Below are 242,076 nucleotides of genomic sequence, written 5' to 3'. Positions count from 1 at the left end.
CTCTCGCAAAAGCAGGGGCTGATACCAAGTACCTGAGCCTCCCATAGGGACCCAGCGATGGCGATCGTGGAGGGCATCATCTGGGTAGGCTTGTGAGCAGTGGAAAGGGATTGCGCGGAACAATGGCTTCCTATTGGTCAGCGCAGTAACACCCCTGATAGGCTGTCAGCTTTTGCCTGTGCAGCACCGACATTTCTAGACCTACATGGGCGGCACTGTTGCAAAGTGGTTAGCATTGCTGCCTTATGGTTCAATCCAACCAGGGCCCTATACGTGTGGAGTTTGTATGTTCTCCCCGTGTTTGTGTGGTCTCCTCTGTGTGATCTGATTTCCTCCCAAACACCAGAAGTATTCATTGTGCCCCTCGCGACACAATGAATACTTCTGGCGCCACACCCCTCCTCCTCCTGCACTTACCGCTTTACTTGAGAGTTACAAGGTTGGCACGTAGGTAACAAACATTATGGGCCTGATTCATTAAGGATCTTAAATTAAGAAGTTTATTATTTCAATCTCATGGACAAAACCATGTTACAATGCAAGGGGTGCAAATGAGTTTTCTGTTTTGCACATAAGTTAAATACTGCCTGTTTGTACCGCCTCGTTAAACGTATTACTGCCTCATTTGCACCTTGCATTGTAACATGGTTTTGTCCAGGAGACTGAAATAAGAAACTTCTTAATTTAAGATCCTTAATGAATCAGGCTCCTATATATGTATATCCTGCACAGAAAGAAGTCTATCAATTAATGCCCCAGGTCAGTTAGTCAGTGTATATTTTGTGGTTGTTTTTATTTTAACGGTGCCATCACCTTTCAAAGAAAGTGTTTTAACGATTTAAAGTGTTAAGGCTGAGTACACTCTACAGTGTTTTCAGCTGATTATCGGGCCAATCACACGATAAACAACAGTTCGACCCCATATCACATTAGTGTGTACGCTCCAACGATAACCGATTATTGTTCCAAAGCTTATCGTATTGTTTCATTTGATTGTTAAACTGGACTAAAAATGTAGTTCAACGATGGAACGATGTTGTTCCAATCTTGCAGTGTGTCTGCACTCAGGACCGGCAGTGTCCATAGATCTCTATGGAGTGTGCAGAGTCACCATCTTTTCAACCAATGGTTATGACAGATTAAGGGGGGAATTCAATTCCTCCCGAAGTACCGCCTCGTTAAACGTATTACAGTTATTACGGTAATATTAACCCGGCTTTCTGCTCGCAGCACAGGGAGCTTCGAGCAAAAAGCCGGCGTTAAAACTACCATAATAACGGTATTTACACGCACTATTACCGTAATAACGGTAATAGTGCGTAGGCCGCGTTACTTCTTTAAGTAACGCGGCCAATTGAATTCCCCCCAATGTGTTTAGTGTGTACACATGAATCGGCCGACTGATCGGGACTTCCTTTTTTTTTTTTTTTTTTTTAATCATTGGTAAAATCGTTAACAATATTCTATTCGGAGATATTTTGTATAGTGTGTACTCAGCTTAAGGTAGTAAATAACTGATTGAAGATAAATATTTTATTTATATATATATATATATATATATATATATATATATAAAATGCACTTCTATATTTTAGTAACTGGCGCCAATAATACATAGCTTTGTGAACTGATAGGACACCCCAGTGATATACAAGATACATACCCACCTCTCAGATCTATTTTATACCTTTCAACTTAACATCAAATAATCAACACGGCTACACAGCCCCGAGCACCTTGTAATTGGATGACAAACACATTGGAGAAACATAGAGAGCGTTAAACTCATTTGGGAGCCGGACCTGGCAGCGTATTGTAGCTTCATCTGCTCTGCGCCTTTACCGGTGGAAAGCCCATTATGGCGGTCGACATGATCAAGTAGATATCGGGTGTAAATTGAATGATGAGGGTGCTGATGTTTAAGGGTCATTTGTAGAGGATAACAGGATGACAAGATAGTATTGTGAATGTGCATTATCATCTATCTACTGTACATCCTACCCAGCTGGCTCCAGGCCACTGGTGTGGAAGGGAAACTGTAATATAGAATTTAGAAGCCTGTCGGACATAACAAATACAAGCAAATGTTTATTCATTGATCAGGCAGAATTGGTTTTTCACCCATAATTGGCACACTACTTGACCAAGGCAGCGAGACTATGGTGGCCATAATGTTGTGTTTATTTTAGATGGCAGCTTGGACCAACTCATATGATTGAGTTTGTTATTCCAAGCCAAATGAAATACAGGTAATGATAATTAGTATGAATATTGGGCCTAATCGAGACTTCTGGGAATCTGCGGGATTGAGAGAAGGGTAGCAGAGAAGATAAGGAGATTATCATCATCATTTATTTATATAGCGCCACTAATTCCGCAGCGCTGTACAGAGAACTCACTCACATCAGTCCCTGCCACATTGGAGCTTACAGTATAAATTCCCTAACACAGACACAGACACAGACACACACACACACAGACTAGGGTCAATTTGTTAGCAGCCAATCAACCTACTAGTACGTTTTTGGGGAGTAGGAGGAAACCGGAGCCCCCGGAGGAAACCCACAAAAACACGGGGAGAACATACAAACTCCACACAGATAAGGCCAGGGTTGGGAATTGAAACTCATGACCCCAGTGCTGTAAAGGCAGAAGTGCTAACCACTGAGCCACCGTAGATAAGGAGCAGGGCAGAGAGGATAGTGAAGGGTATTCAGTGCAGGTTGGGGTCACTGTTTGAGGACAGTGGAAGTTAGTGAGGAGAAGAGAGGGTTGGGAGATAGCAGATCGTACTGTATGGAGGTGCATGTTGTGCTCTGTGGGGATTGTGACCACAGCCAGGTCTGTGTCCACAGACAAACTAAGTATCTTTACTACAATCCATTGCCTAACATATGCCATATTGCATTCAAGATATATGATGTCCTTATTTAAACTATATGATATAAATGTTAGGCCAGGTGGCTCCTGATATAATAAGTAGAGCTCTCTGGGCCCATATTTAAGGCTTACGTCAGACCCATCAACTTCTTTGTGGTAGCCCGGCACAAGTGTATATATGCAGAAGATAACAAAACTGTTTTCTTTATGACATCATAGACGGCACATTGTCTTCTCTCCATAATTTATCATAAGAAGAGACACATGCTTTTTAATGGCATATTCTCATGCTGGACCTTATTTCTAACCATGTCATACAATGGGGTCTAAGAAGGGTTCCATGAAGGCCAAAGGCTGCAAAAAGTACTTGAGGTTGATATCGGGCCTATGCGCAGCCCAACAGGAGACTCTTAGATTTAGGGTATTTGAGTCATAGTTATGGCTCTCCTTCATTTTTCTTAGCCATATCGCCATCTGTGCCGCAGTGTACGCGTGCTGGCGAAAACAGAAGGGGATGTCCACTTTTGGCCACCACTTGTGTAGTAGTTAGGTGAAGATCCTTCCGCTGGATCCCTAGTTGTTACGGTAACCCCACCAGTGGTGGGCTGGAGCGCAGTAGACTCCAACCGTGGGGAACCATTCCAAGTACCTTCTGTGGAAGATGTGGAGTGAAGGCGATAATCAGGTGCCACTTTCTCTATATATCTCCGTTCTTATGAACTGAATGTCCCCCACAGCTGGAATGGAATCCTGCGACTTCCACTCTTGAGTTCTTCTTGATTTGGTCTGTAGCAGATATGGCCAACAGTAAAAACATAACCGTGGGTGTTCTGAGGCCAGGCAGGATGTCTCTTTTTATGTAAGGGTAGGGACACTCCATAATGTGGAAGGACTTTATTGTGCACATGGGAAGTCTGTGTAGTTGTGGATAGCTCCCGCAGGCAGTATACTACCAGAGAAGCTCACAGCAGTCATCAATTCTCTCCGAGCACTGGCCTGGTCCATATATCTCTCCACAAGGTCTCTGACTAATAGTCTCACGGCGCTGCATCTTCAAAGCTTTTCATTGTCCTGATCCTCCTCTACCCCAACTGAGCCATCTGACTGTAATGTTGCAGAATGAATGTGATTTACAGGTTTAATCTCTTCTTGCAATCTCTGGGGTTGCATAGCCGCCACTTTGTGCATTACTGGGTTTTATTTCTGTGTTTGCTCTCTGCAAGGAGGCGGTTTTGATTGTGTCACCCTTCGGGGTGTGGGAGCCATGAAACAGCTTCGCAAACACATCAAACAATCTGTTATGAGATTAGATGCAGCTTCCTTGTATCGCCCATATCTATAACCATTACACCCCCCAATCCAGCCTCCATCTAGCTGCCTGAATACAGTAAGTCTCCTAATTGCACAGTATCGTAATGCGAATATATTTTTCATCTCAGGATAAACATCGTAGGATGAGGTTAAATGGTGCTTAATGCTGGGTACCGCAGGCTGCGTCCGCTTGCAACACCTATCTTTTATGCTAATAGCTCTGTGTTTATTCTGTAGAGCATTAAGAACTTGATTGCTGCAATATACATAGAGATAAACAAGCCCAGATAGAGAGTCTTATCATCTAAATAATAACACATGAATTGAATGTAAAAAGCAGTAGGCAGCTGCGTGCAGTATTAAATGTTACCAGCAGGTGGCGAGGTTGTGCCGCACGCTGGCTTCTTTAGCTACAGCTTTGCCTTATGGCTCTTGGGAGCAGTAGAATAAAGACCTTTGTCACTGATTTGGAATAAGTCTTTCCTGTTTTCAACCAGCAGCGGTCTTGTTAACTTATTTAGATTCACACACCATTAGTAGTCCTGGGATCTGACTTCATCTCACTGTGAAGAATTCGATTTATTTCAGTCATATAAATGTATCATCAAAACAAAAAGAAAGTATCTCTTTTTTTAAAAAATAAAAATACATATATACTAGAGATGCTCACTGACCCCCGTGTTTTGGTTTTGTTTTTGGCTTTGGAAAACCGCCACTGCGTGTTTTGGTTTTGTTTGGTTTTGTTTTGCCATTTTTGAAAAAAATAAAAAAAAATTGGTCTAAAATAACCTAATTTAGTGCTCCACTAGTTTCTTGGATAAGTGAGGTAATTCCAAAGCTAATAAATTATGAAAAAAACAGTTTAATCCCTGGTAGGCCGTCCTTAATGCGAATACTTGCCTGCAAATTATACAGACAAACCTGGTTGTCTATCTCCTCCATCTTTGATTATTGGCAATGTAGCCATCGTCTTTGGGTGTATATTACACCCTCCACTTGTAGTTGAATAGAAAAAAAGCAGCCTGCATAGACTGTGGAATTAGAAAGTAAAAATAAATGGACCACGGTAGTTTGGTGGCTATCTATGACCCCCCCCGCCCCCCCCCCCCCCGCCCTCCGCTTGAAGTTGAATAGAAAAAAAGCAGCCTGCATAGACTGTGGAATTAGAAAGTAAAAATAAATGGACCAAGGGAGTTTGGTATCTGTCTGCATCAGACCCCCTCTCCACTAGGAGTAAAATAGAAAACTATTTAGCCGTTATAGACTGTAGAATATAAATAGAAATTGAGAAAGACAGTTTGGTATCTGTCTGCATCATAATTATCAACATCATCATTAGTGCCCTCGTCGCCTACCCAAATCTCCCTCATCCTCTTCTAATTCAAAAGTTCCATCCTCAATTGGTGTATCACCGGCTACACTCGGGCTGTTCAGGCACACATCAGCAGAACTGCTGAAAGGAACCTTCTTTATGGGTACACTGTCACTAACAGAATGCTCATGATTAGACATACCACTGGTGGATGGACTCTCCCCAGGGATTGGTGTCATTTCTGATTCAGAGCATACATTATCCTCTAATGCCTTACTGTTTTCTTGCAGCTCGGCTTTCACGTTTAACAGTACTTGTGCACCACTTTTAGACTCCAAATGACTTGGTTTTGCTTTCTCACGAGTGTCCGTACAAGAAGAAGGCTCAGTAACATTTTTTGATCTGCCACTAATAGAGAAAGGCGAAGGCCTCATTCTTTCTTTGCCACTGCGTGTGTAGAATGGCATGTTGGCAATTTTTTCTTTAGCGCCAGTTCACTTTTTCTCAGTTACACTTCTTTTTCCCGTCTACAAGGTAAATTTTTTCTTGGTGTGTGTTTTTTGGACTGATTTCAAAAGACTGTGTAGTTTGACATCGCCTTTCCCAGATGACGTACTGGGAACACTACCATCAGGACTGGTGACAGAACCTGGTTGCTCATTCTGCTCATATGTGGACTGCTTTGAATCCATTATGAGCCCAAAGCACTTGTAGTGCTAAAAATTATTTGGAATATTGCTGACAAACAGGACTTTTGACAGCTAGAAATATTAATGCTAAAGAATGGGGGACACCCCAAAAGCACTTTGGTGTGCTAAATATTATATTTGAAGTCTGCTGACAGATAGTATTTTTGACAGCCAGAAATATTAATGCAAATAATGAAAAAAAAAAGATTCCTCTATCCTCCTCTCTTCTCTATCAATTGTTATCAGAATTGGAATCAGAATGGTAGTGTCTGTCCCTGCTCTAATCAGCCTGTGACTACACCCTGCTCTCTCCCTCTGTCAAATGGCGATGGATTGCTGTGGAGGCGGGTATTTATAATTTCCAAGTATCGCGAGAACCGAGCCCCGAGATCCGACGACGTCACGATGACGTTCGGCCTCGTTTTGGTATCCGAGCGGGCGGGAGAGTACTGAGCTCTCCTCTTTGTGTTTTACCTATATAACACAGTGCAATGTGGCTGCAGATTTAAAAATCCAAGCCTGCCAGACCTATTATTTGTATTCCAGCAATGACAATTAGCAAAGGAGCAATGGAGCTCTCCTGAATGTCACTGTAGACTTTGAAGAACACTGCTACCCCTCATCTTTCTATTCTACCTATGACGCTGCCCAACTGCACTAGAGACTGCCAAGAACTGTGCTATCCCTTTTGTGTCTCTTTTTGAAATGGAGCTGGATCGCCGTGGAGGGCGGTACTTATAGAATCCTTAGCTCCCGAGATCCGACGACATAACAATGACGTTTTGCCTCGTTTTCAATTCCGAGGGCGAGCGAAAGTACCGAGCGCCGGCTCGGTACTCGGATCTGCTAAGTTTGGGTTCTCGGGGAACCGAGCCTGAGCATCTCTAAATTAAATTACAACAAACAGTGTAAAATGAGATATATTACCCACAAGAGTAGGTTAAATGCCATTGCTAGTGATATATAAAGTTTCAAAATGTGTTTATTTGGAAGTTCAACAAAAGCAGCAACTACTTTGAGTAAACGACTTTGGTATCGCTATCTTGCAGGTGGACTATGAAATGGCATCATATAAGAGAGTGCCATGCAACTAAGAAGCTAAAATCGCAGTATAGATCAAGGGTCTGGTTGATCGCGGCACATATCTGCCGATTTTGAGCGTTTTGTACGCAAAATCACTCCGCACATCCCAGAACCGGACCATACACCAGTAAACACAGCCTTGTCTGCTCCATATTTGTACATGTAACACCCCCCTAGTGGTGTTCTAGTAAAACCCTGCACTTCAGTGAATACAGGAGGGGTCACCTAGAGGGTAAGCTAGAAGTTTATAAAAAGTTACATAATCTGGTTACCATGGTGATAACCCAGCCCAGCCTGTGAGACTGAGTGAAAGGAAGGAGGGGCTGTCATTAAGGGGGGATAGAGAGAGAAGAGACACAGGAGAGGAGAGATGTAGCTGGGGACTGGGAGTGGGAGCTTCCTCCCAGGCTCCCCCGGCATTGCCTGGCTGTCTGAGCGTGGTAACTGAGCCAGGGCAAGGAATGTGTGCCCTGGATGAGGGGGAGAACTCCATGCCACTATAGATAACCCAAGAGAGAGGGGGACACTTCGCATGGAAGAGGCCCTGGAGTGAGGGCTGCTACAAGAGGCACGGTAGCTGTAGTGTCAGATCCTGAGGCTGAGAGTACACAGAGTGACGTGTCAGAGCACAGGAGACATCATCCCCGCAGAGGAGGGGTGAGCTGCAGTTGAGAGGTACACAGAGTGTGTCAAAGCTGCATGGAGGAGAAGCTGCCTGCCTATTAGCATCCATGTGAGTGCCCTTGCAATGGAGGGTGATCTGCAGTGAGTATGGAGTGCAAGAGACATGTAAATTATGTTATTTAACATCTGGATAACATTAAGAACTGTGCTGGAGTGAGTGAGGAGCTGTATATATTTTTCTTTATTGCTGCAACCATTATGATTATGGTGCTGGAGGAAGAGGAGTGTAAATAAAGAGTTGAGTTTGTTATAGAGATGGTCTGGCGCCCAAATGATTGTGACTTATTACACTGCATCACAAAGTGATATTACCTGTGTCCTACTAACTACAAAGAAACACCTGCATGTGCAGGGACCCCCTGATCATTTACACCCATGCCCATCAGCTAGCCAGGGCTTGAGAAGGAGGTGCACTGTGTACCCTTTGCACCACACAATACACACAGTGACAGGGGGTTACATAAACAAAGGACACATACGCAGCCACGTCCAATTCAAGCTCTGAGCAACGCAAAGTTACTTGTTTTCTACCGTATCTCCAGCTAAAGGGCTAGTCTAAGTCCCGAGTACTAGTGATGACGGCTGTGTATCCATGCTATAACATGTGTTTGCAACGTCGGGCAACTGTTAAAATGTATTTTATCCTCTGTAGACATTAACAACATCCTAACAACTGTATTTTATGCTCAATAGACATTGAGAATATCATAATAAATGTTTTTAATGGGGACAAAAACAACAACAAAAATCAGTGAATCAGTGTTTAAAAGAAGTTTAGACCACGTAGAAAAGAAATGTAAAATGGTAACATTCACTTTGATAAATCAGCCCCTAAATTTTCTATAGTCAGTAAAAACTGGAGCTTTTTTCCCGTTGCCCTATACATGAACGGGTTACTGCAGGCGATAACACTGCTATTAACTATTAACTGCTATTAACTACAAAGCTAACAAGTATAGCAGCGGAACTTGGACCACCACAATACCTGTTTTGTTATCACCCTCTCAGTATAACGCTAACAGATTAAAACTAAAATTGAGAATATAGAACCAATGCCGATAGAACGATGAGTTTCAAATGCCAAAAGAAAGTCTCTAGTTGGGCTAATAAAATAAAGCCGGCAAATCAGGGTAAAGTAAAGTTGCAAGAGCAGTTGATGTCTTGCCATATAGGTACCCTAACCCTTTGCATTAGTATTAATGTGTTATAGTATAGTAGTAATATAGTGGGTCTGTATTAGTGCAATCTAGCTTGTTGTGAGGCTGGGACTGCATAGGGTCCATGTATGACACTCATGTTGGTGGATAGTTGACATCTAGCTTGACAGATTTCAAGCCATCATCATCATCATTTATTTATATAGCGCCACTAATTCCGCAGCGCTGTACAAAGAACTCATTCACATCAGTCCCTGCCCCATTGGAGCTTACAGTCTAAATCAGGCCTGTCCAACCTGCGGCCCTTCAGGTGTTGTGAAACTACAAGCCCCAGCATGCTTTGCCAGTAGACAACCTGTTGATAGCTGGAAGGGCATGCTGGTACTTGTAGTTTCACAACATCTGGAGGGCCGCAGGTTGGACAGGCCTGGTCTAAATTAATATAGACACACACTCACACACAGACAGACAGAGACTAGGGTCAATTTTTGATAGCAGCCAATTAACCTACCAGTATGTTTTTAGAGTGTGGGAGGAAACCGGAGCACCTGGAGGAAACCCACACAAACACAGGGAGAACATACAAACTCCACACAGATAAGGCTATGGTCGGGAATCAAACTCATGACCCTGGTGCTGTGAGGCAGAAGTGCTAACCACTAAGCCACTGTGCTGCCCGTGCAAATTGTGGGTGATGTCCCCTCTATTATTGGCTGCCTACTGTGAAAGTTATACGATATACCAGTCCCTGCCTCTGACTTTACTTTTTTAGCCCTGTGATGGCTTCAAGCAAAACATTTGCATATCCCTACTTGTTACATTTGAAAAATAATCAAATATATGCTTAAAAATCAGTCTTGCTGTTTCTGCAGAACTGCAGATGCCTTTTTTAGACAATATCAATTGTCAGACAACTGTGATGGCTGCTTGCCAAGGATAGCTGCAGTGAAAAAGTCAGAAAGTGCAGATGTGTGAGGTCAGCCGGATCGGTAGATGTGTTAACAGCGCTAGCACATCTTTTATTTACACCATAAGGCAGTTACAAAATAATAATTATTTGAAAATGATCTCGGTATCAATTGGGTGTATGAATTTTTAAAGAAAAAACATTGCAGAAAGGACAGAATTTATACTTCAGACACAGAGAGTTTCATATATTTGTCTCTGCTTCACAACTTTTTGGCACTTTATATTACAAAAAGAAAAATCCATTGACACTATATCAATGTTCTTTATGCCTGTCCCTAGTGTTTCCATACAGAGTGTTTAAGCTCTATCTCACATTCTAAGGAGCTTCCAAATCTACTTGTTACAGCAGCAAGCTGGGACACATTCTATTCAAAGCGGAGCACTTCAAATGAAGGTTTCAGATGAGATTTTCCATTAAATTAGATACTTTAGACTACTACGGGCTGATGGCAAAGTACATTTGCTCTTCTAACTGAAGGGCCGAGGCTTTTCATCTATGCCTTATACATCTATAGAGAACCTTACATGTGTTACAGAAACATATAGACATTTCTTTTATTTCCTTTTATCTCTTTTTGGCTACTTGATCTATGCAAGACTATGCCCATTGTGTTTCTTTTGTGTTTTATTTTGTGCCTCCTGTTTGTTAAATTACTGCGTAGACTGGGAAATTACTTCATTTTTTGGGTGAAGTTAATGTCTGTTTAGTATTTTTGTCGCCTGCTAGTTTAACGAATGCTCAAACAACTACCCTATAACGCGTTGCCCTACATAGCATTTACCAGATATTGAACATTAAATTGACTAGTGTCCAAAGATCCCTATAGAGAAAGGTATTGTCAACACACATGGTACCTTTAATACAGCGCATTACTAATCAAATGCAAGCAGCATTTTGGAACATGTATGATTTTCTGTAACTTACCCAAATGTGCCATCTATTTTATTACTCTCCATGTAACCATGCATTAGGGCAGGGCGTACAGATCACTGGACACTTAGGGGGAAATTCAATTGTCTGCGAAGTTGCACGCGGCCATATTGACGGCACTAACGGTAGGAATCTCTGCTCACTTTTCCCCGCACCTTTACGGGGTGCAAAGAAAAATGAGCAGAGATTCCATCCATAACATGGGCGTGAGGTGTCTCCGCAGACGTTCCGGAGACACCTCGCGACAAAATGAATCCCCCCCTTAGAGTGCTGTATTGTATCAGACATGGGTTATAATTAACTTCTGCAAAAGCACTGAAGCACCTAGGATTAAAATATACCACTTATAGAAGAAGGCTAATGTGCGGTTCATTATTTTAGTAAATATTCGTATTTGCCCACTCTCACGGAATGTCCGAATTTCAGGTACCTCTCCAGGAGAGCAGGTCACCTTCCCGCATTCTGCCCACTCCCTAGTGAAGTGGGCTGGGCGGGGGAACTCAGTGATTCAATTTCCCACAAGCCACATGACACCGCCACTGCTGCGTGATGACACAACTGCCACAGGAGACAGGGCCAAAATTACCTCATTCTTGGCACTCCATGCCACATTACCATCTCTCCAGGAACTCAAGGCAGAGGAGATAAAGGCTCTCAGCCAGGGCTGTTTTTCCCATTGGGCAAGCTGGGCAACTTCCCAGGGGCCCCACATGCATAGGGGCCCCATAGCCAGGGCTCTGAAGTACTTACGAAAAACAAAAAAAACGTACCTTTTTGTGATCAAGCAGTGCCGATCCGGCTCCCTCCCTCTTCCCCTCCTTCCTGCTGCGCTCGCACTGAATGTCGGGTGTAATGTCATCAAGCAGGACATCTTCAGTGAAGAGCGCACCGAGAAGAGCCACAACGCGACGGACAAGCAAGCGAGGAAGGAAGAAAACAGAAAAGAAGAAAAAAGAAGAGAAGAAGGTGATAGAAAGGTAAGTGAAGGGGGGCAAATAGGAGAATAATGGAGGGCACAGGCATAGTATTTGATACAGGGGTGGGGGGAGACTAGAAGCATGATGAAAGAGGGCAAACAAGAGCATAATGGAGGGCACAGTGTGTGAAATAGGGGCAGACCAGAAGCATGATGAAGGGGGGCAAATAGCTGTCAAAAAACGTTTATGTGGATTAATCTCTGTAGTACAGCATGTTTTTTTTAATGTTTAAACACTAAGGGCTAGATTTACTAAGCTGCGGGTTTGAAAAAGTGGGGATGTTGCCTATAGCAACCAATCAGATTCTAGCTATCATTTTGTAGAAGATACTAAATAAATGACAGCTAGAATCTGATTGGTTGCTATAGGCAACATCCCTACTTTTTCAAACCCGCAGCTTAGTAAATCTAGCCCTAAGTTTTTTTGCAAGTAACAATAAATATAAACTTAATTTTATCGATAATTTACATTTTTATTCCTGTGAGTGGTTGCGTAGGTAGGGGCCCCAGTGCACTGCTTTGCCCGGAGGCCCATAATGTTGTTAAGATGGCCCTGTTCTCAGCTCTACTCCAGACCCTGCAGACTTACCACCCTACTTGTTAACTCTCCTGAAAATTCCTCCTTAATGACACAATTCACGTAATCAGGCCCTGCCCCCGCTATGTGGTGCAGTGAAGTTGCCCCTCAGGGTGTATTTACTGAATGAGGGGGAAGGGCGGGCAGGGTACTAGTATTTGCTCATGCTGTACTGTTGTTCAATTTAAATAAATAGTAAGCTTTAATTTCGAGAAGGAAGCTCATTCTGCAGGTAAATCCTAACCGCTGGCGTACCAGGGTCCTTTGGGTGCTGGAGAATGGTCCGTTAAGTTGTGAATCTCCTATTTGTATCAATAAACGGTGACATTGCCAGGTTTTATTTATAAGAGAAAAAACTTATCGGGCGAGATTCAATTAGGAGCATCGCTGAACATCGCCTGATGTTTGGATGCGCACATTTACGCCCATTAGGGTAAGTAATCTCTGCTCATTTTTCTGCGCACCACTATGGGACCCGAGGAAAAATGAGCAGAGATTCCATCTTCAACCTCGCATCCATGTGTCTCCGCAGATTGTTCCTGAGACGCATCGTGCTGAGTTGAATCTCCCCCGTAGAGTGATTCGTGTAGCGAAGCGCGGTAATGATATCTATGGCACATTATTCCAGGAAGGACAAGGGGTTAAGTGAGCCAAGGATATGTGTGATAAGGACTCCCGGGCAGTGGCGATGCTGTGGACAGCTGGCATGAGATAAATGAATTTCACAGTGGATGATGGGGGAATCAGAGCCGCACCTGAACTGTGAGGTTCACACTCTGCGCTGAATTATTCAACACTCTGAATAGAACACACAACGCTGGCCTCACACTGCTGCGGTGAGACCCAAGAGCTGACAATCCTGGGCAGGAAAGGGTTATCGGCCTCTGATGTAAAAACAGCACACGCAAAAAAAATACTGCAGTGAGCACCTAAAAAATGAAACATCTCTGTATTGAACTTTGCTGAGGAAAGGATGATTCAGGAGCTGTTGCCTTAATCAGGATGAATCTGCTGCGTCCAATCCCGCTGCTTCTTCTCCTCGGTGTTCACTCAGCAGAGCGGCAGAAGGCACACGTCCGGTTATGTAAGACAGTCACACATATGGCACGTGTCTCACATCTGGTGGCTGCACCACAGCGTTAGGTAACAAATGTTAAAGAACATCTGGTTCCCCTGACTTACATGCCACACTACGTACCGCCTGATGTATTTATCACACAGAGCTGCCACGTTGTCACTAAGGGACAGGCAGACAACAGAAGACATGTACACACAGCTGCACAGATAGATATATATTCACAGCCGGACACAACTGCATAGCGCCAAACTGTCCCACTTTGGACCTAACGTCATAGGGGCACATTTATCAAAACTCGCAGAATATGAAAAATAGTTTTCAATCCTTATCGCATTGATAAGGATTGAACTATTTCTCATATTTATTAAAAAAGCAACACAGGAACAGCAGTTCTGAAAAACTGCTGTTCCTGTGAAGTGTAAATCATACTTACCACTGGCTCTTCGGTTCTGAAGCAGCATGCGATGAACGGGGCTCCTCTTCTGACTCCAGTGCGCATACGCCGAGTGAAACCCTCGGGCATGCGCACAGACATCTCTGCTCTCTCTTGGCAATTATAGTTGCAGAGAGCGAGCGGTGAGTGACAGGGAGGGATCATGTGATCGGAGCAGAGCTGACAGCACTGAAACTTTTCATTAATGATAATGTACACCAGCTTCAGCTGATGTACATTATCATGTTTGAAAAGTTAATTACATTCATTGTTAAATAGCGTTACTGAGCACTCCCCATACACTGTTATGGGGAGTGCTCAGTAAAACGATAGGAGATGCAAAGCAGCAGATATCTATGATATCTGCTGCGATGCTGCTATCATAAATAGCAATTTAGTGTTTAATCCCCGAAAACTGTTGTTTTCGGGGTTTTTTCAGGGGGGAAACCTTTCATAAATAGGCCCCCTGGTCTCCTAGGCTAATGTCCTGCTGCTAGACTTCTTATATCCAGTGTTGGCTTTCTAACCCCTCCACCTCTGCCCGCTATGTATATTCACAATAGGAGTCACTGACTGTTTAGCAAGCCTGCTGTTGTATTACTGCAAACTGTAGCTGGCATGTTCGGCTAAAGAGCAGTAATAATATATTGTTGATTGTTGAGTTGAAAATTCTAGACGGTCTGCTCACAGGTACTGGGCACATGACATGGATAGAATTAACGTTGCTTGTAAGACGGGAGTACACGAAGTTCTTTTGGTCCGAGGGCCGCTTTGGGTGATTGTACTCGTTTGAACTTAACTTGCTTAAAATGGCAATATACATATAATTTACTACAGGAAAAGTGGAACCTCTTTGCAGTTATATTGTAACTCTCAACATTGAATAAAAGTTACTGTGGGGAATAGGAGCGTGTGCTCTGCCACAAAGTGTCGGTGCACTAACAGAGGGGACATCGATCTGTAACAAATTCCCTTGTAGATCACTTACCTGCCCTCCCACACAGCGAAATTTAAGCCTCATTTATGAGACCAAGCTTGCATTAGAATAGTAACAGTCTGGCAGTGCATCAGAGTTCCTCTCATTTATTCTGATTCACTGCCAGATTGCCCTCACTGGTGAATGGCTGCTTCTAACTACCGTGGCGTTCGTGGACCCTCACAGCCCGGGAGACCTGGTACAAAGTGGGAAAGGGCAGATGTAGGGGAACCTGGTTCCACCTGTACTTATCATTAGGGTTACAAAAAATGGCCTTGCGGGCCTGAGGCCCGGACTGTACACCAGTGCGCTAAGGTGTGCACCATTTCTCAGGCCTCCACACACAGATCCAAGAGATTCTCATACTGGCCACTGGCCGGTGATAGCCATGCTCTGTGTCACTATACTGTGCTGCTATCATCCATTACTATAGCACCTTCATGTTGCAGCTGGGATTATTCAGAACCACTGAGTGCTCATTTATAGCCATGAAAGACCCCTGAACAACTAGAGAGCAACGGGGAGGTGCTTGGAGAATCAGAAGACCCACTAAGTTAGTCTGTACAACAGATGGCTGCAAAACACACACACACACACACACACACACACACAGCACATTCCAAAAACCCACCCCCACTATTTTGTATAACCATGTAAAAATGCAGTGAATTGCATGCAAGAAGGCCATTCGCTTACCAATAACCACTGTCAAAATATTTGCTTAGCAAAAAAAAAAGGATTTCAAAAATTTGATGGGACTTTCTATACAACCCTAACTCTGTTCTTGTAAGTTTACAATGCAAACCCCTAAATCTCTAATAGAAACATAATGCAGACCCTAAAATCTCTGATGGTAAGACTCCAATGGTGTGCTCCTGTTTCTCTGCACAAAGATGTATGGTGAGCTGGAGACGAAATCCCGGTGGTCCAAGATCTGTCTACTACAGTTTTAGCCAGAGAAGGTGTTATGTGGTTGAATCCACGTTGGCTTCTACTCTTGAAACTAAATCGAACCTTCCAGACAGTTGCAAAGTATATTTTAAATTGAGGCCATGATCTTGGAGATCAGAAAAGTAACAAGTGAGAATAATTATTTAACTTCTTCAAGGAGATCCTTGGGTTTGGGCTTTTAATTTGAGTCTCTGGCAGGTTTGAAAATTAGAGCTGTTGCCCATAGCAACCAATCAGATTCTAACTGTCACTTTGTAGAATGTTCTAAATAAATGATAACTCAAAAGTGGAAATGTTGCTTATAGCAACCAATCAGATTCTAGCTGCCAGATTGTAGAATGTACTAAATAAATGATAACTAGAATCTGATTGGTTTCTATAAGCAACATCTCTGCTTTTGAAACGCGTAGCTTGATAAATTTACCCCTAGGTTGTATAGCATTGGTGCTGGTTGAGGATTTTGGAGGGGGGAACCACACTGTCTAATTTTATTTATTTATTTTTGCAACAAAACTTACATTAAAACCAAATGTTCTCAGTCTAGTGTGTACTGGATGGGAAAAAACTAAAACTAAAGCTCTGTATGAAAAATAAATCCATTCCTATCATACACAGCTTTGTGATCAGCCTCATGCCCACCCTAGTCTCATGTCCAGTATACGCAACACTATACCCAGCATAACTGAGCATCCACTTTAATACCATGCCCAGAATATGGAGCCACGTGCCCAATGTCACAGCCTCATGGTTCTCATGCTGTTCTGGTGGGCTGTGTTGCCCACCAGAACAACCTTATGCCCACTATACTTTGCCCCTTGCCCGGTGTGTGTGTGTATGTATATATGTGTGTATATATATATATATATATATATATATATATATATATATGTGTGTGTGTGTGTACAAATGAGATAAAAAAATAACATGTTATTTCGATAGGTTAAGTGAAGGTCCGCTTGATGATTTAGGCGAGTCTCCGTCTCCACCCTTCAAATCCGACAGAAACTCGCAGCTTGATACATTTACCCCCCTTTTCTGTTTACACTAAAACAGGGAGAACATGATTGTATGGACCTTCCCCTGTCGTAGTGGAAACCAGGGTTTATCAGTGCAGAACTGTTACCGAGTGGCCGCAAATCAAAAGCATACCTCCGCTTCCAGAGAATACCAGCCCATCAGGTTACACAAGTTACAGAAATCAAGTTACACAATTGTAAAATAAAGTTCAATTGCATAAAACGCTTCCCCAAACCAATCATGATCTTCATTGTTTTTGTTCTTAATCCAGTGTATCCCAGAGGGTATTAAAACCTCTGTCTTCTGTCTCCATCCGCCAAAATATTTTTCTTTTTTAATCAGGCCATTTCTACAATATTTGGCTTTTTTTGAAACTGCTGCTTGATATATTTTACGTTTTGTATTTGTCTCAGGTCTCCAACCTGACATTGTGGTTTGACTTTAAGCGGTTTAAATTCATGCTGTTTGATGTGCGGCTTTGCCTTTAGTACATTGCACAGTTTGCAAAGATAAAACTGCATGAATAATGGTGGTTTGACAAAAACGGACTTTGATAAATCCCAATATTTATTCCTGTGCTCTGTCATGTAGTTCTGGACATTTCTGGTGTTCTCTGCATTATATTTACTTTGTCACAATACTACGTCCCATGCGATCTAGCCCTCCTTCATGTAGGCTCCAAAAATTGTGGCCTCCATACATAAGATGCTGGACAGCACTGATCTATAATAAAATAAAATGATCAGAATTGTTAGAAAATAATTAATTCTCCCAAAGAGTTAAAGATCTTGGGCCTGATTCATTAAGGAACTTAAAATAAGAAGTTTCTTATTTCAGTCTCCTAGACAAAACCATGTTACAATGCAAGGGGTGCAAATTAGTATTCTATTTTGCACATACGTTAAATACTGACTGTTTTTTCATGTAGCACACAAATATCAACTCTAAATGTCAGTGTACAAATAAACTATCAAGTATTTGTGTGCTACATGAAAAAACAGTCAGTATTTAACTTATGTGCAAAACAGAAAACTAATTTTCACCCCTTGCATTGTAACATGGTTTTGTCCAGGAGACTGAAATAAGAAACTTCTTAATTTAAGTTCCTTAATGAATCAGGCTCCTTGTGACCCAATTTCATTGGTCAGAGTGTCACAAGGGACTATGTAACTGTGGGAAATTTTTCTCCACCAGGTCATTCATCTGTTATTTTGCCCGAGCCTGTTGGCTGGGCCTTAAAACTTTTATAATTACCCAGCCATGAGGCTCGGGGCCATAACTACTCTACACTTTTTATTTTTACTTCGTGTTCGGTTTTCACACATTTTAGGGTTGTGGGTACGCTCTTATGGGCTCCGACTCTGAAGGTCTAGGGGGGGTTGCTGTGTGACCCTTAGGTTCTGGCCCTCCTGAATCTACCGATGCCCTTCCTTCCGGGGGATAGGAAAGTTTGTCGTGGCCTGGGTGATGCTTTGGCAAATCTCAGGGGCAAAATGGTCCCCCCTAGCCTTACAGCGAAGGGGGTCTGAAGACCCTTGCCCTCTAAGAGACCTTTTGAATCTGGGGGTCAGGCACTAGGGCCCTTCCTCTTTAGAGGTGGGCCATGTTCCGCACCCTTTTTGCACCTTTTTTGGCACATAATGGCACGAAAGCACTGTTCCCGGGCTTTAAAAAGAAAAAATGGAGACCAGTGGATTGTGACTCTTCTACTTTGTTACACATGACCCCCAGTGTTCTGTTTAATAACTGGAATGAATGGGTGCAAAATCTTATTGATGGACAGAAATCTCTGGGTAGGCAAATAGTGGATGACTAAAAGGCCCAGCTCTGCGTAGCTATTAGTAGTAATGGATGTGTGTTTATTTGGTGCATGTTTTCTGTATTTACTTGTACAAATATCCAATTAAAGGATGCAGGAGTGTAGTGCACAGCAAAATATACCATATTATACTTTAGTTACCATATTTTCCCTCAATCACATACATATATAGTAATAGTACAGTATATAATACCTCTCTGCACATCTAGGCTCATTTCTACATTACGGAGAACGTTCCTAAAAGCAGAAAGCAGGTGTGTACCTTTAACTGAGGCGGGCAAAGCATCAAGACTCACCAGTGGAGCACAACACGTGCGCTTCATAACTTCCCTTCTTCAGAGGGGGTCATTAAACAAACTACGGGGTCATTAACTTATGGCTATATAACTGGCGGGAGCAAATATTCTACTATTTGAACTCCCAGTAACACTTTCTTTAGGTTCCAGGGACCTATTTGCACGATTTTGCAGACTTCTGGTACTTAGACTCAGTGGAGACCTCTGCTGGAGATCCCTGAGCATTGGAGAAAAGATGTGCAAAACACACTGGCTTCAATTAACAAGTGGTTTCTGATTGGATGTGTGCAGATTGATCCAGTCATGATACAGCTGTCATTTGTAGATCCAGTTCATCAGGGCCCTACACCTTCTGGCGCTCAGACCAAAGCTGAGTAGCTGAGGTCCTAGTCAGTCGTAAGCACCAGGCCCCTTATAATTGCTAGGCATGCCAGTAGGGGAACCTGCACAGAAGTATTAGTGTGGAGATCTCACATGACCCCCGGGCAGCTCGGTGGCTTAGTGGTTAGCACTTCTGCCTCACAGCACTGGGGTCATGAGTTCAATTCCCGACCATGGCCTTATCTGTGTGGAGTTTGTATGTTCTCCCCGTGTTTGCGTGTCTCCTCCCACACTCCAAAAACATACTGTTAGGTTAATTGGCTGCTATGAAAATTGACCCTAGTCTGTCTGTGTGTGTGTGTGTTAGGGAATTTAGACTGTAAGCTCCAATGGGGCAGGGACTGATGTGAGTGAGTTCTCTGTACAGTGCTGCGGCATTAGTGGCGTTATATAAATTGATGATGATGATGATGTCCCCCCCAAAAAAGCAGATAAACCATGGAGATCCAGTGTATGGCACCCTCACAATTTATATGGCCATGTTGGACATAGTCTGGCTATCTGACCTCTTAAGCCAAGTAGTTTTATAATTTCAGAGAGTACTAGGCCTGTTAATGCAGCTGGAGATCACATATGCAGGACGATAGTGGTTATTATTCCACAAATTTTGCCAAGTTCCAAATAACGATTTAATAGCAATATTTCCGCGCATCTCTATAGCTGTAATATTGCAATGCATGTTCCCAGCACTACTGATATTGCAAGTCAAATAAGGATACAACTCCTGTTGCCTTGTGTTATGTAATATTTACAAATATACATGCAGACATTTCAGAACTAAAGATATCTGTGATAAGGCTGTGACTGTGGGGGATACAGTATTTACTATGCGCATATCAGAAATCCTAACTAATGTCTGACAACAAGGCAATGATGTTGACTAGGCTATACAGAAAATGTAAATTCACTGGAAAATATATAGTTTTCATGGGACCAGGGCATTTTACATATGTATTTTTGAGTGATACAAGATGCTGAATAAACCAGGGCCATCTTAACAACATTATGGGCCCCCGGGCAAAGCAGTGCACCGGGGCCCCTACATATATAGATATATATATATATATAGATATAGTTGTATAGAGATACAATAGATATAGATATAGATATCTAGAGATAGAGATAGATAGATGTACTTGCTCAGTGACCCTTAAAGGTTTTTTTTTGCAGGTTTCTTCTTTTGCAGGATTATTTATTCTAATTAAGAGCCCTGCCTATGGGGCCCCCTTGCCCGTTGGGCCCCCGGGCACCTGCCCATCGTGCCCAATGGAAAAGATGGCCCTGGAATAAACGTGTATTTTAGCTTTAGTGTGATTTGAAGTATGTACATTCACAAGTTGTTTTCTTTTGCTGTGTATGGTTAATATAAAGTATGTGGATTATTTAGGAAAGGATTATATTTTTATTGGTCAGAATGAAAATCGCTGCCCATTCACACAGAGATGAGACTGCGGAATGCTAGATTGTCCATCTTGCTACTTCTGTGTTCTGTCTAGTGTTCTCTAATCCATGTTGTAATATGTCGCATTCTAGATTTGAACTGTAGACAACACTATTTGCTATACTGGAATGGAAGTTGCTCAATCAATTTATAGGCGCTTGAAAGGGTGGGGTTACCCAGAAAGAAAAATCCCCCAGAACCCTACTGTGAACTAGTAAATGAACTGCTATTTTACTTGTACCTAAAATGCCGAATTCTCAGTTACATACATTTACAAATGTATGATAAGCAACCCCCCCCCCCCACCGTCAAGGCGCTTCTGCTAATAGGGTGGTCCTAACTCTCAATGACACAAATGACTCAATGAGAGTCCCTATATATTGGGTCATATATTCAAGTGTTTTTAAATTGAGGGTTAACTTACTAAGAGGTACCCCAGGAGTCCCCAAATGGTGATAGAGCACCAACATTCCCCATCAGCTACTGATACCAAACATGCCTCTCAAACAACAATACAGAAATGGACGTTGCTCAGTTTAGGTTCACAGTGGGTGCTTGTAAAAGGCTAGGTTATCCAGAAAGGTACAAATACAGAGAACAATCCCCCAGCCAGTGGCGCACGCAGGGGGGGTTTCTGAGTCTCCAGAAACCCCCCCCCCCCCGCGCTAACTTAGTGCCCACCATAGCAGCACTGTCCTATACAGCAGCCGCGGACACTTCTTTGACAGCGCCGCGGCTGCTGTATAGGACAGCGCTGCCGAAACGGAGCTGCAGCAGCTCTCTCTCGTGGGGGTTTTCTGGGTTTTTTTTTGCCCCCCCCTGACAATCCTGCGTGCACCCCTGCCAACATAGCGCTGTGAGCCAGTAAATTAGCCGCTCTTCTACTTGTACATAACACGCAAACACTATTTCCTACCTAACTGCAACTGTTTTGCAGCACAGTGAAATGTGATAAGAAGTTGAGAATGTGGTAGAAAAGAAGCATAGACAACTACAACTCTGAATGGGTAAAATGCAAGGTGGTAACTCTCACAGTAGCAATGGGTGCCAACAGGAGCGACAGCTGGAGGGCCCACCTGCCCTGTGTTTTTTTTCTCCCTTAGGTGGTACAAGGAGGCCCCTACAAAAATTTGCTATGGGACCACAAATGTCTAGTTACGCTGCTGGATGCATGTGTGTAAAGTGATATTAATAAACAAGATAAAGATCTATAGGGGCCTATTTATAAAGCCTTAACTCCTGCGAAAAAGGCACTCTTCATGGTAGAAAGGCTAATTTTGGCATCAGGGCTATTTATGAAAGCCCTTGGCCGGTGAAAACTATCACTGACTATAGCCTCCCCATATTAAGCCTAATTATCATTGATAGCGTTAGCTCTAAGTACCGCCTTTGTTCTGCTATTGCCATCAGCATCTCAGGATGATGAGCTCAGGGGGTCGCTGCAGGAATAATACATTTTTTAATAGAGGTCTTTTTTAAGCCATTTTTTTTTCTTTTAAACTTTATTATTATTTTTTTTTTACGTAAACCCCAGTCCGGTTTTCCAGTTCCAGCATGCATGCACGAGTTGTCCTACCAGCTCACGCATACGTAGAGGGACCCTGTACCGACTTGGCGAGTAGTAAAACTCCTCTTACCGCTGCCGGCCAGTATCGCCAGGGAGCTGAGCATCGCTTGTGTGTCTCAGTGACCATTTTTGTTTTAAATTGGGGTGAAACCCAATGTTAGGTTGTTACTTGGGCTTCTTGAATAGGTTCCACAGGCTATCGGTTAAACAATAAACAATTTTGAAGATTGTGCCCCATTAATGATCTTAACAGCTCTCCAAGCTGAAGTATATGAATGTTCTTTGTTAGACGCCAAATTGTTACCGGTGTATGATAGACGGTAATTACTGAGCAGTATCTGGGTACAATTAGCCGTGGGCTGTGGCACTTTCTCTCCCACATACCGAATACGCGTGTCGGAAGACCCAGGTGTCACTAGGTGGTTCCTTTACACACTCAGACAAATTAAGCATCAGAAGAGACAACAGGTGTTGTGAGTTTAAGAAGAAAGGAGGCAGGAGTGCGCCCCCCCACCCCGACACTGTTGCTGATCTGCCAACAAGGGAGACATAAGCAATTCATCTCAGAGCCCGGAATGCCAGCAGCTCAGACTGTCAGAAGCCAGCTCAATAAATGCTAATGGGGCTTTGAAAGTATGGAGCCGTGGGATCAAGCTTAGGAGCTGCCTAATACCTTCATAATGCATGGACAGCCCCTCTCCCCAGGCATTGTGTGCAGGAGAGAGGCATCCAGCAAAAAAAGTTGGAAGAAGAGAAAGTGAAAGAAAAAAAAAGAAAAAAGAGATAAGATGGACAAGGAGGAGGGATGGAGTAAGGAAATGAACAGCATAGATAAAGCAGAGGAGATAGGGAGGAAAGCAGATAGCGCAAGCAGAATTAGAATGTAAAAACGGAACATAATAGGGAACAGAGTGAACTTTCTAAGGTCTGAATAATTCAACAGTCTGAACGGAACGCCTAGTTCTAGTCTCACCGTGTACAGCCGGCCATAGAGCTAACAATCCAATAGGGCTGATGTTATAAAGGGATAGATATATGTATTGGCTGGTAGAGAGGCGTTGTGGTAACGTCCAGGGGCCTGTGATTCAGCGGTCTGTGTGTGCCAAGTGGTTAAATGCTGAGGAAGAAAAAGATGTAGAAGGAAAAAAGAAGTCAGGGACTGCGTGTGAGTCAGGAGAGATGTAGAGATAATGATGTAAGAGACTGGAAGGAGAGAAACGGAGAGAGGGAAAGGTGACTAAGAATAGGGAAACTAAGAGACTGTAAGAGATAAAGAGTGAAGGCTAAGAATGAAAAATGGTGAAAAAAAGAGAAAACCAGAGTGAAATAATAAGCATAGGAGAGAGAGAGAATACTAAAAATTGGTGAGAGAAAGTGGAAGGAGAGAACGAGAGAGAGAGAAGACTAAGAATGAGAGAGACTGTGGAAAGAGAGAACCAGAAAGAGGGGGAAAGAATAGGCCACCAGTGCGGCATAAACTTGTAGAACTAGCAGAAGAGGTCTTCACCTATAGCAGCCGCCTTTCCCATAGAGACTGGTTATGCTCACAGGTCCTCGGATGCCCCCAGGACTTGCACTCAATGTAGTACAAGTTTTTGTTCACACGGCAGCGCACAGGTACAGGAGGTAATACACGGAGCAGGGACAGGTCAGAGATCTGCGGAGCGGACAGAGCACGGGTGGAGACGTCAGGTACAAGCTGGGTCTGGGTCACAGGCAATGGTTCAGAGTCCAGGGACAGGCAGAGGTCATACACAGATAAATCAATCCAAGGTTCAACACCAAAATACTCCTCCTGACTGAGTGTTGAAAGCTGTTTTCCACTCATCCCTCTTTTTAATACGTATGAGATTGTAGGCACCTCTGAGGTCAATCTTCGAGAAGATGGTGGCTGCTTTAAGCTGGTTGAACAAGACAGAAATTAACGGCAAAGGATACGTGTTCTTAACAGTGATTTTATTCAGACCACGAAAATCTATGAAAGGCCTAAGGCTGCCATCTTTTTTTGGACACGAAGAAGCAACCAGCTCCTATGGGAGACTTGGAAGGGAGGATAAATTTTGCAGGTTTTCCTCCACATACTGTTCCATGGCCTGGGTCTCAGGGATAGATAGAGAATAGAGACGCCCCTTGGGCAACTTAGAGCCAGGTACAAGATCAATCACAGTCAAAATCCCGATGAGGCGGAAAGGAGTCGGCTTTCTTCTTACAAAATACATCACTGAAATCCTGATAGGGTGCAGGTAGCAATTCTGGACTAGGCTGGAGAGCTATAAGAGGTAGGATACCCCAGAACCAACGGAGCAGAGGGACAGGTGATCAGAAAGAATGAGAGCTCCTCCGCATGGAGGACGCCTACAGAAAAGCGGACCAATGGACTCTTAGCGAGTATTCTACCCCCAGGCAGGGGGTTACTATCCAAGCTGCAGGTGGTAATGCTCGATCCTAACTTGATATCAGGAATACCAAGTGTCTGAGCCAAGTGGATATCCAAAAAGTTACCTGCTGCATCACTATCGAGGAAGGCAGACACATCTGTAGAATGATCTCCGAAGACTAAGCGTGCAGGGACTAACAAGGAATTTTCTGAAGAGATTATTTGAAAACCTAAACGCACCTCTTCGTCAGCGCTTAGGTTTAGTCGTTTCCCGACTTGGTAGTACAGGTACGAACAAGGTGGCCTGATTGACCACAATACATGCAGATACCCAGGAAGCGCCATCTGGAGCGTTCTTTGGGAGGCAGACGGTAAGTGCCCAATTACATGGGCTCAGGGGTGTCCAGAAAGGTAGAGCAAGACTTAGGTGGTGAGCAAGAAGGTATAGATGACTCTGTCTCCATCTTCCTTGATTTGGCGATCAATTTTAATAACTAGTTGCATCAAACGTTCAAGTGAGGGTGGAGTAGGATACTATACTAAGGAGTCCTTGATTTGCTCTGTAAGGCCTAAACGAAGCTGACATCGAAGCGCCGGATCATTCCACTCACTATCGGATGACCACCGTCTGAATGCTGCACAAAATTCCTCAGCAGACCGACGTTCTTGGCCTTAATGCCCGGAGATGGGACTCAGCTGAGGCCACTCTGTCTGGGTCGTCATAGCGCAGACCCAAGGCCTGGAAGAAGGCATCCACGGTTTGTAAGGAGGGGCTTGTTACTGGAATAGAGAAGGCCCAGGACTGGGTGGGGTATGAAAGGACGTTGGTGGTGTCAACGACATGCAGGACGACGACCTCAAAAAAATGAAAGTGACTTGGGCGACTGATAATAAAAGATGACTGACCTTAAGAATGACGGAAGAAGTGCCCGACAGTCTTCTAACAAATCCCGATCACCAGTAAGAACGGCATCTTGATTTGACATCAAAATCAATTGCGACCTGCTGATCACTATTTTTAAAGTGCCAATGGCGCTTGTCATTCGACCTAACTCTTACAGTTACGCCAAAGTGTAAGAGTTAGGTCGGATGACAAGTGCCATTGGCACTTTAAAAATAGTGATCAACAGGTCGCAATTGATTTCTTGCACTGACAAGCGATGAGATAGATTGTGTACAACTTGTGACAAGGTCTGGATCTGATTAGCCAGGACCTGGGCTGGAGAAAGATTTGGCTCGCTGTTATCCATGACGGAATTACCTCCAATCTTCACTGGCCGGTTATAATGTTATGGCCACCAGTGCGGCATAAACTTGTAGAACTAGCAGAAGAGCTCTTCACCTATAGCAGCCGCCTTTCCCGTAGAAACTGGTTATGCTCACAGGTACTCGGATGGCCCCAAAGAATGATGAGAGAGAGCACACATTGCTGGTAAAGGTGAGGAGAAAACTGTGACAACCAATATGGTGGAATGTATAAGGAAGGTAAGATAGAAGCATGAAGCAGAGGAGAAATTGAGAGAAAGGAAGATGATAACAGAGTAAAACAGTGAGATAATAAGGTAATAAGGAAAGTAAGAGGACCATCATATAATGATCAAGAAGACAAACATAATGAGAAGGGAGGAAAACTGAATTAGAAAGATGGATGAGAATTATAAAGAAAGAACAAAGATTGAAAAGAAACTGGGTGTTAGAAATCTTAAGGAAGAAAACAGGTGGAGGGAGAGAGAGAGAGAGAGAGAAAGAAGCTGAAATAGATAGCAAAACAAGTAGAAAACGAGAGAGGAGGCAGTAGCCATAGGGGGGTGGAAAGAAGGCATGATTACATTATAGATTAAGGTTATCTGTGTTCTCCTATCCCCTGGCAGCAGTACAGAAAGGCAGAGCAAGCTTTGTGCATTCTTGAAAGAACACGGCAAGAAGCCCCGGGGGTAACAAACGAGCAATCACACACACACGCACATACAAACACACGCAGGTTATTTTCTCAGCAGCTGAAGGGTACAGTAATCATACATACCTGTTCTACACTACACCCACTCAGACGCTGGCTGCATTTCATTATTTGCTATTATGTACTGCCCTCTAATCCCCATAATCCCCCCATACTGTCCGGGGACTAGCAAGTTCAGGTACTCCGAGAGTGATTTACTATTGCAACAGACACATTAACCCCTGGCATAGTCTCCAGCAGTATAGGGGTTAATCAATTACACATGTATTTCATCCACAGAGCATGGAAGGTAATTTGCACAAGGGCTTGTCTTGGAAGTGGATACAATTGCTACACATGGGGGCATATTCCATTCCGATCCGATCCGCGGTAACGCGCGTTACCGCGGAAAATGCGCAGTACTGCCGGTAATACGGTACCGCAATAACGCAAATGAAAATCCACGTTATTGCGGTACCGCGGATTAGGTTCGTGGCCGTTCCGGCGCGATCCCGCGGATCGGGATCGGAATTGAATATGCCCCATGGAGTCTTTTATTCTCTGCAAACAACAACCAACTAGGCCACAGAAACATTACCATCAATTTATGTTGAAGGAGATCTCCAGTTCAATTATTTTTCACAGAACACACCCAATTAGAACTGCATAGGTCTTTCCCTTACTATTTCGAGGTCCTGTCCCTTTTGATCACCATAAATCAGAACCGTCCCTGGGAAATTAGGGCTGTTGGCAGGTATGCCCTGCAGCTCAAAGTATTCTCCAGGCTTAGCAGCCTGTATACGTTTTATGGGAAATGGGGCATGGCCAGAGTGTCACCTGCTGATAACTGTGACTACTCTGCAGAGCTAGGGCTGAGATGTTCTTGATTGGCCCTACATGTGACCCACCCATGTCATATATCACCACTGCCTTTGTATAATAGCTTTACTGCTTGTATGTTGGCTTTGTAGCTGACATTAATGGTGATGAAGGGCCTAGGCCCACCTGCCAGTACCCTTCTGTCCTGCATAGACCAGCATTGAGATGAAATGGACAATGCTTTATTTACACAACTAATATATGCAGGAAAAAGTAGCGAGCAGGTATTAACAAAACCCAACATCTGGGGCGCCTACACCCTTGGCACCAGCATTTGGTGCTAACCTGATTTGCTCCTCCGCTGAAGCTGGAGTCTGGTACGCAGCCAACTACCGAGAGAGGTTGTGTGTGTGTGTCGCTACAGGCATCCGCTGATATGCCTCATACCTCTTTCCCTACCTGGGGATAAATGTATCAAGCTGAGAGTTTTCCGGCAGGTTTGAACATCCAATCAGATTCTAGCTATCATTTATTTAGTACGTTCTACAAAATGACAGCTAGAATCTGATTGGTTGCAATAGGCAACATCTCCACTTTTCAAACCCGCCGGAAATCTCTCAGCTTGATACATTTACCCCCTGGTATCTATGTCCATCAGATATTGGCAAACGAGATCATTTTTCAATCAACATAAGTGGACATTACATGGAAAGAACAGACCAACAAGTAGAACCAAAATCCAACATTACCATCTACAGTGATGCCTGTTGGTCCCAGGGTTGGGCAGACGGGAATGTCTGTCTGGAATACTGCACGCTTCCTTAGCCTGGCCTCTATAGCTGATCCAGGTGTGGCTTGGTCTTGACCTCCTGGTGACCATGCCCCTTACCTGGCACCTCCCTGGCATGCTGCCCTTGGTGGCCCAAATGTTGAAGCCGGAGTCAGGCGCATGATCATCTTCCAAAGGTGATTATATGAGTCACTGCCGGCTTCCCCTTTGCTATACCTTGTATGTGGCTTTCCCCCATGAGGACCGACACTCGTTCTGTTGATGTCCAACCCTTTGTAGGGTCTGCCAGCTGCACGCTTGGCCTCCCAATAGTGGTAGAGAGGTAGATTAGTCTTCCCGCTCACAAGTTCACAACTCAAGTGTTTGGCCAAGACAATGAGATTAACTATGCGTCCCTGGGAAAAACAGCTGCACGGAGCAGCCCTGGGAAAGGACCAGATCATCGATATGCTGTAATGCAGCTTTAAATGCTGTTTTCAAGCATAACATAGCAGAAAAATTAATAATATATGACGCTATATGTTCCTTTTATGGTATGAGATAAACTAGCTGGCTCTGATTTATATGTGTCAGCTGCCTTTGATATACACACTCTATACCTGTGAATCTTTGCTATGTGAAAAGTGGCATGACTGCCAAATAAGACCCAGTAGACTGTTTCTTTTGTAGGCTGTCTGTATGTATTCTTAAGACGTACATCACCATAAATGATTGATTTTATTTCAGCAGTAAAGACTTGCCTCTTGATGTCAGAGCACAAAGGTTCAATATCATAATTTCCTGCCATTCACCATATTGTCTGATATATAGAAAGCACGAGAGAAGAGCTATAGGGAGCTGTGGAAATGCAAAGCTTGCAAGAAAAAAAAAAACAACCTAATCAGCTATAGGCTAAGTAATCTGTTCAGGGAACAGAGAAAGAAGCGATGATAGTGACCTTTAGAGACATCAATAAAACAATACCAGTAAAAGAAGGATCTTCCGGTACAGATTGAGGACTTGATTTAGAGTTAGATATAACATTGCGACCTTTGCATACAGGCAAAAATGCCTCTGCACACTAAGGTTTATGGGGGTGTGTTTTGGCATGCGCATATCTTAAGATACGCATAGATACGTCTAGCACACAAATGCGGCCATTATCACGATTCATCATCATCATCATCATCATTTATTTATTTATATAGCGCCACTGATTCCGCAGAGCTGTACAGAGAACTCACTCACATCAGTCCCTGCCCCATTGGAGCTTACAGTCTAAATTCCCTAACATACACAGACACATACACACAGAGAGAGAGAGAGATTAGGGTCAATTTTGAGAGCAGCCAATTAACCATCTAGTATGTTTTTGGAGTGTGAGAGGAAACCGGAGCACCCAGAGGAAACCCACGCAAACACTGGGAGAACATACAAACTCCTCACTCCTCCATGCTGCCCGATTCGGAATCTTGCACCAGGCCTATAGGATGTGCTAAGAGGTGGATCTTAAAGATACACGTAAGTCTGTTATTGGCGGATATTGCTTAGCTCAAGTGAAAACTGCTATTTTAGCCGGAGAAAAGCAAATTTTTCGCTCCACAAAATTAGTCGCATAATGATTTATTTCTCTGACGCTATCCCCGTTTGTGATAAGTATCAATATTCCCATAGATCTATATGGGGATGGCGGAAAATTTGTCCATTTAACAAGCGTTGAAAAGGTTAACTTTTGTCCACCGCTTGGATTTTCATCTCTTCAAAAGTTAGCGTCAATGGCGTTAACAGTCTACACGCAGCTCACCCGTGACACATGCCCATTGAGAGCCCTTGTACCGTTCATTGATGTTCATCTATTGGTGAATGTCTCTCTGTGAGTCACTTCATATGCTGCCCTTCGAGATGTATCTGACCCATTGACCGCAAAGATGCTTTTTCACCCAGTAACGTTGGCGTTACTCAGGGCCTGATTATCCGATAGTCTAACTAGGCTGTAGCCTAGGGCGTAAGTCTTTTGGTTGGGGCGCAAAATTTTTAGTGCTGCAAAATTGTGATGGAGAGAGGTATAAACTGAAATTCATTTTAAAATATAAGAGAAGAGTTGTTCTCCAAAGTAAAAAGAAAAAATAAATAGTGTCTCGTTAGAGGATACCCTGAATAAATACAAATATATCTTTATTCTCCTGACACTAGCAAAAGTCATAATAGACCGTACATGGCTTGCTGCTGATTCCCCTGACTTCCTAAAATGTTGAAGTCTCGACAATGATCTTACGAGCCATGAATGCTACATGTACATTATTAAAAATGCCAGTCATAAGTGCTATCAGATATGGTGTCGCTGGTACTATCCAAGTATAGAATACATTCTAGAGATGAAGAAGTTTATGTACCTCCTGACTAGTATATCCACAGGCTTCTCTTCCTGGGTCCCTGCTTAGCATTGTCCTGTGCATCCATCTATTTATGTGTTATCCTGAGCTATGTTATTTTATATACATGAATTCTGTTTCATCTGCTTTGTTAGTTTGTCCATGATACAGCTATACTGTATACGTTTCACATCTCTGTACTGAAACAACTGCTACTATGTCAGTCCTTTCATCAATGACTGTTTATATCTTATAGTTAACCATAAACCTAACTTGTTACTCTAATTTTCCTTGTGAACCTGGATACCTAATATGTCAACTCATTGGTTAGATTAGCAACAGCTTATTAGCATAACGTATGTCAGTTGTCTTTTCATTTTTGTTTGTCTAATAAAAAATTTTAAATAAAAGACACGATTCTAAAAAAAAAAAAAGAAAACATGAAAAAAATATAGTAAGGTTTTAATCTTAATGAATTCCCATGGTAAAGTCAACGGGTGCTTGAGGATAAGAGAGTAAGAGAGAGAAGAACAGCAACAGGCGCCGGTGAAATAGACCCCCCCATCAGTAGCGCTCTTTCACGCCCCTTTACAAATCTGATTTTAATGAAAATGAAATGGGTGACAAGGTTTGCTGTGACCTGTTTAAAAAGCCAAGTGGAGCTGAATTTTGAGAGCACGCAAACGTAAACATTGGTGGGAGGGTGAAGGAAGGCGGATTTCAAATTAAGGATGAGTTCATTTTTACTTTTACCCTGGCATGGAAAGCGAGGGGGAGCTACGAGCGTATTAGCCTAGAGTTGGCCTGAACCCTTAATCAGGTCCTGGCGTTAATGTACCGTGGTGTCTACACTGTGCCCAATACTCTTTTAGAGTATTGGGCACAGTGTAGTCAGTGTCCCTACTCAGGGTCCCGAAGACAAGATCGAGGATATGTCGATGTACTGGGTAATATATGGTTAGGGTCCCAGAATGTTGTTTGTAGGTAAAGAGAAATCCACAGCATCTATGTTGATGATTTATTATACAAACCAGTATCTTAACTACATCCACGGAAACTTTTCTTGCCACTGTCCAAGGTGCTGAAATACGATCAGCTCTTTAAAGGCAAGCAAGAAATTTATCTCTGGGGAGAAATGTCTCACTTGGGACAGCCACTTTGTGCTGCCACCATCCTGGTGCCATAACGATCATAAATTGTGGTGAAACTATATTTTTTATCACTGCGATAATCAGCAATGAAAAATATTAGTGATCAGCATAAGCTAGGGGGAACTTTAATATATAGCCCCGAATATCTGACACATTTCTAAGGGGCTGAGTTGACTTACATTTCCACACCCTACTGTACACTTGAACGTACCTGACCCGCCACTCCAAGAGCAAGTGGTACAAATTAATTTATGTCCAACTTAAAATCTGTCCCTAAATTCCACACCAAAAGAGTAATGGATGCATAGAATGCGGAGAATCAAAATAGAATTGTGTAATCGAACAGAGGTTCTAGAACAGGTTTTAGTGTATCAAACAGGGTTATTTTTATTCTGGTCCATTTGAGCGTCTAAAACAATACACTGCTTGATTATTCTGCCTGACAGTAATATAATACATAAATAATGATTTCTAGCCAGGCAAAATAAACTCAAAAACCACCTCCCCCATATATTCCACCTAAACCATGTATTCCATTTTCTTTGGAAAGAGAGATATTATTGTACTGAAGGCTTCTAAATCAAACAGAATTGGTTCGACAGGGGAAGATGTGTTTTATTGATTTGTAAATTAAAAATGCAGTGGTACCGTGCAAATGAAGCCAGCAGGCAGATACTTGCACTCACCGGTGAACTAAGTGGCTTTAGAAAGCTTGAGTACTGTGAAAGAAAAGGAGTTTTTACCCCTCAATATATCTCATGTGTAATTATGGGTGTGTCAATAAATATTGAGCTACACATCTGCTTTATAGGAGTGTAATGTGGGTAAGATCGCAGATCGGGCACCATCTCTGTGTTGCCAACATTGATATTGTTCCCCCCAGAGGGATCCCGGGAAGAGTTAACAGGGACAAGTTAGCATTTATTATGACATATTTAATGAACATTAATTAAGCCGGAAGATGGCAGAGTCCCCCAGGCTGACAAAGGAGCTCCCTTAATTATATCTGGGGAAAATGAGGGAGGGGGGGAATGAGATGTGTATAAATAGGGCACAATGATGGGAGAGATGCTGAAGTGAAGAGACAGAGGGAGAGTGCGAGTGAAAAAGTGGGGAGAGATATGACTAAGACAACAGAGAGGGAAGTGACAGAGCGCGAGGGAGAGAAAGTGAAGGACATTGTAGGAGAAAGATAGGGACATATGGAGATAGTGGGAGAAAGAGAGGGGGAGAGAGCAGGAAAGAGGGAGAGTGAGTGAAAAGTGAGGAGAGACACGACGAAGACAACAGAGTAGTAAGTGACAGAGAAAAGGTGAGAGGAGAGGGCAAGTGAAAAAGTGAGGAGAGAGATGTGACTAAGACAACCGAGAGGGAAGTGACAGAGAGTGAGGGAGAGAAAGAGAGGGAGAGAAAGCAGGAAAAAGGGAGAGTGTGAGTGAAAAGTAAAGAGAGAAACGACTAAGACAACAGAGTACTAGGTGACAGAGAGAGAGTGAGGGAAGGAGAGTGCAGGTGAAAAGTGAGGAGAGACACGTCTATGGGGGTCTATGCATCAATAAGATGCGGTGCAACTAAATATGCATCGCTGCAAACCGCAGACACGCACCGCTAAGATGCACCATGCTGGGGCTACTCTGGGAGCCCCGGTGAAGTGACTGCTGTGTGCAAAGTATTTTTCCTGATTACCGGCGGACTAGCGCTGCCGGTGACAGGAGGTAGTGTGTGCGCATGTGCACAGGACTTCTTCTGTAACGGATTCTACGAAGCCGGAGAGGCTTCAGCAGAATCCCATAGGAAAAGTAAGGTAACGTAATCCGGAGATGGTGCCCTCTTTCTGCGCAATGCAAAGCTTATCAAAGTTTAATGCATTGCAGAATTTCGCAGTCCCCCTATTAATCTAAGGGGACTGGGGGGGTAAAAGAGGTAATTGTCTCATTTAGCCCTTCCGTATAAGAGTGCAAGCTCTCAGGAACAGGGTCCTCCCTCCTCCTGCCGTATTGTCCGATCCGACCTCTTCCACCTGTGTGTCCTCTTATCATGCTTCTTACATGTCCCGTAGGACACGTTTGCCCATTACGTCTTGTGTACAGTATTGTGCTTACATTCTTTTTGTGCTGATTTAGTGTCCTGTAGTTTTCTGCAGCTTGTTTCTGTATTTTGCTTATTGGACCTCTACGTCCATGTACTATCCTACATCCCCACTGTCCAGAATCTTCTGGTGCCATATAAGGAAAATAAAAATACTAAAGAGAGGGAGGCAGGTGTTTGAGAAATTAAGCAAAGGGATGACTAGAACTCAAGAGAGTGGTTATTGATAAGTAAAGAGAGGGAGTGGAAGCGGTAATTCGGAAGTGAAGAGAGGAAGGGGGGATTGATTGACAAGTGGAGAAATATATGATTGAGAAGTGAAGAGAGAGAAAGAGGTGATTAAGAAGTGAACTGAGAGAGAGACAGACCAGAAGAGAGTGAGAAAGAGGTGATTTAGAAATATAAAAAATAATTTTGCATTTATTTTTGGCATTCACTTTCAAACATTAATATATAAGACAAATTCCCTCGGAAACTGATACATTGACAGACAGGAGGACATAGCAGAGTCATAGCAAGACTTACAATATCCGAGATGGCTCTGCCATTTCTTACCTTATGAACACCCAGGACAAGGCACAGTTGGCTTGGGGTTTAATACTTCTGCATTTAAATCCAGGAGGACACCCTTGTAGAATCATCATCATCATCTATTTATTTATATATATAGCGCCGCTAATTCCACGGCGCTGTATAGAGAACTCACTCACATCACTCCCTGCCCCATTGGAGCTTACAATCGAAATCCTCTAATATACACACACACACAGACCAAGAGAGACTAAGGGCAATTTAATAGCAGCCAATTAACCTACCAGTGTGTTTTTGGAGTGTGGGAGGAAACCGGAGCACCCGGAAGAAACCCACGCAAACACGGGGAGAACATACAAACTCCACACAGATAAGGCCATGGTCGGGAATCAAACTCATGACCCCAGCGCTGTGAAGCAGAAGTGCTAACCACTAAGCCACCATGCTCAGAGGTTCGTCCAGTACTTACTGGTGCCAAATGCAATAATACCGTTATAGCACAACTTCCAGGGCGGTCTTGCACTGTTGACCTTTCAAAACATTTACAGCAAAGAAACATACCAAGTAACTGTGGGAACTTAGATTATTGTACATTTCCAAGAATTTCTCAACCAACACTACTCATTTTCCTTAAGAACCGCTAAACCTAACAAGTTGCTTCCTGTTAAAAAAAAAAACTACTAATAAAAGTCAAAAAGATGTATGTAAAAGTTCAGTAAGATATCACAAAATTACGATATTTATGAATTAAAGGGTCAGGGGCCGAGAACTTTTTTTTTTCCTATGTAAATCAAACTCCTGGCCAACCAAAGGAAATTGCCAAGAGCCTTTTGGGTAACTAGGAAAGTCGATTACAGGAGACAATAGCTTAAAGTTGGGTAGATAACACCGATAGATACAAAGTCATAAATAGTTGTTAGCATTTTAATATTGAGTCTACCTATATTTAGGTATGGCTGCCTGTAATTAAAAGAAAAGTTTTCTAATGTACAGACACCCCTCCATCTCTGGACAGACACTCACTCTATAATGGTTGTTTGTGTCCATGTGTTGCAACAGGATCACATCAGTCGCAAAACAAAAACTGCATTACAGGACCACTACGCTGTTATATCATAGGGTTAAGTAATCTGTATTAACAACATCAACACAGGAAAAGATGGCATGATTAGGAATTATTACTCAGGGGTGAGAAATTAGGATGAGCTTTACGAAATGATGCAATTTAAAGTGGCGGCAAGGTCCGGCCACGTTAGAAGATTAGATAAATGTCCTTTTTCTTCTCTACGAGTAATACGTGCCGTTTTCCATTTGCTTAATGGAAGTTTGTGTAACAACTATTCTCAGCAGATATAATTTCACCATCTTTATATGCCAGGATGTTCTTTGTACTTGGCTAGCATTGTATTAAAATGAGATACTATTCTGCTACTTTACATACTGCAGAAGGAAATAATATTTTTCTTTGGCTCTGTATAAAATGACCTTTTGCTAGATGGTTATTACTTCACTAGTTATTTGTATGTGGCTGCGGGAAGCTATTACCTACTCTAAAGCCGTAGACCAAGGACTGTGCTGACAAGGGGGCAGGTCGGGTGAATGGATTGTTGTGTGTAGGGCAAATAGCAAGATGTTAAACACACATACACAAATACATGTGCAAGTTCACCACTAACGCTTTGAGGGGGCAATTACAGTGGCAGGTTATGATAGGGGGAATGGAGCTCGACCAACACCAGCTGAGCCTTTCTAAAGTCTGAGGAAAGGAACTGCGCAAACCACTAGTTTCCTAATGGTCAGTACCGTTGCACACCTAATAGGCTGCATGCATAGCAATGTGATGGAGGCTCTGGGTGGTCACACCGCTCAAAGCTGAGCACGCATTGAGAGGCCACAAGTAGAAGCAACTTTAAGGCATGAGATTTTGGATTCCCTGCTCGCCAGTGACATAGACAGATTTGGCAACAGTTTTTCTCCCATTCGGGAGATCTCGGAGGGGAGGTGATGTACAAAAACAGAGGGGGTGAGGCTATGTGAGTAATGTTGTTTAGGCATCGCCTCCGTGCCGCGATCACATCTTTTCACCACGAGGACAGGGCCAAAATGCCACCATTCATGACGAATTGCGTTACAGAGGCTCCCCATCATGCCCACTTCACTAGGAAGAATGCGGGAGAATGGCCTGGTCTCCTGGAAGTCTGGGAGATCTATCCAGAATTCGGGAGTCTCCCGAAAATTCCAGAAGAGTGTGCAAGCATGCACGCACATTCTTTGCTTAGCAGTGGCACAGCATCCAAGCTCCTGGGCCCCAAGCTAAATCTGAACTAGGGCTCCCCAAGGGTGCGGAAACATCAGTTTTGGAGATTTTCTAATTTGGAATTCCTATAACGGTAACAAAAAAGATGGGAAAACCAAGGTACCCTGTGCTCGAAGAGCATATTGGGGTCACAGTGGCTTCCCACGGATGCCGCTACCTCTGCTGCTGCATCACTGTTGTGAAGCGTAATGGCGCGGACAAAGCTTTGTAGAGTATGTTTGTTATAAAACAATGATGTAAAAAAAAAAAAAAAGTTGCGAGTCCTGGTCCAAAGGCTTTTAAGACGTGATTTGGCATTTAAAAAAAACCACAATTTAAAACATCCGATTTTAAAAAAAGCTTTGTGTTTCTTGATTAATCAGATCTGTAATGACATAGATATAGGTAAAATGTTTCTGCCTAATCTGAGTGCATTAAATATCTTCTCCCAGTAGTTTTAGGGACCGTGTTGGCCCTTTTACACTGAATGACGGGAGGTCTTTTGAAATGATGGTAGCGATATGATGTTGAAAGGCAGAGAGAGGGAGATTGGAGGAGACAGATGAGATTCCCAGGGGGTGGTAGGATAACTTCTGTAGGGGAATCCACAGGCCTGTGCGCCTCTGTACTCTGATCAGATGTCAGTGCGCATAGATGCAGGGACAGTCGTTTCATTCTGGGTGACAGCAGATTGCACTGCTAGGCAAACCCATGGCTACCACAGTCCTGTGTCGGACAATCTTCCCCAGTAAAGGTTGTTCTGTGTAGGTCATGTACAAATACACTCTGCAGCCTGCATTCTAAGTGATATCAAATTGTAACCTTATGCACCAAATATTCTCATTTTTCACAAATGTAAATCTGTATAAAGGATGTTTTATGTTTTTTTCTTAATAAAAGAAAAAATTTGGCACTGTGTTTCTATTTGATCATAACCCATAAAGTTGAATTTTTAAAGGTGCCCAGGAAACGGCCAACATCTATTCTGATATTTCTTGTACGTTTGCATGTTTCTGAATTTCCCTATGATGAGGTTTATCCTCAGACTCCTAAACCAGAGGATAAAGTAATCACAGGAACGGTGAGAGGTTCACAGACTGACTTTAACGTCCCGATTCATTAAGGAACGTAAATGGCAATATGTGCCGTATTTTGCGTAAAATCGCTCTGCGCATGAACTGGACTATACACCAGTGACCGCAGCAACATTCAATCAATCTTCAAGGGCAAAGGACTCTTACGACAGCCTACGATTTTATGGGCGGAACTGGGAGGGGCGAATGCACGTAGTCAATGTACAGTACGGGCGCGCCAGGCTCCAGCACATGAAGCAGCGTCCGACTCAAGCTTTGGACATCTCTCAGGTACGTGTTTTTCTGTTGTATGACTTGCACCAGCTACAGTGCAGGTGTAAGTGCCGAGTGATAGAGATGACGGCCGTGTATGCTGCTAGAACATGTGTTTGCAATCAGGAGCAACTGTAATAATGCATTTTATGTACAGTAGACATTAATAACATCCTAATAAATATATATTATTGAAAAAAAAAAAGGAAACTTTTTTAAACACGTTTTCTCATTAATGACTATGGGCCTGATTCATTTAGGAAAGTTAAGCAAACAATTGAGTACATTTTCTTACTCAAGTTTTCTGGACAAAACCAATGTCACAATGCAAGGGGTGTATATTAGTTTATTATTTTGCACATAAGGAAAATACTGTCTGTTTTTCATGTAGCACACAAATACTTGATAGCTTATTTGTACACTGAAATTTAAAGTTGATCTAGGACATGCCCTACCCCAACTATAAATCTGCCATCATATTTTAAATTTACCTCCCCCTCCAATGCAACATGGTTTTGCCTTACTTTTGCTTAACTTTCCTTAATGAATCAGGCCCAATATTATTAACAGGTGATGTTAGTTGCATTTTTCTTTATGTGCGTTCTGCTGGGACTTTATATTGTACATATGCATTGTATCGTGCAGTGTATTGTTTGTTAGAGCAGGATGTCTCACAGTATGACATGGAGTTCTGTGCATTGTTGGCTGCTGTATTTGTGGCCTAACGGCTGATTACAGCAGATATGAAGAGATAGAGGCAGTGGTCTTCGGGTTAAAGTGAAACGGAGGTTTAAGATAATACAGGTCATACACATATAGAAACAGGGCCAGACTGGGGGTCTAAGCTCTAGTCCAAAGGTCTGGTGTGCCTGAGAGTGTTATTGGCCTGATCTGGGCTCCTAAAACTCTCCTGGGTAGTCCTCCAGGACGAGTAGTCGACCCTCCCGCATCCTGCCCACTTCCTAGTGGGCGGGACAATGACCATGTTGACCTAATTCACCATAAATTGCGTCATTTTGCCCCCCCCCCACCATGACACAATGCGCTAACGGGTCCCTGTAATATGGTTTTAGGAAGAAATATGTTATTTACAAACATGCCCATTTAATGTATTTGTATATGTAGCTATATATTTTAAATTCCTGACTTAGGCAGGACAGTCCTACCATCCTGATTGTAAGGACTTTTACCCCAACTCCAGGACAGTTGTGCGATATGTACCATTATCGTGTGTTGCACTCACCCACTGCTGGTGCTTGCCATTGTGAAGGTGATTTTATGGGAGGGGGTTGGAGGTGGCCCAACACTTCGGAGGGGCTGTGTATGCCACTGAGAGAAGTGGTACACCCCAACATGATGTGGCTAAGCCCTGTTGTAAAGTGGCCATGACCCCTTCTCATTGGATGCCTTCCAAAATTTAGAGTAATGAAATCAGGACATATAAGCCCCGCCCATATACGTTCACATGTATGCAAAACTCCACCCACTGTTGATTAAGCCCCACCCCTTTCAAATCTCTATGGTTGGGATGTATGAAAATCTTCCACACCCCACATGTTATCAGTTGGTAATATATAATATACTTTAAACTATGTTTCATTGTTCGAATGTATTTGAATTATATGTCTCTGTGTAATTAATCACTACTGTAATATTTATCATCACTGAGATAAACTTGTGCGAAATTATCACAAAGATATGATGGCAAAACATCACAATACTCTGTATATGACAATATTAAGGAAAGTATTGAAAGTATATGAAAAATATCATTTTACAATTTTTATACTTGTACAAAATAAAGTTCAGGATATTTTTGTCCACGTTTATGGCCATTTCTGCTGCGACAAAGAACAGGAAAACCAGAATGATCCTTCCTGCTGTGAAAAGCTATTTTTCACTAAAGCTGTAGCGACAGTAGGAGATTGGTCTTAAAGTAGTTCTCAACCTAAAATTAAGTGAACTTTATTTTATATAGAGGCATTTTTGACGACCACAATCTTCCTTTATTATTTTGATAGGAGCCTCGTATTGCAAGAATTATGATGTAAAACAGGGTAAAAATATTTTTTTTTGTTAAAACTTGTTAAAAAAAAAATGAATACTTGATTCCAAAGTTTCAGTTGCTGTGCAGAATGTTTATTTGGGGAACAGTGCAGCCCACAAGCATCTATGCCTTTATATTATCACAGTGCTGTTGGAGGACTCTGCACATTCCTCTATCTAACTCAACCTAACATTTAAGTCATACCCAATACAACCAGACCATGCTCAATACAGCTAAATGACAGCCATTTAATCAATTTCTGGAAGAAAGAACCACCAGAAATTGTGGCAATTGTATGCCTTGTCTGTAGCTTCCTGCTTGCCTCCATTCCTCTCCTCCTATTTGACACTGCTCCTCTCTCTTGCGATCCTGCCCTATTTTAATAAATTATGAATGAGAAGGTCACAGCCTCAAAAAAGATCAGCACAGACTCCTGAAATACCCTGGACTGCTTTGAACATACTGATGATCTCTTTGACTAGAGGATCATCCTCATCATCACCATTTATTTATATAGTGTCACTAATTCCTCAGCGCTGTACAGAGAACTCACATCAGTTCCTGCCCCATAGGAGCTTACAATCTAAATTCCCTAATACCCACACACACAGACAGAGAGAGACTAGTGTCAATTTGATAGCAGCCAATTAACCTACCAGTATGTTTTTGGAGTGTAGGAGGAAACCGGAGCACCCGGAGGAAACCCACACAAACACGGGGAGAACATGCAAACTCCACACAGATAAGGCCATGGTCGGGAATTAAACTCATGACCCCAGTGCTGTGAGGCAGAAGTGCTAACCACTGTGCCACCGTGCTGCCCCCCTATCCCCCTATGTTTCAGTAATCAAAACAAATTCCCAACATTGGTGCTTGAAGAAACAGGACAATCAGTGCACACAAAAAGAGGGTGCAGTCATGATGTGTTAGGTGGGGGAGTAGAGGGGGGCACTCCACACGGGGGCAAGCCCCACACTCCCGAAAACATCATTTAAATCTGTAAACTATAATCTTGTTTCTGCACTGCTCTACAACAGTGCAGTGACGCAAACTGAGGCATTTGACGAGTCCAAAGCTGTATTTGCTCTGTCAAACCGTAATTTTGCACTTTATACATATCCTCCATTGCCTCTTATCCAACAGGGAACCCGGACAGACTTCCAAAAGAGAAACAAGCATTTGACATTGATCATTTCAGTGGGTTTAAAAAAAATATAAATGTTTCTAACAACAATGCCCCTGATATATTTCAATCAAAGTTCTAGGACTGTTGCTCTTTAAGCTGGAGAAGCCGGGAGAAAGTGACCTCTTCCTACTTCCCTCCACATAAAGTGCCCCAGGGCAGCTGAAGTCTTTCCCGCGTGCTGTCGTCTGACCTTCACAGCGGTGTGGGCTGCCCTCTCGCTGGCTGAACTTGTATTTGAGAGCAGTTGGGTATTGCTTTGAGCGCGATCTCTGTCAGAGCATTGCCGGCGGCAGCCTTAGTGTTCCTGGGAAGATGCAATGAAGCAGGTAGCAGGCTGCTAGGGACCGTCGGAAGCTGTAATGAGAATTGGATGCCTGCCCTTGTCCAGCACGGTTGGTGGAGGGGAGAGAAAGTGCCTCTGCTATCCCAGGGCTTCTGTCAGGCAGAATCCAAAGCGTGCAACTTCCTCCACTCATCAAGCTGAGGCTTGGTTGCCAGACAGACATAACCAGTCAGCAAATCTTATTACTTTATTCCTACAACCTGCCAGCAATGTACAGTATGCAACATTTTACAATATGCAGGCAATTTATGGAAGGGAAATGTTACTAGGACAAGGAGAAGAGTACAGAATCATTCACTGCCAGGAAGGGTCCACACTGTGTCACAGGCCTTGCTGACATTATTATTACTGTGATTAACAGCTTACACTCTAATCAGCACTATGAAACCCTGCTTCTCGGATGTTTTACATACAAACAAGAAAACCTGGGTAACTGTAACTTCCTGGATGTGAATACACATTTTACCATTCCATGGCCACCCCCTAAACGGCAGCACTATGAGGCTTATTCATCAAAGGGCATGGGCAGCACGGTGGCTCGGTGGTTAGCACTTCTGCCTCACATCACTGGGGTCATAAGTTCAATTCCCGACCATGGCCTTATCTGTTTGGAGTTTGTATGTTCTCCCCGGGTTTGCGTGGGTTTCCTCCGGGTGCTCCGGTTTCCTCCCACACTCCCAAAAACATACTGGTAGGTTAATTGGCTGCTATCAAAATTGACCCTAGTCTCTCTCTCTCTCTCTCTCTCTCTGTATGTGTGTGTTAGGGAATTTAGACTGTAAGCTCCAATGGGGCAGGGACTGATGTGAGTGAGTTCTCTGTACAGCGCTGCGGAATCAGTTGCGCTATATAAATAAATGGTGATGATGAAAGGGCGAAAAGACCCACTGCGCTATTTATAATACTGACGGTAGTCCCTGCCGGAAGTAAGTTTTGCTAGCTTTGGCTTCCCCATGCCTTTCTGTTATAGACATTTTGGGATGGTGATAGCAGATTCAAATCATTAAAAAAATATATATATTACCATTATTATTAATATTTGAATAAAGCATTATTATAAATATTTTCTTTTAGAAATTTAATCTATTTTTTTTCACTACTTTAGTGGAAATGACATCCCAAATCTGGCCGGTCGGCCCAGGCCGTGGAAAGTGATAGGTTAAGTCCTACTGCTTCTGGCCAGTATCATCGTAGTAATGCTCAGATGCCCCAGTGATAATTTTTGTTAAATTGTGGTGATAAGCGCGTAATAAGCGCATAGTTGCCTAATCTGCCGAAATATCCGGGAGACTCACGAATTTGTAGGAGTCCTCCCGGACTCCAGGGGGAGCAGTGTTATCTACCGAATCGAGCCCACGTCTCTTGTGAAGTGGGTGGGAGCGGGGCCTAATGGCACGATTCACAGCGAAATGCGTCATCCTATCCCTGCTCCCGGCTGTATTATCACGCGAATCGCTGCATTTGAACAGCGAGGGCAGAGCCTAACAACGCGTTCCATGTGGCCACACCTGCTACACTCGCCATCAGAACCTCCCCTCTGGGATCTGCAAGAGGGGAGATACGAAAAGTTGGCAAGTATGAATAAGTGTCAATTAGGCCAGCACTACACACAAAATTGTAAATTCATAAAGGAGAGGATTGCTATACCTTGCAGGATACTGGATAATAATATTATATCACATTACACTAAGTATTGGTACAGGATAATATCGTATATTATCGCAATAGCAGCAATGGCTTTTTACACACACGTTCAGTGACCAGGTACCAGAGCATGATGATTAATAATGACTACAGTATATATGCACCGAGGAGTCACTTTACTAAGATGTAGCTGCGACCGGAACCCAAATGCTTCTCGTCCCAGATGTATGGCGACAGGAGGTCTCCCAGAAATGCGGGAGTTTCCTGGACATTCCGGGAGAGTAGGCAACTATGCGTTAAAGAAAAGCAGCTAATGAATCTCTAGAGACTGAAATGTCTTTTACATTTCTGTCTCCATTACTGAAGTCATGTTGTCTTACCTGTCAGTCTTCGATTAAATCTTGGTCTCCATGAAAATGGCCACCTCCATAGGCATCAATTCATGGACATAGGACACAATTTCTGAACTGTGTCATCATGCCATAGATGGCGAAGCCAACCACGTCTTGTACTGGCTCAGCATCAGGGAGAATGCCAGACTCTTCAGGGAGTGAGGGAGATCACCCCCATTTCGGGGAGTCTCCCTGACATTCAGGGAGAGTTGGCAAGTCTGATTTAGCCCGATATCGTCAAGTGTGTGGCCTCAAAACAGCCACAACAGGATTGTTATGCTGATAAAGGGCTCATGTATTAACATTCTATTATGTTACGAAGGAATAAACATGAATGAACATTTTGTTGAAATTGTGGATCCTCATCTAGCGTGACAAAGTGACCTCATTCTGATGGCTACCAATTCATTTCTGTACCAGGGTACTTACCTCTCTCTGTGGCATTTGCCTACAGTTTATAAATAATGATGGTTTACTTTCTGTGAACAAAGCCACGCTTCAGCCCAAAGTACCAGATGGGAAAGTGACAAGCTAAATTTCATGTACGATAATCTAAATTTGAACACTCTAAAGGTTAGAGAGAAAAAAACGGTTCCTGCAGACTTTGACATCAAAGTGTTTCTGTCACTTAGAGCTGTTTGAATTATGCTGAACTAGTTCAAAATTCTAATTTGGCTGGTTCAAAGGCCTCAAACTTGAAGCTGGAGTTCGCAGTCAGAACCAATGAGGTTGATTTAAAATCTATAAAATATTGTCATTTTAAAGCTTTAGCTTTAGCAATTTTTTTTGTAAGTATCGGTATTCGAAACGGTGAATGAGTGAGTTCTGGTTGGAAGTTCAAATTTGAGGTTGCTGTTCGCATGGAAACCATTATAAAACTACGGCGACCAAAAACAAACGTATTTCAACCAGTTAAAAAATGCTCATTTTTTGGGGGTATGTGAGAATATATTACAAAAGTTTAAACTTTCACTGCTAATATAATAGATTAGTCATACTTGCCAATTTATGGCAAGTATGATCCGGGAGCCTGCCGGGGAAGGTGGGCGTGCAGGGGGCGGGGCCCCGAAAATGTCATCATTTTGGCCCCGTGACGTAATGATGCAAATTGCGTCATTTTACAGCGGTGGGGCCAAACGCCGCAATTACTTGGACTTAATTCTGCCCACTTCACTAGGAAGTGGCCAGATCCGGGAGATTTCCACACTCTCCCGGAAGTCCGTGAGACTCACGCGAAATGCGGGAGTCTCCCGGACATTCCGGGAGAATTGGCAAGTATGGGATTAGTGCGAAAAACACTCGTACCCACATTTCAGCCTCTCTGCTGTCACATATGGGCTGAACCAATATTCACCAAAATGCCCCCATCCATTTGCTTAAACTAGTGAAATTACTTTTGTACCTCAGTGACTAGTTTTTTAGGCTCGCGATCGGCTCTTCCTCTAAAATGGCTGCTTCCTGTGTAAACTTATTGGGTTTTCAGAATTATTGTGCTTTGTTAGTTTACCGTTGGCCTTGTCAGGCTAATATCTGAGCTGTGTAATGAGCAGAAGCATTGCCCAGACAGGAGACTTTAGCAGGAGGATAGTTAATCCCACAGACATATAATCTCAGCCTGGAGGATGAAGATATTATCTAATGGCTACACAGACAATAACCAGATAACTGGAGACAATTTTCGACATTCGGAAGCGTCGAATACGATCATAACATAAATATCAATCTGCGATCTGCGTAAGAATAATCAAATGAGGGCACAATGTTAACTAAAAAAAAAAAATATATGTTAAGAGGAAAAATATGAGGGGGGAGGGGTAAAGAGCACAGAGGAAGGTACATCATTGTCTTGCTGTCATAAGCAAAGAAATTGAATGACTCTTAAAATGTAGGGCTCCAAAAGAGGACGCAGAATTTTTTTTACAGCGCTAGGCAGTCCTCTGGGGGAGTGGCCACGCCCCATCGCGACGTGTCCCCGTGTCCGTTGTGAAGTGGTCAGAACCCCATTGTGATGTGTCCGTGTCCCCTATCATAATTTTGTATATTAAAATGTCGGGAGGTATGTGGGTGATTATATACGCCTATGAGTTGGAAAAAAAAACACTTTTTGAAGCCATTTAATTAATTTTTTATTCATTTTGTTTACCGGACCCAAAATAGGAACATCCCATAAATTTCCAAACTGGTTGCCACTAAGTGGTATATTTATTCAACTGCGGGTTTGAAAAAGTGGAGATGTTGCCTATAGCAACCAATCAGATTCTAGTTATCATTTATTTAGTACATTCTACAAAATGACAGCTAGAATCTGATTGGTTGGTATAGGCAACATCTCCACTTTTTAAAGCCTGCTGTTTAGTAAATATACCCCTAAGTGTCTCAGTGATTTCACTGTGTTTTCAGGGAATTGATAAGTTACAGGCTCGGTTCAGCAAGCAAAATGGCTGCCGCAAAGGGCCTAAGAAATGCCTCAGGTTTCCGGTGAGTGGTTAGGCCACATTTATATGAACATTGGTTCAGCCCACAAAATGTCTGCCTCTACTATTTCTAGGCAACAGATCTAGGTAAAGTCCATCAGCCCTGGCGCTCAGATCTGTGTTGCATGAATTAATGCTGTCTATACACAGGGGAGGGCTGGCAAATTTTAGCTGGGGGGTGCAACACTCGTCTCAGCAGCCTAGTAGGAACATTTTAAATAAAAAAAATGCAGGTGGCCCAGTGACCCCGCCCACGTTAGTTCTAGGTATGTCTTTCTTCATTTATTTTTATTTTTAAGCATACTTCCCAACCTTATGTTGGCCGGGTCCGGGAGATCCTGCAGGGCAGGAGGGGTGTATGGGCAGAGGGGGCAGGGGCTTCACGATTTGTGTCATTTTGGCCCCGCCCCCGGTGATGTAATGCCTGTTTTGGGTCTTTAAAAAGACCCCAAACAGGCATTACATCACTGGGGGCGGGGCCAAATCGTAAAGCCCCGCTCCCTCCGCCCGTACATTCAGGCTCTAATTTTATTGAAGTTGGCTGATGGGCCAGATGTGGGAGAATCGCCAGCTCTCCCGGAGTCCGTGAGACTGACCCGAATTTCGGGAGTCTCCCGGACATTCCGGGAGAGTTGGCAAGTATGTTTTTATGTGTATTGTGCTCTGACCTCTCTTTAGCGGTGATAGTTCTTTTGTGTTTCCCTGAGCACGTCATGTGTTGTATATGAATTGTGTGTGCAATTATTTACACGTGTTATACCTCATCCCTTACTCTGTGTGTTCTCCTTCAGAACCTGAGTGCCTCAGCAAACGACAGATATGGGATTTCAAAATGGCTGCCGCCCATGGTTAATGGGCACCTATGCTGGTCACATGTAAAGGCCGTTATTATTGTAATATTTGGTCTTTCAGGTGGTTTTTGTTCACCCTCCCTATTAGCTGTATATGTGCTTTGAGCACCCCTGCAGTTCTGTGTTTTGCTGAGCGTGTTTGGTCAGCTGTCTGTGTAATGGCGATTGCATTCTCTAGCGCGTTACATGCGATGTGTAGTTTGTGTTCTGTGCGAGATATCTGATCCATTATGCAGCTTTTTACAGAAAAACACATAACAACATTGACAGGCTTAAAAGTGTAATTTTCTTTTAACCGGAAGACTTTAATTAAATTGATGCCTTTCTGAAACTTCTTGAAGATACATTGCTTTGTCGTTCTAGTCCACTTACATGCTTTTCAGCCATGCCTTTATATCAGTAGGCTAAATATTTGTGTGTGGTTTTTTTTTTGTTCTCTTGGGATAAGACACAAAGCTGCCTTCTGGACTGGACTGTAGAGGGAACAGAAGATCTGGGTAGTAATCCTCAACCTGATGTCTAGTTGTAGGAGGGCAGATTCAAGTCAAGTCATCTGAAAGGTGGAAGGCTCCTTTAAGAGTAAATTAATCATAAATGTGCATAGATAATATGTCCTAAAAGAAAAAATTCAATGGGATCAGATACAAACAATAGTTTATTTAAAAATAAATAAGAGCTGTCTTGGTTGTTAACTGTAACCATGTTTTATTTTTCCTTTGAATATAAAAGAAGATTGTTACGTCACAAAGCAATGAGTGGCATGGTAGATGTGCCGGCAGGGGTGGCACTAACAGGGTACGATTAAGGGTTCAGTCAGCCCCAGGCTTATACACTCATAGCAGCCCCTCGCCGCCCACGCCATGAGAATACGCGGTAGATAAAAACGAACCCATCCTTAATTTAAAATCCGGCTACCTTCACCCTCCCCCCCCCCCCACCACCATTGTTTTTGTTGCTGCGCTTTCGAAATTTAACTCTACTAGACTTTTTAAAAGGGTCACGGCAATCTTTGTCGAGCGGTACTGAGGGTGAAGCCATGAAGGCGGAGGGGGCTGTCACGCCAGCGCCTGTTGCCATCCTCGTCTCTCGTACTCGCTTATCCTCAAGCGCCCGTCTAAGGATGACTCATTGCCTTCATCCTTTACCATGGGAAAACATCAAGATTATAACCTTACTATACTTTTCTTTCATGTTTTTTCTTTTTACTTTTTTGAACAAATAGATTTTAAAATGAATCTTAGTTTATTCCTCTCCATCACAAGTTTGCACCCCATAAAATTGCACTAACCCCCCAAATACCTGTTTCCCTAGGCTGCAGCCTAGTCAGCCTAATGGATGCCCTGGCCACTAAACCAAAAATGTTGTGAATCACAGTGCTGGGGCGAAGGGGCTCTATTCCGACCAGGGCCCTATCTATGTGGAGCTTGTATGTTCTCCCCGTGTTCGCGTGGGTTTCCTCCAAGTGCTCCGTGTTTCCCTCCCACACTCCATACACATACTGGTAGATTAATGTTTGTCCGGAAGATCATTTAGACTATAAGCTCCACTGTGGCAGGGACTGATGTGAATGATAAAGCGTTCTCTGTAATGCAATGCATAATATGCTGGCACTATATCAGAGGTCAGTATTAATAATAATAATATTGGTGAGTCTTGCGGTCCATTGTGACTTCTGCAAGTGATGAGTCTCGTTCTCGTGTTATTTTGTTTGTGTGTATTGTCTGGTACATTTTTATGTTGTGTAATTTGTGTTGTCTTGCAGCTCCAAGCACCATGTACGGTGTATACTTTCTGTCGCTTTGTATATTCTCCCCGGGGCAGTATTATATTCCGTTGTTGATGGTGTGTGTGCTTGTATGTGATGTGTGGTCTGTGTGTGCCCGTCTTCAGAGAGGAGATGAAATGTGTTCTGAGATTTCCATAAAATGAACAAGGCAGTATAGGCAGGATTACCTCCATCTCATCAGCAAACATTAGGTGAGGAGGGCATTTAATAAAACTGAGACAAGCAGGGACAGCACCTTTAATATCGAGTAGACGAGGAGAGGAAAACCGGATCATCTCCCTGCATCCTTCCCTGCAGACTCTCTTTTCCCATATTCCCGACTACAAGCTTGCAAAGACAGCTTAACCCTTCCAGAACCCCAACGATTGCTGTTGATAAATGTTTTTCTACGGTAAAAGCTGTGGTATATCCAACCCAGAATCCCTTTCACCAGCAGTCCCTGGCACGGCAAGGATTAATGATCTGTGCTCTGTAATGGGGAGAGATCAATCTTTTTTCCTGTGTTAAAAAACTCTTGCCAGGTCTAAGGTGGCATTAAATTCTCCGTGGCTAATGGGCTGTGGAAAACATGAAAATAAATAAATAAATAGATGTATAGGCTCCTTTCATTTCAAGCAGCCGCTAGCCAAACACAACAAGGTACATGTTTCACAGGCCCTACGTGAGCGACTCATGTAGCAAATAAAGACAAGTTTAACATTGCAGTTTATCATCTTACAGGTAGATATGGCTCTTATACGGCCAGCAATCCTGTAGTATTTTAATTCCAGGTAGGGTTGCAACATAGCTCGTTGGGCAGAGTGAGTAATCTTCTCATCTATTCCCAGATCCAGGATGTATCGGAGGAATTACAGCCAATTTACTTGATCACCCATCCAATCTGCCATTTTTCTGCATGCAGAGGGCCTGTCAAGGTGAATTAACATTCAAATTCCATAATACATCCAAGCCACTTACTCCAGAAATTTGCATTTTTTTTAATTATTTGCCTATGCAGCTGTCTCTATTTCTCCACACCAGTGGCATATTATGAAAATGAGAGGTCAATGTATTGTGTGCATGGTGAATGCAGGAAAATGTGTCTAATAATGAGTGTATTACTTGCACGGTCAATAAATTGCAGGAGCAAATAGACGTCTAATACTTTCAATCCTCATTTTGAGACTGTCCGTGTCTTCTCATTGTAGAGCGACCCTTCCTAAATGACACAATAATACACTCCAACTTAAGACTTTTGCATGAACATCTAACTTGAATTGGGTCTTATGATTTCATTATGTATGAAATCGCAGCTTACATGGAGCATGGGTTAAGCTGGGTACACACTACACTGTTTTCGTCCAATAATCGTCTCACGACAACATGGCTGTAAAAAGTCGCTAAAGGGACGTCCGCTCTTTCCTTTATCGTCCTAAACAAGGCTAGTGTGTATGCAGTCCATGGACCGAGCGATCGGACCATCGATCGCATGTAAAATCACTCAGCATAAAAAGTTGGTCGAAATTTCTGTAGTGTGTACCCAGCTTTAGACTACAATTACAAATTACTTTGCACCCCACCCACAGAAAGACGTCCAAGGGCAGATCATAGTTCCCAAACAGACCCCTTTTTCTGAAATTTAATGCCCTATCCCGATAGGCCACATTCCCTTTGGCCTACCTCCCAAACTGTCCAGATTTCGTCAGGACAGTCCCGATTTGAGGGGATCGTCCCACTGTCTGAACATTTGTCCCGACTAACAAGAAGCTGGGAGGTATGAGCCCATTCACTATGGTGAGTGGGACCCACAGTCACCTGTCTCCGCTGCATATAGCAGTTCAAGGGAAGGGGGCGGCCCAGCACTTGAGAATCATGGGGCGCACCCCCATGGGTATGATGGGAACACACCCCTAATGTGATGGGGTCATGCCCGGGTTTTTGAGGAGGCATGGACGTGTCCCGACTTGGCCACATCAAATGTTATTAGGTATGCCTTTGGGCTAGGAAAGTCAGGATTGACCCAACAAAATAGGGACTATTGGGAGGTATGGTAAAAGCCACACTTTTGTCCACCCTTATCGCTGCACAAACAGATCTGTGGGAGAAAAGAGCAGACACATTTTCAAGATCTGTGTATTTGGCAATTGCACTGAATGACCACATTGCAAGATGCCCAAAATATATACTGTTCTGCTGATCACACCAGCACCTTAATGCACTACTGTATCAATAATATATTAAAACAACCACTAAACCACACAGCTGGATATTTCACATTGGTCAGTGGTATTATTATTATTATTATTATTATTATTAATATTTATTTATAAGGCGCCACAAGGCATCCGCAGCGCCGTACAGAGACAAACAAAATCACAGTACAATGGGAGACAGCACAGTACAGTAAACACAGCAACTCAGTACGCTCAATGCACAGCTAGAGAGGGCGGGGAAGGGGGAGGGAGGATCTGCAAACGACGGGGCCCAAGAAGGAGGGCGCGGAAGACAGGGAGACTGTACTGTGACATTATATTGTACTCCCCAGTCCTTAACCTATAGCTCCTCTCACATCCTCAGGACAGTATCCTAATGGGGTCTTATAAAAGTCAAAATGCTAAGATTGGAGTTGACTCTTATAGAAATCACCAGTCCTGGCCCTGTTTATGAATTAACCAATCCACACCCTGCATTTTTGCACGTCAAGCTGTCAGCCTCTACGTGACTGCTTAGTTAGAGAAGCTCCTCCCACCTAACATGGCAGCCTACAGCACAGGAGGGAAAGAGAGCATGGTGGAAATATTTAAGTATAAATACTGTGGTCTGGAGATGCTCAGGCTCGGTTTTCTGAAAACTGAGCCCACCCAAACTTAGGGGATCCGAGTAGGCTCGCGAGTTTGCTCGGTATCTCTGCGCGTCCTCGGATCTGAATCGAGGCAAAACGTCATTCTTGCATTGTCAGATCTCGCAGGTTTTGGATTCCATAAGTACCTCCCTCCCCAGGAGATCCAGTACCATTGCTCACACAGAAACAGGGGTAGCCGTGTTCTTGTCACTCACCAGTCTCCAGCGCCATTGCTCAGTGCCATTACTCACACAGAAACAGGGGTGGCAGTGTTCTTGTCACTCACCAGTCTCCAGCGCCATTGCTCAGTGCCATTACTCACACAGAAACAGGGGTAGCAGTGTTCTTGTCACTCACCAGTCTCCAGCGCCATTGCTCATACAGAAACAGGAGGGGTAGCAGTGTTCTTGTCACTTGACAAACATTGACTGGAAATTATTGGAAATTAATGTTATTTAGGTTAATAATAATGTAGGGAAAAAATTATGTGATTTTAGCAAAAAAAAAAATCGGGATGTTAGAAAAAATCAAAACCAAAACACGCGAGGGTGGTTTTCCCAAAACCAAAATACGAAGTTAGCCCAGGTCCAAAACCAAAACAAGGGGGTCAGTGAACATCTCTAGTTATGTCATGCAGGGGCAGACTGGAATGGGGGGTATGTGCCCCCCGCACCGGTCCCATGGTTGGCTACCTTGGGCTGGGTCATTGTTCTACCTGCACTTTTTCCTTTAGTCTAGTCTTGCCCCCCCACCACCCCCGCTACAATTTGACAGCCCTCCCCTAATGTCATGCATACATTTCAGCTCAGTAATTGACAGCCTTTGCTATAACTTAACCACACATAGTGGCTTTACTTGTCCAGAATAAACCACACAGGTCAAGACCCACCGAGAGTTAGGACGTGATCTCAGGACTTGATCCAGAGAGGGTTATGTATTTGGCCAAGACTACAGACACAGAGGCAGGAAGATACCAGGTACAACAAGCTATTGATGGAGCACCCACTCCGTTAAGACTTCATCTGCACAGAAATTAAATTTGCACTAGTCAGTAATTAGCTTGCAGGGTCTTTATGCTGCATGCTAATTAGATTACCTCCCGTGGGACAATTACATGTCTTAGTAGCAGGGAGTTACAGATAGCCCGTGGTTAGCTTTAAAAAAATAAATTGTAAATTGCTATTTTTGGCTCCCAACAACATGTACACAGGACACTTAATTGCCACTGAGAAAACAAAAACACCAAACAGTAACATAGACCTTATAGCTTCAGACCAGTACGTGTGAGAGCCACCTGTTAAGTATCACAAAGACAAGAGCAGGATTCAGACTTCTTTCTTGTTTCTTTCTTTTCTTTGTAAAAATGTAACAAAGTGCAGAATATAAAAGAAAAATAGAAGATTATGTACACAAGTTTTCTATGAAAATGATTAACCTACTTAAAGCAACAATGTTACATCCTGCACAGGTCCAAAAACATACTCAAAATAGCCCCATACCACCACAACGCAAGCAATATACCTCACTTTCACCATTAACCCCACACTCCCATGAGAGTTTCGGCTAATCGAGTCTTCTTACAGACCCTCTGCATCCTTACCTCTTCAGCTTGCTGACTGTTCCAAATTCCGTTGGGTAATTAGATTGCGGGCTCCGTCTCCCCCACCTTTATATTTAGTTATAATGCCAGCACCAGTCCAGAGTAATATCTTCAGGACTATAAAGACCCCAGGGATGATAGAATTATACACAGATTACTCTGCACAATTGGCTTTCGGCAGCCATTTATTTCACAGAAACTATATTTATTTATTTCAGGGGGGGTGTAGGAGGAGGGAAAAGTTAATGCGTCTCGGGGGAGACACAAATGATCTTTTTATCTCTAGTTGGGGAATGTTAACTCATGCGATGCCAGAGCAGGCCGGTCTGGGCTATAGATTGTGTTGTACTCTCCCTATGTAATGACATGGGGCCTGATTCATTAAGGATCTTAAATGAAGAGGTATCTTATTTCAGTCTCCTGGACAAAACCATGTTACAATGCAAGAGGTGCAAACTAGTTTTCTGTTTTGCACATAAGTTAAATACTGGCTGTTTTCTCATGTAGCACACAAATACTTGATAGCTTATTTGGACACTGAAATTTAAAGTTGATATTTGTGTGCTACATGAAAAAACAGTCAGTATTTAACTTATGTGCAAAACAGAAAACTAGTTTGCACCCCTTGCATTGTAACATGGTTTTGTCCAGGAGACTGAAATAAGAAATAAGATACCTCTTCATTTAAGATCCTTAATGACTCAGGCCCATGGTTACTGTCTTAAGCTGGTGACATTGCCATGTGGTTGTGCCAACCCTGTGAATCCTGATGCCCCGAGGACAGATCAGTTGCAAATGCCTCATATTGACCCCAGGCCAATGAGGTAAATGACCAATTCATTTTTTTCATCTCTTCCGATCATCTCATCGGATTTATAATAATTTTGGTGGCCACACAGGTCAATTTGAGGCCAACTAGGTAAAAAAACAAAAAAAAAACATGTTTATACAGCTCTACCAATCATCAAAGAACACTGCCCAGTACAGCGATAGGCAACCTGATACACCTAAGGGGCCACATGGTGTAGCCCCTGATCTTTCAAAGGGCTGCACATTACACTTAACCTAATAATAATTGATAACAAATTGATTCAATCAAAAAAAGGAGACACCTATCTGTAATAACATATCAACAGGCATTTTGTTACAACGAACAAACCAGAAATTGGCGCTCCAAACTAATACCACTTGCAGTTGTGGCACATCAATACCCAGTTTCAAAAGCGATCCATCCCCATTTTTATTGATTTTCTGGTCTTCGTTCATTCCTTCTCCACTAATGAGAACTCTCAATTATATGGCAATCTGATATCTATCAAATTTAGGCAAACACTCTGCAAACTATGAAAAAAAAGTAACTCCCTAGGCGCAATGAGTAAAATATATAAGAAGGTGTCACAGAAAAATATATAAAATAAACCAACGTTTATTCACAATACAAATATACATGCTAAGAAGTTCTGGCCAGAACAAAAATGATCCACATGGATGTCAATAATAATTAAGAACATACAGTCCTGCCCTTGTGTTACAGCAATGGAGTGACAGAGTGCAGGGGAGGCAGAAAAGATTCTCCTATTACATGCTACTACGATGTCCACGCCCCCTGTGCATCCACCAATTATAGCTGTCTTATATCAGCACCAAGTTTAAATAGACTGAGAGTTCTGAGAACCATTCTCTATTGCCCTGAGGAAGCCCGGTTATACACCAGGTGAAACGCGTTGGTCCCTACTGTTTTCACACACTTATGCATTCGAGTAAATACTCATAGTACCCATTGCGCCTAGGGACTTACTCTTTTTCATATCTGCCTCTCAAGGGAGTGTGGAATCCCTCCCCCAACTCTCTCCCTATATGGCTGCATTATTTGAGGGAGACCCAATATATTTTTGAACACTCTGCAAACTAGCATCCGCTGGGAGCTGGACATCAGGTCAATGGATGATAACTAGGAAATCCTGAAATACATGTTCACATGCAGTCCTGAACCAGTGTCTCAGTTATATATTTTACATAGACCTTTCTTCTCCATGCAGAGACGTAGTGTGAAATCCATGGCAAGGACATGCTACGGTGCCCCTCCCCAGTACTGAAGTGCACTAGGCCAGCAAGTGGGGGACAAGTTGAAGTGAGAAGTAATGTCAGACTGGGGCTTTAAGGGCCCACTGGAGGAATGCAAAGGTAGGAGCCCATTAAAAAGTGTGTGCGCCTCTGTTAAGCGGTGATGGACATAAAGTGTCATTGATTGAGGGCACACCTACCTTGCAGCTTGTATTCTACTCTGCCTGTTTCTCTGCTGTAGCTTCTCCAGTCAGTGCAGGAGAGCGGAGTCCATCCACGTGGAAAGCTTGCATTGCTATACAAAATACATATGCTATGTAATTGCAAGTCTGATATTTTAAGGTCTCTCAGTACACAAATGTCATGGGAGCTTCATTTAATACAAAAATGGGAAAAATGTTTTAAACATGTAAAAATATATGAAATTTATTTAAGAAAATTAAAAAACATTCAAAAATGTTTATTAATAGGCGCGCACTCCGGATGCCCGGAATCCCCCCCTCCATTGAGGACTCATTGACCGGCTGGTGTCCCTTGGGACCAGCTACTTTACTTGGGACTTATGCACAGATCTGTTCCGCCCCCCCCGCGTCTACATGATACGTCACAACCTCCTCATACCAGGGCTGGGCAGCATATAACGTACTGGAAATAAGAGAGACAGACAGAAGGCTCTGAAATCTACACAGTCATATAGTAGAAGTTGTGTGTGTGTGTGGGGGGGGGGGGGGTATTAATTTAATGGTGAGTTTGGGTGTTAATCATTTAGTAGTGGTGGAAAATATTAATTTCTGTGGGGGCAGTTTATTTGACGTTGGGGACTATTTCATTTAATAGTGGGTCACAGTAATGAATATTAAATTAAGGTGGTGTGATGGCATTATTTAATTAATGCTAAGGTGGCTTGGGGATGTGATATGTAGATGTGATAAGAGGGTTGAAGGGACACAGACACACAAAAGGGGTAAAATAAGGCACAGACACACACAGAGAAGACAAATACACAAAGGGGGAGGTCCGAATTACAAACATTATAAAAATCACCCCTTCCGATGCCCAGAGAACCTGCTTCGCATACGTTGCACCTCTGTCTTCATGGTAAGGCTGAATTTAATTTGGCCCATTTGGGCAATTGCCCAGAGTGTGTCCATGTGCCTGGACTTTTATTAAATTTGTTAGGGTGTACCTCCCAACATTTAGACATTCAGGAATCGGGACACCATATGCCCCATCCAACTATCTGCACAAACCCCACCCCAATCTGGAGGGCAAGCAAAGTTTAGCACTGGGGGAAGGGGGGGGGGGGGGGCTGGGTTGGGAAATTCTCATCTCAGCAGCCTATTAGGTACCTTTTAAAGGGAAAAAATGGAGATGGCCCAGTGACCCAACCCAATGCCCATTATGAGACCGGTCTCCCAGCCCAGCCTGCTTCTCAGGAACACCCATGGTTGGGCTAAACTCAACCACTCTGTATGGGCCATACCTCTATCAAGATCCACGCATCGGGAATTAATTCATGTCCTGTCCTGTGATTCAGGGGTTTGGGATGCAAATACTTTATTTCCCTTTTGAAAACATGGGTTAACTGGTTGTTTTATACCTCAAAGTTGGCACTCTCGGTGTAATATCTAATTTAAGTGTGAATAAACACTTTAAGACCTATATGAGGGACAACCTTTTCAAGCTAGAAAAGTTATTGCTAAGTAATGGGTGCCCCCCCCCCCCCTCTGCTTTTACAATAAGATAATAAATATCCCACAAAGCACCCCTAACTTGGGGTATAAAAAAACAAAATGGTGAACAATTGGTATAATAGTTTAAAAGCTCAGAGGGGTTTTACAAAGCCTAACCGCTCACTACATTATGTGCTCTATGACTGTGGTTGCCATGGTTGTCCAGAATTATAAATCATTCATTGCAGCCTGAAGAGAAAACAAACCAAGGGAAAATGGTAAATACCAACATTCTTATAGCCAGCTACAGGTATGTTAAAAAAAAAACACCTAATTTTTTCATGGGATCGCAGCTTTAAGACTCAAATCCTCTATATAACCACAATAATGAAACATAGATATCACTGTGCTATTACAGAAATATATCAAAGTATTTAATTAATCACTTTTATAAATCATTTAATATGAATGTCATGACATTAACCAATAATTACATAATAATATTTGAAAATCATTTAAATATACATCTAAACACCTGCTGTTCTAAATTCTTATCCTAATAGCTCACATAAATAGTGGCATATGCTCAAACTGTTGTCTACTGATTTATAAAAATATATAAATCTCACATAAATTATGCATATGTATGCATTTGTAATAGGATACAAGCCTTGCTGAAGTCAATAAAATAAATTGGTGTTACAGTATATGCCACAGACACACTTTATATCCAAATATTTATAACTTGCACAATAAATGTCAGGATACCAGGATTATTGCTCAAAGACCACTTGTTACGCCCAGCAAGGCAGTGACCATGTCCAATGTCACCCTGCTTTTGGCGGACACACAGATACAGAGTCAGCGTAGTACCTTTGCTACCGATCCTGACCAGCCCAACAGGAGCTGTAAACCCTAGTCAGTGCTAGACAACTTCTGTTTTCGGGGAGAGGTCCTCTTTTATGACTGGTCCGGTTCCCATGGTGGTGTGGCTCCAGCAAGGAGAGCGCTATATAGAGCACACCCACCTGATTGACACTAGCTTATGGGAGGGGCTGTCACCGTTCCTCCCATTTTCCTCAAGTAGGCAGCAGTGTTCGACTCTGGAAGTCAGGATGGTAATAATGTTGAGCAACAGGGTCCCACTTTTTCATACAAATAAGCATGATCACCCTAGTATCGGAGCATCTAGACCACCCTCCTGAATTAACCCGTTACAGACTTTTTCGACAAAATCATACTCCATATCGAGCGATATTTTGGGTAGATATGGCCGACTACTAGAAAAGGTAGCCCTGTATAGTGCAGTGGGTCATTGCTAATAGTCTTTGTGGCACCAGCCGACTTGGATACCCCATGGAAGCCAAGTGTCAATAGTTCTTTCAAGAGACTTGGTTCTGGTCGCATGGGTGTCTAGTAAACCTACTTGGCTACATTTAGGCACTGTGTACAGTACATTGGACATGTGTAACACCAAATCCAGCAATTAAAGGACCGTGATAAGTGCTTCTATCACTTATTCAGATTATCCAGGTTCCCCAGATAAAACTGATCAACGGTGATTGACGATAGCTATATGTGAAGCAACGATTCCTTAGCTGTGAACGTTGCACACCTCAGGGTCGGTTTGTCCCCCTCCGACGTCACGTCTCACCGGGAACTCCGTTCTCAATTACAGGTGCAAGATAACAGTTGAAAGCAGTAATAGCCTACAAGATATAGCTGTGAATGATATTTCCCTGTGACATTCTGTTACAGCACATGCCCCCAATGACAACTGAAGTCGGGTTTCTCAGAATCCTGTGTTTTTCTATTGTTCATTTCTGTTGGAGCAGTTTGTAGAATAAATGCTTACCGTTCTCCATACAAGAAATGGATCTGTGCACACTGAGGATACCCCAATCATTATTTTTTAAGAAATGGCAAGAGCGGACAGAACCACCCTTAATTATGACTCCCTCCTGGACTTAATAAACATTAGACAAGCCTGACAAAAAGAAAAACCGTGTGCCTCCCTTAGGGACCATTAACCATTATACTGGGACCACTGAGGTGGGAACGTTGCCAATCCAGGGGGTAGATGTATCAAACCTTTTAAAAAGTAAAACTGGAGGTGCCCATAGCAACCAATCAGATTATATCTCTCTTTCTATCTAGAAAATGATAGTTAGAATCCGATTGGTTGCTATGGGCAACAACACCAGTTTTCCCTTTCAGAAGGTTAGATAAATCTACATCCAGGTGTCCGTATCTTTTTCATTACCTTGGCCCTGGTGGGTGTTAGACTCTGATAGGGATGTCATGTACAGCACTGACCAGGCTGAGGCTGGTTTCCATTATGACAGTGGGTCTTGCACTGTTGGTTTCCCTGTCATAGTGGGAACCCACCCACCCTGTCTAAACTGAAATAGGTTTCCCCTATAACATCCCATGCACGTGGGTCTTGTTTTAGTGTTAGCCTTCCCCATGCTGTATACTACAGGTGCTGATTAGGGACCAATTTTTTATTTATTAACAGGCAGTTTTATCATGCGGTTCTGCTTTTTTCACTTTCACACCTCATATGCAATAACATGCAAATTCCATCCACAATTTGATGCATTCTGTTGTCTGTAGGTTTATGAGATGAATGGTGGTGCAGCAGGGGCAAACGCAGGATTTATAGAGGGGGGTTTCCACACTATGCCGCCAGTGGGCGTGGTCAGCATGCATGGGGGCGTGGCTATAATATTAGACAGTGCTTGGCTGCTCTCCAACTCTTCCTATCCCCATAATATACATGGGCAATGCTGCATGCACTACTGTTAGGTGCACGCAGCTCTCCCTTTTCAAGCAGAGCCGTGTGAAGCAGGGACAGGGTCCAGCCACCTCAATTATACAGTGCCCCAGGCTTGGAGGGGGGTTTCCAGGCACTAGGAACCCCCCCCCCCCCCTTGGTTTGCCTATGTGCAGCCCATAAAATTGTCGTCTCCCCGTGGTGTAGTCAACAGGTAACACTTTAAAATGCCATCACCTACTGATAATAGAATTCATCTGTGTCTATCCTTAAAGTAGTTTCACAATGATATAAATGCTGTAAATATTTCCTTTTCTCTTTAGTCATGTATTTTGAGCAGTCCATTAGGTAAGATTACCCAAAGAAATAACCCAAGGGGAAAGAGGCTGTAGTTCAGGCCTGGCCGACCTGTGGTTCTCCATTTGTTGTGAAACTACAAGTCCCAGGATGCCCTGTCAGCTATTAGATGGCTGTCTACTGGCAAAGCATGCTGGGGTTTGTAGTTTCACAACACCTGGAGAGCCATAGGTTGGCCAGGTCTGCTGTAGTATGTTTACATAAATGTGGGAGATAACTGTTTCTTCATTACATCACACAATGTCACTGTATTGCACCAGAATGCTCCTGATCAGACTCTCCGAGTGCAAGATACGTGGAACTCTTAATACAGATGCAATCATCAATGTTTCTATGTTCCATATAACTTTTGAATTTCAAGTAATATCAGAGCAATCTTCATTCCAAAAGAGAAATATTTGACTTTCCTTTTTTCATCTTTTTAAAAATTGTTTTACTTTTGCATATTTATAAGCATTGTGCGACTAGACAGAGCTATAGACAGTTGAATTGGCAGAAAAACAATGCATTTAGGGCTCCCATGTTTTTCAGTTTTCCTACTCCAATTCTCTATTTTTCCACCCAGAATGTTTAATTCACAAACACTTATTTTGCTAGAACTTAAACTCCTGATAAACCCGATGAACACGATGTGAGAATAGGTTCCTATAATTCTTTCATCCTATTTGGGGCCTAAAAGGAAATCTGGGAGGCTTTTTTAGTCTTGAGCAGACTTCAGATCACACTGGTGTCCCATTGTTTTCCAATATCAAAAATGATGGGATTCCTATGCAAGATTCAGGTCCAATCGTACAGCTGAATAGCTTTGCTCCGCACAAAATCAGTAACGACATCAAGTACGGGCAATCAGCAACCCTTACAGATCATTTAAACAGGTCAGTCTCACAAGAGAATGGGTAAAGATGATCAAACCATCCGGGTGTCATTTCTCAAACCAGTTTGTCAAATCCTTACTACAATTTTTTTTGCTGGAGTTTCTAAAATCTTTCATCGGTTACAAAAAAAAAAAATGGAGCTGAATTCTAGAATGTTGAACAAGTTTGACAATGCTGAAGGCAGATCCAACTATGTGAACCAGCTGGACCGCGTTCAAGCTTAAACCTGCTCGCAAGTGTTCAAGCTTAAATTTATATACTTTAATTATTTGTTTTTGTATTTCTTTTTATTATTTTTAAACAGAATAGGCAAAAACACAGGCGGATACATAAAAGAAAAGGGGGGAGGGAGAGTTCACATCCCATATTTTAATTCCAAAGATTATATAAACCAAGGGGGGAGGGGGGGGGATAGGAAGGATATGTATCTCTGGTTGCGGAAAGTTAGAGAGTCAAGAGAGGAAGTAAGAAGGGGAAGGGAAGTGAATATCCGTGATGTTACCAGATAATAAGGAATAAGATGAAGAATCAGGGGGCTGGATTCCAGTAATGTTTTCTATGAACCGGTGAACCTCCATTGTGGGACTAATTTCGGGAACTGCCACCATATATGGGATAAAGTGCCTTTGTGTCCCATTCTGATTGTCCTTTAACCGCGAACTTCAATCGTGAATTGCAAAATTAGCTTTTTTTTAGCTGTGTAAGAATCTTAATGTTTAAAACTAAAATATTTAAAAAACACTAATTTTATTAGCCGGAAATTTAGACCCACAGATTAGAACCTGGGATCAACCTACAAATTCACGGTGAACAAGTTCGTGGCCATGAAACCGGTTACAATTGTTCCAGCATCTCTAAAAACGAGTCACTTGACAAGCGAGTGGCATTTGTAGATTGAGTAAACATGAAATACACAGATGAGCATCTGAATAACACTGCTACAGCCATTTACTGTGAACACACACAGTACGTTCCTTTAAATGAAGACACAATGCAATTTGTATTGATCAGAGCATATGTCTGATTGATGTGCTAAGTCATATTCAATACAGCTACACAGGAATGTTGTGGTCAATTAACATTAATCGAGTCACTCTATCTTCCTCTCCTCCTGGTGCTTTAAATTTAGATGTCAAAACCCCAGACAAAAAAAATCGGCAGAAGTAGAAGCCCATCCTTACATAATTTTACTCCTCTTGAAAGAGGGTCTATCCCAGAGCGAGGATGGAGTTACTCTGAGGAACGTGTCTGCTGGCCACAAAGTAATGTCATTATACCCAATATGAGGAGTCGTTACTCTTTCTGTTCTGTTTCTCCGAGTTCACGGCCCTGTTTGTGAGATTCCCCTACTGGCTGTAAAATCTGTAGGACTAGGCAGATTCCTGCTTTTACTTCCATAGCAACAATGATATACAAGTCAGCACGATCGATATTCAGCTGTTACTGGGCTAGAGATTAAGAGAGGGGGATACAGGTAAAAATAAAGGGACATTATAGAAAAGTGCAGTAGCAGAAGGGGAAACCACTCATTAGGAGCTGGGCCATTTCTTTCATGGAGCAAGGTGAGACCCTCCACCCAGGTGGCACAATGTTAGGGCGAGGGTCAGAAGTGCAATATAGTGTGTGTGTGTGTGTGTGTGTGTGTATATGCACATATAGCAATATATATATATATATATATATATATATATATATATATATATGATCCATAGTTGTTCAACAAACGAACAATCCAGCAATAAGAAAAGTTCAAACTTTAATAAATAAAACTTAGAGAGACACATGACAATAGTATGCCCTGCCCACCGATCGTTTCATCTATGTTACTTTCATCAAGGGCAACTATAGATCATGTTTTTTAATTATGGGCTATGCACACTGGGATTTGGGATACGCCAACCGAGAACCTAGTGACATCACTGAGGCACGAAGTCACAGATCGCCTTCATGTCTCCGTGATGTCACTAGATCCTAGTGATTGGCTGCCTCCACTATGTGTAGTTGACAGGTAGAGCCCCCCCCCCCCCCCCTCACTCTGCTTAACCCTGAGGGTCTGCGCGTTTTTCCCAAGGCTCTGCGGCTAGTCTTACAGCCCCGTCTAATAACCGGGGCTAAGTGACGTTTTGGAGGGGGTGTGAGTGTGAGGACCAAAGAGAAGCCACCATCATGGACTCCGTGGCTTCTCATTGGTCCTCCCAACACTCTTCTGCAGCCATGTTAAACTGATGAATAAAAATCTGGCATTAGTGCAGCTTTAAAATCGGTGCGCACAGTTTAAAATAATTGTCAAAAAAAAATCATAAGCACCTCGGCATCCCGTTATAAGAATAAATTAATCATTCTCTCGGCAGCTACTTGCCAAATGGCAGCAGACTGGCGTTTGCAATCCCCTCCCTCCATGCAGTCCATAATTAATAGAGTCTGGCAGACTCAACGGATGGAATATATGACCAGTATTATTCGGAACTCATCGAGAGCCTTCACCTAGGTCTGGGAGCCGTGGTTATCCTTTTTTCAGGCGTGTCCACCCTTTACAAAAGTTAGCTCTAATACTCCATCTCTTTCTAGGACTTCTCTCTCCTTTTACAGTGTATCTAGTCACTTCTTATCTTCCTTCCCCTTCTTCTTCTCTCGCTCTTTTTTTTTTCCCTGTACTCTTCTTCTCTCCTTTAGAAGAAGACTCCGGGTCACTCATCTTCCCAATATCTAAATGTTTGGTTGACTTGATGATTCACATGTTTTGCTCTGGTTGTAAACTTTATGTTATGTGACTCTTGATTGCTCTTGTTAAGTGTATTCACTCTGTCAATCGTTGTCTTTTGTTAATGTGACTTTGCAATAATAAAACGTTTAAAAAACAAAAAAACAAAATTATAAGCGAAAGATATGTTTGAGCCATTAGATACATGTACAAGGAGTCAAAAAAATAAAGTAGAGGAAACAAAAAGAAAGTAATTGAATTCAGAACGGAAAAAAAAGAGCACTACTAAAAACTGCGCCAAAGAGACTATACGGAGAAGGGTGGGGGCTTGTTTAGCAAGGAGAAGATTTGCATTATGTTGCATTGCTGTGTTGGGGTTGGGACATTTATTTCTAAACAACAAAGAGAAATAGACAACGAGACAAAGACAGAGCGTGAAAGAGATGCAGACAGCCTGGGACGTACGTTACACTCTGCTGACAGGGAACAAATCGCTATAAATATACATTCAGAGTTCATAAAAAGATATAATGTCATTACTAGGGTGGGAGGTCAGGACTTCAAAGCAAGGCAAGTAAGACAGCTTAAAGAATTATTCAGGAGACGCCAAGCAATGGAACCCCAGGGACACTGTGCAAGGGCTGAGGTAGGAGATACGGGAAGAGCTACTAGTGAACTATACCCCAATAATACAGGCTTCTGTCCCCTTACCCACACTCCCAATATGTGCACTGGGCGAGGCACTAGCAAGAAAATAGATTTGTATGGACAAAAACACTGCTATTCTAGTTGTGCGTAAAATACAGAAGTCTCGGATACACACATTTGCAAATAGTGATATATATATATATATATATATATATATATATATATATATCTCTGACAGGGCATGCAGGTCCTTCTATTGCCACTTTGGAAGCTCCTAGGATACCTCTGCTTAATTTACTCTCAATTTAAGAAACACATCATCATCATCATCATCGTTTATTTATATAGCGCCAACATATTCCGTAGTGCTTTACACAGTAAACTAATAAACAAACTGGGTAAAACAGACAAAGAGGTGAGAAGACCCTGCCCGCAAGCTTGCAATCTATGGGACAATGGGAGTTTGATACATGAGGTTAAGTCTACATTTTGCATTTCGGTCCAGCCAGACTACAAAGGTAAAAGTGACTCATAAACTAAATGATAACGTCACACAACAATGTTGGTCAGGGGGTAGTTGTCTTGTGTGAAATTGTGTAACGGATGGTAATAGGGTAATGTAGTGAGGTTAAGAGGGTGGTTGAGGAATATTATAAGCTTGTCTGAAGAGGTGGGTTTTCAGAGAATGCTTGAAAGTTTGTAGACCAGAGGAGAATCTTACTGTGCGAGGGGGAGAATGCCATAGAGTGGGTGCAGCCCGAAAAAAGTCCTGTAACCGGGAATGGGAGGATGTAATGAGTGTGGTTGAGAGACGCAGATCTTGTGTAGAATGAAGTTGCCGAGTTGGGAGATATTTTGAGACAAGAGAGGAGATGTATGTTGGTGCAGTTTTGTAGCCTTGTAGGTTAGTAAAAGTATTTTATATTGGATTCGGTAGAGACATACAGAGTGATTCAGCAGAGGAATAATGATTTGCAAGGAAAATCTATCTAGCCACTGCGTGCAAAATAGATTGTAGGGGTTTGAGTCTTTTTTGGGGAAGACCAGTAAGGAGGGAATTGCAATAGTCAATGCGGGAGATGATAAGTGCATGAATTAAGGTTTTTGCAGTGTCTTTTGTAAGATAAGTGAGTATTCTGCAAATGTTTTTTAGATGTATGTAACATGATATCATACTTCCTCACTTTGAAAAATAATTTCAGGGAGATTGTGCAAGTACCATCTATGTGCTGGGCGTAGGGCAGCGCACCAATGGGCTTGTCCAGCGCCACCCAATGGGCGTGTCTGGCTCAGCCTGTGATAATCCAGACTCTGCGTGTGCCCAACGCTTGTATCATCACGTGAGTGACATCATATCACATCATCACATGCGCCAGACGGCAGTTTGGGTGGTACAGCAGGGTTAGCCTACCTTCCGGGCACTCCAGGAGGTCTCCTAATATTCCGGGAGTCTCCCTGTACATTCCGGGCGAGTAGTAAACTATGCCACCTGTGTTTATCAGGCACCATGAAGATGGTAGTATGTTGTGCCACAATTTTTACAAACTTGCCGAAAAAATGTAAAATTTGTGAGCCTCACTTGAATATTTTAAGCCAGCAGGATCTTTTCAGAAGCCAGCGAGACTGTGCATCCATTGACATCAGCAGAAATGACTGTTGAAGGTTTAGTGTCAGCAGTAATTTTTCAGGAGCATTCTCCACCTGGCTCCTGCAAACAGTCCGGATAAAGTGTCATAATTATTCCAACAACATGGACAGCGTCCTAGACAGATTTCTAATTTCCTCTGTATCCCTGGTCCTAAACTTGATTATCCATATAGTTGCACAGTACAATTACAGTATATAGACAAGCCAGGTTTATTTTGCATACTACTGTCATGAATACTGATGCACGCTATGCATATTTAAATGCTACATATTTTTTATACCAAAACATGCAGAATTACAGCAGAGATATGCTGACACAAGGGATACAAACAACGCAGTTATAATAGCTAGAGAGTATATATAAAACGCCTTCTACGTATATGGATATATATATTATAATATTTTTCGCTCCATAAGACGCACCTGACCATAAGACGCACCTAGTTTTTAGAGAAGGAAAACAGAAAAAAAAATATTCTGAACCAAATAGTGTAATAAAATATTTAATAAACTATAACAGAATAACATTTGAACCATGTAAAGTGAACAGCAGTCAACTGTGGCATTAAGAACCATATTTAATGCTCAAAGTGGGACATCATATGTATGGGGTAAATCAAGATTTAATGAGTGATAAAGTTTATTTTTTTTAATGAATTGTGCCCCCTGCAGCCAGCATTCATAGTACCTCAGACAGGCCCAGCCGTTGAATGGGGAGTAATGTGCAGGCGCACAGAGCCCTCTTAACAACATTATGGGCCCCCGGGCAAAGCAGTGCACCGGGGCCCCTATATATATATATATATATATATATATATATATGTAAAAAAAGGGATTATATATATGGGCCCTGCAGCCCAGGGAGCCCGTCAAAGGCAGCGCAGAAAAAAAAATCCTGAAAAAAAAAAGAAGAAAATACTTACCTTGCGGTCAGCTGGCGATCCGGCTCCCTCCCTGGTCTCCTTCTCCGTGCTGCCATGCAATGGATGTCGGGTGGGGGTGATGACGTCACGCCCGACGTGCACTGCGAGCGCCGCACGGAGGAGGAGACCAGGGAGGGAGTTGGATCGCCAGCTGACCGTAAGGTAAGTATTTTCTTCTTTTTTTTTTCAGGATTTTTTTTTGTGCGCTGCCTCTGACTGGCCCCCTGGGCTGCAGGGCTCCCGGGCACCTGCCCATTGTGCCCAATGGGAGAGACGGCCCTGCATGCGCACTGCTGTTCCCGTTGTCTAGTAGGAAATGTAGTAGGTAGTAGGAACTCTTCTCCAATCAGCGCGGCGATAACACAGCCAGCAACAGCACTCACTCCTCGCTTGCAGCCTTCCCTCCTGGACCCGCTCTGCAGTCCTTGCTTTCTGATCTGGCTGCAGGCTTCCCCACGGCATCATTAAGGTCCCCAACGTGCACTCTTTTTTGCAGCATTCGCTCCATAAGACGCACACACTTTTCCCCCCACTTTTTGGGGGGGAAAAAGTGCGTTTTATGGAGCGAAAAATACGGTATATATATATATATATATATATATAAAATATAATATATATATATATATTATATGAACACACACAAACCGATCTGGCTGGTGCTTGCAACAAATTGCAATGCAGCTATGTAAGACAGCACCTTATGTTCTCAGCTGCCAGTTACGTCTTCTCCAGCTCCTCACGCCTATGATCCAATCTGGCAGTAGTTGACAGGCATTCAGTGTAACGAATCAGCTCCGCCATCTTCCCAGCCAATGAGGTGCTGAATTTTTCACCCACCCAGTCAGCACTAAAGATGCCTTTACTGCTAACCAATCACCAGCGACTGAGTTTTTTTCCTACCCAATTAGAAACAGCTGCGTGGAGGCGGGTCAGTAATTGTATTGGACAAACACAATAATGCTCCTTTGTGTTACAACAGTTATTGGGAGGCTCAGGCGAAGATTTGGGAGATTATCCTAATTTCCCAGGAAGTCTTCTAATATTCCGGGAGAGTGGGCGACTATGCTGAATATGTGACCCAATATAAGGACTCCCATTGTTTAGAGTTAGGTCCACTCTATTAACAGGAGTGCCTTGATGTGACAATCACCAGTCGTAACCCAGTGGAATATTTGGCGAAATTAAAGAAAACCCCATTGCACACTTCCCAACATTTGGGCAGGCATCAGCACAAGGGGCTTGTCCATGTCACAATGTGGGTGTGGCCACATCCGTGGGGGTGCACCTAGCACTTTTGATACCTTAGGTTGCTCCATTCTCTCCTTTCCTCCCAACACCTTCATTGCTGCGCAGCGCGCACGGCACCAGTTCACCGCTGCTCGGCCATGCAAAGCAGCAGTGAAAGACAATACTTCCCAACTTTCTCGCTGATCGGGGAAAAAGCTACCACATATTGAGAGCCCTAAATCGGGACTGTCTAGCCTAAATCGGGATGGTTGTAAGGTATTCTATCGAAGGGCAAATCCAATAAATATGCCTCTAGCTCCACACAGATAATGAAATAAAACAAGTTAATAAAGTACATACTCACCAACATCTCCACAGTATATGGTGTGTAATACACTATCTGAACCTTGGAACAGTGACCACTGTAGCACGATGAGAACTAAACTATCAGTACAGTCCTGACGTCAAATGCCAGACGCTGATGGTCAACGCTTTGTGCATTTTTAGCATTTGAGGTCAGTACTATTGATTGATGACTACACTGAGGTCTGTAGATGTTGTGTTCACGTTGGGCTCTACAACCACCCATAAGTACTCTAATACCATCTATTATGCCTTCATCTATTATAACCTTGATCTAATTGCATTTGACTTTTAGCTGATTGACTAATTATCTGAGTGCAGTGTTTATGGTGTGCCACCTGTGTGGATACAAAGACCTTCATCAAGATTGACACCATCATTTGTGTGGTATATAAATAGTACTACTACAGTCATGGCCAAAAGTTTTGAGAATGACACGAATATTATTTTTCACAAAGTCTGCTGCCTCAGTTTTTTATGATGGCAATTTGCATATACTTCAGAATGTCATGAAGAGTGATCAGATGAATTGCAATTAATTTCAAAGTCTCTCTTTGCCATGACAATGAACTTTATCCCAAAAACAACATTTATACTGCATTTCAGCCCTGCCACAAAAAGACCAGCTGACATCAGGTCAGTGATTCTCTCTTTAACACAGGTGAGATTGTTGATGAGGACAAGGCTGGAAACCACTCCGTCATGCTGATTCAGTTAGAATAACAGGCTGGAAGCTTCAAAAGGAGGGTGGTGCTTGAAATCATTATTCTTCCTCTGTTAACCATGGTTACCTGCAAGGAAACACGTGCAGTCATTATTGCTTTGCAGAAAAATGGCTTCACAGGCAAGGATATTGTTGCTAGTAAGATTGCACCTAAATCAATCATTTATCAAATCATCAAGAACTTCAAGGAGAGAGGTTCAATAGTTGTGAAGAAGGCTTCAGGGCACCCAAGAACATCCAGCAAGTGCCAGGACAGTCTTCTAAAGTTAATTCAACTGTGGAATCGGGGCACCACCAGTGCAGAGCCTGCAAAAGGTACAGGGATTGGACTGCTGAGGACTGGGGTAGTCATTTTCTCTGATGAAACCCCTTTCAGATTGTTTGGGGCATCTGGCAAAACGCTTGTCCTTAGAAGGAAAGGTGAGTGCTACCATCAGTCCTGTGTCATGCCAACAGTAAAGCATCCTGAAACCATTGATGTGTGAGGTTGTTTCTCATCCAAGGGAGTGGGCTCACTCACAATTTTGCCTTCAGAACACAGCCATGAATAAAGAATGGTACCAAAACATCCTCCAACAGCAACTTCTCCCAACCATTCAAGAACAGTTTGGTGATGAACAATGCCTTTTCCAGCATGATGCATCACCTTGCCATAAGGCAAAAGTGATAACTAGGTGGCTCGGGGATTAAAACATCAAAATTTTGGGTCCATGGCCAGGAAACTCCCCAGACCTTAATCCCAGTGCCGTAACTAGACATTTCAGTGCCCTGGGCGAGACAGGGCACCGGCGCCCCCCATCAAAGTGGGAGTGACATTTGCCAAGTGGGTGTGGCCAACCTAATGTGGGGGTGTGGCTAGCACTTTAAAGAATTCTGCTACACATATTTGCAAATGCATGATATATATATCTATCAGAGCCGGATTTACACCTCATGGGGCCCTAGGCAAGATATTGGTTTGCCCCCCCCCCCTTCACACACACAGTGGCCCCTCACACACACACACAGTGGCCCCTCACACACACATAATACACACACACACACACACAGTGGCCCCTCACACACACATAATACCAGGGGCGGATTGGGAACTTAAAGTGGCCCTGGAAAAATTCTGAAAGTGGCCTCATGTAGGCGGGACCAATAAATGGTAGGCGGGGCAAATTGTAGGCGGAGTTAGCACTCCATTAGCTCGAGCCACATTGGTTTTTATACAAGGCAAATGCAATACGCTATGGTAAGCAGAGTCCGTCTATCACAGTTGACGAAGCTAACACACAAGTAGGCAAAGCATTGCACATGTAGGTGGAGCAGTCACAAGTAGACAGTCAACACACCAGTGGATGGTGTATACACATTAGTTATGTAAGTGGAGCAGCTTAATCCAGCAGCAGGGAGTTCACAGGGTTAGCATTAATGTAATAATAGTTGGGTCACCCACCGGATCAAAAAGTCTCAGTAACAATATCAAATTAAAAAAATAAAAAGTAAATCACACTGCTTCTGCATACCTGTATGCAAAACTGTAGCATGTCGAAACCATGCTGGTGTGTGCCTTAACCCCGAAGAAGAGGTTCCAACCTCCCAATGTCCTCTATTCCTCCCAATCCCCTCTTCTTGGAGTTAGGGATTTCAAAGATAAAAACCACATACTTTTAAATAAAACTGTGATTACTTATACACACAAGCATGAACAATTAAAACATTTTTCTTTTTCAGATTAAATTAAAATACTCCCATGGATGCATCATACATATTGAATTGCAAGGTTTATACTGTTCTGCATGATAATTTAGCCAGTATTAGTGATACAAATACAATATAAACAGCCTCCTAGTGACCGCCATACAAAATAAACATCATCCTAGGGATCGCCATACAATACAAAGAGCATCCTAGTGACCGCCATACAATACATAAGTGAATTCTAGTGACCATCATACAATGCAAAGAGTATACTAGCAAACGTCATGCAATAGAGAGAGCATTCTTGTGTCAGCCATACAATGCAGAGGGCATTCTTGTGTCTGCAATACAGAGAGCATCTTAATGACACTATATAAAGTGCCCTGTGTGTCTGCCCCTGTATGAGTGCCGCCCTGTGTGTCTGCCCCTGGTATGAGTGCCGCCCTGTGTGTCTGCCCCTGGTATGAGTGCCGCCCTGTGTGTCTGCCCCTGTATGAGTGCCGCCCTGTGTGTCTGCCCCTGGTATGAGTGCCGCCCTGTGTGTCTGCCCCTGTATGAGTGCGCCCTGTGTGTCTGCCCCTGTATGAGTGCGCCCTGTGTGTCTGCCCCTGTATGAGTGCGCCCTGTGTGTCTGCCCCTGTATGAGTGCGCCCTGTGTGTCTGCCCCTGTATGAGTGCGCCCTGTGTGTCTGCCCCTGTATGAGTGCGCCCTGTGTGTCTGCCCCTGTATGAGTGCGCCCTGTGTGTCTGCCCCTGTATGAGTGCGCCCTGTGTGTCTGCCCCTGTATGAGTGCGCCCTGTGTGTCTGCCCCTGTATGAGTGCCGCCCTGTGTGTCTGCCCCTGTATGAGTGCGCCCTGTGTGTCTGCCCCTGTATGAGTGCCGCCCTGTGTGTCTGCCCCTGTATGAGTGCGCCCTGTGTGTCTGCCCCTGTATGAGTGCCGCCCTGTGTGTCTGCCCCTGTATGAGTGCCGCCCTGTGTGTCTGCCCCTGTATGAGTGCGCCCTGTGTGTCTGTCCCTGTATGAGTGCCGCCCTGTGTGTCTGCCCCTGTATGAGTGCCGCCCTGTGTGTCTGCCCCTGTATGAGTGCGCCCTGTGTGTCTGCCCCTGTATGAGTGCCGCCCTGTGTGTCTGCCCCTGTATGAGTGCCGCCCTGTGTGTCTGCCCCTGTATGAGTGCGCCCTGTGTGTCTGCCCCTGTATGAGTGCCGCCCTGTGTGTCTGCCCCTGTATGAGTGCCGCCCTGTGTGTCTGCCCCTGTATGAGTGCGCCCTGTGTGTCTGCCCCTGTATGAGTGCCGCCCTGTGTGTCTGCCCCTGTATGAGTGCCGCCCTGTGTGTCTGCCCCTGTATGAGTGCGCCCTGTGTGTCTGCCCCTGTATGAGTGCCGCCCTGTGTGTCTGCCCCTGTATGAGTGCCGCCCTGTGTGTCTGCCCCTGTATGAGTGCGCCCTGTGTGTCTGTCCCTGTATGAGTGCCGCCCTGTGTGTCTGCCCCTGTATGAGTGCCGCCCTGTGTGTCTGCCCCTGTATGAGTGCGCCCTGTGTGTCTGCCCCTGTATGAGTGCCGCCCTGTGTGTCTGCCCCTGTATGAGTGCCGCCCTGTGTGTCTGCCCCTGTATGAGTGCGCCCTGTGTGTCTGCCCCTGTATGAGTGCCGCCCTGTGTGTCTGCCCCTGTATGAGTGCCGCCCTGTGTGTCTGCCCCTGTATGAGTGCGCCCTGTGTGTCTGCCCCTGTATGAGTGCCGCCCTGTGTGTCTGCCCCTGTATGAGTGCCGCCCTGTGTGTCTGCCCCTGTATGAGTGCGCCCTGTGTGTCTGCCCCTGTATGAGTGCCGCCCTGTGTGTCTGCCCCTGTATGAGTGCCGCCCTGTGTGTCTGCCCCTGTATGAGTGCCGCCCTGTGTGTCTGCCCCTGTATGAGTGCGCCCTGTGTGTCTGCCCCTGTATGAGTGCCGCCCTGTGTGTCTGCCCCTGTATGAGTGCGCCCTGTGTGTTTACTCATCAACTATATGTTGAAGTACAGGACTAACAATTATTTTATTGAGGTAGAGAGAGCATAAAAGTCTGTATCTGCAACAGTTTGTGTAGTGACAATATTGGGGGGGTTTTTTTCTTCACTTATCAAGTGATTACTTAAGCTGACACTGAATATTCAGAGAGGAAGTAGAGGTTTGTATATAATCTGCATTTATAGTGTACATATGGTGCTAGTGAATATGTGATTCTGTGAGTGTTAAAATACCTGCTATTTACTGCACAACTTCTTCATGTGAGTCAGTCAGGAAGTCAGAGGAGCTGTCCTCCACTCATCCCACCCCCCTGCGCTGTCACATTGGATCTGCAGCTGCGGTGATGTCATCACAGATGGACGCATAGCTCTCTCCCAGTCAGCAATAGGATTTGATCCTTCCATCACCACCTACCCCCCCCCCCCCCCCCCCCCGCTCAAGTGCCAACCTCCCTCCCTTCTTACTCTACACCCCTCCCCCCCCCCGCACGAGTCGCGGGGGGGTGCCGCGAGTCGGGGGAGGGGCCAAAAAAAATATTATTTTTTTTTCCCTTTTAATGTGCCACAAAGGGGAGAGTAGCGGGCGGCTGCTGCGCCCTCTCGGGCTTGCGCCCTGGGCGACGGCACCGCCCGCACCACCCTAGTTACGGCTCTGCTTAATCCCATTGAGAACTTGTGGTCAATCCTCTGGAGGTGGGTGGACAAACAAAAACCCATAAATTCTGACAAACTCCAAGCATTGATTTAGGCAAGAATGGGCGGCCATCAGTCAGTATGTGGCCCAGAACTTTATTGACAGCATGCCGGGGCAAATTACAGAGGTCTTCAAAAAGAAGAGTTAACACTGCAGATATTGACTCTTTGCATAAACTTAATGTAATTGTCAAAGCCTTCGACACTTATGAAATGCTTGTAATTTTACTTCAGTATACCATAGCAACATCTGACTAAAAGGTCTAAAAACACTGAAGCAGCAAACCTTGTGAAAACCAATATTTGTGTCATTCTCAAACGTTTTGGCCATGACTGTACACACTGCGGGATCCTTTCAAAGGAGTACTGCAATGTAGAGGTCATAATATAAACCTCACCCTATAAGTAGCCCATGCACTCCTACACTCAGCCAAAACAGAGCCCCCTTTCTGACTATAGGAATGCACACTGGAGGGCAGGGGGCAGGTGTGTAATTATGATGATGGAGCAAGGGAGGGGGGGAAAGGGGAATAAAAAAATATTTTTGGTGGGATTACTGGTACTTTATACATATATATCACACATTAAAGTATTTCCTTTCATGATAGGCTGTCAATACTTTTTCCTGTTGCTCTGATGTTGAAAGATGGACCCCACAAAAGAAGAGGCGTTCATGTAAAAAGACAAAGCTCTGAAGGATAAATGACGGGGAATAATATAATATCAGATAAAAATAAACCAAAGTCAACGTATACTGCATTCCTTCAGCCCTATGCGGCTCCCCCACTATATGGATGTAAGCAGAGCAGACTTTTTTTCATTCTGGGCTTTTACCGCCAGCAAAGCTTAAAGGTCTCAGATCTTTCCACGAGAGCTCCTCTCATTATTCATACAATTAGCATGTTCCGTGCGTGCAGAGACTCTTTTGTCGGCAGCAAGAGACCATAGAGAAACAATGAGCGTAGAGAAGTTTAACCCCTGGACTCCTGTCAGATGCTAATGAGTGTGAGACGTGCGGCTCGGAGCTTGGGCAGCACAATCTTTGTTGAAATTGCAAACATGGATCACAGGTGTCCTGGTTTTAAGAGCAGATTCACATCCAAGGTTTCTCATCTGGAGCCTGTGGTCATTTTGCAATATATGATACAATCAGGACAACTATAGGAGTTATAGATGAAGTGTTTGGGAAAAATGCCAGTTGCAGGGGTCCTGCACAAAATCTAATTTCTCTCCAATACTAAGCATGTACTGAGTATGTAAGGTAGTGCAGTGCAGTACTGAGAGGCACAGGACGAAAAATTATATCCCAGTTAAGTCATATTTGCCTACTCACCAATTTTGGGGAGTTCTCACAGACTGCTGGGAGAATTGCCCATCCTCCCTGATCCAACCTGTCCTTCTTCTAAAGAAGGCCGGATGGGACTATTATAACACGATATGTGTCAACAGCCTCGCCGTTCGGGTCCTGACGACGTGATTCGCATCACCAAGGCCCCGCTGCGCTATTCCTCTATCGCATCATTGTGCAGTGGGGCAGGAGAGTGGTGATGCAAATTGCGTCATCGAGCCCCTCCCACTTGCCCATTGGACTTCCCCTCTGGGATCTCCGGGAGGGGTGGTCCCAAAAGTAGGATAACAGGGGCAAATGCAGGATTTGTAGAGGGGGGGGGTTTCCATACCACGCCACCAGTGGGCGTGACACGCATGCATGGGGGCGTGGCTATAACGTTAGACAGTGCTTGGCTGCTCTCCAACTCTTCCTATCCCCATAATATACATGGGCAATGCTGTGTGCACTACTGTTAGGTGCACGCAGCTCTCAATTTTCAAGCAGAGCCATGTGAAGCGGGGGCAGGGTCCAGCCACATCAATAATACAGTGCCCCAGACTTGGAGGGGGTTTCCAGGCACTAGGAAACCCTCCCCCCTCGGTTTGCCTATGGATAATATGAGTTCAGTATACAATGACACGAACACCACAGGACCTCAAATCATACTTGCCAACTCTCCTGGAATGTCCGGGAGACTCCCGAATTCCGGGTAGGACTACCAGGAGAGCTGGCAATTCTTTAGCAACTTCCTAGTGAAGTTGGTAGATTTTGAGCCTCCATGATGCGATTCTTTGCTAATTTTGCCCCCCCCATGGTAAAATGACGCGTTTTCATCATTACGTCACGGGGGTGGGGTGAAAATGATGCGATTCACAGAGCCCAGCCCCCTCGCACCCACCCACCCCCTCTCTGAGACTCCCGGAGGCCAACCTGGAAAGGTTGGCGACTATGCATCAAATAATATCATTATTGTTTATATATCGCCACCATATTACACAGCTCTGTACAAAGAATATGTAATCATTCACTGTCTCCCACAGGCCCTGTGAAATAAATTGGAACTTACAGTCTAAAATCTCTACTAAACAGTCACACAAACTAGGGTCCATTTTGTCAGCAGCCAATTAATCTACCAGTATGTTTATGGAATGTGGGAGGAAACTCACAGAAACAGAGAAAGAATGTCAAATAGCATCACAGTGAGGGGCATAGGGCAACAAATATTATCACAGTGCAGTTTAGAAGTGTCACAGACCACACATTCCCGTGTTAATTTCAGTGGGCCCCTTTCAGGAGCTGTTTTCTAGTTGTGTATTACTGCAAAATGTTAAGTATAGAACTTCATGTTTCAATAATGTGACAGGGGAAGTGAGGTCGCATTTTTAGCAGTGTTCCTTGCCTCACAGAAGGACCCACAGCCATTTTAACTTGGCAAAAACACCTGATTTTTGCAACAGCGCTGAGCTGGGTAATCAGGTCCTATACTTGCATTGTGTCACCATGGCCCCGCCCCCTGCTATGAAATGCAAAAATGAATGTAATTGCATAGCAGGGGGTGGGGCTTAACGGCGTAATAGCGTCATTAAGCCCTGCCTCCTCAAGGGTCCGGGAGGACTCCCCAAAATTCGGGAGACTCACAGAAATTCCAGGAGAGTAATTTAGCATGACTCTGCCTAATGTACCAAACGAACTTCAAACACACAAAAAGTGCAAAATGTTATAAAGGGAGTCCTGAGCTAAACTGTGCAGTATTTTAGAATGAAAAGAAGTGGTTCTAAAGTGGTTGCGAATTGATGTGACAGCTACACTTTTGCACTCTTCAGATTTTCCCCAACATCCCACAAATTTTACTTTTCATAGGTGTGTGCTAAAATTCTGCGCCACTTTACCTGAATCCCGTCATATGCGCCACAGCCAGTACCTGCAGTCCATTGATGCACATCCTGGTCCTCTGCTTCCATGTTGCCCACCACTTCATTAGGTCAATAGAGTTTCCAATAAAAAAAAGGTACTGTAACTGCAGCCATGAGTACATCAGCTCATTATATATATATATATATATATATATATATATATATATATATATATATATATATATATATAATTATCAGCATCCTTGTGTCCCATTATACTGTAAACACCACCCAGACAGCCATGCCCTTTAATGATAGAAGTTATAAACAGCTTACCAGCATCAATTCTATTGTTAAATAAAATATTGTTATAAACATTGTTTGCAAAAGAGTACTGAACATGCCTGCACTCCTTTAATTTTGTTGAATAAGATGGACATTGTATTAGGTCAGTGTTGGCTAACCTGTGACACTCCAGGTGTTGTGAAACTACAAGTCCCAGCATATCCTTCCAGCAATAAGCTGTTGTATATTGGCAAAGCATGCTGGGACTTGTAGTTTCACAACACCTGAAGTGTCACAGGTTAGCCAACACTGTATTAGGTCAATGACATTGCATCATTTAATGCTTGCCAACATGTGAAAACTTTCCTCAGAGGCACTTTGCTGTTGGGAAGTTGTATCTGTACATTTAATATAATACTACACTGACTTTTAAATGCATTTTAATTCATAAGCATAGAGGACACAAACAGTTGCTGAGAACTGCACCCATGAATCAAGAGAAGTAGTACTGTGCAACTTATACATACTAACTGAGCATACTATGAACACGTGACAAACCTAAGCTAAACCAATTGCAGCTCTGAACTAGCCACGCCCACAAGATAGTGTCATCGCGTTGTGCTCCGCCTACTTTGATCACCTGTCTGTCTCATCATTGGGAGGCTTAGATGTCAGTCAAATTCATGGCTGGGTCTGACTTGATGCCCCAGACAAAAATGGCCACCAGGTATTTGAATTTATTGCACACTAAATATATTTAGTATTTATTGCACACTATATATATATTGCCACAAATAATGGCTGTTGCACTAGGGAAGTTAGTTCTCCTGTGTACAATGTGTTTGATATTTGTTATTAGTAATAAGGTTAATATATATTACTCACTGATTTGGGCTTTCCTATTGCAGTCAACCTAGTAGACTGTAACAAACCACATAATCTCTGCATGTATAACAATATGTAGTATGATTTTTTTTAAGCTGCTATATGCTTAAATAATGTGCCTTTTTCTGCATATCTGTGTGATGCCAGGTAATTTAATATAATTACGTTTTGAATAATACACTATTAAATGAAATTATTATTTTAACCCAGTGTGGGGTCAGATTTGCGTTACCTAACCTAATGAGTATTTGGTGCTTGTTAATTATACGGTCAGTGCTGGGCCACTTTCTATTTGAACAGCTGTTGATTTGAAAAGCTGGCGTTACAGTTGCGCCCTGTATAATTAGCAAGTACTGAATATTTTTAGTTTGTAAGTGGAAAGGGGAGAGAAACTCCATTGCATCAGTGTGTCACAAGGCAGGTGTTGGTCTCTAATATGGTTAAATTATTTTGGGCCACAGTGTGCTTACATGGATAGTGATGCCCTGTAGAGAATACGGCCTGGCCAGAAGTTGTTCTGGCCATGTAAACTGGCACTGAAGTTAGCACACTGGTCACTTTTACTTATTTGAATAGATAACTACTATTTTTAAAGGATTGAATGAGTTGTAGCCACTGATCTTAATTTAAATTAAATAAAAAGATTCACAGCGAATATAGAATTTGTTTCTCCCTTATTTATCCTTGAAATGTATGGGAAGTTGCCACATAGCTATAACTGGTCATATAAAAATGCAAACCAAAATGCATGAGCACACTTTAAGAATATACTGAGCACAAACCAAAATTGTTCCCACTAGTCTAGAGCTACTACTGCAGGTGGATCTGTATGTGTTTGGCTGGCCTGGCTGGAGTTCAAGTGTTTTGACAACTCTCCTCATGTAGATGCTACATGATGAAGCTTCTTAGGATCTGAGGTTGTATTGGACTTGGGGGGGGGTCTATAGGACGAAGTCTGTTTTACACCAACCCTGCACAGGTGGAGAAATCAGGTTATTTTACTGGGAGAAAAGGGCTGTGCTCTTGCACATATAACTAGTGAGGCCTCCCTTAATGCCCCACCCCACCTTTAAATAATCCCATTTTGCTAAAAGTAATCAAATTTTTTATATTCTATGTGGGTGCAAGACTAGACACTTGTCCCCTTAATTCATACTTTTTGCAAGGTGGTCTTGACAAAATTTGGCCTGTCCTTGGGGAACATAATTGCTTGCCAGCTATATTCTAAATGACACTTGGGAGGCATATACAGTATATAGTTTTGTTTTGGAGAGTTAGCGTCTGTGCAGTGTATTAGTATGTAGAAAATATGTTATTATGACCCTTGGGTCTGCTTGTGTAAGGTGCACTGTGGTGATGTCACAAAACCAAGAGAAAATATTGGATTCTAAAATGTTCTAGGCCAGGAATTCATCCTTCAGTTCTCCACAGTTAGGGATTTAGTAGTACTGTGCAAACAATACTAAAGATACATCCACAAAGGGAAGCTATGAATTTTGCATGACATGGTTTTGTCAGTCTGTATGTATGCTCAAATAGCTGTAAAAAAAAATAATGTACCGGCTCACTTGTTTTCAAACTAATATCTTCAGGCTCACCGACTGAGCTTATTCTGTTGCTCTCCTCACAGGGGACACAAATACAGGCATAGGGAGGATGCATAGTGCACACGATGGGCATCCCAGAGTAAAAACACCCAATGATGTATTGTACATGGTGAAGGAGTTTGGTACTGTCACTTTCACTCCCCTGTATCAAAGATGGAAACAAATTTATAACCAAGGAATAATTCAGTAATCTCTCATTGTCATATGGTCATTGGGGGGCTGTACCATTAGCATTAGTGGGATTTAATTTACACAGAGGAAAGAGCATGTCAGCTGTCTCTAAGCATTATTGTTTTTCTCAATAATACAGCAAAACTGCATATCCCAATGTAGAGACTATGTGCATATAATGCGGGTTATTCCTGTGCAGGAGGTTGTGTGCATGTAATGTGGGTTATCCCCGTGCAGGAGGTTGTGTGCATGTAATGCGGGTTATCCCCGTGCAGGAGGTTGTGTGCATGTAATGTGGGTTATTCCTGTGCAGGAGGTTGTGTGCATGTAATGTGGGTTATCCCCGTGCAGGAGGTTGTGTGCATGTGATGCGGGTTATCCCCGTGCAGGAGGTTGTGTGCATGTGATGCGGGTTATCACCGTGCAGGAGTGATGTGCATATAATGCAGGTTATCACCGTGCAGGAGGTTGTGTGCATGTAATGTGGGTTATCCCCGTGCAGGAGGTTGTGTGCATGTGATGCGGGTTATTCCTGTGCAGGAGGTTGTGTGCATGTAATGTGGGTTATCCCCGTGCAGGAGGTTGTGTGCATGTGATGCGGGTTATCCCCGTGCAGGAGGTTGTGTGCATGTGATGCGGGTTATTCCTGTGCAGGAGGTTGTGTGCATGTAATGTGGGTTATCCCCGTGCAGGAGGTTGTGTGCATGTGATGTGGGTTATCCCCGTGCAGGAGGTTGTGTGCATGTGATGCGGGTTATCCCCGTGCAGGAGGTTGTGTGCATGTGATGCGGGTTATCACCGTGCAGGAGTGATGTGCATGTAATGCGGGTTATCACCGTGCAGGAGTGATGTGCATGTGATGCGGGTTATCCCCGTGCAGGAGTGATGTGCATGTGATGCGGGTTATCCCCGTGCAGGAGGTTGTGTGCATGTGATGCGGGTTATCCCCGTGCAGGAGGTTGTGTGCATGTGATGCGGGTTATCCCCGTGCAGGAGGTTGTGTGCATGTAATGTGGGTTATCCCCGTGCAGGAGGTTGTGTGCATGTGATGCGGGTTATCCCCGTGCAGGAGTGATGTGCATGTGATGCGGGTTATCCCCGTGCAGGAGTGATGTGCATGTGATGTGGGTTATCCCCGTGCAGGAGGTTGTGTGCATGTGATGCGGGTTATCCCCGTGCAGGAGTGATGTGCATGTGATGTGGGTTATCCCCGTGCAGGAGGTTGTGTGCATGTGATGCGGGTTATCCCCGTGCAGGAGGTTGTGTGCATGTAATGCCGGTTATCACCGTGCAGGAGGTTGTGTGCATGTAATGCGGGTTATCCCCGTGCAGGAGGTTGTGTGCATGTGATGCGGGTTATCACCGTGCAGGAGGTTGTGTGCATGTGATGCGGGTTATCTCTCTGCAGGAGGTTGTGTGCATGTGATGCGGGTTATCTCTCTGCAGGAGGTTGTGTGCATGTAATGTGGGTTATTCCTGTGCAGGAGGTTGTGTGCATGTGATGTGGGTTATCCCCGTGCAGGAGGTTGTGTGCATGTGATGCGGGTTATCCCCGTGCAGGAGGTTGTGTGCATGTAATGCCGGTTATCACCGTGCAGGAGGTTGTGTGCATGTAATGCGGGTTATCCCCGTGCAGGAGGTTGTGTGCATGTGATGCGGGTTATCACCGTGCAGGAGGTTGTGTGCATGTAATGTGGGTTATCTCTCTGCAGGAGGTTGTGTGCATGTGATGCGGGTTATCCCCGTGCAGGAGGTTGTGTGCATGTGATGCGGGTTATCCCCGTGCAGGAGGTTGTGTGCATGTGATGCGGGTTATCCCCGTGCAGGAGGTTGTGTGCATGTAATGTGGGTTATTCCTGTGCAGGAGGTTGTGTGCATGTGATGCGGGTTATCACCGTGCAGGAGGTTGTGTGCATGTGATGTGGGTTATCCCCGTGCAGGAGGTTGTGTGCATGTGATGCGGGTTATCCCCGTGCAGGAGTGATGTGCATGTGATGCGGGTTATCCCCGTGCAGGAGTGATGTGCATGTGATGCGGGTTATCCCCGTGCAGGAGTGATGTGCATGTGATGCGGGTTATCCCCGTGCAGGAGGTTGTGTGCATGTAATGTGGGTTATCCCCGTGCAGGAGGTTGTGTGCATGTGATGCGGGTTATCCCCGTGCAGGAGTGATGTGCATGTGATGCGGGTTATCCCCGTGCAGGAGGTTGTGTGCATGTGATGCGGGTTATCCCCGTGCAGGAGGTTGTGTGCATGTGATGCCGGTTATCACCGTGCAGGAGGTTGTGTGCATGTAATGCGGGTTATCCCCGTGCAGGAGGTTGTGTGCATGTGATGCGGGTTATCACCGTGCAGGAGGTTGTGTGCATGTGATGCGGGTTATCACCGTGCAGGAGGTTGTGTGCATGTGATGCCGGTTATCACCGTGCAGGAGGTTGTGTGCATGTGATGCGGGTTATCACCGTGCAGGAGGTTGTGTGCATGTGATGCGGGTTATCACCGTGCAGGAGGTTGTGTGCATGTGATGCGGGTTATCCCCGTGCAGGAGGTTGTGTGCATGTGATGCGGGTTATCACCGTGCAGGAGGTTGTGTGCATGTGATGCGGGTTATCCCCGTGCAGGAGGTTGTGTGCATGTGATGCGGGTTATCACCGTGCAGGAGGTTGTGTGCATGTGATGCGGGTTATCCCCGTGCAGGAGGTTGTGTGCATGTGATGCGGGTTATCACCGTGCAGGAGGTTGTGTGCATGTGATGCGGGTTATCACCGTGCAGGAGGTTGTGTGCATGTGATGTGGGTTATCCCCGTGCAGGAGTGATGTGCATGTGATGCCGGTTATCACCGTGCAGGAGGTTGTGTGCATGTGATGCGGGTTATCCCCGTGCAGGAGGTTGTGTGCATGTGATGCGGGTTATCCCCGTGCAGGAGGTTGTGTGCATGTGATGCGGGTTATCACCGTGCAGGAGGTTGTGTGCATGTGATGTGGGTTATCCCCGTGCAGGAGGTTGTGTGCATGTGATGCGGGTTATCACCGTGCAGGAGTGATGTGCATGTGATGCCGGTTATCACCGTGCAGGAGGTTGTGTGCATGTGATGCGGGTTATCCCCGTGCAGGAGGTTGTGTGCATGTGATGCGGGTTATCCCCGTGCAGGAGGTTGTGTGCATGTGATGCGGGTTATCCCCGTGCAGGAGGTTGTGTGCATGTGATGCGGGTTATCCCCGTGCAGGAGGTTGTGTGCATGTGATGCGGGTTATCCCCGTGCAGGAGGTTGTGTGCATGTGATGCCGGTTATCCCCGTGCAGGAGTGATGTGCATGTGATGCGGGTTATCACCGTGCAGGAGGTTGTGTGCATGTGATGCGGGTTATCCCCGTGCAGGAGGTTGTGTGCATGTGATGCGGGTTATCCCCGTGCAGGAGGTTGTGTACATGTAATGTGGGTTATCCCCGTGCAGGAGGTTGTGTACATGTGATGCGGGTTATCCCCGTGCAGGAGGTTGTGTGCATGTGATGCGGGTTATCCCCGTGCAGGAGGTTGTGTGCATGTGATGTGGGTTATCCCCGTGCAGGAGGTTGTGTGCATGTGATGCGGGTTATCACCGTGCAGGAGGTTGTGTGCATGTGATGCGGGTTATCACCGTGCAGGAGGTTGTGTGCATGTGATGCCGGTTATCACCGTGCAGGAGGTTGTGTGCATGTAATGCGGGTTATCCCCGTGCAGGAGGTTGTGTGCATGTGATGCGGGTTATCACCGTGCAGGAGGTTGTGTGCATGTGATGCGGGTTATCCCCGTGCAGGAGGTTGTGTGCATGTGATGCGGGTTATCCCCGTGCAGGAGGTTGTGTGCATGTGATGCGGGTTATCCCCGTGCAGGAGGTTGTGTGCATGTGATGCGGGTTATCCCCGTGCAGGAGGTTGTGTGCATGTGATGCGGGTTATCCCCGTGCAGGAGGTTGTGTGCATGTGATGTGGGTTATCCCCGTGCAGGAGGTTGTGTGCATGTGATGCGGGTTATCACCGTGCAGGAGGTTGTGTGCATGTGATGCGGGTTATCACCGTGCAGGAGGTTGTGTGCATGTGATGCCGGTTATCACCGTGCAGGAGGTTGTGTGCATGTGATGCGGGTTATCACCGTGCAGGAGGTTGTGTGCATGTGATGCCGGTTATCCCCGTGCAGGAGTGATGTGCATGTAATGCGGGTTATCCCTGTGCAGGAGTGATGTGCATGTAATGCTGGTTATTCCCGTGCACCAGGTTGTGCGCATGTGATGCGGGTTATCTCTATGCAGGAGTTTTATGTGCGTGTGATGCAGGATATATCAGTGCAGGGGTTTATGTGCGTGTGATGCAGGATATATCAGTGCAGGGGTTTATGTGCGTGTGATGCAGGATATATCAGTGCAGGGGTCAATGTGCGTGTGATGCAGGATATCTCGGTGTGGGGGTCAATGTGCATGTGATGCAGGATATAAGGTTGTTGGTAAGCTAGTTATGTCTGAGGTCTATAATGACATTCCCTTGGTTCTTGGAGGTGATTCCAGCGCTACGGGCAGCCATGCAGATTATATGAATCCTGCAGTCTAATTAGTGCTGTCTGTTTGACTTTCCTCTCGGATATATAAGCTAATTGGCTGGAAGCTCATGGATGTGGCAGTTCTCATGAGTCAGTACAGTTGACGATGCTGCTGTGTGCAGAGTCAGCAGCCACTTAGGATTGCCTTTACATCTTTGTAGAGACATGTCCGCTTTTTAACACTGTAGATTGCCCATTCATTAACTTAACCAGCTAGCTTTCAGCAGCTTCCTGGTCTTGAGACCAACCTGGTAATTTAATTAGATTGAATAATAGTGTAGCTAACTTGTGTCCTTCTGTCAGACTCGGTGATTGGCCTTCCTTCTATTTTGAATGGGGGCCGTTAGTTGGTCATGGAGGAACTTTGCGTTTGTTCCAAAACGGTTTGTTATTCACCATACAAGATTCAATTATTTTATTTTGTGCAAAGTGAGTTTTGTGAATTAGTCATTTTGTCTATATAATTACGCATAAAACTACACTTGATTAGTTCTTGTGCAGCAAAATAAATAATATAAAACCCATCCGTAAAATCAAGCTTTTGCTGTGATTTCTTTGCAGGAAAATAAATGTATTTTGTTGTAAATTAATTTTGTAACCCATTACAAAACGTGACACGTTATTTGTGTTTCGTACAAAACAATTTTGCATGCAACAAAATGTATTCTGTGCTACAAATTAGATCTTGTTTGGTAGAAAATGAGTGTCACAGCACGGTGGCTCAGTGGTTAGCACCTCTGCCTCACAGCACTGGGGTCATGAGTTCAATTCCCGACCATGCCATGACCTTATCTGTGTTTGTGTGGGTTTCCTCTTGGTGCTCCGGTTTCCTCCAATACTCCAAAAACATACTGGTAGGTTAATTGGCTGCTAACAAATTGACCCTAGTCTGTCTGTGTATGTGTGTGTGTGTATGTTAGGGAATTTAGACTATAAGCCCCAATGGGGCAGGGACTGATGTGAGTGAGTTCTCTGTACAGCGCTGCGGAATTAGTGGCGCTATATAAATAAATGATGATGATTATGATTAACAAAGTAAAGAAAAAAACACAATTTTGCTAGTTACAAAATGCTGTATTTACCGTAAAAACTATTTTCTGCATATTACATGTGATCTTGTGCTGAGTGCAAGTTTGAAAAGTAAAATGCTTTTACTACCCTGATGTGTTTTTATAGTATCATAAATTCATACAAACTGGCAGCTCTGCATTGGATAAACCATTCATTATTACTAGATACGTTCAGCAAAGGCAGAGTTGCAGTAGGCATCATCTTGCCACATTTTCTTCATGCATGTTCGCCATCGTACAAGAAAACAAACCTGACACATCTAAAATACTCATGCTGCATTGCATTGTTTGATATGCATGCCTACCACCCTTACTATTAAGACATACAGCAAACAACCTGCATGTAACCTACGCCCCCCCCCCCCCCACACACACACACACACACACATCTCCAACCTCATAGACACTCCCACTCCACTCTGCCAATGACCGTCTCCTAAGCTCCTCCCCACCTTCAGGATTTCTCCAGCGCTGCTCCCAAACTCTGGAACGCAATCCCACGGTAGACTATCCACCAGTCTTCAACCATGCCCTTAAAACCCATCTTTCCATTGACGCCTATTAGCCTTCCTCCTTACTCTCCTGCCTCCACCTTCCCTACTCAGTTTCACCCTCTCTGTGTCCACTCATCCCCCCTGGAACGTAAGCTCTTTAAGAGCAGGAGCCCCTCTTTTAGTGTTTTCCTCAATTGTGTAATTTTGAGGGCTGTATTTATATAATTTTCTACTTGTTGTTTTGTCATTTTGTTGTATGTGCTAGACCCCTATATACGGTGTTGTGGTGACTTATAAATAAAAGATAATAATTGGAATGATTGTAGACATGCAATATATGTGCACACAATAAGACTTTCCTCTGGTCTACAAACCTTCAAGTGTTCTCTGAAAACCCACCTCTTCAGGCAAGCTTATAATATTCCTCAACCACCATCTTAACCTCACACAAGACAACAAGCTTCTGACCCCCTGACCGACAATGCTGTGTGACTGATCATATAGCATACATCTCACTTCTTACCTTTGCAATCTGGCTGGACCGAAATGCAATATGTAGCACTTAACCTCATTTATGCAAACTCCCATTGTCCCATAGATTGTAAGCTTGCGGGCAGGGCCTTCTTACCTCTTTGTCTGTATTAAACCAGTATTGTTTATTACTGTGTTTGGCCCCAATTGTAAAGCGCCATGAAATTTGCTGGCGCTTTATAAATAAATGATGATGTATATCACATATGTCATGATCTCCAATTAAATCAATTCTTCATTATTGATTAGAAGTAAAACAATTGTCAATTCATTAAATTTTCAAAACAGCTACATTGTTACCTTGCAGTTAGTTAACATGCACGGCAAATGTTTGCATAGTAAAAACTGCAGACGGGCAGAGTACATGTGAATTTGCTGCAATACAGTAATTTGTGTTTCGAGAATCATGGCTGCATAGTAACAGCACAACCATACAGCTGGTATACTTTGTTTTTAATGGCTGACCTAATTGTAAACTGAATCTGCAGCTCCCATTTATGGAAATGAAATAAAGAAAATTGGCATAGAGAAAGTGTAATTATGGGATAATTATGTGATTGTGATTATGGAATACACTAATACCACCACTGCAGGAAGTAAACATGCAATAGGGAACAAGCGGATTATTTCATGTCATTCTCTAGAGACAGAATTCGCATATTGTCAGCAGCCTGTAGAAAACTGGACAAGGGACATCAGGCTTCTCTGCATAATCACCAGTTGAACTGCAATTTTGATTGGCGTCTTGGAGTGATTGCCATATCCTTCGCACACAACTCGTTTTCTAACTATTCTGTAAACTAAATCCCTAATAATTTAATAGATACAAGTGAGTATGAATAATAAACCAAGGAACAATATTGTTTTTGTAGGTCTCTAATTAGTGTTTCAATAGTGTTCTCTAGTTAGCAAGCAGGATTTATTTTTTTTAGGGGGAAAGGGGGGTTGGTTAAACTTTCAGATGCAACTGACTGTGCAGAGACAAAATATTCTGCTACAAAATACATATAGGTCGCAAAATAATGATTTCTATTTTGTGCATACTACTTTCTCATAGCTCTCTCTGGAAGAGGGGCGTGACTGGAGGGCAAGAGGGGGCGTGACGTGGCTAAACGCTTAATTTTGGCCACGCCCCCGCGACGTGAATGCAATTTTGACACGGGGGGGGGGTAACCCGCATCACAGTATGTTTTTGGAGTGTGGGAGGAAACCGGAGCACCTGAAGGAAACCCACGCAAACACGGGGAGAACATACAAGCTCCTCACAGATAAGGCCATGGTCGGGAATTGTACACATGACCCCAGTGCTGTAAGGCAGAAGTGCTAACCACTACGCAATGCGAAAAAGAAACTGACCTCCTAGATTCACATCATCATCATCATCAAGATTTATTTATATAGCGCCAGCAGATTCCGTAGCGCTTTACAATTGGGAACAAACAGTAATAATACAATACTGGGTAATACAGACAGACAGAGAGGTAAGAGGGCCCTGCTCGCAGGCTTACAATCTATGGGACAATGGTTTGATACACAAGGGTAAGTGCCACAACATATTGAATATTTGTCCAGCTAGAATGCAAAGGTTTCGAAGTATTTAGTGGGCTGTATGCTCATTCACACTACTATGTTGGTCAGAGGGCTGTTGTCTTGTGTTAGCTGTGTAGAGGGTGGTAATAGGGTAATCTAGGGAGATTAAGAGGGTGGTAGAGGAATATTATAAGCTTGTCTGAAGAGGTGGGTTTTCAGAGAACGCTTGAAGGTTTGAAGACTAGAGGAAAGTCTTATTGTGCGAGGGAGGGAATTTTATAAATTGGGTGCAGCCCGAAAAAGTCCTGTAACCGAGAATGGAAGGATGTGATGAGAGTGTAAGAGAGACGCAGATCTTGTGCAGAAGAGAGGCATTGAGTTGGGAGATATTTTGAGACAAATGAGGAGATGTATGTTCGTGCAATTTGTGTATCATCCGCACAGAAATGATACTGAAATCCAAAGTTGCTTATTAGTTTTTCAAGAGAAGTGGTGTAGATAGAGAATAGCAGAGGGCCTAGGACTGAGCCTTGTGGTACTCCAACTGATAAAGGAAGCAGAGTGGAGGTTGTTCCAGAGAAATTAACTTTGAAAGCTAGGTAGGATGAGAACCAGGATAGAACAGTGTCTTGAAGACCTAGGGATTGTAGCGTCTGTATGAGGAGAGAGTGGTCAACAGTGTCAAATGCAGCAGAGAGATCCAGGAGAACTAGAAGAGAGTAATCACCTTTAGTTTTAGCTGTGATCAAATCATTGACAACCTTGGTCAGCGCAGTCTCTGTTGAGTGCCGAGAGCAAAAGCCTGACTGAAGAGGATCCAATAGGTTGTTTGCAGAAAGGAAACGTGTGAGGCAAGTGTAGGCAATTCTAACATATTCTTTTTCCAACCCCTTATAACAAGTCTTATGAAGAAATGTTTCGTAATGTAAACCCAACTCAACAGCTTAAACAACAACGCTGCACTACTACACTACTACAATGGAAGCCCCATCATTCTACAAGATTGACCCTCAAATGGCTGAAGCCCACAAGAGGCTTACCAGAAGCCCACATTAGGCTAGCAAGCTCTTGACAATGTTCTCCGATAATGAGGATGGGCTCTGCAGTCCCTCTGGATCCAATTCTGGCATCAGCTCTTGGATCGAGAAAGAGCATCCCTGGCAAGGACCCAAATGTTATATTCAAGATTGCACAACGTGCCATAAAAAAACAGTGATTTAAGATATGAAAGACCGATAATACATGTTGCCAAGGTAAGATCATCAGTCCAAAAATAAATTCTGTAATTCCTTATGCATTCACCCAATATCAGTGTAACAAAATTGGTGGGCTTCTCCAATCCCTTCATGGCAAGAGATAAACTGCTGCAAAATTCCCTACACATAAGCACTAAGCTGCATGCAAACACCAGAAGACTCAACAGAGAACGTATCTTCTGCAAAGTAACCTTAACCACACGAAACCCTTCAATCAACCTGAGCAGCTTAGACAACTTGTCCTGGAGCAGTGTAAATTCATTGGGAACAGCATCTATCTTGATGCTTAAACTTGATAAAACCTTCACTGGATCCTTTTGTCTTTTCAGTGAAAATCCCACTCCAAACCTCTGCATGGAAAAAACGAATGGAATCAAGTGAAAACTGGCATTGACCACTGTCCCCAGGCTCAGCAAATAAGAAGTCATCCAAATGAAAATCAATTGAACGCAAACCTGTCTCATACCTCGCAAAGCATTTAAGGGAAGAAATAAAAACCGTGTTTAGACCAGCTTTTACACATTTTGGTTTGACTGCCCAATAATATGTAGATTCTGGGACAATATATATTTAATCTGATTTCATAAATTCTTAGTATTCATTTACCAAGGACCCTATGATTAATTTACTGTGAAAATCAACCAATTAGGACTCCAAATAGCTAGCGGCTGGAATAAAGCGTCACAACCATGCTAGTCTGCCGTTATTAATAGAAGTTGGCATGCGGCCTTCATTGAGTGCATAACAAGTCTCCTTCATGATATTTGACAAATTTCTCAAAGTCTACGACCCGTGGTACCTCAATTACAACAGTAACCTCCCAGGAATGTTATAACCTCCCCCTTATCAGATTCATAAATCTCCAGTTTTGCTTCCTTCCACTGTTACGCTTTAGTTTCCCGAGACCCACTTTTTATCACTAGTTGCAGAGATATCAGGACTACCGATTCCCCCTCCTCTTCTTATCCTCTCCACAAATCATTGTCTTTATCCAATGTTAGTGGTGCACTATCCCCCTTTTGGCTTTTCACCTAACTTACACGACCTAAAACAAAACAAACAAAACAGTAATTTTATTTTGCATAGTGTACTGTCGCGATCTACCTCTGGCTGCAGTACAGCATTTCTCCTGTGGTGCTCCTGTGCCTATACCAGATCCTGCCTGCAAGGGGTTAACATCTCTTCATTGGAATTGGATCCTAATCACCTGTGTTTGGCCTTTATAAGCCTCCAGGAAACTGGGCCAGTTCATCCTTTGTCTTTGCTGCTCATCTCTTTGAGAAACTCCTGTGATCTGGTCCTGTTTGTTCCCTGGTATCTGACTTCTGCTTGTTCCATCGTCCTGCACCGTTTCATGTGACCCAGACTCCGGCTCTGCTTGACCTTGCTCTTGTCTGCTCCCTGACATTGTTGTAGACATTCTGGCTTCTGACCCTGGCTTGCCTAAACATCCTCCTGTCTGATTCTCCTGTGGATCATTCTGTGTCCTCAGCTCCACTGCTAATCCTGGTAATTCTGGCATCCTGTGCCTGCAATCATCCTATTGTGCCTGGTCTCTAGCTCTTCTGCTGAACCTGGTAATCCTGGTGTCCTGTGCCTGCAGTCATCTTATTGTGCTTGGTGTTCTGCGTCTCCAACTTCAAGGCTAAACCTGGTATTACTGCTGTCCTGTGCATTCACTTCAACCGTTGTACTTGGGAACCTGCATCTCGAGCTTCTGAGCTAAACCTGGTATATCCTGATAACAGCATCTGTAGTTTACCCTTAGTATCTGGTATCCAGCGTCTCCAGCTTTCAAGCTAAACCTGGTAATACTGCTGCCCTGTGTCTGCACTCCACCCATTTTACCTGCTACTCCTATGGACTATTGTTTGTTGTTTTACCATTGACTGCATTTAGTTATACTTGTGTGATCTGTGTTTAAATAAAGACTTGTTTCATTTCACAACTACTCTCTGTGGTATTCCTACTGGGAATCCTGACATGTTCTAATTGATCATATCACCAAAGGTTTATGTTTGTTCATACAGTATACTGACGATAACCCCAATAGACTGGCCATGGGATCGTATGCCTGTTTGTGTTAGCTTTCTATTTTTTATTTTTTTTATGACACCTTATATTTGACATTTGTATTACAAATTATATATTTATTATGATCAATGTATTATTTTTTGCTGTTTTAAATAAAAATATTTTAAAAAAAACCTGCAAACAACCATGTTGAGGAATCAATGCGAAGAATTGAAAGATCCATGGCTCCATGACGACTAAGATCACTGAAGTTCCCACAACTGCTTGCCTCTTTAGCTTTCTTTAAGCACCTGAGAGCCAAGTGAGACCTTCAAAGAAACTAGTACTCCTATCTAAACTTACAGAGGCCGTAAGATCTAGTGTCCCTTATGAACAAGCATTCGACCACTGAGCCTTTGGTAGATAATGCTCAGCGTCCAGTCGCTGAGGACTGAAAGTGCCTCACACAACCTAGGACTGTATCCGACTACAAAAAGTTTATGGAATCTTCGGTTCTCCTTCCTCACTCTAGGAACACCTGCAGGCGAGGAGTGTGCAACAGACTGCTGGAAGCCGCAAACCAGTTTCATTGGAAAAATTGTAGGAAGTGGATTATTTGTGTCTCCTCCGTATGCACCGTCAGGGAGCATGACTGCTGGGACTATCGGAGCTACAGGAATTCCCATCAGAAAAATGCTACTGCATCCTCCGATGACCGGTCCAGGAAGGATGTCTGTCACTTGGGGCTCTTACCAGCTGGTTAGACTTTTTTCCTTACTTTCTCCAGCAAAATAGTGATGCTGCTGCCTACTTTAGCCTTGGGAAGATATATCCGAACGGAGGGAACTCCTCCTATGATAGCAATCACCTATGCTTTGCTGACTCCCCTTTCCAGACTTGCTAACCTCATTATTTGCCTGCGTATGGATGTCGCCAGATGCTGGTTTACGAGCAGCTCAGTGCTGTTAAATTCAGCTACCTTTTATAAATTCATGCTGCACTTCCTTACAACACCGATCGGCAGGCGGAGCTGCACTTACCACTGCCAGCCCAACTACTAACAACTGCAGTCGGAATTTGAGAGGCGTTCCGGCCAGCAGGTGAGAAGTGATTGCTGGGGGAGCTGCAGAAACCGATGTTGGGACCGCCAGATGTTGCCTGGCTACAGAGGATGGGGACTGGCTATATCTAGACAGCAATAGGCCACTCTCCACCATCAGAGGACTGAGGAGCCCACTACACTTGGGAGTTCAGTTCCCACAGCATTCGGTAAAGCCACCCTCCCTAACTGCCCTTTTCCTATTTTGTCCATCATTGCAGCACCTACACTAACTATAACCCACCACAAGGCTACCATTACACCAACAGGGACTGTAATGACATTGTATTCAAATGCATATACTCTAATATGGAGCTGGTCCCCCTTTTGCAGTGATAACAGCTTCCACTCTTCTTGGAAGGCTTTCCACAAGATGTTGGAGTGTTTCTTTGGGAATTTGTGCCCATTCATTCTGTAGAGCATTTATGAGGTCTGGCACCGATGTTGGATAAGAAGGCCTGGCTCGCAATCTCCGTTCCAGTTCATCCCAAAGGTGTTCAATGGGGTTGAGGTCAGGGCTCTGTGCGGGCCAGTCAAGTTCTTCCACACCGAACTCCTCAAACCATGTCTTTGTAGTCCTTGCTTTGTGCACAGCAACACAGTCCTGTTGGAATAGAAAAGGGCCTTCCCCTAACTATTGCCACAAAGTTGGAAGCATTGTCCAAAATTACTTTGTATGCTGAAGCATTAAGATTGCTCTTCACTGGAGATAAGGGGCCTAGCCCAAACCCTGAGAAACAGCCCCATAACATTATCCCTCCTCCACCAAACTTCACAGTTGGCATAATGCAGTCAGGCAGGTAACGTTCTCCTGGCATCCACCAAACCCAGACTCGCCCATCTGACTGCCAAACACACTGTCACTCCACAGAACACGTTCCCACTGCTCCACAGTCCAGTGTCTGTGTGCTTTACACCACTCCATCCGATGCTTGGCATTGGCCTTAGAGATGTGAGGCTTGTTTGAAGCTGCTCGGCCATGGAAACCTGTCCATTTAGCTTCTGCCGCACAGTTTTTGTGCTTACATTAATGCCAGTGGAAGTTCGGAACTCTTCAGCTATGAAATCAGCAGAGCGTTGGTGACTTTTATGCACCATGCGTGTTGGCAGTTGCTGAGCCCGCTCTGTGATTTTACGTGGTCTTCCGCTTCGTGGCTGAGTTGCTGTTGTTCCTAAACGCTCTCACTTTCTAAGAATATCACAGTTGATCGTAGAATATCCAGCAGGGATGAAATGTCACGAATCGTCTTATTGCAAAGGTGTGGCATCCTATTACAGTATCACAAATATTTGCAAATGGAAACTGCATAACCAGGTGTTTGATTGTATACACATCTGGAAACGGGTTCATATAGAGTGTGTGTATATGTATATGTGTGTATGTATATATATATATATATATATATATATATATATATATATATATATATATATATATATATATATATATATATATATTTTATAATGTGTGTGTGTGTGTATATTAAAAATAAAAAATCTGTGAGTAAAAAAGAATTGCCAAAGGTTAGCAGCACTGCCCCAGAATTCCCTATTGCTGGTATGTATATGTAGACAGACAGATGCTAAATGGCTTCATTGCAATTAACCCAGAGGCATTGTACCATCTATCTAATTGCAGTGGAACTATGCAGCTTGTGCATTTCATATGTTTTCAGTGGATGATCCGGCAGCTCAACACATGGTTCAGATCATGATAAATGAATTATCCCGTGCATTAAAGGCTATAGTGGGACTAGAGATCCTGGAAACCCACAAATTGACAATTTCACAACCAGGCTAATAGAACATTGCCCTTACTGGCTTTTTATTCAATAAAGTGTTTGCAGGGTAAACCTACACCAAACTTTATGATGTAACCTAGAGGAAATACCACACTTATTGTATCCCATGGTAGCCAATCAGGTGATTAGACCAACTTTTTATTTCTCTTTATTATAACAGTACTGCCAGTATACATAGTCACTACTGAGTAACAATGCAGTATATACATAGAGCATGACCTTGTATAGAATAGGTATATGGTAAAAGAGGAAGCCACAGGGGGATATACAGTAGGTTTAAACACCACTGAGGACATTTGCGCCTGCAACACTACTTTTATGAGAACACCTTTTTGTGTGGTTACTATCAATGATATTCCTGAAACTGGGTGCAGAGGATAAAGGTGCTGTATCCCATAGCAATCCCAAACATTGCTGTGAGATATAGCACCTTTTTTTTTTTTTGTGTGCATGAGTTACACTAATCTTTTTGTATTTGCAGCATCATTTTTAAAAGGATTCTTTAATTAGTTAAATACTTTAATTTATTATACTATATTTCATGCATTCTATACTGTACTATATGTGCATGCTATAGTGTACTATACTTTCCGGTTACTTTACTTCAAAGTCTGCTTTTGTAAGTCAGGGTACACCCTACAGAAAATTTCGCCCTTTACGATACTGTTAATTTTACCAACGACTGAAAGTCCCGATCAGCATGCCGATTCATACACTAGACACGTTTTACAAGATTTACCTTCAGATCTGTGCCTTCATCTGTCATAACCATCGACTGAAAAGATCCTATTGGGCCAAACGGTCATTTATCATGCGATTCCTGTAGTGTGTGCCCAGCCTTACTCAGATGCATCAATAGCAACAAGTGTGCTTTGACAATGCTTATCCATTGCATTGTTTTACTCTTCATGGTGAATTCCTTTCTCCAATGCCAGATTGAGTGAGAAGATCGTGACACTGTAAACTCTATGTAGATCTGTCTACACTGCTGGGCGTGAGTGCATACACACTGCAGGATTCTCTCGACATCGTTCCATCGTGTATAGAGATTTTTAGACCATTTATAAAATCAAACGATACAATGTGCTTTGGAATGATAAAAGATGGTTGTGGGAGCGTAGACACTAATGCGATATCGGATCTAACCGTCGTTTATCGTGTGATTGGCACGATAGTTGGGTGAAAAACCTGCAGTGTGTACCCAGCCTAAGTGTACGTGTCAGTGAACAACATAAAAGATATTTGAGGTCAGGAAGAACACCAGCTGGTAGCCTCCAAAAGAGAGACACCTTGTTTGGACCTCTTGTCATGATTATAGCTTCATTAGGATAATTACAAAAAAATAGGTTACGGTTGTTGAGTTATCCTAATTTCTGAATTGACTTAGTGGTATGCTTTCCAGTAAATTGCTGTGTGAAACCAACAAAGGGATATTATATTGTGAAGGGAATATACATACGTCCGGAGACTGCTTTCTATTGCCTTACCCTGATTATTTACTCAGAGATACATTGTTATCACAGAAGACCAATCAATATTTATTTATTGTTCATTAGGTGCCCCTCAGATTCTAAAAAGATTGGCTAAAATTCCTTTGGCCAGGAAGAATTATGCCTGAGTCAACCCAAGGTTAATATATAACCCTTATGAGAAACATAATGAATCAAAGCAATACTTTACGAATTTATAGAGAGATTTTCTCAAACATGGATTATGTAAACATAACATGTCAATGATCTATTTACATACCCAGTAAGGAGCCTATGGGAATGAGGTATATTTCTTAAGAAGCCATATAACTTAATTAAATTTCATATATATATATATATATATATATATATATATATACACGGAAACTCATAGCATGTTTTCTAGACTTATATGTCCAGATAACATCTCCAGCGAAAACTATCTATACATCAACAGGTCACCACCAGCAATAGCAACAAGACCCTCCAGGGCGTGTCTGTGGCAATTAAAATAATTATCAATTACAAAATGTTTTATTCTTTGAATAAAACATTTTTAAAGTGTTCAATATATTTTTACAAATATTTTTTATCTATTTATTTCTGTTTTTTTGTTTGTTTCTGAAAGCCCACTGCCTGAGTAGGATAGCCAACTTATGCATGCACCTATCTGAAGAGACTGGCCCGATTAAGCGGTATGTTAACACTTACTGTTCTGAGCTAGTATCCTCCATTCTTTGTGTTTGTGTATCGTAGATGCTGTGATCGGCCACCCAAACACAGAACAGCAGCAGAGCGAATGTAAAGGGTTACTGATGAGCAAAAAGCTAAATGTGGCAGGAACATGTATAATACTTGGAGTCCTGCTGCTTGCTCTGTCCGCTGCTCCTCGGGGGAGTGATGGAAATGGGAATTTAAAGAGAGGAATATGAGGAAGAAAGTGCTCAGCGGGGAGCGCTCCTGCAGAGAGACTTGTCACAGTGACTGTCTGGCCCGCTTTTAGGCGCCAGGCCAAAAATATCCGTCATGCCAAACCTCTCACCTGCAATGCACATTCAGGAGATGGGGAAGCAGATTGAGTGTTAATACATTAACATTTACGTTTGTGTGTGTGTGTGTGTCTGTGTGTGTGTTTAAAATAATTGTGTTAAACTGTCAGGAAATTGAGATGATCTATCTCCAATGATTTTGTAGATATCATTATTCTCAAGAATGATGAGGGGCAGCACGGTGGCTAATTGGTTAGCACTTCTGCCTCACAGCGCTGGGGTCATGAGTTCAATTCCCGACCATGGCCTTATCTGTGTGGAGTTTGTATGTTCTCCCTGTGTTTTCGTGGATTTCCTCCGGGTGCTCCGGTTTCCCCCCACACTCCAAAAACATACTGGTAGGTTAAATGGCTGCTATAAAAATTGACCCTAGTCTCTCTCTGTCTGTTGTCTGTGTGTGTATATTAGGGAATTTAGACTGTGAGCTCCAATGGGGCAGGGACTGATGTGAGTTCTCTGTACAGCACTGTGGAATCAGTGGCGCTATATAAATAAATGATTATGATGATCTGCCACCAAAGTGTAGCGTACACATATCTAGCATCCCTGTGCCCAGGAAAACAGGCTGATCACATTTATTAACTGTTTAGTAAAAGGAACTATGGGATAAATAGTTAAAAGTTATATTGTTCAATTGGGTAGCCTATATGCCTCCCAACCGGCCTGATTTAGGTGGGACAATCCCAATTTGCGGGCTCTGTCCCACCACCCAGATTGGGACAGCTTTGACCCATGGGTGGGAAATTTCGGAGCGGTGTACCGGTGTGAATGGCAATAAAGGGTTTGGAGGGAAAGGGAGGAGAGTACAAAAGCTGTAAGCATACCCCTGGGCGTGACTATTGTGTCCCGATGATGGATTTCCATATGTAGGGAAGTATGTAGGTATAAAGAATAAAGTTTTTCCTGTTTTCACCAATGGAACACAAAAATGCAAACAAAGGAACTGGGCTGGCAATTAGGTGCGTCCCGTTCCTGTTATGAAGACGTCAATGACCTAACTGTGAATGTATAAAAGAGTTCAACCCTACTGCAAATACAACATAAACCTCTCCCTAAACAGTGTGGTTCTAGGGGATCACTGTCATCCAGTCAGTGTTCTCCATACACAAGTGGATCGTTTATGAAATACAGCGCAATATACCTTGGTTTCTCACTAATGCACCTCGATGGTCCGCCTGGTGCACATCAAGTTCCAAGACTCTTCTCTGCATTTAGCAGCAAAGCAAGGAATTCCTCAGAGGATGGGCCCTGTCCACCCCTTAGTCTCATTACGATGACCTCGCTTTGCAAAATGTCATCTTGTTTCTGCACTGCTCTGCAAAGCCAGGGAGACCAGTTCTTCTCTCTACTACCCTAGAAACGCCTTCATTCCACCCCGTCCTTCCTTCCACGTTCCCAGACTGCTCTACTGGCGCCAATTTCGCTCCACAAACCTTTGCATACCTCCCAAATGTCCCAATTTCAGTAGAACAGCCCAGATTTTATGAGTCTGTCCTGCCCAGGGACATGTTTGTCCCATGGGTGGGAATTTTGGGGCGAATAGGCAGCCTAATGCTTTACAGCATTGGGCAGCCCTCTGGGGATGTGGCCACACCCCCATTGTGATGTGACCACGCCTCCACATGTCGTCACGCCCCATCGTGGAGTAATCACGCCCCCTGTCCCTCTCCAACGACTGACATGTGGGAAGGTATGCTATGCACCTTAGCCAAAATATAGGTGAATGGTGGGTCCACAACATGGCTGCTTCATAAATGTCCTCCAAGGTGTCTGTGGGACAGAAATGCAAAATTTTCCTACGGCAGACGAATAATCCATCAAGGGTTGAGTGTCCTACGAACCAATGGTTCCCACAGATTGGACCCCCTGCTGTCCTGCTAGTTGTTACTGTAAAATGTTTAGCTCTTCTTTTAAGTTTCTGCTCCAAGGTCATATTACCCGCCATATTACCGCCTATGAGCTGTAGAAAGGGCTATGGAGCACATCCCAGTTCCTGTAAAATAGATACGACAGTTTTAGTTTTAATCCAGCCGAAGCTGGAACGTTAATCCCCCAATCGCGGAGGAAAGTTTTTCTTTCTCTGTTGCTTGGAAGAAATTCCCTGACTGAGCTCAGAGAGCGGAATGTGCTCTTTTTTCCTGTGATAAGCAGCTTGGGAAGCAGCATCTGCGGGTCCTCTCTCGTACACAGGGACAGGAGGGGGTTGTGGAAGATAAGACACCAGCCTGCATCAGATACAAAACAAAAAAAAAAGTTGCTGTTTACAGTGCTTGTAACTAAACTTTCACTCAAGTTCTGGCATTCGCTTTCCATTTTAAAGGAGCATTGATCAGATTAATGGCATTTATCGAACAAGAGCACATTCACTGGCTTAAATAAGTGATAGCAGGGATGTTACTTTATTGAAAGTCTTATTAGAAATGGCAGGTAATTGGTTTTGCATGGGTGCGGGCGGCTATTGGTTTTTATAAAAAAAAAAAGCTATTTAAATTTATTTTTTAAAATCTCCCTTTACCAAATGCTTTTCTTTGACCATAATAAATAGATACATTCCCATGTACAAATGTTAGATGTCTTTGATGCTGAAAGTGACTATACTGTATTATCTTGCCATCTGTTAGCATACCCAGGGCACTACCCCCAACCAAATCAACGCATCAGTGTCCTGAAATACTCTGTGCTGCTGTGCGTTGTTCTATTGTCACCCATGTAAGATCCGGCTATGTACCAAAAGTGCAGGAGATCAAAAAATTAATACAAAGGGGATCACTGACGCTAGTCAAATGTACATCGCCCAGTGTTTATTAGCAGGTGTGATTGTTTTAAACCGGGACGGGGAGAGGGCGGTGGAATGCTGGTTTGGGGGGCTCTTGGACCCATCAGTAAATGGAGAGTAGGAAAGTCAAAATTATTTTTTTTTTTTTAATTTTCTCATCATTTTCCTTTTATCAATTTTGCACTTATTTAAAATTATTGCATAAACTTATAACTACAGTGACCTTGTAGTATTATTATTATTATTATTATCTATTTATATAGCGCCACTAATTCCGCAGCGCTGTACAGAGGACTCGCTCACATCAGTTCCTGCCCCATTGGGGCTTACAGTCTAAATTTCCTAACGGAGAGACACACGGACTAGGGTCAATTTTGTTAGCAACCAATTAACCTACCAGTATGTTTTTGGAGTGTGGGAGGAAAATGGAGCACCCGGAGGAAACCCACACAAACACGGGGAGAACATACAAACTACACACAGATAAGGCCATGGTTGGGAATTGAACTCATGACCCCAGAGCTGTGAGGCAGAAGTGCTAACTACTTAGCCACTGTGCTGTAATAAAAATAAAAACATAAAATAACACAATAAATATTATAAATAAATAAATAAATATAATAAATGAGTTCTAACTATTCTGTGATGAAAACAGTATGAACCACCAGAGTAGCAAAGTGCTGTTCAATTCTCACTCATACTTTGGAGGGGTGCGCATGACGCCAGTCAGTTATCCTTTTGGCATGTGAAGCTACGTAATATAATTTGTATATCGGGTTTTCTGGAATAGGGCACACAAAGTGTATTGTGGGACACACTCTGTTTTTCCAGCCATTCCAAATATACGAACAGAGTATTTTATTTTTTTCCCCATCTAAATATTATTGGTTTAGTTATGTCAACCAGAATGTTCTGAAATAATAAAGCAACCGTGGAGGGACATTAATTATTGGGGCATTAGTTCTTTCTAGCCATGAAATATGTGGTGATTTACAAGCTTGCAAGTCTCTATGGATCTAATTCATCAGAGGGACATAATTAAGGCTGAAAAAGTTTAGACGGATGTTTATTAATCAAAAACCCACAGAAATATGATATGCTCTGTTTTCCGAGTTAAGGGAAATGATGAGCTCGGTCTTCCCAGATGAGGACTGGTGATTGGTGAGTTTCATAGCTTCAGAATTTATTTTCTCTCTTTCATTTTTTTTTTTCTTTTAAATAAGAAATCATACCAAACTGGGATAGTAGCTTCGTTAGTACCGGAGGGGAGAGAAGCAGTTTATAAATAAAGAGCAATACGTAATCTGCAAAATTATTATTTGTGTCTAGACCCTATTTGATACCGATACTATCTGGGTTAGATATAATAGAATCGGCTAACACTTCAATACATAAAATAAATATAAGTTTAACAGAGGACAATTCTGACTATTTAATACGTATCCGATTGGAGAGAAAATGATATAGCAGTAAAATTTGGCTCATGTAGGGTTAGACGCAAGTTCAAATAAATCTGACACGCAAAATGTGTTTTTTCGAGCCGCGCATGTACAGTAAAACCGCTTGCGTCCAATTTTGTATGTAGTCCATTGCGCCCCTCTACTTTGCAGACTCAAATAAAAATTCAGGGGGACAAAAAAGAGCGAAGTACCCCCGAAAATGTTGATACCAGCACTAGGCAATGCCAGCCAGAGCTCATGGCACCAGAGCAGGGAAAGGGGCAGTATGCAATAGTGCCAACCAGCCCCTTGGCCTGTCATCACGGGGCTGATTTCCCTGTCGGAATCAGGCATGCTAGATAACAATGCGGTGCCTGCCCCCCACCCTAGGAAAACCAGCCCTGTGTGAAGCACTAGGGCTTTTCCCACACCTGTGGAGCTGTGGGTGTGAGTTAATTATTATAAATAAAGACCTTTTTACATTGTGCACTACTGATCCCAGCATGCCCTGGTCACTTTGAAAAAAATGTTTAAAAAACAAAACAAAACGGTGATTAAAAATATTTTATTCTAAATAAACACAGCCCCACGCAACCATCTTAACCATACCCTTGACCCTTTTCTGCAAGGATCAAAAAACTATTTTATTTTTTACATTTTTTTTTTGTTTGCCATAAAAGTTTTTTTGTTATTACTGTTCAATATAGAGAGAGGCCGATAGTTGGAGCATCTAGAATGAGTTTTCCTGGGTTTTGGAATTTCTTTAATGTGGTTGGAAAGTTTCTGGGGAACTAAATGGGAGATCAGAAAGGCTGTTTATCATTTTAAAAAACTAGAGGGAGCTAGCTCTTTTTGAAACATGAACGCATTTAAGCTGTCAATGTAAAAGCACTTGTCCATTCCTGGTGTCAAAGGCGTAAATGCTTAATTGTATCAGCATTAAGCTGTGGAAGATTAAGGCTATTGAAAAAAATTGCAATATCTTGATCAATAAAAGCATAATGCCCCACTTCGTCTGACTCAACAAATTGCTCTGCAGAGAGTTATCTTGGCCCCCAACCTGTCAACTATGGTTTCTATATATGTCCACTGTTGACTGTGAAGAAGGACCCTCGCTATTATATTGACACACTTATTTCCTTCAGTATAAGCCTTTTGAGACAGTAAGCGAAAGGTTCTTTGTGATCCACTGTCTAACAGGATGTTGTATTTGTGTCTCAAACTCGTAAGTTGCTGGAAATTAAGATGCGTCAAGTCTCTTTTATGTAAGCTATTTGCCCTATCTCTAACTGAAGGTCTTTCCTCTCCCACTCCTTCAATTTGTTTCTCACACTGCCAATCCGTATCAATTCCCCTCTGATGGTGCATTGCTGAACTTCTCAAATGGCAGTCCGAGATTGTTGATCACTATCATTATCTGAAAAATATTGTGCTATTTTCTCCCTTATCTCCTCCTGTGCCGTAATATTTGAAAGGAGCGAAGCGTTCAGACGCCAGGTCCATTTGGATTTAATAAGGTGAGATGCTTGCAATGTGAGAAATACGGATGCGTGGTCTGAAAAAGCAATATTCTTCAGCTGAATCGGGGAAGATGAAGTCATTTGGTGTCTTGGCAGAAACTAGTCTATATAGATATATACCTAGTATGGGAGAGAAAAATGTGGTCCTTCTCTTATGGGTGGAAACCGTGCAACAGTCCTTTAGATGGAAGTCTTTGCACTTATCTTAATCTCAAAAGGGAAGACTAAGGGACACTAGAACTATAAATAATACAGTAAGGCTTCCATGATATTGGGGTCATACTTGCCAACTTTTCCTCATTGGCTTCAGGAAGATCCTGGGGGAGGTGGGTGTGTGGGGGCGGGGCTTGATGAATTGCATCATTTTGGCCTCAAACGATTGTCACAATTTTGGCCATTTACAGCAGGGGGTGGGGCTAAGATATGACACGTGTCATTAAGCTCCGCCCACCACTTATCCATTGTGGGGGCGAGAACCGGGAGGTCTCCCGGACATTCCGGGAGAGAATGCAACTATGCTTTAAAGAAAAGCAGCTAATGAATCGCTAGAGACTGAAGTGTCTTTTACATTTCTGTCTCCATTATTGAAGTCATGTCGTCTTACCTGTCAGTCTTTGATTAAATCTTGGTCTCCATGAAAATGGCCACCTCTATAGGCATCAATACATGGACATAGGACACAATTTCTGAACTGTGTCATCATGCCACAGATGGTGAAGCCAACCACGTCTTGTACTGGCTCAGCATCAGGGAGAATGCCAGACTCTTCAGGGAGTGAGGGAGATCACCCCTATTTCAGGGAGTCTCCCTAACATTCAGGGAGAGTTGGCAAGTATGATTGGGGTTTATAACCATCCAACCCTCTTTGAAGACCTAAAACTTCTGAGAACCTTACTGATGGCACATAGTTGCTTAAAATATGGTACGTAGAAATCAGCGCGTGAATATATAACTCCTGCTAATCCCGCTTTAACAAAACTCTTCAGGGTGAAAATACGAACTGGGACATGTTTAGAGAATTAAACTTGGTAATGAATGCTAGAGAATCCGGGCGCTTGATCGTCATGGAAATAAATCGCCAGAAACAAAGCAATACCTACATGCTCTTTCCGCAACATTTTTATTATTTGCGAGAACCTCTCTCAAAGGTTTACGGCTTTTTGCTTTGAAATATGTAAATATACGTTTCCCGTCACTCATTACTAGGTAATGTGTTCACCCCTGACTCTACGAGTAAGTGATATCAAAGAATCCCTATCCTAAAACGAAATGTGACCCTATACTAAAGGAGGGGATAAAACACAAAAGGAAAATGAAGGCAACTAAATGGGAAATGCCATTTCAGAGAGGCATTAACTGAGAATATTTCAACAAAACAAGAAACCAATATGAACAAAAACTCTACTTATGCAAAGAGCTGTACTAATGACAACTAGTCCTTTTATTAGACTGGAAGTGGTAAGCAAAATAATTGACAATATCTGAACAGCGTATTTGTGCAGGGGGGAAAAAGTACAGTAAAAGCATTGCAGCAAACCATTATCATCCGCTCTAGTAGAAATATGTGCTAAAGTTGAATCTCTTGCATTACATATGTTTAGTCTCCCAGGACAAAGGACAATTCAGTTAATTAAATATAGAGCAGGAAAAAGAACATAGTAGTCTGTTATATATGTTGAGAGTTGAAATATAATGTAGAATTAAATTAGATATATTATATACTTCCAAAGCAGATACTCATACGACCTAAGAATCGGTAGAAGCTGCATCTTCTTGCTTTTATGTAAAGTATGGATTCATAATAAGTAATTCGGAACCAAAACAAAGGGCAGTTAGTCTGATGGGCCCCTACTGAACACCAATCTGGCATTGGAGAAAGGAATTCACCATGAAGAGTAAAACAATGCAATGGATAAGCATTGTCAATGCACACTTGTTGCTTCTGATGCATCTGAGTAAGACTGGGTACACACTACAGGAATCCCATGATAAGCGACCATTTGGCCCGATAGGATCTTTTCATCCGATGGTTATGACAGATGAAGAGCACAGATCTGACGGGAAATCTTGTACAACGTGTGTAGTGTGTGCACATGAATCGTCATGCTGATCGGGGCTTTCAGTCAATGGGAAAATCCTTAACGATATGGCATGGGGAGAAATTTTCTGTAGTGTGTACCCTGCCTAACTCTGGGAAGTAAACCTTTGGGATTTGAAGCCTTTGGCCGAGGAGATTTCTGGATCATGGTCTTGTTAGTGAGCTGAGGACACACCAAAGGTGGTGGCACACCTGAAACCTCTCACCATTCAGGAATTTGTACATCGGTCATATCAAGGTACTGTAAGAATAATGAAAGGTCTGCGGGGAATTTTAAGGCTTTTAATAAACCCACTCTATGGACCATTGGTATCCTCACCAAAAGGGAATTTTATGTTTCAAGAAGTTTGTGATGGGTTTTAGAAGCCTCCTCTGTTGCTGTGTTGCCCATGCTCCGTCAGGAAAAATCTTCCCCACTCCTTGTGCACATTTCACAGAGGATATATGATTTGGCCAAAATTTCCTCTTTCATCTTGTAATTGCCAAACATCACCATCATCAGCAGCTATTCATATAGCACCATTAATTCCACAGCACTGTACAGAGAACTCACATCAGTCCCTGCCCCATTGGGGCTTACAGTCTAAATTCCCTAACATACACACACACACAGACCGAGAGAGACTACGGTCAATTTAATAGCAGCCAATTAACCTACCAGTATGTTTTTGGAGTGTGGGAGGAAACCGGAGCACCCGGAGGAAATCTACGCAAACACGGGGAGAACATACAAACTCCACACAGATAAGGCCATGGTCGGGAATTGAACTCATGACCCCAGTGCTGTGAGGCAGAGTGCTAACCACTAGGCCACTGTGTTGCCCGACATATTGCATCACTAGGATGAGCCAAGGGTACCTGTGTGGTTTTTGGGATCTATGTACCCTATCTAAATCTATAGGCTGTGGTGGGTCCATTTGCGGAATATTCTGAGACCGAAGGAAAATAGTGTCTTGTAGAGTGGCATTATCTACTTCCTGAGACAGTGCTATAATACAGATATTGCTTCCAATCTGATTTGCAAATTAGCAATAATGGGATCTTATTGCAAGATCTTATTGCAAGAAGCATGCTTTACTGCAGTGTTTAGCCTGTGTGATCTGTTAGGAGATGTGTGATGGAAGTGAGGTCTGCCTGACGTCTGAGTAATCATTAGTCACATTATACAAAGTGGGGGTCATTTAGAGCTGGACACATATGCACCTTTGACACACACCGGAAAATATACACTCAAGAAAAAGCGTACTTGCTTCCGTATGTATATAAGCCTAAAGTAAGAGCAGTATGAGCATCCGTGGGGCATATCTGTTAAAACTCAATGCAGAAGTGGAATTACCCTGTTTGTGCACAACCTAATAGCAGAGAGTGAACCAGGAGTTAGCTAGCAGAGATTCCCGCACCAGGTTAACTCCTACTACTGTTCCCCTCCAGTACTGTGGATGTGGGAAAGTATTTTCACACCCAGTCAGATATCGCAATAAAGACAACACAAAACGCACTAACAGAGCTATAGCCTTTTATAAAGAACAATTTAAGCAGTCACACAGCAAACAAAGTCCTATAGTACCAAGGGGGCACATTTATCATTATTCACATAAAGTGAAAAGTAGTTTTCAATCCTTATCGCAATGATAAGGATTGAACTACTTCTCACATTTATGTACAGCCGTGCAGAGAAACAGCAGTTCCGAAAAACTGCTGTTTCAGTGATAAAAAAAACATACTTACCCCCCTCTCCGGAAGCGCTGTCTTCAGGTCTTCTCCTCACTCTTCAAGTGCGCATATCCAGTTCCAAGAACTGGACATGCGCACACAGATCCCCTCTCTGTCTCTGCAACTATTGTTGTGAGTGACAGGGAGGGATCGTGTGATCCCTCCACACATGCGCTGTCCAGCTCTGCTCTCCGGAGCAGAGCTGGACATAACGAGGAAGAAAAGAACATGTTACAGTTCTGATGATGTACGCCAGCTTCAGCTGTACATTTACATTACAAGTTTCCGAAAAACTTGTTTTTTCGGAACTTGTTAAATGCCGGCCCCGAGCAGTCACCATACTGTTGTATGGTGACTGTTAGAAAAAACGAACTGCAGCGAAAATTAATGGTTTGGGAGATTGAACAGTCGAACGGAGCTGTCATAAATATCAATTGAAGACTTCCTTCACCTATTTTAACGGTAAGTGCACGATAGTGCAATACCGTCACTTGTTAAATGTGCCCCTTGGTCTCTCCCTTTTACTGCCAACAAATGAGCTGCTTCAATGGCACCCACTTTAAGTGGGCACACGCATCAACAAGACCTGCAGGGAAGTAGGGCAAGGGAAAAAGATCTCTGTTCCTCACAGTCCTTCACTGTAGCCTGTACGTCTTTATTAGTCCAGCAGGAGCTGTAAACCCTTTATCCAGTCCTGACTTCCTGCTTCCATGATCTTCTTGACTGAATCCCCAGGTCTCCCTTCTGGTATTGCGGCTCTAGATTCAAAGTACAGGGAATTGGCTATCTCTGTTGCTTTCTCGATTGGCAGCCCTTCTCTTCGGGGCCTGAAACGGGGGCTACTCATCTCACTCCTATGTGTCTTAGCCAATCCTCTGTGTGCAAAGTGCAGTTACTAGCAGTGGCTAGAGCTGGTGCTCAGTGCACTTCTCATGCAAACTGTGTACGGAACAGTTTTTGCAGGGTGGATACAGCTCTAGATCGGATATTTTATCGATACATATATGGAGACACAGTTTATACTCCTCATACCTGATATCTTTGCAGGGAAAACATGAGTAGATTATTTGAAAGAGAGTGGATAATTGGGCTTAACCTTTACTTGAACCTACTCCGTACCCATCTCTCTATGAACCTGGGGCTCTGGGGGAGTAAAAAGTACCCTGACCAAAGTCCATTTCTTGTGTGAAACAAAGTGCAATAATGGTGGGTAAAGTTAACGACAAGTTTTGTCACAACAAGAGAAAATAATGTTTTATTAATAGTCAATAAAGTCGCATTTCCCGTATTAAATTAAATAAATAAATTCAACACCTTCACACCGTTGATTATCCCTTTTAAAAATTAAATAGGAACGGTCTTTCCTGTAGCAGTCCGTATGGAAATGTCAATTAAGTAATGCGAATAGACGGCTTCAAATTAATTCAATTAATCTAATATAGCCGCGATGCTAATGAATGAAGTACTATCAGCTGAAGGTCAATACGCGGATCAGAAGCGGCTAAGTAGTGCTGATGCATCATCATCGTTATTGCCTATATTTGCACCAGCCAGAGAGATGCCTCCCAACAAGCATCTTTGTGTCTTCATCCATGTCTAATTGAGTTGCTGTTAGTTGAACGAGCCCTTACTGTACTCCATCTACGCTTGCCCTCCGCCGTACCACCTCTTCAGGCGTAAGGAGTCGTAAGTAGATGATACGCAAGTAACTTGATACAGATGCATGTGTACGTATCTTTTGTACGCATGCGTAGTATGAAAGTGCGTATCTCGGAGAAAAATAAATAGACGTTCTTTTCTAGATGTGCCCCTTTATTGCCACACAATCGGTTGTTCAGAAACGTCAAACCTTTATTATTATTATTATTATTATTATTATTATTATCTTTAACTTATAAGGCGCCACAAAGGTTCCGCAGCGCCGTACATAACATATACAGAAAGCAGAGCCCCAAGACACAACATGATACAGAAAGAACAAAAATATATACAAACAAGGTAAAGCAAATCAGATTATTTGTGGGATAAATAGTGAAAGGGATGGTGGAAATCAGAGAAGTAGGATGAAGCTTAAGAAAACAGGGCTAGCGAAGCAGGCCAAGAGGTACAGAGTGTGATGGAATAGTAGAAGGAGCACACAAGGAAAGAGGGCCCTGCTCATGAGAGCTAACAACCTAAAGGGAAGGGGGAGACACATAAAGGGTGGTACTAACTGGGGGAGAGTGCCAGGACAAGAAAGTTAGGAGGACTGATAGACTTGAATAAAGAAATGAGTCTTAAGGGCACGTTTGAAGCTTTTGAGAGTAGATGCTAACCTGATGGAACGTGCAAGATCGTTCCACAGCAGGGGAGCAGCCCAGACAAAGTCCTGAAGATGGGAGTGAGAAGAGGTGATCACAGGCAGAGCGGAGGGGGCGGCGGCTAGGAGTGTAACCTGTACTGCATTTGATTGCACATGGAATATCAGGTTGGCCATTGACCCCAATAAGCATGTCACTGGTGGACCTGAAATGGTAGTTGCCAATCATATGACCAGCGCTGATTATGTGCATACACGTGACTAGAGTGCTCTCAGATCCCTTTGTTCTTTGACCAGGACGATCAACCATATTGCATTGTGTGGCCACAGTTCCTTTCATTAATCCCAGTGCCTTGTTTAAGCAGTACTTATTATAGAGAGAGCATCCAAGCAATCAGTTATCCATAAAATGTATGCAATGTGCCAACAGCACTTTCGTACCTAGCTGCCGCCTTTTCAAGACAGATGGCAGAGAGAGCACCAGTAGGCACAAAACTATTGTTGGTATGGTGACATACGGTGACAGCATAGTGAAACATCTGTATGCAAGGCTTAAGGAGCTTAGTAGCTGCGTGTGTGTGTTAGCGTTGCTATTAAAATTGTGGGCTTAAACAAAAATCATTTAATAATTTGTGCACAATTTAGTACTCTGATGCTTTTTCTATAATAGAAGGCACCTCCACGTTAGCAGAACTTAATGAAGATAAATGTATAAGTTTGAGTACCCCCACTTTTATTTGTGAAAAAAGACTGACGTGGTTAGCGACCAGCTGCATCTGATGCAAACGAAAAGCATGCAGACGCATGTGTTAATAAAACCCTTTTTATTGTATATGTCCTTAACCATTTCTGTTCATTCTTAAGCCTGTGTTTTGCATTACAGTGGTTTTTTTTTTTTTTTGGACCCTCCTTGTACCATTTCAGTGCTTTCAAAACATGTCACTTGAAAGTCTGTTGACCACTACAGGAGAGTGCATTGTATACATAACTAGAAGGTCTTAACAAGAGCTATTAAACCAGCTCTATGCTATATTTTTACCATTCATGCCGTTCCCAAATTCATTCTACGGCCCATTCATTTCAATGGAGTTGTTGATATGTAGGCCATTTAAACAATTGGGCCATGATATGAATGAAGCTTCCCCACATTGTTAATTATGCACAAAATGAATCAAAGTCTTTAACCACCAGCCAATTGCATTTCAGGTAACTTGGGAAATGACTTTTGATTAGCTTAGCGGCAAGAGAGTCCTGGTATATTCAATTCACTGTCATTCTGTGACAGGCACCTTATGGAAGAAGATTCCATTGGATAATAAAGAATATTAACCATTGAGAAGAATTTCAGTGTGATTAGATCCCATTTGATTACAAGCATAAATTTATGTACCGTATATACTCGAGTATAAGTCGACCCGAATATAAGCCGAGGCACTTAATTTTACTACATAAAACTGGGAAAACTTATTGACTCGAGTCTAAGCCTAGGGTGGAAAAGAGCGCTAATTTAAAAACCTAAATAAAAATGATAGGTTCAATCTATGAAATCATTTTTAGCTAGATGACAAGGAACATTAATAAATGATTATAAAATCATTGGGTACAACCTAACCTAAATAAAGGGGTATATAAGGGGTAGGGATATAAATGTATGAACATGGTGGCTGTATTGTTTGTTCATTATGTAATTGCACTGTGTGTGTGTGTGTGTGTGTGTGTGTGTTTTTTCACTTACCCGGCAGTGGAACGCATATGCAGTGTATAAGCCGAGTGCCCTTTTTCAGCATACAAAAGTATGCTGAAAAACTCGGCTTATACACGAGTATATACGGTACATTGTTTTTAATAAAATAGTTCAACTAAGAAGTGTGTCTCTGGGTTTTATTTCACTTTTTTTTTTACTATTTTAGTATAATGTGTTAAAGGAACCCTTACAATTATACCACTCCAGGGCAGCTTCAGTATTCAATATACTGTACAGCACGGGGCTGGTAGTCTCTGGTTGGGCAGCCACACTGGTTTTTTTGCAGGCCCCCTACAGTCCTGGGTCTGGTTCCATCTATGACTGGATATTGTTAATATTATTATTATCTTTAATTTATAAGGCACCGCAAAGGGTCCGCAGTTCCGTACATGACATACAGAAAACAGTGACCCATGACACAACATGATACATAAAGAACAAAATATGAAGAACAAAAATATATAAATATATACACACACGTAACATGGTAAAGCAAATCAGATTATTCTAGGACAATAAGTGAAAGGGATGGTAGAAATTAGCGAGAAGTAGGCCGAAGCTTAAGAAAACAGGGCTAGGGAAGACGGCCAAGAGGAACAGAGGGTGATGGAATAGTAGAAGGAGCACACAAGGAAAGAGGGCCCTGCTCCTGAGAGCTTTCATCCTAATGGAAAGTGGGAGACACAAATAGGGTGGTACAAACTGGGGGAGAGAGCCGGGACAAGGGAGTTAGGAGGACTGATAGACTTGAATAAAGAAATGAGTCTTAACGGCACTCTTGAAGCCTTTGAGAGTAGATGCTAACCTGATGGAAGGTGGAAGATCGTTCCACAGCTGGGGAGCAGTCCGAGCAAAGTCCTGGAGACGGGAGTGAGAAGAGGTGATCAGTGACGCAGTGAGGGGGCGGCTAGGAGTGTAGGTAGAGATGAGATTGGAGATGTAGGGAGGGGAGGATTGATTAAGAGCTTTAATGGTGAGGAGTATAAATTTAATTCTGTAGACCATGGGAAGCCAATATAGTGACTGTTGGAGGGAGACAGCAGAGATAGAGCGGCGGGAGAGAAAAATGAGACGGGCAGCAGCTTTGAGGATAGACTTAAGAGGGTCAAGGTGAGCATCAGGTAGGCCAGAGAGAAGGAGATTACAGTAGTCAAGGCTAGAGATTACAAGCGAGTGAACAAGGGTTTTCGTGGCTTCCTTGGAGAGAAAGGGGCATATCTTGGATATATTCCGAAGTATCCGGATTTTGAGAGGGACAGAATGTGAGGTTTGGAGGAGAGGGAAGAATCAAGGGTACCTTCGTTGTTAATAGTGGTAGACACCCAAGTTGTCTACTGCTCGGCCTGGTGGGGGAATCTGGTGGGAATCAACGATGTCCATTTTTTAATGAAAAAAAATTGTACAGGACTTTCTCATTAATTTCAATGGTGTTTTTTACATGTAACACACCCATTAGAACCTCTTTGAAGTAAATCGGGTAAACTCTGTTCGCCTTATGTTCAGCATATATCAGCTGCATATTAAACGCATACCGGACAAATGCGCAAAGTACTCTGTGTTTATTTGCATTTCACGTTCGGTTTGCTCTTGCGTTATTGATAAATGTAAGCGCCCCATGAATGCGGTGCATCCTGTTTTCTGGTGGGTGTAAAGCATTTGGGGGGCATGGTTTAGTAGACTATATAGACCTGTGACTACTTAGTGGTAAGAGTAAGGACTGAGTTATACAGGAGTCAATCAGTAACATCCTATATATTAATATACATCCCAGGGGTCCTGATTTTCACATCTGAAAAAGGGCAGAGCTTTATGTTTTAGGATCAGGACTACATGATCCATAGACATGGTTGGGATGAATTAGGAGTGGCTAAATTGCTTGAGTAGAGCAGAGTATAGGAAGGGAACAGTGCCCCCTACAGGTTAGTGCGTTGGTAATGTTTCTGGTAATAAAAAACCCATCCTCATTGTTTTTTTTGTAAGGCTACATAACCTCTGCAGTGCAAAACAGTCAGCATTACCAGTCATTCAAAAGTCAAATTAAACACAAAACCATAATAAGTACATACAAGCTAGACTAGAGGGTGAAGACAGATGATCTGCTTGTGCGTGCTTACAATCTAGAGGGAGGGAACAAAGTAGAGACAATGTGAGCTAAAGACACAGTAGTGGACCAGGCAGGTAGCATGTGTAGAGGGAGTAGTCTTTGGTTGGGGTAGGAAAGGTTACAGTGAAGGGGGGTTTTGATAGAGAGTTTGGAAGATTGAAGTTTGAAGGAAAGTGTGGTCAGATGGGGTAGGGAGTTCCATAAGAGGGATCAATGCAGGAGAAGTCTTAGAGACGTGAGTGAAAGGTGGTTATCAGAGGGCAGGAGAGGCATAGGTCAGAGGCAGAATGGAGAGTTGGAGCCGGAGAGTGACAAGAGTGAGCTGGGGACAAGGTCAGAGTTTTTTGAAGAGGTGGCATTGGTTAAGACTTTGTTTGTGTGGATGATAAGCTTGAATTGAAATCTGGAGCTAATGGGGAGCCGGTTTTGGGATTTACAGAGTAGTGGATGGATTATAAAGATAATGAGAGAACGAGCAAGGGTTTTGATAATGTCCCGAGTGAGAAAGGGGCATATTGTGAAGGAGGAGGTGACAAAACAATGTTAGGGACTGGATGTGGGCAGTGAAGCTGAGGGCACAGTCGATGAGGTAGCGGCTGTGGGGAACAGTGAAGAGCGTGATGTCTGCAATACATGAAAGAGGGGAGGGGTAGTTACGCTGGGAGGGGATGATGACTCTGTTTTGGACATATCGTGCTTGAGGTTGCATTGGGACATCCAGCTGGAGATGGCAGAGAGACAGTTGGACATACAGGATAAGAGTTGGAGAGAGGTCAGGAGAGGAAAGGTAGATATAAGCCTCATCTGCCAGGTGGTAGTGTAGGCCAAAGGAGTTCGACAGAAGAGGTCTGAAGAGAAAAGGAGAGGGCCGAGAACAGTGCCTTGAGGGACTCAACAGATAGATGAAGAGGTGAGAAGCATGATTCAGCAGTAGAAACGCTGAAGGAGTGATCAGAGAGGTAGAAGGTGAACCAGGAGAGGACAGTACTGTGAAGGCCAACGTAGTGAAGGATGTCAAGAAGAAGAGGGTGGTCAACTGTGTTTAAAGCGGCAGAAAGGTCAGTGAGTATGAGCAGAGAGACGTGACTCTTCGACTTAGCCAAGAGTAGATCATTGGTTCCCTTGAGGGCAGTCTCTGGAGTGTAGAGGGCGAAAGCCTAATTCAGAAGGTTCGAGAAGAGTGAGTGGAGAGAAAGTGGGTGAGGTGGTTGTTCTCCCTTATATTGTCCACAAATAGGGCACAGAATTAACCAAGGTCTTTAACCAATTAAAGAAATGTACATGGTTTCTTTTATTCAATCTCTGTTATAAGGAGGAGGAGATAACGTTTCTTCATATAATTTCTTACTAACTGCTTTGTTTCTGTGGCACCTTCTCATGGCTTCACAATATGCTATCTTTTTTTTTTTTGTTTTGTTTTTGTTTTCTGTGTGTGTGAATCCCTCCGTTTGGTCATGTCAGAGCATTCTGCCCTTGAGATCTGTCTCCCTTCGCCTCAGGCACCTCAAAATGGCACAACAGGTTCTCCAGCTTATAAAAATTCTACGCGCACGCCAATACTTTATGACATAATAAATAAAACAACACATGAAAAACAAAATATGTGTTTTTGGCATTAAATTAACAACAATGAAAGGTGTTACTAGCAAGCACTAAAGCGGCTTGCCAGTTACAAGACCCGGATTTTATTTCTGGCTGCATCTGTTGACAAGTGCCAGACTCTGATCTGTTGCTGATCTGTAGATTTGTCAAGTGTGGAATGAAAAATAATATTATCCCTAGAGTTTTTTGTTTTTTTTTAAGCTTGTTATAATGTGAGCAACACTGGTTTGTGCACACCCGTAAACAAAATGTTATTTATGCATGCAGAAGAGTTTTGACATAGTAGGAATCATTATCTTCTGTATTTAAAATCTTTGCCAAAGTGACACTAAAACATATTTTACCGGAGAATCTCCGTATTTATTGTTAGGGATTTTATTTTTTCCTTCACTATAAAAAGATTGATTTTTATAGCAGCTTAGAGAACACATCTCCAATCCCTCTCTGAATAGGTGACACAGAGCAGGTCTCATCAATTAAGATGTGGAAAAGGAAAAAAATATTGTATTTCCGTCCTACGTGAACTTCCAACCCTGATTACTATAGTTTCTGCTTGTGCTGGATGGCTCTATGGTGTCCTGATTGCCAAACAAGCTACTGCGGGGGTCCGGACGAGTTACTAACTTGCAGTGGGAGCCTTGTTGCTTGGCTGGCCAATATCCACACACCAATGTCACTGTGGCTGTTGGCCAGGCAGATTTTCCAGAGTCGATCGGCTTCAGTATTGATCTGGATGGGAGAGATAAAAAAATGCCACAATGCAGAGATGCCAACTTAAATTATGTGTGACCCGCATAGATGCCAGTGTTCTCTCCAGAAAATTTTGCAAGCCAGTTGGCATTAAGAAGTAGTCAGGTGGGGGCAGTTTAAAACTTTGCAATAATATTGAAAAATGTTGGAGGTTATTGCCCACACCTGCCAGGACTGGTCAGACTGGTGGTCAGTGGTCTAACACACAAGTGCTAGCTGTAGTACTCACATAGTGCCTGTTCTAATAGGAGAAACAATGGTTTATTGTATTTTAATAGGACTCTGTTGGGCTCCAAGAGCCGGGTGGAGCAACCGGAAATAGATGCTGGGGAGAAGACTGGATGCCTATGCCACCATTAGTGATCATTAGAAGCCATAGCATGCACCACACATCATTCCAAGTGATAAAGAACACTAAGTGCTGCTGGGATGTCATTTAAATTGGCGCTCACACCTCTTTCCACCCACCAATAATAGGGGTGTCCGTGCCATTTCTTTATTTCCAACCAGGGCACGATCTATGTGGAGTTTGTATGTTCTCCCCATGTTTGTGGGTGTTACAGTTTCCTCTCACAGTTCTGGTAGGTTAATTATCTTCCGACCAAACTAATAAACCCTGCTGGGGGTATGTGTGTGTGTTTTTGCGGTAGGGAATTACATTGTAAGCTCCAATGCGTCAGAGACTGAGGTGAACTATTCAGTATTCTCTGAAAAACATAACTTAATATAAAAAAATAACAATAAATCAGACCTGCCAACTCTGGCAAGCTGTCCTGCAGGAGATCAGAAGGGGAGGTGGTTGTGTGGGAGCAGGACTCCGCGCAACGCATCATTTTGCCCCGCCCTCTGGGCGGCATCACACTTTTGTAGCCTATTGCCGCAGTGGGTGGGGCCATAATGACGCACAACTTGCATCCTAAGCCCCCCCCCCCCACACTTATGTAATGAGGGGACCAGAAACCTGAGAGGTTTCCCTGATCTTTCGCGAGTCGGGAGTCCCAGAAATTCAGGAGTCTCCCGGACATTTCGAGAGAGTAGGCAACTATGCAATAAATGGATATTTTGTGAAGTTAGCCAATATTTATTTTAACAATTCACTGGGAACTAGTGACATCACTGAGGTATGAAGCACTTTGTGTCTCAGGGATGTCTCTGTTTCCTAATAAATTTTGGATGATACCAGAAAATGGCTTCCTCCACTGTGTGGCCATCTATTTTTAAGCATGATTCTTATAATAACTACACAAAAGGTAAAAAGCTAATAACAATTTAAACAAAAGAACAAGGGATTTGGCTCTGAAACTCTGCCTCAACGCTGAGGTAAAATTAATGGTGTCTCTTTTTTGGTTCTGACGGAGGCAGCCTTGTGCATTAGTGGGTGATTTTGGTGGCGTTGCGAAGACAGGTTATTTGCTTCAATAAAATAAATGGATGCGTTGGAATCTGAAGCTGTCACTTTTTCCTTTTACATTGTGTGAGGGGAGAAAAAAAAACTTTGACAAATCTGTGGTAAACATCTGCAGTTATCACTGTCAGTCTTAAACTGAATTTAGCCCATCTTCTTTGTCTATATACAGGTGGTTCTTAGGCGGCAAAATAAAAAAGGAACATTTTATAACCTCTATAATAACAGATGTCACTGTTTCCCTCCCATCCATGAGGTGGTTTAAAATTGCACGTAATGTTTTTTTGTTTTGTTTTTTAAGGAAGAGAAAGCAATTTTAATCTGCGCTAATCCCCCGCTGTTGTTTTTTTCTGTCTTCTCAGAAAATGACCAGAGGCTGGAAAAAAAAAAGCAAAATGGCTTCTGTCATCTTTCAAATAGCACAGGAAGTTTCAAATATATAAAATTATCCACCCATGATCCACACAACCGGTTCTTTTTTTCTTTATAAATCAGAACCTGGGGACAATTTGGGGGAATGAATGTAGAATGGCTGGTCTTTAACAAGTCACCAACATGTCTGTACACTATGATCACATAAAACAACATTGAAGAAAAAAATAAATGAAGAGCTTTTCTCTTCATTAAAAAAATTATAAAAAAAAAACCACTTTAATAATATATTTTTTTTATTGGGCAACATGTGGCACAGTGGTTAACATTGCTGCAGCACAGCGCTGGGGTCATGAGTTTGATTCCGACCATGGCCTTATCTGTTTGGAGTTTGTATGTCCTCGGGTTTGTGTGTGGTACCTCCCACACACCGAAAGAATACTGATAGGTTAATTGGGTGTGTGTGTGTAATTTAGATTGTAAGCTCCAATGGGTCAGCAACTGATGACTGCATATGTTCTGTTCAACCCTGATTAATATCATTGGTACTGTATAAATAAATTATTGTTTTTTTATATAGCACTACAGTGCAGCACGGTGGCTCACTGGTTAGCACTTTTGCCTCACAGCACTGGGGTCATGAGCTCGATTCCCGACCATGGTCTTATCTGTGTGGAGTTTGTATGTTTCCCTGCGTTTGTGTGGGTTTCCTCCGGGTGCTCCGGTTTCCTCCCACACTCCAAAAACATACTAGTAGGTTAATTGGCTGCAATCAAATTGACCCTAGTCTCTGTCTGTCAGTGTGTATGGTAAGGAATTTACACTGTAAGGCAGTGGACTGATGCGAGTGAGTTCTTTGTACAGAGCGCTATATAAATAGCTTCCCCATTGGAACTTACGGTCTAAGGGGCACTTTTTATCATAGGGTGATCAGCTCTATGGCTGACGAAAATCTCTGTAATATTTATTGTCTAATCTCTATAATGAAAAGCATTAGCTGTCATACGTTTCATACATACACAATGACTGCTGAGTATACACTGTCAGCCAAAGTGGATGATCTAGTTGTGGATGAAATAATGGAGACACACGAACCATTTACATTGTTTATATAAATATGTTGCTCATTTCAGAGGAGTGCTAGACCCTGCAATTAATACCCTAGTCGGATACCAGAGAAAGCATTGACTCTATGTATTGTTTTTGTTCTATTTATGTGTATTTAGTTAGTTATTGACACGCACATCTCTACCCGGGCAGCCATCAACATACGTGTTGCCATGGAAGAGTGAAAAATGACTGTTACGTATATTTATTTTCTCTGCTGATAATCGCTAGGAAGCAAAGCGTTATAAATATTCTTACAAAAACATCTTAACCCCTGCGCTGCTGCAAGCGAACGCTGCATATTCCGGCTCCGTATGGGCAGGCACACTGGTCCACTTTAATTGCTGCTAAGGTATTTGGAGGCTTGGAAAACAAAATCTTTTAATTGCAGCTGAATTATCAGTTAGTACATTGTAGAGGAATAAAAAGTACTTTGAAAATAATAATATTAAATAATTTGCCTTTATGTTCTTGCTCCTTGCAAAGCCTCTACTCCCAACATTTAGACATAGTTGCCAACCTTTAACAATTGGCCTCCGGGAGTCTCGGTGTAGAGGTGGGCGTGAGGGGACGGGGCTCCACGAATCGCGGAACAAAATTATGGGATTCCCGGAGAATTGCATCACGAAAGCTTCAAATCTTAAGTGGGCAGATGCGGGAGAATTGTCAGCTCTCCCAGGAGTCCGGGAGACCTACCCGGAATTCGGGAGTCACTCGGGCATTCCAGGAGAGTTGGCAAGTATGCATTTAGAATAATGAAATCGTGACAAAATAAGCCCCGCCTCTGGTCTGCCCCAACTTCGCCCACAAATAAGAACTTGCTGTAAAACTACACCCACTTTTTCTGAAGCGCCGCCTCTTTTGCGGCCTACAAATCGGTATGTCCCGCCAAAATCAGGATCATTGGGAGATATGGCCAAACAATCAAAATAAATCATCCATAGGATAAAACTTAGCCAATAGAGATGAAGGGTGCCCAAGAGTTTATTATTGGTTGAACTAGCCAATAGTAACGCATTATGACATTATACAGTTTCCTATTGGCTGATCACTCACACGACTTTCATTAAATGTTCCTTCTTAAGGATAATGACTATTTTCCATATACAGGGAGAGCCTCAGTGGTGGAAGGATTTTTTTTGAACACTGCATGCTATGCTTCATTTACTCGCATTCATTGCAACTATCCTCCATTGACGCCCACCTCAGCCCTGACCACAAGCCCTAAGGTATCGCTGGCATTTTCTAGACGCCAGTTGGTAAGCGGTGTTAGTGTGTGTGTAAGACTAAATAAACTACTTTTACTTAATTCACCATCATTGGCAACCACAAAACTCTGCAGTCCGGGCAGCCAGAGTTACAAATGATGCAAAATGCACATAAAAAGAGAAGTATAGACAAGGTTGACGGAGGTGCAGACAAAGGGTAGAGAGGACCCTGCTCGTGAGAGCTTACAGTCTAAAGGGCACAGATGTTGAATGCAAATTAAATTTAACTAAAGCAGCTGTCCTTCAGTTTCAGCGCCAAGTCCGTCCCACATCACAAGTGACTTTAATCAATTAACCGTCTTGTTAGCAGCAGGTGTATGCTACTGACAACTTTAAAATACTTGGAGTTTGATAACCTAACCATAAATGTTTAATTTAACCTTAGCACGTATGTTGTGTAATAAGAGAGACCACACTGACTTGTTGGCAATTAGCTCTATTTATTAAATTAACCTCACCTGATATGGTGGAGGGAGAACACTGTACTCAGCCTTGGCTACTGATCAGGATGTCCCATCACAAGTCCCCATCCTCGGGATATCCGTATTATCTGCCATTTTACTTAAGCACACTGTTGTAGTGTATCCTTAAACTGGGACACTAATCCCCAGACAATCTGGAACGTGACTCTTCTGGGCTAAACGTAACGCACCGCAAGCCAGCCCAAAGGGGCTGTACTTGCCCCGAACCTAAGCCGACTCTTTGAAGTGAACGGGTTGCAAACGTCTCACCAGCATCACCGTGTGCTTAACCAACCTTGCTTATCGCCTGTACTGTGTTCTCCTGCCACTGTAAAGTAGCTCCAGCCTTAGGACTCCAGTCTCACCATGCACCAGATGGTTCCACATACCTAGAGCAGCACACCTGTACAATACCTGGCCTGTGCACTATAACCACAGCCTGTGCATCAAGTGGCCCATTCCTTCCGGGTCTAGACAAGCACACCCGTACCAACCCTTGCCTGCGCATCATGTGGCCCATTACCTCTGGGGTTAGACCAGCACACCCATACCATACCTGGCCTGTGCACTATAACCACAGCCTGTGCAATAAGTGGCCCATTACTTCCGGGGCTAGACCAGCAAATCCGTACCTTACCTAGTCTGCGCATCATGTGGCCCATTACCTCTGGGGTTAGACCAGCACATCCGTACCTTACCTGGTCTGCGCATCATGTGGCCCATTACCTCTGGGGTTAGACCAGCACATCCATACCAAACCTGGCCTGTGCACTATAACCACAGCCTGTGCAATAAGTGGCCCATTACTTCCGGGGCTAGATCAGCACGCCCGTACCTTACCTGGCCTGCGCATTATGTGGCCCATTACCTCTGGGGTTAGACCAGCACACCCATACCATACCTGGCCTGTGCACTATAACCACAGCCTGTGCAATAAGTGGCCCATTACTTCCGGGGCTAGACCAGCAAATCCGTACCTTACCTAGTCTGCGCATCATGTGGCCCATTACCTCTGGGGTTAGACCAGCACATCCGTACCTTACCTGGTCTGCGCATCATGTGGCCCATTACCTCTGGGGTTAGACCAGCACATCCATACCAAACCTGGCCTGTGCACTATAACCACAGCCTGTGCAATAAGTGGCCCATTACTTCCGGGGCTAGATCAGCACGCCCGTACCTTACCTGGCCTGCGCATTATGTGGCCCATTACCTCTGCGGCTAGACCAGCACATCCATACCATACCTGGCCTGTGCACTATAACCACAGCCTGTGCAATAAGTGGCCCATTACTTCCGGGGCTAGACCAGCAAATCCGTACCTTACCTGGTCTGCGCATTATGTGGCCCATTACCTCTGGGGCTAGACCAGCACATCCGTACCAAACCTGGCCTGTGCACTATAACCACAGCCTGTGCAATAAGTAGCCCATTACTTCCGGGGCTAGATCAGCACGCCCGTACCTTACCTGGCCTGCGCATTATGTGGCCCATTACCTCTGGGGTTAGACCAGCACGCCCGTACCTCACCTGGCCTGCCCATTATGTGGCCCATTACCTCCGGGGCTAGACCAGCACACCCGTACCATACCTGGCCTGCGCACGATTACCATGACTTGCGCACCAAGTGGCCCATTACCTAGACCAGCACACCTGTACTAGTTACCAGAACCCGTGCAGCTCCAAGCAGCCTCGGGAGAGAACTTTAACCCAGGTGCTGATAACTCCGGATCCAGCAGTCAGGAATGGGTGGGAGGGCTGCTTGTCTGGATCCCAAGAGAATTAATTGACTCTTCCTTGTCCTTATATAGCCTGTCCCCTTGAGCCTGCACTCCCCATGACCTGTACATGGGCATCACCACCTACTTGGTTAGTCAATCCTTAGTGGGACAAATAGTTATGTACACAAACCTGAGCTTTTAGTCTCCCTCGGCTTAATCCGTCCCTCATTTCTAATGCTCCTGTTTACATATAATAATATTCATCCTCTGTCACACAAGAACAGTCCAGCTCTGAAAACGCTGCATGCAGGAAAATTCCAAATTCTCCTGCCATTGGCTGCAGAGAGGGGCCAAGGTGGGGGGAGGGTGGACATTCTGTAAAAGAAAAAAAGCTGTATTTCCAGAAATCAGTCCCTGGTGTTCTAGTACTTGAGGGAAGGGGGACTTAATATTTAAATAATGTATTTGGATAGACCTCTCCTTTTTAGGAAAGCAAAAAATTGCATGCTTTCGATGGTCTCCAGACCATTAAAATATGCCAATGTGTGTTTCAAAATACCAGGCAATTCCTCTTTATATGTAATCCGACAACTAAAATTTAAGGTGTTGATGGCTAGAAATTAGCAATGACCAAACGAGAGGCCATGAAGCTGTAAGAAAAAACAAAAAACTTTAGTATACCCAAAGTGTCCCGGGCTTGCATGTGATTCTTCTAATTTCAGTCCTGGGCACCCTCCCCATAACCACCCCACCCCTCCACGCACAAAAAGTCCCAACCTCTGCCTAGATCTCCTGGTTTTGCAGTATAGACGTAAAAGAGCGTTGGAGACAGTTTAGGAGTTTAACTCCCAACAGCTTAACGAGTGACCCTGACAGATCAGGGGGTAAATGCATCAAAGAACGGATTTTGCAAATTGGGAATATTCGGCGACTTTGCAGGGGAAGTTTCAAACAGCAGTGGCTTTATAAGCAAAACTTGCATTTGTAGCCATTGCTGTTTGGAAATTTTCCCTGCAAAGTCGCCGAATATTGCTGTCTTGCAAAATCCGTATTTTAATATATTTAACCCCTGGAGTGTAAGCTAAAATAGTGATTTGAGGGTGTGGCCAGATTGACCGGGTGAGTGGCCAGTTCGGAAGAGAAAGCCATTGGGTGAATGTGGGTGGTCTGCTTAAACATACACCATTACAGAAAAAATGTCATTTTAAAAATATATTGCATTAATTTGCATCTTCCTAAACTTTGCAATGTATTTAATTACAAAATAATGCAACCTCTTAATTAGATTGCTTTGCTTTGATCAACTTTTTTTTATAATATGCAGTACCTTTTTGTGCCTCCAGAGGTCACTGTTGCAGTTTGTCTATAGAAAGCAATTAGCCAACGGCAAAATCTCTCCATATATAATATTAGCTTTAAAATAAAAATGCAAAACAATGAATTTCTGAAATAAAAATTGAATCGTGCATCACTGTACAATAGTTGTACCTTTTGCTTTATTCTGTGGAAATAGCTCTACAACATATAGCTCTAAACAAATAGCTCTAAACATTAATACTGATCCCCTCTGTCGATTCTTTAGAACACTTTACATTTTTAAAGCAAATGATGGTTATCCCAAAGAGTCTGCAATCAAAAATTGTGGAATTGCAAATCTAAACAAAGGTGTATCATCTAATCTGCACTATTGGTGGCCTTCATCTCTTCCTTGTTTCATTTCACTCATTATGTTCCACCATACCCGATCACTGAGTATTGGAATGAGGCATCACATCATCATTTATTTATATAGCCCCACTGATTTCGCAGCGCTGTACAGAGAACTCCTTAATATCTGTCCCTGCCCCATTGGAGCTTACAGTCTAAATTCCCTAATATAGACACACACACACACACACACACACACACACACACACACACACACACACACACACACACACACACACACACACACACACACACACACACACACACACACACACACACACACACACAGAGACTAGGGTCAATTTTGATAGCAGCCAATTAGCCTACTAGTACGTTTTTGGAGTGTGAGAGGAAACCGAAGCACCCAGAGGAAATCCACGCAAACACGTGGAAAACATACAAACACAGATAAGGCCATGATCAGGAATTGAACTCATGACCCCAGAGCTGTGAGGCAGAAGTGTTAACCACTGAGCCACCGTGCTGCCCACTACTGTTTTTTGGGGGCTTCAGTCTCCCCTCAAGCCCTACTGTATGTTGATCGTTGCAATCCTATTCAACTACTAATTGTGAGCAGTTCTTCTTGGCTCAGATATTTTTCTTATGATGAATATTATTTGACCCTTGTCCTTTCACCCCTGATTCTTTCTTTTTTTTTTTGTTTGATTTTGGATTATAATGCTGCTGGGCTCCATTGGAGAAGTCCGAAAACATCCCCGCCACACTCCCTGTTGCCTATCTTCTGGTTTAAAAACTGGACGAGGGTCTTGCCATGTCTACCTGGGCAACCACTCAACTATTTTTGTTGGCGAGCCAAAACTCTGCCCCAACCCCAGCAGGGCAATTACCTGCAGACCAGCACAATAGGGAGAAAACGGGTGAGTGGTAGGGTTTGAAAATGATCAATTAGGTTTCTAGAAGTGTTCCTTTCAGTTAATTTTCAACACAACATCACTATGCAAATGTTGGCTCTCTGGCAGTCAAGACCTTTAAGAAGAATTATCCTTTTTAGTTTTTATTTATTTATTTATTTAGTTATTAAATATGGCTTCTGTGCCATCCAAGCTTCAAAAAAGCCAGTTGTGTTGAGTGGAGAAAAAAAAAAACACAGTATGGAGCCGAAGGCGGCGTGTATAATTACAGTGTGTAAAAGAAATGTTAGCTGAAAATGATATATTTATTGGTTTGATGTTTAAAATGCACGCTTTCAAGACCATTCAGGTGCCGGGCTCAGCCGTGTGTGACTATAATTTCAGAACAGTTTACTCTCTGACGCCTTTCAACATTTATACTGTTCCTCGCAATTCTCTCCTCTACATATAGCGAGAGAGCGTGATACTACAACTAGGTGATGGGGAGCAGGAACGTTATTGTTCTTAAATAATTGACCCTTTCCTCGCTGGGCAGGTGAACATGCCACGCAGTTATCACATGCTCAATTTCACGCCAATTGGCTTTTTTTTTTTGTTGCTTTTTTTAAAGGAGAGAAAAAAAATCAACCGGTTGGCTTTTAATAAAGAGAAATACTTAAGAATTGCTGGGAAATTGAATTTCTTTGCTCTGCTGAGCTTGTAACTAGCATATATTATTAAGTGATCTGTTACAGGAAGCTGGACTAAATCATTGTGATTTAGGTAACACTTGTAGAAAGGTATAATGTAGCTGTTCAGTGTATGCAATAGGGATACAGAATGTTTTTTTTATTTGTACAGTACCTATGTACACTTTTTTTTTTTTCAATAATAACATGTTTATAATGAACTTTATATGCTTTACTAACTTTTGCAAGTGTTAATGTATGTGTGTAATGTCTACTTTTCTAGCATGCCTTTGTGTTTGTTTTAAGAACTTCAGTCTACTACACGAAGGCTGTGTGGTTCGCATTTTTAGTTTGATTGTTCAGTTACAAGGGTGCAAAAATGAAAAATGAAAATGAGGAACAGGTGGGGTGTGGGGGGGGGGGGGGGGAGGAAACACATCAACACAGTTGTGACAAATACAACCAGCTCAGAAAATGTAAGATGGGGCTCCTACAGAGAAGAGACCTGCGGTAAACCTCAGGTGCTGTGAGAGGCCGGATTCTCTGATACAAACTCAAGCCAGGCAAACCAATGGAGTAGGGGAACCCAATTTTCTCCATCTTGAAACTAAACTGTACCTTGTGTATCAGTTATGTAACGTGTGTCACAATGCAGTAATGTAGGTAATAAATATGGAGTACTTTGTCTTACTTTAGATCCGCGCCGGCCGGCCGGTGGTGCGGAGTCTAACAAACCCCCTAGTGTTCACCAAGAACCTCCGCAAGGCGGGATGGCCTTCGCTGCGGACGAACAAAGGTGGCGGTCCACTGGTCTGCCTCTAGAGGTAAGGATGCGGGAGAGAGCTCACGATCACACTGGAACTGGAGGATGAATATGAACCACTCCGTGGTCAGGATAGCCAAGATCTGGTTCACTGGATACAGATAATGCGTGGTACAACAAGCCTGGGTCTGGTACACTGGAGCAGAGAGGTTAACGTGGTCAGCAAGCCTTGGTCTGGTACACTGGAGCAGAGAGGTTAACGTGGTCAGCAAGCCTTGGTCTGGTACACTGGAGCAGAGAGGTTAACGTGGTCAGCAAGCCTGGGTCTGGTACACTGGAGCAGAGAGGTTAACGTGGTCAGCAAGCCTGGGTCTGGTACACTGGAGCAGAGAGGTTAACGTGGTCAGCAAGCCTGGGTCTGGTACACTGGAGCAGAGAGGTTAACGTGGTCAGCAAGCCTGGGTCTGGTACACTGGAGCAGAGAGGTTAACGTGGTCAGCAAGCCTTGGTCTGGTACACTGGAGCAGAGAGGTTAACGTGGTCAGCAAGCCTGGGTCTGGTACACTGGAGCAGAGAGGTTAACGTGGTCAGCAAGCCTTGGTCTGGTACACTGGAGCAGAGAGGTTAACGTGGTCAGCAAGCCTTGGTCTGGTATACTGAGAAGCAGAGTCTGGAAGTCAGCAAGCCTGGGTCTGGTACACTGGGAAGCAGAGTCTGGAAGTCAGCAAGCCTGGGTCTGGTACACTGGGAAGCAGAGTCTGAAAGTCAGCAAGCCTGGGTCTGGTACACTGGAGCAGAGAGGTTAACGTGGTCAGCAAGCCTGGGTCTGGTACACTGGAATCGCACAGAATCGCCAAGTTAGGACCCGGAAGAAGTTGCTCTGATGCTGTCCAGGCGTCAGAGCAGGGTTTTCATACTAGCAGATTTGAATTCCCCGCCCTGCGCGATCATGTGACCAGGTTGCCGGGACCCGGAAGACAGAGCGATCGCGGCGCAGGCATGGGGACAGGTGAGTTGTAACACCTTGGAGGTGACCTTGGACAGAGGGGGAAGGGAGGGGGCCGTCTAGGCTTGGGCTATAACTGCCCTAGTTGCAATAAATATGTGACCTATGACATATCGCTCACCAGAGGAGACCTGGGGGTGAAAGAGGTGGAAAAGCTCCACTTCCGGGGGCCATGGTTTTGCATTTAACCAGCAATCTGGAAGCTAAGCAGAAAAAAGTGCAGCAACTTCCCTACAAGATATATCATTGTATGAAACCACCAGTTACTTTATGGAACAATTGGATGAGATGAAATTGCTTGGTTTCCTCTGCACAGATTCTCCACACGTCGTAGGACATGAAACAACCCTACAGCTAAAGTGATTCCAGTAACTGATGGTACGTTCCACACCCAACCTAATGTGAAGACGCTCTTGGCCACCACTGAAACAGGAGAAGAACATGGCAAGGAGGGAATAGTTTTGTTTGATTGATGTGGGGATGGGAAATTCTTTGCTGACATTGGAGGCAAATGCTCAACAATGCAACTGAGAAGGGAATATTAGGTTGAGAAGCTGTGGGTGTTAGGCTGAGTACACATTACAGGTTTTTCACCCGATTATCGGGACCAATTACACGATAAACAACTGTTTGGCCCAATATCGCATTAGTGTGTACACTGCACCGATGAACCATTATTGTTCCAAAGCTCATCGTATCGTTTCATTTGATTTTATAAAAGGACTAAAAATCTTGTTCAACGATGGATGTCGTTCCAATTCTGCAGTGTGTACGCACTCACAGTCGGATCTCCATAGAGTGTACAGAGTCACAATATTTTCAGCCACTGGTTATGACAGATGAAGAACACAGATCTGAAGGTAAATCGTATAAAACGTGTGTAGTGTGTACACAGGAATCTGCATGCCGATCGGGACTTTCAGTCGTTTGTAAAATTGTTAAAAATATCACATCAGGAGAAATTTTCTGTAGTGTGTAACCCAGCCTTAGGCAGGGAACTATCCATGGATTGGTGCTGAATGAAAAGACATGAGATATTCTTGTAGAGGTAGAAATGTTGCTTTATCAAGTTGGCATCTAGGGAATATCTGTAAAAGCAGTGGGTTTTCTAAGAAACAGATACAGAATTCTCATTGATGGGAACATTCTAAAAACATTCCTCATACCATCTGCCCCTGTATCATCTCTCTTGCACTGTACACTTTTAGTAATTCTCAGCATTCATCGTATCCATCCATCATGGTCTGTATATATGGATAATTGCAGAGATCTACGTATTTTCTTCTTTATGCTCAGATTAATGCTAATATGTTTTTGTTTTTTTATATATACTTGCTCCTTACTGCAGTCTGCTATATTTTGTTTGCTATATTTTTGCACAGTCTTCTTCTGTATGTATAAATGGTACAACACACACCTATTATACCTTACTCTGCATGCTAAATGTAGTTCTCATTATGAAAGTGAAGTTCGATGCGTTTTTGTGGCCCAAGCTTAGTAATAAAAAGATAGCCACAAAATTGCGGTCTTACATATGTATTTTGAGTCGTAGGTATCTCAGGATTACTTAGAAACCAGCAGTATTTCTACATCCGTCATATAAATGCTCATACCTACACCCAACTATAGCTTAGAGTTGCAACTTGCCAGTGTTCGTTATACATGTAAAAGTCCCATTACACTATTCGTACACGATTGTAATGCAATGAAGTGTTTTTTTTACACAAGAGAGAATAGATTAATAAATGAGAATCTTGCATTTTCCATATAAAATATCGATTTATATAACTAATATGATTCTTCTTTCCTGCAGTAGTCCAAATGGAAATAACAAATGCAAAATTCAAAGTAGATGGTCGTAACGTGACATAATATAGCTGCAACGCAGTGCACAATCCTCTTTAGTGATGTCACATTTCACTAAAGTGCATCGGTCTAGTTTTGCAGAGCAGTGCAACAGTTATTTAATTTTGTGGAGCAAGATTATTGTTTAAAAAAGCTAAAGGGGTGTAAGAGGACATTTTTATAGGGGTGTTCCAAGCGATGACCATTTTCACTCCACAAGAGGATTTTCTAATCAGATGTGGAAGTTTTCGGTCTTTTTCTTTACTTTTTTGAATCTTCACATTGCGCCTCATCAGCGACTTTTTAGGGACGTTCCTCTCAGGTTTGTTTGTCCAATAAAATACAGCTTTCCTTACCACAATGAATGCAGCCATTTTGTGGAATTAACTAATATATATATATATAGCCTATTGATTTAACTAGGAACGATTGGCATCATTAGGTCTGACTAATATTCACGAGGCACTGCCTACCGATTTGAAGCTGCATTTTAGTTTTTAGTGAAGTGATAGGTTGAATATTTTGGTTCAGGCCACAAAATGGCCGACGCCACTGTGTGTCTGTCCATGCCAACTTCCTGAGGCGTCTCTCTGTGCTGCTTATTCCTGAGCTCTGCATGCATGGCGTCGGCAAGGAGCAATTTAGGCTGTTGTGCGGCTCCGTCTCGTCAGAAATGGCCCTCGTATGTGTTTCAGGTGCCAAGTTATGCAATGGATAGGCGTAGTGTAAAGTTCTCATCGCATCGACAATCTGTGCATCAGGGAGAGCTTGGCAGTCTTCCATCATGAATAACTTCCCCCAACAGTATAAAGCATATGCATATGATATACTTACTGGATTTTCTCTTGCTGGGTTCTTTGACAACACCCAAATAGTTGTTTGGAACAGTGCCACATTTTTTATTTTTTTTCTGATTCTGATACTGATCTTTACATATTTATCAGCCAAAACTCTGCAGCAAACACAACAATTCAAGTCTGCAACGTGATAATGGAAACTATTTAATACTGATGTATAGATTGAACCTTGATCATCATCTCTTTACCCACAATTCATGACATATATTTAGAGAGTTTTGCTGCGGTTACTCAGTTTTCCCATCAGATTATTGCAAATTAATGTTTCGTACAACCTGAATGATTCAGGGTATTTGAAGGGTAGATCGCCATAAGACATGTTACACTTGTTTGGGGGTTTTTTGGTCAGTGTTGTCTAGTTATAACCACTATCGCAAATGCGCCGACATCAACTCATGTAAACTGCATTTAAAACGCACGTGTGTTTTTGGTACGGTTGTCATGCATTTAGCAGTGTTACAAGAATAAAACCAGATGCAAGCTTCTGCCCTGTTTGCACTTGATCCTGTCCACCTAATGGCAATTTTCTCATATTCCCAGCCCCATCATTCACCTTTCCACATCAACAACTGTAATACTAACAGCCTTATTCCCGTCCATTTCATTCACAAATCTAGGCCCCCATTGTTTTGCACCTTCTGGAATGCCTGATCTGTCTATAACAAATTAACCTCCATCCATAACTTGTTCATCTCTAGATCCCTGAATCTCCTGGCACTCACTGAATCCTGGCTGTCGCCTTCAGACAGCACCTCTGCAAGTAGCACTTTAATACATCACGCATACTCCAAGACTCTGGGATAAACCAGACAGCTCTTAGTTCACTGTGTACTCATTCCTCCTCCCTCTCTTTCATTTTCCTCTTTTTAAGTCGACACTAATCACCTATTCCCACCTATTTTACTTTTTTTGAACCATCAATATCCAGGAGCATCACTAACGTATCTAACTTCGTCTTCCCACTCTCTGGCCATAACTTACATACATTCAATGTCCTCTTTATCCCTACCTACCACATCCTAAATCTGCTTGCCTGTGTAAAGTAGACCTTTCCATAGAATGTCATGGTATTCTCTCTTCCTCTCTTGTTACCGTTTGATTCCTAATCTCTAACCTCCCCTTCTCCGACCAGGCAGTCTCCCTATACAGCACCCTGTAATCTACTCTGTATTATTTATGTAAATCTACTCTTCCCTCACTCACCCCAACCACAACTGTGGCCATCGTTTCTCCCAAGTACCGTACAAAAACCTAATGTGCTGCTGAATATACAGTGAGGATATCTGGTTTAAGCTCCGAATTCCTCAACTACAAATCCTAACTTTATGACTTTAACTCTGCCCTTAGCTTGGCTAAGCAAACTTAATTCTCCTCAGTTATATCCTCGCTGGTTTTCCACATCTGACTCCCTACTTAACCCACCTCCACCTTTCCCAACAAAAATGTTTCGTACACAAAGACATTTGATAGCTGCTTCAAAAACAAACACGAATACAATCAGGCGTGACATTGTGTTCCACAACTATGACCATGACATCACTACTTGCCATAACCAGATCATCCATTAGGCAACCTAGGCGTCTCATGGGTACCGAGGGGCCTGTATTACCCTAACCTGTTTTTATGTTCGTGTTTTTGTTTTCTGACAATTGGAGGAGGAAAGGAGCCCAACCCAGTATGTTACTTAGGGCCCCACTGGGTCTTAATACTTCTCTGATACTTTCAATTTCATCCCCTGCTTTTCCAGTCCAGTAACTTGATACGAACCTCTAACCTCACATCCTGTCCATATGATCTAATTCCTTCTGACCATGTGATCTAATTCCTTCTGACCATGTGATCTAATTCCTTCTGACCATGTGATCTAATTCCTTCTGACCATGTGATCTAATTCCTTCTGACACTACTCCATCACAATAGTGGCAAGCGCCTTGGCTAATTTTTTTAAATTCAATAGTAGTTTATTCAAAGTTTAAGGGGTACAGAAAAGCAAAAAAAAAGGGGGGGGGGGGGGTGGGAAGGACAAAACAAATAGAGGGGAAGGTGGGGTACATAGTGGGGAGGAACTCATTATACAATATCGTAGAAACAATACATAGCATAAAAGTATCTATCAGCATTATATGTCCAATATGCATCAAAAATATAGAGGTTGTACACATAGCGGATCCTTTACCTATGCCAATCTATGTGGGTCCTAACGGGAGCTCGTTCAGTGAGAACGGGATTGGCTTATTTTTTTAACCATTCCGTCTCCATTTTCCCCTTTGCCTTCAATTTCGCAATCATCATTTCTATTCTCAAGAAAACCTCTCTTGATCCATGTCCAGACTACTGAATAATCTCTCTATTCCATTTGCTTAATGTACAATGCTGAGTGACATATTGGGGCCTGGTAAAGAATATTAATAATATAGTAACCCCAGAGTTGGCAATGAATGCTGCCTTTTGGGGTTCTAACTTTCCCCATGCCATCTGGGTAATATATAGTGGCCAAGATGTCACCGAAACCCCTAACCAATGTCCAATACCTCCCGTCTTCAATGTATACAGGTCAAAGACTTGGAAATACTTCTGACCAGTATATAATTCTCCACAGGCAAAAAAATGAATGACAAAATTAAAACCCTCTTTCACAAAACATTCTTGCCAACCATCATGTGTCTTACATTGCCAAGGCTAACCAACCAGAACGCAGGGTCTGTAGAAGAAAGTTCCTGTCATTGGCTGGTGGTGCTTTTGGAATGTAAGAAGTAATACCAGGGCAGCACAGTGGCCTAGTAGTTAGCACTTCTGCCTCTCAGCACTGGGGTCATGAGTTCGATTCCCGACCATGGCCTTATCTGTGTGGAGTTTGTATGTTCTCCCTGTGTTTGCGTGGGTTTCCTCCGGGTGCTCCGGTTTCCTCCCACACTCCAAAAAAACATACTAGTAGGTTAATTGACTGCAATCAAAATTGACCCTAGTCTCTCACTCTCTGTTCGTCTGTGTGTCTATATTAGGGAACTTAGACTGTAAGCTCCAATGGGGCAGGGACTGATGTGAATGAGTTCTCTGTACAGCACTGCGGAATTAGTGGCGCTATATAAATAAATGATGATGATGATGATGATGAATAAAGAAGACAGTATGGGGTTATTAACCATCATTGTATTTGTCTTCACATAGGGCTTTTTTAAATTTTTTAATTTTTCTGTTTTATCAACAGCTCTTGTTCACTGTCTGGTTCAGTATAAGAAATAGGGGCCAGGTAATGTTGTTGGTCCCACTCCTTTCTAAGGTCAGCCAGCCTCATACTGACCAACTCATGGTCTGGCTACCATGGATCTGTTGAAGCGGGTTTCTCCAAAATCATGTTACCCAGTCCACCTGGCTTATGCAGAGCCTGGTTATACACATTTTATTGAGGGAGCAGACAATGCTACCCTGTTTTTAATGATTGCAAATATTAATGACGATGAGACTCTGTGGTCCAATCACTGCCGTCCTCCCCTTTGCATGCAGCTGCCCAAACAACACAAGCGATTTGCTCAGCTTATTATCACCAAACCATTACAAGGGAAATTAATTAGTCCTCAATCTTTTCCCGCATTGAAAAAAAAAAAAAAAAAAAAAGACTCATCCTCCTAACTACACATCTTATCCAATCATATCATTATATTATTTGAAATACGGTTGACAATGAAAACAAATTTAGAATTGATATTCCTCCTCTACAATATAACTTATTCTTCCGGTTGCACAACCCATAATGAACGTAGTTGATCGCAGCACTTTTATATATAACTCTGCCACTTCCTTACACCTTCAACACCACCGTGAAAAAATAAAATACAGTTCCTGAACCAAATATGTTATGTGGAAATTATTCTGAAACCTCATAGTAGACAGCAAAATCGGGAGAAAATGTATTACGTTAAAAAGAAATGAAACACCAGGTGGCACCCTAGCAGGACAATTGTGGTAGTCTTCGCACCAGTGTCATCTGATGAAACACCATCCCGGCGTTAATCCGGCCAGGCTCCCGATGTCAGAATCTCCTGTTGTTACATCCTATTTTGTAGCAAATCGGGGGAAAAAACAGAATATTACACATCACTTTTATGTTTTAGTAAAAATAATTATTTGCACTATAACACACAAGGGATGGTTATTAGATGTATGGCCTCCTGTAAATAATATCTGTATAAAGTTCTGATGTCGTAACTTATAATTGGTGAGTTGTGATGTCATTCCTGCTGTGTTCATTAGGAAACTTGTGTATTCTATGGAATAATGCACACCCTCTGATAAATTATTACAGATACTACCTTGGATTTCTGTAAACAGTGTCAAAACACTTGGTTTACGGCCTCATGCTTATATATGGTCCCAGAATCCTCTGTGACTTATAACATATGTATAATTTACAGTAGGGGGGGTCATTATCCAATATATAAAGCCACATTGGTTGATTGGCATTAAGAAATGTTGAGTTCTGACATCCTCATCATTTATTTTTATAGCGCCAACGTATTCCATAGCACTTTACAATTGGGGACAAACACGGTAAACTAATAAACAAACTGGGTAAAACAGACAAAGAGGTGAGAAGGTCCTGCTCGCAAGCTTACAATCTGTGGGACAATGGGCGTTTGACACATGAGGCTAAGTCTAAATTTTGCATTTCGGCCCAGCCAGGCTGTAAAGGTAAAAGTGACTCATAAGCTAAATGATCCCGTCACACAACAATGTTGGTCAGGGGGTAGTTGTCTTGTGGGAAATTCTGTAACGGGTAATATGGTAAGGTAGTGAGGTTAAGAGAGTGGTTGAGGAATATTATACGCTTGTCTGAAGAGGTAGGTTTTCAGAGAACGCTTGAAAGTTTGTAGACCAGAGGAGAGTTTTATTGTGCGAGGGAGAGAATTCCATAGAGTGGGTGCAGCCCAAAAAAAAAAGTCCTGTAACCGGGAATGGGAGGATGTAATGAGGGTGAATGAGAGACGCAGATCTTGTGCAGACCGGAGTTGCTGAGTTGGGAGATATTTTGAGACAAGAGAGGAGATGTATGTTGGTGCAGCTTTGTTGATGGCCTTGTAGGTTAGTAAAAATATTTTATATTGGATTCGGTAGAAAACAGGCAGCCAGTGTAGAGACATACAGAGTGATTCAACAGAGAAAATGTCCTTGCTTATAATTTGTGAGATCAGAATGGAATTCCGACACTGGTGGTACTGAGTAAAGTTGTCATTTGATTGGACAAACCGCATCCAGTCATGTGGGCCATTGACCTTTACGTAGTATATATTGCAGACCCTAGATAACACACCGAATGGAGGCGTTTGGGGCATTTCCAGAATGGAGAAGGTACTCCCCCCCCCCCCCCCCCCCGCCCCCCCCATGGGTTTATTAGTCTAGGGGAAAAAAAGGCTTAAGTTGGTCACAGAAGCCAATCTTGACACATGGCCCATGCGTGGTCAGGAGCCCGTTGTTCGTCCCTCAGGTCAAGTGGCTTGTCCCTTCCAGACCACATGGAGGCCTGTGTGTGCTTTCAGAAGATGACAGTACACACAGGTGGTTATTGGTGATCTCACTGTATTTAGGAACCGGCCTGGTATTGATCTAATGGAATCATAATTCAGTTGGATTATCTTTGGCATTGCGCACATTTTAGGGCCACACTCGTGGCAGTATGGCACCACCTCGCCCATATTGCCCTCATGCTTGACCACCGTTGAGACGTCACGCGTGTCTGATGGGAAGGGAAGGCTTCCATGGACAGTTTGTGTTGCGTTGAATGCAAGATGTACATGACTGTGCATAGGTTTAACGAGGACCATTTACAAGTATGCTTTCCCAATAAAACTACTACATTCATTTTGCAGTTAAAAACCTAAATCAACTCGACAGCCCTGTGACTGGCTGAACAGTGAGTTGCCATAGAGACATAATGCTCTGATAGCGATAGTGAGCGGCAGGTATTAAGTGTGAAGACAAGGCTTAAGGTTTTACAGTTTGGATTTAAAATTTTATTGTTCTATATGATATTATAAGACCTCACCTCTTCATTCTATATCTCATGTATACCGTGGACATTTAGCCATAGAACACTGGAGAATAGCAGATATTAAATATCAAGACAGCAATTTCATGGCAATTAACAGCTGGAGTGACGGAAAGTTCTGGCATTACGACCATGGCTTTATCTGTTCTGATTTAATTACAATAAGAGGTTGGTCATTTATTAACTGTAAAACTCCATAGTCATTTGTGCTCGCATTTAGCGGGACACAGGAAAAAAAACCTAGGGATAATGGTTTATTATCTATGTATATTATCCGGAACAATCAAACATTTTCCGGGTACTCCCAAGATGCACTGCCATCGCTGGACTTGTGGTTCACTGATAGCCAAAGTGGTTCGAAAGTGATTTGCAAGCTGCTGTTGGTTCCAGATAGCCCCAGACCTAATCGTTTTTACCATCTTCCTCATCAGCGTTTATTGATAGGACGCCACGGATTCCTTAGCGTAGACAATCCTCTTACAGACACTGTGTTCTATACAAGAATGCAGTAAAGTAGTAGCACATGTGAGACTACGGTAACGCACGATATAAGAATGAGTCATGCAGAAGCAAGAGATAATTGTATATAATATATACATTACTATGCATGGGAGATGTGTCAGACTGTCCGCACACTGTATGGAGCCTACCAATAGTAAAAATATAAAAGTAAAAAGTTAATTTGTGGGGGGAAAAAAAAATAACATAGAAGTACCTCTTTCCATCCTAAACCCTTCACTAGCATGAAAACAAAACGTCATTCGTTTAGGTGAATGTCGGTCACCCCATATTAACCTCAGCCTCAAAAATCTGTCCTCTTAGCTCTGGCCTTGGTTGTTTCAAAGTAGGAATTACGTTGCATCAGTGTGTCAATGTAGCATCTTCTGGAGGAAAATTTAACTTTTAAAACATCTCCACCTTTACTCCTGGACCCTGGACCTGTCAGGATTTGTATAAAGTTACTTGATATTGCTGTATTTGGATGAACTAAGCAATTAAATGTTGATGTAAATAGTCGAGTTTGCACTTGGGTGCAAGTAACTATGGGGAGAATCGTGAATAAATTGTATTTTTTTTTATCTCATTATTTGTCCATAAAATAATATACACTGTAAATGTTCTAATGTGCTACAAAAAGAAAGCTGTTTGTCCTGAACAAATGTATATGTGTGGATTAAGAAATAAAAAGTTATTCCCAGGTCACCAATGTCTCTGGTCACCGATATAAAGAAGTTGTGGGTGAATTTGGGACATGACTAGCCTACAGATTGGTTTGTGTTCTACTGCACAAACATGCACTCCCAATATAGCATGTAGGTGCCACATTGGCACCGATCATGTTATTGGGGCATTTACCAAATTGCCAATCAGACCAAATCACCAACTCTTGCTCTTTAATGGTAGTCTACTTCTATATTTTGAGAATGTTTTTAACATGCTATTGTAGTTTTGTTAATGTGTGCACTGAATACTACACCATATGTGCTGTACCTTTTATCTTTTTGTTCAAGCTAGTTATGTACCACTTGAGAGGTTGACTATACACTGAAATAAATGAGTTCCTTTCTCATTCATCCACACCCACTGAGCCACTCTGCCCTACACTTCCCTTCTTACCTTCTAATCCCCTCTCACTCCTGCTCCAAGACTTCTCTCGTGCTGCTCCCCACCTATGGAACTCTCTACCCTCCCTGACATGACTCTGCCCCAACCTTCAACCTTTAAAGCGTTCTCTCAAAACTCTTCACTATAGCCTATACTTCACCCTATACTACTCCCCTCTGCCTGTTCTACCAGCTATAGGGGCACATTTATCAAAACTCGCAGAATATGAAAAATAGTTTTCAATCCTTATCGCATTGATAAAGATTGAACTATTTCTCATATTTATTAAAAAAGCAACACAGGAACAGCAGTTCCGAAAAACTGCTGTTCCTGTGAAGTGTAAATCATACTTACAACTACCTCTTCGGTTCTGAAGCAGCAAGCGATGAACAGGGCTCCTCTTCTGACTCCAGTGCGCATGCGCTGAGTGAAACCCTTGGGCATGCGCACAGACATCTCTGCACTCGCTCTGCAAATATAGTTGCAGAGAGTGAGCGGTGAGTGACAGGGAGGGATCATGTGATCCCTCCACACATGCGCTGTCCAGCTCTGCTCTTCGGAGCAGAGCTGACAGCACTGAAACTTTTCATTAATGATAATGTACGCCTGCTTCAGCTGACGTACATTATCATGTTTGAAAAGTTAATTACATTCATTGTTAAATAGCGTTACTGAGCACTCCCCATACATTGTTATGGGGAGTGCTCACTAAAACGATAGGAGATGCAAAGCAGCAGATATCTATGATATCTGCTGCGATGCTGCTATCATAAATAGCAAATTAGTGTTTAATCCCCGAAAACTGTTATTTTTGGGGATTTTACAGGGGGGAAACCTTTCATAAATAGGCCCCATAATCTCATGTCCATTCTGAGTCTTACTAGCTCCTATTGTCTCACCATTGCCCTCTCCCTCTACAGACAGAATGCTCAGACACAGCAAATCTATCAGGTATTGGATAGGCAACAAGTTGTCATATGACACAATCTCTAAACCAAGCGTTGGCTGCATGTGTCTCTCCGCCTGGCAAGGCATGCTGGGACTTCTAGATTCACAACAGCTGTCAAGCCAAACGTCCTCCCTAATGTTTCAATTGTTACTGGCAGAGAGCCGTAGCTAGGGCTGTGCGCGAGAGGTGACCGCCCATGGCGCAGTACTGAAGAGGGGGTCACAGTTTATGAATATTATAGGTTTATTTGGTTAAAATTGAGGGCTAGAGGGGCGGCAGTTTTCCTTCTCGCCCCAGGTGCTAAAAGTTTAATTTATGGCTCCGGATTGGTACCTAAGGTCAGAGTTCCCCCTAAGGTCGGAGTTCCCCCTAAGCTAAAGACATATGAAGTGTACCTAATCTATAAGTCAGCATATGCCTACATATAATTACAGTTTGAATTTTCTGTTTAGAAAACAGTTATTATTTTATTAGCTCTTTGCCAGAACACAAAACTCCCTTTTGCTCTGCCTGAAATCTAGGATTGCGCCACTGCATGCAAATACGTCATAAAGAGAACAGGGGAGTCTGTGTTCTGATACAAGATGCTGAAATGGTCTTGCAGGCTCCTTACGTCAGCAGTAACAATAAAAGGATATTTCCTGTTAATTTTTATTCACCTCTTGCTAAGCGATATGTTGCAGATCCCTGTAGCAGTGCAGGATATTTGCAAACAGTGGATGCTAAGGGAGCCTGGGTCTCTTTTTCCCTGGGGTCCTTTCATATCTATAAGATTAAGGAGTGCTGTTTTTTTATCATCTGTCTACAAAGATGTTTTCCCTCTACCCTGGGCTAGCAACCCCAGCCATCGTCTGCTCCCTCAGTCCTCATGGACACATCACCTCCCCCCCCCCCCCCCCCTGCAAACCCTAATTACTGCCCTGCACTTCTCTGATCTCTTCTGTCAGCAGCTGTTGACAACCCAAAACAGACGGAAATCGGTTCTGTCACTTGTCCTGTCCCTGTTCTCCCAGTTTGGAGTCTTTATCTCCTCCTCTTCTGACACCCCCCCTTCCCTAGCCCCCCTCCCACCACCAACTCATTCGCTTCCATTAGCACTATGGTGTTATGAGTACATGTCAAGGTATACTGCCTTTTAAATCTCACATCAGGTCTGGGCTGCAGCCGAGCAGGAGCAGGCACTGAGCCTTGGAAAGCATCCAGCTGTTTTGGTCTGCGTTTAACCCTGTAGCCACAAGGCGCTGATAATCCCTTGCAGCGGCCCGGTGACTGCTGGAGTAACACAGCGCTGAGCGATAAGCACATCTAAAGCAAAAAAAAAAAAATAGTAACCCCTGTTGTATTAAAGGAAGACCAATTTGTACAGCACAGTGGTAAATGAACGGATGCTATGATAGGAAAGGTATAGAACAGACATGATAGCGGAGTCGGTGCAGAGATGGGGGCGGTAATTGTCAGATGGCTGCTGAGTTACAAAAGAAGATTGGAACATCAAGGAATTATTTGCTCCACAGACTGTCTGACCATAAACTGAAGCAACTGGAACTATGACTAAAATCTGTTCTCCTAGTAATGAGCAAGGTGTCATCAAATACTGCTACAAATCATTCTACACCCACTGTGCGGAAGAACAGACGGCAAACTGGGACTACTTAGGGCACAACTTTCAGATGTGTTCAGAAACTTGCTTGAATTGATAATTGTTGTTTGTTGTTAGGTCTGAATGGCCACCTGGTTGAAAATAGATATGCCTGGGTTTTGATGTTATCTAGGGAAAGGGACTTATAAAAGTTTAAGAGTTAGTGGCAGAGAATGAATGTGACGGACCATTATGCCTCCTAATCATCATCATCAGCTATTTATATAGCGCTACTAATTCCGCAGCGCTTTAAAGAGAACTCACTCACATCAGTCCCTGTCCCATTGGAGCTTACAGTCTAAATTCCCTAACATAGACAGATAGACAGAGACTAGGGTCAATTTGATAGCGGCCAATAAACTAACCAGTATGTTTTTGGAGTGTGGAGGAAACCCACGCAAACACGGGGAGTACATACAAACTCCACACAGATAAGGCCATGGTTGGGAATCAAATTCATGACCCCAGCGCTGTGAGACAGAAGTGCTAACCACTGAGCCACCGTGCTGCCCAGTGTCTATATACTCCTCATGTGTCTATATATTCCTATAGATAGTAACTAGGACTGTGTGATAGGGGCGACGCTGAAGGGGGGGGCGCAGTTTATGAATGTTTTAGGTTCATGTGGTCAAAAGTGAGGGCTGGGGGGGTAACATTTCTCTTTCTTGCCCCAGGTATAACAATTTAAGTTACTGCTCTGGATTTTAAGCTTGCCAGCAGGGCCTACTTACCTCTTTGTCTCTTAATACCCAGTCTTGTCTTCACAGCTATAAAGCACTGTGGAATATGGTGCTATAGGAATACATTTTAATAATAATGTTACCCAGTAGCTGCAATAAAGAGTACTGGGAAATATTATTTTTAAAAAATATATATTTTATTTAATATTACATATCGTTACTCCAAATACATTTAGATTAGGATGAGGTGAGCTCGAATGAACCCAAATAACCACTGTTCATCATATACAGTAAAAACCTTCCTCAAACAGAAGTTATTCACATGCCCCTGCAATGATATCGCAAAGCATCACAAATCTGAAAGATGAAGGGTTTTATCCTCCCATAAGGATTTGTGGGCACTGAAACAGAGACAAACATTGGTCCTTTAATTGCATTTCAATTAGTACTTCTTTTACTTACATTACTTTCCACACTTTTTATATCTGCCGATCCTCTGGATTAACACGGATTTAAAAAGGTTGAATGTATTGGGCTTATTTTGTTTTTTTCTTTTAACCTCCTTTTCATTTCTCCTTCTATGTAACTGGAAAATGTGTAGCGAATGACAATACTTGTTGTTTTTTTTTCCTTTACTTTTCTGCGTTAAGAATGGGCAAAACTTGCGACAATCGTGTTTCAACCTTTAATAAACCAGCTAGCAGGAATGAGCAAGTAGCACTGTAGGGGAATTGTGTCTATGAGGAGTGATGGAGTTGACCCAATCACAAGATTGATGTCACTGAAGCTAGAGGATAATAAAGGAGTCTACGGAGAGAGCTCTTGAATATAAACTAGCGCCACGTTTGGGTTTTATTTTAAACCTTGGGGGAAAAAGAATTGGTCATGAACAATAACACTTATACTTTGGCTGGCGTTTGCAGTTCCTTAGATCCCTCTGGATGATCGACAACTATAGTATGTGACCAAATGCTCTTTACTCGGACGTATAAATATTCTAATGCTTCAGATACGGCCCTAAAATGTTCCTCTGTTCACAAGTGGAATGTTACGGAAACACCTATGAGCGTTTTTTTTCCCCATATAATCTTTATTTATTGAAACCATCATGAAATAACCAACATGTTAAACACAGTCAACAATAACAGAACAAATGTAACAATTCTCTTTGGTGTTTTACTTATTTATAACGAACAGCAACAATCAGGTAACAATGTTATTTATTATGACTAGACTACAAGTGATATTATTCCAGTCAATCCTGCAAACATATGTATTTAATGTAAACGTTGCAGGAAACAAATATGGATACAAAGTAACTAGGTCAAAGACACAGAATGGGGTGGAGATATTGTCTATTTTGTACTGAAAATCAGCTTATCTTTCCCAAATAACTTATTTAACAAATTTTGTGTATCCCAATTATACTCTGTATTTCTTACCCCTGCCCAAATCAGTGTTTAGAATTTCTGTCTGTCGGTCTCTTTCTAGCCAATAGAACCATGATGAAATTAATTTTGCATTCCATGGCCTATTTGTGTGGAGTTCTCCCTGTGTTTGCGTGGGTTTCCGCCGGGTGCTCCAGTTTCATCCCACACTCCAAAACATAATAGTAGGTCAATTGGCTGCTATCAAAATTGACCCTAGTCTCTCCGTCCGTCTGTGTGTGTGTGTGTGTGTGTGTGTTAGGGAATTTAGACTGTAAGCTCCAATGGGGGCAGGGACTGATGTGAGTTCTCTGTACAGCTCTGCGGAATCAGTGGCGCCATATAAATAAATGGTGATAATGATTCCAGTCCAGGCAAACCAGGGTAATTCTATTCTATTGGATCAATCCTTTATGGTAGGTGGAGACATTGATTTTCATCGTACCCATATCACAGCTTTACCTGCTTCTATTTACATTTTTAGGAGTGATTTATTGTACATTTTGAGATTGAGGTGTTTTATGAGTTTTTGTTTTGTTTTGTTTTTTACCAGTGAACGGTCTCATTATCTACGCTCCTTGAGGAGGGGTGAAGGAGGAAAACGTATGATGTTTTAAAAGAAGAAATAAAACCTTAGTCTGGCAGTACCTTTAAGCCATGCAGACCTATGGACATTTACATGTTTACGTTCGAGGTTTTATTGCATACTTACCAACTTTTTATTACCTTCGCTCTGGGAGATCCCGAAGGGGAGGTCAGGTGCAAGTAGGGGCGGTGCATGTGGTGATCCGGTCACCATGGCCCCGCCCCTGCTGTGCCGTGCCGAAATCCACAGCATGGGAGAGGGGTTGATGACCCTAATCGTGTTATTAAGCCCCGCCTCTGCGTGATCCGGGCAGGTGTCCTCTCTCCCGCTGTCGGGGAGGACTCCCCGAAATTCGGACGTCTTTTGGACATTCCAGAAGAGTAGGAAAGCTTGTTTTATCACCAGAGAGCCGGAGGAGAAATAACGTTCAGTTCGCCTTTTAACCGAAATGAGAGCGGACCGTATTTATTCACCCAATAACTGAAATTCAACCACATTTGACATTTTTGTTAGCAGTGGGCTGAATGGTAAATAGTTGGAACTTCATTGATATTGCAGCTGTCTCCTCTCCTGGAGATCTCTGTTCTAAGCAGAATAATGCACCAGGTTTACCTGAAGTGAGACAGGATGTGAGAGGCCATAAACACATACACATCTCCATTACTGGGTCTGTACGGCGCACCCAACTTACAAGGGAATAACAAGTTATCTGTTCTGACTTCTGAGTAGATGCTAAATAGAGCCAGAAAACATGCAGCCTCACAGTACATGTTGTTATCAGCAAATGTGCCTATTTCTCCAGCCAGCGCATACCTAGTGCAGTGTGGGGGTGCAGAGGTGACAATCAGGATACTGAATGAGTGACATTGTGCCACTCCTACACCCTGGCGCATCACCTGACCCCTGATCATCCAATGAATCCTGTAACGCTAGTTACGCATACAGCCATCAAACGTCCCTGGAAGCAATCTGATAATTAGAATGTGTCGGCTCATCCTTCAGAGGGGTAAGGGGTATTTAAAACCTAAAATAAAATTAATAGTAAACAGACTGGGAAGTGACTTGGTGTTTCCCATTCATTCTGTGTCCGGCAGTGAAGCAACTCACCAGTCTCCCATTCCCGTGCCTGCGGCATACAAAAGTGATAACCACAAAGTTGCTAACTTTCTATCGTTGCCCTCCAAGAGATCCCCGAGGATGGGAGTGGGGGGGGGGGGGCGGACGGGTAAGGCGAACTGCACTATTTTGGCCCCACCTCAGCAGCAAAGTCATAGTTTTGAGGCGGCGACGGGTCCAAAATGATGCCATTCGCAGCAAATTGCGTCATTTACGCTCCCGACGGACAGGTTGCGGGACAACTGCTTGCTCTTCCGGAATTCGGGAGTCTCCCGGATCTTCCGGGAGAGTGGGTAAGTATGGTTAAACCAGACTGTCCGGTTGCTGTGCGTGCTGGAAAGCTGTTGTCTTATTTTTAACCAGGCATTTAGAAGTTCGAAGTGGAAATTTAGAAGTGGCGGTATGGAAAATATAATTGAGTGGAATTTGATAGTTTTACATTGAAAGCAGTAGGATAAGTGGCGTTATGGCATACCACTGATCCTAGTATAAAATACCTTATATCATTGGGCAGCACGGTGGCTCAGTGGTAAGAACTTCTGCCTCACAGCACTGGGGTCATGAGTTCAATTCCCGACCATGGCCTTATCTGTGTGGAGTTTGTATGTTCTCCCCGTGTTTGCGTGGGTTTCCTCCGGGTGCTCCAGTTTCCTCCCACACTCCAAAAAAAACCATACTGGTAGGTTAATTGGCTGCTATTAAAATTGACCCTAGTCTCTCTTTCTCTCTCTCTCTCTCTGTCTGTCTGTGTGTGTGTGTGTGTGTGTGTGTGTGTGTGTGTGTGTGTGTGTGTGTGTGTGTGTGTGTGTGTTAGGGAATTTAGACTGTAAGCTCCATTGGGGCAGGGACTGATGTGAATGAGTTCTCTGTACAGCGCTACGGTATCAGTGGCGCTATATAAATAAATGATGCAACACTCAGTTTTGTTCATAATCAGAGATTAACATTCAAATTCTGTAAAGTGCGGATCTCTGCTGCATCACGGATGATCCGATAGAAGAAAATTTTGTTAATAAATACTGTACTAATACTAGAACTAATTTTACTGGTGATATATCTGGCAGATATTCCCGTGGAACCTTGTCACAAGTGGCACTGCGTGGCGTCTGTAGCTATATATCGCTGGGGATGCCCGTTAAAGTCCCATTCCAATGTAATTGCAGCACAGTGAGAGCGTAAGCTATGAATGCTTTTTTTTTCTCCAAATGAAGATTGCAGCAGCCGGATATCTCATGATTCAGCTTTTTTTTTCCCCTCTGTAATTTACATCTACTTGCATTAAATGCAGCATCGGGTACATAGGAACTGCTAAGGAAAAAAGGGACCTTTCAGCCTCCTGAGACCAGTGTGAAGCCAAAGCGTTTAACTCAGTTATCCTTTCATCTGCTCAGCGAGGGAGCTTTGTGCACTATCTTGATAATTCTGCCTGACCTTTAACCCTCACACCGCCACCGGTTGCCCCACCTAGATTTTGCCTGTCGGCTTTACCAGTGCATTAATCGGCAGTGAGTCACAACTGTGATTCTCCAATCATTTCACCATTCAATCAACCAATGCAAAAAATAAATAAATGCTGAAATCCTGTGGATAGATTAACTTCTGTTCTGCTGTCTTTAGTTAAAAAATATATAGTAATCTTATAATAATATAATTTATATTACAAAGTTCACATGATTAGGCACAGTTTCCCTGCTTTTTTTTTTTCTTTGATCAAAAGTTACAGCATTTAACCATATATTATATACATAAATTGCAGGTCACAAGAACATTTGTGCACATAGTAGTATTTTATAAAATAAGCCCCCAGGTGTGGCTTACACAGCAGTCCTGACAATCACACATACGAGCATCCAGGTTTCAGCATTCATAATCGGCATTGTTCCCCACTTCTCTCTCAAGGCTTTACATTGCACCATGTAAATGTTTAAATTTGCTGTCATTCACAAATCTATTTATTACAGACTCTTTTCTCAATTCTCATAGTTGTCTCCAAGCTTCAGCTAGTCTCTCCATCCCCTTTCTCACAAACCCCCTCTCATCCAACTGCCCCCCTCTCTCTCTCACCCCTACTCTCTTTATCACCCCCACTCTCTCTCACCCCCCTCTCTCTCTCTCACCCCCCACTCTCTCTCTTACCCCCCTCTCTCTCTCTTACCCCCCTCTTTTTCACCCCCCACTCTCTTTCTCAACCTCCAGTTTCTCCTTCTCCTTTTTATCCATTCTAGTTGGGGGGGGGGGGGGGGGGGAAATACAGCCAAACATAGCTCACCGGCCCCAGCTAATGGTCATGTTCACTATATATAGGGCCATCTATAAGAATTATGGGCCTCCTGACAAGTTTTGATCCCGGGTCCACCTATCCTTATTACATCCATAACTGAAAGTAAAGTTTCAAGGTATGTACTCTATGGTATGTACTCTATGGAGTGTATGGTATGTACTCTATGGTGTGTACTCTATGGTGTGTACTCTATGGCTCTATATGACGCACATAGGTGTGAATAAAAGAGTTATGTGGTTAATATTAAAGATTCAGAGTTCCCTTGGCTCTGGCCACCAGCCTTTCTGTAGTTGACGTGCCCTGGGTATCTTCCCTCACAGTCATTTTACAATTACTGTGGGCATAGAAAGACCATTTATAGTGAACCACTATACTTGTGCTACTGTGGTGGTATCTATCAAGTGGGTGGTAAGCTTTGTACTGGGTATTCCCAGTTACTACTGGTCAGAAGATCAGCAGTAGACTGTAGATGATACAGTAACTTTTACTGTACTGTAAAATCCAAATTTATAGGAACTATATTAAGTAGCAGAACTGTATATCAGTGGTGGGGTGGTGCCGTGATCTCCTCGCTATTGCTGGCTCTTGCTCTATATAATGAAAGCATTATACCGTATATTGGAGCCTGTGGTGGTTACCTGGGAAGCGTTGGACAGCGTAGTAAGATAAGAGGAGGGAGTCAGTGCCCGCTTTGCAGGAATAATGCTGACCACATACCTGCCAATATTGGATCTAGGCTGAAGTGCTGAGCAGCAAGATCTGTTTTTACATTGGCTGCACAGTTGTCCAGCCAAATGAACAGATTCCACATTAGGTCCAAGGAGGGAGGTCACAATGCGGCCGGCTGCTAATTGAATTTACAGACAGCACCAAAAATGACATGATCAGTTTTGATCGAATCATTCTCGAGCATTGTACTCATATTTGGCCCAATGATATTGTGCCCGTTGGCTGATATCTCTGGCAATGTGTAGCCAGCTTAATTGTCTAGTATTCCTCGTGAATTGATAATTACAACCTCTGATTTTTAGGAATAGTTCCAGTTTTTTAAAATTTCTCAAGCAAGTTTACAATTTTCAAGAGTGATTGACTGCTCAGTACAACTTTTCTTGTTCGTTATACTTTGTGCAGTTCTCTGTATATAATTTTTTGCCACATATGTTAATATGATTAATCAGCAGCACTGCCCTTCTTTTCTATATTATGCGCGGTTTTGAGTATCCGTTCGTAGTTTGTATGTAGTATTTGTAGAGCATTAATCAGGTGAGCATTTAACATTCAATCGAATTTCGTTTTATAGTTATGGGTATGAGGTTGTTGCCCTGGCTCCTTGCACTGACAAGCCAGACCTTAAGAGGCGCACTGTGCAAATGTCTAAGTTCAACCTACTGCCACCTGTGTTTTAATAATCTGAAGCCGCAAAATTAAATCCCGTCGTTGCACTGTTCTATAAATCTAGGCGCATCAGAACAAGGAACATTTAGTGTTCCACCCATCTCCTCCCACCAGCCGATGCAAAACTGTAGTCTTCCACACACGCTGCCATATTTTTCATAAACCATTGCACTTTAGTGCAATCTCGGTGCACCCGCTGAAATCGAGCTGTGTGACGTTACAAAGGAGGGGGTTTTTTTGTGTTGCACCTCAGCTATTTTTACGTGTCATCAATGAGGTCTACAGACTCGTCAAAGATGGTTTTGTGGCGCTAGTGTTGGGTCTGTCCTTGGTCAGTTGACAGAAGGATTTCATTTTGTGACGTTAAAATATCATTACCAGCTAGGATTGGTTGTGCACTTCGGGGGTACTGGGGTCCAGTGAACTGCCCTAGCAAATTAAGAATAGTACACATAAATGATAATGGGCAGCACGGTGGCTAATTAGTTAGCGCTTCTGCCTTACATCACTGGGTTCATGAGTTTGATTCCCGACCATGGCCTTATCTGTGAGGAGTTTGTATGTTCTTCCCGTGTTTGTGTGGGTTTCCTCAGGGTGCTCCGGTTTCTCCCACACTCCAAAAACATACTAGTAGGCTAATTGGCTGCTATCAAATTGACCCAAGTCTCTCTGTCTGTGTGTGTTTGTTAAGAAATTTAGACTGTAAGCCCCAACGGGGCAGGGACTGATGTGAGCGAGTTCTCTGTACAGCGCTGCAGAATTAGTGGCGCTATATAAATAAATGATGATGATGATAAAGTCATCTATTTAAACAGCCAAATGAGAGGAAGACTCTCTTAACCCGACTAGTACAGCAATTTTTGAACGCATTGGATCTGAATGCAATGAGAAAAGTGCTACAGAAATACATATGGTAGCATTGAAGGGGTAATAGAACGGGGAGGGGGTGTCCGTAGGGAGCCGTGGAAATATACAACTCCACTGACTAATATTGCTATAATTGACAAATGTATGAGACCTTTCTATCGAGTATCTAGCTTTAAACCCATCACAGCACTGCCCCCTACCATTCTTAGCTGCCTTTCCAAACACATCTTTCTAACTGGCAGAGAGAGACCTGGCTGGGACAGGCTGAGACAGAGTGATGGAGACATCTCCTTCCCTGCGTATATCTTCTGAGTATATTTAGGAAGGTAAGTGTCTTGCCTGACTCTATTATTCCTGTCTGGCTATGTCTCTATCCGTCCCGCATCCCCTCCCTTGTTCTCTCTCTCTGTCACTCTGCTGGTATCCGTATGGAATGGATGCAGAGCTTTGCTGTCCCCAGTCTTTGCATATGCAGCAGCAGAGTTGTGTTGAAGGGGGGGGGGGGGGGAGCAGCCTGTGTTGGGAGTTTCTACATGAGCAGATCTGTGGGGGCTGCAGAGCTGGATGGGAGCTCCAGTTCCTGCTCATTAGACTTCCACAGAAAAGCAGATTAAAGATTTGTGAATTAGCAGCTGAGGCTGCTTTAGGCAGATTAAATACAGGGGTAGAAGAAAAAAAAAAGAAGTTGAGGCAGGAGGAGAGAGAGAGAGAGAGGTGTGCTGGCGAGAGAAGAAAGGGACTTAAAATAAGAATAGGGAAAACAGGAGAGGAGGATAATACTGGAGAGAGCAGGAAAGAAGGGGAACGACTCAATTGAAAATGTTGCAGGTAATAGGAACAATGAAGGTGGAGATATAGAGATGAGCAAGGGGCAGTCTGGACAGTCTTAGCTAAGGTATCCCATCTGCGACACCAACACCAGACTGAGCAGGTAGGATAGAGAATTGAAATAAGTGCATTAGAGTTCATCTTAAGAAACCTGTATGGGGAGCATGAAATATTCAGGTGAGAACGTAATTCTATCTATCTATCTATCTATCTATCTATCTATTTCTATATCTACTCTGTTTTCAACTGCCATATATGCATTTATCCTATCTTTGCCTGAGATACCTCTCACTAAACCGACATCTCTCGCTCCCTAACTATACATAGCTTATTAAATTATGAGTGTGTGGTACCCACCTGGCTGCTGGCAGCGTCTGTGGCTATTACTGAGATATACAGTGAGTGCTGGATCCGTATATTGAATATGTAGTGTGTGTGATTACTGGAGATATATGGCATCTCGTGAAACGGCATATTGACTCTGTCACTTTTTTGATTAGTGAGGCATATGTGTCGGTGTTTTACTCCTCTCTATTGATTTGGAGATGCAACGTACTTGTGTTTCTGGGCACATCTGCTGAAGTGATAATGTGCTATCTGTACAGTATAATACTCAATAGAATGAGTGTTTGTTATGTATGTGTGTTAGTGTATATATATATTTATATATGTGTGTGTGTGTGTGTGTGTGTGTGTGTGTGTGTGTATATATATATGTATATATGTATATGTGTATGTGTATATATATGTATATGTATATATATATGTATATGTGTATATATATGTATGTGTGTGTATATATATATATATATATATATATATATATATATATATATATATATATATATATATATATATATATATATATATTTATAAATTATTGTTTACAAAGAGAGCAAGGTATAGAACATAAATTTATCTATGTATAAATGTTATTATTTCCATGTAGATTTAGTAATGCAGTAATTGGCATTTGTTACAGTTTCTAGAACATTATTGTATATCGTCCTACAGGGGAGTAGTGTTTACATTTAGTGTAATTATGTTCTAGTTGAAGAAATGCTGTGGGAGCATTAGTGGGTATAGGGCTAATGCTTAATCATGAGTAGAAGCTACATATTTATCTTGCAAACCCATGTATATACTAGTGTGCTAATAGCGTATTTGTATTCAGGTACAGTATATAGAGCCAACATCAATATGGATATATGTGTGAGTTGCCTGTGCTGTTATGAGACTATATTAGAACATTCTGATGCACTGTTACATTGATATTAACTGTGTTTTAATGATCACTGACATATGTGATTGTTTTTTTTCCTAGACCAGTAGCAGCACTTTGTAGGTAAATTAAAAATATATAAATGTATGTTTAATTAGAATTGATTATTATGTCGATTTTTGTTCCGACAGATCATGGGAAGTGATCGGTGGAAAAATATTGGCAGTTCTCCACAGATGGAGGACACAGTGCAGGAAAAGTCACAGGTGCGCGAGTTAACTAAAAATGGTTTTTAAATTTTAAATTTTCACATTGTTTTGCGCATGTGGGCCCTCTGAGGGCCAATATGGCTTCTCTCCGGTAACCGTTTAATATTTGTGACAAAATGGCAGGTTGTACTTGATGTCTTGTGATTCGTGGGCTTTCAGTGGATGTTACTGTCATCGTCTGATAAAACAGCGATGGTTCATGCTCCTTCGACACCTGTGAAAGGTTTCTCTGTCATGAAAATGGAAGGAGTTAACAGTTTACCTCAGAAAGTGATTGACAGCAGCCATGTTTGCACATCACACAGACCTATTAATACACACGGTCCTCTCATACATTGACTGCATTAAGCCACAGAAATCAAACAACAGGAAAAGAAAAAAAGGTTCTATTCAAAAGGAATTACTGCAGTGTTTGTGGGAAGCCGGGGAACAGACCGTTCCTAATAAAAGCAGTTTTTGGGAGATGGTAGAGGTGCATTCTGGGGATGTACCTCAGAAATCTGAAGCGTGTTAAGGCAAGGCAGCACTGAAAAAGTTATGTTTGGTGTAGAGGAGACAAGGTGGTCTTCTGCGTTTGGTAACTTGTGTCTTGGATGATATGTTTATGGAGATAGGTAAACAATAGAGGGCCAAAAAGGTTAAAAAAAACCAAAAAACTAGGCAAATGTCACATGTGACTATAAGACACGCCCAGTCCATTGTTGAATGTTTAAATAATCCACTAGCATTGCATGCCACACCTCAGTGAAGTCAGAATGGATGCGCACTGGCTAACAAGTCTTTCGGAACAGTATAAATCCACATGTATCTCATTACTTTGCTATTAAGCTTGCAAAGTGTCTGAATTACATTAGAGAGATAACAGAGGGGTTCTATTCTTTGCGATCTGTTCTTTAGAGGGACAGTTACTGTTTTGGTAGAACTTACTGTATATACATACTGCATACTTGCCAACTCTCCCTGAATGTCAGGGAGACTCCCTGAAATAGGAGTGATCTCCCTCACTCCCTCACTCCCTGAAGAGTCTGGTATTCTCCCTGATGCTGAGCCAGTACAAGACGTGGTTGGCTTCTCCATCTGTGTCATGATGACACAGCTTAGATATTGTGTCCTATGTCCATGTATTGATGCCTATGGAGGTGGCCATTTTCATGGAGACCAAGATTTAATCAAAGACTGACAGGTAAGACAACATGACTTCAGTAATGGAGACAGAAATGTAAAAGACACTTCAGTCTCTAGAGATCCATTAGCTGCCTTTCTTTAACGCATAGTTGCCTACTCTCCCGGAATGTCTGGGAGACTCCTTCATTTCTGGAAGACCTCCCGGGAGAGCAGGGCAACGTCTTGGTTCTCGCCCCCGCAATAGATAAGTGGTGGGGGGCCTTATTGACACAAATATCCCATCATTTTAGTCCTGCCCCCTCTTGTAATTGTACAACATTTTAGGGGGCGGTGCCAAAATGATGCGATTCGTCAAGCTCAGCCCCCACTCACCCACCTCCCCCGGGATCTCTCTGAAGCCAACGAGGAAAAGTTGGCAAGTATGACCTACTGAAGTTTGTTACCCTCGACAAACACAAAGGGTTCTCTGAATATTTCATCTAAACTACATGTTACGTGCAGGGTGATTATTTAATATTGTGTATTGCTTCTTATGTTGGGTGAGAGATATCCTAGTTCTCTCAGGCTGGAAGTAATAGTACATGGGAGATAGATGTCACTTTCAAATGGAACAGAAAGGAATAATGCCATTCTAATGCGGAGAAGCAACCATTAGTAGTTTAAGAGCCACAACTAGGACAGTTGGCACTGTACCTTATTGTATAATAAACTGCTTTGTGTTGGGCTGGATTACCTATACGTCAATATCCTTTCATACCATGTAATGTGTTTTATTACTGTATAGACTATATTGTTTGTCAGAATGCGTGTTTGTGTCTGTGTAAATATATAGCATTATCCTAATACTTGGACAGAGTTTGTGAACCCTAATTTCAATATTAATGTGAAACTGTAGGGCCCTGGATTATAAAAACATATAGATAATTTTAGCCTCTGCGTCTCACACTGGGTTGCCTAAATCCTATATGAAAGAGAGTCCTGTATTAATTAATTAAACATGCTTACTATGCTACTGCTTGTTGATTGGTTAAAGGCTATTGCTTTCGGGGTGAGTTTTACAGCTACGTGTTTGCATTAGTCATGTTACTTATCATATATGCAAACTAGACGGGGACCCTCCACCCGTTCAATCAGTCTACATAGGGCACCTATTGTGATTCAGTAAGACTCGCTGTTGTGCTTGTTCTCTCTAGTAAATGATGATTTAGGGGATAATAAGCTGATACAGACTTTCTTATGACAAATTAACAATAATACAAAAACAATCACAAAATGTTTAATTTCAAAATTTAATTAAAAGACCGATATATTTATTCTTCAACTAAGAACCAAAAAAGCATTTCTCATGCATCTTGATTCACAGTACGATTCTCATGTACATGGTAATATTGTATAAATGTCACAATAACAAAGGTAGAGTGGGCCTAGTTACTGCAGGTGAAGGATTGTTAGGGATCATTGGACAAGGGTGATAACCACAGGAGGTTCTTAAAAACAGTGCAGTAGATGATCTGTGTACTAGTTTATAGTTTCACCTGTGAGATGCTCTATGCAGGGAGATCTAGTTACTTACATTGAGGAGTTATGTAAGGATTATGCGGTGAGGAGCTCTGTGCTGTGAGGTCTAGTTACTTATATTGAGGAGATATTTAAGGCTTATGCGGTGAGGAACTCTGTGCTGGGAGGTCTAGTTACTTATATTGAGGAAATATTTAAGGATTACATGGTGAGGAGCTCTGTGCTGTGAGGTCTAGTTCCTTACATTATGGAGTTATGTAAGGAGTGTATGGTGAGGAGCTCTGTGCTGGGAGGTTTAGTTATATTGAGGAGTTATGTAAGGATTATATGGTGAGGAGCTCTGTGCTGGGAGGTCTAGTTATATTGAGGAGTTATGTAAGGATTATATGGTGAGGAGCTCTGTGCTGGGAGGTCTAGTTATATTATGGAGTTATGTAAGGATTATATGGTGAGGAGCTCTGTGCTGGGAGGTCTAGTTATATTGAGGAGTTATGTAAGGAGTGTATGGTGAGGAGCTCTGTGCTGGGAGGTTTAGTTATATTGAGGAGTTATGTAAGGATTATATGGTGAGGAGCTCTGTGCTGGGAGGTTTAGTTATATTGAGGAGTTATGTAAGGATTATATGGTGAGGAGCTCTGTGCTGGGAGGTCTAGTTATATTGAGGAGTTATGTAATGATTATATGGTGAGGAGCTCTGTGCTTGGAGGTCTAGTTATATTGAGGAGCTATGTAAGGATTATATGGTGAGGAGCTCTGTGTTGGGAGGTCTAGTTATATTGAGGAGTTATATAAGGATTATATGGTGAGGAACTTTATGCTGGGAGGTCTAGTTATATTGAGGAGCTATGTAAGGATTATATGGTGAGGAGCTCTGTGTTGGGAGGTCTAGTTATATTGAGGAGTTATGTAAGGGGATTATATGGTGAGGAGCTCTGTGTTGGGAGGTCTAGTTATATTGAGGAGTTATGTAAGGATTATTATGGTGAGGAGCTCTGTGCCGGGAGGTCTAGTTACTTATATTGAGGATTTATGTCAGCAGTATATGGTGATGGGCTCTGTGCTGGGAGGTCTAGTTATATATAGGAGCTATGTAAGGATTATATGGTGAGGAGCTCTGTGTTGGGAGGTCTAGTTATATTGAGGAGTTATGTAAGGGTCTATGGTGAGGAGCTCTGTGCCGGGAGGTCTAGTTACTTATATTGAGGATTTATGTCAGCAGTATATGGTGATGGGCTCTGTGCTGGGAGGTTTAGTTACTTAAACTGTATGGACAAAAGTATTCGGACACTTGACCATTACACCAACAGGGACTGTAATGACATTGTATACAAATATATATACTTTAATACGGAGTTGGTCCCCCTTTTGCAGCGATAACAGCTTCCACTCTTCTTGGAAGGCTTTCCACACGATGTTGGAGTGTTTCTGTGGGGATTTGTGCCCATTCATTCTGTAGAACATTTATGAGGTCAGCCACTGATGTTGGACGAGAACACCTGGCTCGCAATCTTTGTTCCTGTTCATTCCAAAGGTGTTGGATGGAGTTGAGGTCAGGGCTCTGGGTGGGTCAGTCATATTCTTCCACAGCGAACTCCTCAAATCATGTCTTTGTAGTCCTTGCTTTGTGCACTGGGGCACATTCATGTTGGAATAGAACACACAGTTTTTGTTCATACATTAATGCCAGTGGAAGTTCGAATCTCTTCAGCTATGGAATCAACAGAGCATTGGCAACTTTTACGCACCATGCGCCTTAGCAGTGGTTGACTCCACTCTGTGATTTTACGTGGTTGATTCAAAATGCTTCCACTTTCTAATACCACTTACTGTTGACCATGGAATATCCAGCAGGGATGAAATTTCACGAACCGGCTTACTGCAAAGGTGGCATCCTATCACAGTACCACGCTTGAAGTCACGAGCTCTTTAGAGTGACCCATTTTGTATCACAAATGTTTGCAAATGGAGATTGCATAGCTGGGTGCTTGATTTTATACATCTCTGGCAACGAGCCTGATTGAAACCCCTCCGTTCAATCATTAACAGATGTGGCCAACTTTTGTCCATATAGAGTATGTTGAGGAGTCATTTAAGCTCTGTGCTGGGAGGTCTAGTTATATTTAGGGGTCATGTAAGGAGTATATGGTGAGGAGCTCTGTGCTGTGAGGTCTAGTTATATTGAGGAGTTATGTAATGAGTGTATGGTGAAGGAGCTCTGTGCTGGGAGGACTAGTTATATTGAGGAGTCATGTAAGGAGTGTATGGTGAAGGAGCTCTGTGCTGGGAGGTCTAGTTACTTATATTGAGGAGTCATGTAAGCAGTATATGGTGAGGAGCTCTGTGCTGGGAGGTCTCGTTACTTATATTGAGGAGTCATGTAAGGAGTGTATGGTGAGGAGCTCTGTGCTGGGAGGTCTAGTTACTTATATTGAGGAGTCATGTAAGGAGTGTATGGTGAGGAGCTCTGTGCTGTGAGGGGTCCAGTTCCTTATATTGAGAGTTTATTTAAGGATTATATGGTGAGGAGCTCTGTGCTGGGAGGTCTTGTTATATATAGGAGTTATGTAAGGATTATATGGTGAGGAGCTCTGTGCTGGGAGGTCCAGTTACTTATATTGAGAAGTCATGAAAGGAGTATATGGTGAGGAGCTCTGTGCTGGGAGGTCTAGTTATATTTAGGGGTCATGTAAGGAGTATATGGTGAGGAGCTCTGTGCTGGTAGGTCTAGTTATATTTAGGGGTCATGTAAGGAGTATATGGTGAGGAGTTCTATGCTGGGAGGTCTAGTTACTTATATTGAGGAGTCATGTAAGGAGTATATGGTGAGGAGTTCTATGCTGGGAGGTCTAGTTATATTTAGGGGTCATGTAAGGAGTATATGGTGAGGAGTTCTATGCTGGGAGGTCTAGTTATATTTAGGGGTCATGTAAGGAGTATATGGTGAGGAGTTCTATGCTGGGAGGTCTAGTTATATTTAGGGGTCATGTAAGGAGTATATGGTGAGGAGCTCTGTACTGGGAGGTCTAGTTATATTTAGGGGTCATGTAAGGAGTATATGGTGAGGAGCTCTGTGCTGGGAGGTCTAGTTATATTTAGGGGTCATGTAAGGAGTATATGGTGAGGAGCTCTGTGCTGGGAGGTCTAGTTATATTTAGGAGTCATGTAAGGAGTATATGGTGAGGAGCTCTGTGCTGGGAGGTCTAGTTATATTTAGGGGTCATGTAAGGAGTATATGGTGAGGAGCTCTGTGCTGGGAGGTCTAGTTATATTGAGGAGTCATGTAAGCAGTATATGGTGAGGAGCTCTGTGCTGTGAGGGGTCCAGTTCCTTATATTGAGAGTTTATGTAAGTTAGTGTCTGGTGAGGAGCTTTGGGCAGATGAAGACTGGGAATGGATCTGTGTCGAATATCTTTTTACATGCAGTAAATGATTGTGTGGAGTCGGCTACGTGTGGAGCTGCTCAGGAAGGATGGCAGAGGGTCACTGTATCCAGACCTCGTAGCTTACAGAAGTCACCGCTCTGGACAGGAATTTATGCAGCAAGCACCTGAGTGAGCAGGAAGGTCGGGGAACCCTGCAGAGACAGACTCTCTGGGAGCACTGTCTGGTGAGTCACTGGGAGTTATCAGCCCTCGCTCCTAGCACTCTGTGCTGCTGGCAGCTTGATTAGCCTGTCACTTTTAAGAGCACTGAACATCAGAATAATAACGCAATAACCTCCATTGTGTGCTTAAACCTTTCACTGCGTCAGACACCTGAGTCCTCTGGAGCAATTAGAATCTGACAGGTTGTGCAGATATTTAGAGGTTTAATAGGCAGGCATTGGCCCTCATAACATAGGAGCACCCATTAACCAATTAACCCATTAGTGTCACAAAGTTCAGACTTTCATTGTAGGCTCTTTTATCTTAGTATCCATAACAACCTGTATGGCTTTTTCTTCTACCATCTGGTCATTTGATTCATTATAATCCAGTCTGTAGCCCAGCCTTCATTCTCCCTGCACTAAAAGTTTATTCATATATTTGTGGTAATAACAGTGGATTTTCGACAAGTTCCATAAGAAAGCGCTGATTGGGGGTTTTTTTTTTCCAGCCTCAAGCGCGTTTTGGCAAACATTTGTGCCGAGAGCGACGTAGGATATCAGAAGCAACGTAACATTTTTACCAAAGTCTTAGTGCAAAGGTTAACTTGAAAACTCATCACTACCTCGGACTATCTTACAGTTCCGTGTGACCTAGAATTATTCTTTAGGGAACATAGAATGTAAGCTCCACCGGGACAGGGGCTGATGTGAATCATTAAATATTCTCTGCAAAGCACTGTAGGCATTATATAAATAACTGTTAATAAATAAATTAATATCCTAGCTCCAATACTGTAAGAATAGTCACCTGTGCTGATAGCAATCTACTCATCTGCATTCTAGTGGGGGCAGCAGAATTTCTGAAGACATCAGAGAGCTCTATGGAGGAAAACAAGCTCAGCTGAGGGGTATTTTTAAGAGAGAGAAGAAACAAAAAATAAGTTTAGATTTTTCTTTGCCTGTGAGGTTGCTAAGATGCAGTGCAGCCATATATTATATACAGATGTGGTGTGAACATGGAGGCGCTTATAAGAACTAGTGTTGGACATGAAATGTGTTGAGAAGGATCAGTGTTGCTATTTGCAGCCAGTGGGATCTTTGCTTTCGTTTACTAAACTGCATTAGAAAAATCTGTTAGAAGCGTATTGGATTCAATAATTACAATAATAATTGTAATAATAATAATTACAATAATTGGATTGTCAAAAGCAGAGCTCATTATCTTCCCTCCTGCCAGAGTCACCACCTCCCCTCAAATCTCCCTCACTGTCAATAACACCACAATTTCCTCAGTCCCCCAAGCCCTCTGCCTGGGTGTCACACTTGACTCCACCCTCTGCTTTATTCCTCACATCCAGACTCTCTCCCAGTCCTGTCGACTCCACCTTAAAAACATTGCCACAATACGCCCTTTTCTTATTCAACATACTACCAGAACTATTATCCATTCTCTCATCATTGTCTTGACTATTGTAACCTCCTGCTATCTGACATTCCTGACATCCATGTATCCACACTTCAATCCATCCTAAATGCTGCTGCAGGACTAATCTTCCCCAGTCACAGCTCCACATCTGCTGCACCACTTTGCAAATCCCTTTACTGGCTCCCTGTGTCCTCCAGAATCAAATTCAAATTACTCCCCCTTACCTGCAAAGCCCTCAACACTACCCCTGCATACATCTCATATCTCATATCAAAATACTCTCCCTCCCACCCTCTTAGATCTACCTCTGACCTGCGCCTTGTCTCGTCTCTGATAACCACCTCTCATTCCCGCCTATAAGACTTCTCCCGTGCTGCTCCCCACTTATGGAATTCCCTACCATGCTCAATCAGACTTTCCCACAGCCTTCAAATCTTTAGATGCTCTTTGAAAACCCATCTCTTTTTTAGAGTTTACCTTATCCCCGATAACAGTATTGACACTAATGCACCCTCGCAAATGTCCCAATCTCCACTTTAAACCACACTCGCTCCTCTTGTTTCAGCTGTGCCCTCTTCCACTTAGAATATAAGCTCTCTAATGAGCAGGGTCATACACTTTGTTTTCATGTCTGTATTTATATTGTCTGCCCCGTATGTCCCTGTTTTATGTATGTCCTTAGTTTTTTGTAGTTTTCCCTACTCTACGGGTCTGTGGAGCACTGTGGCATCTTAAAAATCTGCGGTAATATTAATAATAATTGGATGCTGTGGGCACCCTCTTTCATTTACTCTAGTGTTTGTAAATATTCCCCCATTGAGCGCTATGGAGAAATATCTGTTGCTTGTTCAAACTGGGACACATGAAAAAGAGGGCATGCCAAAATTCAACACAAGGAATCTCGTTTTCCCACTTTCAATGTGACCTTGCCTCCAACAAAATTTGAGTGAAAAATAAATTGACAAATTTAAGGAAAAAGAAGTAAAAATATTAAAACTCTTTGGATAAGTATGAACAACCCAAACTAACACTTTGTGGAAGCACCTTTTTCTTTTATTATAGAAGAGTGCATTTTTGAATATGTTTTGCATACCTGGATTTTGCAATTCTATCCCACTCTTCCCTGCAAAATAGTTTAAAGTCCATCGAATTGCGAGAGGATAGCCCGTGTACTGCCCTCTTTAGGTAACGCTGCAGTTTTTTCAATCTGATTGAGGTCTGGACTACTGTTTTTTGGCTTTTTTTTCCGGCAGTTTTGAAACCGTCGGATTTACTAAAGCCCAAACCGCCGTTAAAACGGCCAGAATTTACATTTTTCAAAACTACCACTATACAAACCACCATCCCGATTTTAACAATGATGCTTTCAAAACTGCTGCAAAACAGCCAACCAAACAGCCAAATTGAAAGAGGTGGTTGTGAGTGGCCAGATTGTGCAAACTGCTGCTGTTTGAGCTATTTTGCCATTCAGAACATAAGAGAAAGCACCATTCAAATTGAAATTATTTGGGCAATCCTTATTTATTCATTAAGGGGCAAAATGAATTTAACTTATGGGGGAAATTTTTTTAATTTTTTATTATTTTTAAGGGGACACTATTATAGCATTATGGGGGCAATGTGAATATATAATAATATTAACTGATTGTTAATGGTGGATAGAATTATTTATGTTGCACAATTTGGCATTACATAGTGCCCAAATATAATAATTAAATTATTTTGTCTCCTTAATATAATGATTTTTTTTTTCTCCCCTTAATCAATAAATAATGATTGCCCAAATAATTTAAATGTCAATTGTGCTTTCTCTTATGTTCTGAATGGTAAAATAGTTCAAACAGCATGTTTGAGCTTTCAAGCCATTCTGAAGCAGGTATTAAAACTGTCCTGTCCTGTCTTTTAGTATGGCGGTTTCGATGGCGGTTTTAATCAAACCGGCGACGGTTTCGTTTTTCAATCCGCCATACATCACCAGTCATTCTAAATTGAAGCCTCAAACCACCCTATAGTAAATGCGACTGATGTGTGACGGTTTCAAACCGCCACCAAACTCGGTTCTTAGTTAATCTAGCCCCGAGCCTTTTCTGAAGCCATTCTTGAAGCCATAAGTTGGATGTGTGTTATGGATCATTATCATGTTGATGCCAAACATATCTTTGAGAACTTAGGCCAAAAAGTTAAACATTAGTGCTATCAAACCAGAAGACATTTTCCCACACGGTTTGGGGTAAATTAATGTATTTTTTTTTTTTTTACTTGCTAAATTTTAGATGGGCTTGGATTTTTTGTTTTTTATTTTGTTGTGAGAAATGGCTTGCGCCCTGCCAACCTAAACCTACCCTATAGCCCAGATATATGCAGAATACAGAAGATTGTTGTCACATGCATTGAGTGACCAGTTCCTGCCAGAAATTGCCTGCAGATCCTCTAATGTCGCCGTAGGCCTCTTGGTAGTCTCTTCGATTAGATTTCTCCTTGGCCCGTCATCAACTATGTAGGGAAGTCCTGATCTTGGCAATGTCCTTGTTGTGCCACATTTTCTCCACTTATTGATGATGGTCTCCTGATGGGTAACTTTTATTACTGATGTCCAATAGATGGTCTGAAAGGTCCTTGCGGACCGTAGCTATCCCAGTAGGATGCAACCAAGAAAACTGCAAGGAAATCCTACAGGAACAGCTGATCTTTATTTAATCACAATCCCTTTCATTGTTGGCAGGTAGGGGCTGGTCCCATAATGGGCTATCTTGAGCTGCGTCACTGGGCTACCGAATTTTTTTTTTTTCTTTAAAATATTCCTAATAGGCTACTGAGCAGTGTCTCGCCCCCCCCCCCCCCCCCCCAGGCTGGCTGGTGTATGCTAATTGCATTTGAACATGATTTTGACTGTGATTGGTTTACTCTGAACACAGCTACAAACTCATTATGGAAGGGTGTGCACACTTATGCATCCGGTGTTTTGTAGGTTTTTTTTGTTATTTTGATTTTTATTTTTCCTAAAAATTGTCTATTTAATTTTCACTTGCATGTCAGCAATTGATATTCACTGATTTTGTTAATCTTATCAAGCCCATATCCCCGGGTGATTAATTGGACTGACCTATTATATTGGGCCAGTTATTTTAACTATATTTTATAGCCCTTTCACTCCAGGGGCCAGAAAAAATATATGAAAAGGAGATCGCCTGAGCTGTATTTGTTGGATTTTTATAGTGAACTGTATATTTCAAAGTATTCAAAGTACATTTCAGCCAACAAAACCAAGTTGGACAAATTCTTCAAAGTGATCCGTGGCTTCCACGCAGAAGTTCTCCATTTTAATATAAATGTCAATCCTTAAAGACCACTTTTTATATTGGGGGAACAAGGTCAGGGTATTCTCCCACATCCCGCCCACTTCCTAGTAAAATGGTCAGGATGGGAACCTTTATGATACAGTGAATTGTCATTTTGACCCCGCCCCCCACGTCAGAATGACACTATTGCGGGACCAAAATTACGCAATTTGCCTCGTCCAGCCTCCCTCCGTCTGCACCCCAGCTCCTGGAGGGGTACATTGAGAAATTGGTAAGTATGATCTTTTACAGACACTTTGTGTTGGAAGTGTCATTAGAACACATAGCAGGTACTTTACCTGTTGTTTGAATGTTATCTAAAACCCCATACTCCAAGTAAACATCTAGTACATCTTCCAAAGTCCATTGACACAGTGTCTTAGTGGTCAGCACTTCTGCCTCACAGCACTGGGGTCATAAGTTCGATTCCCGACCATGGCCTTATCTATGTGGAGTTTGTATGTTCTCCTTGTGTTTGTGTGGGTTTCTTCCAGGTGCTCCAGTTTCCATCCACACTGTAAAAACATACTAGTAGGTTAATTGGCTGCTATTAAATTGACCCCAGTCTCTCTCTGTCTGTGTGTGTGTGTGTGTGTGTGTGTGTGTGTGTGTGTGTGTGTGTAGGGAATTTAGCCTGTAAGCTCCAATGGGGTAGGGACTGATGTGAGTGAGTTCTCTGTACAGCGCTGCAGAATTAATGTCGCTATATAAATAGCTGATGATGATGATTGGCACACTTGGACCGGCGCATGCTCAGCAGAGACACCTTGCTCTGCTCATTCTCGCAGAATGGGGCCTAAGATTGAATCGAAGGAACTCGGAGTTGGGGGACAACCCTGCCGTAGTGCTACACCTTCTATAGCCCCATCCTGCAGTCCCTGAATACTTCTCTATTAGTCCCAACAGTATCCCACCACTCTACACCTAGCCCATATCTTATTTTCGTGGTTGCTGTTCCTCACCTCTATACAGCTTCATCGCTGTTTTCAGAAGAACACATTTATATGCTGAGACACATCCGAATGTCTTGTTTATAAGTAAGTCCCTGTCTATCTTGCACTTTTTTTTTTTATTAGTCTCCAATCTGTAAAAACCAACACAAAAATACCTGCTGGATTTATCGCTCCATGAAACCCATTATCTGCAATAAATCCAGTACATTCTGTCATTTAATGTTCAATACCTATTGCTGTGTGTGTAAAAACAGACATGAGTGTACCACGGAATATTATCCCCGCTAGGATTCACATACTTGAACCTCTCCCCTCCATCATCATAGATTAGGTTCTAAGCTTATTTACATGTCAATAGCCAAAATCCTCTCCGGTGCTTTGTTTGGTGTACAGCTGTAAGAAGCACATTGCATATTAAAGCATGTGGTGTTGGTTTTTTTTTGCGTGTCCTACAGCTTTTACAGCCAATCAAGTCTGGATTTGAGGTCTTGACTGTTAATAAAAGCCGGCTTTACGTTTGAGTCGGGAATTTTAGCTGTAGAATGAGGATTGCATGATTTGTATTCCCTATCAGAGATATTCATTTAATGCTGCTTCCTTTTATATATAGACCGTCCGTGCATACAGAATACAATCTGCTCACAGTGGAAACATGTGACCAGGATGAGATTGAAGTGATATTGGGGCTGATGCAAAATTGTTTGAAAAGCGGGAGTAAAATTACACTTAAAAAAATAGGGAAGTGAACGTATTTCCGCTAAAATGCCGAGATGTATCGGGCAGCATTGACGCCTGGTTTACGATAAATTGTCGTCATCAGTGCGCACTGGCACCTGCGCTGCAGCAAGCGCAAAAGATACGTCATACTTGCCAACTCTCCCTGAATGTCAGGGAGACTCTCTGAAATAGGGGTGATCTCCCTCACTCCCTGAAGAGTCTGGCATTCTCCCTGATGCTGAGCTAGTACAAGACATGATTGGCTTCGTCATCTGTGGCATGATGACACAGTTCAGAAATTGTGTCCTATGTCCATGTATTGATGCCTATGGAGGTGGCCATTTTCATGGAGACCAAGATCTAATCAAAGACTGACAGGCAAGACAACATGACTTCAGTAATGGAGACAGAAATGTAAAAGACACTTCAGTCTCTAGAGATTCATTAGCTGCTTTTCTTTAACACATAGTTGCCTACTCTCCCGGGAATGTCCGGTAGACTTCCGCATTTCTGGGAGACTTCTCGGGAGAGCAGGGCAACCTCCCGGTTCTCAGTCCCACAATAGATAAGGGTGGGAGGGGACGCAAATATTGTCATCTTAGCCCCACCCCCTGCTGTAATTTGCCACAATTGTGACAATCGTTTAGGGTGCGGGGGACAAAATTATGCAATTAATCAAGCCCCTCTTCCACCTCCCCCAGGGATCTCCTTGAAGCCAACGAGGAAAAGTTGGCAAGTAGGAGATACGTCTCCCAACAGTTGTATACGCGTGTTTCTGCAGGTCTGCATTAGCAGCATTTGCGCATATATACTTGGTCAACATCCGTTACTGGTAGAATCACACAAGTCTATACAAGTGGATATGCGTTCCGCTCGCATTCTGGACAGGTGCAGAGCAATTTCACCCCAGATACGCTACGCAAACCGGCGTACGTCCCTCTCTGCATTGTAATCGCGCACAGCTTTCTAAACCCAGCTGCCAGAGCTAAGACTTCACAGCTATGTTCTAAGAATCTGTATAAAAGGTATTAAGTAGTTAGCGGTAACTATGGCACACAACAGAAAACCAAGTTTAAATTCATGGGGTCATATTCAATTGACAGCGGGATCGCCGAAAATCCTGCGCTCCAAAAATATTACCGTTAATACGGTAATATCTCGCTGGATTTCAGCTCGCAGCTCCCTGAGCTGCGAGCTGAAATCCAGCGAGTAAATTACAGTATTAACGGTTTTTATGCGCAGGATTACCATATTAACGGTAATATTTTTGGAGCGCGGGATTTTCGGCGATCCCGCCGTCAATTGAATATGCCCCATGGAGTTCTGATGAGAATAATAATTATTTTAGGTACAATTAAATCACTAGTCGATTTTGTACATATAAAAATGCAAACTAATGAAATAATTGCTGATTATTATTAAATGTGAAGACATCTCACCTGAGCCTTTTATCTGGTCTGCTTTTGTTGGACAAAATTGCTGCCTGTCAAGAGAAGAGCATGAGTGTTTTTAATGGTTTTAAATTTAGTCTGCTGCTGTCAAGGAGCAGAGACCTCGCTAATCAAATGCATTCAGGACTGCAGATCCGTTGTTGTGTTTGATTGTTTTGCAGATCATCCTCACAATAATGTGCTATTGTTTTGTCTTTCTTGTTCTTGATCTCGTATCCCAAACTACACCAAATTTTCCATTGTACTTACAAATGGCTCATTTTGCTGTGAGCGATGCGACGGAGGGTTTGAAACTAGTGGTTTATTTCTGACTTACTCTCACCTTCCCTCTACCCTGTATTCTTTAAGACTTTGGATATGTTATTTGGTTACCCGACAAAGATTTAGGCATTGTTAGATGGTTAATTAGAGCCATTGTACTAGACCATAATCTGTTTTTGATGCCAAGGATTAAATACTATCTCTTAAACTCATGAAACCGATTTTTATGTCTTGTTGTTTTATTTGTCTAAGGTAAATTTTTAAGAGCTGAACATTTAACAATATTCATGTAGCAGGAATATTCACCGCTTCATTAATGGTGTCGCTAAATCAGTCCGCAGAGTTTAGTTAGCAACCGAGGTCTGAAAATGACAGCATATAATTTTTGGTGCGCTTGCAAAATTTAATGACTGAACATCGCATTTGGTTTTATGAGGAAAAAAAAACCCCCCATAGCTTTGATGGTATTAATTACTTCAGTATGATGTCCCTCTAATTCTCCCCACCAACCCCCCTTTCACTTTTATAAATGTTTAAGTAAGTGACCAATTATTTTTAATATAAAGCAGTGACACCAGCAGGCGCCAACCTATTGAAAATTAAGAATTATCATCAAAAACAATTACATATAATGAAATCTATGCATTGTGATAATGAAATAAAAGGAAGTGCTTAGCTGTATTTAATTATATTAATATATGTAAAAAAAATATTATTATGAGACTGAGATTGCGTGCTGCTTGCTTTACTGAAGTCTTATTGCAGGCTTGGCTAACCTGTGGCACTCCAGGTGTTGTAAAACTACAAGCCCCAGCATGCTTTGCCAATATATAGCAGCTTATTGCTGGAAGGGTATGCTGGGATTTGTAGTTTCACAACACCTGGCGTGCCACAGGTTAGCCAAGCCTGTTATCGGAACCATTAAAGGGATACTATGTTGAAATATTACTTATTTGATGGTTTATGGAGGTCTCACAAGGCTTCCTGTAGGCATTGACACATATAATCAGCACACACATATGGTAGATATGAATACTGCCTCGTCTGCAAACTGCATTTTGCACCTGTTCAATGGAAGGACTCTTTATCGCCATCCCTTGGTTATAAGTGGTTCTGCAGATTTATTTTTTTTCTTAACTTTATTAGCTTTGTTTGACAACATTTTGTTTACATGGGGGAGCGAGAGGATTCCAGACCCTTGTTAGCTCCCAGTAAAGCTGATAGTGTCCCCATTTTTGAGACAGCCTTTGTCAGTTTTTTCTGATAGGACCTAGTAATCCCCCCCTCCCCCCAAACAAAATGCCTCTATTAAAGTTTATATGTAGTTGGGCCAGGCTTGGGACAACCTGTGGCTCTCCAGGAGTTGTGAAACTACAATTCCCAGCATGCTTTGCCAGCAGGGTATGCTTAGACTTGTAGTTTTACAACACCTGGAGAGCCACACGTCATCCAAGGCCTGTGTTAGGAGGCCGGGAAGATAAAGTCTTTTTGCTTTAAAAACGTAACAAATGTACTACATAAAATATTAATATTTGACTTGATAGAAATATCCACTATAGAAACAACAGTCCAGGACTTGGTTTGACCAAACGAATAGCAGAAGTTAAATTAAATATGCAGTAGTTGGATGCTGCCATCAGCTATATTGCATAGGGACACAGAACAATACCGAGATGTTTGGGGGTGCTGGTATCTCAGAAATTCAATAAGTAAGCAGTGTTCTACTACGTGTTTGATTTACAGACTTGTGTTACATTTATATACAGGTCAAAGTTACATTATACATGGAGCACGGATAGGAAGGCTTCTCTGAGGCATTTTTAATAACGCTGCATCAGCACACATCAATTTTTTATACATAAGTCTTGCTGTGTATTTTTCATAAAACCGGGGCTGTCAACAAGGAGGAGATGGGGCGGGCATGTCTCCCTCGTCTATCCAGGGCGGATACCCCGGAGATACGGAGAAAGGCAGGAGGGTCATGCTCACCCCCCCTTTTTTTCATCAATGTCACAGACAGGTGGCACCCCTTAGAGCAATACCCCTAGCGGCTCTGTGTGGTGGCAGGCCTGTCATCATTCATTATACCATCACGTTAATGATACTGCCTGCTCTGTATCTATCCATTTATATGCCTGTGAGCCTTTACATTCATTGCTGGGGATTCGGAATTCTGACAGAGCAGAATGTTACCTGTAGATCAGTAAGAACTGAGAGCACTCGGCTATGAAACACCTCTAAAGGGTTACATGAAACCACGGTGTATATAGCACATATTTGGCGATAGCATTGCTGCTTTCCAGCGCTGGCGTCATGAGTTCAATTCCTGACCATGGCCTTATCTGTGTAGAGGTTGTATGTTCTCCCCGCGTTTGTGTGGGTAGCACGAATACGACCCTTGTGCCCAATAATATTAAAATCAATATGGGTAGGCTCATTATTGACCATGTTCATATATGTGATCAGAGGATCTTTCAGTTGCACAGACTGATGCTGGAAGTGGACTCGTCCTCTCGGATGTCATTCAAGTTTGCCATTGACATGTGTAAATTGGATGATAATTGTGAGCTTGGCACAACTATACTGCGGCCGCTATCGGCCTGTTTGACTAACTTTAGCTGCTTTTTGTTAGACCAATGATAGATAATATCTGATCTATGGGGTACAATACATCTGTGTTATTTGCACCACTTTGTTTGTTAAACACTCTTTGTGAACAAATTTAGTGCATTGGGTCAGATCTGGAGCCCCCCGAAGACATAAACTGTGACCCGCACACCACTGTTCATCTCAACGGCAGAGACAAGCTGGTGCCGAGACCAGTGATCCTGAGACCTGTATGATACTCACCATTTGGAACCCCTCATGACCCTACGCTCACTAAGCGCTCTTCTGGATGAGCCGTGAGGGTTGCACTTTGTCCACTACACTATTATAAAAACACAAAACAGGGGCTTGCAGTTACCTGGGGTGTATGCCTCCCCCGGGGTGTACCCAGGGCCGGTGCTAGGGTCCGTGGCGCCCTAGGCACATTTTCAAAAGCGGCGCCCCCACCATGCACACTTACAAAATAGTGTGTAATTGTGCAGGGTGGGGGCGCCGATTTCGAAAATGTGCGTCTTTTCTTACCTTAACTTGCCTCCTCTCTGCTCCGTCTGCTCCCCTCCACTCACTGACACTGTCGGGCCGTGATGATGATGTCACGCCCGACAGTCAGTCAGCGAGTGGAGGGGAGGAGACGGAGCAGAGAGGCGGCGGTGGTGAGCAATAGCCCCTCCACCCCTCCCTGTGGATGTATCTGAAGCTGTGCGGCGGCCGTGAAAGGTATGGTCAGCGGTCGCCGCACAGTTTTAAAGGAATTTTTAATCTGTGGCGGCCTCCAGAGCCCGGCGCCCTAGGCAACTGCCTAACCTTGCCTAATGGGAGCGCCGGGCCTGGGTGTACCCAGATCCATGGGATCTTCGGAGGTCTGGCATCCGTCTCTGTATACTTCCTATGCATGACTCAAACAGGCAGTGATTTTGTTGGTGCCCCCCATTCTGCCAACTCCCCACTTGCATGTAGTACAAGAGTAGGATGTCTGCAGGAGACTGGCACTGATCTGATGAAGACTGCAGAGTCCTAGCAGATCTGGAGAACTACTCATCTCCGGTAAAGCGGTAATCTCCACTCAGTAGTCCCTCTCAGTTATGCACCATTTTTAAACCATTCAACTGAATTTACCTTCACCCTTTGATGTGTCGTGCTCCTTTTCAATGCCATCTTTGAACTGCCTTTGTAGTAACACATATACAAAGCTTATAATGCACATGTTTTGCTTGTAATAAATTGTGTACCACTCACAAAGGTTGTGGAGTCGGTGCGGATGTGTGATGGGGGACAGCAATTAAATGCATTTACTTATCTATTTACGCAAAGATTGGTTTGGAAATAAGGCTGTGGTCAGAAATTCGTGACATTTGTCACACCTCCCATGATGCTTGGCATTAGAAATTCAGATATACTATAGTGCAGCAACATGTGGTGCGCTAAGAGCCACTTATCCTTATTCCTGACGCACATTCACAACTTATCCCTTTAAAGGACCTAATCTAGAAGTTGGTGCATATTGAAGAACTGCTACTAAATCTCACAAATGTATAGGTAAAAGTTTCAGAATCTTTTCATAATTGGAGATAAAGTTGTGTGACTGTGGGGGAAGAGTTTTGTCCATACCTGAATTTTGGGTAGTTCTCCCAGGAGAGTAGGCCGTCCTCCTGCATCCTGCCCGCTTCCTAGTAAAGTGGGAGGGGCGTGGACCTTGGTGACGTGATTGGCAGACATTGCACCATGGAGGGGGGGGCGGTGGGGGGTTCACTCTGGAACTCTTGGGAACATTGGTCCCTATGAGAAACATCACAAACTGTGCAGGGTCTTCACATAGTGCGGGACCTGCTATGCCACGCTTGTTTGGCGTTCTGTAGATGGCCATGGACAGCACTTGTCTCATAGGGATCAATAATGATTAGTGCGCTGTACACGTGCGCGTTGGGAACTCTATGCATATAAGTACACTCCTCAATCTTCTCCTATTTGATGTCAGGGGTAGGAAGAGATTTGCCTTCTCATCTTTTGGTTTTTGACATGTCTCTTCCTACCGTGTCGGATGTTCTTTCACACAATGCCTTTGATGCTTCTAATTCCACTTTCTTCCAGTGACGTTTGTTATATGCAGAGGTGTAACATGACATTTCTGGGCCATAGGAAAGTCACAGTGGCGACTTTGTAGCTGTGTTTTCTTTCAAGAGCAGTATATAATGGGAAGAGTTTATTAAAATTAGTGCAATGGAAAAAGTGGTGTCGCCCATAGCAACAAATCAGATATTTGCTTTCATTTACTAAGCAGCACTAGAAAAATAACAGAATGATAGGTTGGTACAGGGAACACCTTCTTTTTAGTTTATTTTTGATCAATTTAGCTATTGTAAGTCAATAGGTATATGTGCCCTGGAATCGCGCTGCGCTATATTGTGCTGTATCAAACAGGAGCTGTATCATTCCCAGAGTGTTCCATGGTGGACACATACCAGTAATCACAAGCTGAATACATCTATGAGTGAGGATCACCTCATACCAGCAACTTGTTCCTTTATAGGTGTCCAGTATCACATATTCAGCCATACTAACAGTCTAAGGTGTTCATGTGGGAGATATTTTTGAGTAGGTGAATTAAGTCCATTCCCTGGTGGCCAGTGGACAATACAGTGCCCATTCCCTGGTGGCCCAGTGAACACCAGAGAGCCCATTCCCTGGTGGCCCAGTGAACACCAGAGAGCCCATTCCCTGGTGGCCCAGTGAACACCAGAGAGCCCATTCCCTGGTGGCCCAGTGAACACCAGAGAGCCCATTGCCCTGGTGGCCCAGTGAACACCAGAGAGCCCATTGCCCTGGTGGCCCAGTGAACACCAGAGAGCCCATTGCCCTGGTGGCCCAGTGAACACCAGAGAGCCCATTGCCCTGGTGGCCCAGTGAACACCAGAGAGCCCATTGCCCTGGTGGCCCAGTGAACACCAGAGAGCCCATTGCCGGGGTGGCCAGTGGAGGACGCGAGGGCGCCCATTGCCGGGGTGGCCAGTGGAGGACGCGAGAGCGCCCATTGCCGGGGTGGCCCGTGGAGGACGCGAAGGTGGCCAGTGGAGGACGCGAGGGCGCCCATTGCCGGGGTGGCCAGTGGAGGACGCGAGGGCGCCCATTGCCGGGGTGGCCAGTGGAGGACGCGAGAGCGCCCATTGCCGGGGTGGCCCGTGGAGGACGCAAAGTTGGCCAGTGGAGGACGCGAGGGCGCCCATTGCCGGGGTGGCCAGTGGAGGACGCGAGGGCGCCCATTGCCGGGGTGGCCAGTGGAGGACGCGAGGGCGCCCATTGCCGGGGTGGCCAGTGGAGGACGCGAAAGCGCCCATTGCCGGGGTGGCCCGTGGAGGACGCGAAGGTGGCCAGTGGAGGACGCGAGGGCGCCCATTGCCGGGGTGGCCAGTGGAGGACGCGAGGGCGCCCATTGCCGGGGTGGCCAGTGGAGGACGCGAGAGCGCCCATTGCCGGGGTGGCCAGTGGAGGACGCGAGAGCGCCCATTGCCGTGGTGGCCAGTGGAGGACGCGAGAGTGCCCATTGCCGTGGTGGCCAGTGGAGGACGCGAGAGCGCCCATTGCCGTGGTGGCCAGTGGAGGACGCGAGAGCGCCCATTGCCGTGGTGGCCAGTGGAGGACGCGAGAGCGCCCATTGCCAGTTGGCCAGTCGACCATAATTCCCAGTCCCTGGTGGCCAGTGGACCATCATTCCCAGTCCCTGGTGGCCAGTGGACCATCATTCCCAGTCCCTGGTGGCCAGTGGACCATCATTCCCAGTCCCTGGTGGCCAGTGGACCATCATTCCCAGTCCCTGGTGGCCAGTGGACCATCATTCCCAGTCCCTGGTGGCCAGTGGACCATCATTCCCAGTCCCTGGTGGCCAGTGGACCATCATTCCCAGTCCCTGGTGGCCAGTGGACCATCATTCCCAGTCCCGAGTGGTCAGTGAACACTAGAGAGCCCATTGCCTGGTGGTAAAGTATATGTTCTATTTGCCTCCTTAGTCTCTGGGTTTCTGAGCTGCTATTGGTCTGTTTTTTACATAAGCTGATAGTGGTCCTGTTGCTGCCCCTCCACAGAAATCCAGCAGCCAAGTGGAGTTCAGCGGAGGACCAGAAACTGACTAGTGTTCAGCTTCCTGCCGTTTCTCATAGGTATAAATGTAGAAAACATTGCATGTGCCCATTACAGGTGCATTGCATGTGCCCATTACAGGTGCTGCTAGATCAAGTTCAGTGATAACCGGCGACGTTGATTTGATGTCGGGGCAGCGGTGGAGCGGGGTGGAATTTTGTGTAAGAGATTGGAGGGTTTAATGGAGGGCAAGGTGTCAGCAGTAAGATGAAGGTGAGCGTCTTCTTGAGGCATTGAGGACACATTATCGGTGCAGAGCACACAGTCTGCTGTCTGAACGACATCCTTTTCGCTCACACACTGACAGCCCCCTTGTCAAGCCTTGCCATTTATTATTCCTTCACTCGGGCACTTGATGCTTTTCCTGTTGCTTGGCTGATCGGCCAGGCTCCAATAATAACAGCTTTGCCCAGCGTGTGCTGTTTAATAGCCTTGGGGAGTGGCTTGGTGGCAGTGGCAGGGAGCAGCGGGGAGCTGCCTTAACCCCCTCACCGCCAGCTTGTCCCTGCAGTGTTGAAAGCTGTAGTCACTACCTTTAAAACATGTCGCTAACAGTCGCTTGTACCTTGCTGTGTTCTTCTTCGTCCCGACACAACCTAAGGGCCCAGGATTTTGGATCATGCCGTCTTTACTTTACACGCTGATAAATATGTTGTGTATATATTTACATTTTCTAGATGGTAGCCTTTAAAATTGCATCAAATTTATTTTTATAATGAAACAAGGTACAGTAGAACTATTTAATTATGCATAACACTTTCAGCAAATTAATTATAGTTGTCAATTCAATGAGTCTTTGCCAAATATGCTCCCAGTTGAGTATTTTTTATTTTATTTTTATTTTATGATGGTGTTTGGCTTCAGTTGTAGCACACAGACCCTCGCAGACACACGGCACAGATACAACAGGGGAGGGAGCATTGGTGGGTAGGCTTGGCTCTAGCGTTGAGTCACGGGATTGGATTGCAGTCTGACTACGAGTGGGCTCAGGGCTAAACTTTAGCCAAAGTTAACAAAATACGTGTGTGTGTGTGTGTGGGAAAAATGTCTGTATAAGAAACAAAGTCAATGCATCTGTTCTGTTTATATGTGTATCTGGTCTATCAGTAGATTGGATCATTTTTACAGCACTGTGTAGATACCGCTTTCAACAAGGATGTGTAGATCTTGGTGGAAGGAAGTTTAACCATATCAGGTGTTCTGATGAGTCTTGAGTGGTTCGATAAAATATTATGCTCATTTATGCACCTTAAGTTTAAACCTGTAGCATTAATATTTTAATTTACATCAAATACTAGGTAGCCTAGCACTGGCCTTCGTTGGGCCTGGAATTCTTTTAGGGTGCATACTCTCATCGACTATTTGAATAGTATATGTGTTTCCTGGAGCATCTACAAGGTTGCACTATGTTGGTTCTCTTTTGTGTTTTTTATGTCACAACGTGAAACTATAAGAGAAGAGGCAATTGAGATAACCATCAGAAAGACTTTGAACATTCATTTGCAAAGAACAAAGGTACATTATCATCATCATCATCATCATCAATTTATATAGCGCCACTAATTCCGCAGCGCTGTACAGAGAACTCACTCACATCAGTCCCTGCCCCATTGGGGCTTAGTCTAAATTCCCTATTATAGACACACACTCACACACAGACAGACAGACAGAGAGAGAGGGACTAGGGTCAATTTTTGATAGCAGCCAATTAACCTACCAGTATGTTTTTTGGAGTGTGGGAGGAAACTGGAGCACCTGGAGGAAACCCACGCAAACACAGGGAGAACATACAAACTCCACACAGATAAGGCCATGGTCGGGAATTGAACTCATGAACCCAGCTCTGTGAGGCAGAAGTGCTAACCACTAGGCCACTGTGCTGCCCATTAAACATAGGAGTTCTCTGTGGAAAAGACTCTTCTTTTTCTCTTTTGCACAAATTATTTATATGGACGATTTAGCCATAAGCTTTTTTATTATTTGGTATTAGTTTATGGTGATCACTAGCGCCACATCTGTGTTTTATGTTTGTATTCATTCTGTGTTACCTGACTCAGCTGTGGATTACAGTCTAAACATAGGGGGCAGCTTGAGATCTAGATCTGCACTGAATATTACCATCTCTTTTTCTGTTGTTCATGAGTTTGAGATAGTCACATGACATAGTATTATACTATAAATAGTTGCTCTGTTGGACTGATAAATAAACCTGTGGAAAGTCGAAATGCGTTGGCTATTCTAATCTCCAGCCTGGGTCTGACTGCCTTGTAATAAAGTTCATCTACTTTTTCTGTAAAGATCTTATGGTTTGTGGGTGACATTACAGATTTGTACCTTAGGTACATTTTCTTCTCTTGCCATCCTGAGAGGGCGACAACAGAATGTTTGCCGCCATGCTGCTTCTTAAATTGATTTCCACGTGCAAGGACGTGGGGGAGCCTTCGCCAGCGACGGGTATACCCTTTGATATACATGTCCATAAAGAGCAGTCTACCCCCATTTATTAAGTTCTTCACCGTGGGTTGATTATTTCCAATTTGCGGGACTGTCCCGCCTATATGGGGAGGAATGAGATGTATATCTTGTATGTGCACAGTGGTCAAATAGTCGTAATTATGCAAAAATTCTGAGTTTGCATTTTTACTGTTGTCTCTTAGGGATTATGCCTGGTGGACCTAATTATTAGACCTTTGTTGACTTTAATTATTGAGTTATGATTTCTAACATTGACCATGATCTCCAAATGAAGGAAGCAGTTTATGTGTTTATTTACTGAATATGAATAGACTAACGAGTGCTGTACATGTTCCTTGCTTGTGGTTGTAATGCTCTGATTTAGGGGAGGGCCAAGTTTAAACCACTCCTGGGGAACTATATAAATAATTCTTCTTGTTCCTCCCAATCCCCTGGAGCCAAAAAGCCCCTTAGGTGGCAAGGGTCTTCAGGACCACCTCTGCCGGAAGGCTCAGGCAGTCCTCTCTACCCCGAAGGTAGACTGAAGTTTCCCCCTGGGGGACTGGTTCTTCAGCTCCCCCCCATGATGAGCGAGCCTCAGACAACTAGGTGAGAGGGTCACCCATATGGGTCTGTACCCTAACCCCATTTGTGCAGACAAACGCAAAACGTGAAGTAAAGTGCAAAAAGTGCTGGTCGTCAAAAAATAAAAAAGAGCTCATAGGCACCAGGCTAATGGCCGGAGGGTTTAAAAAATGTTCTGGTCCAGGACCAAGATATAAAAGATGATGCAGGGATTGCAGCATTGTGCTCATATCTTACCCTTGTGAAAGGTGAAGGGTTCTTCTTCCCACCACCAGGGCATTTTTAGGTCACCTCCAAGCCCTGTCCCCCAGAGGCACAGGCACCTAGGGCTCCAAACACCACCGGCCTTCTGGCATCAGACCAAGGTAGCCCACCCCTTCAGGGAGTGGCGTCTCCCCCCTACTACACTTCATCTTAACCAAAAGGACGAGAAGGTACCTTACTTGCACATGAATGCCCCTGATCCATCTCTCCAAGCGCCACAAGTGTCAGACTCCTGCAGCTCACAGTACTGTGTGTGTGTGTGTGTGTGTGTGTGACATACACTGCATCAGACACCCAATCACCCCCATGGTGTTCACACATTATGTTCACATATTACTCAACCAAAGTTCTTCAGGTGTAACAAAAAATATTCTGCAATTTCTAATGATTATTGTACCTCTAGGGCAGTGTTATATTGCGGTCTATGGCTGATATTCTGTTATCTCAGCAGAGTAAATAATATTTAATTGTACGTAATAAAAATGCTAATGTTAAGGCTCTCTATTCATAATGAGTGTGTAGGTTTACTAAACGTTTATAGGGAAATGTAGTGAAAATATACAGTAATTCCCCTTTAAGTGCAATATACAGTATGTGTGTACAGATCTCTGAGCCTTTATATGGATGAAAATTGTCAGCACTGAGTGATTTGTACAAGGTCACTTATTCCCCCTGTTTGCATCGCTTTCTCCCCCGTAAAGCGCGATCATTTCTTTGTGTACCCATCCATAATAATTTGCTGTATTATATACCACTTGCTGTCACTCACAAACACAACAGAATATCAGCACTTTTGTAGAGCAGGACATTAGCATTCCTGCCATTCCATTACGCATTGTGGTCACACTGGCGGCTTTGTCCCTTTTTATGTATTTATATAGGATCTATAGCGGGTCTTTTAAGGCTCACGGACATTTCTCCCGAGCAGGTTAACCCCTCCACTGCTAGAGCCAGCCAGCCAGCACCAGCCCATCATAGCGGAGAGGGGAAGAACCGTAATACACGCTCAGTGCCAGGCAGGATTACTTGCTAGTGGTAAAAAATAAATTACTTCAGTACACTAAATCCCAGTCTTTTCATTATAGTAATTAAATTGCTGCGCTTTAGAGTAAATGCATTAAAGCTGCAGCGAGGCAAGGAATACACGTTGTGCACTTTTCTGGATGTCAGATTACTCTTCTGTCTTCGGTGCAGGATGCCATCCTTCCGCTGATGGCGAGGGACTGCAGCAGTCTCCTGCGTACGAGGTCACAGGGAATAGAAGCAAAGGATTGTTGTAGAGATAGTAACTTTATCCCCACATAGCAAGTAATAGGCATTTAAGTAACACAAGTTCAGCCAGTGGTGTGGGCCCCCCAAGCGGGGATTATGTTTTTTGGGTCCTGATGTATTCTGTAACCTGGGATCCCAGAACAATGGCTCACTAGTAATTGGGGTGCCAGGTAAAATAAGTTGAGCATCGGTGATTTTAAGGACCATTTACCTTAATGGCTATGTCCCCTCTAAGGCTGCATATGCATAGTACTGATTCAGCATCCTTGCTACTGTATTGTTGGGGTTCAGTCGCTTAATGAATGCACCTTGGATAGAATATGAAATAGAGTGAATGGGTTTCTGCAGGGAAGTTCCCACAGACAGCCGGACTGGATGTTAATGTTAACAAAATACTCTTTGGAGATGGAGTAACTCTATTTCAGCTCTGTGTACGCAGCTTTTGCAGAGTTTTCTGGAAATGAATGACTTAAATGATTATCCTCATGAGAACTCCGCTCTGAACCGCAATATTGAGAATCTGCTGTTCAATGCAACTGTGCACAGTCATTTTTTTTAACAAGCTCAGGTTTTAACACAATTCTGTTCAGATTACACTGATTACAGTGAATGGGGACTACAAGTCTGACAATATTCACAAATATATTTATGTAAAAGTCCCCCTACATTGGTAGAGATTAGTTTTGTTGTGTGTAAGCTGTTGTTCTCTGCTATCAGTTAATTCAGACGCAAGTGCCTTGGACCAAAGCTTTTATCAAAATTAAAACTCTCTCAAATATCAGATCAGTGCTACCCAGCATTAGGGCTTATTTACAAACCTATCCCTGGATATGGATTAGTACTTTCAGGCCTGTGGTCAGTTGTTAGGTATAGAATCATACACCCCATGATTTGAGGGCTTTGGATATGCTATGCCCAATACAAGCAAGTGGATTGGCTACAATCTCTTTGTTGCTATATTACTCTTTAGTGCTGACATCATCTAACATGCACATACTCTAGACACTATTGGAGTTTTATTTTAATTAAAACTTTATTGAATATTGACGTATTCAAAAAAAATCACTTAGAAAAATTCTTATAAAATCACATTGCACAGACATTATGTACAGACATTATTGCACACATCTCATTGCACAGACCTTATTGCAAGTCACATATTTTGTGCTGTTAGGCAGGTGTCACATGGGAGTGAGATCTAGGAAAAGTTTGTGAGGTTATTTACAAAGGCATAACAACCACTGTGCAGCACAGACCTGCCGTGCTGCTTCATCTGCGCCAGGTAGTGGCGTCAGGAATTTGCACAGGCAGAGGGGCAGAGCTAGGCCATTCATAGCAAAGTACGAAGCGGGCGCACCAGTTTTGCGGAGCAGTACAAAAACAAGATATTATTTTGTGGAGCAAGATTTTAAAAATGATATAAATGGATGGAGCATTTTTAGATGTATTTTGCTGGCTGTGCAGAGGGGCGCATGACTGTTCCGCAAAAATCTATCAGTAGGACCCCTTTCATGCTTCAATTAAAAAGGCGCACTCCGAGCAAAGTAATGAAAAGCTTCAGACACATAAAGACAGTTCCATATCCACTTTTATAAAGACAGTTCCATATCCCCTCACTCTCGTGATGAATTAAGCCATGAATTAGGCTACTGGGGAGTATTTTGGAAGAAAATTGAGTTTGCATAGGTGTTTCATGGAAGCGGAGGAGAAGCGTGCACCTTGGGCAGACCAAACAGGCGTTCAGGTGCAAAACATTTTGCATTATGTAGTGTAGTGTGCATCATGGGGCAGATAAATGACCTCCAGAGTGAATTGCTTCTGGAGGCTGTGTCTTCCTAGCTGGAAAAATGCAGCGCTCAGTCACTGCTGTGTGTCACCGCAAACATGTGCCTCAGGAAGAGGATCAATTAAATGTCACTAATGTCCTGATAGATGCACTTTTTATACTTTTCCATGATCATTTTCTATGCTCTGTCTTCCAGTACTGTGCAATTACCTTTTCATGAATATTTGGTACCTGCCGAGCAAGACTTTGACTGTCACTGGCAGATCCAAGAGGGGGGAAGTTTAACCAGAACATCTACAGGTTAATTTTTCCAAAATCGGTATTTCACTAACTTCCGTTGCACATAATTCATGACCTAACTCTGGTGCAAAGCTTGCAAAATAAACCTTTAACTCTACAGCATTTGGAGAGGTTGTCGGGGGGTTAGAGCAAGAGAGGAAGAAGTTACAGACTTTGGCAGTAGCTGCATCTGATCTGTTGTGGAGGTCTGTGCCAGGGAAAGGTGAGACTGGGGTTCACGCAGAGACCTGAGCAGCCTTATGTAGAATTGTTCATGACATGAAACATAGCCAGCAGCGGTGAAGGAAATCTGAGGGAGAGACGCTCTGTGCTCAAGGAGAGACCACCTGTGGGAGGGAGACACATGAAGACATGACAGTGTGACAGTTCAGCCGCAGGCAGCAACAATACATTTATTAATGAGATGTGTCACATTGAGATACATGGACCAAGACTGCTTGATAGAGACAACAGGAACAAGAGACACCCCCTCTTTACAGTGTTTCCCTGTTGCTTTCTTTTTTTTTGTTGTGCTGTTATGGGAAGAGAGACACCCTTGTCTGTCTGACAGCTTGTCTGTCGCTGGGAGACAACTCTCAACTCTCTAACAAAGTTCTACACGTCATGTCTCAAATCTGGCATCCTCTTTCTACAGTCGGGCCGGGCCCTCGCCTCCCCCCATTACGCACACTCTTCGTCCATGGATCTTTCACCCGAGTTGCCTCTTTCTTGGGGGCTCCTCGAACAGTGCTCTGTCTGCTCTCCTTTCTGCCGTTTTCTCCTAGACTATTATATGGCCATGTCATACCTGCCCTGAACTTACCCTATTGCTGCACCTCAGACATGACTATTATTTCTTTTTTTTTTTTTTTTTAAATTATTTTGAAACCGCATAAGCAAGTAAATGAACATACTCAGTTTAAACAATAGCGCTATACATCTGATTCATAAACATCATGACACTTTAACAGTGATGAAAAATAGCACTTTCAACAACACGGAAGTATAGACAGCTGAGCAAATATCAAATGTGAAACAATCATAAGGCAGCGGTGGTTTTGTATTTTTGAGAAAGGGAACGGGATAGGAGAAAAGGGGAGGGTAAAGGTCAGGGGGAAGGGGAAGAGGGGGGGTATTAACCTCTTAATCTATTAGAGTTACAAATCAAGAATTTCCCGGGATGGAGGATTGTTGCCAATTAAACCAGGGTGACCACACTTCCCTAAATTTTGGCAAGGTATCATTCAACAGGGCAGAGATGTGCTCCATATAGGAGATAAAACAAATACGGTTAATCAGTTCTGCTTTAGAAGGGGCCGTGGGTTGTTTCCAGGCTCTTGCTATGAGAAGTTTGGAAGCTTGGTAAATGTGTGCAATTAAGCAGTTCTCAGCTTTGCTTATATTGGGGATGGGCTGGTTAAGTAGGATCTGAGCAGTCTTCTTACTAACTTTAATCCCTGTGGCTTTTCGAGCAATAGCCAGAGTGAGATTCCAGAAAGTTTGAATGACAGGACACCCCCACCAAATATGCAAAAAAGTTCCCTTGGCCCCGCAAAGGCGCCAACATCTATCTGAAACCGATGAGTATATCCGATGCAACCTCTCTGGAACCAGGTACCAACGTGTGTAAATCTTATAGCAGTTTTCTTGTGTACCTGCATTAATGGAGACCTTCGCTGTTCTTGTGTGGATGATAGACCACTCCTCGCTGTCCCAAGACTCCCCCAGGTCCCGTTGCCATGCCTCTTCATGAGGCTCGAGAATTAGATCAGGTGGTGCTGTGAGTGTACGATACATGATTGAGATATTTCCCCTACGGCCTGCGGAGTGTATACAGTGTAGTTCAAATTGGGACCTGCAATGGAGACGGGAGGACCGGGCTTGTGACTGAATAAAGTTGCAGATTTGTACATATTGAAAATAAATAGGAGGAGGGGGGTGACATTTATCTCGGATTTCATCGAACGAGGCAGGGGCGGTTTCTCCCTTAATATGTAGAAAGCGTTCTATCTTGTGTGCACGCCACCAACCTGATATTGCGGTTGATCTCCCGGGTGGGAATAATGGGTGAGTCCAAATGGGAGTCAGGGGAGAAGGGTATGGGGCTACGTTATGTTTTTTATTAGCCAAATCCCATGTGTTTAGGGTAAAGGCAATTGCTGGGCAGGAGTATACTGACGCCGGTCTACAAGATTAAGGAAGCCATAATAGGTGGTGTACAGGTATATCAGGGGTCATAGCATTTTCTATATCCACCCATTTTTTTAGTCCTGGGTTGAGATGCCAAGAGATGACGTGGCTCAATTGTGTAGCCAAATAATATTCAAACATTAGCGGTAGACCAAGGCCTCCAGCCTCTTTGGGTTTAGCTAGTAGCGCTTTACTCAATCTGGGTTTCTTCCCTTGCCAGATAAAACGGTTGCATAACGCTTGGAGAGAGAGCATAGTTTTCCGGGGGATTGACACTGGGAGCGTCTGAAATAAGTACAATAGGCGGGGAAGGATATTCATTTTGATGACTTGGATTCTACCTACCCAGGAAATGTATCTAGGTTCCCATCTAGCCAGGTCGTGTTGGATGGTCGTCAGCAGGTGCAAATAATTAGCTTTGTATAGGCCTATAAAGTGTTTAGTGATATTTATCCCCAGATATCTGATTGAGTGAGGACACCACTGGAAGTTAAAGGACAACTGTAGAGCTTCTCTAGTTTTGCGTGGGACATGAAGGGAGAGGGCTTCGGATTTGGAATCGTTAAGATTATAACCCGACAACTTGCCAAAGAGTGTAAGTTCTGACATTAGGTTCGGGAGCGTTACAATGGGATTAGTCAGGGTAAGCAGGACATCGTCTGCAAAAAGTGAGATTTTTTTAATGTGAGGCGCCCAGCCGGATGCCTGAGATGTCTGGGTTAGAACGTATTTTAGCTGCCAAAGGTTCAATACACAGAGCGAACAATAATGGGGATAGTGGGCAACCTTGCCTCGTGCCGTTGTTTAACTGGATGCGACTGGAGACCTGCCCATTGGTCATGACCCGGGAGGTGGGGTTGGTGTATAGAGCTGTTATAGCCTGTAAGAAATGGCCCCGGAAGCCAAAAGATTCTAACGCAGAAAACATAAAAGACCAGGCTACCTTATCGAATGCTTTCTCTGCGTCTAGGGCTAGAAGCAGCGAGGGAAGTTTATTAGAGTTAACATAATGAATTAGATCTATTACTCTATGCATATTGTCAGGGGCCTGCCTGTTAGGAATAAAACCCACCTGATCCATGACTATTATTTCTTTGTCTTATGCTTAATCATTTATTTGGGATTTCTAGATCCATATAAGATTTGGATTAATAGATTTGCATTAACTCCAGGACTGTTTGCTTTGTTCTGTCTGTTATTAGGCTCATATCAGTAGATTAGTTGTGTTCTTGTTTTGTTCTAAGTTTCTCAGCTGGGAAACTGAAAGCAGATCTGTCTGCTATGAGTTACCATCATACCTGCCTACTCTGCCCATATTTCAGGTGAGTCCTCTGGGATGAGTAGGCATTCTCCTGGCAAAGGCTGGGCTTAAGGGCGCCATCGGGCATAAGGGCGCCATTTGCGTCATCTGGCTTTTTCCTCCCCCACGCAATGCACTGCAGTGACTCTATATCTGTTTGTTTATCTGGGTTTCATTCTCACCTTCAGTAGCAGACTGTTACTGACCACCCCTACTGGTGTCACCTTGCCACCAGCCACTCGCCAACTGCCTAATAATTGTCGGAGAATCTCGATTCCACCACTAGGCTCTTTCAACGGTGCCTAGAACCGCTTACTGCTGGGTAGCTGGTAGAGCTGCTATACCACCTCTTTGCTGTGGGTTGGCACTGCTGAATATGGATCAGGGCTGCTGGATAGCGGGCAGAACGTTGACACACAGACTCTGGGTTCAACACAGGACAGGCGGGGAATGGATTAGAGTGTGTTCTTATCTGTTTGTCACAGATAACAGGCGTCGGGTAGAATCTTCGAGCAGTGATGTTTATTGGCTCATGGGATCCTTACAAGGACCAAATACACACTAGTTGGAGGTACTGGTGATCATCTATAAGTAGAGATGGTATAATACATTACATGGTCAAACAGAGCTCTTTATATACTGTTTCTGACACACATGTTGGCAGGGAGCTAAGCCAGTCCCCTTTTCTACCTGGCACCACAAATTCTGAGCTATTACATTTAATGATTAGAATCAGAATATAATATGTTCTCTAAACTTGGATTTAAATGCAATTTAAACGTAACAAAATTTACAACAATCTGTGATATCCTAAATTACTTGCTGTTCGGTTTCCTCTGTAAGACACAGGATTAAAGTCTAACAATCCCCCTCCTGTAGTCTGGATAGTCCAGATGCACTCAAGTTTCAGTAGGAGGATGAGATGAGTGTGCAATTACCTTGCGGCGCTGGTATGTGTGCATGAATGAAAGCCCTGCGATGCACTCCGCTGCCTGGTCCCGCCGTTCATCGGTGTGGGTCTGCGGTCAGCTCAGTGAAGTGTCGATGTGCCGTGGATTATGATGAGGTAGCGGTGTTATGTTGCTAGGGAAGCCGGCTGATGCTTTCCAGTGAGTCAAGCGCGTAGGCGCTGCGTGAGCGACGTAAGCAGGAAGTGTTCCAGTGTCTGTATGACGCTAGCAACCGCGCATGCGCGGCACGTAGTCGGGATAGAAATGCGAAACTACATAGTGAAGTATCTCACGGCAGTTTATTACAATAATAAAGGATGCACTTACATCAGAGATACTTGGTAGCAGGCAGGTATATGTCGTTAAAGATCCCCTCCTGTGCATTCAGGCTAAAAGATGTCTTGGTCGCTCACAAATGAAAAGGCCTAATTAGTATGGGATTTCTTTTCTTCCTTTCTTTTTTTCTTATTTATTTTTGCAAGGTGAAATAAAACCAAACAACATGCAGAGTAAACAAAAGCTTATACTGTTAGACATCAAGTGGTCGACCAACGCACCATCTTAATAACTCAATGCAGAGGTAAAGTATTAAGAACATTAAGAATGACCAAGGGTTTTAAGTAGTAAGAGAGGAGAGAAAGAGGCAGAGAAATAGAGAGGGGTGAAGAAGAGAGTAAAAAGAGGAAAGATAGGAGAGAGAGAGAGAAAAAAGGCAGACTAGTAACGTTGAAGTGTCAGGAAAAGGGAGAGCGAGCCTGGATGAATGAGAGCCATGGGTCCCAGACCTTGGTGAAAGATTTAGATGAGTTGTTAAGAATACTAGTCATGTATACCATTTTGTGTACTTGCCATATTCTGTTAATAATAGTCTGAAGGGATGGTGGAGTCTGCTGTCGCCAGTCCGCTGCGATTTGGCAGGTGGTTGCCGATAGAATATGTCTGGCCAACTTGTTCTGGTGTGGAGTTGCTGAGGGTGTCCCTAGAGGTAGGAGAAAAAATTTAGGATCCTGACCCACGTCTATCTGGAGTATCGAATGAATCAATTGTTTAATCCCGGCTCAGAAAAGTGTCAGCTTGGGACAAGTCTACCAAATGTGGAGAAAGATACCTTCATGGGAGCACCCTCACCAACAATGGTCAGAAGAGTCGGAAGGATACATAGTACCATCGGTACAACACCTTATAGGCATTCTCTTTTATTTTAACGCAGATTGAGCTGGAGGCAACATTCTCTTGGATTTCTAAGGGCTAGAGTAGACTGAGCGGAGCAAATGCATAGTATAATGTGGTGATGAGTCCTTTCGTAGAGGAATGACGGAAACAGAGATTTTCAAAAGTAGTAAGAGGACAGGAAGAAAGGTGAGATTTAGCTGTGTGATGAAAGGGACAGAACTGTAGCTATTGATAGAAGGAATGTGCAGTCAGGATTGAATATCCGAGAATGGAGGTGAGGTCATTTAGATAGCGGACTCCCCACGAGAGCCATGGATCAAACACTTTGGGGGAGAGATCCTGAGAGCTCCGGGGAATTAAATATTAGTGTCAGTGGTGAGGGATAGGGGAGAGATCATATTTTTGAGAAGATGAGTCCCAGACTGCCAGTGAGTGTGAAATGACTAGGTGAAGCCTGGGAACGTTTTGGGCGACAGGCCCGTGAGAGCCAGAGGAGAGTAGACAGAGAGCACATTCCCAGACCTACAGCCTCATTATCGACCTAGACTCTAGAGGATTCTGACCTACACCAAAGAACACATTGAGCAAGTTGGGCAGAGAGGCAGTAGTGACGAAAATCAGGGATTCCCAGTCCTTCTCCCCACAAAGGCCTCTGTAGGAGCTTAAAGCGGACCCAGGAAGCTTAACTGACCAAATGAATTTAGAAACATGGAAGTGGAGGAACTTGAAAACATGAGGGGGTACGCGGATGGGTCTGGAACAGGTAGAGGACTCTGGGGAGAATATTAATCTTGACTGCAATAATACGTCCTATCCAGGAGATGTATAATTGCGACCATGTAGTGAGGTCTAGTTTGACTGGAGCAAGGATGCGCGGGAAAAGAGTCTGGAAAAGCTGGTGATGATGTTTAGAGAGGTATACCTAGAGGTATTTCATTTTTTTTTTGACGGTGCCAGTTAAATGTTAAGGAGCACTCTAGCAACGATTTGTCAGCTGGTGAGACGTAAAAGTCTAGTACTTCTGTCTTGTCAGTGTTGATCTTATATCCTTATAAGTGACCATAAATGTTTAGACTGTAAGCTCCAATGGGGGCAGGGACTAATGTGAATGAGTTCTTTGTACAGCGCTGCGGAATCAGTGGCGCTATATAAATAAATGGTGATGATAAATGTCTAACTCATCCAGGAGAGGAGGAATGGAGGTAGTCGGGTTAGTAATAGTCTTCAGGACATCGTCTGCATAAAGTGCTATATTGCGAGTAGAGGAACCCACTGGTATTCCCGCTATATGCTGATTGGCCTGGATCCTGGCAGCCAGGGGCTCTAAAGATAAGGGGGCAGCCCTGTTGTGTTGCATTGGAAATAGAAAATGGGGCAGAGGTCAGAACATTCGCCGAGATTGTAGCCGATGGGGAGTGGTAAAGGGCTTAAATACCAGTCATAAATTTATCAGAGAGCCCCATCGCCCCCAAAACCCCGACCATAAAAGACCAGGAGATGCGATCGAACGCCTTTTCAGCGTCAAGAGACATAAGTAGAGAGGGGAGCCTGTAACTATGAATTGTATGGATCAAATCAATTATTCTTCTAGTATTGTCAGGGGCTTGGCGTCCCGGAATAAAGCCCACCTGGTCAGGATGGATGAGGGAATGGAGGAGGGGGTTCAGTTTGGAGGCCAAAATTTTCACGTAAATTTTCAAATCCACGTTAAGAAGCGATATAGGCCTATAACTAGAACATAGAGAAAGGTCCTTCCCAGGGTTCGGTATAACAATAATATAAGCTCTAGTAGTGACAGTGTCAAAAGTGGCCCCCTCCAAAATCTCATTAAAGAATGAGGTGAGATAAGGGCCCAGGTCCCCAGCAAACTTTTTATAGTATTGTGGATTAAATCCATCGGGGCCTGGAGCTGAAGAGGCTTTCAAGAATTTTATGGCTGCCAGAACCTCAGTCAGGGTAATGTCTGAGTTCAGGGAGGATTGTTTCAATGGGGTAATCGTGGGAAGAGGGGTGGTGGCTAGGTGCTCGTTTAATGTCGGTACTGGAGGGACTCCCCTTAGGGGATGGGGGGGGGAGAGATTGTAAAGAGAGAGGTAAAAGTCCTGGAATGCGTGGACTATCGTGGTCGGATCATATGTGACTGCGCCCTTTCGTGACTGGCAATTATTGTCAGTATGACCCAAGGCCATTTTCTTGTGAAGCTTCCGAGCTAGGACAGAGTCGGCCTTATCAGCTTTGTAGTAATGCCTCTGTTGGAGTTTTGGCATGGTGAGAGCAGCCCTACGAGAGAGGAAGGTGTTAAGTTGGCCTTTCAATGAAGTAATTTGAGAAAGTATGGTTGGATCATGGTGGGTCTGGTGCTGGGGGAGGAGAGAGGTGATTTTACGTTCTAGAGATGATACCTCCTCCGCAGCCCTTCTTTTGGAGGCCGCAGTCAGACTAATCATGTGGCCTCTTTTGGTGGCTTTATGAGCCACCCAGATAACACCTGGGGGTACATCAGGGTTAAGAGTTATCTAGAAAATAATTGGGAGATCGAATTTTTGAGATCTAAAAATGTGGACTGGTTAAGCAGGAGGGAGTCATCAAGGTGCCAACTACCACTCTTTTCTTCGTTACTTACAAATACACATTTCCCCCAACTTGCGCCTACTGCATCAGAAATCAATACATTTCTAATACAATTAAGTTATTTATAGGTGATCCAGCCACAACCTCTCAATAACACCTGGCCATTCATGGTGTATTAGATACTTACCTTCAATAAATTTATAGTTAGTCAAGAATTTGAGTAAAACCATTTTGTCTTATTATTATTAATTTTTATTTATAAGGCGTCCGCAGCACCGTACAGAGACAAACAAATTACAATACAATGGGAGACAGCACAGTACAGTAAACAGTAAGCACAGCAACTCAGTAAGCTCAATGCACAGCTAGAGAGGGCGGGGAAGGGGGAGGATCCGCAAACGACAGGGCCCAAGAAGGAGGGCGCGGAAGACAGGGAGACCCCCAGGGGGGAGGAGGGAGCGAGAGTGGACGTGGGGTGGAGGACCCTCGAGGAGGAGGGCTTAGTAGCTGGAGAGCAGAGTTAGAAGTGGTGGAAACAGGAGGAGAGATGGCCCTGCTCAGAGGAGCGTACAATCTAAGGGGAGGGGTGGACAGACAGAGAGACGCAGGGGAGAGAGGGAGAGTAGGGGGACGGAGGCAGAAGATAAGGTAGGAAGTTAAGTGGGAGACAGGCTATAAGAAAAAGGTGGGTTTTTAGGGCCCGTTTGAAACTGGACAGATTAGGGGAAGTTCTGATGGAGGGAGGGAAAAAAATAAAATTATAAACTATTTCCACCCAAAACTAAAAAAATATTGCATACAGGCCAAAAGAAGTGACAATGTGTTTATAAGATCTATGGTGAAATTGTGAGTCCTGATGTTCCCTCAGTCTCGAGGTTTATTTAACTTATAAATAAGGATGAACCGAGAAGTATTTTTGGAGAAAAATGAATAAAGGGCGAGGTCACAAAGTGTTAGTAGTAATTTCCACTAGTATTTTAGTTGGATCACTAAATCCGCACAGCTAGAAGCAGATTGATTCCCATGGCGGTTCCATGTAATGAGCAATGCCCAAGCACTATGAAACGCGCTAGCCTGAAGTCTAGGCACACTTCCACATATAAACACACATTGAGGGTCCACATTTTTTATGGATGATAAATGACATACTTCGTTTATAGAGCCAAGATAGCATGAAAGATGGAGGGAGAGAAAAAAAATCGGAAGGGACAGCGAGAAACAAAATGCATTGTTAACTATTAATACATTTTTAGGAGCGCCTTTAATATGACTTCCTCAGGGATTTCCTTCTTAATGGTTTCTAAGTTGTTGTAACTTTAAAATCACTTCAGGGAAGATTATTCGTTCACAGTTAGTCCCTGATGGAAGCAGCATATTGCATTATCCTGTGAGATTGTTTTTGTGCCGAGCGGAATCAGCCTGTTTTGGGTCTAGAACGAAACGCATAAAAATGAAAGAGAAATCCCAGAAGGCTGTATGCTGTGTGCTCGCCATTCCTTATAATACGAAGGATCTACGGAGCGCTTGCAAGTCTCTGAGCACCCCAGGCTAATAGATAGAAGACCCCACAGTGTTAGGGTATTGGCTTGATCAGACATAATGTGAATTTACTTTTTATTGACAATGTTTTTAATTGCCTTTTTTTAATAAAGTTTTTTATGTTTCTATTTTTTTTTTTTTTTTTTAATAACTTTATAAATTTTTTGTTTTTTTTCAATCTGGGACTGGAAACATGCACAGGGGGACCTTGCATTGGTCTGGGGAGCAGTAGTGCTCCTCTTACAACTGCCAGACAGTATCGCTGGAGAGCTCAGCGACGCTCGGCTGTCCTAGTGACATTTTATTGATAAATTGGCCGGCCAAAGATTTTCTATCGCTACCCAATTTTGCAATAAAATGTAGCGGGGCAGAAAATCTCAGTGATGTCACTGGTTCCTAGCAAATTGATAGGCTGCATTCTCATGAATATTGGGGTCGTCCCACAAAATGGCAGCCTCCATGGTGCACTTTTTAGTGCTTCTATCTGTAAATCACTACTCCTATCGACAGATGTTGTTTTCATTTTCATACAGTTCCAGACCACTTAGCTGATGGTTTCTTTTCATTCTCTTGCAGAGGACAAGCTGTGGTTACATCCTATGTACCGTGCTGTTGTCAGTCGCTGTCCTTTTGGCGGTCACTGTCACCGGAGCCGTCCTATTCATGAACCATTACCACGCCCCTTCCACCGAGCCGCCACCGGTCATCACCACCAACATGGAGGACCCCAATGCCTTGGTCACCATTGAAAGGGCCGACAGCTCCCACATCAGTATATTTATTGACCCCAATTGCCCGGACCCGTTCCCTCGCCTGGATGGGCTACAATCCTCTCTACTGTCCGCCTTGGCCAACCATGACTCGGAGTTGAAAGTGGCGGTGGGAAAGGAGAGGGCTCTGCTGGCGAGCTTGGCAGACCAAGTGGCGCAGATGGTATCGCAGGTGTCCCGGCAGCGAGCGGACTGGGAGAGCCTGAGGAAAGGGCAGAACGGACTGGTGTCGGAGCTGGTAGCGCTGCAGAGCGAGCAGGGGAGACTTATACAGGTATATTGTGGCGATCATTTCAGCAGGACGGTCATTAAAATGTGGTTAGACTGCAGTATGGTTAGCATCGGTTAAGAACTATTCCAAGTGCCTGGAGTACCACCTAGAGTGGATATAACGTTTGGGTTGTTAAAAAACACACAGCTTCTGTACTGCCACCTACAGCCACAGGGCGGTAATGCAGAATCCCACCATTGTCCCACAAGGACAGCTTGTAGACCATTCAGTCAAATAATTATACGTTGTTCAGTTGTTTGGTGCGTTGGGCATTTGTGCGAAAATTATTATTATTATTATTAATATGAGCTGGAAGGATAGTAAATGTCACAATGTCGGGGGAAGGGGATTATTACCTGCATAATCTATCTCCATACATATTATTAGTATTTATATAAATGTATTCCTATTGAATAATGAATTGATGACGCCACTAATATCTGCTGATAAGCAGAGCTTCACCGAATCCATAATTTAGGATTTGATGGAACACAGATTACAAAAGATTCTGCCAAATATTGAGCCAAGTCTTAATTTGCATTTTAAAATTAAGCAGAAGTGATCTCTCTAATAAAATTTAACTAGTTAATGTTACCCTAAGATTGCAGGAATAGCAAGACTAAGGTTCAGTTGGTCTAGACTAGACCTGACCAACCTGTGGCTCTCCAGGTGCTGTGAAACTACAAGTCCCAGCATACCCTGCTAGCTATTGGCTGGCAAAGCCTGCTGAGACTTGTAGTTTCACAGCACTCGGTGAGCCACAGGTTGGCCAGGCCTGGCCTAGAATCTTGCTAAACTCCTTAGCATACCTCCTAACATAAAATATTAAATCATTTAGTTAAAATTGTCTTTACCCCTAATACACACAAGGTACACCCCAAATCTAATAGACTGCTCCCTTTCACCCCTGGAGACCAGGGTATACCCATAAAGAATGCAATGCCTTATTAGAAGATTCTTTCTTCATACTGTATTAGTGAATATTAATGGCCCTTTAAGTGTCTATGTACTGAGAGCAGATATAGCTTTAATGCCACAATGTTCTCCAAATGCTCAAACACTGTTCCATGCATAATAAGGCAAAGGATTGCATGATACACGCACAGCAAACTCTTCTGGCGCTACATCATACATAACACATGGCGGCTCTGGCTCACCGCACGCACAGACGTAAGCCAGCAGATATCTGGCACATGGATTTGGTACACTTTTTAGAGCAAAAGCCAAATTAATATTTACATATACAGTAAACTTAGAGAGCGTATAGAGTAGAAAGGCACAGGGCTTCAAAATGCTTCTTAAGAAGCTTTTCATTTTAACATTTGGCAGGGATGTTTATAAGAACAACCAATGGCATGTACACACCTCTGGTAGCACAAGTGCTACAATACCATGAAAAGGCCTTGTAGGCATTAACACGGTCAGGGCCGGAGCTGGGGACTCCACAGCGCCCCACCCTGCCCAGAATTGGCGCTCTGCGGACCATGCACGGAAGCGGCTTCAGTGCTCATGCACCCGCTACTCCATATCCCCACACTTGTTCTGATACCAGCTCTGTTCTCCGCAGAGTGGGGACCTGGAACTTAGGGTGATATGTAACACGTGCCAAAAAATAAATAAATTGTGGTGCAGGCTGGTGTGCCCTCCTGCCACGCTTACCGTGTTCCATTGACTCTAAATGAGTATTAAACAGAACACAAATTAGCTTCTTTTTTTTTGCCCAAATTTTACTGTAGCTTGGTTCAGTGTGTGCTCTGCTTAAAACCATAAACTATGGCTGTCCAACAGGCCAACCGCAGCCCTCTGATCTCCCTCCACCCTCTCTGAATTTTGCAAAGTTTTGACAATTAGCCAGATGCCAGGTTGTCCGTCAGCTGCATGGATGTAGTGTAATAGCAGAAATGTATAGAAGTTCCCTCAGTAGCAACTGATGAGCATTTACTGTTATGAATCAGAGAGCTTTGCATCTCCTATTTACTTTTAAAGCTTTTAAAAGCGATGAATATGAAGCAGTATAAACTGAGCGTTTACTCTGCAGGCTGTGAGACATCACATGAGAAATTACGCTTTTACTAGAGGAATGTGAGGTCAGGCATCCGCTGCCAATCAAGGCATGCGTGTAGACTGGAGAGCTTCATTTAATGATCCAATTTGCATATTGATGTGGTAGGCTCCAATTTCAGTAACCTGTGCTGATTAAATAGTTGTTATTAAAGTATTCACGTTTCTTACACACAGTGGAGGCAGCCATCTTCCTGGCTGAACCAGTATTGAGGAGAATGCAGCCGACTAACTCATTAGGAGCTAATTGCATCTCTCAGGCTCATAACGGGTCACCTCACAATATGGCTGCCTCAACTGTGTGCAGAGGGCGGGTTTTAAAGGCGGTTTTTTTTTTCGAGCATCAATTGATTCAATTGGGACTCTGCAAATGAAAACTAAGTAGGAAGAAGGGGAGCAGTAAGGAACAGTCTTTATAACATTTAAATGGTCAGCTCTGTGAGTAAGGGCGGACACACCTCTGGCCACCTACGTATTGGTCCAAATTGGTTAAGCGACAGCCATTTGGCCCCTCGTCTGGAGCGACAGGGCTACTTTGGACATTACTGGGGCTTGGTAGTCCATTCAGAAGGTGACCACTTCTGACCTGTGTGTGACATAGGTGAAACTGTAGTCATTATCTATTTATCAGCATACACCAATAATGATCAAATTGATCCAGTCACATTAAGTTATTGGGCATAGAGGCCATTTTTGGGGCCATGCAGGACACAGTGGCCAGATATTGCAGTATTGTAGAACTCCGACAGAACTGCCATAGACTTACCTCAGAATTCTAAATAACAGTCTAAGCTGATCCAGAGAGACTGAAGATTGTAGACTTATGTTATTTTCAGGCAACGACGAGAGCATATTGCTGAAAGCATCCACTTTATCACAAGAAAACTATATAATTGAACAGTAATTTATATCATCATCAAAAGAAATCTATCAGAATTTTGTTTTGTGGCGATGCTGCTCCTCCTCATTATTCTCTTGGTCTGTATAATGTGCAGCTGTCATTATCGCCCATGAAATGAGGCAGACTCTGACTAAAAGCTCTTTAACTACAGCAATATACAAAACACCGTCGGGTAAAGAGAAGAAACATAAATATGATGGAAATGTTGCAGTTTTACTTTTATTCTTCATTTTACACAATTAAGAGGTAGTTCTTTCATTGGTAGTTTTAGTTTGGTACAGCCAGATGGGCCGAGTGTTACTTGTTTACCATCAATAATTAGCATTTCTCTCTGTGTGTGGGTGGAGTCTACTACTGACTAACATTCTGTGTGGGTGGAGCCTACTACTGACTAACATTCTGTGTGTGGGTGGAGTCTACTATTGACTAACATTCTGTGTGGGTGGAGCCTACTACTGACTAACATTCTGTGTGTGGGTGGAGTCTACTATTGACTAACATTCTGTGTGGGTGGAGTCTACTACTGACTAACATTCTGTGTGGGTGGAGTCTGCCACTGACTAGCATTCTGTCTGGCACTTGCTACCATTAAGTGGGTGGAGTCTGCCACTGCCTATCATTCTGTGTGGGTGGAGTCTGCTACTGACTGGCTAACATTCTGTGTGGGTGGAGTGCAGCCACTGGCTAACAATCTGTGTGGGTGGAGCCTGCTCATTATTGATTATGGGAGGAGCCTAACCATGATTAACATTCTGGGTTGGTGGATGGAGTGTGTGTGTGTAATGCCTAGACTGAAAGTCTCTAGCCTGCAGCTGACTAACAGCCTATGTGGGTAGGCTGAACCTGCTGCTAATGGGGTGGGCGAGTGTGGGAAGCTGCCACTGACTAATTCTGGCCACACATGTATCGATACTACTGCTTGTCCCGAGTGCCAAGATACAGGATAAGTGTCCAACTTGCCCACACATGTAGAGGATTGGACAAGATCCAACTATTTGGCTCATAGGTGGATTAACCATCTCTCTTCTGGCTTCACCAAGGCCTGTTATTGTTATTGATTAGAAGACGCTGACCGTTAATAATCACCTTCCAACCTCATTTATTAACACACCCAATATTGATCCGATCAATTGCATCATTATCGGACCTATTTTAACGCCTCACCCGTACTGCGATATCAGGTTAATTTCCTCATATTGGCTGTGTGTATCATCATCATCACTATTTATGTATATAGAGCCACTGATTCCGCAGCGCTGTACAGAGAACTCACTCACATCAGTCCCTGCCCCATTGGAGCTTACAGTCTAAATTCCCTAACACACACACACAGACAGACACAGACATAGAGAAACTAGGGTCAATTTGTTAGCAGCCAATTAACCACCTAGTATGTTTTTGGAGTGTGGGAGGAAACCGGAGCACCCGGAGGAAACCCACGCAAACACGGGGAGAACATACAAACTCCTCACAGATAAGGCCATGGTCAGGAATTGAACTCATGACCCCAGTGCTGTGAGGCAGAAGTGCTAACCACTACGCCACCATGTTGCCCATAAATGTGGATCTTGCTACTATTTGTACTTATGTTAGTGTTTATTTTAGATTGTAACTATGCCTTTTGTTCATTTTTACCCTGTAAATATCCAAATTCACAAGAAATGTAAATAAAAGTGTCTTTATGGATTGATGTTGGTTTTCTTTGTCAGATTGTTATCCCAAAACGCTTTACAAATACTCTTGTGTGTTTCTCCAGCTCCTGTCCGAGGGTCAGAGTCACGTAGCACAACTGGTCAGTTCAGTGAGCGAAGTGCTGGACACGGTACAGAGAGAACACGGCAGACCCCGCGGGAAGGGAGATCTAGTCCGAGCACCGGCTAGAAATGCCAGGCCTCGTGGTTGTACCAACGGTGAGTCCCCCCCCCAAAAAAACAGTAGCAATGACGCCTCTTTGCATATCTGGTAAACGTGCCGTATGGATTTGTCAGTCTTTGCAGCCAACAATAGAAAACTGTGAAGAGAGAACTGGGTTGAGAATTGAATTTAGACAACTTCGGCTTCGATTGATTTTCTTAGCTTGAAATAATTTTGCTGTTATGGAAAAGCTGAAAAGTTAATGGAACGTTCTCTCAGGTAATTATGAGTCAGGGAAGGGGAACTCAAGGAGAGGTGGAAGAGAGACTTTTATTAGACTACAATAGAGAACTCAATAATATTGCTTGCAGTACTTACACATTCAAATGTGCTTTCTTACCAAGATGTATATATAATGCTGTACTGATGAATTACATCCCATTTTATTATAACTGTGGGTCAGTTGAGACTCAAGGGGTGTACGTGAGATTTAGGGATTGGGGCTGACTGCATCTGGGCTCATGGTCCTGATTATGGGGCAGATTAGGGCGTATTTTGTCGGCATCTTAGGTGTAGATTGCTCAAACTCTGTAAAAATGAAAAGTGGATTTGTTGCCCTAGCAATCAGATTCTACCTATCAGTTTTTAGACTGTACTGCATAAATAAGAGCTAGAATCTGATTGGTTGCTATGGGCAACATCTCCACTTTTCATTTTTACAGGGTTTGATCAATCTACCCCTCTTTCCTCCAGCAAAGTTCTCTGTTTATTTTAATCATTGTCTTGCTTAATGTGACTTATTACTGGGGTTTTTTTTGGGTAACCTGTAAGATCTATGGTCATGACACTGTATTTGTAAGCCATGTCCCTATTTTTATAGGACTGCATACTCCATTGAGAGGTGGGAGCAGATCTTTTGTGTGACAAACAGTACAAAGTAATGATGCGCTGGACAATGTTCCGATCTTTAAAAATGGGTATTTGTTCTCCGAGACACCATATATTTGTATTTGATAATCTGGGGACATGTGGAGATTGAGCATTTCGCCTGCAATAGGGTTTTTCTGATTTTAATAAATATTTCCCTAAATCCCTTGTGTTTAAAAAATAAGAAAGTATAAATTCATCTGGGTTGTCAGACAAATGTGACATTTTCAATTATGTAAGACGCATGTTTTTTGACGTTCCCCTTCACACCTGCGTTGATTACATACATAAGATGTGCAGGTGTTACGGCGATCTTACCAACAGGGCATATACTAGCGTATGGGCAGACCCACAAGAACAGGCTCAATTATGTACCTATCGTCATACTACAGTATAAAAGTCATGTGCATTGTAAATAGATCTTTATAGTTAGTAAACGATACCGTTGCATTTCCATACTACCCAACTGTCCTTGATTTAGACCGGGCAGTCCTCATTTTAGGGGCTCTCCCACCATCCCGCAGACCAGGACTTTTGACCTGTTTTCAGGACATTCGTACGGTGTACTGGTGACGATTGCCTTACATACCAGCAATGACAGGGTGTTTCTAGGGGAGGGAAAGAGGGCCAGCTTTGGGCATGCCCCAATGTGACGTGCCCATGACCTGGTTTAGCATGATCATGCCCCGTCTCGTGCACAACGTCCCAATTCGGCATGCCTTAGAGTTGGGGGTATGCATTTAATTGCTAAATTTTACACTACTCCATAGCAGCCAATAAGATAGCTTATTTTATCTTCTATCTTTCAGTAGACAGATAAAAGCAAATTGCTAATTGGTTGTTGTGATTCAGTGCAAATTTTGCGTCTACAGTAATGTCTGTAAGCGAATCCTAGGGGGAGATTCAATTAGCCTGGTAGTGTCTCTGGAACGCCTGTGAGATGCTTTGCAGCAGAGATTTGACTGAGATCGACGCACATTTTTTTCCTCGTGCCTCACAGAGGTGCAAGGGAAAATAAGTGGAGATTTCTACTGTAATTGGCACCAATGTGCGCGACGCGATGTCCGCTCGTCACATTGCCGGCGATTGAATCTCCCCCAGGTACTGTCTCTGACCTGCGGAAAACGATCTGCAGAAGTGTCGCCAAGAGAAGATTAGTCCACTGTATAAGCTAAATCTGGAACCTAGCAGCACATTGTTCTCCTGCACTAGAGGGTAAAGGATCATTCCTTACGCTGTGGGAAATTGGTAAACTGGTTATACAATTGGAAATCTATTTTTTTTATGCAGATATGTCCCAGCACTTTTGTTTAACTACAGCAGTTTAGTGAGTCAGCTAACAAGCATCCATGGGTTAAATAATGCCGTACCTTTAAAACAACTTATTAATGATTCCAGAGTGAATGTGGTCTCCTGTAGTTATTATCAGGTCTGTTTTATTACAGTTGACACAATAAGCCATTAGTTGGCTTTCTACTTATTTCGGTAACGCAGTTGCCATTTGCTGCTAAAATAAAACACAAAAAACGGTCTATTAGGCATCCAAAAAATGAAAAAAAAATTAAATTTGACTTTTGCAGCCTCCTCCATCTCCATAGTAAATTGTCCTCTAAATGCGGGCGTCGTTCCCTTCTCGGCTGGTATATGAACACTGGTTATACATGGAAGCACAGCGCTCTCTACGCCGCCTGTGTAACGCCAGCAACTTCTCTTAGTGCTGCCACTTTGACAGGACTATAAATCTTAGCAACAAAGTCATCGGTGTAGCTCCAGCACTTTCAGTGGAAATTTTTATGAGTTAATTTAAACATTTGGCCAGCAATAGAATTATCCAGGATCGTGACTCCGGTTTTTCTTTCCATTAAATCACTTTCTGTCTGACAGTATATAACTGTGCTACTTTATTTCTCGTAGGCTCCAAACCCCGGGATTGTTATGATATCTTCATGAGCGGACACCAGGAAGACGGTGTCTATTCCGTCTTCCCCATTCACTACCCCTCCGGATTCCAAGTCTTCTGCGACATGACGACAGACGGAGGAGGGTGGACGGTGAGTTACTTTTTACATGTATGTTTGTAGGTGGACATGGAAGTTGGTGGTGGACAGCATGATATTTCTCAGGGGCCCACAATATGCCCTCAAGGGGCTGCAAATTATGTTAAGGCCACATTATGAAATCAGAGCATAACAAGAGCCATCTTTGTTTGGCTCGTCAAGATATCGGTAATACGCCCTGCATTGTTCAGTGGTAAATACACATAGAAGTGAATACTTAGCACGTGTGTCTTTTATGCTATACATGTGTGAGTTATACTATGTACAACGGTCCAGCATATTATAAAGCCCCATGTCCATTATATACAGCCTATAATCCAGCACATGACTCCATACCCACTGTATACCATAGTCAACTTTTAAAGCCGCCCTTCTGGGAAATCCCAGAGGGTAGGTCAAGGGGCAAGTGCCAAGTGCAGGAGGGCTCAAGGCAACACGATTGGCAGCATTGTGCAGAGTGGGACGGGGCCATGATTGCGCAAATCTCACCAAGCCCTGCCTCTCCCCTGCTTCACGAGTGGGCAGAGGGAGTGCTAGTCAGTAATCACTACTGGTTCCGGGAGGGTGTTTGCTGTTCCAGGAACCCGGGAAGACTCCAAAAAATTTGGGAGGGATTCCAGGAGAGTAGACAAGTGTGCCATACACAGTGCCAGTCAGCAGAACAGTCCTTTGTCTTGTTATAAAGCACACGACCTGGCTTAATTTTCTTTGCAACCTGTAATAACAGATAGCCAGGATACCTGTGAACAAGATCTGCAATCTGCAGTCGGGGATCTTGAATCCCTACTAAACATCACCAGTGAGAAAAGTCTTAAAACACAATGGGCCTAGTTCATCAAGGCACATATCTGCCGATTATAGAGTGTAGGGTACGTAAAAAAAATACTCTGCATGCCCAGTACCGGGACATACGCCAGTAAACGCAGCCCTGTCTGCTCTACCTTTTGAGCGCAAAAGACACTTTATACAGCCTATGATTTCGGTGAGTGAACTGGGAAGGGGAGTTTTGCCATATTCACTTTACAGTAAGGACGTGCCAAACTCAAGTGCACACAGCCACGTCCGAAGCAAGCTCTGGGCATCTCAAAGTTACTTGTTCTTCTGCCGTATCTCTTGCTCCAGCCACAGGTCTAGTCTAAATCCTGATCAGTAGTGATGACAGTCTCGTATGCATGCTATAACATGTGTTTGCAATCAGGAGCACTGTAAAAATGTATTTTATGTTCAGTAGACATTACCATCATCCTAATGTATTTCTTGGGAGAAACAAACAAACGCTGCTCAGTATGCGTGCCATGATGAATGTGCCCCAATATGAGGAAAATACACTATAATGCGTTCTACAAGAACACTTGAGGCTGTCTTGGTGCAGCCCGTGTACGCAATCCTGGGATACCGTATGTCTTTGTGTATGCTGTTTTATTATGCTATATCATAGGCTGCTATATATTGTTTTCTATAACGTACATCACAGATGAAAGAGATAAAGGTAATTTGCACATTATTGCACCGAGGCTCAGAATATTCCAGTTTCGTCCATTTACAGAATGCATTTCTTACAGACAACCTACATTTTACTTCTGACTGACATTTAAAGTTGTTATAGTGGGGGGGAAAAAGACATATTGAAATGTCATCTCACACAATGCCAGTAGGATCATCATTGAAGGACGAACGGAATGTAAACCATATTTAAGCTCAACACAGCAATGCAACCCTCTCAGCAGCTTAATGCTTTTTCCAAGGAGGGAAACATCATTGTTACTCATATTCCTTAGAACCCAATTGCTGTATGTGCTTTGTAGAGTCAGAACAAGACGCCCGTCTAATTACAGCACTCCAGTGTAACTTTGTATATTTTATTTTTATGTGTATTGATTTTTAAATCAAGACAATACTGATATAGCAGAACAAGATCATTCCGTTTTTTCAAAATATAGCAATATACTGAAACAACTCATCTAAAAGACTACAATATATAAACGTAACATACCGCTCTCAAACAAATTAAAACCAAATTAAAATTAAATCCCCTTAACGTCATACAGACTGCCTATTTAGTTACATATAATTACATTGAAACAGAAGGAAAACAATTAGGAAAATCAAATATTATTTTGAGATCGGTGCGCCCAGAGATTTTATTTTACAGTCAACAACGTCAGTTCTGATAGTGTAGTTAGAATTAATCAAATCACTTTCTAGAGAGTATATGCCGTTCATGACTTATTGTTTCATCAACAAGCTCAATCCATTTATACAAACATGGGTCTTCCTTAGCCATCCATGACCTTGCAATACATATTTTAGCTAAAGAAAGGAGATTAATCACATACTGCCAAGTCTATTTATCTGTGCTTTCCTTTAAAGACAGCCTAAATATAGCAATTCTAGGAGTGTGCGAAAGGGATCAGAAACCAGTCTTGTTAATACTACAAACCATATTATACAAAAACTTACTTGCGTTTGAGCGATCCCAAAGTAGATGCCAAAAAGAATCCTTCAAACTTCATTAGCCATACAGGAGTCAAATAAACTGGGCAAAATATATAGCGGAATTTGTTGAAATGTTGCAAATAATATAGAACTACAAGCTAAGCCCATAATATAAGACCATTCCCCGTCTGAAACAGAACCTATTTTGTCCTCACATTCTGTTGGGAGAGTAAGAAGGGCGTCTGCATTGACATCTTTCTGCAAGACTTTGATTTGCTCGTTCCTATTCCTCAAAGGGTTCTTTACAGAGGTGTAACAATATATTATGGCACACCATTTTCAAATTGAGCCTCAATTAGATGCTCAAGTTGAAGTTAGTTGTGAAATTCTGTTTTAGAGGGATATTAAATTCTTCATGAAATTGTGCAAAAGTTTTTAAAAAACAATTGACTTATATCAGTAGTAAAGGTATCCGCACCAAAATCCATCAACTCCCAGTTTAATATTTTGTCCCATTTTAATATTATATAAAATTAGTGGGCTTTAGTCTATTTCATTAATAAATGTTCCAAACTCCAGGTAGGGATAGCTTGTATGATAAGTGGAGACCTATGTTTCTTTTGATACGAGTGGTGCATGTTGTGAGTATTCACGTTCTACCACGTATGGAACACGGAAGTAGTCAGTGGAACTCACAAGTACGGTGGCCATGAAATGTCGAAACCCAACGCGTTTCATCCGTTGGTTCGGACTTTGTCAAAGATAGAGTACCGTTCGCAAGTGTGGCTATAAAAAACCTAGTCCCCGTTCTTGATTGGTTAAAAGAATACTTTATTTATAAAAGGATAAATAAATTAAAACAAATTTATTATTGAGTATCCTATGGAGAGGATTATTTTTATTGCTTTTATTTTTATTTAGCACTAGAATTTTACAGACACAGTACAGGCACCTTTTATTCATAATAATGTTATTAACTTTTACCGTTTTTTTTTAGAAAAATGTTATCCTTTTTATAAATAAAGTATTCTTTTAACCAATCAAGAACGGGGACTAGATTTTAATAGCCCCACTTGCGAATGGTACTCTATCCTTGACAAATTCCGAACCAACGGACGAAACGCGTTGAATTTCACATTTCATAGCCACCGTACTTGTGCGTTCCACTGACTACTTCCGCATTCCATATGCGATAGAACGTGAATACTCAAAACGTGGACCGCTCTCTGGACTGAAGAATTCCCAAAGGAGGCCCAGAATATATGAATAGGGACTTGTAGGTAAGATTTTCCTGTTTCATCCTCGTTTTGTGGCCATCAGTTCTCAGCGAGACCACTGCTTACAATTTCATTTAAAGAGCTATAATAATTATGCCGATATACATCACTGCTGTGTTTTGATTCTATGTACACTTTTGACATTGTGACATAAGATGTGCCTTTATTACAAAGAGGTTGATTTAATATTATCATACATTTCCAATTTGTGCCCTCTTACCCTTCCCAGTGTCAATATTATTGAGGTGCTGTATTATATCTATCAAGTGAGAGCACCTGTGTCACTAGTTTTTTCAGAGAAGAAACCAATTGTTCTAACTTCCTACTGATATTACTTGGCCGATGCTGATGTACATAAATGAATTTGGGCTGAATTAACTTTTTTTTAAATAAATCTATAGTTGTACCCCTTGGTCTAAATTAATAAAATTGTAGTGCCTTCTTAAACAAAACCAAAAAAAATATTATTGTCCCAGATATAAAGAAAATCTGCTTTCATAATTAACATTTACCTAAATTCATCGTTTTTTTCTGGCTGCACCATAAAACAATGGGAATCTAAATCCCCATGGAACCCACGGCCCCGCCCCCAAGGAGCTCTCGATGAGTTAAGCTCCAGTGAGCCCAGCTGTTTAATAACCAGGAGCCGTCATTTGTTTTATTTCGAGGTCCAACATTATGGATTACGGCGGCAACATTATAAAACAAGACATATAATATACCAACAAATACAAAATATAGCCTATTATGTCATGTTTTATAATTATAAGATGGATTTATTTCATGCTTTGTATATGTGAGTATAGTAAGCCTTTTATTAATGTGATAAGAGGATGGATATAGTTTATATTTAGTATTTGTTAGTATATAATGCCATATAAATACAGGTTGAGCATAGTTTATGCATAGTATTTGTTGTTATAGAATACATTTTATCTTCTTCATACAATTATAGGGTGGATAATATATTCTGTGCTTTGTATTTGTTGGTATAATAGATCTATTGTTCATATAATGATACAATTGAGTTTTTTTACCTTTTTGTCTGTTTGTGTGATTTATTTTGCCTCCTTCTCAAATTTATGCTATTTTATCATCAATAACTTACATTTATTTGCAATTTTGTTTTAAAATGCAGAAGCAATATAAAAAAAGCAATTTGTTTTAAAACTGATAAATGACCGGTTATTTTCTATGTAGGAGTTGGTGATATCCTTGAACTTTAACATAATTAATAACTCAGTGCTGAATATTTAGCTGTGGGAAAGGTCTTTGGGGATGGCACATAGGTGAGTATGCGTCGCGGGAGGGGTTAATGTAACAATGGGGGTTTGGTCCATTTGAGAATACTGGAAAGTCACCAACTCAGGAGTGTAAGGGAAGAGTATGAATATTTCAGTGCGTTGGTCCACGGACTGGGCTCTTTATGCCGTAGGGGGAGATTCATATTTAATGATGAGAACACAAACAAGCGTGACCCCGTGCCACCTCTATTTAATGAATCGCCCCCTCTCCGCTGATCACATCAAGCATCACCTCCCAGCCTGTCGTCTCTGGTGTTGTACAATGCCATCATCTTCTAGACGTCTCTTTCCGGCTGTCCCCAAACGCGTATAACTCCTCGCTCTTCCATCGCCTTCTCGTTTAAAGAACACATTCTGCCACGTTACCCTGTTCTTCCCACCTGGCTGTCTCTCCAGTCTCCCTCCCTTGCCCTTTACATCAGGGTGACGTCTCACCTCAGCCTTTGTCTCTCCTTCTTACACAACGCGAACGTGTCCTGTACTTAGCCGTACAAGGTCGGATCAGATTAATCCGGGCTTTCCTCGGTTCTTGCAGACACCTGTGTGATTGAACATTCCCCGCGCCAGTAAACCCCCCCTCCCCTCCCCTCCCACGTACAATCTTCTGGGATATAAACACCAATGTAAAACATGTTTAAACTCCATAAACCTTTTAACCCTTTCACCCACCCGCCCGCTGGAGATTCACTATCAATTGTCCCCTGGTACTAAACGGGGAGAGAGCGGCATTTGATAAATCAAAGGAACGACTGCAGCTGACACGCGGCGAGATTATTTTCTTTGATAGATGTTGGGCCGGCTTTGCTCCTGGAAATGTTTGATACATAATTCCCTTTGCACCTTTTATAGATAGTTCCAGTAGTCGGAGTGTGCGGGGAGGGGTGAGAATACACAATAGACTCAGATTACTTGTAACGGTCCAGCGTGAAGAGCAGATTCAGAATCCTTAAACTCTTATAGGAGACTAGTGGTGTAATGTATCTCGGATTGCCTTTATACCAGCTTACATTGTAATTCTCCCCGTATATCGCCCATCACTGAGATCTTATTACAGTCCTTCGGGGGCACGAAGATAATCCCCTAAAGCGATGTATGACAAATAGATCTGTCTTCATACTAGACTGTCCCTGTACCGTTCCTCTCAATTGTTTCATTTTTTTTATTTGTTCTACCTCTACTTAAAATAGTTGACATAAAATTATTGTTGTACAATGTAAAACGCAGGTAATTGAACTTTATATTCTCATTAGGACCACGTTACTAATTGTTTTTATTTTGAGCCGCCTCAATTTTTATTTTTGGTCATTTTTAGGTTTGTTTTTTTATCTAGTTTTAATTTTTTTTTTTTATTGTTTTTAAAAGGGAAAAGCAATAAGGACATTGAATATATACATTTTCCATAAGTCAATGAATCATATTACAAATGATATCATCATCATAACAACTTATTAAGTTAAACGTATAATGACATATTGATAATGACACCATAAACAATAGAGGCATTAACTTGTGAGAGAGGGAAATCCAGCTTAGAAATGGTTTGAGCAGATCAATCAAAATAGGTCTATTATGTGTATAATGATGTATAATTGGAATATGATGATGTGTAAGAAAAAAGGATATCTGAGAAAAAGAAAAAAGTCCAATAGGGATAATTGGGAGTGAGGGAATATAAATAGGGGGGAGTGAAGGAACGGTAGTCGTCTACGTTAAAGAAGGAACAGATTATTCTAGTGGAAGGGAAATCTGTAGGTAAAAAGCATAAAAGGAGAATTTAATTATAGCAGTTATAGATTTTATAGGCTACTGTCTCTCTGCATGGAAATCACTAAAATCACTAAGGATTAGGGGGTACCTAAAACACTTAATGACTGACATGTCACTCATTCAGACTCACTGTGCATGTCGGCTGTCAATGGACAAAGGGGGGGGGGTGTTTATGTTAAAACTTTGTCCACAATTCCCTTCCTCTCCATTGCCTATTCTTACCTTGTAGAGCGTGGGAATGACACACCATGCTGCTGCTCTTCTTGTGATTGGCTGATAGCGTAGGGCTGTGCGGTGATGTCACAGCATTGCATCACTCTCCCAGCCTGATACAGAGAAACAGAAATTGAGAACACACCCCCCCCAAGGAAGGACTTGTGAGATGTGAAGGGAGGTGAGAGTCAAAGTTCCTGAAGGGAGATCCTGCTGGATCTCAGCGGGCACCGGTCCTGGCAGCAATATGTTGCTCTCTGAGCCATAGCTGGAAATTTTAGCTCTCGGAGAGAGAGACCACTTTGCACCCCCCCCCATCAATCTTAGTGGGGCTGTCTCCAAAGACACACACTGATGGAAAGGAATAATCCATCTTACTGTGGGGGTTGTACCTGGTGCTCTCTCATCCTGCCTTGGTGGGAATAGATGCTGCCCCCCAGTGGCAGTGCCTAGAACTTTACAAGCGCAAGACCATTCTCTAACCCTGTGCTGCACTTCCCTACCTGTTCTTGTAGCTTTGGTGCTGCTGCCGGTGTCTTAAGCTCAGGTGCTGCCTGGCTGGATCCTATTGGGGCCCTGTTTTGAAAAGAGATGGTTATTATTCACCACAAGAAAAACCGAGCAACTAGTGAACACTCTAGGACTCCCTCCTTTATCCAGCCCTGACACTAAAACAAAGCTCCCATGTTTAATAATCAGGCCTCCTTTCCAAGATGAAATGAAAATGATTCACATTTAATAAATATTTCCCCCCTACCCTGATGTTAAATTAATAGCATTCACATGTAATAAATAGGCCTTCTACCCTAACTTGGCCCCGCATTCAAATGAAAGCACCAAAACCTCCCCAGTATTAAATTAATAGTCTCCTCACCCCACTTTAAATTAATAGGCACCACCATGACCTTACCAGTAAATAGCCCCCACCACCACAATCATACCACAATTAAATGAATAACCCTTCCCCCATTAAATTAATAGCCCCCTACCACCATTACATTTATAGCCCTCACCAAATACATTAATAGTCACTACCACCATTACATTTATAGCCAGAGAGGATGAACAGAGATAGGATGGAGGGAGACACTCACAGGCTTGAGGGGGAGACAGAGGCAGAAACTGAGGGTATTAGAGGGTTACTTACCTACATAGCTGGAGTAGAGACAGGTCTATAGTGGTGGATTGTACAGGGGGTGGAACGCTCTCTGCAGAGCACAAAGTATTATCATGCCGCTTGGTCTGCCCACGGGGGTGGAGCGCTTTGTCAACATTGCCAAACAACACAAAGTTAGAGGGCGGGCAGTCCGGGGGGTAAATGTATCATACTTCGGTTTGTACAAGTCGCCGGAATTCAGCGAGTTGACAGCTAAAATTTGAAGCGGCGCTGCCTTGTAAAGGCAAGTTTCCCTTTACAAGGCAGCGCCACTTTTGCTGTCAACTCACAGATTTCCGGTGACTTGTACAAACCGGAGTATGATACATTTACCCCGGCTCTCGTTACGTCCCTGCTGCTTCCCGCAGAACAAGACACTTTCTGCTTTTTGCAGAACATTTTCATACTTGCCTAAATTTCCAGCCTATATGAGTCAATATTTATTTAAGGCATACCTCCCAACACTCTAAATTAAGAAATTGTGCCAAAAAGCTGCACAGCCCACATCCACAATTTGCTCACTACTCACCCTGATCTATCCATCCCCTCTTGATATCCCCACATCTGATCTGCGAGTAGGCTTACGGCATACCGGTGTTTTGCCAACCTGCATTTATTAATATAGGCAACTTTTGTGCAGAAAGCAACATCTAACCGGCAGTTGTGTTCCTTACACACGAATACGTATTTGCTCTGTGAATGTTGCCAGCAAGGGCTTGAATTCCACCGGGTCCCTTCTGCCTCTGGTACCAGTAGCAGCCGCATGGCTAGCTATTGTCATGCCTCTGGGTGTAATGTGTTGCAGGAGATCTGCTGACAGCCACTCGTCCCTGGTGGTTGGAGTCATAGGCTGTGATGTCTTTATGGTATTTAGGTGCACTCGCAGGATAATGATCTGAATTAGCAGAGCTGTAACCAGACATTTCAGTGCCCTGGGCGAGAGTCACCCCCTATCTTGATGTGAGTAGATGCTGCCTCTTTTGCGGCAGCTCCAGGCCCTTTACAGGTGCTAGACCGCCCTCTAAGTCTGTGCTGCCCTCGCCTATCTGTTGTTGTAGCTGCTGGTGCTGCTGCTGGTGTCTTAAACCTAGTTGCTGCTTGGCTGGATCCTGGAATGTTGGAGTCCTGTTTGGAAAAAGGATAGTTACTGTTAGCTTACTGGTAGGCAGAGCAATAAGCAAACCCTTTAGGCCACCCTACCCCAACCAGCCTTAAAATGAAATTAACAGCATTCCAGTCTAATTAAAATGTTTATTTCTCCCAACCAACCCCAATATCAAATTAATAGCATTCAAATTTCCCCCGCTTTAATAGTCTATTATTGCTAATGCAGACATTGCCGATTCTTGAATACATTACTGATTTTTATTAGGTTGACTATTAAATGCTATTATATTTGTATATTTTATTATATTTTATAGCATTTTTTGCACCCCAAAGAAAATTCCCCCTTTTCTCCACCCTCCAGCCCCTCTCATCACATGACAGTGTTTAGGTGGATTTTTATATTTTTATTCCTAATATGTTCCTTGTATTTAATTAGAAATCCTTAAAAAAAAAAAAAAAAACTATGCTATTTATTAAATAAAAAAGTCCATCAACTCTACCTTTATAGTACTGCTTGTAATTCAAACATAAAAATGGAAGTTGCATAGGGAGTAACTTGCTCTGTAATAATCCTCTACTTATTACATTTTTCTCCAGCCCCCCCCCCCCCCCATTCCCTCCAGTTCTCTTCAGTATCCCCCATGAGCACAACAATATACCGTACACAGTCGCTCCACCTGACAATTTCAAAATTATATAAGCTTCAGTAATTTAACACCACAGACGCCAATTCTTTATATACAAAAATCAAGAAAGGATAGTGCCCGGTGGTGAAAAATATATTTTGATAATGACCAAAATAATGCGATATACTAGATAAAAATCATAAAATATTTGGCAGAATTAATGAGCAACGGAATGGCTCCACTTCAACAAAAATCTTTTAGTAACCTTACATAACAATGAAAAGCTAGATGGTTAGACCACTGATAAATTACTAATCGGCTATATGAAAGAAAAAACAGATAATAAAATGATATTAGGAGTAAGAGAAAATAGGATATGTGATACACAGGCCACCTGCAGCACTGCAATCAGACTCATCCTTTTAAACTTCTCCTTCTCTAGATGTACTTTAAACATCCCATCCGGGACAAGGTAAATAGCTATTTTGACCCAATATCCCCTTCTCCACTCCCCAGTAATCATCACCATCATCACCATTTATTTATATAGCGCCACTAATTCCGCAGCACTGTACAGAGAACTCATTCACATCAGTCCCTGCCCCATTGGAGCTTACAGTCTAAATTCCCTAACATACACACACACACACACACAGAGACAGACAGACTAGGCTCAATTTGATAGCAGCCAATTAACCTACCAGTTTGTTTTTGGAGTGTGGGAGGAAACAAGAGCACCCAGAGGAAACCCACGCAAACACGGGGAGAACATACAAACTCCACACAGATAAGGCCATGGTCGGGAATTGAACTCATGACTCCAGTGCTGTGAGGCCACCGTGCTGCCCAGTAATTTACTTATGTGACATCATTAGGTCACATCAACTGCAGGGAACCCTGCCGCCCCCAGGGAACCCCCCCTAAAAAAATGCAGAATGTAGACCATATCTCTCTATCATAACCTCTCTCTTTTCAGGTGTTTCAGAGGAGAGAAGACGGCTCTGTGAGTTTCTTCCGCGGGTGGGAACAGTACAGAGATGGGTTTGGAAAGCTGACAGAAGAACATTGGCTTGGTAAGGGATATTAAATACTTAAAATTGGTGTGTCCTATGTAATGGTCAATCTAAAATAATTATCAATACTTGTGTTATTGGAGGTATAATTAATCAAGGACGGTCTCTGAAACCATCAATCTCATACTATCCTCCCCTTAACATAATGTAATCTCCTGCGACAGCAGAGGGGTCGGCGGATGGATAAGAGGCAGCTGATTTGCACGCTCAGGGATTCGTGTGCCAATCTTGCTGGACCCTGCAACAGAATCTTAATAGAAATCAGCAGGAGGATGGAGGCCACCGAACGCAGAAATACCTCGATTTGCATTCAACGTTCACCTGATGTCTTCATTATTATTGTGAAAATGGAGTTCAGCCCTCTCTCTGGGACTTCCGTACAGACAGGGACGGCAATAGAATTAGGAAGCATTGTAGGCATTTACTTTAGTTGTTTCAGATTTAATGTTAGAAGTTCGGATCATTTCGACAGGTATCTGGATGATTTTAAAATTATTTTGGAATTCTCGGATAATCTTATAGATAAATGCAGCAGGGTCAGAGTGACATACTACCGATGATTTCACACGGGAATATATCTCAGGTTTGGCGTAGCGAGCGGGCAGATTTGTGTTTAACCTCTAATGTCCTCTTATTGTAAATGTAAATTGTATCCATACTTTCACTTAACAGTTCCAGCTCATCTGCAAGGGCTCATTCATATGAATGTATTGCTGTATGACAGAGGATTTTGTCCTTGTATATTTCTACATTTTTATACTGATGACTCATGGGATAGGGGCTGAAAAATGAACATTGGGATCACTGATTAGTATGCAATGGTTATATAACTTACCATGAGGCTGTGAGACAGAGAGAGGCTACAGGCAGCAGTTTCTTTCCGGCACATTTTCAATCTCTCTCTCCGTTATCAGACATTGGCCTCTTGTTTTAGAAATCCCCTCTCTGCTTAAATATGCAGCCTTCCTAAACGCTGTTAATATGCTTAATATATTTGATTGCTTCTATTATATCTCCTCTGAGCCTTATCCGCTTTGAGGTGTACATGATAATCTCTTTAAATTATTTATTGATATGTTTTCTTTTGTAGCCCGTAGTTTATTAATCTATTTCTGGAGATCTGGCCACCAGAACTGTACACCACTCAAAGTATGGTCTCAGTACTGACCAATAAAGTGACAATAAAACATCCCTATTTGACATTACATTGCCAAGAAGGACAATCTATTGTCCCATACTGGAGAAGGACTCTACTGGCAAAAAGCCCTCCTTCTGAACATATTCCATATACTAAAACACTGTCTCCTCCCTTCTAGGCCTACAGCGAATTCACTTCTTGACTATGCAGACACATTATCAGCTCCGTATTGACCTAATGGACTTTGACAACGCCACCGCTTACGCTCAGTACAACACATTTGGCGTAGGCCTGTTCTCTGTGAACGCAGAAGAAGATGGCTACCCTCTTACTGTCTCTGACTACTCAGGAACAGCAGGTAAGACCTTGAATCTTTTGTTTCATTTGGCGTTGCAAGCAGGGCAGGCTTATTTGAAGCATTAATTTCAGCAGTTGTTTTCTTGTAATAATGCCATGTTCTCTCTCTGACAGGAGATTCCCTGGGTAAGCACAGTGGCATGAAGTTCACCACCAAAGACATGGACAACGACCACTCGGAGAACAACTGTGCAAGCTTCTATCACGGAGCATGGTGGTACCGCAACTGCCACACGTCCAACCTGAACGGGCAATATCTGCGCGGGCACCATCCTTCCTACGCCGATGGCATAGAGTGGTCATCTTGGACAGGCTGGCAGTATTCCCTCAAGTTTACAGAGATGAAGATTCGCCCCCAGCGGGATGACAAGTGATCTTCTTGCTTTTTATTTATGGGGATTTTTTTTTTGATTTTTTTTTTTAAGGGGAATTGCTGTTTTACACTCTGTAATTTTGGGTGAGAATATTGAAGCAGCTGGAACTTTTCAAAACTGGTCAATGCCATTGCACAAGACAAGTTATGGTTGTGGGATTGTGATATTGCCATGGACAAGGTGTAAAGCCAACACCGTGATGTAGAAAGGAATGAGGAGACAATGGGATTTAGTGAACTGAACACAGAAGGTGAATGTTTTGCCATTAATGAACAGGACAAGGCTTCAATGCTGTTACTCCGGCATCTTCCCCTGTGTCATGTTGTCACTCAGCCAGTCCTGTTTTTAACTGCTTATTAACTGATGTTAATGGATGGACACTGTTGTTGCTGACCCGCTGGTCCAACCGTGAGAGGAAACTAGTGTCTACAGATTTCTATGTGCACAAACTACATTTCTCAATGTCCTCGGTGCATAGTGTTAAATATTGTTAGTAGTCCAGATTACTCCCTGTGTTACCAGCAACAAATGCCTTCCTGTGTGTGGCTGGCCTGTCCTCTGATAGATGAAGTAAGTCTTTGCTACTAATTGACATTGCCTGTCCCTTCTGCTATACCTGTCATTTGTCCCTGCTCCAGTATTCTTTGTTTTTGTGATTACTCATGTTGAGATTGTAAAATAACCCACATTTACACCTCCTCCCTTACCCTTTTCGTTACGGACTTCTGCCTTGTCTGTGGCATTAGTACAGCGACTATTTTTACACAAGGGGAGAGGTGGTAGGGTAATCTTTGCACCAGGTCAAATTAAGAATCCAATGACCCAATTAATCATAAAAACAAATAAAACTATAAAAACATTGGTTTCCAAGCTTTTTAGATTTTGTTTTATAGCTGGGCACACTTAATTTTTATTGTAAAGACCTGGAGATGTTAGTATGAGTCCGTTTCATATAGAGGTCAGTGCCCAAAGATTTTGGAGTTTGTATTACCCACCTTTGAGGGTAGAGGGGGCAGCTTTCAACTAAGCGGACACACCCCAGATCATCGCTGAGAGTTTTTGTTTACTGTTGTTTTCTAACTTCTCTGGCTCACATCGGCAAACATTTTGGATTATGTCATGTCAGACGGACAGCTGTTTAATGCACTAGGTTATAATCAGTACAGTCTTAATGACCAAAGACAAGAGGCTATTTGTAACCCTGCTCGCTAAACATTCTCAGTGTTCCGTTCACTGTTGCGATTCCCGTTTCCAGATAATACGTTTGTCATTTAAAAGAAAAAAAAATAACAGAGGAATAACAAAGACATCTTGATGGAAGAACTAGGGGAGGAGGCGCTTGTCTATCCGCGCAAACATTTATGTGTGCGCACTTTTGGGAGAAAGCTGTTTGTTTGTTTGTTTTTTGTTACAGGACATCAATAACCCCCCCGGGGGGTGCTTGCTCACCTCTCGCCCCGCACAGCCAGGCACTTGGTAATGAGTATGATTCGTGCTGCCTCCTCGTGAAATAATTAGCTTATTTCAAGCAGTAAGTCGTAACTTTACCTGTGTTGTGGCAGCCGTTATTGTAAACAAGTGTTTTGTAAATTAAATGAATCCAGGCGGATATAAGCTGGAAGTTAATGGACCGTGACAAAGTTTGGTTGGTTAAGCCCAGAGAGTAGCGTTAACAGGCTTCTCATTAATGCTCCGATATTGGCATTGGATAACAATCCCCCTCCCCTCCTCCTCCTTTCTTGACAAGTAAAATAATTTGCTTTTAATGTCTTGGTTAAATGAGCATGAAGACTCCTCATTTATCCTGCACGGAGACATAACTCAGTGTGAGCACCTGAGCTGGTGTCGTCTACGGTTCCTGAGAACGAGGAACAGGTGGAGAGTAGAGGGGTCTACAGGGACCGAGACGCACACTGGGGAGGGGGGAGGCTTATGTAAAAACTGGGAGGGAGGGGGGGGAGAGATGAGGAGGAATGAGACACAGATGGAAAGAGAGACACAGATGGAAGAGAGACTTGCTGTGAAAAATACTAAGGAAGGAGAAGCAGTGGAAGAGACACACAGATGGAAGGAGAGTACAAGGAATATGGAGACCTAAAAATAAAGAATAAAATAAGGAAATATTAATGTTTGACAGGAAAACTTCAACTCTGATTTGTTTGTTTATCCTTAAAAACTCAGATAAAGTCAAGAGATGATTGGCCACAATGGCACCAAGGCTTAGGGAGCGAGAAGCAATGGTCGTCTTCTGACTCCAAAGCCAGTTCTATGTTTTTGCACTTATCGGTATTTCAGTTCATGTTGAGTTTTTATCTTCACAGTATTACAAATATGTCCTGAGGATTTATTGACAGATAAACGAGTTCTTGCTCTGTGTTTGTGGTATTTTTTTCCCAAGGTATAAAAATTTGCTTTGTATGCAATTATGCGTTGATAGGATGTGTCGCTGCTCTGTTAAATTTCTACCATAAACGAATTTACTAACAAATAACTCAGTGATCTGGGATACACTCTGGGCCACACTATGGAATCAACAGAAGTGAATATTAAACAGAGAGAGCAGAGGATGCTGGGAGCTGAGCAGAGCATGCTGGGAGATAAGTATTTTTAGGTTCTATAGTCATGGTTAGCACCCGGAACTTGGAATATCCCTTTTTCCAGTCTCTTCCCTTAAGTATCTGTGTTAATAATTTGCAGATAATTAGTTTAGGGGACGCCTGGACAACCTGCGGCTCCCCAGGTGTTGTGAATCTAGAAGTCTTGGCATACTATGCTGGTTATCAGCTGGAAAGGCATGTTGGTACGTGTAGTTTCACACCTGAAGAGCGACAGGTTGTCCAGGCCTGGTTGAGGGAGTCCTCTACATAGTTTTATGGTCGCTCCTGTAAATTTTACTAAATATTTTCCTTTTTTTTATTATTATTTTTAAAGCACCACCATATTACACAGCGCTGTACATTGAGGTAGTAATGATACAAATAAATGACATACAATGACATGAACCAGAAGGCACAATGGTCCTGTCCAAAATAGCTTTCTGCCTTCCTTCTGGTTAGTTGTTTTGCTGAGGAGAGGGGGAGGGGGGGAGGGGGGGAGAAGGTGAAGCAATTTCTTAATATCAACTGACATTACCCTGCAATACAACACAAGTAGTCTCTGGATACTCTAGCACCCAATGCAGAGAGCACAGAAGATCTATGTCGTCTCCCAGGCCAAAGATAAGAAGCAGCTCTGCCTGATGATCTAAATACATGTCTGAGAAGCACAGAAGGAAATTTAGATCAGTGTATTTAGGAACGTTTCAGGGGGAACAACAAATTTAAGTCCTCTAAAGTTTGGAAGCACCTTTAAGGAAACATAGGGCAGGTGAATGAACATTGCTGAGTGTTACAGCCCCGTCGGGGAGCTTCCAGTTACCGGGGGCATCAACTGGAGTGGGTGAAACACTGTAAGAGCTGTGGAGCAGCACCCAGATCCCATCTGGAGTGGATTATGCTGCCAACTTCAATAATCCTCTCCAAAGTTGCGAGGCAGACAAAAGGCTTTACAAGAATTTGAGAGTCTTAATGCACAGACGATGTGTTGGAGAGGCCACTTAACGGATTATTTTGGCCTGAAGACAACACCATATTTTTAATATTGACATTGGTATTATTATCTTTCCTTTATAAAGGCGCCGCATACAGGGGGCTGAAAACAAACACTTGCTGTACTGTTAAAATTCTACAAAGCAATGTAAAAGTCTTAGCAGTAAGGTTGCTTGTTCGGGAATTTTAGTTACACATTACACTCAAAGAACGCAGTGATCCAGTAAGAAGAAAAAAAAAAGAAGAAGCTATTATATATAATTAAAATATTCTGCAATGAATGACAAGGTCATTTACAAAGTTCCGTAGTGTAAGAGCAGACTTGGATCTCCCAGGCTTCTGGATTTGCGCAAGTGCACCAAGCTTTCTGCAGCGGCAGTTGGATTTTATAGAGCAAGGCTTTGCAGAGGAGCAGAAGTTTGTACAGACAAGAGAGGACTTTGGTGGAGTGAAAGTGTTCCTAGTAAAGTACAGAGTAGGGACACCGAATCGCCTCCTTTTGATGTGCAATGCAAAATTAAGACTTTCTTTTGGGGAGTAAGATTATTGGAGGAGGAGGAAACACATTTTTCGATGTCCCCTCACTCTCATGAGGCTGAACAGAGCAGTGTATTAGGAGAAATACAGAACTTTAATATATAAAGAGGTGGGGCTGAAGTAGTAGGTGTACCTGTGTAAACACATGAGATCACACCTAATAAAGTATATTGATAACATAGAAAATATACTCAGAAGGGCTGAAAACTCCTGTAGGATCTTAAAACAGTTGCTAGAGTGTCCTGGCGAGCTCGCCATAGCACCCTGTGATATGGACCGAAGGTGTGTTACTAAGCCACAGAGAATAGGCTGCCACAAGAAGAGCGAGGAGTAGTGGGGGATTTGGCTGGCAGGGGGTGAAGCACTAATGGGGGTGCAGGCACTATACAAGCTTACTATGGAAGACACATGCAGCGAAGACAAAGGGGCACATTATGGAAACCATATAAAGGTATCAACAACTTTCAAGAGTTGAGTATTTTCCAGAATCAATCAGCGTTGAGGACAAGAGGACACCTCTTAGATATATGTATATAATATAATAGATGTCATGTTAGAAAATATAATTAAAAAAAAATATTATTTTACTGAAATGGTCGTAAATACTTGGAAGAAAATTCCAAAACATGTAGGTGAATAATTAACTAGAGAAATTAAAACCTCCCACCAATAGTTTATCTTTCTAGAACTGGTCACTGGATACAATTAGCAATGTGGCTTGGACCATTTCTGAGGTTGAATGCACTCAACGCCAATTCAAATCCACCTCCCCCACAAAAAACTATGCGACCTGGAATGCTAAAACATATCTGTCGGAACAATAAAATGCAGTTTACAAAGCATAGTGAGATCATGCATTCCTGTATAGCTCCCATTATATATACAAATGTCAGAAATAATTTGTTATCTTCCTAATGTGACGTGCTTGCATCTAATGCCGTTATAGAAACATACTGAATGAATAGCGCCACACTCTGATCCATTGTCGGCGGATCTGTTGTAGGGCAGGAAGCCTTTGTGTAATATGGGGGCTTCCATTTTTTGAGGATAGTGGTATAGATGGGGAGAAGCTGTAATGTGTTCTGCCTAACAAGAATGATATAGATGAACAGTCTTGGAGACGTATCGTGGCTTTATTAGTTTTGCAGCGCGCAAGATGGCAGTAGTACAAACAAGGTAAATCTAGTTCACATAAACCACCAAAAGGTCACAAAAATATTACATAGCACAAGTGAAGCTGAAAAGCACAGGCAACAAACACAATCAGTAATACAAGATGGGTAACAGAAAGAAAGGAGGGCCCTGCTTGTGAGAGCTTGCAATCTAAAGGGGAGGGGTTTGAATGGAAGACCGAGGGGCTGTGGGAGAGTCTGATAGAGTGAGGCAGTGTGTTCCAGAAACAGGGAGCAACGCCTAAATGTTTAGGAGGTGGAAGTAAGAAGTGGTAACTAGAGATGAGGAGGGGCAGTGTTCATTGGCTGATCGGAGGGGGTGGGAGGAAGAGGAGGCTGGAGAAGTAGTAGGGAGAAAAATGGGCAAGAAATGTACATGGGCAACACATGTATCATTGTAGGTGAGGAGTTTGAATTGGATTCTATATGGGATGAGAAGCCAGTGGAGGAATTGGCCGAGGGGAGAAGCAGAATGGCGTGAGAGAAAGATCAATCTTCACACAGCATTAAGGAGAGACTGAAGAAGAGAAAGGCGGGTGAGGGGAAGACCAGATAGGAGGATGTTGCCAACGGTCAATGTGATATTCATACAGGAAGAGTGGAATAATGTTATGGTGGCATCAAGGGACAGTAAGGGTAGAATTCAGGTGATTTTCTGGAGATGGAAACAAATTGAGTGGAGGGGATTGGATATGAGCAATGAATGAAAAAGGGGAGTCAAGGTTGATGCCCAGGCAGCGAACTTGAGGAACTAAGGAGATTGCGGTAGTGTCAACAGTGAGGGAGAGATGGTGGGATGGAAGACCATTAGCTTGGGTTTTAGCCCCATTTAGCATGGCATCTAGGAGGAGACGGCGGAGAGGCAGTTGGAAACCGTGATAGGAGGGTGGGGTGAGAGGTTGGGTGAGGACAAGAAGAGCTGGGTATCAGCAGGATAGAGGTGAGACTGTAGACCAGCAGCTGAATGTTCACCTGTTGAGAAGGTGTAGAGTGAGAACAGCAGGGGGCCAAGGATGGAGCTTTCAGTGAGAGGGGGGAGGAGGAAGAAGGATCAGTTTGAGAGATAAGAGGTGAACCAAGAGAAGATGGAGCTGCGGAGGCCAAGGAAATGAAGGGTCTGTAGTAGAAGAGGAAGGTCCACGGTGTCTAAAGCTACAGAGAGGTCCAGAAGGATAAACACAGAGAATTGACCCTTGGATTGTGCGGCAAGATGATCATTGGGGACTTTGGTCAAGGCGGTTTCAGTGGAGTGGAGGAAGTGGGAGCCAGATTGGAGAGGGTCAAGGAGGGAGTTGCAGGAAGGTGGCAAGGTTGGTATTTTTGAGGCATAGTGGAGGAGGGCAATTGTGTGGTAGTTCAATAAGGTACAATCAAAAGAGTATTTTTGTATGGAGATGAGAGCATGTTTGGAGGAAGAGGAGAAGATACCAATGGAGAAGGAAAGGTTGAGGAGACGGGGGCTTTATCAGTATGAGTAACCGGAATAGACAATTATGTCTTTTCCATACTGGTAATCTTAGAGGAACCATGGTGGCTTGACCAACATGAGTGAAAGACGTACACTTTTACTGAGATTACCCGTTTGGAAGGGCCAGGGCAATGGATTGGTTTGACCAATACGAATAACGGACATAGAAACATCTTGATCAATTTGAGTCACTCAGAGAGACAATTATTGATTTATAACAGCATTTGGGGAGAGGATTTCATGGACAACCAAATCTTAAAATCAATTAACTAATCATAAATGAACCATAAAAGTCAAACACATGTATCATTGATATACTATGGACTTTCCAATGCAGATCTGATGAAAGGTAAAGTTTTCATTCCCACAACAGCCAGTTGCAGCAACTCCACAACTTTAGTCCTATGGGATCTGTTGATGGTCAAAAAGCCGATTCTACAGTCATTAGAGTTGCTGGCCTAGGACCTGTAAACTAATCGACTAATCCACACAGTGCATTTCTGTAGAGCAGGCTGCCAAGCAGTCAGTAACTCTGCCTTTAGTGTTGGAGAATCACCTGCCCCCGAACATGGCAATTGGCAGAAGAGACATAAGAGTATCATGAACATACAGTATTTAGTTAATACAACAACTCCAGTGATTTCATGTATATTATTCAGCTCAGTAATACAGTCTTTTCATATATTCATTTCAAACAGTGGCTTTATGATGGCTTAATCAGTAACAACCTAGAAGGCATGTGGTAGTTTGATCAGTATTAAGACACGCCTTGGATTAGTAATAGAGAACACAGCAACATGATAAATTAACCAGTGAGAGGGAATCCTGAGATCAGCAGCACAAAATACTATGGGGTAGATTTATCAAACCTTCTGAAAAGGAAACGGGGGGGATGTCACCTATAGCAACCAATCAGATTCTAGCCTTTGTGTCCTAGAATGTACTAGATAATACCCCATTCATACTGCACCAAAATCCCGGGTTTTTGCCGGGGCGAGCTCAAACGACCCGGGTCTTGGTGCAGTATGAATGGTACAAGTCAAAAATCCCGGGTCTAAAAACCCGGGTCTTCAACCCGGGATTTATCGAGGGGTAATTCCCGGGCCGGACCCGGGTTGCCTGCACTATGAATGGTGCAACCCGGGTTGCACAGAAAACAAGCTGATTGGCTGTCTGCCTGTCTCTGGAGGATGATGTCATCGGTGAGTCGTCGGCCATGATGAAAAGTAATGTGGTAAACAATCACCACCCACTTTTGCAACAGTCACCTTTCAATGACATCACCATTTTTCAGCCAATGAAAAGTGCTCTGGTGATGACTCCCACAAATTGCCAGGGCACAGACTTGTGCAGTATGAATGGGGTCAACCCGGGAAATTCCCGGGTCCGAGGTGCAGTATGAATGGTGTTTCTGAGCTGGGACGCTCCGAGCCCCGGCAAAAACCCGGCTTGAAAAACCCGGGATATTGCCGGGGCGGCAGTATGAAAGCGGTATAAGTGATAGCTAGGATCTGCTATGGGCAACAACTCTACTTTCCTGCTGAGGTTTTTAAAGCTACCTCTATTTGTGCTGTGTTGGCTTGTGTAATACAAGTTAACGGCTTCTAAATTGTATTCTAAATTATGTATTACATAGTAAAACTGAAACAATGATGGCCTGTCCTTTAGGTACTAGCACATATGTTTGGTCATGGGGAATTGTAAAACAGAATTTGTAATCAAGCAACGATCTTAAAGCTTCTTTTTTTGTTTTTTAAATAATGTAGACTTTGCCACGTTACAAAGTTTTTGGTGGAACTGTCTCAGCATCAAGCTCAGTTTTGCTGCTTATTGCACACATCAAACTGAACAAATGTTTAATTGTTACTGTTTTGTTTAAATGTATTCAGTTATCACTGAACTCCAGAAATTCAGTTCAACACAAAAAAAAGTAAAAAAAAAAAAAAAAAGTATAATAAAGTATTGTAATTTTGATATATAAATCCAACTATGCTATATAAATGTAAAAAAAAAACAGGTTACAGTAAGAAAGTGGTGCAAGGTGGTAGGGAGATGGGGTGGGGAGGGTCAAGAAATGACTATAAGAAGAGGACCCAAATTGGCCCAAACACTAGTACAATGGTGAAAATGTTTCAAAATATGGTTGCAAGATGCCATGGGAGGTGGAAATGTGCAATGCTTAATGACTACAGAATTAGCATGGCATTTAAATTAGTAATAGATGGGTGAAGGAAATTGACATTTATTCAAAATACTTTAAATATATTTTGTGCTGTATGTAAACCATGTCTGTCTGACAATGGAATAGATTGAGAGGGGGGTGGGTGGGATTTTTACATTCAGATGCTATTTGGCAATGAGCAGTGCTTAGAATAAGTCTGAAGATTCTATCGATGTGCTCAGTTGCTCGGGGGGAGGACAGAGGGAGTGGGGTAAACATAGGGCTATTCTGGAATGTCGATCCCTGTGATCTCCAGGATAAGAACCTCAGACACAACAGAGAAGAGAGAAGATCTATAGTGCTTTCTCCAGGTTTTTCTCCTTCAATACCAGAACAGCTCTCCACCTGCTCACTGTCTGGGAGCCCTATAGAGAATGTACCACTCTGCATTGCCGAACTAATCTTGTTCCTGCCTCCTACACCACCTGAGCCTCGGGGTTAAGCGGGTTCATCACAGACAAATGTTCAATCACTAAAGTCAATGCACATCTGAAGAGTGCACTGGGGGAGAAGATAAAGACCAAGTCACTGCAGTAATGATGGAAACTGACTCACATCCCCAGACGTACAGTGACTGACACAGACTCGCATGTACACAGACGTACAGTGCCTGACACAGACTCACATGTACCCAGACGTACAGTGACTGACACAGACTCGCATGTACACAGACGTACAGGGACTGACACAGACTCGCATGTACCCAGACGTACAGTGACTGACACAGACTCGCATGTACCCAGACGTACAGTGACTGACACAGACTCACATGTACACAGACGTACAATGACTGACACAGACTCACATGTACACAGACATACAGTGACTGACACAGACTCACATGTACACAGACGTACAATGACTGACACAGACTCACATGTACACAGACGTACAGTGACTGACACAGACTCACATGTACCCAGACGTACAGTGACTGACACAGACTCACATGTACCCAGACGTACAGTGACTGACACAGACTCACATGTACCCAGACGTACAGTGACTGACACACAGACTCACATGTACCCAGACGTACAGTGACTGACACACAGACTCACATGTACACAGACGTACAGTGACTGACACACAGACTCACATGTACACAGACGTACAGCGACTGACACAGACTCGCATGTACACAGACGTACAGCGACTGACACAGACTCGCATGTACCCAGACGTACAGTGACTGACACAGACTCACATGTACCCAGACGTACAGTGACTGACACAGACTCACATGTACACAGACGTACAATGACTGACACAGACTCACATGTACACAGACGTACAATGACTGACACAGACTCACATGTACACAGACGTACAATGACTGACACAGACTCACATGTACACAGACGTACAATGACTGACACAGACTCACATGTACCCAGACGTACAGTGACTGACACAGACTCACATGTACCCAGACGTACAGTGACTGACACACAGACTCACATGTACCCAGACGTACAGTGACTGACACAGACTCACATGTACCCAGACGTACAGTGACTGACACACAGACTCACATGTACCCAGACGTACAGTGACTGACACACAGACTCACATGTACACAGACGTACAGTGACTGACACACAGACTCGCATGTACACAGACGTACAATGACTGACACAGACTCACATGTACCCAGACGTACAGTGACTGACACAGACTCACATGTACCCAGACGTACAGTGACTGACACACAGACTCACATGTACACAGACGTACAGTGACTGACACAGACTCACATGTACACAGACGTACAGTGACTGACACAGACTCACATGTATCCAGACGTACAGTGACTGACACAGACTCACATGTACACAGACGTACAGTGACTGACACAGACTCACACTTACTCAGACGTACAGTGACTGACACAGACTCACATTTGCACAGAGTGGTAATGGCGACGACTGGCACAGAGAATGATAGTGACAGACGTCCCCCTCAACTTTTTTTGTCTTCGTTGCTTGGGACCAGTCAGAACAGAAGCCTCTGCACCCCCTCCCCATCTTTAATGTATAATTGACATGTTCAGAACAAGCCAATTGCAAAAATATTATTTACATTAAATGAGAAATAAATGAGTTATGAGATTAGTCATCAAGGGTCCTTCCCACATATTTTTCCAGTTGCCATAATTAATGTGGTGTTTTTTTTTATATCAGTTAACTGAAGACATTTGCTACCTTCCCCCAGGCTGATGCACCTGTAGGGCGCCATCCACTGACTGCCCTGCCGTTCATCTGATGCAGCAGCCCCCCAAAGCTTACTTGAGTGGGGACCATTGCAAGAGAGCTTTCTGACTGCCACTGGTAAGATTAAATTGAAAGCTTCTGATTGGATGACTATGTCAAATCATCAACCAATGGCTGTGTTTCTTTTCAACCACTGCATGGAGAGAAAGTTAGGAGTGAACCTGCCAGTCATTATCATAAATGTAACAACACGTCCCCTCTCCTGCTCTAGTGAATGTCAGGGTACGAAATATCAAGGCCTGCACATACCGGTGCACATGGAAGCTACAGCAGCACAGCATGCAAGAAATATGTCCTTGGCCAACTAGAAGCCGTGAGACAATGTCAAAACAAATGAAAAAAACAATATTTAAACCCATCAGCTGCTCTGAAGTACTAACAGTGGTAGAGATCTGCAAAACTGACATTGAAACAAGCCACTTGCAGTCAATAACTCCTAAGTAGATAGGTTAAGAATGACCCAGGGGGCAGCACGGTGGCTCAGTGGTTAGCACTTCTGCCTCACAGCACTGGGGTCATGAGTTCAATTCCCGACCATGGCCTTATCTGCGTAGAGTTTGTATGTTCTCCCCGTGTTTGCGTGGGTTTCCTCCGGGTGCTCCGGTTTCCTCCCACACTCCAAAAACATACTAGTAAGTTAATTGCCTGCTATCAAAATTGACCCTAGTCTGTGTGTGTCTGTCTGTATGTGTGTTAAGGAATTTAGACTGTAAGCTCCTATGGGGCAGGGACTGATGTGAATGAGTTCTCTGTACAGCGCTGAGGAATTAGTGGCGCTATATAAATAAATGGTGATGATGATGATGACCCAAAGGACCACTAGACCTAAAATACAAGCGGACGTTTATAAAGCATTATTAATACCTACCACTAAAGTTTGAGAAGCTTATGAGAAATAATGATATTTGGGATAGTAATGCCGCTGAAGAACCCTGCAGTCAGCCTGTTTTAACCTCCTTTTGTACAAAAATAGCTTGCAGATAGCTACACAGAAACTTTAAATAGAATATCAAGAATATGTAAAAAGTTATTAGTAGATTTTATAGAAAGCACATTTGGCAGTCCTTTAAATACATGCTTATTTTACACAAGAAGTCAGCAGAGAACCGAAGAACTGTAATTTGTAATCTGTCTTGATGTCTATTGGGAGATATGTACTTTAAAAAATTACATAGCCTTCTCTTTTAATTATAGGCTATTCTCTGTAGAGTATATGAGAGTTAGAGATCAGAAAAATTGAATTTCCTACATTCCTGCCCAAGTAATACATTTGTGAATCAGCCATGGCTTTGACAAAATCTGGTGAATAAATAGCACCCATACTGAAATCGAACTAGTCACTAAAATGCAAATAGAAATGAACCAATCCCAATGCGATGGCCACCATCACATGACCTTAACCTTATAAAAGTAGCATGTAGCTAGTGTCACACACATTCTGATGTAGGTGTCTGTTTAGTGAATTTGAACTCCTGTACAGCTCTACTTTTCAGACACACCCCAAATAACAAATATAAAGGGTTCAGTTATTGCTAATGACTGCAACAGTCCTACAGACAATCAAAACAATGGTGCATTGATTAACGAAAGACATCATATTCCAAACCTTCTCAGTGGCTGACTCCCACATCGTTCAATGCTTTGGTCAAATTAAGAGTTACAGGGAACGGAGAAAGTTCATCTACACAGAGATCACTTCTTCAATTTCCCCTCACCATCACCAAACTCACCTGAAAATCCTCTGAATCCATAATATAACCACAGTCAATAATTAATGACACATTCCCTCCTATCCCATTGACCTAGCTTACAATACATGTCTACACCCCAATATGCTCCATTGTAATTATACAAATATTTGTTCATTCTCTTGCCCACCCATTTGTTTCATGGTTGGAAACTTTACAAATGTGGACTTGATGCATATTCTAATTATTTTAATATGTTTAAAATGTTACTTTACAATTGCTATATTAATTAAATTTGTCAGAGACCAGGTATGGTGGATACCACATGGCAAACCCTTCAGAACCCTCTGGTGGGTGGAAATGTGCAGCTCTTTAATTCTTGATGTTCTTTATGCCAAAAGAGGTTGACCACACAGACTACTGCAAACACTACAGAACACAGCACACATTGAAATGTAGGTGGCTTAAACAGTCCTATCATAAGAAGGAAAATAACACGAACATTCTAATTATATAAAAATCTAATAAAAAAGGTATTCTGACATTACCTTACACCAGGAAACCAACTGGAGGACTGGGAGCGATTCCTTCTTGATAAACAAATGCATCTCTGCTCCATACCATTGTAAATCCCATGGTTATCCTCCGGAGAAAAGAAAATAACAGACCACTTAGAACAAAACCCACGATCTTGGGGGCTGCGTCATCCTCTTGTAATATTTAATATGAGGTATACTTTCCTTAATATCTGTGCTCCCAATACTTCCATCCAATATTGTTTTATCAGTATCCCAACTTGTAGTCCACCAGGTAGGAATCATCTCCCGCTATCGATCTTGGGCAAGGATACCGGAATTACAATCATATTCTTTGCCCATGTTAATGTACTGAATTCAGTCCCTACCACTACTTATAACAAACAAGCACAGGCTTCTCAATGCTGCATTTTTACATTTTATTTGAAAGGACAAAGGATAAACAAATCCCTTCAAATAGAAGAGCAAAAGAGGGAGTTTAAATTGCCAACTGGCAATTACGGTACAAATCTGTGCTCATTTAGAGGTGCGAGGAAAAATGAGCGCAGATTTCTGTCACATCTGCGCCAAAGTGTCTAACAGGTGTTCTGGAGACACATTGGAGACATCTTTTGGGGGAATTGCCCACCAAAATCTAATGGGCATTAATCTCGTTAACATTACCTGCTATAGCCATGCTCCGTGACTAAGTGACTGGCTATATGCCAACACATCTCTACAGAACAACTTCCTTACGAACAGTAACCTAATTTCCTTCCTCCGCCAGCAGGACCAGGAAATTCCCCAACAACCCCTAGATAATCCTCTTTATAAATACTACAAAGTAAAAACCACCATGGAATCAAAACACACACACACAAAGCCTAGAAGCCTATCCATCCTATCCACTCCAAAACCCCAACATCTAGCACAGCATGATAAAAGGCTTGGATTACCTCAATTACTGCTTAATGGCTAATTATTCCAAACAAAACCTTACACTTATGCACAAGCTGTATCAATATTACTATAAAATGATAAACATTTGTGGTGGTGCCATTTGTTGAAGTCTAGAAAGAACTGGTCAGCGACCAGCAGAGAGGAGGAGAGGACAGCAGTATAAAAATACTATATATTATTTTTTTTTTTTACTCACTTTGAAATCTTTTTCCGGTTGGCCCTCATGTCATTGCAAACCTATGTGCAGTTAGCAGTAGTCACCACTGGAGGGCGGAATTGTAACTAAAGTTTTGGCTCCTCCTCAAACTTCTTCTCACACCTCTCTCATTCCTTATAGTTCTGCCAGAGAGACATATTATAGATACCTTGACCCCAAAAGAGGTGGTTCCCATTAAATAAGAAAAACTTCTAAATTCTTGGAGCTCCAACCGACAAGTCACAAACACTTGAGGACCAGCAAACTTCGGAACGGACTGCAACACAACAAATATAGATAAATCAAATTTAATTGTTATGTGAAGTTTCAATAAACACTAATTGTGTATTTTATCCAGAGAGAGACAATGAATGTATTTAATTTAGAAATATAGGATTCTTCTGCTTCACCTTTACACAGATGTAGTCTTCTGTCACTAGAGAATTCTTTCTTACCTCTCTGTATTACCCTGCATTGTTTTATTAACGCGTTTGTTCCCAATTGTGAAACGCGACTGTATTTGCTGGCTCTATATAAATAAATGATGATCTTGCCAGGTATGGTCTGTTCCTCAATCCGTCCTAACCCAACTCTAATCGCCCTTCGCGGACGGCTACATATCCACCTCCCACGGAAGCCGTACCCGCACCTCCCCCCCACAGCAACCATCATTAAACTTACCACAAATACAATAATTCTCCCAACTACAACCACCCCACAGAATTCTAAACCCAACACTCTATGAACCGACCACCAATGCCCAACTTCCCGAGAATAGCTGGCTCCCACAATTGTAACCTTCATAGGTTCCTAAACAACAAAACTACAACCCCAGCAGTCTAACCCATTCCGCTTACCATTATTTGGACACGCAGAATATAATTTTATGGTAAACACACCTATCTGACTGCTGTGCATATACCTGTACATTCCCATAATCCTTTTTGGAAGTTCCTCCAATCAGGTGCTTTGTGCAACCATTTGGGGTCAAGGGTTCGATTCCGACCAGGACCTTATCTGTGTGGTTTGTAGATTCTCCCCATGTTTGTCTGGATCTCTTCCGTTTGCTCCTGTTTCCTCCAACACCCGAAAGACATATTGGGAGGTTAATCTGATAAAATTAACTTGTAGGTATATCTGTTCGTCTTCATTGTGGCAGAGACGGATCTGAAAGAGTTGCAAATATTCTCTGTAAAGCGCTGCATATGTAGGCACTATATAATAAAACCTGTTCATAATATATAGATCCCAAGGTATCAAATAACTTAATTCCGCTGTCAGCCTTGAGAATACGGTTGGTGGCGTTACGTGGACCTATACGAACAGGAGATGAAAAGATTTGCACAGGTCAGATGGGTTTTCATGGACAAATATGTTGGTATTACTGCCGCAATGCCAGTTTAATAAAGTCATTTGCTGTATTTGTCAAGGGGCACAGAGCGCTCAAAATCTTTTTCTTCTGTTCAATTGTAAATTATTTATGAACAGTTATATATAGTTAAAGGCAAAAACTGTGACTTAAGGGTTAATGCACCTACCCCGAATGATATGAGGATGATTAGGCCATCACTGTGCAGTACTGACGAGGCCAATAAACAAGTCTATTATCTACACAACTCTCTAATTCAGAATCAATTCTAGGTTTATAATTGTAACAGTTTAGAGTCGACCAATCAGCAGTTTGCCCTGCGGCGTTGAGTAGCGGCGATTGTAACCATCCGTTCCTGCAATGGGATCCCAGCCTGTGGAATGTGCTCATCAAATTCATCTTATTAGGCTCCACAGTGTGACGTCTCATTAATCAAGGTCCTTACTTAAAAGGTAGAATAAGGGGCACAGCAGTCCTCACACGGAGCACAGGTGCAACGGTACAGATCACTAAAGGGGCTTCATCCGTTAACCCAGACTTGTGTGGATTATTCTGTGGAAGGTAAGTTGTATCTGGTTGTGCCGTTTGTATGGGACAGATAACCTATTTCTTGGAGATGCAATTCTGTTACATTGATAAGACGATCCTACTATATTCACAGTTCTTCACTAATAAATATTGCAAAGCAGCCTTGCATCGTCGTTCCTGTTTCTAGGGACATTCCCAGGTTTTTGTTTTTTTTACATGTTAAATGCAATTCTTACCATTTGTTCTTATGTTCTGAGGTTTATATGTCTATATTTATTGAGGAGAAATAATTGTTATCTAAAAATACGTTATAATCAAATTGAGCAAAAAAAAATGAGGATTGTGGTGCACCAAGACAGTAATACACAACATTCGTTAATGCACCAGCTTGACCGTACAGTATACCTGGAAATGATTTTTAAAATGTATGGTCTTTCGGTCAAAAGGTTTTAGGAACTTTCGACCTTTATAAATACCTGTGCGCAGGTAACTGTGCTGTAACGAACAGCAACCAGTCCGAACTTTGATTTCATTTTCTAAACTGTACTAGAAAAATAGGCGAGGATGCTTTCATGGGATGGGTTATGTCTCAGTTACCTGTGCTGCAATTTTCAAAAATGCCCCCATTTTGAGCCTTATTTCTAGTTAGATAATCCAGCTAGAAGGGGCAGTTTTGTACTTTGGCAAAACCATGTTGCTCTACATGGGGCAGTTTAAAATGTTCAGACACGTTTAGAATCGGGAGAGGGGGCGTGTCCTATCTCAACTCTAAAACAGCAGTGTAAAAAAAATAAAGCTGCCTAGTATTTGTGTGCTACATGTTATAGGAAGTTATTTCCCTCCCTCCATGCTGATAAAACAATTTCAACCCTGGCATCACAGAATGGTTTGTCCAGGTGCAACGTTTTACACTTTAGCTGGTTTTGCTACAAAATCTAAATTAGTCATTATGTATCTGGTATTTCAATATTGACTTGAAATGAGGTCTTTCAAAGAGAAAACAGATCTGAATCAACACCCTGAGGGATTGTGTTAGTTGTTAGATATTATACATGTAATATAGAGCTTCTGTGTGTCCTGGTATTTAAGGCTGGTAATCTACAAATACAGATACTTCATTTCCTAGGATACAAACTCCTTGTGTGATTAGATTATCAGTGTAAGAGGGAGGAAGATGGGGTCTGTTATGGATTGTATAAACGTTTTGCTGCATGGCCCCGCCAGTCCATTTAATAACGTACCGCCTAAACTATACATAGGCAACCTGATGCACTTCACTAGCCACGTTGGCGGCCCTCTAACATTCAGAAGGGCCGCACATATGACAGTAAGGCAGGAAGGAGCTGGGGGTCACAGATGAAGGCTCGGGGGGGCCCTCTGTTGACCATCACTGACCCCTTAAGATTCATCAATACTGAAATTTTAACAAACATTTAAATTATTATATTGGATTATTTTCTGATGTGCATTTAATGTGAATGGAAGTTAGGCTTGGTCGTATGTTCTGTAAGTGAAGTTCTATATATATATATATGTACTTGCATAGACTCTGCCTCTCATTATCACTTAAAACACAAATATGTCCCCTGAATACTTGGTTATAAATACCCGTATAGGACAAGTCAATGGGTCAATGCATATATTTAAAGCAGTGGGCATGTTTTTTAGTTCTGGATCTGCCGTAAACATACATTTACAAAGAGGTGGGTCGCAAAAGTTGTAAGGCAAAAATGTTTACACTTTATAACGAACGTGTATCGTACAATGTGCATATTTTTCTTTTTACAATACACATTTTTAGGCACGTGTGACAGGGCTCTCTGTTCTCAGCTACACACAGCCAGCCGAGCGCTCTCAGGATTTCTGCTTTTTTCTAGTAGAATAAAAGGTTTTCCCCATAAGGCCAAGATACGGTGTAAGAGATGATGGAGGTTTAGGCTTCCCCAGCTCAAACACATCCTTATAAGCAGGATATGTGCGTGAAGCCAGAGAGTGTCTATTTGTCTGTGTTATTCACACTCTGGGAGTTATAGATAAAGAACCTGGTACAAAGGATTTTCAATGTTTCCGAGCGTCTACACCGTTCAATAGAACTCAAGACTCTGGAAAAATGGCTGCCAGCGCCCATATAAAACACTCGTATCACCTTTCCGCTACCACCAAAAAAACCTACAGCTTGTAGTAGTTGTATTAGTAATTAGTAACAATATTACTAGCAACTGTCATTAGTAATGTTCCTATATATATATATATATAGATATATATATATATATATATATATATATATATATATATGACTCCATTCTGAGGTAAATTTATGGTCAAACATATTTGAGAATCATGAAAAGCCGTTACCCCAGTTTGAATAATGATACCCATTGACATTATTAATCTTTATCTTACTATCAGCAGTTTCAAATAAATCACTTCAAAAATCTTTGCATAGTTGTCATTTTGGTAAATAAGGTTTGCGGATTCGGCTTCTGTCTCCCGCTCAGAACAAAATTAATTATATAAAAGATGTCCATTCAACAAATCATATATACAAGTCACACATGAGGGTTTAAACTTGATGGTATATTTTATGACCATCCGATGTGTTTTGTGTCCAGTATTGGATAAATCTAAGCTGCGGGTTTGAAAAAGTGGAGATGTTGCCTATAGCAATCAATCAGATTCTAGCTGTCATTTTTTAGAGTGCACTAAATAAATGACAGCTAGAATCTGATTGGTTGCTATAGGCAACAACTCCACTTTTTCAAACCTGCAGCTTAGTAAATCTAGCCCCAAGCCTCAAGACCTGCACACAGTACTAGAAATTAGGTTTCACTAGTGGCCTGTAATAGTGCCAATATTACCCCCCTCTTTCTACTACTAATCCCTCTTCCTATACAACCAGATAGTCTACGGTTTCCCCATTGCTTGCTGACCTTCATATCATCTGACATTATAACTCCAATGCCCCGTTCCTCTCTTGTTGGCATTACATCACCATCCATTCTGTATTCTCCTTCCAGATTGTTTGTATTGCACATGCAGTATTTTATATTTTGATGTATTAAATTGAAGATCCCACACTTCATTCATCTTGAAAATTACTATGCATTTATTTTACTCTATCTGGAGCACGAACAATGTCACAAATCTTTGTATCATCTGCAGAAATACACACCTTCCTTTACCGACCACCAGTATCATCACTAAAGAATAGATTAAACAAAACAGGACCCTGGTCTGATCCCTGAGATAATCCACTAGTCCCCAGCCCTTCACCTGCGCTCACACCACCTACTACAACACTCTTGTCCTTTAGCCAAACCTTCATCCATTCCGTCATCTTTCAGTCAATTGCGAACATTCTCAGTTTCTGAATTAATTTATTGCAGGATATCAAATAAAATTCCTTGGTCCACCCTGATCTATCCACTTTAAATGTCTAAAAGTGGAGGTGTGCCAATGCCAACCAATCAGATTCTAGCTATCTCGTTCTTGAATGTACGAAAATGAAAGCTAAAATGTGATTGGTTTCTACGGACAACACCTCCACTTTTCATTTTTAGAAATTTTAGTAAATCTACCCCCGGATACTCATCAATTCACTTTAAGGAACTTAAGGAAGATTTTGATATTTAGAGATATGATATTCCCAGCTCCAGACCTTTTATTTGTCAATTACTGAGTAAGAATAATTAGGTTTGATGACAGGTATGCATAACAACACAATTCAGCAGCCCAATATAACCATTTATGTATATAGCGCCACTAATTCCGCAGCGCTGTACAGAGAACTCACTCACATCAGTCCCTGCCCCATTGGGGCTTACAGTCTACATTTCCTAACATACATACACAGACATACAGACAGATAGACACAGACAGACTACGGTCAATTTATTAGCAGCCAATTAAGCTACCAGTATGTTTTTTGGAGTGTGGGAGGAAACCGGAGCACCCAGAGAAAACCCACACAAACCCGGGGAGAACTAATAGCTTCCCTCTGTGTACTGAAGATGATATAACAAATACATTAAATTAAGCTCAAAATGTATAGCCTTCCCAGTTTGAGGGATTGTTCAGAATGGAGTACCCTGCCCTGTAATGACATCTTTCTCCCCTGACCATACACTATAGCATTATAAGTGCTACTTAATATGATAATGTAACTCTAATGCTGCCAGCGCCTGGTCTGTACCTTTACCGATAATAACGTTACTCTGTTCTTAGATCTAAAATCAATGCACTAATGAAGTGGCAACATCAGCTCCGGGCCAAGGTGCTGAAGCTCTTCATTCTAAGTTCATTCTTTTAGGGGTAATTATTCAATGCCAAATATATAAAAAGATATGCTAAAAATGCTAGTAAAAAGCACTGATTATTCCATATTTTTTATGTGAGCGGTGTGGTTTTAAGTGTATTAACAAATGTGAAAAGTAAATAAAAAAAATTGAGGAATAAATGGACATTTAAACGATCGGTTTATGTATACAAGTATTTTTTTTATTGTGCAATTGAAAGTTGTAAAAAGGTTCTAAATAAAAAAGAAAAAAAAAAACACTTTTTTTTTTTTTTTTAAGGATTTTTAAATTTAAAATATTACTGTTCTAATGTTGAACTACTTGTCTCGTTTTTGTTCTGCCTTGTGAGGATTCCACTATAATGGAGGCGGTGGGTGGAAGCCAGAGGTTGAGGGGTTAATAATTCAGATGAGAATGACAGAGCACGTTTAGGATTCTATCAGAGATTTATCGATGAGCAGCTTGCAGCGTTATGCTAATGGAGTACCAGAGCTGAAGTCTGATTTATCAATGAGGAATCTGCCTGGAACTACGGAGATGGACAGGGCTGGAGAATGGAGCAACGCTCAGGGACATTTTTTTCTCTTTTATTCCTTTAAATAATAATGTTGCTATAAATCTCACTATGCCTTTAAAATAGAGTGTGTCTGGTGTACACTTCTACTAAACCAGTCCCATACTTGTAAATCATGACACAAAAATAAAACAAGAATTACAATTTAACAGGTTTGGGTTTTTTTTAAAGTGGTACTCCACCTTTATATAATTCTATTGTCCAGGCAGATTTGTTAATCTCTGTTTCACTTAGATATCATAACAGATCTGCAGTATATACAATTGTATCCAATGCACAGATTATCTATCGTCATATCCACAATGAAAATGAACAAAGCTGAACAGAATTTCCTTAAAGGTAGAGTTCCTCTTTAAAATACATAACACTTAAAAGGAGAACATCAGTCTCCTTACAAGTTAAAACCGAAATCCCTGTTCACACCTTCACCTGTAGGGATTTCTGGATAAACGCTTTTAAAATGTGTCAAATAACCCTAAAGTGTTTTAAAGAAACAACATGATTAAAAGCCGAGATTTAATCTGAGCTGAAAGATGATAAGCAGCACTGGTTTATCATAAAGGATATCTGCACTCACCAAGTAAATTCTAGCTATTATTTAATATACTTTAGATGTCCTAAATGAGAGAAAAGCAGAAGTCTTGTGCAAAGACCAAATGCTACCGGCCTTTAAATAGATCGGAAACCTGGTAATTTCTATGAAGGGAGTCACAATCCTCATTTAATGTGCTTTACACATCATCGAAATAACTTGTAATGATCAAATGGGAAGGCTTTTATTTTTCCTTTACAGTGGGGGGTTCGGAAATGGTAGCTTGAACAGGTTATATAGTTGCGCTGGGGTATTTTGGCCTTTCATATTAACACACTTGCAAAGCAGAGTTTTATTTTCACAGTAACTAACTTGCTTCCAGAGGTCTGCCTCTATTACAGTGCCATCATATAGTGCAATTATTACTACTTGTGGCACAAAAGCCATCATTCAGAAATATGACCACATATAGGTGACCTCTTCTTCCATGTAGGCTCAATATACTAAGTGTAGCAGATTTAGTTTGTTCAGGACGTAAAAATCAGAGGTCGCTAGAACGCTCTCCGCATCGCACAGAGGTCGCTAGAACGCTCTCCGCATCGCACAGAGGTCGCTAGAACGCTCTCCGCATCGCACAGAGGTCGCTAGAACGCTCTCCGCATCGCACAGAGGTCGCTAGAACGCTCTCCGCATCGCACAGAGGTCGCTAGAACGCTCTCCGCATCGCACAGAGGTCGCTAGAACGCTCTCCGCATCGCACAGAGGTCGCTAGAACGCTCTCCGCATCGCACAGAGGTCGCTAGAACGCTCTCCGCATCGCACAGAGGTCGCTAGAACGCTCTCCGCATCGCACAGAGGTCGCTAGAACGCTCTCCGCATCGCACAGAGGTCGCTAGAACGCTCTCCGCATCGCACAGAGGTCGCTAGAACGCTCTCCGCATCGCACAGAGGTCGCTAGAACGCTCTCCGCATCGCACAGAGGTCGCTAGAACGCTCTCCGCATCGCACAGAGGTCTCTAGAACGCTCTCCGCATCGCACAGAGGTCTCTAGAACGCTCTCCGCATCGCACAGAGGTCGCTAGAACGCTCTCCGCATCGCACAGAGGTCGCTAGAACGCTCTCCGCATCGCACAGAGGTCGCTAGAACGCTCTCCGCATCGCACAGAGGTCGCTAGAACGCTCTCCGCATCGCACAGAGGTCGCTAGAACGCTCTCCGCATCGCACAGAGGTCGCTAGAACGCTCTCCGCATCGCACAGAGGTCGCTAGAACGCTCTCCGCATCGCACAGAGGTCGCTAGAACGCTCTCTGCATGGCACAGAGGTCGCTAGAACGCTCTCCGCATCGCACAGAGGTCGCTAGAACGCTCTCTGCATGGCACAGAGGTCACTAGAACGCTCTCCGCATCGCACAGAGGTCACTAGAACGCTTTCTGCATCGCACAGAGGTCACTAGAACGCTCTCTGCATGGCACAGAGGTCACTAGAACGCTCTCTGCATGGCACAGAGGTCACTAGAACGCTCTCTGCATCGCACAGAGGTCACTAGAACGCTCTCCGCATCGCACAGAGGTCACTAGAACGCTTTCTGCATCGCACAGAGGTCACTAGAACGCTCTCTGCATGGCACAGAGGTCACTAGAACGCTCTCTGCATGGCACAGAGGTCACTAGAACGCTCTCTGCATCGCACAGAGGTCACTAGAACGCTCTCCGCATCGCACAGAGGTCACTAGAACGCTTTCTACATCGCACAGAGGTCACTAGAACGCTCTCCGCATCGCACAGAGGTCACTAGAACGCTCTCTGCATCGCACAGAGGTCACTAGAACGCTCTTCGCATCGCACAGAGGTCACTAGAACGCTCTCTGCATCGCACAGAGGTCACTAGAACGCTCTCTGCATCGCACACAGGTCACTAGAACGCTCTCCGCATCGCACAGAGGTCACTAGAACGCTCTCTGCATTGTGTATAAGTCTCTATTGCATAGAAGCAGCTAGCATGATGTGTATTGCATAGAGGTTGCTAGAATGTTATTCATATTGTGGCCAATTACTGGGACACAATAACAAAAGAATAAGGGCAAATCTGGATAGGCAGTAATACAAAGGGTAACACTTAGCGCAGCAAACAACGTGCAGCAGGGCATGAATAAAGTTGCATTAGATATGCAGGAAATGATTATGACATCAAAAATTCAGCACAGACCAATACAGAAATAATAAGGAATCGCTTGAGATGTAATTAATTATAGTGATATTAAATCAACCCTGATAAGAACAATTATAAAAGATAAATAATTTGAAAGCTTAAAAAGGCAAAAATATAAAGTGGCAAAACCTATTAAAAGCCACACTAATGAAATATAAAAACAGCAAAAAGACAGCGCTAATAAGACAAAACTGTTACATTACTGCATAAAATCCTTTCTTTCCACGGCGCTGCTTGATAAAGGGCGCTGCGTTTCACCTGTAACATCGACCTGTGGAATATCTGCTCTCCTCAGGAAAGGCAAGAAAAGAATCTCTGCTTCTCATTGAAATGGTCTTATTAGGCTGCCTATCCTTTTGCTATTTTTAGCAATATCTCACAAATACTCAATGCTGTCAACGTGACTAACTAAATTGGTGGATCAAGACTGTGGCTGTTGTTGGTGCACGTACCGAATATTGTCACCTACCTCTTTCAGACTGGTGGCCAAGGTGGGACCATCTCACGGCACATAGACCAGCAAATCTCAATAACCCATCCTAACACTCAATCTTCTTCCAAAAGTGCAGAGGTTGGCTGGGACGGGGGTTGCCCCCCCCCCCCCAGGCCAGGCCCATAGTAGGCTACCTTGCGCTGTCACTGGGCTAACTGCATCGGTAGGGTTATACCAAGCAGTACTATCTGTAAGTGTAATTGGATAGTTGTTACTTACAGGTACAACGCTGGAAGCCTCCAGATGTTGCGGCACCTTGTCTCACTGCTCAGTGAAGTCAGCTGTGGATTGCCTGGCGTTACTCTCTCCTCGTGTTTCTGACACCCGTGTTAGACAGACCACGCCGGCAAGGTTTTGGCAATAGCTATTTTTCCCATTGTCGTGCACAGCTGGAGAGCTGGGACTTCTTACTTGTGTTGGCCCCCAAGCCAAGAGATGTCAGTTTGTTCCTGCTCAATAAGCAATTTTATAGAGTATCAACATACTAATGATATTGCTGGTAAGTGGAGCATGGAAGAGGAAAGAAGCACACTCCTGGATAGGTGAGAGGAAACATAGTAGGTGATATAGCTTTTATAGACAAGATCCCATGGTGTTGGGAAGGCAGATTAAAATACAATAAACTGTCCCCAAAAAAACAGCCACTGACAGCAACTTTCTATCAGCAAAAGTCAGGTCCGCTGGGAAACTACCATTGAGGAACATGGAAATGAAGATCAGAGGCCTCTGGCATTGTCACACTAAGCTGATGCTGTCAGTATTCTTGATTCTATTATCAACTGTTATAGGGAACGCCGAGTAGTATCTGATCATCCGGTCAGTTATAGTTTAGCTGTAACTTACCTGTTGGTGATTAGCCCTTCTGCCTCACAGCACTGGGGTCATGAGTTCAATTCCCGACCACGGCCTTATCTGTGTGGAGTTTGTATGTTCTCCCCGTGTTTGTGTGGGGTTTCCCCCGGGTGTTCCGGTTTCCTCCCACACTCCAAAAACATACTAGTAGGTTAATTGACTGTGGACCAAATTAACCCTAGTCAGTGTGTGTGTATTAGGGAATCTAGACTGTAAGCTCCATTGGGGCAGGGAATGATGGGAATAACAAAAATATTAGAATCTTGACCAGTTCCCAGAAATATCACGATTTACCTGTGAAAAACTTACCTGCTCATGTGTTGCCTTAATGCATGTTCAATGCTGATGGTAGATTTGTAACCAAAAAGCAGTCAGTCCCCCAAAAATAATTCAACAATAAAAAAAAAAAACAAAGTATACATCCTGCACAAATGCAAGCTTCATTATGTAAAAAACTGACTGCACCATGTTAGGTGAAACATTACTTTTCACTAAATATTCCTTTGTTCCAAATCAATGTAGAGACCAGAATCTATAAGATATTAAACTGCAAATTAAATTTTGTGGTCGAGATTGTTAAATTTTTGTTTAGCAGAACAGTCGTCAAATTAAGTTGTCTTGAACAATTAGGAAGTAATTGCTAAGGTAGAGTGCAAAATGCTCTTTGGTGCCATCACGTGCTCCTACTTGCATTGGTGGGTTGAGCTTTCCACCAAATTGCTTAATTCTACGAGGCAAGATACACCGACCAATAGAGCTGGAGAAGCAAACGAGTTCTTTGCCATATCCGGACTGAATTTTGCGGAGGAAAAACAAGATTTCGTTTTGCTCGGCGAGTTTATTTGAATGAGATAAATGGTTGGAGTACGCACATTTTTAGGACTATTACTTGCTTTGCAGAAGAGCGCACAAGCGTTTCCACTTAGGAAAAACACATTAATTTTGAAAAGTGGCAGAGGAGCATCACAAGGTCACCAAAAGTCGGCACGATTCAAGAATTTAAAAAAACAAAGAGGCGCAGTACAAAAGGAGAAACCCAACAGGGGGAAATGTTGGACAGACACAAAGGTTGGGAGTAAAACACGTACAGAGTGGTAAAGGAAGCCAGGTGCAGAGAGACAAGAAAATACCAGAAGAGAAACCGATCCGACAGGGTGGGTGGTAGAACATGAGCAGAAATGATAAACAAAGTGGGGTTAACACAGAGACAAAAGGGTGGACAGTATGAAAAGAGTTTTATAAGAATGTGGTCTGAAAGCTTCCAAATTATTGGCAAAAATAAAATAAAAATAATGATCACGAATAAAATGAAACAAAACTTGGAATTGTAAAACGCGTGGAGTAAACTTAGTACTCAGTATCTTTGGTGCAGTCTTTAGTTCTAGTAACTACAGAACACAAATTAGTTTAATATTACGAAGGAAAACTTCATATTAAATCCAACCCCTCACTGGGTCTGAAAGCACACGCCCTTCAGGGGCAAACGCAGGATTTGTACAGGGGAGTTTTCACACCACGCCACCAGTGGGCGTGACCAGCATGCATGGGGGTGTGGAAATAATTTTAGACAGTGCTTGGCTGCTCTCCAACTCTCCCTATCCCCATAATATACATGGGCAATGCTGCGTGCACTACTGTTAGGTGCACGCAGCTCTCCCTTTTCAAGCAGAGCCGTGTGAAGCGGGAGCAGGGTCCAGCCACCTCAATTATATAGTGCCCCAGGCTTGGAGGGGGGTTTCAAGGCACTGGGAAACCCCCCTCGGTTTGCCTATGCTCTTCATTCCGGGAATGTTGGTCAGCACTCAGGGCCTGATTAAGGGTTCAGGCCACCCTAGGGTAATACGCTCATAGCGCCCCCTCTCACCTTCCATGACCAGCTAATATGGGGTAGCTTAAAATAAACTTGTCCTTATTTTAAAATCGGTTTTCCTTCAAAGCCTCCCCCACCAATGTTAACGTTCGGGTGTTTCCAAACCTCAGCTCCGCTTGGCTTTTTAAAAGGCCCACAGATATCTTTGTCACTCATTTAGTTTTCATTTAAATCAGAACTGTACAGCAGAACGGAGGCGTGAACAAGCGCTACTGAGGGATGGGGATGTGAAGGGGGAGGGGCTGCAACGCCTACGGTCATCCTTGTCTCTCCTACTCGCTTATCCTCAATCACCTGCACAGAGAGGACTCATTGTCTTCAGCCTTTACCGTGGGAATACGTCAAGATTATCTTTTTATTTTTATTTTGGAGAATAGCTATTCAGTTTATACCTCTCCCTGTCACAGTTTTGCAACCCCTCCCCCAAAAGCCTTGTACCCTAAGCTGCAGCCTGGTCAGCCTATTGGATAATCCGGCTCTGAAAGCACTTTCAGGCTTGATATCTAAAGTTAAAAGTCAATTCAATATGAAAACTGTGCTCCAGCAAGGAGATATGGAAAACCTGCACTGTTAGGGGTCCCGGGCTGAAGTTACAGCACCATTTTCTTAAATCTCCCTATTGTAGTTAACAGCACTGGTATGAAAGCCCAATTACCAAATTACAACTATGCTCAAGACAATGCCAATACCAGGATAAAGGTGCTGGAAGTTACCACTGCACCACCCTCTACTCTTGTAGGTTTCTGCCCTTTAAATGACAGGAAGTGTTTGATTAGAACAATGTACTCGTCAGAAAGTCATTATAAATAGCCACAGCAGGCTGCATGTGTACTTGGGATTGTCAGTGAGCGAAGATCAAATTAGATTATTAAATTACTATGAGTCAGGTTTAATAGAAGCGCTGTTCCACCCCTTGGTTTTATGACATCTATAATTGTCATCAAACTGTTATATGCTGCTGTTTACGAGCGAGTTTAACTCTTTCTGTCTTGGACACTTTATAGCTGGCTTAATCTGCTTAGCGGCAAAACAATTTATTGGTTCACTAGGTCAACGGCGTTACTGGGGGAGATTCAATTTGGCGCGCAGTTTCTCCGGAACGTCCGGAGACACAGCGCTCCCATGTTATGGCAGAAATCTCCATTCTTTTTGCCCTCGCACCCCAGAGATGTACAGAAAAATGAGCGGAGATTCCTAACGCAATGGCTGGCAACGTGCGCAGCCGTACATTGCAGGTATGCCCGCGCCGTTGGTCGCCAGCGATTGAATCTCCCGCATGGAGTCGCGAGATCAGAGCATATCTCTGTACATTATCTATGTCATAAATCAGGAGACAAGAAACAATTATTTGTAATATTGAGTGAGGAAGTTGTGACAGTGAAATACTGCACCGAACATTAGAGTATATCTTACTTGCTTGTTGTTTTTATTTTTGCAAAAGGGTTTTTATCCAATATATTTCTCAGCAGAGAATGCATCAGAGCTGACATCTTCCTCTGCACAACAGAGTTTGTCAGTGTTTACCTGCACTGCCATAACCCCTGCCTTTCTGCCTCGTTTCGGCAATGTCCTGGCCCCCCCATGGATAAATAATACATTTCATTTCTCTCCGTGCAGGACCGTTGCCCAGAAATGCGATTGTTCCGCTCTGCATTACTTGGAACAATTTTATGCTGAGTCGTACAACTAAAGGACACAAGTATCAATCCCCGACGTCCTCGCAACAGATAAAACGGCTTGGCGAGTACTTTAGGAAATTAGCATGCTACAGAACCGGATCCCGCTCTGATTTCTGAAAATGCTAGAAAGTCTGGGGTCAGGCGACACAGGGTGACTGTCTGGGGGAGAATGAGAGGAAAGAGCAGGAGATAAACTGTAAATGCACATTGCGTCCAAGATAATGTCTGGCTGTTTTGCTGAGCGAGAAGGGGACTGAAATGTCAGCCTTCCTGTCACTCACTAGAATACATTTCTTCCTTTCTTTTTTCCGTTAAAGATCTGTTTACTGAAGGTCTACACATATAATTGGAACAGTATGTCAAATGATACTGACAAAGAGAGAAAAAATAACAAGTGTTATATTGTGGTAGACAAACACTAAACAAATAAAAAAAATAATATATATATATAATAAATATCTCATACAGCTTACAATAATTTATTTTCAAATGATTTTGTAGTGAAATAAAAACCATACGTTGGAAGTAATGTCATTATTATAATATTTGAGCAATGCGTTTTGATATGTCCTCGAGGGAACGATCAGTGTGGGTCAATGTTGAGGTCCTTAGTGATCCCAGATTAATGAGCTATTGGCTATACTCCTAAATTGTGAAGATGTTAGATAATTATTAATATTTCTTTTGGAGATTTACAAATAGGTTCTAAATTATACTAGATCAATCATAAATCACAAATTATATATGGCACCAATAGAGAAGTTGTGGTTTATATTTGCTTACTGTTATATTATATACTATATAATATATACTATATATATTGTGAGTTTCTAATAATGTTACACACAATGACCCTAAGTACATTGGCTATTATTCACACAGGAAGACTAATTATCACTCTCAGATTATGCCGCATTCTAATGCTATACTGAAATATTGTCACTCCATATGGGTATCCTATTTGGTGATAAAGGAACCTTGGGTTATGGTGAATAGTCAATCAGTGATTCTAATTATATATCTCGCTGACCTAACCCGCATTGTAATCCTACACGGACGTTAGACAATCCGATTCATATTAATAGTATGTAGATAAAAGACCTGATGCACTTTGACCATATATTTGAGGACGCGAGACTTCCAATGTACACGCTAATGCGCGTTTCGCCACCACTAAATGGTTTCTCAAAGCAAACCGATTGCCAGTAGAGCGGGATATTTAAATTTGTTCCGACCAATCCTCAAACATCTTGGTAATCACACCCAGATGCTTAGTGTATTTACCGTTTCCTCTTAGTCTCCAATTTATTTAATGGGATAATTTAGTATATTTAACACAGTGTAATGATGTAGTCATGTCATATTTAATAATAGTAACAATGTTACAAAGTTATGTTACCTTTCAAAATGTTTATAAAACAATCATTAGTTGTTGAGAGAAAAGCAAAAGATAATTAATGAGAATGTGTAGAAAATCTTCAGTTCTATTTTGGCGCTAATTATATAATGGTGTGTGTGATATTGGATAGAAATTAAAGTAATCCCCCCCGTGCCTACCTCACAACTCTACTGATATAGGCGGGACAGCCCTGATTCTGGGTGCCTGTCCTGATAGATTGCTGGGAATGGGTCGGAGGTATATGGTCACAGTACATTAGAGTGGTGGTGAGAGGTTCCGCCCGCACCTCCCAAGGGTGTGTGTGGAAATTCAAGGGTGTTTTTGGGGGAGGACGAGTGCTTCCAAGATTCTCCTATTGCCCCCTCATGCCTCTCTCTCCACTGTCCCCTCCCCTGCATGTCTCTCATTGCTGTCCCCCTCCATGCCTCTCTCATTGCTGCATCCTCCATGCCCCTCTCATTGCTGTCCCCCCTCCATGCCCCGCATTGCTGCACCCTCCATGCCTCTCACTGCTGCCCTCCTCCATGCCCCGCATTGCTGCACCCTCCATGCCCCTCTCATTGCTGTCCCCCCTCCATGCCCCTCTCATCGCTGCCCCCCTCCATGCCCCTCTCATTGCTGCCCCCCTCCATGCCCCTCTCATTGCTGTCCCCCCTCCATGCCTCATCGCTGCCCCCCTCCATGCCCCGCATTGCTGCACCCTCCATGCCTCTCACTGCTGCCCTCCTCCATGCCCCGCATTGCTGCACCCTCCATGCCTCTCACTGCTGCCCCCCCTCCATGCCCCTCTCATTGCTGTCCCCCCTCCATGCCCCTCTCATTGCTGTCCCCCCTCCATGCCCCTCTCATCGCTGCCCCCCTCCATGCCCCTCTCATTGCTGTCCCCCCTCCATGCCTCATCGCTGCCCCCCTCCATGCCCCGCATTGCTGCACCCTCCATGCCTCTCACTGCTGCCCCCCTCATTGTTGCCCCCCCTCCATGCCCCTCTCATTGTTGCCCTCCCCTCCATGCCTCTTTCATTGTTGCCCCCCTCCATGCCTCTCTCATTGCTGTCCCCCTCCATGCCTCTCTCATTTTTTCCCCCCTCTATGCCCCTCTCAATGCTGCCTCTCATACTGCCACTCTCCTAATGCCCTTGTACTTACCTGGAGATGTTACAGCCACTCTGCTGCACGCTTCTTGCTGCTCAGACAGAAGTGAATACACTTGCTCTATGAGCACTGGATTGTGGGGCCCCCTGACGTCTCCTCGGAACACTCAGCGCTCCGGGGAGTCTGTGCAGTCAGAGTAGCCTTAGGCATGTAAAAATACATAAGACCAATAACGTTCTCCAGCGGCGGAGGGTAGGCACCGGGGGCTGTCCTGGCCACATATCCCCCTGTCCTCTCTTAAGGTGACTTTGGGGGTAAGGAGGCTTTAGTAGTAGAAATCTCCAAATTACCTGTTTTACCGGGATCATAAAATCAGATTTTTTGCATTTGAGGTAATTAGCACGGTGGCTGTCTGCTGTCACTTTTCTCTTAGAACCTCTGTTCTGAAACCATTTAAGAGTGTTCACAGTTTTTTTCAGATAAAAGCAGCATTTAATAAGTCCCTAAATAACCAGATTTTTTTAATAAAGCTTAGAACCTGGATTTTCCTTGTGTTTAAGCAAGAGAGAGTCCAGCCAAGTCTGCAACTGTTCTGTGTACCGATGATGCATCGTCTCAACGTCTCTTTATGAGTTTCGTAGATAGTCCTAGAATATTTCGTCATGTATCACCAGAGTCCCTGCCCCAGTGAAGTTCACAAATCTATATTCCCTATCATGTGGAGACACACATACACAGGTTAATTTCATCAAAGTCTGTTAACCTACCAGTATGTCTTTGGAGTATGGGAGGAAACCAGAGTACCAGGAGCAAACCCATGCAATGACAAAGAGGATTAGATAGTGCTCTCGATGGAACCCATGACCCCAGCAATTCTGATTACTGTGCCACCATAGTTGACAACAGTTTAAAGTGTGGCTGAAGTGTGGTGGTCTAAAGTTGGATACGTCATAACAGGAGGAAACTGCAACAGCTCATTGGTCTTAGCTTCCAAGTTATTTGAGCTATTTCCTACACCAGTAAGTTCTGTACTAAAAGGCCTCCACTGCTTTCTAGAATTCTGGAGCATGGTTCGGATGCCTTGCAGGATGTCTGTTGATATCTGCTACATAAGGAGCTCTCAGGGGTTGATTTCCTCCGTGTGAGAGAAGTCAAGGCTAGACGATGCTCGTGGGATCTGGCTCGTTGGCTGTGGTGGAAGAACTGATTTCTCCGAGGCTAAACAAACCCTTAACAGATTATAGTCGCATTATGATAGCTCTCACCCCTTGTGTCTATGCTTCCATCAAACATGACTGCATCCCCTAAGATACAACTATTTAAGCTAATTTAAAAATAAAAAATAAATAATGCAAATAAGATAGAAACCACTAGTGTTGATGTCTGCAACCAGGATTATTTTTAATTCCAATGAATTGTGTGCCCAGCCATTGTCATATACCATAGTTTTCAATAGAGCTGCATTTTCCACTAGTGTTTTATACGCGGTCACTTATCAGCAGATTGCTGGAGGAAGATTGTCTGATGTGACATCATTCAATACCATTTAATGGCTTTTAATGGGAGCATATATTTGCAGAGATTTTCAGTGGACCCCTGAGGCATTTACTTTCATTACAATTATGTTTTTTTCTGCCTATGAGAATTGACATGCAAAGATAAACAAACAGCTAAGACGATCGT

General features: G+C 43.0%; 2 protein-coding genes across 6 annotated transcripts in view; both read left to right on the top strand.

Annotated features, from left to right (window-relative positions):
• Positions 1 to 7,571: 7,571 nt before the first annotated feature.
• FIBCD1 (fibrinogen C domain containing 1) lies at positions 7,572 to 209,743 on the top strand. 5 transcript variants are annotated; one of them, XM_075185238.1, is made up of 8 exons: positions 7,572 to 7,950; positions 149,661 to 149,735; positions 187,792 to 188,259; positions 192,975 to 193,128; positions 195,914 to 196,050; positions 206,919 to 207,015; positions 208,332 to 208,511; positions 208,625 to 209,743. In XM_075185238.1, exons 2-8 carry the CDS (start codon positions 149,664 to 149,666, stop codon positions 208,882 to 208,884), a joined length of 1,368 nt encoding a protein of 455 aa, XP_075041339.1. In that variant the 5' UTR covers positions 7,572 to 7,950; positions 149,661 to 149,663; the 3' UTR covers positions 208,885 to 209,743. The 5 variants fall into 5 exon arrangements, with proteins under 5 accessions (XP_075041339.1, XP_075041341.1, XP_075041340.1 ...); XM_075185240.1 differs by lacking the exon at positions 7,572 to 7,950 and adding an exon at positions 77,649 to 77,914; XM_075185239.1 differs by lacking the exon at positions 7,572 to 7,950 and adding an exon at positions 147,644 to 147,745.
• Positions 209,744 to 225,272: 15,529 nt separating this feature from the next.
• The window catches only part of QRFP (pyroglutamylated RFamide peptide), a 20,572-nt gene continuing 3,768 nt past the window's right edge, over positions 225,273 to 242,076 (top strand). The window contains exon 1 of the mRNA XM_075185235.1: positions 225,273 to 225,431. The gene's annotated coding sequence lies outside the window, so the exon portion shown is untranslated. The remainder of the gene's footprint in view (positions 225,432 to 242,076) is intronic.

This window comes from Mixophyes fleayi, chromosome 9 (genome assembly GCF_038048845.1).
Source record: "Mixophyes fleayi isolate aMixFle1 chromosome 9, aMixFle1.hap1, whole genome shotgun sequence".
Lineage (NCBI taxonomy): Eukaryota > Metazoa > Chordata > Amphibia > Anura > Limnodynastidae > Mixophyes > Mixophyes fleayi.
This window is presented reverse-complemented; position numbering and strand designations above follow the sequence as displayed.

Coding starts and splice junctions, on each gene's coding strand:
- FIBCD1 (XM_075185236.1), top strand. Junction 149,736..187,791: donor CAGTGCAGGAAAAGTCACAG/GTGCGCGAGTTA, acceptor ATTCTCTTGCAG/AGGACAAGCTGTGGTTACAT. Junction 193,129..195,913: donor GCCTCGTGGTTGTACCAACG/GTGAGTCCCCCC, acceptor TATTTCTCGTAG/GCTCCAAACCCCGGGATTGT.